Genomic DNA, 281,619 nt, shown 5'->3' on the forward strand with positions numbered 1-281,619 from the left:
ATCACCATCATCACCACCATCACCATTATCTTCATCACCACATCACCACCATCATCATCAATAGTTGGTGGCTTCCTAGACTGTGTAACCCAAAGGATAGCTCTGTGACCTGGAAAATGCTGAGATTAGGACTTGGCTGGAACAGGATGGTTTATTTTGTGAAGGAGGAATGGAGAGACATCCTTTCAGCTCGGCGTTAGGCATCAGGTGACTTCTCTGACCATTCTAGAGTGCCCGCCATTGTGCTAAAAAGGGAGATCAGCACAAGGGCGCTGAAGGGAGGCCGGTCCCACCCGATCTTCCTGAAGCTCAAACAGCAAAGTGCACTTTGAACCAGTGGTTTTCACATTTCTCCCCCTGCCCGCCCTCTCTTTTTTTTACTCTTTTCAGCAGAAGAACCTTGATTTTCCCCCAACAAAATCTCACATGGAGCCCAGATGGACAACTTCACATCAGAGCCCCCCCGACTGACCAAGGTCCAAGGCTCAGAGGCCCCTGAGCAGGCTGCCCTCCTCCATCCTGAGGTCTCTTCATCCTTGTCCATCAGGGGACAGCTTTCAGGTACCTCAGTGGTGCCACCCCAGAGGGAACTTGAACCCATGAGGTGCTAGGAGGGCTCTCTGATGCTTACAGCCATTTCCTGTGCAGGGAAAATTCAAAAGAGAACCCAAAGTTAGCCTACGACCTGCAGTTCCTGAGGCATTATTGGTCCTGGTGCGCTGTCTGTGGCTGAGACACCATGGCAGCAAGAGCGTCTATGCTGACTTTCACCCCAGAGCATGGTCCACAAGGCACATGATCCTTGTGGCTACTGGAAAAGCTGCACTGTCCAGGGAGCCCTCCACTCCAGGCAGATGCCCAAGGACAAGGGACACGTGGCGTGTCCTGCATGTGCCAGCACTTCCCACGGGATCCCAAGGGGCTGATGGGATCCCATGTGGATTTCGAAACTGGATGGGGCTGCTCCTGGTAATGAAAATGAATTTCATGCATCTGTGGTTCTCCTCTCAAACTCTTGCAAGATGAAAACAAGTTTTGACAGCAAACATTATATTTATCCCTTTTATTTCTACTATGTCTCCAACATCAAAACTCTCAGTCTCTTTTCCGGAGGCACTTGCATTTGCACTCGGGCCAGGAGGTGCAGCTCGAGCCTCCTCTCCGGATGCCCACACCTGCCCGGCAGCCCACCCAGCTCTGTCTCCGGTGCAGTCGTCTGGACTCGGATATGACTCTGTCCACGGGGTGAAGAGTCCTCTGCGACACCCCGAGGAAGCTCAGGGACTGCTGGAGGTCACAGCAGTGACAGGGGCCACACCCGGCCTTTCCCGCCCCAGCCCACCGAAGCTCTGCCTCTCCAGGAGTCAGGAGAGAGCCGGCCAGTGTGTGTGGGGTTCCCAAAGCAGCCTAAAGCAGCCCTGCTCCCCGCTCCTCCCAGCAGCGCTGTGGTGCTGTGTTTCGTTGCACACAGGCCGTCTGTTCCCACCCAGCTGTCAGCAGCTGGGGAACGGAGCTCTGCTAGGAGCGAGCACCAAAGGCCTCCTTCACAGGAGGGGGAGAGCTGCTGGGCCACGCAGGGGATTTCCTTCTTGTCCCCCCACCCCCAGCCCCTGAGTGGGGATGAGGGTCCTGATGACCCCAGCAGTGTCTGCAGGGGGCAGGGGACACCCAAGAAGATGACCCAAGAGAGTCATGCAGACCTGTGTCCCCGGAGCAGCCCCGCACCTGGTTCGGCAGGAGGAAGAATCACCTTTGCCACGATGGCTTTACCTGGTGTTGCCCCCCACCTGGCCCAGACATCCCTTACAGCTCATGGGTATACCAGCGGGGTAGCCACTCCTGCCCAGCCAGCACGCTGTGGGTGAGTCAGGCCATCCTCAGAGCTTGGCCTCCATGTCTTGGATCATCCAGTCCCCAGGGATGTAGAGCTTTCCTACCTCCTCTGCTCACTCAGCCTCGAAATGCTGACGCGGCTGCACCGGCGGCTCCCCAGAGAGCGGGAAGGCATGGCTCAGCCCTGGTCTGAGCGCCCCTGGGGACACTCAGTGTTGTTTCTCCCCAGGACCGTCAGAAGACAGGCCCCAGCATGACGTGGAGCAGTGCTGAGAAGCAGGTTCAAGCCTGTGACAAACGCAGGTCACGCCAAGAACAGGTGTCCTTTGTGAGCGAACTGAAGACAGACCAGCACTAGCCCCGGCCTGAGGAGTCCTCCGGAGGCGGCGCAGGTGACCCGCGGGCCTCTGTGAACCAGACAGGCGTCCCGGGTCTCACGGTGGCCGGCTCTGCATTGGGAGGAAACCCCTTTTCTTGGAGAGGATGCCGGCCTCCCTCCTGCCTGGCCCCTCCCACAGCGCCAGGGCCTTACCTGGGGGTCCTCTGAGAGCGAGCCCAGCCCCCCAGGGTCCCAGCAGGGAGGAACCAGATGTCCAGGTGCCAGGCGCCTCCTTCACACCCTGTGCTTGAGAGAGGGAAATGCATGTGGAGATTTCTAGGTCACGGAGAGGGGCGTGTGGACTATTTTTAACTGAATCGCCTGAACTTTTTATAGAAGGACAGAGGTGGATTCTTCTCTTCTTGCTCCACGGCTTCTGCCCCTGATGGTCAAATCTGTCTTCAAAAATCTAAGAAAATGGCTCAATAAAACTCCGTCATAAAACTTTAGTAAATCACGTATCACACCTTTCTGAGTGGGCGTTCTTCTCAGAAGCTGGCAGTTCGGTTTTTACTGATCTGTACGGTTACCTGTCCTAAGACGTCTTCATTATAGGCAGGGCCAGGATCATGTTCCTGACGCACACACAGACTGGCCTGGAGCTCTGCCCAGCGCCCCACCTCTCCCTGTCCCCTAGGAAACGCAGCCCGAGGGGCTGGGACCCACCAGGGACCCTTCACAACAGGGAAGGGCAGCTGGAGTCGTGTGTGCACAGCACAGGGGTGCACGCCCCAGTTGCAGGGTGAGATGGGGGTGTGTGTATCTAAAACCCCACAGGTGAGCCCACAGGTGTTCTTGACGAGCAACAATGACTCGCATGGTGATTGTTTCATGTCTCACGTCCTCTGGACCCCCTAACACAGGCGTCCTCAAACTACGGCCCGCGGGCCACATGTGGGTGTTTTTGCCGTTTTGTTTTTTTACTTCAAAATAAGGTATGTGCAGTGTGCATAGGAATTTGTTCATAGTTTTTTTTTAAACTATAGTCCGGCCCTCCAACGGTCTGAGGGACAGTGAACTGGCCCCCTGTTTAAAAAGTTTGAGGACCCCTGCTCTAACATCTTATCCCCGCAGTCCTCCCAGCCCCAGTGTCCTGCTTGCCCAGAGGAGATGGGAGGAAGAAGGTGCCGGGGATTCTCAGGAGATGTGAGGATGGAGGTGATGCGGGACAGAGCCTGAAGCTAGGGGATGACCCTCTGAGCTGCGGGGAGGAGGGTGCCCTCCGGTGGCCACATGCGCCACCTGCACCCGGAGCCCTGGGAACAGAGCAGGGCAACGCTGAAGGGCCTTGGCCGCCTCCTGCTGTTAGCTGAAAGCCTCACAGTAGCGACTTTGTAATGTTTCTAATGTTTCTCTTTGTGGTATTGCAATTTAGAATAAAAATATATGTATCTGGCCTCAAAAAGAAGGTCCACAGCCCAGGCTCTGGGGCTGTGAATGGGACTTTATCTGGAAATAAAGTCTCCACAGATATAAGAGTCTCAAGATGAGGTTGTCCTGGATTTAGGATGGGCCCTAACTCCAGTCCCTGGTGTCCTTATGCAACAAAGAAGAGGGAGGTTTGAGACAGAGACCCAGGGGACAGATGGAGGCAGAGATTGGGTGATGAGGCCACACGCCAAGGAACACCAAGGACACCAGGAGCTGGAAGAGGCAGGAAGGAGCCTCCTCTCCCCCCCCCTCCCCCTCCCCCTCCACCCCAGCAGCCCCCGGAGGGATCTGAACTGGAGTTTGGACTTCTGCCTCCAGAAATGACTGAGGGAGTCACTGCTGCTGTTTGAGCCGCTCAGTTTGGCTCATTTGCGCAGCAGCCTTAGGGAACCAATGCCAGCTGGGTCACCAGCCCCCTCACCTCTCCCTTCTCCTCACGTGTGGCTTTGGGATGCTCTGCGGGGAGCGCGCCTGCAGAGCGGGGAAGGAGCCTTGAGGCCATGCCCACCAGGGGGTGTCTTGGCTCCCCTGGAAGTCACACTCCGGCTTCTCCCTCCACCTTTGTATGGGGGGCTGGCACAGGCTGCCCCTTCCTGAGGACGGTGGACACCCCACTGACACAGGGAAGGTGCGAGAAAGGCTGGTGGACGGATAGAGAGAGGAGGAATGGCCCCTTGAACAAGCCAGGGTGTTGCTGTGAAGTGGAGAGGAAACCTCAGAAGGGATTGGGGCTCAGAGGCAACTTAGGAGAGTTATTTGAACAAAATTGATGTTCATAAAACAAATGGGGAAGCTCTTACATTTTTCATTTTCAATCAACATGCATTTATGAACATCTTTATTCAGTTTTCATTTGGGGTGGGAAGTTATTTAAATTTTAATTTCAATAACTCAAAATAGGGCTGTTATTCTTGCCCACATTTTTTTTCCCCCCTTGAGAAAGATTGGGAGCTCCTTGCCAAAAGAAAAATAAGTCACTAGCTTAATAAATAATGAAACACAGGCAAACTGCTAATGCTTAATTTTTTATAGTTTTATGAATATTTCAGCAAATAATTGGAGGCTCCGTAGGTTGCAATAACAAGGCCACCAGGGTGCCAGTGGTGAAGGGTGGAGTCTTCGTCTCCTGACCTCTTGATGTTATTTGTTTAAGATTGTGGAAGGAGTTAGTTTCATTTTCCAATTCATTGAAGAAAGATATTTATACCCAAGATGATGTAACAGTGGGGAATTGTAACCCACACCACCATTCTTTTGACATTGTTTCTGTAAATGCTGGTTCTGACTAATATGTAGTTTGCAGATAACATCATCATAATCATCTATATATATAAAAGCCTAATCGACCGGTCGACAGTTCGCTATGACACGCACTGACCACCAGGGGGCAGATGCTCAATGCATAGGCTTGGAAACATGGAACAGACTGATGAATCTCAGAGGGAAGGGGGTTGGGGAGAGAGCAGGAAGAGATTAACCAAAGATCTTATATGCATACTAGAGGCCCGGTGCACTCACCAGTGGGGTCCCTTGGCCTGGCCTGCGGGGATCGGGCCAAAACCAGCAGTCCGACATCCCCTGAGGGGTCCCGGATTTCGAGAGGGCACAGGCCAGGCTGAGGGATCCCACTGGTGCACGAATCCATGCACCGGGCCTCTAGTCATAATAATAAAGAGCTAATATGCTAATGGTTGGGGCGCCGTAATGTGTAACGACTGATCACAGGAGGCTGCCTGCACGTGTGTGGTGGGGTGTTGCTCCAGAGACGGGGCTGAAATGGGGAGGCGCCCAGAGGAGGCGGGACCATCCTTGTGCTGGGGTGGGCGAGAGTGAGAGCCCGTAGTGCCCCCCTCACCAGTCCTTCACCACCCACTGCTCGCACTCAGAGCGCTCTGCCGCCCACCTGCCAGGGGAAGGAGCCCAGTGCAGCAGGCGGGAGGCTTCCACACTGGGACCAGCCCGAGGTGACTCAAGGGACTGAGGGCGGGGCTTGAAGCGGCCAGAGAAGGCCAGCGGGGTCGGGGGCTGGGCCAGGGGCACTGGAGCTCTGCGTGGAGAGGTTTGGGTGTGAAGGCAGGGCGGCGGGTGGGTGGGCGGGGCCGCGCGATGGGCTCCTAGTATTTGTATAAGAACTCTAGGAACTAATTTCAGAAGATATGGACTCCGACCTTTAGTCATCCAAGTTCCAGGAGATTTGCTAACTTTCAAATGTAGAGCCAGGATGATGAAGAACCAGGATGACCAAGACCAGGATGATGCACACCAGACCATCACTTGGCCAGTTGCGAGGTCCTTGTCGGAATGGCCTGTGCTGGCCTTCGAGTAGAGAACTTTCCTTTGTTTTTGCTTTTCCTCTCCCTCCTTACAGGAACCTCTGAGATTTGGAGATGAACTTTGCAATAAGAGGCCTTCACCTTCTCAGGCTACTAGCACTTGAATAAACCTCTTTCCTTTTTCACCAGCATTTGTCTCACCAGTTTGGTTTTTGTGGCAGCAGGCAGCTGAACCTTGGCTCTGGTTACAGTGACACCTCCCAGAACATGGTGTCAGGGTTCTGCTCCCAGAAGACACTCGTCAGTTCAGCTGGATTCAGTTCTGACTGCTGTTCTGTGGGGGAGGGGAGTGTCACTCGGTGAGGAGGGCAGGCAGGGCAGGGCTCACCTGCCTGCTGGGGAACTCATGTAGAGAGGTTTGTCACACAAGTGCTCACACTAACCTGCTCTCTCTCTCTCTCTCTCTCTCTCTCTCTCTCTCTCTCTCTCTTGCACACACACACATACATGCTCACACAAACATGCTCAGGATCACACACTTGCATGCTCACACTCACACATGGTCCACTGTCCTCAGGGTGATGGGGAAAGGCCTCCCATGAACGCAGGCTGCCTTCTCCCAGGGGCTCCCAGGACACAGTAGTGAGCCCTGGTGAGGGCACCACGGAGGCCCGTGGTTTGCATTTGCACAGAAATGCCGACATTTCCGCTTGCCTTCTACAACCTCTGCTCTTATTCTGACTCCAGCCTTAGGAGTATAATTAAAGCCAACCTCCGTCAAAACACTTCCAGATTTCCACGCTAGCTGCCGGCATCACTGACTGGTGACAGCTCCTTCCAGCCTCGCGCAGCCTCAGCGAGCCCGCCTCCCCGAGGCAGGAGCCGGGATGCTGGAAGTCCCTCGGCCCCTGCGCCCCTGGTCGGGCTTAGCTTGGGAACACGTGGATGCAGACAGAGTGCCAGGCCCACCGTCGCCCACGTACCCCGAGCCTGAGTGGGACAACCTGGATCCAGGCGTGATCTTCTCACCCAAGGACAGCCTGCGGTGTCTCACAGCCGAGACTGGGCCGTGGGGCTGACACACGGCAGTGGCGTCAGGCTCTGTTGGAGGAGAACGGCTCGCCTGGGAGCATATTCTCTCTCCAAAGGAATTGGGGAGCAAAGTCTGGGAACCAGGCTGGGGGTGTGAACGGCCAAATCCCCAAAGGCACTAGCATCTCCCATCTCCCCGTTCTGTCCACGCCCCTGTTCACCTGCTCGGCTGCCTCCGCAGGTGGGCAGGCTGTGTGGCCATCTCCGCCAGTCAGACGTGGATGTTGGTGCTGAGGCCTGAGCTGGCTCAGCCCCGAGGCCAGCGCCCATCTCCTGGAGGGAGTTTGGTTTTGTTGTGGGTCTGTCTCAGCCTGCGGGTCTGAGTGTGAGTTTACTGGGAGGGTGTCTCCGGGAGGGAGCACCGTGGGGCATGGAGATTGGAGGTGGAGGGAGGACGGCAGGACAGGACTGGAGCGTTAAAGAGGAGTCCCGCTAGGGCCTGGAGCTCAGTCCTGCTGGGACCTAGCCCACGTGGAGAGCCTCGGGTTCCACTGTGCCCAGTGAGAACAGAGCTCTCAGCCCTGACTCCCAGCAGCCTCATCACCGGGCGGGTGGGGCAGCCACAGAGGCCTGACGAGGAGGGAGGGGTTGGAGCTGCCCGGAAAGTCCTGGGGGAGCCCACGTGGCTGCAACATTCCAGCTCCTGAGCACAACAGAGGCAGCCCCTAGGCCTCTAGGAGCAGACAAACCTTAAGAATAGACACAAATCCAAAATGTTCTCTCTGTCCCCACAGTGGGGCTCACCTGAAGGACCCAGACCCTGCAGGGGCCCCATGGTATCCACCAAAAGGCTGCCCTGTGCCAGGACATCAGGGAACAGCAAGGACGGTGCCCCCAGGGAATTCAGGCACTTGGAGGGCAGGGCCATTGGCTCAGCACAGCTGTCACCATCTGTGTGCGAGGGTGGCGGGGTCATAGCTGACATCCCAATTTAGTCGCCAACTTGGATGGGTAGATGGTGAAATCTTCTATTTCTATCACATCACTGTGCAGCCCATCAGAGCCGACTGCTGTTGCATTTGAACAGCTAGCTGCCTGCTGTGTGTGGTGCTGGGAGAATAATAGGAAGTGCGTTCATACCGTTCATACCGAGGCCATTAGCAGGAGGGAGGGAGGGCCCCCTGAATAGGTGGCTAAAAATACCAGCCAGCGCCTCAGGGAGCAGAGCTGCAGGGCCAGGAGGTGGAGGCTCTTTCTCCCTCAAATGCAGGCAAGGACCAGCGTGCCCTCCGTAGTCAGTAGCCTCCTTGCAGAGCCCAGGAGGCAAACTCGGAGGTTTGGGCAGTGAAATATCCTAAAGCCTCCCCGGGTGCCATTCCCCAAGCAGCACCACACACCAGCCCCGTGCCCCCCACTCAGCACCGTCTCTCTGTCTCAGCCCCCAGACTCGGGCGGGTCCCTGACTTACCAGCGTGGCCTGCAGCTGCTCAGCGAGGAATGAACGGAGTGGGGCCTGAGCCTCTGGGTTTGTTCTGAGCCCGTGTCCCCACCCTGCAGCGACCCTCGGAGCCCCGAGGCAGGATTCCACCTGTGCCCTGCCTGTGGAATGAATGAAGACAGCCTGGCCTCCTGGGATTGCAGGAAGTGGCCAGGCACTCAGACCCACCCAGCCTTCCTTCGCAGCTGGCGTCCTCTCCACTCTGTACCTCTCTGGCCTGCAGGCCCAGCCTGGCTCCAGCCCTGCTGTCTGTCCTGGCTTTCCTTCCTCTGTCTCTTTGTTCCTCCAGTACTTCTTCATCTCATTACACATTTCTCTTCACAGGTCTGCTCTGAGCCACAGGTGAGGGGGAGTCAGTGCTGGCCACAGTCTTACAAAATAGCCTTTTCTTTCTTGAGTAGAACATCACTCTGAAAGGTAAGTCTCCTCTCATACCCCTTCCCCACAGTTACTTGATTCCAGTGACACCCTGACATCCTTATTTGACCAGGGCCCCCCAGGAGCTGCTGCCTGGAGCCTTCCAAGGGCTGACTGGGGTCCCCAAACGGGGCAGGTGGCAGGTCGCAGGTCAGAGAGAAGCAGGGAGTTGGGGCTCACTCTGAGTCACGCCTAGAGGTTGGGGGAGTGGAATTCTGGGAAAAGGGGAGTGTGCATTGGGAATGGCCACAGATATTCCCAAGTTGCCCTCCTTAGAGGTGGCACCAGCTTATTCTCCCACATGACCTTCCGTTTTCCCACATTCTCCCCAAACCGCTGTCTTGTCAAACCTTTTTTCTCTTTCCCAACCCGTAGGGGAAGGATGCTATCTTCTTCTTCGGATTCACATTACTCCTTATTATTATGTTTAAATGCCGCTGGTGTCTGCTTCCCTGGTTGGTCTGCTGAGCTGGGGTTGTTGCCTACAGATTTGTAGGGTTTTACGGAAATCAGCCCTCCGCCTGGATGCCGTGTTGCCAATGTTTCCTCAGTTATTCAAAGAGGTTTTTATCACTTAGAATTTTTATGGGGTCATCCATCACCCTTTCTTTTATAGTCTCTGGGTTTTGTACCCTACTTGTTCCCAGACCAAGAATTTTTATAATTATCTGCTTTATTTGGGAAATTTTTGGTCTCATTTTATTTTCTATTTAGCTTCTTGATACCTCTAGAGCTATTTTGGTGTAAGAGTGAGGTAGGGTTCTCTAGCCGCCTAGCTGTCACACGCCGCTGTTTGTCACTGTCTGATAAGCCGGGACAGCTTCTCATAAGCTGTGTTTCTGGGTAGTTTTCAGCCCTGCTCTGCTCCCCGGAGGCCCTCACTCTCCGGGGCTGGGGAACCCCCGCATAGGGTAGACTCGGGGGAGTTCGCTTCCGAACAAGTGTGGCCCCGCTGCCGACCTGTAGGGACCGGTCCGCGTCCCCCTGTCGCTAGGCAACCGCCAGCGGCTGCTAGGGATTGAGGAAGACGCCGGGGCCGAGGCGCCATGGACCTGGTCATTACTCAGGAGCTGGCCCGCGCCGAGAGCCACCAGGGTGGGCGGGGACCCGGACTCCGAGATCCTTCTGGACCCTGGGGACCCCCTCCCCCCCCCCCCAACCCCGGGAGCGGGTACCGGGAGGCTGTGATTCTGAACCTGAGGCTCCGCCGCCGCGCCGCTGGGGGCGGGGCCGTGCCGAGAGGACCCTGTCCCTGTAGGCGGCCACCCAGGGGCGCGGCGGGCTGCCAGCCGGACCCAGGCCCCCCGGGACCCTCCTGACTGCCCCTCGCTGTTCAGTGCTCACCAGCCTTCCTCAACGGTTGTCCTGACAGATGCCACCTCCCTGAAGAGGGCGTACGAGTTGATTAAGTCCGCCAACCTGGGGAAATCCGAGTTTGACCCCACCGAGAGCTTCAGCCCCGACCTGTTCGTTCTGTGCGCCGAACAGGCCCTGAAGGTCACTGTCCCCGGGGTTTCTGCCGGAAGCTGAAGGAGGGGGGAGGGCACAGCGCCTGGTGGGTGCCCGCGGGAGAGACCGCCGGACCCCTGCCTCCTCAGGGCGTCCTCCAGCTCTGCCTTGTGTTTTTGGGGAGGAGGCAGCCACAGGGCGGTGTTCTCTCGCAGATGGGGCAGCCAGAGGTGAGCGAGGACTGCATCCAGATGTACTTCAAGGTGAAGGGGCCGGTCACCCAGTTTCTGGGCCGAGCGCACCTGTGCAGGGCCCAGCTGTGTGCCCCCAAGTCCACCGAAAATCTGGTGAGAGCCGTTTCCCGAAGCTTATTTAAATATTTTTATTGATTTCAGAGAGGAAGGGAGAGGAATAGAGAGAGAGAAACATTAATGATGAGAATCACCCATTGGCTGCCTCCTGCACGCCCCCTAGTGGCGGGGCGCGGGGGGGGGGGAGATCGAGCCCCGGGACCGAACCTGGGACCCTTTAGTCCGCAGGCCAACGCTCTGTCCACTGAGACAGACCAGCCAGGGCGCCCTGCATTTTCCTTTAGTTCCTGTGGACCAGGAGGCCTGACATGGACCAGGCTGGGGACCAGGCTGGGGGTGTGATCACCAGTGGATAGAGCATTGATCTATCTCATATTGTCAGTGAGATGAGGTGTCTGTCCTACTCTGCTTCCCCCAGGAGGTTGCCTTGATTCTCCTCAAAATTCCACATCTTGAATCACTACAGTTAATATTTAACACCCCCTTCCAAAATTATGACAAAATTATGTCAGGCTACACAAACCTTAAAGTTAATAAAAAAAATATGTTTTTTTTTAGGAAGGGAGAGGGGGGTAGAAACACCAATGATAAGGGAAAATCGCTTATCGGCTGCCTCCTGCACACCGCCTACTGGGGATCGAGCCCACAACCCGGGCATATGCCCTTGACCGGAATTGAACCCAGAACGCTTCCGTCCGCTGAGCCAAACCGGCCAGGGCTAATTGTGCAATTCTTGATGTTTTAGGAGGAGTTTGAAAATTGTGTGACTCAGTACATGAAAGTGATCAACTTCGCCAAAGGAGAACCTAGGTAGGCCGTGGTTCTGTGGCTCCCAACGGGGACTGTGCAGAAGGTTTAGGCCAGAATCTACCAAGTGGCTCCCTCTGGTCCTTGCTCTGTGTGTGCAGTGCACTTACAGTGTCTCCCACGTCTCTAAGGTAGAGCCGGGCTGAGGGCACAGTCCCGGTAGCTGCTTCCTCTGCTCTGCTCAGCGGTTTCCGGGACCTGGGGGTGCCCTGCACCAGCTTCCTCTGTGGGCCTCTTTTCACCAGTTCCCGGGCCTCTCGGGGGCTCAGCGTCTCCGTTCCCTCCCTGCGCTGCCCCCCCTGGCCTGTGTTGCCCCCGCCACCACCTGGGCCCAGGCCTCACGTCTGTGGAGGTGATTTGGCTGAGACTCCAACACAGTTTTCTTCTTAATTAATGCTTGCTTCATCAAAAACACTATATGAGCTTGCACGCAACCTTTTTAGATAGGACACAACATTTTAAGGAGATTTCAGCTTAAATCCTGGGTTCGCTCACTCACTGTCCCACTACCTGCCATGGATGGCTTTCTCTGGCTGGCCCCTGTGATAGGTGCTGGAGATGCAGGGCCCAGCCCTCAGACTCCCTCAGCGGGGACCTGCAGACAGGGAAACCCGGTGGCCTCAAGCCAGAGGTTCTAAGGACAGTGGGTGTTCCAAGGGGACCATGCCCTGGGGCCAGGAGACGGGAGCGGTGGGCATTGTCACGGAGGGGCCTGGTCACTGCTGCATGCCAGGGGTTTTGGGGCTCTGAGTAAACCCACAAAGGAACCAGCAGCCTTGTCTTACTGCCAGCGCCCCGAGTCCTTCTCCTTCCTGGGTAATAGCGTTAATTAGCATCACGCATGCATCTAAGGGCCAGTGCTCAAGTCCTCCAGACACCCGAGGTCCTACAAGGCAGAGTCCCCAACCGCGCCCCCCCCTACCCCCTCAGAGAGGCCTGTATAAAAAGGAGTGAATCAGCCCCTGTGATTCTGAACCCAGTCCCTCAGGTGGCTCCCTGCAGCCCTCAGGAAGAAGCCCAGCTTCCCAGGGGTGCCCTGACCCCCCCCCCCCCACTTTGCATTTCCTGTGTGCACACACAGCCTGCTCCCCGAAGGCTCTGCTCTCCCTCCTCTACCTGCCAGTCCTCTTTTCCTGCACTGCTCTCCTGGCTGATTTCCTGGTCACCTTTTGGGTCTCAGCAGGACGCCACCTCCCAGAAGCCTTCCTTGATTCTCTCTGCTCTTGCCTGTTCTTGTCTATTCCTTGGGAGCCAATGGAGGCCTTGCTCAGTGGTATATTTTCATGGGAAGCTGGGTACTTTGTGGAGTGACTGAATGAGTGAGGTGTTCTCCAGTCTGGCATCGGGAGCCCGTGGCCGGGCGATCGTGGCCGGGGCTGAGCTGGTGTCTGAGCCGGGCACCAGACTGCCCTGGGAGGGCCGTGCATGTTTGTTCATGCAGTGCGGGCCCTATGTCTCAGAGGGCACTGCTGCCATCTGCTGGGGACAGAGGGCTTCAGCTTTCTTCCCCGAAGAGGGCTGGGGACAGGCTCTGCTCCCCACCTCGTCTCAGACTTCCTCCTCTCGTGCCGCAGGTATTACTTCTTGGTCTATAATGCATCGGTCCTCTACTGGCAAATGGTGAGGCCCTTTCTCAAGCCTGGGTATTATCAGTACCTGATCTCCAGCCTCTCCCAGATCGTGAGCGTGTTAAACCAGACCGAGGAAGAGGACAAGGACTGGCAGGCAGAGCTGATGCTGTGAGTGGAGGCGCCCGCCCTGCGCTCGCCCCGTGGGCGATCATCCCCGGTGCAGGCGTAGGTCACCGCTCCAGCTCTGCAGTGAGGGTCCTGCTCTGTGTGACGTGTCTGAAGACGTTTCTAACTGTAGATGACATCACATGGGGGTTACAACAGGACGTGTGCTTTGACTCAAAACACAGGAAATGTGAGCCTGTCCCATAGTCCAATCCCCTTCCCCATCCCATCCCTGCCAAGCCGGACGATGGCTCGGGGTAAGGAGCTGGCCTGCCCCATCCATGTCTTCCGTAGTCTGTGAAACATGAAAGTAATACAAGCATAATAGCTTATTAGACGTTTGCGACAGAAAATGGTTTCCCCAGCATTTTCTATCCGCTGCTTTTACGTTACCCAGGGAGCTGCTGGAGTGCTATCTACAAGCCGGAAAGAAAGAGGAGGCCGCGAAGTTTTGCACCACGGCGGCGCCCTTCATAAAACAGCACGTGCCGCACAGATACCAGCAGCTGTTTTCTGTGATGGTGAGCCGGCAGGTTAAACGTGGAGCCAGTGTCTTCGGTCAGAAACTGTATAAAACCAGCTCGCAGGTCCAGCCACCGAGGGACACAGCGCCCGCAGACACAAACACCACAAACAACGGCTGTTTTTCACCGCGACTCTGAGTCTTTCCTCTGTCACGGCATTGACCGTGGCAAATCTGGAAAGTAAAGTAATGACCAGAGCAACGTGTGTGAAGAGCATTCATGATCTACCACACTTTGTGTTGGAAATCAAGTTAGAGATGAAACACTAAGTCCCAAACACAATTAATGAAAAGATACTTGTTAATTGCAGATGTTCATGTTAAAGAAGGAATATTTGCCAAGGAATAGCTAACCGCGGTATCCGATCTCTTACCTGCTCCCTCACCGAAACCTGGATTGATACCCCGTTCCATTTTACAACAGGTACGCCATGAACTGATGGACGAGCATCAGTTAAAGGGAGAAAAGAAAAGCTCCATTAGCCTGGCCATCATTTTCCACATTAACTTGCTAAAACAGTAAGTGTTTAGGGAGGGAGAGCAGGCGTGAGATTTCCCGGGGCCCTCTCTCTGCTGTGCCTGTGGGCGGAGCTGCAGGACCGCCGTGAAGCGGGGCTTCACCCCAGGTGAGGTTGGAGTCTGGCCAGGAGACTCAGCAAAGCTGGAGGAGTGGGTGAGACCCTGCCGGAGCAGCTAGAGGGCCCAGGGAGAGGCGTTGTACCCAGGCACAGACCTGCTGCCGTGGAGGGGGGAAGGGGGTGCGAGATGCCAGCGTAGGGGAGAGGCCAGGGCAGCGAGGAGGCCTGGGTCCCCGGGCAGCCAGTGCGAAGGCTCGGCATCCCGCAAGGCGGGCTCTGTGTGTGTGGCTGGCCCGGTGGAGGGGCTGGTGCACAGTGTCCGGGGTGTTTTAGTTTTCGGGGATGTAGGAAGAGAGCCGGGCCTGGGGGTGGGGGCGCGTGAGGCGCGTGAGAAGTCGACCAGGAGCCGAGGAGAGAAAGGAGGTGGCTTCATTTCAGGCCTCTGTTCGGTGGGAGAAACAGGTTCGTGGACTCGGAGTATTTTCTTTAGGATGATCTGAATAAACCCAACAGGAGCTGGGTTATTTGTATTTGAACTAATTCTAGGAAATTGGATAAAAATGATTTACCTGAAGATGCCAACAAAATTCTGAAGAGCACCTATAAGCAGTTAGACGCCTATAATCACCAGAGCCCCCCGCCGACGGAACAGGAAAAGTATGTGTTTATGTGCTAGTTTCACAGCTGCACGCGGCGGTGCGAGATCTGGTGAGGGCGGGAGAAAGGGAATGAATGATACAGGAAGCACCGCAGCTACCCCCCACGCGCCTGCCACGCGTGCTTCCTCCGGCTGCAGGGCACGTCCTCTAGCTCTCATTGTCCTGAGGCCTGTGCTCTGTGGGGAGACTGGGGATATGGAACGTCACGTCGTACTTTTGAAAATCAGATGGACTCTGGCAGAAGTGCTTTTCAAGGTCACCTTCCCGAAGGGCTGCCCGCCATCTCCCAGCTTGTTAGCGTCTCAGTGCTGTGCGCCCAGGTCCCTGCACCCGCTGAGCCTGTTCAGAGTTTCGGACGATCCTGGCTTGCATCCCTGGGAGTGGGGCATTTTCTGAAAGCAGCGTCCCCTGTCCCTGCTGGGCACCCCCTTGGGTGGCCCATGAACTTGGCAGAGCACGCACTAGGGTGCTGTCCCCACCCGCCCTGTGACGCAGCCTCTCCCCATGCGCCCATGAGGCCCCCCAGGACTTGAGATGGCTCCCTCTCCCGGCTCCCGGTCGCTTTAGAAGAGCTCGTACGTTCGCTGAGGTGAGGCGAAGAGGGCGTCCAGAGCAGGCTTGGCACTTAGGTTCAGTGCCGTCAGCCTCGGGTCGCTGTCCTTGGCCTGGAAGCGAAGGTGCGCCCTCTGCTTGCTGGGGACGCAGGCGCAGTCGCCTGCTGTGCGCCTCAGGTTCTTCCTCAGCCTGACCCTCCGGGGCCGGCTGACACCTCGAGTGGGGAAACCAGGAAGGCCTAAAGCCAGTAATTTCTACCTTGGTGGGTTCTTCTTTCTTACGTGGGCCGCAGGCCCGTGTGGCCGGAGCTCAGGGAGGGCGGAGTGGGGAGGCGGGAGGCTGGGCCTGCCAGGGCCCTTGTCAGTCCAGGGGCAGAGTGGGCGGAGGACGGGGTAGGCAGGGAGAGTGGGACCCCAGGGACTCACCCCTTCCCAAGGCTGGGCCAGGGGAGGGTGGTGACACCACACAGCCATGGGCATTCCTGTGAGGGCAGTGACAGGGTCTAGGAAAGGGCAGGAGGGTGTGGGCTTGTCCAGGGGCGCTTGCCGTGTCTGGAGACACTCCGTTGCCGCTACGTGGGGACTCTCAGCATCCCGCCACGCACAGGACAGGTCCCCCACCCAGCCAATGACCCGGTCCCGATGTCAAAGCTGAGAAACCCGGCCTGTCTTACACCAGGGCCACTTCCTGGCGCTGACAGCTCTGTGGTGTCCTACAGTCAGGTAGGTTAGTCCTCTGACTGTGTCCTTTCTCAGAGTTGCTCAGGCCATCATAGGTCCTTGGCATTGCCATGGAAATTTTATTATATTTTAAAGATGGTTTTAAAATTTATTGATTTTGGAGAGAGGGAGGAAGGGGGAGAGAGAGAGAGAGAGAGAGAGAGAGAGAGAGAGAGAGAGAGAGAAGCATCGTTTGTTCTTCCGCTGACCTATACATTCATTGGTTGATTCTTGTCTTGTATGTACCGTGGCCCAGGGATCAAACCCACAGCCTTGGCGTATCAGGATGATGCTCTAAGCAGCCGAGCTGCCGGCCAGGATACCTGTTCTCCTCTTACTTCCTGCCTCGGTGCCTGCCGACGGGACGCCTGTGCGGCCAGCGGGGCGACTTCCCGGCACCTGCTGATGCGTTGCTGCTCTGCTTTTGTTTCCAGACTCTCGTTGCTTTTTGATTTAGCTCATCTTTCTCTGACCTTGAAGTGTGAGGACGTCGCCGCCAGCTGCCTCTCAGACCTGAAGGACATTGACAGCAAAGTAAGTGGCCGGTGACGGTGGGTGTGGGCACCTGCCCGCTGGGATCGGACGGGAACGGGGAGGGAAGGGGAAGAGGAAGGCTCAGGAGCTCCGGTGGCACGTCTCCCTCCGTCTTCGTTGTGTGCAGCTCAGGAGGTACAATTTTTTTTAGCCTTTTCGCTTAAATCTTTATATCTTTTATAAACATTTAAAATTTTAAAATATATCCTTGTGTTCTGATTTTTATTTGCTGATTTTCTACCTAGTACATTGAGTTAATTAAAATTGTCGTTGAAGTTAATGAATGTGTATTGCCTTCATGAACAATCTCCCTGTTTGCGTTCTGCAGGACCCTGGGAAGCTGATCGAGATTGAATGCTTGGAGTATGAATTAGAAGCTTTAAGACTCGAAAGTAAAATTAAAATCTACATGCGAGTGGCTGTGGAGGTAAACCCTGAGCAGGGTTTCCCGCCCGCTGTGAGAGCCGAGGTTGTGCCGCATTTGAGGGTGCTGGGGACAGGGCAGAGACCTCACCCTGACCCTCAAACTTCCCAGGGGCCCACCCAGGTTCCACCCGAAGCAGGTGACCGGTGCCCGTCTTCCAAGCCCCCAAACCGGTCACTGTCTTTTGTGCAGACGCAGCTGAATATAATACAGAGGCTGGACATCGCGCTGCAGCGAGCCATCCGCCTGGGCGACCCCCAGGTCATCCACGTGGTGTGCACCACCCAGTGGAACCTGTGTCTCCCGCTGCTGCAGCACAACCTGCGGCACCACCTGCGCAAGCCGCTGACCAACATCGCCGAGATCCTGGAGAAGGTGGACAGGTAGCGCGTGCGTCTGCGCCCCGGGCCGTGCCCTCCGAGAGGGGCGACACGTGGGCGGGAGAGAGCGAGGCCGGAATTCTTCCACACCAGGGATGAGGATGAAATCCAGCTCATTCTCCCCAGGGTGCCGCCAGCAGGGGAAGGCACCCGTCCTTAAGGTGGGCTGCAGAGGCTGCGGGAGGGATAAGGCAGCAGTTGGTCCCGAGCAGGGTCAGGCTGCCCTCAATACCTGCTCGCATCAGCCGAGGGCCAGCCTGGGCCCGTGAGCCCTCGGGGTCAGACATCGCCAGATTCAGGTCAGACCCTGAGAGCCCGTGCCACGGGACGCCGTCCCCAGCCGCGGCGGCGGTCACGGGCTCCGTCCTGAGTTTCGTCTCCAGGGCCTGCAATCAGCGCTGCCCTGGCCGGTGCTGGGAGCAGCTCCTCGGGGCACCAGGTCCAGCTGTACGGTTGGCATCACGGCCGGGAGCAGAAGTAACCGAATATCACTCTCAGGCCTTTTCCGCTGGTCCCATCCATCCTGTTTTGGCGGCTGGGATTCTCTCGTGGGAATCGGCTCTGCTCGCCACCATCATCAGGGAGGCCCCCTCCAGTGAGCGGTTGCCAGTTTGACCCTGGCGCGAGCTGTTCTGCTGCGTAGACCTCTTGGCTGTGTGTGCCTGTCAGCTTGCCGGCTCCTCGGCTCGTCTGTCCCGAGAGGAGTCTATGGGACTCAGGGCTTATGCCCAGAGGAGTCCCACTGGGTGCTGACCCGCTCTGTTCTGCCTCCTCTGTCCCTGCCTCGGGCCTGGGAATGGTCCGTTTCTGGATGCAGAGTCTGTTTTCCGGTTTCCTGATGGGGAGCAGGGACCTCCCTGGGGCATAGCTGGGATGCTGGGGGTATCAGAGGTGCCCTCTCCTGGCCATGATGCCAGCTCCCTCAGGTAGCAGACCAGCCCCCTGGTGCCTGGGGCTCTCCCTGCCTCCGACCCTGAGGTTATGGGGACCTGTGGTGTGAATGCCTCCATCATGCTGAGTCAGTTCTGGGTCTTGTAGGACTTTTATTGGACAGATTTGTGGGATTGAGAATGCTTATGTCCAGGGCAGGGCTGTGAGCTGGGTCTCGTGAGCTGTGGAAGGAGGAGCCCCTGAGGAACTCTCTTCCTGCTGAGATGTGGCCTCCGGCCCCGCCCGCTGCCTGTGGTTCCCGCACCGGGGCAGCAGGAACGAGCACCGGGTGGGGATGGGCCCACGGGGCGAGGTGCCGTGTGAGTGGGTGTGAGTGCCTGAGCCCAGGAGACCAGGGGGCAGTGGGTGTGAGTGCCTGAGCCCAGGAGACCAGGGGGCAGTGGGTGTGAGTGCCTGAGCCCAGGAGACCAGGGGGCAGTGGGTGTGAGTGCCTGAGCCCAGGAGACCAGCGGGCAGTGGGTGTGAGTGCCTGAGCCCAGGAGACCAGGGCTGCCGGAGAGTGGGGAGCACTGAGTTGGCAGCACTGAGAGCCGTGCACCGGCGGACGGAGGTGGCGAGCCCCAGCGTCACACGTCCGTCACTCACAGCGGCTCTTGCTAGCAGGACCCTGGTTCGCTGAGCTGCTGCTCCTCAGTCCTGGAGGCCAGGTCCCGGCTGCTGTTGCCTGCAGGGCTCGGGCCTCCTGTGGTCGGCAGGGACCTCCTCTCTCTGTGCGTGTCCCCGAGGCGAGGGAGGTGGCACCTGCAGGATGTGGAGGCCCCCTGCACGGGGCCCCCGAGGCCCTCGCAGGCGGCCGGCGTGCCCCGCGCCCCATGACGCCGTGCTTGCTCTCCAGCCTCATGGTCCTGCTCCGGTGCCAAGTGCACATGGAGATGGCGCACATCGAGGAGGACGAGGACCGCCTGGAGCCCGCCATGGAGCACCTGCAGAAGGCCATGAGGCTGGACAGCCAGGGCCTGTACCAGGAGAAGCTCCAGATGGCCTTCAACCGGCTGCGCCTCTGCTCCATGCTGTACCAGTCCCCCGAGCGTGCCGAGGACAAGGCCATCATGGCCATCGAGCAGGTGCGGCACGGGGCCCCGCGCGCCTCTTCAGAGCCCGAGAGCGCTCTGGGAGGACTGGAACCATCTCCTCCTCGTGCAGGCCAAGAAAGCCATGCCCAAAGACAGCGTGCGGAAGAAGCGGGCCCTCCTGGTGAACGCCGGCCTGGCCCTGGCCCCCGACACCTTCCAGATCGTGCTCGACAGCGAGAACGAGACCAAAGGCAGGTGCCGCCTCACCCCCGGGGCACGAGCCTCCGGTGCGGGCAGAGCCCAAGCTCCCCCTGCGCCCGGCCCCGGGGGGGGACCTGAGGTCTGAGCCGGCCACCGTGCCCCCTGCCCACCGGGCCCTCTGCCCACCGGGCTCTGACTTTGAGCTCTCAGAGCTTGTGCTTGTGTGCCAGGAGGGGCAGCCTCCAACACCAAGCTGCTCAGACACCTGGCGTTGGGCGTGGGGATGGCAGGCTCTGGGCAGGCACCGGCATGAGGGAGAGCCAACTGGGGCCTGGGTGGCACTGCCACGGGACAGAGTAGGGCAGGGTGACCAGGCCGAGCCTGCAACTCGCTATGCCCAGCGGCCTGGCAGCTTCCCCCCCTATCCCCCCACAGGCACAGTTAGCTCGACCTAACTCCCATCAAAAGGCTAGAAATGTCCCAAGAGGGCCCCTCTGCACTCTGTCCGAGTCCAGAGCCCTGGGGTTGCTGTGACTGTGGCTGCACAGATCATCCCGTGAACGGAGGAGGTGCAGTCCCTCCACGTCACGTGACCCCTTGCATGCCGTCAGCCTCGTTTGCTCTCCTTTCTGTCCTCAGTTTCCACCGGGAGAAACAGGGGCCGGTTCACCGCCCTCTACGCCAAGGCGCGGCACCACATCATCAGCGTGGAGAAAGCTGCCGGCCATTTGCGGCGCTTGGGGAATGAGAATGAGAAAGAGAGGTGAGTGGGGACCCGGAGAAGGATGGGCTCACACACAGCCAAGCCCCCGAGCCACGAGGCGGCTGTCACTCGAGAGCAGCCGTCTGTGATGGCTGAGCTGACTGCGGCCCTGGTCCCACGTGGGGTCCAGGAGGCCGGCCGGAGGAAGCGCACGGCTGGGGGGCCTGGCAGGGAACCACCCCATTGCCCCTGAGACCAAGCATGTTAAATAAACGACGGGGGTGTGGCTGCCCTGACAGTGGGCTCGGGCACCCCCTGCCCTCTCACCCCGCCCCCCGGGGACAGCTCCACCCTGCCAGGCCACCCTGTTGCCTCAAGCCCCTGGCTGTGAGCATTGATTGTCTCACGTTGCTTTTTGCAACCTTGAAACTGTAGACCCGCCAGTGCCTTCTCCTCAGGAGCAGTCATTCTAGTGGTTTCTGCTTCGGCCAGCCACAGTCAAGTTCACATTTCCCTTCGTTTGGGTCTTTGGTGAGCAGAGTCCTGATTTGGGCAGAGCTGGCCAAGGTGGCCCGGAAGCAAGGCGTGTGGGATGTTTGCCGGACGGCCAGCCGCTTCTGCCTCCTGTACGACAGCGTCAAGGTGAAGAAGATGGCACGGGCGAAGAAAGGTAGGCGCAACCCGCCGTCAGCACCCAGCTCACTGCCAGGCTGTGAGCCCGGCCCTGAAGAGGCTGGGGTTGGCCCTGAAGAGAGGGGAAGGGTCAGTGTGCGAGGACTTGAGTCCAGTGGGCCTTCAAGTGCAAACAGAATTTTACAGATGTTTGCAGCTGGCTGCGGACACTGTTCATGATGGGGAGACAGTGAGGTCACGGTCATCCCGGGAGAGTGAGTGATCATGTGGTCACTCCCGAGAATGTGACGGTGATCACAGGGTCACCCCGAGAGTGTGACGGTGAGTGTGATGGTGATGACAGGGTCACCCTGAGAGCGTGACAGTGAGAGGGCGGTGATCACAGGGTCACCCCGAGAGTGTGACGGTGATGACAGGGTCACCCCGAGAGTGGGATGGTGAGAGTGATCACAGGGCCATTATTGCTGACAAGGCTCCTTTGTGCATCTGGCTTCCTATTCGATCCTCTTATTTGACGTCCACAGTCACGTTAGGGCGGTTATGGGGTGAGAAAAGGGAAGGGACCTGTTGTGCGTGAGAGACCGAAGGCCACTGTCGTGGGAGCCCGTGGGCCGAGGGCTGAGGCTGACGGCGTGGGCGAGGCTGAGTGTGGAGCAGCTCCGTGCAGGCGTGTTTCCCAGGAGTGTGGGGGCAGCTGGGTCCGGGAGGAGTCCAGGTGCAGGTCCCTGGGGGCTCTGGTCTGGTGGGCAGCTAAGACACTGGGCCTGTGAGGGGGAGCGGCGGCCCCGGAGGCAGGGGCTGCAGGCTTGGCGGGATAACTGCACGAGCAACACCAAGAACGTGCCATCTGTAGGGTCAGCTAGAGATGGGCACCTTTGCCACCCCCCGGGGGCCCACACACCTGGGGAAGTTTCCTCCACCCCCTCCTGGGCACAGTGCCCCGCCCTCAGAGACCCGCCCACCCAGAGCTGGGAGGGGCAGCCGCCTGCCTTGTGACCTGTGGCCGCGTCTGAAGCGCTGCTGTCCCCCAGGAAGGAGGCGGCGGCGCGGGGAAGACTCGTTGGATGCCAAGGCCCAGTCGCAGGTCCTGCTACAGAGGCCGGGGTCCCCCAGCCTGCTGCGGAAGTTCGCGGAGGTGGGGTTCATCAGTGCCGAGGTATGTCCTGTGCACAGGTCGGCTTGCGGGCCCAGGTCCCCTCCAGCATCCGCTCAGTCCTCCGTGGTGGCCGCATGGGCACCCGCATGGGCACAGCCCTCGGCCCTGACCCCGCCACCTGATGGGGTGACAGTGGTGTCACGTGTCCCCACCTCTGCTCCCTAAATGAGATCATGTATAGGGAGTTACCTGGATTCTGGGGGGTTTTCTGGGAGAAACAGAAATCAAAATGTGACATGTTTGCCATACATTTTCCCTAGAAGTAGTTTCTGCGTTGTGCCTGGCACGGGGCATGGCTCCGTGACCTCTCCCGCCGCGCTGTTCCCATGCAGGCCACTGTGCACTTGCTCCAGTCAGAGGGTGTGGAGCTCAATGACCATCCCAAGCCCACCGAGAACTTGAGCCAGCACCCGGCAGGCTATGTGCTCGAGTCCCCCGAGGAAAACTCAGAGTGGAACACGTACAGGTCGGGGCCGCGTGACTGGTGGGGTCCCCGTGCCCTCTGCGCCTGTGGCACCGTCTGTCCGTGAAGCGCGGGCCCTGTGGCCGCCGGGGGAGACGTGGAGTAGAGGGCAGGGCCGTGTCCAGCCAGGAGCGCGGCTGGTGTCCTGCGTGAGAACAGCCGCAAGACTGGGGTCCAGGGTTTCGGACTTGTGTTCATCCCGACCTTCCCGTTGTTAGTGAGAGTGAGATGCTGGGGAGGAGCGAGGGGCAGCTCTGTAATCGGCTCAGAGGAAAAGGTGTGCAGGGCCACACCGCGACGGCTCCCGTGTGGATGACACAGCGTTTCCCGTGGCACGGCCAGGAGACTCGCCCACGTGAGATGCCTTGAGCAGGACCCGTGGGAAGCGGGGCTGTGTTAATAATGACAGTCCGAGTTGTTTTTTAATCTAATAGTATTTTTTTAAAGTGAGGGACTGGATGTATTCTCACGTCCCGGGAGCTGTGCCGTACGTGGCTCTTCTCACCCAGCGACGGGGGAGAAAGGCCTGCTCTCCTCTTCCCCAGCTCCCTGGAGCGCGAGGAGCGCGATGGCCTGCCTCCAGGGCGTGCGTGCACCGGGGCGCCCCAGCGGCCGGCTCCAGGAAGGGAGCATGCGCCACTTTGTGCGGATAGTTTGACTTGATGGAAGGTCCCCTGTCCCTGTCGGTTCAGAGCTGCCACCAGGCGAGGCTGCCACGCCTGTCTGGGGCCCAGGCCCAGGCGTTCCCATTTGCAGGAGGGTCAGCAGGCCAGGGCCAGGCCCCATCTGACCCAGGGCCTGGTTTTGTACAGCCCAGGAGCTGAGTGGTTTTGCCATTTTAAAAATCTGTGAAATAACATAGAGGAAGATACGCAAGAGAGACGACCGGGAGCTGCAAAGCCTGGTCACCGCCGGCCCCTTACAGAAAGGGTTTCCATGCCCAGTCCCAGGTGGACAGTCACTCGCCCACAGTGCTGCGTGGACCTGGTCGCCCTGAGGAGAGGGGCCGCTGTGTGAGGGGCGGCCACGGGGTGGGCAGGCAGCCGGGTGGTCCTGGGGCAGGACTTTGCCCTCAGGCGGGGAGCTGGGACTTTGTAGACCAGGTACCGAGCGAGAGGGTCTGATTTGCGTGTGTGCCCGGGGGATGTCCCGGGTGGAGAAGGGGGACTGGGCAGGTCCAGGGTCCTTTAGGAGAGAGCATGGCAGGCACCCCCCAGCAGGGGCACCTCTCTGACCCCGCTCCCCAGCCAGGGCAGGGCCCTGGACAGACGTCACGCTGGGTCTGTGCTGCCCGTTGGGGAAGGTCTTGCTTCAGAGGCGAGCGTGGCGTGTGGGTCCTGCAGGAGCTGGATCGAGGGCCTGTCGCAGTACGCCATGAACTGCTGGCTGCGGTCGGCGGAGATCGGACAGGAGATTCAGGAAGCCTGGATCGTGCACAACGCGATGGTGTACGTCCTGAACCACAACCACCATCTCATCGTGGCCGGGCGGCAGAAGGAGCTGGTGGACGCCTTGTACCACCTCCTGACCATCGTCAAGGTCGTCGGCCACAACGGGTGGGTCCTGGCCCTAGAGCTTTGGGGTCGGGCGGGTGTCCCCCTTCTTTAGTGCTGCTCAAGCAACCCCAGGGTCCCCATTTACTAGCTGTGCACCCCTGAGCCAAACACTACCCTCTCTGAGCTGCGGGGCAGTGTGTGGGGATCCAGGAGGCTCCCGGGAGCCTGCAGGCCTGCCCGGGCCTGGCCTGGAAGCCCAGCCTGTTTCTGACGCTAAAGTAGAAATTCAAGAATGAATGAGTCAGAATGCGGCAACATAGGATGTGATTTTTTAAAAAGTTATGACTAATAAAGAAAATGGGCCATGAAACGAGGAGGTGCCCAGTGGCCTCCCTTCGCCGGTGGGTGTGAGGCCGGCTCGGCCTCTGACATGGCGCCTGCGGGGCCTCGAGCCCGGGCCGCCTCGTGGCCGCCGTGCAGCGCGTTGCTGTTGCAGACGAAGATCCGAGTCCCCAGTTCGCAGTGCACGGAGATCACCTGTGACCATTTTAAACGCTTTAGTGCCACCTCGTTTCTGGTGAGAACCACGGAGGTTCGGTGCAAGCCCATTTGCTCTGGTGACTGATGGAAGTTCTCTGACCACTACCCCGGCCTTTCTGTCCAGCCCACGCGGCCCAGGGTCGCCTTCCACTGTGAAGGTACCTGTGTCAGGGGACGGCGCGTCACCACAGCAGGCCGTCCCCGCCAGCTGCCTCCCTCCAGGCCCGAGATCGGCTCCTTGAACAGGTGCCGCCTGGTGTCGGCCACCTTTCTGTTTAATCCCGGAAGATGGGGACCCCGTCAGCACAGCTGTCGTGGACTCTGGGGACTCAGGCCTCGCGTCTGTGCTTCACCCGCTGACACCTTGTGTTCCAGCGACCCCCTCACGTTGGCGATGCTCTGCAACGCTTTGGCTCGAGGCCTAATTATCAGCTGGATCCCAACCCAGATGCCAGAAAAGTCTAGAAAAGTCATTCGACCAAACCCGTTGCACACACCACTGGACCCGGGAGCCATCTCTGAAATCAGAACGGCGGTGGAGGTATAGCCCGCTGTGCGAGCAAGCAGGAGGCCGGGTTCGCGGGCGGCCCCTCACCGCAGTCCCGGTCCCGGGGTGAGGACAGGGAGCAGTGGGGGTGAAACTGTCGGCCTGTCCATCTCCGGGGAAAGGGGCGCTGAGCGAGGATGGGGAAACAGGCTTTTCTCTGAAAACGAGGAAGCAGCGTCAGGGAGCGGACGTCCCTCAGGCCCAGGGCTGCCTGTGCTGGCTTTTCCAGCACAGAGGACAATAGGGGTGCGAAGCCAGGAGAGTACAGAGCAGCCGGGACCATGTCCACAGACCACGTGCGTGGCCAGAGGCTGTGAGCAAGTGGGAGCACTTGTCCCGTGAAGGTTGCCTCCCGATCAACGTGCACCCGATTGCAGGAACCCACGAGGAGGAGGAAAATCTCGGTCTTGATGGATGTGGAAAAGCATTGGCAAATCCATCACCCGTTTCTAGTTCAGAGGATCTTAGCAAGTTCCTTAGGGAGTTTCAGGGAAGCGGCAGGACCTGCAGCTGCCTCGAGGGGCGAGGAGGTGGGGACTCAGCAGGTGCCCTCGGAGAGAAAGGCGTGAGGAGCCACCGTGCCGCTGCCGCCCCATGGCTGCCCCGGGCGTGCCAGAGGGGTGAGGGCGTGGGAGGGCGAGCCGCACACCGAGATCTCAGCTCCCGGCCGCTCTGGACGGGCCCACGCTTGGCAGGCGTGTACGCCTCGGTTGCCGTCTGCACCAAGAGCCAGGCCCGCTTACGGTTAATGATTTGGGTCTTGGCTCATGTTTCTCTGCTTAGAGTCCCGGTTTTATGAACAAGGACGCCTTCGTTTCAGGTCTGCGAGTTTGCCCTGAACCTGACCAATGGGACGGTGCCCGAGGAGGTCGTGCCCATCGAAGCCCGGCAGCAGCTCATCGCCACCTGGGTGAAGGCCAAGCAGCTGCTGCAGCAGCAGATCGGGACGAGGCTGGGCCCGGAGGAGCAGGTGCGCTGTGGGCGCTGCCTCTCCCCCGTCTCCCTCCCCTGGGGCCTCGCCAGCCTGGAGGGCAGCGCACAGCGGGCCGTGCCCTTCTGTCCAGGGTGCTCCCCTCCACGAGGGCTGCTCCCACTGAAGTCACCGCCCCGGCCCCTCCATCTGCCTAGGCCATGGTGTCTCCCCTTCCCCCAGCCCACTGGCCACTCTCCTAAATGTCCACCGAGCCACTGGGCCTCTGGGGGTGCTAACCACCCTCAGTGGTGCTCACCGTGGCCTTATTCAGAGGTGCATTCAGACAACAGGGGGCCTGCTTTGGCCAGATATCAGGGGAACCTGAGCTGTGAACACAAGGCTGTGGGAGGGGGGGCTGGGGGAGCAAGGGGGGACCCGGAGAGGAGATGGGTGTGTGGCTGCAGAGGGAGCCTGCCAGGGGCTCTGCCTGGAGCCAGAGGGCACTGGGACAGGGGGAAAGGGAGACCGGAGAGGCAGTCAGGGTGGGCATCTGAGCGGCCAGGATCGAGGGCCAATTGGAGGGGGACGGAAGGAAGGCCATTCCCGCTCTGCTGGTGGCCTGCCCTCCACCTGCAGCCCATCCGCCCAGCCGACTGACCACTCTGCGTCACTTCGTGCCTCCTGATGGTGTGGGAAGGCCACCGGGAGACAGACTTTTATACAAATGGCTCTGATGGCTGCCACGGAGCTGGTATTTCACGGGGTTGAAGTCCCGAGTGTCCCAGACCCTCCCTGGGTCCCCTGGACTCATGACACCCCATGCTTCCTTCCTCAGGGCACCAACGAGGACATCAACTCCGTGACCAGAATCCTGGTCGCCCTGGAGATGTATTCCTGCAACGGGCTGGGCCTCATGGACTTCACCGTGACCTCCTTGTCTCACGTAGGTGTCACCTCCTTCCTCAGGCGTCACCTTCCCCAGGTGTCACCCCCTCCCCCAGGTGTCACTGTGCCCCGAGGCCCAGGTAGTCACCACCAGGTGTCCTGTTGGCACGCCAGACAGAACCCCCCACCTGAGGCCATGTGTTCCAATCCTGCTGCTCAGAGGCAGAGCCGGGGTCAGAGGGCCTTGCCGAACGTGGCCAGCATTGGCACCTGGCCTGGCTGAGTGACCGCGTGCTCACCAGCACCTGTCGTCCCCCTCAGGGCACCTGAGTTTAGTGTCACTCGGCACCTTCCCCCTGAGTTTCCTCTGTGGCTCCATGTAGAGCAGGGTGCTCCTGGGGATACTGAGGCAGCGTGGACACCGGGGCATCTGCCCCCCAACAGGCGACCCTGAGCCCGAGCCCGGGCCTAAGTTCACGACTAGTGATGCGGTAACTCAGCCTTGTGGTGTTGGCGTGGGATGGCCCTTTACCCACGGGTCTCTCTGGAATCACATCACTCTGTAAGCCACAGTGAGGTGCAGGGTTTCAGCAAATGAAGTAGCCCCAGCTGACAGCACCCACCGCGGTGGGCGGAGGGGTCACCCCGCACAGAACGCCCCCCCGCTCCGCACAGCTGCTGAAGATGGTCTCCGAGTGCCACTGGACGGACCCCCTGGTCCAGCTGCAGACGCTGGCCCGCCTGAGCCACTTTGCCTACACCGCCCACGACCACGAGGTCACCATGGCGTGCTCACAGAAGGTCATCCAGATGGGCGTTAAGTACCTGAAGATGTCCAGCCCGTGAGTAGCTTCCCTGGCGCCTGACTCCTGGTGACCCCGTGACGTGGCTGTCTCCCTGCCTCCCCCCCCCCCCGCCCCCATCAGGAGGAACAGGAAGAATGCTCGTAACCACACATCGGTGTGTAGGGGCACTCGTGGGGACCAGGGATGACTTGTGTAGAGGTTACGGAGCGGTACCCCCACTCACCAGACCCCACCCACCTCTGGGCATCCCCAGCAGCCCAGCCAGGTGCCCGTGCAGCCTCTGTCCCAGCCCCACTTGGCCAGGACAGCACCGCCCCGGGGCCCCGGGAGAGCTGTGCTCGGAAGGGTCCTGAGGCCACTGCAGCTCACCAGCTGCCAGCCTGGCAGGCACAGAGGTGGAAAGGGGCTCACAGATGCCCTGCCCTTCCCCACAGACATGGGCTTGGTTTACCAGGATTTTGAGTGGGCAGCAAGGCACCCTAAGTACGTTAGAAAGTAACTAAAGGGCAGTTTCCGTGAAAGGAAAATGCCCTCTCCCAGCCCCTCTCAACCCGAGCGCTGCTGGCTCCCCAGAGGCCGCCGCCGCCCAGGTCCCGGGATGGCCCAGGTGGCCACAGGGCGCTTCATTTGCTGACAGTTTGCTCACGGCTCACAGGCCCCATTCAGCTGGTCGGTAGATTATGGTTGTGCTGAATCTTCCCTCTATTTCCAAAGGTGAGGCTTTTAAAAATTGTTGTTGCTAATATAAATATTTCTCCACTAAACACTGTTTTCCTTGAGGTTCTATCTTCAGCTCACTTCCTGAATCTGTTTCCTGAAAGTCGAAATCACTGACCCATGTGGCAGTGCCTCGGACATGCCGAGGGCACACACAGGGACCCTCCAAGGGCTCTGCATGCGTCACCTCATTTATCCCTCACAACGGCTGTTCCCACGCTGCAGACAGGGATACTGAGGCCGAGGCTAAGTCACCCCCGCTGGTGGGTGGCAGAGCCAGGATTGGAGCTGATCCAGACCAGGAGGAAAACAGTCATTAGAATAGAAAAAACCATCAACAGACCCTGACACAACACAATGCACTTAAAACAGCTACTCAAAATAAACGAAAGGATGTTTAAAGGACAAATTAATGGACAGGTGGAGAATTTCAACAAAGAAATGAAAACTATAATGAAGGACTAAGAGGAAATTCTAGAACTGAAAAATACAATACTCACCATGGAAATAACACTGGAGAAGCGCTATGCCACGAGGGTCAGCAGGCTATTGAAACTGAAGCTCTGGGGGACAGAGGCAGGGGGGGGGGCAGAGATGCATCCGCTTGGAAACGTGGCAGCCGAGCCCTGGCCGGGCGGCTCAGGTGGTTAGAGCAGCCTCGCGCTGTGCCAAGGTTGCAGGGACCCCGGTCAGGGCACAGACAAGAAGCAGCCAGTGAAGGCATCAGTAAGTGGAACAGCACATGGATGTTTCTCTCTCTCTATAAAACATCAATCAATCAATAAAATGTAGCAGCAGAAATGTTTTCAAATTGAATTAAAAATAACCCAGGGATCCAGCATTTTCAATGAGCTGCAAGCAGTATGAACACCAAGAAAACCACGTCTGCTTTCACTGTGGTCAAATTGCCGAGGACCGAAGGTGGGAGGAAAGCCTGGAAAGAGGTTGGAAGGGGGAAAGACACACTCAATACAGGGAAACAAGGACAGGACTGCTGACCTCTCAACAGGAGCAATACAGAAACCAGAACCCTGTCAACCTAGAATTCTCTACCCACCATGCATGAATTTCATGCACCGGGCCTCTAGTGCTAAAAATAATGAAACAAGAAGGTATAACTAAAACCCCAATGGCAGAGGTAAAATGGGATACTGAAAAATACTCAATGCTGAAGAGGGGAGGAAGGAAGCCAGGGGCACACGGGAACAAAGGAAGGTGAGCAGCAAGACCATGTCAATACCTCCGTCAAATATAAATGGATCAGCACTCCAGTTAAAATACGGAGTTTGTCCTGCCAAATACGGAAACCAGAAGCTGAAGCGGTTTCAAGAGACCTCTTCCGATAGAAAGACGCAGGTAAAAGTGAAAGCGTGGGAAAAGACGCACTCTGCAAACACTCGTCATGGCTCAGCGTGTGACGATGTTAAAACACCCCAGCTGTATTGTCAGAGATAAGGATAGGCATTTCATAATGATAACAGGTTAAATCAGCAAGAACACAAACATCCTAGCACTAGCTGGTTTGGCTCAGTGGATAGAGTGTTGGCCCACGGACTGAAGGGTCCTGGGTTCAATTCCAGCCAAGGGCACGTACCTTGGTTGCAGGCTCAATACCTGTGCGGGAGACAACCAATCATTGTGTATCTCACATCGTCGATGTTTCTGTCTCTCCCACTCCACTCCCTCTAAAAAATCAATGGAAAAATGTCACTGGATGAGGATTAACGAAAGGAAGGAAGAAAGGAAACAAACATCCTAAATATGTGTACACTTAATATCAGTGCTTCAAAATTCAAGAAGCAAAACTTAAATACCTTCACAGTTATACACTGAGTGGCCAGATTATTATGATCTCTGAAGGCATAATAATCTGGCCACTCAGCGTAGCTGTAGATGTCCTCATTCCTCTCTGCAGCTGAAAGTACAAAGGAAGCAGAAAGAGTCAGCGAGTGTATAGATGATGGGAGTGATGCTGGCCTTGGCCACATGCTGTCTCCAGCAACTGCTGGTGCCCGGGCGGGGCCTGCTCCCACCCCCGGAAAGAGGACGGCCTGGGGGTCATCTCCAGAGCAGGGACCTGACCCTGCGTGGCAGACCCTGCAAGCCAAGGGGCAGCAGCTCCCCCTGGGGCTCCTGTCTGCTCCCGCAGGCAGCTCCCTGGCTTCAGGGCCCCAGGCCCAGGCAGGGCGTGTACCCAGGGGCCTATGTATGTCTCTCAGAATCAAGTCGGTGCCCGCTGGGCTGAGTTGCAGGCATGTGATCAGTCCAGCCTGGACAGGGGTGATGTCTTAGTGTGTGCGGTGTCCTGTGGGCCCAGCCTGGCTGGCTGGGCCAGCAAACGTCTAGGGAGCAGGATTCCATGTTCTCCGTAGCTCGCTGAGTGGGAGCTGCCCAGAACTGAGCCCTCGTGTGCACCGGGGCTCCCAGAGGGGCTTGTTCTGCTCACCGGCTGCTGTGCACAGCACCCCACAAATTATCATTTAAGACATCAGTTGATGCTGGTGTGTTCTTCCTCCTGGGGGCACCTTTCCCTCCCCCCTCCTCTTCCCCCACAGGCGTGCGTCTCCTGAACTCGAAGGTCCCCTTGAGACTTGCAACTAGGGGAGCAGTGGGCAGTGGCAGCTCATCCCAGGCTAAACCCCTGACCTTGTTCCAAGGCCCCTTTCCTCTGACTTCTCCGTGAGTCAGAGCTGCCCTGCCCAGGCTCTCCTGATGCTTCTACCCCAGGGCCTTCCTTGTCTCACTGTCCCCAGCTTTAATAAGCATCCACTCACAATTTAAAATATATTTTAAACAAGACACCAGTTGATGCTGTCTGGTGGTTCTCTGGGTCGACTGCACTCAGCCAGTTAGTTCTGGTTTGGAGACGTTTGGGAGACTGCTCCAGGCACCCCGGGCTCACCCACCTTCCTGCACCCTCCCCCACACCGCCCTCCTGTGTGCTAAGGCGTCTCTGTCTGCAGGGCCCAGGCTCAGCTGATGGCAGAAATGCTGAGCGCCAGCGCCTGCATCCGGGGCCGGAGCATCATGGAGAACCTGAAGGGGCGGAAGCAGCTGCGCCTGGCAGCCAGCAAGGCCTTCACCGAGAGCGTGAGGTGCGCCGCGCTGCTCTGCGGCTGAACGGATTGCGTGTGTGGTGGGTCTGGGTGCGTGTTGTGCATGGGAGATACATGGCAGCTGCAGTGCCCTGAAATGAAGAGCATGACACGCAGTAGGGACTGTCACTGCGGCCGGCCCTCCCTCACAGACCCCGTGGCAAGGGTTGGGGGGGGGTCAAGGCAGGGGGCTATGGTGCAAGGAGATTCACAGCCGGGACCCCCAGGGGCATGTCCTGCAGACATGAGCACAGGCTCCAGGTCAGACACTGGCCTCACCCTGCCCTCTGAGGACCCAGGGGCTTTCGGTGAGTGCCTGCGTGTCTGCAGCTCGCTAGGTCAGGCCTCCCTCTCAGGTTTGGGGGCATCGCGCAGAACAGCGCCCTGGTGATGCTGGCCGCACGGCACTACTGGAACACCCAGCTCCCGCTCCTGTCCTCCGCGGCCAACAGGAAGAAAGCCTGGCAGACCATTCAGAGTATCGTCAACATCATCAACAAGACGGAGGCCAAAACCCAGGTGCTCCAGGGCCAGCTTCCGGGTCCCACGGCTGCCTCTCAGGCTCTTCCTCCAGAGGAGGCGGGTGGGGCTCCCAAGCAAAGGCAGACCCCTCGGAGCTGCTCAAGTTGGGAGGGGGGGGGCGCCCTGGCTGAGCTCAAGGCTTAGTTCTGACTTCCCTCCCCCACTGCCCTTCTCCACCCTCCCTCCCTCCAAGAGACCCTGACCCTTCCCTGGAAAGCTCCGTAGGAGAGGAGAGAGGGGGGTGGGGGGTAGGACCCTAGGATCAGCTGAGGAAAGCACAGAAGCCGCTGGACAAGATGCACACCAGGGCTGGGCAGGTCTCAGCCTGACTGACGTCCACCCACCTGCACCCTATCATGGAGGTGGGAACTTTCCTAACCCTAACCCTCATCTCAGTGAGCACAGTGTTCCCAGGTTCAGCACGTTGGAGCCTTGTTGTGGCTGGACAGTGTTCCATGGTATGCAGACCTCGTGTCGTTTATCTGCTCCTCTGTGGATGGACATGGGTTGTTTCCACCTGCGGACCGTGTGAACGGTGCTGCTGTGAACACGGGTGCACAGACACAGCTCCTGTTGTCGGTTCCTTAGGGTCGATACCCAGGGGTGGAATTGCTGGGTTCTGTGGTACTTCTGTGTTTGGCCCTGGAGGCACTGTTGGGCTGTTTTCCACAGCGGCTGCACCATTTTTCATTCCCACCAACAATGTTCAAAACTTCCAGTTTCTCCACATTCTAGTCAGCACTTTTATTTTCCATTCTAAAAATGTAGCCATTCTAGTAGGTGTGAAGTGGTACCTCATTGTGGTTTTGATTTTAATTTCTTTAATGACTGTTGAGCATCTTTCATGAGCTTATTTGTTTTTCTTGTCTAATCGCTCTGGCTAGCATTTCTAGTACAATGTAGAATAGCAGCGGTGTGAGAATAGGCGTCCTTGTCTTGCTCTTGATCTCAGAGGGGAAGTTTCAGTCTTTCACCGTTGAGGACGGTGCTTTCTGTGGGTTTGTTTTAAATGCCTTTCATTGTGTTGGGGAGTTCCCCACAACTCCTCGTTCTCTGAGAGATTGTGAGATTTCGTAATGAAAGACTGGCTTTTGTCGAATGCCTTTTCTCCATCAATTGAGATGATCATGTGGCTTTCTCCTTCCTTCTGTTGCTGTGATGCATCACAATGATTGTTCTTCTTCTGTTAAAGTGCCTTGTGCTCCTGGGATAAATCCCACTTGGTTGTGGTGCATAATATTTTCTTATGCCCTTGGATTTGATTTGCTAATACCTTGTTGAGGATTTTTGCATTTATATTTGTAAGAATATTGGTCTATAATTTTCTTGTGATTCCTTTATCTTGATTTCCTTTCAAAATAATCCCAGTCTCATAGAATGGATGAGTCAGGAAGTGTTTCCTCCTTTTCAATTTTTTCGAGTTGAGGAGGATTGAAGTCAAGTATTTAAATGTTTGGTGGAATTCACTTCTGAAGCCATTTGTTCCAGGACTTACTTTATTGGGAGGTTTCTGGTTACTGATTCAGTCCCTACGTGTTAGAAGTTTGTTGAGATTTCCTATTTCTTTTTGAGTTAGCTTAGGTGACGTATGTGCTTTTCAGGGTTCTTCCATTTCTTCTAAGCCAGTGGTCGGCAAACTCATTAGTCAACAGAACCAAATTAACAGTACAACGATTGAAATTTCTTTTGAGAGCCAAATTTTTTAAACTTAAACTTCTTCTAACGCCACTTCTTCAAAATAGACTCGCCCAGGCTGTGGTATTTTGTGGAAGAGCCACACTCAAGGGGCCAAAGAGCCGCATGTGGCTCGCGAGCCGCAGTTTGCCGACCACTGTTCTAAGCTATCTAATTCGTTGGCGTACAATTGGCCATCGGACTCTCTGTTATAATCCGTTTTGTCTCTCTGGGCTTGATAGGAGTGTTCCCACTTTCATGTCTGATTTTAAGTGTTTGTGTCTTTTCTTTTTTTCCATGTCAGTCTAGCTAAAAGTTTGTCAATTTCATTAATCTTTCAAAGAGCCAACTTTTGGTTTCATTTGTTTTCTTTGTTTTTCTATTCTGCATTTTCTTGATCTCTGCTCTAATCGTTATTATTTCCTTCTTGCTGCTATTTTGGGTTTAGTTTGCTCTTTTTTAGTTCTTTAGGGCCTAAGGGACTAGTGTAGACATTTGGAGCTTTTGCTGTGCCTCATTTTTTCCCTCATGTGCTTTGATCCCCCTGATTTAAAGTGACAGGAGTGACCTGGATGCCTTGTCACTGAGGAAGCTGTAGACCGGGGAGGCCTGCGTGTCCCCTACGCAGCTGGCCTTGCGCTGGACAGCCTTTCTCATGGGAGAGATGTGACTTAGTGTCTTAGAAACTTAGCTGCAATCTCTGTCATTCGACGCGGAGGCAGACGAAGCACCAGGTGGGGAAGGAATAAGCGGCAGCTTCAAGGGCATGTCTCGTCGGTTCTGCTTCAGGAGAAGGAAGAAGTGCAGCTCCTGCACCAGTGGCCGACCGCGGACCTGCAGAGCGGAGGCACCTCCCAGGGCTCCTTCCTCCCAGGTGAGCAGCCGCTGCCGCCGCACGCGGGACGGGAGGCCGCGGTGCCTCAGTCCCCGGCCCTTCTGTAAGGCCAGCGTGACCGTGGCGGAAACCGCAGGCGGCGTCCGCCAGCCGTCAGGCTGTGACCGGCACTGCCAGTGCTTTCCATCAACGGCCTCGCGAGGCCCCCGTGTGCACAGGGAACCGAGGCCTGTTGGTCCCCTTGTCCGGGGCCGCACGGTCCATCCAGGCCGCCCAGGCTGCCTTGACATCTAGCCTCTGGCTTGTTCTGATGGATGAATCATAGTCAACTTCCATAAAAAAATACCGATCTTAGAACAATGAAAACCATATTTAGAATCCACATTTAAAGAAAGAAATGATGAGTATCTGCTAATTCACCATCCCTGTTAGTGTAAGCGTCCTCGTGTGTGCTCAGGATGTGAGTTAGAGACACAGACTTGACTTAAACAGAATGTGACGGCATGGAGTTAAGCACTAGGTTAGTCTAAACCCCGACAGTTACATGGCTGGCGGTGCTGCCGAGAGAGAGGCAGGTGGCAGCCCTCGGGGGCGGCGAGCAGCGTCACGCAGGAGCCCTGGTGGAGAGCCAGCCCGCGTGGCCCGTGAGGCACCGGGGACAGTGCAAGCCACGGCCACAGTACTCTGTGCGCTGAAAAAACGTCACCCAGGTCAAATGGAGTCGCAGTTTTAAAATTCAAATTCCAGGAAAAAACAGAATGTGGAATGGAGCAAAGCAAGAGATTTTTGTGGGAATCTTATTTCCTAAACGTTCAAGTTGTCAAAGAGGCACAATTTCAAATACATGAAAATTTAAATAATGAGAATAAAGAAAACGCACAACATGAAAAAGTCAGCACTGGGGAAACGTGCGCCGGGTTTGGCAGCTGAGCGAGGAGCTCCGTAACCATCCAGAGGCGCAGTGGTGGTGGTGGTGGGGGGGGGGGTCTGCTGTGCTCAGGCCCAGGGGGGCTCCATCCGCCCCCGTGGCCTCCAGGGGAGGCTCCATCCGCCCCCGTGGCCTCCAGGGGAGGCTCCATCCACCCCCATGGCCTCCAGGGGAGGCTCCATCTGCCCCCGTGGCCTCCAGGGGAGGCTCCATCTGCCCCCATGGCCTCCAGGGGAGGCTCCATCTGCCCCCGTGGCCTCCAGGGGAGTCTCCATCCGCCCCCGTGGCCTCCAGGGGAGGCTCCATCCGCCCCCGTGGCCTCCAGGGGAGGCTCCATCCGCCCCCGTGGCCTCCAGGGGAGGCTCCATCCGCCCCCGTGGCCTCCAGGGGAGGCTCCATCCGCCCCCGTGGCCTCCAGGGGGGGCTCCATCCGCCCCCGTGGCCTCCAGGGGAGGCTCCATCCGCCCCCGTGGCCTCCAGGGGAGGCTCCATCCGCCCCTGTGGCCTTCAGGGGAGGCTCCATCCGCCCCCGTGGCCTCCAGGGGAGGCTCCATCCGCCCCCGTGGCCCCCAGGGGAGGCTCCATCTGCCCCGTGGCCTCCAGGGGAGGCTCCATCCGCCCCCGTGGCCTCCAGGGGAGGCTCCATCTGCCCCCATGGCCCCCAGGGGGGCTCCATCTGCCCCCGTGGCCTCCAGGGGAGGCTCCATCCGCCCCCGTTGCCTCCAGGGGAGGCTCCATCCGCCCCCGTGGCCTCCAGGGGAGGCTCCATCCGCCCCCGTGGCCTCCAGGGGAGGCTCCATCCGCCCCCATGGCCTCCAGGGGAGGCAGTGGGGCCGCGGGGACGCCTGTCCCAGCCCAGGCCCCTGCAGCCCTGAGCCCTGTCCCCGCAGAGGCCGATGATGACCTGTCCCTGCGGGCCGCGCTCTACGGGATGCTGTTCCACTGCCACGCCGACAATGAGGACTGGGAGGGCGGCCTGAAGGTGCTGGACGAGGCCGTGCAGATGCTGCCTCGGACAGCGCACCGCCTGTGAGTGCGCCCCACCCTCCCACCCCGACCGGGACCCCCCTGCCAGGAGCCCCTCCTGCAGCCCCGTGCCTTCGCAGCCCACCCCTCAGGGCCTCCCCCACTCTCCCTTTTCTGACGACTTTTCTCCACGAAGAACCCAACACCAGAAGGGTAGGGATTGACGACGCGACATCCACACGAAAATAATAAATTTAAAAAATAAATTTAAAAAATCGACCACAGCACAAAAGCCCAAGCAACTCAGGTTCCATTTTGCTTTATCTTTGTAAGTAGGGAAATGGACCAATACTTCCCGGTTGGGTGAATAATACAGTTAATTTTTTGTCCTTCGATTCCAGAATTAATTCCTCTTTCACGTCCCTTTAGCTTGATTTTCAAGCATATGGTCATCGTGAAGGCCAAACTTGGCCAGAACTTTACAATGGAAATCCAGAAGTTTAAAGACGAGAGTGAGGATTATTTGGCACACATGTGGCACCGCCTGGCCTTGAACTCCAAGAACGTCTACGGGGAGTTGACCTGCTATCAGAACGCAATCCAGGCCTTGCAGGTATGGCCCCGATCAGTCCTGGAGGTGATGGGGGGATGGGGTGAGGGGTGACAGCGGTTCACGTGTCAAGGGCAGCAGACCGTCCCCGTCTCTCCTCGTCCTTTCCAGGGTGGAGGGACAAGTTGCTGGTGTAGGAGCCCGTGTCCCTGTCACTGCCTGGGGGCATCTGGCCGCCTGCCCCACTGAGGACTTCCTTCCCTTGGCTGCCAAGCCCCCTCCCTACCCAGGGCCCCTCTTACTGCTCCTGTTTGGGGCCTCCTTCCCTGCCCCCCACCACATCCCCTCCCTACCCAGGGCCCTTCCTACCCAGGGTCCCCACTCCTGGTGACCTCAATCAGTGCCCTGGGCTAACGGCTGCCTCTATGCTGATTCTGCTCATAGACTTCCCTCCACTCTGACCTTGAAAGTCCTGCTGCCCCCTCCACTCTTCCTTCCATCTCACCGGCATTAGCCCAGCATTCCCCAAACTCCTGTGGCGCGACACCCTCCTCCCTGCCTTCCCGACTTTTAGAACCCACCGCAGCCCCCCTCTACCTGTGAGCTGTGGGATGAAGAGTGTGGGGGTGAGGGCGGCCGGATAAGTGGGAGGCCAGAGCCCACCTGCTGGCTGGCGCCTTCATTCCGTTGTGCAGCGATGACGGGCCATTTGTGCACGGCAGGACCCTGGGGCTGCACGCTGGGAAGGGCACCTTCTCTGCCCTCCAAAGCCCGTTAACCACAGAGCCACCAGATAGAGCCTCACACACATTTCAGCCCGCGCCGGAGGAGACAGGCTGGGAGAGGGATGCCAGGGGCCAGTCGAGGCCGGCGTGGCGAGCAACCTGCTCCGGGCAGGCGGGGCACGCAGGGTCGGGGGGCACTGGGCTGGGCTGCGGGTGTCCTCAGGGAGCAGGGGCCTGCGGAGGCTTTGCCAAGCTCTGTTCTCGCTACATGTTGCACATGAACACGGTCCCTTGGCCCTTGGGCGGCCGTGATGAGCCTGGACGGCCGGATGAGTCCCAGTGGAGGAGTCTCGCTGGGATGACTACAGGGTGAGAATGAACCATTTGCTTCTAGAAGGTGAAGCACCAAACTGCTGGTGTCCTAGACTGTGGCGGGGTGCCGCATCAGGGTGCTGAGTGGGGGTGCAGCGTCCCATCCCTTTTCTGTTTAATCCCAAAGAAGCCCGAGAGCGCGTGGCACAAAGTCAACTACGTCATGGAGTTCAGCGAGTGGCTGTATTACCAGCAGTTCCCCATCGAGGACGTGACCTTCCACCTGAACTGGGCCATCGACATCCTGCTGGGGATGAAACCTTCCAGGGACACACCTGAGCCAGCCGGTGAGGCGACGCGGCCAGGGACGGCTCCCGGGCACGCGGTCCCTTCCGCTGTCCCTTCCGCCGTCTCCTCTGGCGCAGAGAGCGGCCCTTCGGGGGTAACGGGGAGGCGCCTTCTCCAGGCCAGGAAATGGAGGCGGCCCTAGCCCACCCCAGGCTGCGTGGCCCCTGCAGTGTGTGGAGGCCGCAGAGGGGTCTGGCTTGGGGTCAGAGGTGGGGTTTGCTGAGCAGGGTGCTGGTGGGTGGGAAGCCTGGACAGCCTCACTGTCGCCACAACCTTGGCGGGGGGGGGGGTGCGGTTACAAACTGCGGGTGCTCCACGTGGCAGATCTGGGGGAGGCCAGGGACTGCGGAACTCCCTGGCGATGCCGACAGGCCTGCCCCGGGGACCCGCCCTGGAGGGAGAGGGAGCAGCGTTTCAGAGAAACCAGCCCCCTTTCCTGTGGGAGAGTGGCCTCTCCTGGACTGTGTGGGGGACTGAGAGGTGACCCCAAGCACAGGAGCCTGCTCTGTGGGGAGCATGACGTGTGCCAGGGGCCCGTGGGGCTGGAGAGAGGAGATGGGGCCCTGACAGACTCAGCGGTGCCGCCCGCAGGCCCCACGTTTCCAGAGGCGCTGGCAGGTCCGGCCTCCTTCCCTGCTTCCCTCCCCACCACCTCCTCAGCCCCCCCTCCCCCCACCGAGGCTGGTCCTGAGCCCCTGCTGTCAGCAAGGCTGAGGGCCACCTGAGGACCCAGGGCCCGGGGCAGGCGAGCAGTGGATACCCGGGGCCTCCACAGGCAACCTGCAAAAGGACAGTGGCCACGCCCAGCAGACAGAGTGTGGGGGTGAGGGCGGCCGGGTGGCTGCTGGGCTCCTGTTCTGGGTCCTGCTCCAGCAACAGTGCTCTCACACCACAAAGGGGAACGGCCCCCCACAGACAGGCCGCATGATGCTGCCCGGGCCGGGCTGCAGCACGGAGGCGGCCTCCATCCTGGCCTGCAGATTCGGGGGCCCTGGGAAAGGGCGACCCCCTGTCTGCACTAGAAGCACGTGGACTCGTCCCCTCGACGCCGAGCCCCCATCAAGGCAAGCTCAGACCAACTAGGGTGACCCGAGGAGGGGAGGTTCCATCGCTCCCAACCCCAAAAGTGACTCCAGAGCCGCAGATGCCAGCAGCTACCCCCTACCCTGGGCCTGGGACCGGTGTCTCCTCGCAGCCTGGCCGTGGCCACGGCACCCAGAAGTCAGGCCTGCTGCCTCCCTTCGGGGGAGAAGCCCTGGGCCCTGCGTGCTGGGCACACCTTCTGTTTTTTGTTTGTTTGTTTGTTTTTTATCCTCACCTGAGGATATTTTCCCACTGATTTTTAGAGAGAGTGGAAGAGAGAGCAAAGACAGAGAGAAACATCGATGTGAGAGAAACCCATTGATCAGTTGCCTCCTGCACGAGCCCCGATCAGGGCCTGGGCCAGGGAGGAGCCTGCAGCCTGACCAGAATAGAACCCGGGACCTTTCGGTCCGCAGGCTGACACCCTCGGAGCCAAACCGGCGAGTGCTGGGCGCTCCTTCTGGAAAAGGACTCCGCCCTCTGACCCCCGGGCCCGGGAGAAGGGCAGCGAGGAAGTGGCCACGGCTGCGGACACGAGTCCGGGCGCCCTCTCTTCCAGGAGAGCCTTCGTTCATGCAGATGACCCCGGAGAGGCTGGAGTCTGAGGACTTGGGGACGGCTTCCTTGGAGAAGCTGCGGAACGTGAGGCAGCTGGAGGCGCTGGCCCGCGCCCACATCCTGCTGGCCCTGCTGGACACCCCGAGTGCCGCCGGCTATCAGGACTACTGCCTCATGGCCTACTCCTTCCTCCGGCACATCTGGCAGGTGGGCCGCGGCCGCTGGGCCGGCACCGCTCCTCTGGGGACCAGCCCGGTGCTCAGTTTGGCTGCTTCCAAAGATTCTCTAAAGCCCGGGACGTGCCTCAGCTGGTCTGGCTCAGTGGATAGAGCGTTGGCCTGCGGACTGCAGGGTCCCGGGTTCGGTTCTGGTCAGGGGCACGTGCCCAGGTTTCGGGCTCAATCCCCACTGGGGAGTGTGCAGGAGGCAGCCAATCAATGATTCTCTTTCATCATTGATGTTTCTATCCCTCTCCTCCTCTCCTAAAATCAATAAAGTTATCTATATACACTGAGTGGCCAGATTATTATGATCTCTGAACGCATAATATTCTGGCCACTCAGTGTATATCCTATATAATAAAAAGCTAATATGCAAATTGTCCCCTCGACCAGGAGTTTGACCAGCAGGCAGGCCGGCCAACCTCTCATGTCCCCTCCTGCTGGCCAGACCCCACCCATGCACGAATTCATGCACCAGGCCTCTAACACACACACACACACACACACACACACACACACACACACACACACACAGATTATTATGCTTTCAGAGATCATAATAATCTGGCCACTCAGTCAAAGCCTGTGTCGTTCAGACCATCAGAAGCCCCTGCTGCTGGGCTTCCAGAATATTCTCCCCACCCACACACCCCTTCCCCCCACCTCTGTACATCCCCCTTCACAGCAGCTCTGGGTGGCCTTGTGTTCTTGGGGACCTCCTTCGGCAGTGCACCAGCAGGCAGCTCTGTCCAGACAGCCTTCTTTCTGAGGGCAAGTGTGCCCCAGGCCCCATCCTGCCCCTTGGCAGCAGGAAGAACGGGAAGGACTCCCCGCCCCGCGTGTCCCCCCTGGGGATGCTGCGGCCACCTCTGCCGCCGGCTCACCGGCCAGGCCCTGGCAGGCTGACCCGCCCTTCGGATCTGAGTGTCTGGGAGGAAGGTGAGAATGGGTGTCTGTTCTTAATGCTGCCAATTTTATTTCATTTCCCCAGGTTTCTTTATTAACAGCAAAAAAATCATTCTCAGAAAGTAAAGTCCCAGCAACAGCTAGTTCCAATTTGTTGCTGCTTAAAAAAGAGAGGGAGAAGGTCAAGGACAGGGACAGAGAGAAGAGCAAAGACCCGAAGCAGGTAACGCATTTCTCAGAGGTGCAGGCGGCACAGCGGGGGCCGGCCCCGTGCGGACACTCCTCGGCGTCCCAGGCTGTGGGCCCGATGAGCGTGTCTGTGCCTCCGTTTCCTCCTCTGCAGAATGGAGGCAGTGATATCTCTCTCACACACACACCCGGGGGAGCCAGGACCGTAATGGGAGGTGGGGTGGGGGGTGTCTGGCTTCTCCCTGGAGTTTATCCCACACCAGAGAAGTCTCCAATCAAAGGCCCTGCAAGGTGACCCCCAGGCACCTCTGGGTCCTGGTTGTGGGTGGGAGGGGCGGTGAGTTTCCCATCGCAGGGGGCTGTCCCACCCCTCCCCCCCGACCTTTCACCTGAGCGTCTGCCTGTCCACATGGCCGTGCTCCTGCCACCGCCTGGCATTGTCCCGGCTGCTCTGCCCCACAGAGCTGGGCTCCCGCCGGGGCTTGGCGCCAGCGCTTACTGAGTGAGGGTGTGGGGACGGCACCGTCGCGGTGCACGGGGCAGAGAGCCTAAGTCACGCTCTCCCAGGAGGGAGGGACGTCCCATCGAGTTTTGGACGTAAAATCAGACGTGGCTCCGGCAGGCGCTCTCCCCGGCTCCCACCAGTCTGCCCACACTCCCACTGGAACTTTCAGCTCCACTTTGCGAAGCAAACCCTGCGTTCCTGCTTCCCAGGGCCAAACCCCGCTTTCCGGCAAAGAGATGGAAGAGCCCCCCGCGAGCGTGGAGGCGTGGGCTGCCTACTTCTGCCCGGAGGAGGTGATAGCCTTCTTCAGACAGGACAGGAGCAACTTCACCGTGAACACAGCCAGCATCCAGAGGCCGGTGAGTGGACCGAGGAGCTGAGGTTTCCGTGTGAAACGCGCCGGGCGGAGAAGCACGTGGAGGGGCTGGTCTCGGGAAGTGTTGCCTCTGCCTCCATTTCTGAGACCCGTGTGACTACATCCGATGATGCCCCTCCTCGGGACCCGTGTCTAATCAGACCCGCACAGGCCTTTTGCCACGTGAAGTCACACGCACAGGTCCCGGGCGGGGTGGCTGGGGGGGGGGGGCGGCGCACCTGGTGACTTTGGGGGCCTCGTTCAGCGTGTTTCTTGTGCTTTAAAAAGTGGAGTCACTCGTGTGTGATCCTGAGGGTCATGTGGGGGCAGGCCTAGGGGCCCCCCGTGGCTCTGTGGTTTGTTCTCTGCTTGGAGCACGCCATTGCCCGCCTGGACCACAATCCCCGTGTCCTTCCCACTGTTGACGGACATTTGGGTGGTTTCAGTGGTGGCGTCCTCAGGTGAGGCCGCTGAGAGGGTTGGTGCCCACGTGTCTGGAGGGCACACCCACCGGCAGAGTTTGTGGGTTGCAGCGGGTGTGTGCCTTCAACTGCAGTGGGCATCGCAAAGTGCCTCCCGCAGTGGCTCCCGCTGCCACATCCTCACCGGAGGGCTGCACTCCTCCACACCCCTAGCCATCCTGCGGGGACCCAGCCTGGGCATTTAGCCTTTGGGGGCCCTCAACCCTACAAACAAAGTCAGAGGCACCCTGCAGCCTCTTGGCTGCCTCTTCCGTCAGCAGACAGCCCCAACATGTCAGGGTCCCCGAATACCTGCCTGCTTCCAGGTCCTGGCCCAGGAAGTTTTCTCAGTGTTGTTCACTCTTTCAGTGCTTTTAAGTAGGTTTTTAAATTAGTTCATCCAACTTTTCTAATTTTCCACTGAAGGCTGATGATTTTTATCAAATCTAGTGCAACATTATGAGAAGTATTAGTTGTGTGTGTACATAAAGAAGTTCTTTTAAGAAAAAAAATTTTGCTTTTAATGGATTGGTAGTTTTTAGTGGAAAAATAAATGAAACAAAAACATTAATTTGAATAAACTCATAAATGGATTGTTTCTTGTGAGAATCTTTACTATACTCGAGTGTGGTGAGTATAGGTGATTGCACGTGACAAAAGGATCGCTATTCATGAAGGAGGGAAGGAAGAGAGCCTGTCATTCATTCATTCACTGAACAGACACTTGTGGGACAGCCGCTGTGTGTTCTCTGAAGAAAGACCCGGTGAGCGAGCGGGCCAAGCTCCCTCCCCCTTGACCTTCCGTGTTTTGTGCGTTTGTGCAGACATACACTTTGTATTTCCTGGACCATTTGGTCAGGGCCCTGCAGAAGATGTCCCTCCATGAGCTCACGATCCCGGTCCTGCAGTTGGGTGTCCTGATTTCAGCTTGCGTGGTGGACAGCAAGAGCCTCAAAGACCTCTACCACCTCCGGTCGGTCTCCCTGCTTCCCTTTCAGGGAAATCTTGGTAGGGTTTGGGCGACTTCTCTGTGGGCTTCAAATCCTTTCAGAATAAACAGCAACTGCCCTGGCTGGTGTGCTCCGTGGTCAGAGCACCAGTCCTCCCACCGAGGGGTCTTGGGATCAATTCCTGGTCAGGGCCACGTACCTGGGTCACAGGTTCAATCCCAGGCCCTGGTCAGGCTGTGTGTGGGAGGCAACCAAACGATGTCTCTCTCACATCAGTGTTTCAATGTTTCTCTCTCTCTCTCTCTCTCTCTCTCTCTCTCTTCTTTCCTCTTTCTCTCCCCACCCCCTTCTACTCTCTCTAGAAATCAGTGGAAAAAATATCCTCAGGTGAGGATTAGCAAAAATAAAAATAAACAGCAACTTAGCATAGTTACAGATGGTTGTGTGACTAGAGAGGTGATCACATCATAAGGAACATCAGTGTCAAATCACCTTGTTGTACCTGAAACTAATGTAATATTTGCATGTCAACTGTACCTCCATAGCAGTGTTTTAATTGTTTTCCATAGCAGTGTTACTGTACTTCCATAGCAGTGTTTTAATTGTTTTCCATAGCAGTGTTACTGTACTCCCATAGCAGTGTTTTAATTGTTTTCCATAGCAGTGTTACTGTACTTCCATAGCAGTGTTTTAATTGTTTTCCATAGCAGTGTTACTGTACTTCCATAGGAGTGTTTTAATTGTTTTTCATAAGGACGAAAGCAGCGCAGGGCGGTGATGGGTGGTCAGGGCGCCGCCCAGTGTGCCTTGTCTACACCTCGGACAGGGTGGCCCCAAGATTGGGAACCTGCATTTATGGGAACCTACAAAGATATGAATGAATGTGTCAGTTTTTTTCGACCTGAAATTGGATAGAGCCACTTCTTCCTTTTCCCTAGTAATTTTGTTTAGCTTGAAAAATTATTGAAAATATCATCCCATTGTGCATCTCTTTCGAGTGCACGGAGCGCAGGGCAGCCCGACAGGCCTGCTGCGTCCTGGGTAACAGCTCCTGCCGCCCTCCCAGGCTCGCCCTCGTGTGCTCCGACCTGCGGCTGAGAGAAGCAGCTGCCCTCCACGAGGACGCGGTGGGGCAGGCCTACATCGGGGACGCGGAGCAGTCCAGGTGCGTGCAGCCAGGGCCCAGCTGCGTCCTGCGCGGCGGGACCCCTTTGCGAGGAAGAAGGAGCCACGGGGCCGGGGCCGAGGCGCCCTGCTCTCGGCTGCGTTCCCTCCATGCCTGGCCCCCACTGCCCAGCATGCCCGGACAGTGGGTGTTGGGAGGACCTAGGGGTACAGAGCTCAGGAAATCAGGGTCTGGGGCGCTCTGCTGGGGTGCAGCTTCTTACTTACTGACCCTCCTGTGTGCGGGCATCCCCCAGGCTGGGACGGTGCGAGGGGAGGGGAGACAAAGGGACCGAGATGGTTCATGGGTCTGGGTGCAGCGGTGAAGGTGAAGGTGAGGGCAGCGGGGGAGGCGGGCCCGACAGGAGCCCCGCCCATCTCGGCGGGTGGAGCTCCGTCTGGACGTCCAGGGCTGGAGGCAGACCCACAGCTGGATGCTTGAGTCTGGAGTGGGAGAGAGAACGGGCGAGAAGCGTGGGTTTGGGGGTCCTGTGCGGTGCTGCTAAGTCGTGGGGATTTTAGAAATCGTTGTCAACACGCGAGAGGACAGCGGCCTCTGGCAGACGTTGGACGTCGTGGTGCTTTGCTCGCTGGTGGAGTGGAGCGTTGCCAGGCGTTTCTTGGTCAGTGGGCGCTTCTTCAGCACGCTGCCCGTCTCACCCCGTCAGCTGCAGGAAGGAGATTGCCCTGAGGAAGGAGAAGACCAGGGAGCCGTCGTTGGAAGAAAGCCTGCCGGTGATGACCGAGCCCGTGCCTGCCGTGCCGCCAGGGGAGGTGCGGCCCCTCGTGGCCAAGGACCAGGTAGCTGGGCGCTGCCCTGCCCAGCGAGGGCCCTGGGGGGACAGGGCTGCAGCTGGCTCCGTCCTGTCTCCACTGCGCTGCGCCCACAGCCCCGTGCGCCCGTGTCCTGGGAACGCCAGGGACGGATGGCGTGTGTCCCCTCCATGGTGGTCCCCGGGGAAGACGAGACCACAGACCAATTTAGAAAGGGCCCTGGTGGGTGAGCAGCGATTCAGGGAAGGCAGCCTGGGTGGCGCTGAGGGGTGCAGACTGAGGGGTGCAGAGCATGGGGCTGGGAAGGGCGGGGCCCTCGCAGCCAGAGAGCGTCCGTGGGTCTGACCACTACCCACGCTCCCTCTGCTCCGTGGGCTCCCCTCCCGTGGGCTTGCCCATCAGAAAAGCACTCACAGCCACCACGTTGGAGACTTGGTGGGAAGACGCCAGACAGGCGCTGGGGTGTGCAGGCTCCTGCTGGGGACGGGCTGTGTGGGACCTGCACCAGGAGGCGGAGGGTCCTTGTGGTCTTGCTGAATTGCTGGAGCTCAGCGACCTGTCCCGCGCCCGTCAGGGGGCTGCCTGGGCCAGGAGAGGGGGCCCAGCGCCCCGAGCACAGGAGGGAGCAGGGCTGGCCCCGGGAACCAGCTCGGGCAGCTGGGGGTGGCTTGGTTGGTGAGAAGAGACAGGTGCCCAGGAGGAAAGCCGGGCTTCGGCGTCGGGCACAGACCTGGACGTCGGAGGCAGAGCCGGCTCGGTGTGTTACAGATCCTGAAGATAAACGGGGAGACTGGGCGAGGCCTGGAAGGCACGTCCTTTCCCCTCTTGTGGACCCTCAAAGCGGAAGTCCTGCTTGACATGGAGCTGTACCAGCCCGCGCGGCTGCTCCTGTCCGAGGCGCAGCAGGCCTTCCAGGTAGGCCGCCCTGCACCTCGCCGCCCGCACACACCCTGGGCAGCGCCTGGCTGTTTGGAAGCGGGTTTGGGGTCTTCCGGGTCTAGAACACGCGTGTGGTTCTCTGTGGAAAGTGCCTTTCAGGCCTTGTCTACTTTCCTGGTCGTCCCGCACCCACTGACCAGTGTCCTGCAGGGCCTGCTCCCGCGCTGCCGTGGGTTCCTTTCCTGCATTGCAGGGTCCCGTTCTGTCCTTTTGGGCATCTCAGTGGTGCGTGTGGGGTGAGGGTGAGGGACCTGGAGGGACCCCGGGCTCCTTCCTCCAGGCAGACAGGCCAACTCCCCCATCCCTCAACCCCGCCATGAACTCGTTCTCACTCCTCGGAGGTCAGCCTGAGACCTGCACACCCCTGTCCCAATGCGGGGGGTGTGGCCTCTCTGGGGTCTCGTTTTCCTCCTGGGCTGTGTCTCCCACGAGAAGATGTCCTGGGGGAAATCCAGGACGGAGTGGAGGCCCAGGTGTGCGTCCCTCCTGTCAGCGTCAGGTGCTCTCCATGCCGCAGACAGGTGGTCTGTCTGTCCATCCAGCATTCAGAAGTGTATTCCCTGGGAGGGTCACTTGTGAAGAACTCCAGAGAGAGAAAAGTCCCTGATAAATGTGTAAAGACTCAGGGGCACCTGCAAAGCCTCCCGACGTTCCGATCTCAGTTTCAGGCACTGGGACAGGTGTGGGCAGGTCTCAGGCACTGGGACAGGTGTGTGCAGGTCTCAGGCATTAGGGACAGGTGTGGGCAGGTCTCAGGCATTAGGGACAGGTGTGTGCAGGCCTCAGGCACTGGGGACAGGTGTGGGCAGGTCTCAGGCATTAGGGACAGGTGTGGGCAGGTCTCAGGCATTAGGGACAGGTGTGTGCAGGTCTCAGGCATTAGGGACAGGTGTGAGCAGGTCTCAGGCATTAGGGACAGGTGTGTGCAGGTCTTGGGCATTAGGGACAGGTGTGTGCAGGTCTCAGGCACTGGGACAGGTGTGGGTAGGTCTCAGGCATTAGGGACAGGTGTGTGCAGGTCTCAGGCATTAGGGACAGGTATGGGCAGGCCTCAGGAACTGGGGACAGGTGTGGGCAGGCCTCAGGAACTGGGGACAGGTGTGCGCAGGCTTTAGGAACTGGGGACAGGTGTGTGCAGGTCTCAGGCATTAGGGACAGGTGTGGGCAGGTCTCAGGAACTGGGACAGGTGTGGGCAGGCCTCAGGCACTGGGACAGGTGTGTGCAGGCCTCAGGCACTGGGACAGGTGTGTGCAGGTCTCAGGCACTGGGACAGGTGTGTGCAGGTCTCAGGCATTAGGGACAGGTGTGTGCAGGTCTCAGGCATTAGGGACAGGTGTGTGCAGGTCTCAGGCACTGGGACAGGTGTGGGTAGGTCTCAGGCATTAGGGACAGGTGTGTGCAGGTCTCAGGCATTAGGGACAGGTATGGGCAGGCCTCAGGAACTGGGGACAGGTGTGGGCAGGCCTCAGGAACTGGGGACATGTGTGCGCAGGCTTTAGGCACTGGGGACAGGTGTGGGCAGGTCTCAGGCATTAGGGACAGGTGTGTGCAGGCCTCAGGCACTGGGACAGGTGTGTGCAGGTCTCAGGCACTGGGACAGGTGTGTGCAGGTCTCAGGCACTGGGACAGGTGTGTGCAGGCCTCAGGCACTGGGACAGGTGTGGGCAGGTCTCAGGCACTGGGACAGGTGTGTGCAGGTCTCAGGCACTGGGACAGGTGTGTGCAGGCCTCAGGCACTGGGACAGGTGTGGGCAGGTCTCATGCATTGGGACAGGTATGGGCTTGTATTTCTTGGCTGCTCTGTCTCAGCCTCTTCCCCAGGCCACCCCGTCACCCAGCCACCTCATGTCTGAGAGTCTGGGGCTCTGCCCTCCTCTGGCGCCTCCCTGAGGCTCAGCACTCAGAGCCAGGGTAGCTCGGCCGGCGGCGTCTTTCCTGGGTGTCTGCAGGGACTGGGCCCTGCCTCCATGCTTTCCTGGGGAAGGCTGCACCTGCTCCCATCCTGTGTCCTCACAGCAGCCCAGCTGTCACCGGTCCCTCCCGCTGCACCCACCTGCTTCCGGTGGTGCACCCACCTGCTTTCCGAGCAGGTGCCCGGCCTCCATACCCACCTCCTCTCTGTGCCCACCTCTCCTCTCCCCACTCCAGCCACTGTCCCACCGCAACTGCACCCAAGCCTGCGCTGGCCGCTCGGGGGCCCTGGCTCTTGGGATGAGAGGTTTGAGCCCATCAGGCCTCCCTCTGTCAGCCTGGGAGCTGCATGCTGGCTGCCCGCTCTGGGCCCAGCCACCCGGGCTTCTCCCTGCCTCAAAGCCTGGCTCAGTCCAGAGGCCAGCGAGGCCCCGCCCCACCATCCCACCCCTCACCCCCCTGACATGTGCGGTGAGTGGAAGAAAGGCAGCCCTGGACCGGCATCAGGACAGCGACGCCCAGCCTGGGGGCCGAGGCCTCGGGGGAGCCCTTAAGCTGCGCCCCAGGATGGCGGGAGGGTGCTGGAGCCGCTGCTGAGGGGGGCTTCCCAGGGCTCTGACCCCGGCCCAGAGTCCTGCAGGTGGGTGTTAGCACCGCAGGCTCAGCCCACCTGTGCCCGGGGCAAGCGTACAGGTGCCTGAGGGTCGGAGAGGCGCCCAGTGCAGGACGCAGGTGTGGAAAGGCCTGCTGCCCGGAGCTGCTGCACTCCTGTCTGTCCCCTCTCCGTCTCTGTCCCTCTGTCCCTCCACCTCAGTCTCTCTGTCTGTCTCTCTCTCCATCTCTTTTCTCTGTCTCTCTATCTCTGTCTCTGTCTCAGTCTCTTGCTCACTCCCCCACCCTGTCTCCATGTGTGTTTGTGTTTCTTAGGATCTTAAGGATCTTTGTGCAGAAGCCAAATGCCTGCAGCTGCTGGCACAGTTGGCCAACAAGGAGAAGAACTACGGCCAAGCCAGGAAGATGATTGAGCGTGCGCAGCGCCTGGGCGGCGGCGAGGAGTTCTGGTACCGGTCCACGCTGACCCTGGCAGACACGATCTTGTCCACGGAAAAGGAAGGGAAAGAAGGGATGGTGAGGAGAGGCCAGCGCTGTGCTCAGCAGGGAGGGCCGCGGGCTGGGGCCCCGCTGACGCCCGTGTGCGCGCCCCCCAGGCCTGCCAGCTGTTCCAGAAGCTCATCGAGGTCTTCAAGGTGCTCAAGAGACAACGACCCAACCGCGCGCCCGTCCTGGAGTTCATGGCCACAGACCTGGAGGCCAGGTAACGTCTGTGGACGCGTGCTCGCGGCCAGGGGGAGGTCAGGGACTCGCACAGCGGGGGCCCCGCAGTCACCCTTCTCCAGCGACTGTGCACCCCTCACCCCTCTGAGGAACAACGTGTCTGTCCGGCCACTCGGGCTCTGGGCCCCTCGGAGCGGCGTGTATTTCTCTCCGAAGATGCAGGTGGCCTTGTCTCGTCCCTAACTTCTCAGCAAACGGCCCTCCTTACCCACGAGCATGCGTGGGCTTCCTGCGGCCTCTCCTGGGTGGAGGGACGGGCACCGCCGGCTGGGCGCTGGGGGTGGGGGTGGGGTGCACCTCCATCCACGGCAGGGCTGTGCTGGGTTGGGGCTCAGCCGCCTCCCCTCCTCTGCTCTGGCTGGTGTTCAGAGCCCCCTGTCCATCCCCGGAGACAGCACCAGGCTTTCTCCACCCCCTGGGCCCGCGGCCCGTGCTCTGGGGACGGAACTTTGAACAGCAGCGCCATTTCCCCCTGCCTGTTAGTCTCAGACTCCCGGCTGGTTTCTGAGCCGTTATTCTGGTGGTGTGGTGGAGAGAGGCTCACAGCCTCTCTCATGGCTTCTACCCAGGCCGCCCCGGGGTCTGTCCGTCTCCTCCCCGACCTCAGAATCCCCGAATCCCGAGTATCTGACTGTTTCGAAGAAGCCGCTTTTGCGTCATTGGCCAAAGCAACAGGGATTTTGCCTCATTTTGGATTTCTCTATTTCCTGCCTCTTCTTTGTCGAGTTCTCGTTCTGTGTTGGCGAGAGGCTGCTGGGGCGCCCCTCGTGCCCACCCCGAGTCCACCACTTAGTCCACACGCCTCCTGCCTCCGTCCGGGCACACGCACCTCTGCAGGCCGATGCAGCCCTTGGAGGAGGGTTTGATTTTCCACATGGACACCGGGGGGGAGGGGGGGGGGCTCTAGCTGCACTGTCCTGTGATGGCAGAACGTGGCTGAGCGGCTTCTGGTTTTGAGAAACCAAAGGTGCCCCTCCCGGCACCGGGGCGAAAGGTGGAGGCCCCGGTGGCTCCACGGGGCGGCCGGTGTCGTCCCAGATGTTGGCCGTGTCCCATCGGCCGGTGTCACGTCGGCCACACGTTAGTGGAACCGAAAGTGGAGTGTCCCTCCCGCCCCCACAGGTGCTTGAACCTCCGGATCCGCGTCGCCCAGGAGTCGGTGGACAGCGAACCTTCGGAATTCCCGTTTTTGCTGAGCGAGCTGTATGAGCGCTTGTTGGAAACTGAGGAAAAGTTTGTCAGCTGTGGCTACAAAGAGAACTGTGTGGACATAAAGCTGGAGCGGGCCAAGTTAAAGAGGTGAGCGCCTGGCCGCAGGTCCCCCGGCGGCGGGGAGCTGTCCCCGGAGGCTCCTGCAGGCCCGTGCCGGCCGCCCCATGCCAAGCGCCGGCCCTGCTGAGTCTCTGCACAGACCCTTCTCCATCCTCGGGTCCTCGTGCTGCCGCTCCTCCCTCCCCCCCCCCCCCGTGGCCAGCTTTCCTCCCAGTCACATTGTCATCAGCCCCGTTGGCCCCGTAGGGCTTCCTCCCGGCCCCTGCCTGTGGCCACCTGCATCTCCCATGGGGATGCCCACATTGGGGGTTTACAGCCACTTGGGGTGCCCTCAAGTAAAGCTCATCACGGGTATCCTCGCTCCTGTCCTGCCACCTTGGTGTCCCACCTGCTCAGTCTCTGCAAACACACACACACGCCTCACCGCCCCTCCACCCCCACCACAGGTAGCAGCTCCGCCTCCAGTGTCCACATGCCGTCACACACCCACACACATCATCCAGCCACATCTCACACGTGCAGACATGCATCACATGCATGTGTACACATTACCCTGCCCACGCACATGTGTTCACACACAGCCCCGCAGAGAGATGAGCACAGCCTCAGGAAACGCCCCCTTCCTGCCCTGGGATAGCCACACGCTCCATGACACGCATGTAAGGTGTTAAAACAGCTTTGATGAGGGAAAGCGACCTGGACATGTGTAGAATGTCAGTCCGATGTAGATGGTCGTCGTAGGAATTCAGAAATGCAGATGCAGCCTGGGGACGGGGGGGGGGGGACAGGCAGCCGATGCTGCGGAGCCCTCTGGGCCTGGTGGGAGGCGCCCGGCGCCCGTGTCCCTAAGACAGGAAGGTGATTGCACTCTGTCGTGTTCAGATATGCTGACAATATCTGTACGTGTATAAGATCGCCTCATTACATGCTGAGCACTAATACATGCACAGTACAGTCACACTGCACATTCTGTCGCTGCTGACGACGCACCACTCTGACATCTCTGCCGCCCGCCCTTCGTCCTGGGAAGGTTATGCGCCCAAATAGAGCCGGACGAGGAGCAAAGGACCGCGTACTACCTGGAGGCCTACGATCTGGGCCAGAGCGCCGTGGCCGAGGAGGAGGAGCTGCTGCACAGTGTCCAGAGCCTCCTGGCCCTTCAAGACGTAAGTGTGTGTCCTGGACCCGGGGCCACACCTGGTCTTCCCCTGTGGTCACCCCGGAGCAGAGGCGGCCTGCACTGCCCACGCTCCCTGTGGCCACCGGGGGGAGGGGCCCCAGGTGAGGCTGCCTGGGGCCCAGGGAGAGTGAGGTGGCGGGAGGGAGGGAATGTGGGGTGTGAGGGGGACGTCATTGTTTTCATGGTGGTGATGGCTCTTTGGGGGTCTCCGTCCGTGAAAACATAGCAACACGTCAGTGATGCCTCATCACAGCAGCACACGGACGCTGAGCCTCCCAGAGGCCCCGGGGTCTGACTTGTGCCCAACGTGTCAGTTACAGAACGTCAACACGCCCCTGGCGAGGAAGCTGGCGCACCTCAAGCTGAACCTGGTGGACGTGTACCTGGACATGTTCCAGCTGATCTGGGAGGAGCCCCTGGAGCGCGAGCTGCGGCAGGACTCCATGGAGAAGCTGCTGGCCGACTACCTGCGGAGCGTGAGCGACCTCACCCCCACCGGCCTGGTAATGACCGCTGCCGCCGGCCCGCCCACGTGGGCGTCGTGCTGGGATGCGGGCTCTGCCACTGTGAGCAGAGGACTAGCCGGTGGGAACCAGACCCGGAGCTCACAATGCACGCCCCTCAGATCTCTGCCCTGCGGCCCCCCGCGGCCCCCAGCCGCCCCCACAGCTTGGGGGTCCCCAGCCTTGCTGAGGAAGGGCCTCACCTGATCATCTGAGGGAACCTCATTGGCTAATGAATCCAGGTCACGTTGGGGATGTTGCCCGAGCACATGAGCTCCCTCCCGAGTTCTGAGTTTGCTCTGACAATTCTGCCAGCGTATGAAAAAGTCCATAAGAGGAATCGCATTTTGTTAAAAAAAAAAAAAAAAAGTTTAATTTGCAAATTATTTGTTTTGAAGGAAGCATTCTGCCATTTTAGACATTTTCTTAGATTTCATGCATTCCGAATCAAACAAATTTGACGAAACTATAGGTGGATGAAAGACAGTCCTAAAATTGAACTTGATACGAACTCATGCTTGTCATTGAGCCCTAACTTGAGGTTCTATATGCAAGCTTTAGTGACCCTCCCATAACCTAAGCCCTGGAGACCCTTTCCGCCAGGAGGAGGGGTGTTTCTCAGACGGCTCCTGTGTCCCCACTCCTGGGGGCATGCGGGGGGGCCCCGGGGGCGTTGGAGGGTGGGCCTGTTGCATTTTCTGGGGCGGGAGGGGGGAGTAACTAACGCGGTTTGTGTTGAAGAGATGGTTCACGCTGAAGCGGACCCTGGCCCACGTTGCGCTGGCGCAGCTGGGGAGCCTGCAGCCGCTGAGCGCCAGCTGCGTGGAGATCCGCGCGCGGCTCCTGGGCCTGGTGGGCAGGGCCTTGCGCCTGCTGGCCATGCAGGCGGACCCCGTGCGCCCCATATTCTACTGGGAGGAGAGCCTCCTGGTACGTGCTCCCGCTTCTAGCTCGGCACCAACCCACCGTCCGTGCTTCAACAACGCAAACAATGCATTTCAGACTCCCCTGCTCTCAGAACAGGATGTGAAATAGGCCTCAGATTGTCCTCAGTTAAGAAGGGTGTGTGGCTGGAGGCGGGGAGAAAAGGCAAGAAGCAGTCTCGCCAGCGGGAGCCCTGGGGCAGGAGAGAAAGGCGGGCCTCTGAGAACAGACTATGGACAAGTGCTGTCTGTCCCTTTATAAAGTGGAGGTGGGAGAGAGAGGAACATGGGTGGGGGGTCCCCAGCCCCAAACATGGTCTTGGCTCACGGTGCCTCCCCGACCTCAGCAGCTCTCCGCCCAGGAGTCTGGAGTTGCCTGGGCACAGGGGCCCTGCACCCCACAAAGTCCAGAGAAGCCCAAGTGAGCGCCGAGCCCCGCCCACCGGCCATGTGGTCATGCAGGCCCCCCTTCTCTCGAGCCCCTGGCGAGGCTGCCCAGCAGCCAGGCGCCCATGGGAGCACACGACCCCTTAGTGGGAACTGGGGACGGCGCTGCCACGCAGGTCACCCTCCTAAATGCCCCTGCAGATGCCCTTCCTCCACCCGGTGCAGCCAGGCTCGGCCCCACACCCCGTCCCTTAGGAGGAGCCCTCTGGCCCCGGGGAAGGTGGCTCCGCACCCCGTGTGATTTGGAGCTGGTGCCCCCGCCTCCCTGTCCAGCCTGGTACATAGGCCCCGTCTGCCCCTGTGGGCGCTCTGTGCCTGGGACCTAGGCTAGGACTCACATTTGGGTGAAGCTGAGGAGCCTGGTCCTTGTTCAACCGGCATTTGTTGAGCACCTGCACAGGTGGCCTCAGTCGGGTAGAGGCAGACCCACACGCCTTGTCCACATGGGGCTTGTCCACGAGGTGGCGCTAACAGCCCCCTGGGAGGGCTGTCGGGGAAACGTGCACTAACTCCCAGATGGCCGGGCAGGGCTTTCAAGAAACCCACCCACCCAGATCCAGCCCCTTCCCAGCCCAGGTTCCTCCGGCCCCTGCCCGCCATGACCCCACAAACCCAGGCCTCCCCTCAGCCCAAGTCCTCTTGGGCCCACTGCATCCCAAAGAACCCCATTGGGTGGCTTGTTCTACAGACAGGCTGGCACAAGTCTCACGGTCCCCTAGTCCCGGGGCAGGCGGGCACCTGACTCACTGGGTCGCAGCTGCACAGAGCTGCTGGGCGCTGCGGCCAGGGAGCCTGGATTTCCAGGACTGAAGGGAAGTGGGTACGGCATGCGACCGATCGAGGCCTGTGCCGCCCGGGCTCGCTGCTCCAGAGCTGCTCCCCGTCCGCTGCACCTGCCAGCCGGGCCCTCTCGGGGGATCCTGCAGAGTCGCCTGACCCACAGGCACTTCTGGGGCTGGGCGGTGTCCCGACAAGTGCCAGCTGACGGAGGCATGTCCCCTAGGTGGGGACAGAGCACAGCAGCCTCAAGTATCTGGAGATAACCCCGGACGACGGGGACAGCGAGGAGCATGGCAGCAGCCAGCCCGCCTTCAGGACGGCCCCTGAGGAGCGGAGCCGGAAAAGCTCGGAGCTGAAGGTACAGCTGCTCCCGCCCGCCCGCCCGCCCGCCACGCCCGCCCCACCCGAGGAGCCAGCCTGGGCTGAGCCTGCGCCTGTGCCCGCACCCGCAGAGGAGGAAGGCGCTGGCCCAGCAGTACCTGGCCCAGGCCACCGAGGTGCTGCTGCAGTGCCTGCAGGTCGCCCTGGGCAACGGCCTCCTGGAGGTGGCGGCGGCCGCCAGCCTGGAGATGGTGGAGTGCATCGGCACCCTGGACCCCACGGCCACCTGCCAGTTCCTGATGCTGTCCCAGGTGCGGCTCTGCTCTGTGCACCCTCCGGCCGCCGTGGGAGGGAGGGAGGCCCCAGCACCCTGTGCCTCTCCTGCTGGTGGCTCCGCCAGCACCGGCCGGGCTGGGGCTGGGGCCTGCGTGACGGACGGCGCTCACTTAGAGGAGAGGCCGTTCTCCTGAGGTTCCCCCGAGCCCAGGCCTCTCTTCCCCATGTCCTGTGGGCCCACGAGCCGGGCCGGGCCTGGCCCTCGCACCTCCCTCGGTCTGTTCCAGAGCTGCTCAGTCTCAGACATGATGCGGGACGTCCTGCTCACGGCCACGGCCAACACCAGCAGCTCGCAGCTGGCGGCCCTGCTGCACCTCGAGAGCAGGCTGAAGCGCCAGGAGCGGGCCTCCACCAGCCAGTTTGCCAGCGTGGAGCAGAGGCTGGCTGCCATTTCCAAGGTGACTGAGCTGGGGGCGCCCTCGAACCCTGGTCGGCTTTTGCACACTTGAAGCTCATTTCATCAGAAAGCAGAGGTCAGCTCAGGGGGGAGGGGGTGGCGTGCAGGAGAGCAGGCAGCTGGAAGGAGGGACACAGGGCTGACGGCAGGGAGAGGGGACAGGGTGGCGTGTGCATCTGTGCCCTTGACTGTGCACGGGCGCGTGCACACCTGCGTGTGTGGTGTGGAGACGGGAGGAGGCTCAGGGAAGAGGCTGCACTATTTTGGTTTGGGTGCACGTGTGCTTTGGATCATGCAGATGAGGTTTCTATTAGTGAAGGGCCAGGTAATTCCGTGTGCACCTGCTGCCCCCTTGTGGTGGCCATGAGTTGTGCAGAGCTCCTGCCTCAGCCCCAGCCCAGGCAGAACCCCGGCTGCCACCCTGCTCCCCACCTTGCTCACCCCCCTGTACCCCCTCCCTGCTGGTGCGTCTCCTCTTCAGAGATGACGATGGAGCCAGCAGCCCACCCGCTGCCCCGCAGGGCTTCGCTGATCTCTGTTTGTCACACAGGCTTGGCAGAATCTCTCGGTCACTGAACAACATTTTAACCACTTAAATGAGATTCCTCCCACTTTTCGGATCCTCTCTCTGCACCACTCACCTGACAGGTAGGCCGATTCCTATTCTTACGCCTGCTGCCCACCCACGCAGGGTCTTGGAGGCCACGGTGCCACCTCTGACCTTAGTGGGGCCCTGTGTGTCTGAGGGTCACCACTAGGTGGGGCAGAGCCAGTTCGCTTGTCTGGAGAGAAGGAGGCTGGCCCAGCCTCCGGCAGAGGCCGCCGACAGCTCACAGCTGTGTCCGCATGGGCCTGTTTTCATTCCACATCTTGACTTCACCCCGCGCTGGTGGGGAGGGTGCTCCTGTTGGGGGTGCACGTGGCTCACAGAAGCTGCGTCTTGGGGCTGCTCTGGGACCCTATGGGCTGGACTTGACCCTACCCTGCACATGCCCTCCTGCTCACAGGACCCATCTGTACGGTGCTGCCTATGAGAAACCCAAGTTCATCCCCACAGCCAAAGGGAAGTTGGTCCAAGTCGGGGGTGAGTTCCCGGAGCAGGTGTTTACCCGGCGCTAGGCACACCTGCCGCCTCCAGACACACGTCCCTCCTGTGGGCGTGGTGACCCCACACTCCATTCCTCTCACCCCCGGGGGTTGGGCAGGTTCAGCACAGTCTGGTGGGAGGCATCTCAGAGTGGGGAGCCCCAGCCACCAGCGGGGTGACATCCGCACCGTCTCTGAAACTCATCCTGAGTGACCGGGACTCTGTCCGCAGCCAGGACCAGACCCTTGGGGAAGCCCCTGGGGCCAGAGGACTGGCCCAGCTGCCCGAGCTAACCCCGTGCAGGGTCTGCCGCCTCGGCCCGTTTCAAATGCCTTGTTTCTGTTTTCCCTTTTTCCCTCAACCTTTCGGGCCCCTGCCCTCCCGGCCCATCCTCCTGCCTTAGGGGGTCGGTCCCTCACCCCAGTGCTGGCCGGGCGCGAGGGTGAGGGCCCGCCCCGAGGCGGGCGAGCCTTGTGGAGAAGCCCTGTGCCCACAGTTTGCTCAGGAGTTCCACGTGTTCATGGCCAAGGGCGGGTCTGCGAGGCTGGGTGAGGGGCAGCGGCCGTGTCTGTCTCCGCAGACGCCTGCAGGGTGGCGCGGGTGGCTGTGAACCCGGCCACCTTGTCTGGCCTGGTGGCCGGCGCCCAGCAGTTCCGGGAGCAGAGCCAGGCTGAGGTGTGCAGCAAGGACAGAGCGCTGATCCTCGGCCCGGTGAGGCCCCAGCCCCAACCCAGCTGTCAGGGGACCGGGACCCCAGCCGGGCCGCAGTAAGGTGTGGGGGGGGGGGGTGCGGAGCTGGGCAGGGACCCCCTCAGCGGGTAAGGGGCACCGACCAGGCACTGTGGGACACCCAGGTCGGCCTCCCTGCTGGACAGGGCTCAACTTTTCTTTGAATTCCTGAGCCCAGTCTGATGCAGACCTCTCCGTGATGTGAGCAGAGGATCCCTGTGGGCCTGGGGGTGCCCAAGAGGGGTGCTCTCAGAGGGGTGGCGGGAGAAACTGCCCATCACTGGGCATGGTCTACGGGGCCCAAGGACTCTGGTGCCCAAGGCAGGTGGTGGGTCCAAGGCGCTTCATGTGCTGCTGAGCTGGGCCCTGGCCACCAGGCTGTTCCGGAGTGGCCTGTCCCTGTGGGTCCCCACACAGCGGGGTTGCGCCCCTCTGCTCTAACCAGGTGCATCCCCTGAGGTCCCCTGGCACCTTCTGATCATGGGCTGTCTGGCTTGGACAGAAATCAGAAGGCGTGAAACATGAAAGGCAGAGGTTCCCTTTCCTGAGACTCAGCGACATCCTGAAGGCCACGGAGGACTACCTGCGCCCGCTGCTCTTGCTGCTCCGCTGCCCCGAGCCCAGGTCCCGTGCCGGGTGCTCTCTCGGGGTCAGGGCCTGAGCTCTGTACACCCAGTGGAGCTGAGTGCCTGGTGCCGGGCAGGCAGGCGGGCGGGAAGCCGCACCCCTCTCTCTCAGCCCCCGTTCACACGGGGAACTCGCTCCTCCTGTCAGGACCCCCTGTGCTTCCTGAGGGTCTCTGCTCCCCCAGAATGCCTGCACCCCCAGAATGCCCGGCTCTGTCCCATCTGCCGTCTGCCATTGGGAAGAAGCCCCGGTCCTCTCACACCGTCTGCGGGGGTGGGGCGGGACAGCAGAGCGAGGGGCTGCCTTGCATGTATTTCGGGCAGGAAAGCAGGCAGCGGGGTTGGGCCTGGGCCCTCCGGGACTGGGCAGCAGTCAGTGAGGGCCCTGAGCCCTGTTCGCCCCCGCCTGGGCGCAGCTCCCCGCCCCCATCGGTGAGGCTCTTGCTGCGTGAACGAGAAACGGTCCACAGCGATGTGCTTGACGTGCCCGCTGTGTGTGGTTTTCGAGTGTGTTAACACCTGCACGTGTGCCTCTGACTTTCAGAATCCACATTTCGTCGACCATTGGGGATTTGGGGAAAGCAAAGGGCAAGGAACGGAAGCAGTCCATGCTCCCAGGTGAGCGGCAGCGGCAGGGAGGCGCCAAGGCCGCGAGTCACTGGCCCCCAGGAACCTCCGTGGCTGTTGGTGAAGAAGAAGCCGGGTTGGGACTCGCCCCACCTGTGAGAGCCGAGCGTGTTGGCAGCTGCCGGGCGGGCCCGCGGGGCCTCCCTCCGAGGGTCTCCCCGGGCGCTGGGCACCGCAGGTGGCTGGGTCGGTCTCAGAGGCTGTGTGCCCCGCCACCTCTGTCACAGCCTGGCCGCGGGGTCAGCTTAAGGGCAGCCATGCCCGTGGCTCATGGCCCTGGGCACTTTGCGGGCAGAGCCCTGGCCCTCACAGCTGGGGAGGCGCGCTAGGGGTGTGCCAGGGCCTAATCTCTCACCTGGTGCCTAATTTCACAAGTAGCTCTTTTTTATTTTTATTTTTTAATCTATGCCTGAGAATATTTTTCCGTTGATTTTTAGAGAGAGTGGAAGAGGGTGGGGAGGAAGAGAGTGAGTGAGAGAGAGAAACATTGATGTGAGAGAGACATCATCGATTGGTTGCCTCCTGCACACGCCCCGACCTGGGCTAGGAATTGATCCTGCAACCAAGGTAAGTGCTCTTGACCAGGAATCAAACCCAAGACCCTTTGGTCTGCAGGCCGACACTCTGACCACTGAGCCAAACTGGCCAGAGCCATAAATTGCTCTTTTAAAAAGGCACTTCATTCATCTACTTTTCTTCCCGCACAAAGACTCGCTGAGCAGAGGGAAATGGGCAGTTACTTTGTCAAAAGTGCTCTGACCTCCTCTGGCTGCTGATGCCCACAGCACGAGGTGCAGACCCTCAGAGATGAGGGTCCCAAGGGCCCGTCCCCCGTCTGAGGATGGAGGGTCCGAAGACGAGTCCCGTCCACGCGCCAGCGCCGAGGCCAGGGTTTGACCTCCCGAGGCCACTTCTGTGACTGAGATGCTGCCCTCCCGTCCCCGCCGCCGAGGAGCCCGGTGCGCTCGGGGCCAGGGCGCTGTCTTCACTCTGTGGGCGGAGTCACGGGGCCTTGCCCCGCATCGCCATGCGTGTCGGAGGGCGGGCTTTCTCTGCCAGGAGACAGGACCGAGGCTCCTCCGCGGGCTCCGCGGTCCCCGGGAAAGCCTTTCTCCGAAGGGCCCTCTACGGGGCTGCCCCGGAGGTCACGACCCCTCTCTGGCCTCCTGAGGGAGGAAAGGGTTGTGCACATGTCGGTCCTTTGGAAGGGGGCTCCCTGGTTGGGAGGAGCCACGTCATCCCAGGACCTGCCGCAGGGAGCGGCCGCCCACGCCGGGCCGGTCCTCAGAGCCACGGACGACCCGACACCCCTGTGACCGGCCCGGCGGCATCGTCAGACCAGTGTGTCTCCCCCAGAGCGGCCACACGCCGGGGCCCTGCTCTCTGCCAGGGGGGCCGCCGTGGCCAGGCAGTGGCCTCAGCGGTGACTTTTGCCACAGGGTTGGCCACGCCGGCAGCCAGCTTCCTCCCGCCCCCGGTGGAGCCCGAGGTCGTGGACACCGTGGTCCTCATTGTGGACAGGCAGCTGCTGGAGCTGCCCCTGGAGGGCCTGCTGACGCTCCGGGAGGGCGCCATCAACTCCATGTCCCGGGAGTTCTCCCTGCAGATGCTCTACAACCGCCTCCACCAGGAGGAGGCAGGTGAGTGCACCGGGCCGGCCGGGGGCTCGCTGTGAAATGGAACTGCTCGCTTTTATTACCCGAGGTGGTTAGCTCCTGTCACAGTTATCAGAAAGGTGTTTACAGAGCTCCTGCTGTGTGCCCCGTGTTCTGTCAGGGTTCTTGGCCGCGTGAGCTTGTCTCCCGAGGGCGGGGCCGGGCGGGGCGGCGAGGCTCCGCTGTGGTGCCGGGTGCGCAGACGGTGGCGTGGGAATCCTCCTCGCTGGGCGCGGTGCAGGTTTCCGCAGGAACAACGCACGTCCATCCATGTGAAACCAAATGGAAAATGAGTAGGTTGGATTTTTGCCGCCATCCAAGAAGAAATCCCAAGGACCACGTGTCCTTCCACCTGAAACAAGGAAAACTCCAGGCGAGAGGCACAAAGCAATCATTCTCAGACGTTGGCGACCTGGCGGCGGGGACGGCAGAGCCCGTGGTGCCCCTGGGCTGGGGCCCGGGGACCCAGAGTGACAAGAGTCTGCAGGGCAGGTCCGGGGGCCTGCAGGTCCCCCACGTCTTCGGCTGACGGCAGGTCAGTGCAGTGTGTGAAGAAACCACCACGGCCAGGACAGAGCCGCCCGCAGCAGCCACCGCGCTCCCGACACTCAGCCAGGGCCGCAGGGGCTCAGGTGTCCACCCGCAGAGGGAGAGTCTGAGATCCCCAGGTTTAGGGGCGGCGGCCAGAGGGCATTGCCCTGCCCTGGAGAGGCCAGCTGCCCAGGTGCCAGGACCCACCTGTCCCAGGTGCCTGAACGGTCTCCCCGAGGAGGCACAAGAGGATGCGTGGGAGCGGCAGTCTCAGCGCCAGGCCAGGTGAAAGTCAGCGTGTCGCCCACTCAGTGAGCCGGGCCCGTGGAGAAGTGGGAGACGGAGCCCCTCACCCCCCGGGAGAGAACTCTCACTCCACACGGAGCCCCTTGCCCCACCGGCGACGGCTCCCCGGACGGTTCTGGGCCTGGACCCGGGTAACAGCGGCCCGTTTCCCACATTCGAGGAAACTGACTGCACAGACCCAGGCGGCTGGATGAGCCAGACACAGAGACGAGCAGCCGGAGCCAGGAGCAGCGGGCGGGAGGGCGGTGGACCGGCAGCAGCGCTGGTTAACCGTGAGCGGCGGCGGCTGCTTTTTATGGTTATTCCTCAGCTGAGGATGTTCGTCCATTGATTTTTAGGGAGAGAGAGGGAAAGACAGAGAGAAACGTTGATGTGAGAGAAACACATCGATTGGTTGCCTCCTGCACGTGCCCCAACCAGGGCCTGGGGCCGGGGAGGAGCCTGCGACCCGGCTGGACTTGAACCCGGGTCCGCAGACCGATGCTCTCTCCACTGAGCCAATCTGCTCGGGCTAGTGTCGGCGGTTTTAAAAGGAAAAGACGCTCGTGCATCGAGCACACAGGCAGGAGCCACAAGACTTGGCAGAAACAACGCAAACAGTGACCTCGGTCCTTAAGTTACTAAGGAAAAGCCTGTCGGTGTGGATAGTTTGGAAATGACTTTCACCCACCCCGCGGCCTGCCCGGCTCAGACACCTTCCTCCTCCCACCCCCGCAGCCTGCCTGGCTCAGGGACCTTCCTCCTCCCACCCCGCACCCTGCCCGGCTCAGGGACCTTCCTCCTCCCACCCCGCGGCCTGCCCGGCTCAGGGACCTCAGGAGGCTGCTCCCCAGCCGGGAAAGCGGGGGGTGTGGGCGACCGCTTAGGACCGTTGTCCTTAAAATCTTCCATGACTCTGACAGTTTAGGGCAAAGAACGGAAAGTGTGCTGTGGGGTTTGTAACGTGTGTGACTGGGACCGTCTGACGGTGTGATCCACTGGGCCGAGGGGCGGGGCCAGCAGACCCTGTGTGGTCCGGTGCCCACACCCGAGGGGGGCTAGGCCTCCACCGAGCAGTCACCGCGAACACGCGGCGGGGGGGGGGGGGGTGAGCTGCAAACAGCGCTCGGTTAGACCCGCGAGGGCAGGAAGGAGGGGCGTGGAACCCGGGGGCCGGGACAGAGGGAGCACCCGTGACCACCTGTGCAGGCGAGGCCGCTGCGGGACGACGTGCAAGTCCCCATCGGGTGCCTTCGAGAAACCCGTTTAAACCAAAGGGGGGGAGTGGGGGGGAACCAATGATGGAAACAGAGAGAAGCCACAGGGACTGCGGTGCTGCCTCCGCGTGCAGGTCCCCGGGCGGGGGGGGGGGGCGAGGGGGGGAGCCCCGTCACCCTGGAAGGGCCTCTCAGCTTGGAACGTCTGTGTTAGGAAATGACACAGCTGTGACGTGCATGAGGAAGTAGCTAAGTTAAGTAGCGAGAACACAGAAAATCCAAGGAAAGCAGACCAGGGCTGCAGCAAGCACGTGAGCCATCGACAGGAGAGAAAGTGGACTCACAAATTGGTGGTTTGAAAAAAAAAAAGTCAGGACAAGGCGGAGAACCCCACATCCGCGCTTCCGACACGGGCGGGTCCGTCACTTCCCGAACCCACAGCCGCTGCACAGTGAGCGGCAGCCAGCGGGCGGCCGTGCGGAGAGGCGCCAGGGGGCCGGCACCCTGGGGGGCCCGTGGGGGGGGGTCACTGGGCGGGCCTGGCCCAGGCCTCTCCCCGCCGCCCTCTGAGTCTTCACATTTGAGATGCCGCTGCCGTTTCACTTTAGAAAACGTAAAAGGAACAGCTCTCCCCACATCTCGCTTTGGCGTTGAGGTGACCTTCACATCACATCAGACCGACCGTGTCAAAGCGAGCGGAGTGGCGTCCGGCGCGTCGCGGTGCCCTGCCCCCGCCCCCGGCTCTTCCCCCGGTTTCACCCCTTCCTTCCGTGTCTCCCACAGACCGGACCACGAAAAAGGGCGCCAAAGGCAAAGAGTTCAAGCGGAGAGGCCCCGGGAAGAAGAGCCGGAAGGTAGGGGGCGAGGCCCGCTGGCCCTGGGCTGAGGGCCGGGTGCCGCGGGAGCCGGGCCCCACGACCCCGCCTGTCGTCACAGGGCAGCGCGCCCCGAGTCATCCCTCCCGATGCCATCTTAGTCGACGCGGACAGCTTCAGGTGTATCCTTTGCCGGGCCCCACTGCCCAGCACCAGCCTGTGGTCCTGGTTCTCCTTAACCGCAGCCCAGACGTCGTAGACCCCTTCGAGGAGGCCCAGGGCCCAGGTGAGCACTTGCACGGCCCCTCCCCTCTCTGCATGCACACACACATGCACACGCACATGAACACGCCACACCCCGCCCTCGGCATCAGGCGTGGCCTGGGCCCCCACGGGGCAGCTCCATGCGCTTGGGCCTTTCCCTCCTCTCAGGCCTCCTGCCCTCAGGCTCTCGGTGTTTAATTCTGAGATTAAAATTTATTTTTTTTTTTACTTAGAGGCCCAGTGCACAAAATTTGTGCACTGGTAGGGTCCCTAGCGGCTGCTGGCTGCCGGCCAGGTCCTCCCTCCTTACCCTGGCCGGCCCCGCCCCCTGGTTGAACTCCCGGTCGAGGGGACAATTTGCATACTACGCTTTTATTATATAGGATTTTTTTTTTTTTTTTTTGTGAAACTGGTTTTGCAAATCTCTCCTCGAGGGAGGGAAGGAGACCAGCGTCTCCATTACCAGTGAGTGGGGCACTGCCACGACAGCCGGTGCCCCGTGAGGCGAGCCCAGGCCCCGCGTGCTCCACGCGGTGACGAAGCTTCTGCGTTTTGCCTCCATTCCATTCTCGCTGCAGGGACGTGGTTGCCTGTCTCCGTAACCCGGGAAATCTTGGATAAATACAAAGACTCGTACACCGCACGATGGGTGGGACATCTGGGAAAAAAGTTCTTTCCAAGGTTCGGTCTGGGTTCCCGGGACGGCGTCCTGTGGGGCTCCCTGCGCCAGGGGGTGCTCTTCCCGTGGGGCCGCTGTCCTCAGTCTCCACCTGGGCCCCTTCCCTCCCCGTCTCCCCCGTCTCCCCCTCAGGCCCCTCCTGCCTGAGCCCCCATTCTGTCCTGTGACCCCCTGACTTCCCTGCATCTCACTCTGGGTGCCTGGATCAGGGCGTCGTTGTCCTTATCCCGTTTCACAGCTGAGGACCTGGCCTCAGGGGTGCCCTGCACAGGGTCCTACAGCCAGCCCAGCGGGGCAGGTCCTGTGGGTGCCCTCGGGGACTGGGCGTGCCTGGGTCTGGGAAGTGTCCCTCCAGCACTTCCCAGAGCCACGCCCAGTGAGATTGGGGGCTCCCTCCTTCTCCCGAGAGCGGCTGGCACCAGCTCCCAGGGACCCTGAGTCAGAGCAAGGAGAGGACCCGCGGGAGGGCGAGTGCACGAGTGGGGGTGGAGGGAAGACCGAGCGGGACGTCTTTGCTTTAAACACTCATCCCCGGAGGGTGCCTGTCCCTGGCTGGCCGCCCGCCCACCGAGCCCCTGCCCCGCAGCCAGGCCGAGTGGGAGCAGCTGCTGGGCCGCTGCGAGGGCTTCTTCTTCTACGGGATGGAGAACTTCCTGTCGCACTTGTCGGTGGAGAGGTTGGCTGCCATGAACTTGGAAGGTGAGCGGGTGCTCTAAGGGCCCCCCAGCCCGGCTCTCCTCCGGGACCAGATGACCAGGCCCAGGACAGAGCAGGCCTCGGCAGCCCCTTGGTCCCGTCACCTCTCAAGGGCCCCCGTTTAGACTTCCAGGCCTGGCAGACCACCAGGGCGGGTGGGGTCACCCTCCCCGTTCAGGCCTGCAGAGGACGGGGAGGCTGGGCATGTCTGCCACGCGTGGTCACCGCCCTGCCCACCAGCCCCTCTGTCCGAACGTCCGGCCCCCACCCCAGGACACCGCGCAGGGGCTGGCGGTTTTCAGGGACTCCTCCAGGAGGCCCCTCCCCTTCGAGGTGCATGTCCCCATTGATGGCAGCCTGTGGACGCTTGTCCCAGTCTCCTTTCCAGCCCCCCACGCACACCGTGGGGCCACGCAGGACAGGACCCCACTCCACCACGAAAGCTTGTCACCTGGGAGGCGGAAACAGGGCCTCTATGAGGCAGGCCCAAGCCTCCCAGACGGGATGGCCAGGGAGCCCAGAACTGTGAAGGCCCCGGGCCCACTGCTCCCCCAGGCCTGTGTGTAAACAGCTGGAGGGTCTGCCTGCCCCCGGGGCCGCCCGAGGCCCAGCCCAGCCAGGCCACCCTGGGAGTGGGGTGGGCCTCTGCATCTGTGGGGCTGCTGCCCGCCCACCCCGGGCGCCTCTCAGACACGGGTCCTGTCTCAGAGGGCATGGGGCCAGGTGACCAACTCCTGTGCCCGCTGCTGCCCAGGCAAGCCAGATGCCTGGTCGGGGTGGCGTGCTGGGAGCCGAGACCCCCTCGCAGGGTGGGGCATGCTGGGGCCCCGGGGCACAAGGAGGCTGAGAGGGGTGTGGGGCTCCTGAAGCAGATAACGTTCCGAGCGCCCGTGGGGCCGGGACCCCAGAAAAAGGCCTGCAGTTCAAACCCAGGCCTCGGCAGCTGCACCGAGACGCCAGCCTGCACACCCCCCCCCCCCCCCCCGCCCGTGTCCTGCAGACTGCCAGCTGATGGTCCTGCTGGACCTGAGCCGGTCCTACGAGAGCATGCGGCGGACGCTGGAGTCCTCGGAGCACAAGAGGTGCTGGTGGCCTGCTGGCAGCCCGGCCTGGGGAGGCTGCTGGGGGCGTGGGGGGCGTATGAATGATGGACGCATCCCACGGGGAGTGTGGGGGGGAAGCGCCCTACAAGCTGTGGGCAGAGCCCCAAAGGGAGCCAGGCCTCCATGACGGGCTCCCACACCCTCCCCGCGAAGTCTCGGGGGCTCTGGCGGCTGACCACCGCCACCGGAGCCTCGAGGCTGCTGGGGTGGGGCCGGGTGCCCCCAGCACGCGCACCCCAGCGACCTGGACTTCCTCTCGCAGGGGGTGCCCCGCAGAGGGATCTGAATGCCTTTTGGGGGGCATTTAAGTCTGGGGGTGGGAAGTTGGTGCAGTTTGGGGTGAGGACGGAGTGGGCTCGGTCCCACGGAGCGCGGTCCCTGCAGTGTCCCCCAGCTGGCCTTGGAGGAGCCCATCGGGACGGCCATCCTGCTGAGCCTGGTGGGGGTCAGGAGCATCCTGGCGAACCAGTGGCCAACAACCCTGCAGGACAACACGCTGAGGGCCAACGTCCTGTGGGAAAGTGCGTGGGGCCGGCCTGTCCCACCCCTGAGCCTCCACGGAAGCCCGCGGTCGGGGGGGAGGGGAGGGGAGGGGAGGGTCCACGTATCTGAGGTGGAATTTCCTCCCCAGATCTGCTGGCACTTGGCAAGACAACCGGGAGAGTGGCCCGTATCCTTCAGAGGATGGAAGCTGGGGAAATGGTCGGCCACGGTAACTAGAGACTGTCCGCCTCACGTCCCCGCCGTCCCGCACCCTGCAGTGTCAGAGTCCCACCTCCACGCCCGCACGGCCTCCTGCAAACGGCCCACAGCCGGGCTGGGCCTCTGCGCTCCTCAGGGGAAGCTCCGGCCATTAGATCTGCTGATTTGTCTTTAAAACCGTTCAAGTCACACCAAGTCTGAAAGCCCGGGGGCGGGGGGGGGGGTGTTCATAGCAGCGTCCAGGCCTGGGGGGGGGGGGGTCGCTGTGTCGCAGGCAGAGCCAGGAGCACCCCTCCCCGCCCACCCAGGCGCATGGCCCTGGCCTGGGGCCCCGGAATTCCTGCTCCCGGTGAGCCTCCTGTCCCCCCTCCCCTCTCCCCTCAGACGAGTCTCCACAGACCCCCAAGAACAGGCTGACGTTCCGACCACAGCTGAACAGCTCTGAGTGGCCCTCCGTCAGCCTCAACCTGGTCCTGTACGGGCTGCCCAACCAGGCCATCGTGTGATCCTCCCGTCCCACCCGCTGCGCCCCTGCACGCCCCGCCCGGGCCCTCCTGCTGGTCTGAGTCCCTCCCCTTCGGCCCAGGCACCACCTGCCTCCTCCTCCACCATCCCGGGCCCTCCCAGGGTCTGCCTGCACCTCTGCACCGGGACCCTCATGGAACAGGAGGACCTAGGAGGGGCCCGGCAGGCAGGTGGGGTGAGGGCTGCACCAGGGGCCACCCCAGGCTGCCTGGACCCCTGAACCCACCTTGCCCGGTCGAGGGGGCGCATCTATCCCCGGGGACCCGGAGGAGGGGTGGTCTCCACCCCACAAGCCGCCAGCAGCAGGGGTCCCCTCGGAGACCGTTTCTGGCCGATGTCCCTGGGGACGAGGCTCGTGGTCCTGGGGGGACATGCCCGGTTCTGAGACGGGGAACACTGTTGGGCCCTTTGTTTGCCATGTCAGAGCTTGAGTAAAGGACTGGCCCCAGCTCCTGCGAGTGGTGTCTGTGGCCGAGACGCTGGGTGGTGGCGGGGCCTGGCCCAGCCTCGGGTCTGGGCGTCACGTCACCAGCACCTTCTCCCGCCTGGCCGTGTGAAATGAGCCCCCACGCGGGTGGGCTCCCACCCCGGCAGAGGAAGGGACCGGTCTTCACGTGATGCTAACACGGCTTCTCCTGGTCACGGGAGGCCTGTGTGGCGCTGGGCCCTGAGGGCTGCGTGGCCCTGTCCTCGAAGCTAAGACCTCCCAGCCCAGGTCTCCTGCCACCATGGGATCAAGGTGGGCTGTGTCTTCAGGGGGACCCGAAACGTGGAGCCACGTGGATCAGAGCCACCAGGTGTGCCATGAGCAGGTGCCGTGGACCGGCTCTGTGGCTCGGGCTCTGTCCACGTGTTTCCTCAGCCAGGGGAGAGGCGATGGGGGAAACGAAGGCATGAAGGAAGGCCAGGTCGGTGCCCACACCGCCAGCCCCTTGCTGGCCCTCTGACCTTGGCACGTGTGTGTCCCACGCTGGGTCAGCGGGATTGGATGGGGATGCCCTCTCTCTCCAAACCTCTTGGCTGATTGGCCGGCACTGGACTTGCCAGCCCTACGCCCTACACCTCAGCCCCGTGGCAGGTCCTGGGGCTGAAGGGAGCCGTGCAGGGGGAGCAGCGGGGGTGGGCGGCGCACAAGGCAGGGAGATCCATAAAGCAGAAGGGGGGCGCACACACACATACATGTATACACATGTGCATGTACAGGCTCTCACATGCATACACGTGCACACAGGTGCACACACCCACACACACAAGCCTGTGGACAGCACAGTGTGCGGTTGGGTCCCATTCGCCACGTCTGCACTATGTATGCCGCTTTCCATGAATCTGTAATTAATTCAATATAAAGTGCTTTTAAAGCTCATCTTTGATAATATTGAAAGGTGGAGATTCCTCCTTTTTTGTTTGATTTTTCCTCCTTTTCCCAAATATATATACACATAGTTGTTCCAGGTGTTTTTAAAGCTAACTAATGACCAGGGAATAAATTTGGATCGGAGCAGCGTTGGAAATATGAGCTTTCCTGTGGAGAGGTGTTGGCACGCACCCAGACAACAGGAATAAAAGCTTCTGAAGATATTTCATTGCACGCTCACTGCTCACCTCCCCTGTGTCTCCTCACGTGAGTGCGATTTCATGTATCAAAGGCGCTAAAATAACTTTCTGAATTATGTCCCAGCAACATAACAAATCACATTATCAATTAACTTCTACAATAGAAGTGGCTTTCTGTAATAGATCCAAGCGTGAAAAAATTACGTGGGTGAAATTTATGTAACCCTAAAAACTGTAAGGAGAAGAAAGATCACTTTGAATTTATTGGTCATAATGGGGACGGGATGTAATTCGCGTGGTGGACAGCCCTGTGAGGGGTTGGCATGCTCTGGACAGGCCCACAGAGGACACAGGCGGGTGACAGGGCTGCGAGCGGGGCGGGGCGGGAGCCGAGGGCAGGCAGCTCTGGTCCAGGCTGAGCTCCGGACGGGCTCCGTGACCTTGAGCCGGTTACTCGGGAGCTTCAGACTCCCTGACCCAGAACTGCCCATCGCTGGGGCCTGACCCCACCCGGCTCCAGACCCACAGTCCCAGGTCCCCATCGGTCCAGCCCCTCTGTGTCCCGGTCCCTCCCTCCCAGGCGGGCAGGGAGTGTCTTGCTCACCATTCACCTTTTTAAAAGTTCTACTTGTTTTCTTAATTGTCTTGAAAATAGTGATTTCCATATTTTAAAAGTAAGGAGTGTTTTCATTGCAGGGAATTTGGAAAATGAAGTCCTCTCGGCAGACAGCAAAGGTCACCGTTGGACGGATATCTTTTCTCGGCCGCTTTCTGCCCCTCGAGCTCCTCTGCGGTCTGGACACGCCCCCTGCAGTTTTACTTACACGCCGAAGGACTTTCCATTCCCAGGTTGTTTTTTAAAAAAGTCAGAATCCGCCCTGACCAGTTTGGCTCAGTGGATAGAGCGTCGGCCTGCGGACTGAAGGGTCCCAGGTTCGATTCCGGTCAAGGGCATGTACCTTGGTTGCAGGCACATCCCCAGTAGGAGGTGTGCAGGAGGCAGCTGATCGATGTTTCTCTCTCATCGATGTTTCTAACTCTCTATCCCCCTTCCTTCCTCTCTGTAAAAAATCAATAAAATATATATTTAAAAAAAAAAAAGTCAGAATCCTCATTTAAAGCATCTCTACCCTCAGCAGGCCACCTGCCCACCCCAGGGTCTCTGTGCCCGGAGGGGGGCCGTTCCAATGGGGCTGCTCCTCGTGGGAAAGTGGGGGCTGGGGCCCCGGGCACACCAGGTGTCCCCGCACTGGGCCCAGGTAGTGTGGGCTGTGTCCTCACTTCACGCCCCCCCTCACTGTATCCCCTGGAATCGTGTCACCCAGACACGGACCGAGGTCCATGCTCCTGAGGTGGCCACCTAGCGTCCTGCCCTTTGCCAGCCCCTGGCAGCCTCCACCCGTCCTGCCACCACATCCTCACTTCCTGGCATGGGCTCTCGGGCCCCTGGTCCCTGCCTGGGACTCCCAGCAATCTCCCTGCTCACCTGGGAGGCCACCCCGCCCCACCCTGTCCACCTGGGGCCTGGGCACCTGGGCCGCCCTCCTCTCCCGACTTAATTCACAGGCACAGCCACAACAGGCTTCCGGATTGATCTGGATTAAGAAATTAGGTGGGTTAATACACTAAAATGTCCACAGACCCTTGTATATAAATTTCTATTAAGTTCCCGCATCCAGTACTGGTCTCTAATAGTTTAATTTCTGTATTAAATAATTAAAACTCTATTGTCAATGGCTGTGAACAATTGTTTTCCTTAATGATCTTTCCAGAGGAGCCAGTAATTTTATATCTTGTAAAAATGATTAACTGGCATCATTATCCCATATTCCTGAAATATAACCCGGCGACTGCACGAAAGGCCATCTGTATTCAATTAATGCTCCTGCGTTAGACGCCGCATCCCTCCACGCCGCGGCTGTCCTCTCGTTTTATGACGGCGGTGATGAAGATAGAAACAACCAGTTTAATTATCCCATTTCCAACGGTGAAATCAATTTGCGACACGTCTCCACGCTTAAAAAAAGAAGACGAAGACAGCGGCAGCGTGGTCCTGGGAAGGGCAGGCCGGGCGGAGCGGCCAGCAAACCCCTCCCCAGTCCGGGCTGGCGGCAGAGCAGGGAGGGGCCCGCACCTTCTGAGGTCTAGTTCCTGGGGGTTCCCTGCTCTGCCCCCCAGCCTCACTCGGTCCCTCAGTCCCCTGCAGCAGGTCCCTGAGGCCGGCCCTGCTCACTGGACCCACAGGGACGTGGACTGCTCCCCAGACCTGGTCTGACTGTGAAAGTGGGGGTAAGGGGGAGACTTCACGTGGCGTGCGGCCCCCTGCCTCTGTCAGGGTGATTCCAGGGACGCGCCCTGCCCTGCCGCTCTGTCACTCCGCGGGCGCTGTCGGCCACACAATCTAATTGTTTGACGTTTTTATCACACTCGCTGGGAGCGGAGGGAGGCGGCTAGATTGATACTCTGTGTGGTTGGCTGATGGCCGGCATGGCGCTGAGGGGCTGAATTACAGGGGACTCTTAAATTTCCTTATTACAGATTTTAATTCTTTATGACAAGAGGCGAGAGGGGGCGTGAAGACACTGAGGTGGAGGCGGCCCCCCTCTGCGCTGTACCTGGGGATCAGGGTGCCCCCCCCCCGTGTCCTCCCCCTTTTTCTGGCACCTCCTGCCACCAGGCTCTGTTCTGGGGGCATCGGGGGACGGGGGTGCTCAGACAGTAGGACGGGACAAGGACCATCCTGCCTACAACCCGCCCCCCAGGAAACATCCTCTTTGAGATGAAGCTCTTGGGCTCAGAACTGCCCCCCAAAGATGGGACTGCTGAGCCCACGCCCCCATGAAGCCGGGTGCCATTCCGGTGGCATTTCTGAGGCTCGGGAGCTGGGGTCTGGTCATGAGCCCAGTGGCCACTTGCATCTCCTGCCTGTGGGTTTCTTATTCGCACTTTGTCCCTTTCTTCCCTTTTTGCTATTAATTCTAGTTCTTTGTGTAATAGGAACCCTCACTTTTCTCTGTCATAGGCATTGAAACCTTCCTCCCCGTTTCTCGTTGACTGCCAGATCTTCTTATTCATGACGGGCTTTGTCACCCTGAAAATATTTCACGCACTTTTCTGGCCTCAATGTGACTGTTTCACGTCTCGTGATGGATACGGACGGCGGGCCTTCGGGCGTTGCCCCGCCCGCTCACTCAGGGGCCCCCTGCCCTGCCTGCTCGGAGCCCGTGCTCACCTTCCACTGTGGACTTCCCTCCTCTGCAATAACGCCGGAGACCCGAGACCCTGCAGAAGCCCTTCTTGCACGGCGTCGGGCGGAACCGGGGCGTGTGGGCGGGGCAGGTGTCCCCAAGGACCTGGCGGCCTGGGCGCCCCGGGGCGGGGCAGCTGTGACTGGACGGGCCAGACTCTGCAGAGAGGCTCCCGGGAGAGCTTGGGGACAGTGGGCGCTGGGGCCGGGCAGTGGGCATGAAGCAGGCAGAGGGAGGGTCTGGGAGAAGGCCTCAGAGCCAGGCTCTGGGGTGCTGAGTGGATGGCCCTGGGCCACAGAGGCAGGGGGTCGGGGCCCCATTTCCCAGGGACATGCTCTGAGTTCCTGGAGCAAGAGACCTGCTGCCCCCACAAGCAGGCTGCGTGAGGCGGTGGACGGGGCAGTGACCAGGTGTGAGGCGTTGTCTCTGAGCACCTGAATCCTTGGCCCCGAAATGGCCAAGCCCGTGGGCGGAGGGGAGCGGCCTGTGTGAGGACCCTCTGCGGTGGGGCAGGTCTGGACTCCCCGTAGGGAGAAGCTGCTGGGCCCTGAGGCTGTGCAGCCACCCCCAGCTCCTCTCGGACCTCTCCTCTCCTCTGCGGGGATGCGGTGTCCAGGCCCTGTGGCGGGAGGGACAGTGATTCCACTCCGAGAGGCGTGGCTGCAGCCCTGGACGGCCTCAGGACCGAGTGCCACCCGACAAGGAGCAGCGGGACCGGCGGGGTCTCTGGTCCCGGCACCTGCCCCTCCCCCCGTCCAGGAGCAGGTTCACGCGTGGTTTGCTGATGAGCTACTGGCTTGGGGTTGGAGGCCGTGGTCTGGATGAGGTCTCTTTCTGCAGGACCCCCGCCTCTGGGTGTGAGCCCAGCACCCTCCTGCCATCCCGGGTGCCTGCCTTCCTCGCCAACACCATCCAGGCCCAGGTACTGTCTACAGTTCGGGGCTCTGGGTGAGGGGGCCCAGGTGAGACTGAAGAGGGCGAGACCGGCCTCACCCCCACCCACTGAGAGGAGCTGGTGGCACATCAGCAGGTGCTGGTCCGCCGCCTCCCCAGCAGCCCAAGCTCCTTCCTCCTCCTCCTCCTCCAGGGCCCCTTTCCGGGCTCCCGGCTGTATCCCCGGAGCCCCCAGCCTGCGGCCCTGCGTGCTCAGGATGCACCTGAGTGCCCAGACCCAGCAGGGCTGTGGGGGTGGAAAGGGGCTGCAGAGGGCAATCCCAGCGGCCACCCAGGCAGGATGGGGCCTGGCCTGTTCCCACCTCCTTCGGGAGGAGACGGGGCCTGGCACCAACTCCTCTTCTCATGCCCTCGGGATGGGCCTCCCCTGGGGGGACCTGAACCCGGGTGCAAGCATAGGAGCCTGTTGCTCCAGGGCGTGTGTGCGGGAGAGCTCAGGCCCTCAGACGTCCTGATCCAGGACGGTCCGGCCTCCAGCGTGCCTGCTGTGACCGAAGCTGCCTCCTGCCCCACGCGCTGTGGCCTTGGGCTTCTGTTTGCCTTACTCTGGGGCCTAAGTGTTTTCTGGGACCCTCCTGGGGAAGGCAGCGCCCTCTCTAGGGCACTTGGGGCTCAGCGTGGGGGACAACCTGGAGGCGCCAAGTGAGGTGGGGGCCTGCGACCCCAGGGGGCACCTGGCTTCCTCCTGGGCCCGAGAGGACCAGGCAATTGGCCTCATGGGTGGGTTCAAGCCGCCCCAGCTCTCCCCCAGCCTTTGGTCTTCTGGACGCGGCCCCTCCCCGTCGCCTCTCACAGCGCCGAGTAAATAACTACGGGCACAGTTGTCAGACTGTCGTCAATTTTCTGCACTGTCAGCTCCTCCCCCCGCCCCCCCTACCAACCCCACGGGGGAGCTCCCTCCGAACTCTGCGACAGGCATGTCATAGAGACCTGGGACAGGTGTCAGAGAGGTTCAAGCCGGAGAGCTCAGGCCAGGCGTCCTGGGGCAGCCCCCACATGCCAGGGACCGCTGAGGCGGCTGGACGCCCAGACGTCGTCAGGAAGGGGCACCGAGGGGCAGGGAGGCCACCCCCCGCAGGAGGCGCTGGCCATGGCAAAGCCCAGCCCTCTGAGGGGGAAGCCTCCACAGGGGACAGCGGCCGGCCTGGATGGCAGCCAGGAGCCCTTCCTTCCGGAAGCACCCACGTGGGCAGGGCTGCTCCTGTGCGTCCGCAGAAGCGGAGCGGGCGCCCCGACACAAATCTTTCACTGGGCGCTCAATTAGCGCGTTTGGCAGGTGGTCAGATGCCCCCCGGAGAGCAGCCCCGGGAGAGAGCTCATTACCCACGATCCCACACCTGGTGCCCGCAAGGCCCCTGGGGAATTAGCTCTGCGCCGTGATTTACGGCCCCTCCCTTTGTCCTTTCCTGAAGGAGACAAGGTTCTCTGGGCGCAGAGAGCAGATTCCGATTCGGAGGCGCTGTGTGATGGCTGCCCTGAGGGCCTGGGCCTCTGCGGTCACCACAGCTGGCTGCCTCCTCCTGGGAGCCCCTCCTGATTTAGGTAACTGCTGTGTGCCCCTGGCCAGGCTCCTGTCTGCACCAGGGCATGGAGGGGGCTGAGGGGGGCGCGATTTCAGCAGGGACCTCTTCAGGTGGGGGGTACTGGCCCTGCTTGCTGGGTGTGTAGGTCCGGCCCAACGTGCCCCCTGTGTGGGTGTGGCTGCAGGCAACAGGTGGCCACAGGCCTCCTCTCAGAAGGAAAGGCTCCCCAAGGAGGGAGGGCAGGCAGGCCTGGGGTAGGGAGGGGGCTCAGTCTTTAGTTCAGCCAGACCCACGTAGGACGTTTCCTCCTGGAGCGCCAAGCTGCCTCTGTTGGGAAGTCAGTCGTTCACTCAAGCATTCATTCATTCATTCATTCATTCATTCAATCATTCCAGCTCTTCACAGCCTGGGCCCCTGGCACGTGGGTGCCTGTCCTGACCAGGGGCCCTGCGGGATGCTGGGAAAGGAAGGAGGCACCTATGGGCCATTCGCATGGAGACCTCGAGGTTGAGGTCTGGGCTGCAGACCCGGGTGGTCCTGAGGGAGGGTCTGGAAGGAGAGGAGGAAGTCCAGGTGTGGGGGCTGCCAGGTGAGCTAAGCGGGGCGGAGGCACAACCTTGAGCAGCAAATGAAGTTAACGGAGGTGTGTGCGTCAGGAGAGGGGGACACGTGCGTATGCGGCACCTCGAAGCAGCCACATCTGCCCTGTGCACATCTGTCCCAAAGCAGAGGGTGGCCCCGTGTCCTGCCAGTTGTCCGAGAAGCCACACGGGACCCGCAGGTCCCACACACCCACGTGGTTCTGGGAGCCAATGAAAGGACTCCCTTCTGAAACTTCTGGGTTGTTCCCTTAGGAGAAGAAAGGTGAGGCCAGCAAAGGGACAGAGGGAACCCAGGTTTGGGCGACCAAAGTGTGTGGTGTAATTCTGTCCACTTTTCTGTGGACGCAACATTTATGAAAATAAACACCTGTTAAAGAAACAAAGGAGCTGGAGTGTGGAGAGGTTCTGCCAGGTGGAGGTGCTGGCCCATCCAGGGAAGCCAGAGGGTCCGCAGGGAATGGGCTGCGGGAGGGGTCCACCAGACAGCCTCTCCCTGCCATCTAGGTCCCACCCCCTGGGCCCTGACTGCTGTCCAGGCTGCTGCCTGCCACGAAGGGGTGGGCAGCTGGGGCTCCACAGAGCCCCTGTCCACTCCCCCCTCTTTCTCAGCACGATTTGGGGCTTCCTCCCACCTCGGAGGATATCCGACTGATGGCTTAGGCCCGTTCCCCAGTGCTGCCGCGGAGGCAAGAAAGGCTCCTGCCACTGCCGCTGTGCTCACCAGTCATGGGACCAGCTCGGGGCTTCTGACTGCATTGAACGTCTGCCCCCTGGTGGTCAGTGTGTGTCATAGCAACTGGTCATTACGCTGTTCAATTGATTTGCATATTAGCCTTTTATTATATAGGATTGCTACATGTCCGGTCAGGAAATGTATTCAGCAGGTGCCCTTGCAAAGGTGAGGGGAGGCTGAGTGTGGGGGTCCAGTTGTGACCAGAATGGAGGAGGAAGTGGGCCATGATGAGATGCCTGGAGAGTAGTGGTCCAGGCAGAAGGCCAGCATGGTGCGAGGGTTAGGGGGAAGGTCAGGGGTGGTGAGGCCCCAGGCCTTGGCTGGATGCACACTGGTCTTTATATGGTGATTAGGCTGAGCTGGAGCATGGAAGCTGCACCTGGCAATAATGCAGGTGAGAGAAGGGCAGGAGTTGGGCCAGGGTGATCAGCTGGGCCTCCTCTGCCCACCCATTTGTGCCCCTCCCACTCCAGCCTCCCCTGCTCACTGCCTTTCACAGTCCTCCTTGCTCCTTACCAAGGCTGGGGGTTGGGGGCTGTCGGCTCCCAAAACTGGGCCCTGGGCGGGGATGCGAATCTGCAAGGCGCCTTTCCCGCTGGGCCTGCCTGTCAGGCTCCTAGGGTCCCTAGGGGTCCGGTCCGGGTCCTTCCCGGTGGCAGCACTTGCCCCAGGTCCCTTGGAGTAGGAAGGGCTGCCATGTGCTCCAGCCCGCCGCCTTCAGCCATCCCAGAACCAGCTCATCCTCTGCATCCCTAACCCTGTCCTCCTCCCCCAAGCGCCCTATGGGTCCATGGTCCCAGTCCAGTCCAGCAAGGCGCTAATGCGAGTTCCATTGTTTCCTGTATGTTACCAGCCCCGCCCCCCCCCAACCCCCGCCCGGTGAGCTAGGGGCCCGGAGTGGCCAGTTCACGTGGTTCTCCAGGGCACAGCTGGCCCCTAGCAGGTGCCCCATAAAGAAATGGTGAACGTGTAAGGCCTCTGCCAAATGGCGCTCTCCATTCCCACAGCGTCCTTGTTCGCAGGACGTTTTCTCCGAGGCCAGGAGGTGGCACTGGCGAGCCTCTCCCCGCTGAGGTCCGCCCCAGCCCCGAGGCGCTCCTTCCCGTTGGCAGCTACTCAACCTTCCCCGGAGAGTGTTCCTGGATCCTACCGAGGGGGCGGCGCGTGGGGGCGCCGAACGAGGGGGTGCGGTGGGAGCCCCGGTAGTGGGTGGAGGGGGCGCAGGCAGCGAAGCGCCCAGAGACGCGGCGAGGGAAGACGAAGCTAGCAGGCCTTTGGAAGGGGGTCCGGGCGGGAAGCGGGCAGCCTGTGCGCGGCATCCAGGAGTGTGCGGAAGCGGTTGGGGCACCGGCTCGGGACCCCAGCGCGCAGGACAGGACCGGGGCCTGGGGGGTGGCGCATCCAGAGGCCTAGGACCAGAAGAGCGCGGGAAAGAGGCCGCCCTCACCCCGCACTCCTGGCTCCCCCAACTCACCCGGTTCCTGCAAAACAGCACCCCGGCCCCCCATCCCGCACCTGGCCCAGGTTCCCTGGAGATCTGTGACCCTTCGGCCGGTGGAGACGATAGTCCCACTCGCGACCCCAAGTCAGCCAAGGAGGGCCTGGCTTGTAGACGGGCCTGGGGTGGTGGGAGCGCAGGGCAGCGCGTCGGGGTCTCTTTCCTCAGCTGAGCCCCCCTTCCCTCTCCCCCCTTCCCCCCTCCCCCCCGGTGTTTAAGGAGCCAAAGCGCGGCGCTCGGAGTTGGGCGTCCCTCCTGCCTTGAGCCAGGATTGCGGGGACCCTTCCGGAGGGTAACAGCCTCCATCGTTCCGCCCCGACGCGCCCCTCCTGGCCTGCCCCTAAGAACCTTAGGACGCTGAGGCCCTGGGTGGGCTCCGAAACTCCGAGGAGGGGTCCGCTGCCCCCCCTGCCCGCCTCGGCCCGCCTCCTCTGGCCCCGCCTCTGAGCCCGCCGCTCCCGAGCTCAGTGGAGCCTCGCTGCTTGCCGCCGCCTCCAGGGAGCCCAGAGCAGCCCAAACCCTGCGAGGGAGAGGGGGAGGGGGCTCCCTGTGCCGGCTCTGGGAGCGCACACGGGCTGTAGGTTCCTCCAAGACAGTGGGGCGCGGGCGAGGCCGGGGCGGGTCGCAGGGCGGGGCGGACCCCGAGCTGCGGGAATCCCAAGAACATCGATCTGGGTGTCGGGGCCCTGGCTCGCGGGACAGCCACGCCCGGATCCCCGAGAGCGGCCTCGGAGGAGGAAGCTGGGAGAGAGACTCCCGTGCGCGGGGCTGCGCCGCACGCGAAGCCGGGGCGGCCTGGGGCGCGCACCCGAGGTGGTGGATCCTCCCACGCCCAGCAGCGCGGCAGCGGCTTTCCAAGCCGCCGTCTGGCGTAGGGGCTCGCGCTGCGCCGCGAACTGCACAAAACGAAAACGGACCCCCGAGGGCCGCGGTGCGAGCGGACGCTGGGCCACTGCCCAGAGCCGGGAGGGCGGCCTTCGTTCCTGCCCCCGAAACCCCGGGCGCCGGGGCGCAACGGCCAAGTCGTTGAGGACGGACCGCACCGCGCGCGGCCCGAGAGGCTGGCCTGGCGCACCGACCCCCTAAACGGCTGTCCGTTTCCGCCCGTTTGTGCCACGGCTCCGAATGAGCAGCGAACGATATTCGCGTCTGCCACTTACTAACGTGTAACGCCACCGAAAAGGACAAAGCACCGCGGCCCGGCATTCACCCAGCGCCTCGCTCGGCTCCACCGCAACCTTGGCGCCCACACCAGTTCCTGGGGGTGGGGGCTCTTGTTCCCAGAGGACACCATGGGCTCCACCTGCCCGTCTAAAGGCCGCACGTGGGCCCGCTGCACTTGGGACGCGAACCCGCTCCCTGGGCTTCCGGGCCCCGAGCCTGCCAGGGTCCCCATTCCCGGGCTGGGGCTGCGCTCACGAGGGAAAGGCTGCTGGGCTCGGTCGGTCGCAAGCTCGGGGCTCAGGTTGCCTCCCCAGTCGAGCTGCGGCTTACACCCTCAAGACGCCCGACCGGCAGGCCAAGGCCGTCCCCGTGTTCCAACCCGCAGAGGACAGTCCTTCGGGCTGGGAGGGACGGAACCGCCGGGCCGCGTGCGTGAGCCAGCGGTCTCGCGTGTGGCCCCGGACAGGCCTCGTCCGAGCAGATTCGCGAGGGCCAAGGCCTGGGCACCCCCGGACTCTGAGCTCGTTCCCTCCGCCGCGGGTTTGCACCCCTGAGTTCCGGGAAGTGTTTGCGGTCCTGCCCCAACCTGAGAGCGGGCGGCCAGGGATCCGCGGGGCGGGGCGCTGGCCGCCTCCCCCGACAGCGCCCTCCCGCGTGGGGCGCTTCGTTGAATGGGGAGCACGACGGAGCTGCGTAGTGGATCCTCAAATCTGCATTCTTTCGGGCGATAAAATATGCTCTCGTATTTTTTCCTGATTTCCCATTAAAACCTTTGCCTAACTAAACTCCCATCCAACGGGATTTATTTCGTCCCGGGGGAGATAAATCGGGCAAATTTACAGCCCGGAAGGCACCTGCCTCGCTAATGGGCCCTTCATGGAGTGCGCGGCCGGCGGGGGCGCGCGGCGGGAGGGGCGCCGGCCAATGGCCGGGCCGCGGGCGCCCGCAGCCAATCAGCGCGCGCGCCGCACCGGGGCCCCGCGGTTATCAGCGCGTCCGGTCCGCGCGGCACCGCTCCGACCGGCCCCGGAGCCACCGCCCGCGCCCGCCGCCCGCCGCCCGCCGCCGCCCGGCCCGAGCCCCGCGCCCGCCCTCCGGGGCCGTCGGCGCCCATCCGCGCCCAGCGCCCCGCCACCCCGTGCAGCGGCGCCCGCCCGGGCCGCGCGCAAACTTTCCGGGCCGGATGGGCGCCCGGGCCAGCGGCGGCGGTGCCCATGGACGCTAACCGCCCGGGCGCGTTCGTGCTGAGCAGCGCGCCGCTGGCTGCGCTGCACAACATGGCCGAGATGAAGACGTCGCTGTTCCCGTACGCGCTGCAGGGCCCGGCCGGCTTCAAGGCACCCGCGCTGGGCGGGTTAGGCGCGCAGCTGCCGCTAGGCACCCCGCACGGCATCAGCGACATCCTGGGGCGGCCCGTGGGCGCGGCCGGCGGCGGCCTCCTGGGCGGCCTGCCCCGTCTCAACGGGCTCGCCTCGTCGGCCGGCGTCTACTTCGGGCCCGCGGCCGCCGTGGCGCGCGGCTACCCCAAGCCGCTGGCCGAGCTGCCCGGACGCCCGCCCATCTTCTGGCCCGGCGTGGTTCAGGGCTCTCCCTGGAGGGACCCGCGCCTGGCCGGCCCGGGTGAGTGGCGCGCGCAGGAGTGGGCTGGGGGCGCGGGGCTGGGGGCGGCGGCCGCGCTCACCCGCTCTCCCGTGCAGCCCAGGCCGGCGGGATCCTGGACAAGGACGGCAAGAAGAAGCACTCGCGGCCGACCTTCTCGGGCCAGCAGATCTTCGCGCTGGAGAAGACCTTCGAGCAGACCAAGTACCTGGCGGGCCCGGAGCGCGCGCGCCTCGCCTACTCCTTGGGCATGACCGAGAGCCAAGTCAAGGTGAGGCGGCGGCCGGGGCGGCCTCTCGCGGGTCCCGCTGCCCCAGGCAGACCCTCCCGCCCGCATCCTGCGAACGGCCCCCCAGCGGCCGCCCGCCTCGGCCCAGCCCTTGAGGCGCAGCTGCCCTGCTGCAGGGGTGGGGGGCCAAGGTGCGGGCCGCGGGTCGGGCATTTCGGGGGGGCGCAGCCTGATGTCCCCCTGCATCTCCAGGTGTGGTTCCAGAACCGCCGAACCAAGTGGCGCAAGCGGCACGCGGCGGAGATGGCGTCGGCCAAGAAGAAGCAGGACTCGGATGCCGAGAAGCTGAAGGTGGGCGGCTCGGACGTGGAGGACGACGACGAGTACAACCGGCCCCTGGACCCCAACTCGGACGACGAGAAGATCACGCGGCTGCTCAAGAAGCACAAACCCTCGAACTTAGCGCTGGTCAGCCCGTGTGGCGGCGCGGGGGACGCCTTGTGAGGTCTCGCGGGGCCGGAGGGCCAGGGTGGGGCGCAGCCGGCCCTCCCCGCCTCCAGCCGGAGTTGTATATATATTTTTACAGAATAAGTTATAAAGCTGCCGGCTCGGGCTCGGCGGAATCACTTTGTATCATCAATAAATTATTTAACACGGCCCGTCGGAGCCGCGGCTCCGGCTGCACCGCGTGTTTCTTCCCGTCCCATCTCGGCCGCCTGGGTCGCGCGCCCTAGAGCGGAGGTTGAGGGCTGCTCGGGCTCCGCCGGGGACAGCGAAGGCCCGGCGCGCAGGCGGCGGCCCGGCCCTGCGAACCCTAGGCGGGAAGGAGCCGCTGGGGGCGGCGCTGGAGGAGCTGCAAGGAGCCAGACGGAGCGGGCGCGGCGCCTGCAGGTGAGACGCGGGGCCGCAGGTACAGCCTCTCCTCCCCGGGGCTGCGGCCTGCCAGCGGGGATGAGGTTTGGGGCGGATTGAAACGTATTTGGGGCCCGTCCTGCTCCCTCCCGGCCCATGGCTCCTGGATTTGCTGGGTTGTAGCTGAATATTTTCAAGTATTCCCCGGCACTCATGTGGGTGACATCAGTGGGGTTTTGAATTCCGCTGTATCATGGCCTTTCAACTCCCATTACAGATCTTTCCTCAGTAGAAAGCGCTATTTAATTCAAACTACTCTGCCGGTGTCGGGGAGCGCGGGGAGAGCGCAGCCCCATCAGCCGGGAAGGCGGGTATCTCCTGCCTGGGAGTGGGATCTGCAGCTAGCCTCGCTGGGAATCAGCGGGACTGGGCACCGCGGGCGGACTCCCTCCTCCTCCGGTTCCTCCCGCCTTCTGTGGGCAGGTCCAGGGCTGGTCCGGGTACCACCACCCCGATTCTCGATTCTCGGTTACCACAGACCGTGGCCCCGGCTCTGCATGTTGCATCTTAATGGGCATAAGGACCGAGTACTAATTTTAAAAATTGAATGTGATTGTTACTCTATGACTTCTCTTGGAGGTTTTGAAAATGCTAAAGAGGAATGTAAATGGCTGAAGTTTTGTTTTGTGGGTTTTTGTTTTTGCCACATGGCTGTACCATCTGAAAAACCAGACATTTCTAAGGAACCACTGGCTGTTTTTTCTTTCTTTTTAAGGAAGCAGTATGAAAATTTATTTTATTTCTTCAAGTGAACTATTGTCTCCGTTCAAGCTAAGAGCAAAGGAATTTCCAGTTTCAGGTTGAGGAAAGCCGTGCATTTACATAATCTCATGTAAAAATGCTGAGGGGTGAATCCCATTAGTTACCACCGCAGTAAAAGAGCCAAAAGATTACTTTTCCGCTCTTAATTCTCAGCTTAGTTTGTGTGATGGTAAATGATGGAATGAAATTCCAGGATTTCTAACGAGCTTGGTCTGCAACAGGCTGAGGCGGGCACGGTCCTGTCACTTAGCATTTCAGAGGACAAACCCGGGAAGGAAGAAGACAAAGCCAGGCAGCACCGTTCACCATGATCAATTTTATTGCTTAGGAACCGGAGCGGTCGTTTCTAAAGGCCTCCACAGTGACCAACAGCTGAAACCCCGTTGAACAGAATCACCGCTTGGAAGTGGACAGCACAGTGACCGCCCTGACCCAGACCCCGTATTGTCAAGAACACAGATTCGGCAAGCGGACCCCGCCTCACTTGCACTGGTAGTGACTGACCTAAACAGCGTCTGCCTGCGGCCTCCAGCCCAGGGCTTCTTAGTGTTCTAGAGCAGACGAATAAACGCACGGCCTCTCCCCCGCAGGCTCCGTCGGCTCGGCGCTAACTCGGTGCTGGGAGAGTGGGCAGCACGGATCTGCGTGGGGCGTTGGCAGCTGAGCCCAGGACGTTTACAGTTCTGTTCCTCTTAATGTTTTTATGTACAGCCCAGGTTAAAAGCAGTTTCTACTGGAAGCGAACTAGGCTATTTTTACTTCTCCCATGATATTATTGTTTTATGTATAATACTTGGCACCATAGAACAGTAACAAAAGACAGACAAAACGGTTTACAAAATTCTTAAAAGGTACAACCAAGCCGGCTATGACCTTCACATTCAGGTCTAATATTACACAGGAGAAGGCAGAGGAGCGACGGCTGCTAGTGTAGCCAGGTGTACTGGCGCTGATCACCCACGATGCACTGCCCGGCACGTCACCTGTTCTGCAGGTATGTGTGTGACGTTCACATAACTGAACTCCTAGACTCCAATTCTACCCGCTGCTATGACACTCTCGAGCATTCATACTGGAAAGCATATTTAGCATAAGTTTTGGTAAGATTTATAAATTATTTTAAAAAGTATATATTTATATATATTTATATATAAAACTGGGAAGCAGCTGCAGTGTGATTCAGACACCATGAACATGGCAGTGGAAGGAACAACACAGGAGGGGCCGTCGGCTGGAGCCAGGGCCCTCACTGTCCTCACAGTGGCCACGCTGCCCGAGTCAGCACAGAGCCTGCTCCCGCCCGGGCACGCCTCCAGCTGGCAGAGGGGACATTTGACACCCGTGGGGTTCCCACGCTGACAATTATTACAAACTGAAAACCGTGAAGTCTAAAATACAGAATCTCTGCTGTCTATTAGAGTTTTGGCAACAGGACTGTGACTTATTAAAAAACCCAATATTTCTACTTAATGTCACATGAACAGACAAGACAGTGAGGTATGTGAGGCTCCCCCGGGAGGGCCGGAGGCTGAAGCGAAGTGTGGGCCGGCCGGCTAGCGGGTGGCGCTCGGGCGGGCGGGTTAATCGATGCAGCTGTTGAGTGTGGATTTCCATGGACGCGACTTCCATCTGCTCCTCACGCTACAGGCAGGGCTCGCGAAGGGTCCTCTCGTGTCGCTGGCATCGCCTCCCTGCAGTGGAACCAGTGGTTTGTTAAAGGGACAGACACACCGGGAAAAAGCTCAGAAACGGTGAACTCAAGGGAAGGAGCCATATTTACCACACGTCACTGCACGACACAACACTTGTGCACGTGTGCGTGAGCTTTACCTGCCCCGGGCGCCACGCGGAAGGCCAGGAACACGGGCTGCAGCGGGAGAAGAGGAGGGCGTCAGAACCCAGGCAGCTGGCGCCGCACCCCACCCTCACCCTCGCTGCTCTGGGCTGCCTGAACCCGGGAGCTGGTGACCTTGGGGCCACGGTCGGTTACCCAGTCGTGCATGGAACCTAGTTGACATGAAATGAAGCCAGGCTGGACGACCAGGGGCTCAGGCAAAGTGCCTTCGTGTTTTGTAAAGAGGTATTATTTCCAGATACAAACTAAGGTAAAAACTGATCTAAAGACTGCTGACTCTGCCCCAAATAATGGGGGTGGGGCAGAGTTCCTGTCCTCGCCTGGGTCCACCCCTGTCGGGCACCAGTGTGGGGGCTGCATCTCAGGATGCTGCCCAGTGGTCTCCAAAACGGGAAAGCGTGGAGGCCTCTGTCTACCTAGGGAGGGGCCACACCTGTCGCCAGCACAACCCTCAGTGAGGATGCTGGGCTCAGGTGCAGGGAGTCTCGTGTACAAAGTCAGTCCCTGGAGAGCTGACTGACACTCGCCACCGCCTGCTGAGACTGGCTCGGCATAAGAACAATAAAACACCTCAAATGCACACTTGAGAAATGGCCGAAGAAATAATCCACGGAGACACAGTATATATGAACATTTTTTACAGAGTTAAATTGTGTATCTTACTTATTGTGACTGGTCATTTCTGCCCTCTTATCTACCCACCTGCCTGTCTACCCACCAAGCTGCCCACCACCGAGTATTTTATTAAAGTTAAGTGAAAGCAGACGGCGCGGCCTGTCCTGTGCAGCCAGACCCAGGAGGCAGAGAAGCAGCCGCCAGCCCCGCAGGTCCCCCCCTCCCCCCGCCCCCAGGCTGGGGCTGTCGCATCACCTTGTGGTCTCCCATGCAGACGTTGGGCCCGATGTGGTCGTAGGTGACAACCTTCTCCTCGCTCTCCGACTGGCAAAAGCAAACAGAGGGTGCGGTGTGGGAGGCGGGCATGGCCAGTCCCCTGGCCCGTGAGGGAGTGGCCAGCGGAGGGCGGAAGCTTCTGGCAGCCGTGGCAGCACCTCGGCACCCCACACCCATTGCAGTTGGTGGGACCCTCACAGCATACCGCCGTGCCCGCCACCTCCCGTGCCTGGCAGACACCTGATTTGGGGTTCGAGGGTGAAGAGCTTGGTCCTGCAATCAGTCAGCCCTGACTGGGCCGGACTTCATCCACAGCTGAAGCACCGGGGACTCTACAGTTAAAGCTGCATCCTCTTCGATGCAGCAGGAAGCTCAAGGCCAGGTTTACGTACTTGGCTGCCTGCTCACCTGCCAGGAAGTGAGCACTCCCATCCCTCACCATCGCAACACTGCCCCACAAGTGGGGACATTCATCAAAGGCGGCGTGGTAATTTACAAAGGCAGCATAAAATTGTAGGTTTCCAACTGCATAATCTTGAGACAGATAAACAAATGACGGAGGCGCGGCACACCTCGCTGAGCATCCATCACCGGCCTCCAGGCAGCCCCGCCGCGCCCGCCACCTTCAGCGTTGTTGGGCGGGGAGGCAGACGGGACATGGTGACGAGGAAACCGAGCGTGGCATGATGGATGAGGCTGAGGAAGCAGCTTGGCGCATCTGTGGCCTGTAACGCCCGCTGCCCAGCATCCCCCAGGGCATCCAATCTCGTCCCCCAAAACTGGAGAAGATGTGAATGCAAACAGTCTAGAACAGGGTCTTCCGCTGAACTGCCTTGAGCCCTGAACACAAGCATGGCCTCCTGCCAGCCTTCTCTTCATGGGTGTAAGCACTCGAGCTGTCTTAGTGCAAAATGCACTTTTCTAGTTTTCCACTGTTTTTCCAGGTAGGTGACACCTGTCTCATTCCTGAAGGGACCTGTTCTGGCCGGCAGCCTGTGCTCAGCTTGCCCATCAGGCGTGAGTTCTGACTACAGGCTGGGGGGAGGATGCGGGGGGAAGGTTCGGGGGGGGGGGGGCGCTGCCAAGGCTCCTGGCCCCGCCCTCAGTCAGCGCTAGCCTCCGGCTCAGGCTTCCTCCCCAGGGTGCTCCAGGCTCAGGGCCCAACCCTCACCAAAAAGGCGAGCAGGGCCTCTTAGTGGGGACTGCAGGGTCCAGTTGAGCAGGGGTCATGGGCGTGTGGGGTGGGGCAGGTATTTGGGGCGGGGGGGACTTGGGGCAGCACATGAGCACTCTGCCCTCCTGCCTGCAGCCCCTGTTCCCAGTGGGTGAAGCCCAGGGTCTGGCACAGGAGCACAGACAGGACCAGCTGGTGCAGCCCAGGGGTGTGGTGGTGGGTCGCCGTGTCCCTGCCCTCTCCTACCCACTGCCTATATCACACAAGCCGCCCTCTCCTACCCACTGCCTATATCACACAAGCCGCCCTCTCCTACCCACTGCCTATATCACACGGGCCACGTGAAACAATGCTGGCCATTCTTATAATTTTTCATGATTATATTGATGGGGTTGACAAAACCAATTCAGATATTGATTCTTTTGAAAACATTCCTTTTGTGTTAAAATGTGGGAATTGAAAAACCCTGGAAAGTCAAGAGGCTACAGGAAACCTGAAAAATTGCCCAGTATCAGACCTCACAGGGCCCAGACCCCGGGCTCTGCCCACAAGCCCTCCCGGCCCGAGCACTGGCCCTGAGGAGACCGTGGGCCCATCGCAGGATGAGGTTGGTGCTTGCCCACCACTTACCCTCAGAATCAGCTCCTTGGCCGACGGGGACATGAGGACGCGGTCGCACCAGGCGGGGCACCGGGTGTTCATGTACTGCCTGCCCTGGCTGCAGTCCTCACTGTACGGGTAGCTGGAGAGACAGGACACAGCAGGTCAGAGCTGCCGGCTCCAGCCCCTCCCGGGCCTCTGCTCCGCGTGCTAAGTGGGGCTGTTCGGATTCTCTCCTGAAGGCCCTTGGGATGGCCAATGTTATCCAGGGAAAGAATACCCATACAGAAGTTTCTGGAACAGAAATGCAAACTCACAATTCCTTTAAAGAAATATGAGCTCATCTATTAACTTTGCTTTTGTTTTTGGACATGGTCTAAAGAACAGCAAAATGCATGGGAAAAAACAGCGGCAGGACCTCACGTGCCCTGGTAACGCGACATGCCCAGCCCCCACCTGCACCCCAGTGACTTGGCAAGTGACTTGGCTGTGGGACGCTGGACAAGAGGGACCCTGCAGGAGCCGGGGCCCAGCCTGGCCACATGCCCTCTTCCCCACAACCTGCTCCCACCTCAGTTCTCATCTCAGGTAGCGTCCAGGTGCCCAGGCCATGGCCTTGGGGGGGGTCATCATTGTGGTGGAGACTGTCCCTCTCTGGCCTTACAGGCCTCACTTCACTGACCGCTTGGCCACCAGGAGAGGCCTAGAGGCTCCCTCAGGAATAGAGCCACCACAGCCAACCAACGGGCCAGCAAGTGACGCAAACATGGAGAGAACCAAGTGGGGGTGCCACCAGCCCCAAGGTTGGGCCTGTGGCCACCAGCTGTGCACAGTGCTTTGTCCTCAGACACTGGCTACCTGTTCAGTGTCCCGCAGCCACCTGTCCAGGCCCCTCATGTCCCTCCACCTGCGGGCAGCTCCCTCTCGCTTCTGGAACTCACTGGGACAGTCTGCCTTGGGGCTGCGTTGCCCCACGGGCCTTCCCCGGTGCGTGTGAAACTGCGAGCCCCGCCCGCGTGGACACTGGTGGGGACTGCGGCGCAGTTATAACAAGGACTGCACGCCTGGGCCTTGTGGAGGGAGAGCCCTGGCTGCTCAGTGCGGACGCCCTTACTGTGGTGCACCTTGCACGGCCTTCGCTAGGGACGCACGTTTCTCCTGTAAAAGTCCAATGTGTTTGTGTAGGTTAATTCCAAAATACTCCATGGTGTTTGCTGTGAACGGCACTTTATTCTCTATTAAATTTTCCTGTTTCAGGAAAAGAGAAGAATGTGATTGGCTCTCTGGGCTGCTCCTGTCGGGGCACCTGGCCACCTCCCGGTCCCTCCGCTCTGGGCCTTGAGCCCCATGTCGTCCCTGTGCCTCAAGCATGAACAGGTGGTTGGGGTTCTCACCGTACCTGGTATTTCTGCCCAATTCACTGTTCCAGCCCCACAGGCGCTTACCAGAGATCTGTGACCCATGTCCGTGCTGGAAACCCCTGCTTTGCTTCACCATAGAATGTGGTTAAACAGCTGCACGGTTCCCACGTCCAACACCACAGCACAGCACAGCTGCCCACCAACTTCTGCTCAGGACAAGCGGCAGCACGTGCCGGCCTGTCTCCACATCACAGGCGCCTTGTTCAGGGTTTCTCAGTTTAACCCGACTGCGACCTGCCATGCCTGGGGCATGCCATCCAATCAGATGCCTGCAGTGGGGCCCACACAGGCCTTCCCCTTTCCAGAGGGACAACCTGCTAAGTCACTAAGCACCGCCCTCACTGGGGGCAAAGGTCAGGGAGAGGTCAGAGGTCCTGCAGGCTTGGAGCCCACCACCAGCTGGTCTTTGCAGGTTGGGAGGAAGTTGGGAGGGTCTCTGCTAAGAAGTGGCTGCGAACAAGTTTACCCAGAGGGAGTCTGTGGCCCTGGGACGTCCTGATGGCCCCCGACTCTGCCACCCCGGGCCTGCTTCTTCCCCGCGGCCAGTGCTCTGGTGGCCTCTGAGCCGGATGTGGTGAGTCAGGTGCTTCCTGCCGCCTCCAGAGCATCCCATCGCTGCCCTGTGGTGCCGTGAGGGGTGTCCAGTCACGTGGCTCCCTGGCCTCAGCCCCGTTTGGGGCTTCAGACGAGGGGCAGGCATGTGGCCAGACGTGCTCCCAGGAGTCGAAGGAGCCAGGCTGCACAGGCCACGCGGGGATGCAGTCTCGACAGAGACAGGCTGACGTCCACCTGCCCCGGAACCACCATTTCTCCTCAGCTGCAGTGCGACGCTCTCCCTACAGCAGAAACTCCCCTCCCGGAAAGCACCTGCCTGAGGCTGACGCACCCAGGACCAAGGTGCGGTGCAGATCCAGCAGGGCCCGGCGTGAACAGCCCACCAAAGGCGACTTTTAGTAGCTCTGTGAGCGACGGTCCCGTGCACAGCGTGGGCCGCGAGAGCGCTCTGGGTCTGCCTCCTCTCTGTTCCCGGGTGGGGACCTGGGAGCCCAGAGTGATGGCCAGTCCCTCACCCCCATAGACTGAGGCTCCCCAGCCACTCCCAGGACCAGGCCAGGAGCCAAGAGGGCGCTGCTCGTCTGGATGGGTCTGGGGAAGCCAGCGTGGCCCTGAGGAGGGGAGCCTGGCGGTGCCACGTCCTTCCTCTCCGTGGCCAGGCGCGGGGGTGCGGGCAGTGGACGAGGCGCTGCCTAGGCCGGCCCAGCAGCAGGGCGCCGGGGCCTGCTCCCTGGGGAGCTGACATTGATTAATATGGTGCTTGCTGTGCACTCAGACTTATCTGAAAGCAAACCCCATGCAGGGTGGGGACGCGGACAGCGGAGGAGAAATCGCCATAATGAATGGCAGGGTGATAAAGCTAACAATCGCCCACCTGTCCTTGGGCCTCGCCCTCCCCCCTCCCTGCACCCCAGGATGTGGGCAGTGGCCCCTTTGCTGGGAGACCAGCCCTACCCACAAAGCTCAGGTCTCCATGTGAGCAGGCTGGGCAGGCCGGGGCGTCACCAAGGCCCGAGGCCGACAACACAAAGCCCCGCTGTGCTGGCCAGGCTGAATCTGCAGGAATCTCTTGGGCCGCCCAGTCTCAGCAGGAAGGGGGGCCCTTCCTGAGCCAGCCCCACCAGGGGCAGAAAAGGGGGTGCTGCCGTGCTCCTCAGGGAGCTGAGAACAGGGCCCTCGAAATCTCCTGGTAAGGAAGCTACTGTCCCCATAGCCCTGCACAGAGGTGGCGTGGTTACAGAGAAATGGTGAGGGAGGTGTCACTAGAGGCTATTCCCACGTTCACAACCCGGGCCTCAGATACATGGTTTCCAAACACACCAGGTGTTACTGAAATTCCTAGAAAAGCAAAGCAACAAGCTAGACTCAAAGGAAGACTGAAGGAGGATGTGGCCACATGGAGACTACCCAGTGCGGCAAGTCAGAGGTGAGGGAAGCTGGCGGCACGGGGCGCGGACCCTCCCCGGGCAGAGCGGCACCGGGGCACCGGGGGTCGCCTGCTTTTCCTGCCACTGGTTCTCTGGCCCATCACCCCTCAGCGCTTGGTCCTAAGCATCTGCATGGGCAGCACCCAACCAGCGCTCAGGGACCAGCTGGACAGATGGGTGTCCTTGCTCCCTCCTGAGCACCAGGCCTGGCAAGCAGCGAGCTCATCCTTCTTGCACGGATTTTACACTGTTACTTGTGTAGCTATAGATACGAATCCATAGATGTCACGGCTCAGAAAACCAAGTCACGGCTCACAGAACGTTTGAAAGGGCCTCCTAATTCTTAACTTAAGAACAAATTATCTGTTGAAGGGAGACAGCCTCGTGCAGACGGGTGTGGTGCGGTTTATCCTGTTTTACACGCTGGAACCCGGGCTTGCCCTGTGAACATGTGTTCCCACTGTGCAAGGCCTCTGCCTCCCGGCGGAGCAGTTGCGATCCCCATCTGACCCGCCCGCCCCTCTGCAGGGCCAGGAAGCTTTCTCCACCACCGTTAACTTCAAACAACTAACGTCACTTCGCCAGCTCCAAGCGGCAGTTCCAGAGAGCAGGCGCCCACATCCCGACTCCCACAGCCCCCTCTAAGCCCAGAGCTCTTTCCCTGCGGAGCCCATGGACCCCGGGGGGCATCGGAGGCCTTCTTTGGCCTGTTCGCAGCGGCTGCCAGCGTCTCTGGCGGAGGCACAGCAGGGGCAGCTCTGGGCCTCTGCAGTGACCTTCCTGCTACTGCGAGTCTAGCCCGGTCCTGAGGCACCTTTGCCTCTTGACCGCCACGCAGCACCTGCAGTTGTCCCTAACGAAGGTGCTATACACATGGCTGGGCCCGGAGCTGAGACGACCGTGTGCTGAAGGCTCTATAATGTCTGAAATATTAGCACCGTTTCTAGCACGATGACAGGCAGCATTAAGTTATAATCCATTAGGAGTGGCGTTCTAGTCCATGGGGAACAGTAACCGATGGCTTTGCTGGAGAGAACCCCACTCTCTTTATGAGACCCATGGCTAATGAAATTCTTGGGGGACTCTCATGGGTGTGCGACTAACCGGTGCCGGCAGCCATGGGAGCTCAGGGGAAGAAGCACTCCCACCCTCTGCACCTCCAGCAGTGACATGCCCGCACTTGGGGACAATGTCTCCCTCGCGACTCTGCGGGCGGCCCTTGGTGAGCTCACCTCCACCGGGACAGGGACCGAGATGGCTCCGCCAGGCTACAATGCGTTCACCCCTTGAATGACAAGGGCAAAAGGTACCGAAAGGTTCTGAAGACAAGAGCCCCAGCTGAAGGAGCAGAGACCCACAGGTCCTTGTAACTGCACTCTGAAGAGATGGAGCCAACACGCAAGGACACCCGTGACAGCCGAGGTGGCCCATGCTCCACAAGCTCCGTCCTCCCCACCTCCCGGGCAGTGCTGGAAGCCTGGCCATGGGGGGAGCCAACACGCCCTGACACACGAGGCGGCACCGGGTGATGGGACAGCCTCAGACACGGTGCTTCTTCCCAAGGAGTGACCTCCCTGACCCCCAGGCAGGGGTGGCCCTGGGGCTGGTGGGCAGCAGCTCCTGGGCATCATAGGGTGCCCCCACCCTGGGCATCCTGGGGGATAACAGGCCCCATAAGACGTCTCTGGCTGCCACTGGGCAGCTGCACAACCAGCAGTCTGGCCTCAGCCCCTGAGTTTCCTGACTGGGCCCTGGCCTTGGGGGATGGAATTCCCGCCTCTGTTTCCCCAGGGTGACCTGGTACCCACACCCACACAATGCACACACCCAGACTCAGACCCATGCACACCCACACAGCATACACATGTAATATACATACCCACACAACATACAAACCACATACACCTAGACTCAGACCCATGCACACCCACACAGTATACACACCCATACCCATCCACCCACACAACATACAAACCCATGTGATATACTACTACATACCCATACCCACGCAGTGCACCCATCCGCCCACACCCACACAACATATACAGCCACACCTACCCAGACTCAGTCCCATACACACCCACACAACATACACACCCATGTGATATACTAGTACATACCTATACCCACGCAATGCACACACCCACACACACCCAGACTCAGACCCATGCATACCCACACAATATACACACCCATACCCATTCACCCATACCCACACCCATACAACATATACAGCCACACCCACCCAGACTCAGACCCATACACACCCACACAACATACACACCCATATCCACCCACCCACATCCACACAATATACATGCCCATGTGATATACATACCCACTCCCACACAACATACACAGCCACACACACCCAGACTTAGACCCATGCACACCCACACAACATAGACACCCATACCCACCCACCCACACCCACACAACATACAACCCCCCACACCCAGACTCAGACCCATACACAGCCACACACACCTAGACTCATATCCATGCACACCCACACAACATATACACTCACACACACCCAGACTCAGACCTATTCGCACTCATACAACATACACAACTACATAATATGCACACCCCCACACACTCATGCACCATACACATCTAGGTAACATACCCATCCATATCCACACCCATGCACACACATATACACAGATTCACACCATATATACAAACTGCATGTGCACTCACACACATTTTACATATGTTTATATTCCCACATATACATCCATGTACACACACAGCTACATGTACAGATATACCTCATGCACACACACATATCCACACCCATTCAGTGCATATCTTACATACCCCCATATACATACATACACACAGGCCCATGTATACACATACCCAGCTACACGTGCACACAAAACCAACATCCCCACATTCCATATGACATATGTGCACACTCATACATGTATCTATATACCTACACATTTACACACACAACCATGCTTGTAAGTAACAACTCTGCATACACACATGTACACCCGCACAATGTACATACACTCAAACCCATGCACACCGCCCCACATACACACATTCATGCATGTATAGACACTGTACACACATAAGCAAATCAATGGACTGCACACATATGCACACAATTATCCATAACCCACTCACATACATCCTGAACACACACTGTACCTATGCATATACAGACATATTACACACATGCATGCACACACAACCTATGTGATGCCTACATGTGTGCACAGATGCACATGCAGCTGTACAGTGCACAAATGAGTATACTCATACACACAGTCCTTTGGGCACACATCCCATATACACAACATGCACCCAACATGCAGGGCATCCATGTACAAACCTACCCATATACACATGAGCTCATACTCCTGTGCACATGCACACGCACACACACACACACACACACACACACCATGCCTGAGATCACACATTTCATGGCAGAGTCAGAGAATACATCTGCGCAGATACTAACCCTACAAATGCCATCCTGGCCATTTCCCTGCCACCCCCTATCTGTGCTTCTGCTCGAAACAGCTCTGCACACTCGCATGGCGGCCAGGGAGCTGTACTAGTAACACTATTTGGTGGCTTTAAAAATACAACAGGACCAAAGGGAGGGAGGACTTCCAGTGCGATCTGGGCAGTGGGGGATGGATGGCCACTCGGTTTGGGAGAAACTTGAGGGGCAGAGGCCAGCATGGGACACAGGGGTCCACAGTGTTGCACCCTGACTGGCGGCAGCTCCAGGCCTCCTTTGTCCTCAGCCAGCTCAGCAAAGCTCTGAGGAAGATCCCCATGAGTCTGTCCAAATGGGAGGGACAATCAGGATATCTTGCCAATCACCCACAGGAAGGGGAAGTCTGAACAAATCCCAGAGAACGTCTTCCGATGTCAAATGTCTCGGGAAGTACTCAGCGCACACTTCACTGTACATTTAAAGCAGCATTGGAGCGTGAGGGAGACAAGCTCAGTCAGCACCCTGGACAGTGGTAACTGTGACTCCCTCACATGGGTCTTCAAGACTCCCCTGCGCACCAACCCCATGGCCACAGGGCTGAGTGGAACCCACAGTCCCTGCTTCTCAGGCTCCCCAACACTCAGCACCCATTGGTCTGGGTGCTGTCCCTAAGCTCTGGGCTCCTGGCCCTCTTGGCCAGAGCCTGAACCCTGAGGTCGGAGGGCCACAGGACCAGGGACTGGCCACTTCCTGTCTATTGTTTCTCTCTGCTGACTCCAGGCCCCTGGGAGGCCCTGGGTGTGTGGCTGGTCAGAGAAACGATCGGGTCGCTACAGCCGCAGAGATATACTCTGCCTGTGGCCCCGCACGTCTGAGGAGATGCATTTTGTGCCCTGAAAGAATATCTTTTTAAAAAGACAGAACCACCGTTGCTCTTGGCTGGTTCCTTTCTTCAGGCCGCGGGAAGGGCCAGAGGACTGGTGTGCACAGGGGCACGGGCGCCCGAGAGGACAGTTACCTGCTCGTCCAGCAGGTGCTCCTTACCTGGGAGGGAACGAGATGTCCAGTTCATACAGCCTGTCCTTAAAGACAGACAGCTCTTTGTCAAATTCTAGGAGCTGAAGAAAGAAAAGGAAGAAAATGAAGTCACTGGTGCGCCTGTCTGGGGCATCGCAAGGTCACGGGGTGTGGTGGTTGGAGGGGCAGGGGCCTTGGAACTTTCAGGAACACGTGTTGCCCCATAGTCAGCTGGCCTGTGTGCAGGCCACCCCCTCCCAATGAGAGCCACCGAGTGGTGTCCCCAAGGGCCTGTGGGTGCCCAGCAGCCCTCTTCCAGGGCTCCAGTTCATCTGGCCCCGGAACCTGCACGCCCATTGCTGAGCAGCCGCTTCCCTGCTGAAGCCACGCAGTGCAGCGGGTGGGGGCAGGCCCGGGGTGGCCTCAGTGGTGCTGCCCACAGAGGCAGTGTCCTGAGGAGGGCACACCATTCCCATTTTGCCCAAACTAAGCCAGAGGTAAGCAGTGTCCACCTCACGTAGAAAGCTGATAAAAATGGCCCCGGTTTGCACACCCCAGAGAGCATGGTGCCCAAGAAGGAAGGGCACCACACAGTGTCTGGCCACACTGGGCTGTGACGAGCTGTCACCACACACGCCCTCGCGATGCATTCATTAATCATGTCCCCTCGCAGCTGGGTGGGAGTGTGGCCTCGTGCAGGGGCTCCCCTCAAAGCCACCTCATCCATCACCCCCGAAGCGTGCGATTGCAGCGCTATGTACACAGTAATTACCGCGTGCCAGGCTGCTACCTGAGCACGGGAGGCAGCCCCCCGCCCCCACCTGCCCCACCGGTCCCCTGGCTGGGAGAGAGGGCGGCAGAGCGGAAATCCCACGGGAAGGAGCTGGCTGTGGCACTTACGCTTTGAGAGGAGTGACCCAAAGCTCCTTATGCACAAAGGGGACCATTTCCACACAGCTTTAGAATTTCGGTCGCACATTCCTGCAGACCCCCGTCATGGAGAGCCGCACACCCTGCCTGGCGAGGCTCAGGACCCAGGGCTGGGGGCCTGGACCCCATGGGGCCATGTGAGCTCACATCTGCTGGTGAGAAACGGTGGTGGAAACCTCACCAGCTAAACACTGCCCAGCAGCTAGGGCCCTGAGTCCGGGGGGAGGGGGAGGGAGAGGGGCGGGGAGGACTCTGGCTGAGAGTGAGGGAACATCTTGGGGACTGAAGTGCACCTTCAAGGGGAGGTGTGCACATGGGTGTGGACCAGTCCTGAACATAAGTGTACGTCTGTGCTTACAAATGTGTTTACATGCAAGTGTGCACTGGAGGCACAGTTCTCTCTCTCTCTCTCTCTCTCTCTCTCACTCACACTCTTACACACACACACACACACACACACACTCCAATAAGCACAGTCGGGCAGTTTGTCAAGGAAGCTGGAAAACTCCGGGAGAAGCAGTTGGCGAGGCCTGAGCACGAGGCAGTTTCCTGTTCCTGTTCCCAGCTCTACTGAACAAGGCCTGGCAGCCCTGCAGCCTCCTAGCCACCCCCTAACCTCCTGTCTGTCTGGGTGGCAGCATTTAGGGATGGAGCCACTTGAATCTCACCCATATTCCACTTGTTAAGGGTATTAAGTAAAAAGAACAGCAAATAAATATCTGGTTTGGAATGAGTTGGAATCTTCCAGCTGCTAAAACAGGAGCAGCGCCAATCTGGGGAGGACCCAGCCCTCCAGAGTCTCTGTCCCCAGGTGCCCTGCCAGTCCTCCCTGCAGCACGGCCACACCCCACCCCACCCTGAGTGCCTAGGGGCTTGCCAACATGGAGCTGTTCCGAAATGCTCCTTCGTTCTGATTGCACGTGGGAGCACTGAGCCTCTGCGGTGTCAGGGGCTGTGCGGACAACCCAGGCGCTCTTCACCCTCCAGGGCTTTCCAGGGGGGGAGGCAGAGGCTAATTCCATATCCACACCGACAGATGCCGACCTGTGTGGTGACCGCTGCAGCGTCCCTAAGCCCTGATGCTGGCCATCAGACCCCAAGCCTGGCTGCCCTGGGCAGGGTGGGTGCAGGGCCAGCTCGGCCCGCTGTCTGGCTCTGACAGGTTGGCGGGAACCCCCCTGTGAGACCAGCATGCGGTCGATGCCCTGAGTGCCGGGGCCTGGGGACTCTGCACCCCGAGCCACGCAGAACGATGGTCCGGGAGCCCTGCTGCAGGCACCACACACCGGATGTGAGATGCTCCTGATTAAAAATTATGCTGCATGTCTGTGGATCATTTGTATCTCTTTGAGATTTTTCACAAACATGATAACCAATTCCGCATGTGTCGCAAACATTCTTCTTGATTACAAAGTGAAAAACAGCGCAGGGCGGTGTGGACAATGATAAAGCAGCCGGCTGATCATATGTATCTGTCAGGAGCTATCCCGGCCGCACAAATTCCACTGTTGCTGCCGAGACGCAGCGCTGATAAAGAAAAGAGCCGAAAATCAATGAGCCCTGAGCTGGAGCAGCTGCTAAACACACAGCAAACACCTCCACCAACAGGCCGAGCGCCGTGGAAATCCCCAGGCCGGCCGGGACAGCCCAGGAAAATTTAATCTCTCCAAATCCTCGCCAGGGCACTCCATCCTGCAGCCTGACAGCCACACTTATAATTAATTATACAATTTCGATGGGAATATCGACTAAACAAAGCTATAAATCATAGGAAAAGTCAATAGGCATGGACACATTCAATCATGTCCCGGCCAATGATTACTACTCTTAAAATACAATAATTATTTTCAGGAGCCAGCTTGAATTAAATTTCTGTCAGACGGGTACAAGACCGGTGGTTGATGAAGGATGCGATGGATTTTGGGGCCGCGTCCGGCACGGGCACATCCATCCTGCGATGGTAGTTTGTCCCAGTGGCTGTGCTGCTGCCTCACTGCGGAGGGGAGAGGCCCTCCAATGGCTCGTCACCCCATTTATCTTGTCCCCCAGGTGGATCAAGTGACCTCGTTTCCTGTGTGTGACTGTCGTGAGGGTGACCCTCGACATGCCCAGTGGCCCGGGCAGTGTGCACGCACACCTGTGTGAGCCTCTGAGGACCGAAGCCGCTGTTACGCAGGTGCAGCTGTGGGGTCTGCACTAGCTGGCCACCCAGGTCTCAGAGAACCCGCGGGACGCAGCCCTCCAGGGCCAGGCCCCCACATTGTGTCCCTTGCTACCTGAGGCTTCTGAGGTGACACAAGGTCACGTGTGAGACAACAGAACTCACCGCAGTGCCGTTGTCGTCTCGGAAAACCTCCTGGTTGAAGTAGTCGAACAGTTTCTTTTCCAGCTGCAGCATCACCTGCCAAGGACGGGGCTGTCAGTGCAGGTGGGGGCAGAGCGGGGCTCAGGCCCAGTCCCACGCTCCCAGCTCGGGACGGCCGTGGTGGCTGCCGTGGGCCACCCACCCAGAGGGACAGGCTCTCACCTTCCGGTCGTTGTCGGACTCCCGGAAAATCAGCTTCACGACTTCGTTGGTGTCGGCGGCCCGGACCGTCTGCATCGTGGCCTTTGTGCAGAGAGTCTGGGAAAGACACAGAAACTTAGTCCCCCCGCCTGGCTGCCCGCGGCCCCATCACCTCAAAGCAGTCCGCTCTTTTCCTGACCTCTGTCCCCAGCCTCATCCTTTCTTCAACCCCCTTTCACAGCTCCCTGTGGAGGGACCCCAGAGCAGGTCCCCAGCAGTGCCTGAAGGCAGGCCTGTCCCCCCATCCTGACCTGCACTCCTCAGAGCGTCCCGCTGAGCAGCTGGGCCCTGGCCCAGGAAGGCCTGGACTGAGAACAGCCTGAGCGAGCAGAGAGGGCGGGTGGAGTCACAACCAGCCACGGCCTGGGGCCACTGGACAGGATCCGGAGGGCAACACGGCCAGAGGCGACGTGAGGAGGACACCAGCCCTGACGGAGGGGAGGGCGGCGGCTAGGCAGCAGCGGGGACAGGGAAGAACGGCGCTGTCACCCTCCAGGCTAGCATCTGATTGGCTAAGAATTAAACTAAATCTGGGCTTGTTTAGAAAAGTCTTCTGTCTTTGCCTGTATATGCGTGTGCATGTGTGTGCTCATGCGCAGATCACGTGAGCCCCTCACCCACCTGTGGCATGAAAATGCAGACGGACTGGGAGGGGCACTCAGGACACACATGTAACAGAGGAAGTGCAGGACACGCTCAAAGTGACCAAGTGCTGTGGTCAGAGCAGGGCTCTGAAGGGCCAACACCCATGTTCACACGTGTTGGCAGGATGGGATGCTGACAGGATGGGGGAACAAGTCACGTGGGGAATGTCTGAGACAAGCAGGCTGGTGTCCGGGCCGGTGGGTCTGATGCGGAGGCTCTCACTGGGTTGTGGCTTAGATATAAATACCCCAGGAAAGCTGTTTTCCAAAAAGGGCTAGATGATGTTTATTTTTAAAAAGACCACTGCAAGGAAACAACCACTTCTCACTTTTTAAAACACTTTCCTCTGCGCGGCCCTGGTGAGGTCCTGGTGCTGAGCAAGCCTTTGCCCCGGAGAGCGGGAGCCCCCAGGTCCTGGGCTGAGCCTGCAGGTGTGAGCTCTGCCAGCCCGCCGCTGGACGCAGACCCCCTCCAGGTCAGGGGGCAGGGGAGGCCGCGCCAGCCCCAGAGCACACTCCGGGACAGGCCATTGACATTCAGCGCACAGATCAGCTAAGCGGGTCAAGCCCCCAAAGTGGCTTTTGGACTCATGTGTCACAAATCAGTCTGGGGCCTTCAAAAGGGCGCGGATTAGAACAAGCCCCACAATCCTGAGCAGAGCGGGCCCCCTGCCCACCCAGTGCAGCCCGAGGAGGTTGCTCCATCCAGATGCTAATGTGCTTAAGTGGCTTAAGTGCTTCCGTGAAGGGGGATGGGCTGGCTGGGGCAGTGGACGGACAGCCATTGTAGCCACCACAGGACGATTCAAGAAATTCACGGTTCTCCTCCCAAAGGCATCTGCTGGAAACTTTTTACAAAATTGCTTTATCTGGCGGCTCCTAAAGGATAAACATCTGATCGGGCCTGGTGAAGGCACCCCTCCCCATCTCCACCCCCCCCACACACACACCCCCTCCCCGGCTCCTCATTCACCAGTTTGAAGAAGTGATCAGCCACCAGGCAGGCACTTCCCGCCTGCAATCCGCGTGCCCACTCATGCGGAGCCGCGCAGGCCGGCCTTTCCGGCTCACCTTTTACAAAAGGCGTTTTACTCTTTTGAAAGAGAAAAAGTACCCAAAATGTTGGCTTTAAAGGGCCATCTAGGGTTTATTTCATTATTAGCAGCCACACGCAGGGCACAGGCGAGGGCTGCCTGGCACTTGTCTGGTTGGCACTCGGAGCGCCTGCTGCTTCTCTAGGCATTTCAGGGCTCTCGCCATGTCCACCTCTCCTCGGGGCCTTTCTGCACGGAGCCTGGTGTGGGGCGTGCGGTGCGCTCCAGAGCTTAGGACAAGGTGCCTCCTTCAGAAAGTTCTCGGGTTCGGTGCCCTAAGGTTTGCTCTGTTTGTAAACATCAACCAAAAACTTATAAAGAGACTTAAAACTCTCCGCCAGGAACAGGAACAGGCACGGGGTCATGGGCTTGGCAGGGTCTCGGCTGCTAATTTCTAGTGGTGAGCCACAGCTGCAGTGCCATCGCCCCCTGGGCACCCTCGTCGAGGGCAGCAGCGTCACACCCGCAGCGCAGTCTGCAGTTACCGCAGCTTCAGAGAGCGCCCACCCGACACCCACCACACAGGGCAGGGCCGGGTGGGTGCCGAGCGTGTCCCTGTGCTCCTGGGGGTGGGAGGGTGGGGGTAACTAGTGAGGAGATGGCGCTGTGGGGGGAGTTCCGGGTGGAGGGCCCAGCCCGGGCAAAGGCTTGATGGGCAGCGTGAGAGCTGGGGAGCGGCCAGGCGACCCGGGGGTGGGGGGGGGGGTGAAGGGTAGGGGAGAGGGAAGTGGTGTGAGCAGGGACAGGTCAGGGCCCGCCTCGTGGAACTCTGGGTGCACAGGGCAGCGTATGCCCCCCTGGCTCAGGACCCCAGCCAGGGGCCCGGGGCTCCTTCCCTGCTCCGGGGCAGAAGGAGGAGGAGGATGCATTTCCATTTCACCTCTTCCCTCCACCAGAGGAAACAGGAGGTGATGTGTATGTTGCCAGCATATTTTGAATTAAAATCCTGTTTGGTTGAACACGAGCAGCTAGTCTTGCCTCTGCCCACAAACCCTGCGCGGCTGGGAACTCTCGTCTGGGTTTCGCTCTCCACCGGCGTTAGGAAGTCCTGCCTCTGAGCAGCAGGGGTCTGCAGTGCCCTCAGGCCCTGGGGCAGGTTCCAGAGGTCACCGAGGGTGCGGAGCAGGGAGGAGTCGGGACCCAGCGGGGCCAAGTCAGAGGTGAGGGTCACCAGGCGTTGGAGCTCGCCCAGTGCCCTCCGTGTGCTCCTGGTCGGGGTCTATGACACCCCGTGCTCACTGCGAGGATTACTGGGGCAGGCAGGACGGATGCCAAGGCCACGTGACTGCAGAGAGGACAGCTGGGTCATGAGGTGCTGCAGGGTCATCGGAAAAGTTCAGAAACAACCTGCCTGGAGAGCGCCCTTTCCGCTGAGCCCCAGTTATCACTGGTGGCTGAGGAGTTCTGCTCCTGCTTTTGTTTTGTTTTTGATGCAGAAAAGACGCCCTGTGAGTTGGCGGAGCCATGAACGTCCTTCCTGGGAGGCGAGCCCATCTACCAGGACACCCCAGCCCGGCCCAGAGCCAAGGTGCCAGGACACTAGCACAGTCCTCGGGTCCTGCCCTCTGGAAGCATCCAAGTGGGAGTGTGAGGGGACACAGGTCTAGGGTGACAAGTGGGCAAAGGTACCCACGTGGGATCAAAGGCCAAGAGGCCCTGGAACACGCTGTCCCCCCTCCCGGCGCCCAGAGCCCCTCAGGGAGCAGGGGGGATGCTCACACAGCGCATTCCTGTTGCTTCCCATCCTTGGCCCCTGGGCCCCTCACACCTGAGCCCAAACTTGTACCCGGGGGAGGGGCCCCGACACACGGCGTGAACCTCGCGGGCCTGCACATTGCGCGTCTGGCCTGGAACGGCACCTTCAGGGGTGCTGGGCAGGCCATTGTCTCTGGGTCGCCGTCACTGTCGTGGCCACACAAAGAGGGGGCGATGGAAGCCAGTCTGGCCAGAGGTCTGCAGGCTGTTTAAGGCACAACAAGGGTGCGGGTACGCCCGGGCCTGGACCCCCACGACCACCGCGCCCCCTGACCTGTTTCCCAGCTCCATACACACCGCAGGCAGCTGCTGAGGGAAGCATCCTATGGGGTTTTTAAGGAATGAGTCTATGGCCCAAAGGATTAAACTCTTCTCCTTTTCTAATTGAGACCTGAAGAAAATAACACCATGCCACCTGCTTCTGCCTGGACACGCCCACAACCACCACACGTCATAGGCCAGCCCACAAAGTACAGGAGCCAGAGGACCAGGTGTCCCAGCCCCGGGCAGTGGCAGCCCCTGGAGGGAGCCGACCCCAGCGCTCTGGGGCGCCTGCGGTCTGGCCCCTGCTGGTGGGTGGGCCCGAAGGTGCATTGTACCACCTTTCACGCCATCCCTCTCCACGTGACCCTGCTCCAGAGCTGTCACCGCTGACAATGCACACAGAAGAACATGCCGGCCTCTGGGAGCATGAAATCGGACACAAAGGCGAGGGACAGAGGGAAGCGGCAGCCCGGCCGCCTGGTGTAATTTCAGCCACAAACATGTTCACAGGACCTACCTCCGCGAAAGCGGAAAGGAAAAGCGTGTAGAATAAATGGGCCTCCAAACAATGTCTTCAACAGCTTTAAACAAAGGGACCAAGGATGCAATCAGCCTGAGGATGAACAAGGATGTCACCATGGATCCAGACCCCGGATGGAGATGCCGGCACTTTGACAACAGGGTTCAAGCGCAGAACCGTGAGTGCGGCCAGGCCTGTACTTCTCAGCACTGTTGTAATTTGTGCCAGCATCTCTGAGAGTTTCCTAAAAAAAGATGGCAACTAAAGGACAGCAAAACCACACTTAGAAAGCCACGGTGTAGCAGACGTGACTAGCCCACGTCTGGCTGATCAGGGGCAGGATCTCTGACGGAAGAATTCAGACGGGCCCTGCTTTCCAGGCAGCCACCTACCTCCTTCTACTTGGCACAGAGCCTGGAGCTGGTCAGCGAGGGGTGTGTGCCCTTCTGAGGAGGCGGGGCTCTGCCGTCTAAAGGCGGGGGCCTGGATGACCTTGGGAACATGCAGGCGTGAGCATCACCTTCTGGGGTGGGGCCCCTGAGCTCTGTCCACTCACAAGGGACTTTGCTTTCAGTTCCACAAGGAACTGAAATGGGTAACAGACAATGCCCCTTCAGCGGTCTCTGCCCAAATGCCGCCAGCCCATTAGCCCTAATTAACAGCCTTGCTCACGGACGTAGCTCCCAGCACCCACCCGCGAGGCCGCTGCCTTCTGGGAGCAGGGGCTTGTCCACCAAGCCCTGGAGACCCTGACGCTAGGCCAATGTCACTCCCACCAGCTCGCCCTTTCCCCTGGCCTCACCTGGGGCCCCGTGGCGTCTACACTCAGGGGACAGAAGGTGCCAGTGGACACTGTAACAGTTAGCTGTTGGGTTAAAGAAGCCAGCCTCACGCTCCAGGGTTCCCACTGCGAGGACACACGTGCTTTCTCTGTGCTGTGTCCTGTGAGAGCCACCAAGGCCAACAGCTTGCAGGTCCCCGGGCGGGGCTGTTCTCCCAGCAGGGCTGCGCGCCCTGGATGGCCCATCTGCCCTTTCCCTATCCCTGAGTCTTGGGGTTTCTTCCCTCCCCTGCCAGTGACCACTGGGAGGTGAATTCTGCAAACTGTGAGGAGACGCTCAGAATTAAAACATCAAGTCAGACAGATAGACAGATAGACATCCTCATCCCCTGGATTTCTGTCTGAGTTCTAGGAACACCGGACAAGCATTATTGGCTTGGCGACGAACAATTCCTTGGTAACTAATGTCCCCAGACATTATTTCAAGTCCTAAACATATTCAACAGTAGACAGGAGGACAATCATTAAATGGCTTAACGGATGGCTCTGAAACAGAAATCAGTTACAACTCGCCGTGGTCATCGGTGACGTATGGATCTGAGAAAAAGTGCTCAGACAAGAGGAATTCTTTGACCGCCCCTGATGGGTAGACACATGCTGTGCCCTGAAAAGTAAGTGCCCATCAGACAGGCACCCGCTGCTGCCCACAGTGGCCGCTGACTGAGGTGAGTCTGCTGCGCCTGGAGGCGCCGAGCAGGCCGCTGGGAGCCTTGAAGAAGAAAGTGGCCAACACTCAAAGCAGCAAGGGTCACACAGATGCCACTCAGCCTGCGGTGGGAACGGCACAGCTCAGTGACATGCACGTGCACATGACTCCAATGAACTCTGGCCAAGGTAGCACCCTCTTTCCTATCATGCTCAGGCACACACACGTGTACATGCACATGGACACATGCACATACATGCAAGCACACACATGCAAGCACACAGGCACAGCTCTTGAGAAGCAAGGGGGAGACATGGCTGCAGGCAGGGCAGGGCCTCAGTGAAGCGTGCACCAGTGATTTCCTCGGTTTCTGGATCAGGGTGATCTGCCCGATGCAGACAGGACCGTCCTGGGAGGGACCTGAGGAACCCAGATCGAGCGGGGAGGCCGACCCTGTCAGGTGTGCCCTCTGCCCTGTGGACAGGCACCGCTGCTTCCCGCGGTACGTGCCCAGGACACACCATTCCTGTTACTCTGACTTCCCAGAAGGCCCTTCCACAGAGCACTGCCTTCTCCAAGGATTGCCCTGGAACCCATGGGAGGAGGGAGACCTCTAAGTGATCGCTGAGAAAAGTTCTGAGGGCCCAACAGTGCTGACACCACCGGGACCAAAGGGCGGGGCCGAGCTGCCGGCGAGCTGGTGGCAGTTAATGAAAAGGCGCTGTCATGAGGGTTATGTCAGCAGCGGAGGCACCTTCTTCCTCTTTGTTCTATATTGTCCACTGTTCGTCCAGAACAACAACACGCCATAAAGACCCTTTCATCTCCTCCTCAGACGGCTCCCGCTGGCTCCCTCCAGCTTGGTGGCCTGGGGTAGCACCCACCCAGCATTCCCTGCAAACCCAACTCAGTTTTGAGCAGGAAGCAGCGTAGCTTTCTCAGACTTGTGTCCAGCAGGTGTTGGGGCACATGCCACTGGCCCAGGACTGGCTCCAGGACAGGCACTGCCATGAGGCCCCAAGTGAGGCCCGCAGGGGACCTGCACACGCTGGTTTGGCCTCTTGAGGACATCCCCAGCCTTCCACTGATACGCCTGGGCTCAGCCGGTGGGAGGGCGTGTGCAAGGAGGCACAGACCTGCACAGGCAGCCACGGACCATGGCCTGGGAGTGCCTGCCACCAGGCCTGGCACGGAAGACCTGCTCTGAGTCCTAAAGTCCCCATGGGGCTGTACCAGCCTTGAGGGCGGGCAGAAAGCAGGACCTAGCAGAACACCCAGAAAAGCACATTAAAGATCAGTGAGCTCAGAACTGATTAGGATTCAGATAATCTTGTTCCTATAGCAGAGGGGAGGAGGGGGGAAGCCACAAATGTACTGTCCTTTTCTTCCTTTTCCATAATTAGAATAATTATTCTGACCTCAATCTCTAGTTGGAAACACTGGCCAATGTTTATAAAGCAAACTTTCTGGAAGAAAACCCTCTAATAAAAGCCCCGGAGACGCATCATAATTAAGTTGAAACTATATTTCATTTTTGATTAATTGTCACAGGCCCTATATCAAACAGACCAAATAAAGGTCTCTTTAGAACAGTAATGAAAAAATAAATCAAATGATGTAAATTCATAATTCTATTCTTTAAACCAAGCCTCTTTAAAAACCAAGCAAAGGAACTGACAAGTACAGCTCGGCTGACACACCTGACGCCTGGTCCCTCCAGCAGCCCTGCCCTCGTCCATCAGAGCAATTCAGCGTCACGAGGCCACGGACAGAAGTGTCCGGAGCCGGAGGGAGGCTGCTCAGCGCACAAGCTGGGCCCTGCGAGGTCTGTATGGACCTGTCCACACTGCTCCCAGTTCAGAAAAAAACTCCATGACCGCTAACATTTGCCGAGGGCAGTGAAACAGGCTGGCTGTCGTGTTGAAACTATGCATTCCAGAGACCAGGAGACAGGCCTGCAAAGGCCTTGCTCTAAGGAAGGCTTTCTCCAGGCTGCTAGGGAAGTTGGGTGGCACATCCTTGCCGCTTGTCTAGTGGATGGCAAACTGCCCTGACCTCCCGGGCTCCTGACACCCACCACTCACGGGTGCAGCACTGGATGAAGAACCGCCGCCCATGGGGGCTTCCGCCGCCCGTGGGGGCTTCTGCAGGGCCGAGCCAGGCTGCCAGGCACACCCCAACTGAGGAGTGGCAGTCACACCTTGCACACACGCATGGGGCCAGCAACACAGCTGTGGCCCTGGCCGCAGGGCCCCCACCAGGAGCTGGCCTGGCCCGTGCCCGCTGGGTCCCCAGGCTGAGGGGTCCTGGGTGCAGAGATTGGTTGGGTTTGGTTCAACAAGGTGACCGGAACCCAGATGAAAGCCAGCATTTCACCTGGTGCACGACATGTGCTCAGCCGGCGTCAGCCAGCATGGGGGCGATCCGGTGGGGGGGTTCTCAGAGGGCTGACCAGAGGCAATGCCCCTTTCTGCTGTGTGGGAGGCTTGGGGACATCTACAGCGATTTCCTCATCCTCTCCCAAGGTCGCATGATCAACTAGGACCCCACTGCCCAGCACCCCTCCTGCGAGCGTGGCTTCCTGGACAATCGCTGCTTTTAAGTCAGCTCCTCACAGGACATTTAACAGGCCCACCTGGCACCTGAACACACGTGTACCTGTCAGTAACTGGCTTTTGAACACGGCTGCCAGCCTCCAAAACGCATCCATTACCGTCACTGTCGGCAGTGATGGGCGGCAGGTGGGCGCTCGGCTGGGCCGAGAGGAGATGGAAGCGCCTGGCACTGCTGTCACTGTTTGTCACTACGGCCAGCTGAGCGCCCCAGCTGCCAGTTGCCACTGTGCAAGGCATGAAACATACTCTCTGAGTGATCCGCCAGCAGGGCTGAGTGGAGGCTGCATTATTAATTAGTTCCATGACGCGTGGCCCGATAGGGGGCACATGATAATCGTGTTTAATTTGTTTATGTTTTAATTATGGCTTAGGCGGTGCCACATGTGATCAGAGTATCCTCTCCTCAGTTCTGCTCTGCAAGCCTGTTTATATTAATTTGCATCTGAAATGCGAAGTGGCTGATGCCTGGGGGACAGTCTTCCCAGTGCACACAGCGCCTCTCTCCCAGGCGGGTTCCGGCCAAGACTGCGGTGACCCCCGTAACCTTCCCTCACCACAAATGACGGGCTTCCTCCTAGGGCTGCCGCAGCTCCCAGCGCCCGCCCTGCTCCAGCCACAGGGGGACAATCACTGCCTTTGACTCCCTGCTGTCCGGATCTAGCTCGTTGCCTCTCTTGCTCTAAATATGGATTGAATTAACCTCCGTGGATGTGCCAGCCGGACACAGCCACCGTCCAGGACCAGAGAGGCTCATTGCCGCTCCAGGTGGGGTCAGCAAGGAGACCAAGTCAAGCTGTGGCTTCTAGTTGAGCCAAAAACATAACCTCCACCTTCTTCCTCAGGAGGGAGGTTGTCTGCCAACTCCAGACAAAGCAACGATGCCGCCCCCCATCCTGACAGCACCCTCAGGCCTGCGTACCACGCACAACCCAGCACTGGCCAGGACAGGTGTGGACACCTCTCACTTGGCCCTGGGTGATAGGAACATAACTTGAGGGTGACCCCCTGGAGCTGAGAGCACAGACTTCCCCAAAAACACAGGGGTGGGATGGGGCTGTGTGGCCTTCTCCTGCCCCCAGGACCTGGTCTGCAGGCACTAAATGTGGGTGTCCAAAGACGGTGTCCCGAGAGGGGTCACTGCTATGGGCAGCCTGCCTGCCCACCCAGCAGGAGGAGAAGGGATGGTGCCAGACAGAGGCCCAGGCTGGTGGCGGTGCTGAGGACAGAGAACGCTCTGGGCCCCTGGTGGGGGGCGGGGTGAGACAGAGGGCTTGCTACCCACACCCCAGTGTCTGCCTGGGGCTGCGCCTCCCCCACCCACACAACTGTCTGAGACCCCACAGGACTGCACGGCATGGGGTCTGGTGCTCCAGGTTGTCTGAGACCCCACAGGACCACCCAGTGTGGGACGTGGTGCTCCAGGTGATGCCCTGGCTCCCATCTGCTGAGTCTAGGCCCCCTGATCTGCATCTCTAACGAGCCCCCTCCCCCACCTCCCCGCACATCCTCATCAGACACTTCACTTGGAAGGAATGAAAAGGAAGGGGAAGTGTGCCAGAGGCCAAGTGGAGAGCGCAGCCTGAGGCCCTGAGCCCACCATCACCGAGACCGATCCCTGCACATGGCTGCACATCCCAGAGAAAGGGTGCTGGGTACACATGTTGGGGGAGTGGGAGACGAGTGTATTTTATTAGTGGGCTGCGGCCCCCCCAGGAACGCACCTGCCCCTAACTGAGCACACGGGCCTCCTACAGTCATGCCCGTGCACCCACGAAGTAAGAAAAAGGAGAACTCTGACTGTACAGACAAGTCTCCCCAAACCCTCCAATGGCCCAGGCCCTCCTGCCCCAGTCACCACTGCCTGCGGCACCTCACGCCCTGCACAGCTGGCGTGCAGCTCAGCACCCGCCACGGGAACCAGAACCAGGCTGTGCACACACCTGTGACTATCTGACCTCAGTCCGGAGCCCTGCCCTTCTATGTGATATTTGTTCTATCGGGAAGAAAAGGCCATGTGTGAAACTCTGACCTTTTTCCAACGTGCAAGCTGCTGGGTGGCTCCTGATTGATCAGCCGAGGTCTTTCAAGGCCCCGCTGTGCTTTGCTGAGAGGAGACCCTCCAGGTGAGCGGTGGGCAGTTCCAAGCAGAGCAGACCCACTGGTCCCCAGCACCAGCGAGTAATGAGACGTGCCCAGGGACTCAAGAGCTAACAGTGCAGCTCTGCAGCCCCCAGTGGCCTAAGGTTACTGGGGAAGGCGCCTTCCTCCAGGGCACCGGCTTCTGTGGACGCTCCGGCCGATGGTGTCAGACACGGGGCAGATTCCAACATGACAGGAGCGGCTGCTGAGTTCCCTAAGGCTGCAGGGCCTGAGGGACGTTGATTGGGTCCCTGATACCTGACTCATTAGCTCTTCAATTTCAAAATGAGGAAAGAAAACTCAGCAGACCCAAAGGAAGCATTCTGTAGTCCCAGGGGCATTCACCTGTCCACCAGTCTACCTGACATCGGAGCCCCCGCCCCACGCTCAGGGGCCCTTCGATGTCAGGGAGCCGTGCTCTGGTGGTCGGTGAACATTACGCATGTGTGTGTTGGGCTGGCTTGGTGAGGTAGCGCCAGCTTAATTAAATTATAAAAGAGGATTTCAATACAACATTATTCATTTCTGTCAACCAAGGGGAGCTGTGGGATGATCAAAGCCTGCTCCGTCTGTCTTTAAGAAATAATTTCCTACCAAAGACGGAAGATTAATGTGTGACGATATTTGTAACGAGACTACTAATGGGAAGATAATAACTCGGAGGGACTGCCACTTTTCCATATTGTTGTTCCCACCGTGGTCACCACACATGCGCTCTGGAGTCTGTGCCAGGCGCGGGACCGAGCTCTGGCAGGCTTGCCTGGCACACTGCTGCCGCCTCCCTCCCGACACCAGCTCCTCCCAGGCAGGTGCAGGCTCAAGGTGGAGGGGTCTCCCTCTGCAGCGGCTGGGAGAGCTGACATCAGAGCTGCAGCCCAACAGCACGAGAGGCCCCCACCCACCGTCCCAGTGCCCCTGCAGCGACCTCGTCAGGGAGAGCCGACCCCTGTGCCTGGCCACCGGCCTTGCTTCCTGTGACACACCAAGGTCACACTGCTGGGACATGGCAGCTGCACTGAGCCCTGCCTTCCAACCTCAATGCCCAGTGGCCAGGTGGAGGGTTTCCATCTATACTTCTTCCTCAGCAGGGACATGGATTCAGGGGCCCGAGGGGACCCTGGCCCTGTGGGTGTGCCCAGGAGACACACACGGCCTCCGCGTTCCCAAAGATGGAGTGACATCGATATTTATTAAAGGAGACAGAATGTGCCATGAGGAGAGAGAAGCCGAGACAGGGCGGAGCGCTGGCCCCCGAGCTGCTTCCTTGTTTCTTTTCAGTAGTTGACAACTTCAGTTGTCAAGACAGAACAGGTCCTGCCACATAGCAGCGGCAGACGGCGACTGCGGAAGTCTGAGGGACCCCCATCCACCTGATCCCAAGAACAGCCCCCTTTTCTGATAGCAAGACATTTCTTTATTAGGAGTTTTTGCCGTAAACATAACCAGTGGGAATGACGACACTGAACTCGCCCATAAAGGACAGCATGTCTCCACTGCCTTCCTAACACCACTGAACACGCGTGGGCTCTAGACGGGCGGGGGCTGGGGGCCTACCTCTACCACGGACTTGGAATCCAGTCGGAAGTTGAAGTCACCAAAGACAAAGTAGGACACTTTCTCGAATCGCTGGTCAATAATCCTGGGAGGAGAGAAGGAGACAGGTTAGTGTGTGTTCACGCCCACTGGCTGCTGCAGCCACGCTCCTACCACACATTTTATACCACCCCCCGTGGAAGGCAGATGCGTACCCCCAACACTTAGCAAAGTGGCCATGGCCACACATGTCCACCTACAGTGCGAGGCCCTCTCCAGCATCGTGTGCCGCCAACAGGTCCTCATCGACTGGGCCAGCAGCGTGAACACACTTGGTGGGAGGCACAGCCTGCACCAGGGAAGACAGGCTCCCACTGGGGTTCCCAGGATTCGGGAAGCAGCCGGAAGCTGGTGTGGTGGTGTGTACAGGGACCTATAATGGCAGGACCAGCTCAAACTGGTCCTGCCCTGTTTCCAACAAGACCTGGAACCAGTCACTGGGGGAACGCTGTGGACACCACTCAGGACTAACACTGTGGACCCTTAACTGCCTCCTCCTCCCCTGCCCCCTGCCCCCTGCGCCCACCCCACCCCCCCCCACACACACCTGGACCCTTTCAGAAGGAAGGCCTGCTGTCCAGGAAGATCTAGTGCTGAAACCCCTTCAATCCGCCCTGAGCACTGGACGGGGGGACAGAATTGAGCCCCTCCTATCTTCTTGCCGAATGAACTCGCACAAAAGCTCTTTCTTTTCTCAGCAGCCAGTGCCATCGTGTTGGCTCCCATGCCGTGCGCAGTGAGCCCTGCTGGGTAACAGCGTGTGGAGGGCTGGGCGCCCAGAGGCAGCCATGTGGGTGAGACGGCCCACAGGGCCCCAGGCCGCCTTCGCCTGCCTTTGGATGGTCCCTCTCAGGCAGGGAGGGCCGCTTGGACTTCCCTGAAAGTGTTTACATATCATCCCCATTGGATGTTTCAAAGTTATAACAGCAACTTATCTTTTCAAGCAGATATTGCCTGGCTGGAAAACATGTTCCTACCGAATGTTAAGTGGATCACAGCGTGTTCCATAAAGACTTTCCATTGAAAAGCATGCCCATGGCAAGTGTGGCCTCTACCTCTGCCCTCAGACAAGGAAGCCTGGGAACTGCTCAAACCTGCTGGCCACCGCCCACCACGCCATCCATGACTGTGGCTCTGAGGGCGGGCAAAGCGCTAGCTACTCCTGTTTCCAAAGCAGAACGAGAACCTCTTACAAGTCAATCAGCCGAACAGATGTGTCGCCTGTGCAGAAGGCAAGGCAAGCCTGGTGACCAAGCTTCCCAGCGTCACTGCCCGGCTGTGGCTTCATGGACACACTTGCTGTGCAGAGCTGTGGGTGGGCTGCACTGAGACGGACTTAAACCCTCATTGGACCAGGCGGGCAAAAGGTCTTCACCAGTCACTCCGAAACACCTACTCGGATACCAAGGAACCCGATGCGTCCCAGCCCACCCCGTAATGCCTGTTGGTACAGTTGTGTGGAGCTCAGGCACTGTGCCCTCCTGGGGCAGGCGCACGGGCGTGGCAGGCCACGGATCACCTGCTCGGTCTTTGCTAACTTGATTCCTCATCTTGAGAAACTAGAGATGAGTGACGGGCAGCACGGGGCTGGGTTGGCGCCTCCTGCCGTGATGAGGACGGTTGGACTCGGCCCTGAGGATCCGGCTCCCAGGTGCTGTCAGGCGGCCCGGAGGCTGCTCTCTCACCCGTGTGTGTCTGAGAGGGTGAACTTGCTGTGCTCTATGTAACCTGTCTGAGGAGTGGAAACGCCGTCTTTGTTTTAATTTGCGTGGTTACCAGGAGGCTGACCGTCCTCTCATGCACCTGTTAGAATCTGCATTCTCTGCTTCTACTTGTTCAGAGACAGCTTTTCTTTTTAGTTCCTTGCCTTTTTCACTTTGAATTCCAGGAGTTTTCCTGTAAATTGTGATGTTAACTCCCGTCTGTTGCTGGCCTTTAGCTCTGTTTCTGCAGACATTTTTGTTTTCACGCAGTGAAATAGACTGATTCTCCAGAAGGCCTTCCCGGCCCCGTCCACAAACGGCTTCCGTCCTTATCTTCAAGGTGGAGTTCTGCGGCTGGTTAATCCATCTGGAGTCACACTGGGAAGTAGGGGTCTGAGTTTATCGATTTCTCAATGGTCCACTGAGCTGCACCATCTATTAAACATTCAATGCTTTCTTCCCGAGTTTGTAAAGCACAAAATTCCTCAGGCGAATTGGAACTTTTTGTGACTCCCTATTCTTTTCTGTGGATCCTTCATCCATCCTGGACACTTTTCCTTAATCTGGCTTTATAGGGAGACCTTTCTTGTCGACAATCTTTAAAAAACCATCTCGGCCATGTTCCTATTTTTCTTACATATCAATTGCTCTATCATGTAGCTAAATTTCATGACAAGCCCTGTCATGAAATTTAATAATATTTAACTATTTTAATAATATTTAACTATTACATTAATTTGAAGAGAAAGAACCTTTTCACAGATTGTTATTAATGGTGCAGGTGACTAGCAATTTCACTGCGTTAAAATTAAATCTTTCTGTAGAGGAAATACTAATCAGGAATGAAGGCGTCAGAGGTGTGGGCAGAGACACCAGCCTCACTCAGCCCGTGGACTGGCCCCCACTGTGACCAGGACAAACACGGCCCCTCCTTCCCCCACCTGCGCTGTGCTCACAGGTGAGGGGACAGAACCTGCCTCACAGGTGCCCACAGGAACTAGCTATTGCAGCCATCCTGGAAAAAAAAAAGGAAACTTTTTCCTGGTGTTAAACATCTTAAAAAAACATCCTGAGAACCTGTGTAGGTTCCTAGAAAGGTCAGTAAGAGTCCTCCCCTCAGGACCCTTAGGGCATGGGTTCCTGGCCCCCACCCTGTGCACAGAAGCCACACGGGAAATGAGAAGACAGTGACGTGCTCTGCTTCCATGAGGGAGCCTTGTCCCCGCAGGCTCAGGGCCCGTCCTGTGCAGAGTACCAACTCCACGGTGCTGCCACCAGCCGTGGGCCAGTGAGAGGTCAGGGAGCACCATCACTGGGCTTCAGACTGAGAAACCACACCATTAGCACAGCTCATTATGCTGACTGACTTCTGGCTGTCAGCTGAGACCACACAGAAGCCTGTTCTCTCGCCCCGGCACCAGTCCACCTGCACTTCCCCAGGAGGCTGGCGTCCCCAGGACACGGAAGGTCCCCTCAGCAGGAGGCAGGTGCTGGCTCCCTCACCCTCAGTGCCTCACAGATTCCTGCGGCCCACTTTCTGGGCCTGGCTCAGCGTCAGTTCTCTCCTGACCCAGCCTTGGCCCTGACACCCAGCCAACCAGCCTGCCCTCCCAGCCCGTGGCATGAGCACCACCAGTCCCCGTGGCCCTGGGTCTGAGGGTCAGGCAAATCCATTCAGTTCCGTGATGGCTTCCTGGCACCCCAGCGGCATGGCAGGCACAGCACAGCCCTGAGGTGGCTGGGAGTCCCAGGCCACATGGGTCCCGTGGCCCAGGATAGGAGGCCCTTAGTGGCCATGCTTCCTCCGCTTGTTTCCTGCTGCTTCCCACCCCCGCCCAGCCTGCTGTCCTGCATGGGACCTCTGTCCTTCTCGGACCAGAGGCAGAGCACCTGCCTAAGCCGTGTCCTTGGGGCACACTGCCCCCCCCCCCCCCCCCCGCCCGCCAAAGGCCAGTGAGTGGGTCTGAGAGAGCACTGTGCCCATGGTGTTTCCTGAGACATTTCTGCTGCTCAGAGTCAGCACTGCTTTGTCCTTGGGGAGGGGCCAGAGAACGTGGCAATGGAGACATTAGCACAGCACCTGGGACGTGGCTGAGGGCAGTCTGAGAGGGTGGCTGCCACGGGACCCTCAGAGCCCCTCATCACACGGCGCCCTCCTCCCAGCCAGCACATGTGGCTCAGTCAACTCAAGTGATTTCTCTCCAGCTTGACTTTGCCTAAGGGAGGAGGCCTGTCACTCTCCTGGGCGGAAAGTCTGTGTCAAGGCATCTGCACATTCTATTTCAGTAACTTGTTGGCTCTGTTCACGGGACAGCGCGGGAGCCGGCGGTCCTTGAGGAGCGTCCAGGGAGAAGGTGCACAGCCCCAATGACCAGGCTGTCACCGCTCTATTGTCGTCCGTGCTGCTGTTCCCTGCGTGCCGTGGACTCTCAGGCTGATCAAGCACGCACACGGTTGCAGAAGTGGGGACACTGCATATGGCCTGCTGGCCTGCAGGCTGTGAGCACATCACGCAGGTGTGCCTATCGGGCACCCTTCCTCTGTCGGTGAGATTAATGGCAGCGGGTGCCGGCTGAGGGGTGGCGGGACACATCTGCAGTCAATCTGAGCTCTGAGGAACTCGCTCTATGCGGGTAGGACAGCTGAAGACCACTCTCGTCACAGGAGAGGCCAGGGCTCCCATTTTGTGGGACCCGTGAGGGTTCACGGTGAGCCAAAACCTGGAGGCTACACGGAGGCTGCAGGGGGTAGGTGCTGGGACACCCCAGCCTGGAGCAAGGCCCACAGGAGAACACAATCCAGGGTGCATTTATGGGACACCAGGGTGACCCCCCGCCAGTGACATGAGCTGCTCCGGGGCGCGTGCTAGAGCTGGGCAGTGGTTGATTAAATGGTGAAAGTGTTTGGCTCAACTGAGGCCCCCACTTTTGATGGAAAGGGAATTAGAGACTAGGAAGAAATGTGAGCGGCTGATACCCTCACTATGAGTTAGGAAGCAAAGGCTATTTGGCTAATTAGATGGTAGAGTCCAATTGAGGTAAATTCTTAAAAAAAAAAACGAACAAATTTCAAATTTCAGATTTAGCACCTGATTGAATACACTTTAGAAACCTCTCAGTGTTTAGAGAGAGAAACGTGGGCCTGGCTCTCCCACCCGCAGGGAAGGTGCGGGGATGGAGATGCCTGCGCTGACGAGTAGAGGGTTTCAGCGGCGTGTCCAGAGCCTTGTAACACTGTCATTAAAAACCTAAACTTTATCCTACTTCCGTGGCTCTCTCTTCTTGATGTAATGGCCTGCACCCATTAATAACAGCAGGGTCTGAAAGGTCGTGCCGCGGCGGCAGCGGGAGGGGCCGCCACAGGCCCAGGCAATCGCCTGAGTGCCGGGCCCGGGGCCTCACTTTTAATTTCAACAGAGTGCCATTTGGACCAGGAGGAAAAAAGCGTTGTTTTAAAATTAATTACCTTGTCAGGAGCTATTATGATTAAAAAGTAGGCCCACATCAATATCGCGTGCCTAATTCAAAAAGGGAATTACAAGAACAGCCATAAAAATCAATTTTTTGGGCCTTGAAAATGGAGCGTCTTTCTGTTTTGACAGGTGATTTCACTATGAGACAAACCACAGGGACACTCACACGTCACGGAGGCCGCCCAGCAAGCAAGGGCTGCGGACTTGGGGGGCCCGCGGCAGACCAAAGACCTCCGGGATGGAGACAACGTCCCGAGGGAAGGCACAGTTTAAAAATTCAGAAATGACAGCATTTGCAATTGGTCGCCTCGGAGCGGCTGACGGTCAGTGTCCCAGATCACAGACTCGCCGCCACTGGGTCTCTTCCCCAGAGCTGCGCGGCCTCCGGACATCGGCGCCCCTCCCCTGACTAACCCGCCAGCGCTGTTCCTTCTCTTTCTGTCCGTTCCTGTCTTTTAACTACGGAACAGAGTGGAATTCATGTATAATTAGGAATCAACTAGCGTCGGCTTTTGTTTCTCAGATCTGGTAGAGGCCGCATTCTCTAATAATCTTTATTAGCAAAAACATCAACAACAGAAATTACTACAACTAGGCAGAACATTTTAAAGTTCCTTAAACGTTTCTCCTAATCTTAACATGTCTCATTGAATGGTGTGTGGTAGAAATATTTAAGTGGCTATAAACAAACTGACCAATGTACTTCTCCTTCCTGTGCTGGGCGGGGCCGGCAGCGCCAGGCGGACAGTCCCTGCTCTGACTCCAGCCGGCACAGGGAGCCCGTGTAAAATGGTTTGTCCTGAGGCAGAGACAAGGAAAGAGGACACGCGTGAAGGCAAAGAGGAAAAACCTACTGACAGGACCTGAGCCGGCGTCAGCGTCAGCACGAAGCTCCCAAATATTCCTCTGATGATCCCACTGGGTGTCATGTGCAGTACCAACAGCCAGGGAGCCTGGGCGTCAGGGGCCAGCCCGCCAACTGGCCCTCCCAGGCCCAGCACACACTCCTACAGCCAGGCCGGCCAAGTGGTGCCCATTGTGCCCACCACAGCACCCATGGGTGACACACAGACCCTCAGCCACTGGAGGGATCGACATGGAGAAGTCACAGAATCTTGGGCACAGCCACAGCCCTGATGGAGCAGCGCACGGAGAGAGCTGGGCCGGGTGAAGTTTTCATGGTAAGGTATTCATTCCCAAATCCACTCTTTCCCACAGGCGTCCCCATGTGAACTGCTCATGTTTCTGAAAAGTCACCTCCTGTCTCGGCTGCTCGAGGCCTGAGGCCCTGCTATGCACTGAATCGTCTCCCCAAGTCCACGTGGTGAGGCCCTGGCCCCATTGGACTGTGCTGGGGATGGGCCTTTAAGGAGGTTAACATTAGATGGGTCACAGGGTAGGGCCCTGGTCTGACAGAACGAGAGACGCCAGAGGCCCTCCACAGGGCACGTGAGGACACAGTGAGGAGGCAGCCCTCCTGGGCCTCCTCAGTATCCGGCAGGGAATCCCAGCTTGACTCTCAGCCGAGTGAGTCCTTACACACTTTAACACCAGTGAACCCAGGATACGACACTCAGCCTCACAGGTGCTGGGGAAATGCCATGTTCCCCAGCCTGGTATGAGCGTGGAGAACGTGGCGTGCACCCGGTCACAGCACAGGGCAGCAGGCATAGTCCAGCAGCCAGAAGCACCACTCCCAACATCGTCCTGAATGTCAGTAAAACACCGAGGACGGCCCAAAGCAGTGCCCGCAGAGGGAGTGGCCCCGGAGCAGGGACAGGGCCGAGCCAGGAGCGCCTGCAGAGCAGGTGCTCAGCACGACAGCATTCGCGATGCCAGTGCTGACGAAGAAAACGCAGACGAGCCAACGTGCACATGTGCTCACACATACCCGCAGTACAGCAATGTGGCCACGGAAGGACAGGCACTAAATCAAGATGGTGAGGGGGAGGGGCAGGACAAGGATTCAGGATGGAGAACATAGAGATGGCATCCATGTTTCACTTCTTAGCAAAAGGACATGTGAGACAAACGCCGAGATGTGAACCTCATGGAGCCGAGTGGGGGGTGCGTGGCTGTCATCAGAGCCTTCCCCTTTTCTGGACGTGTGAATCCGTTTTCAATAAATAAATTGAAGGATAGATTACAGATACCATCAATCATCCGAGATGTAGAACAGCGAGCTCATTTGTTGGGATGCAATTGGACTTCACGTGTCCTAACTGGGCGTGATCCTGCCCGACACCCTGAAAACGCCGTGTGGTGAGCACTGGCCTGTGCGGCCCCGACTCTGAGCTGGGCTCCAAACAGACATGACAACGGCCACCCAGGCTTCCAGGCTGAGGTCCCTGAGTGGACGGATGTGTTTACAACCAGGAAGTCAGGTGGCGGGAACGAGCGCCCAGCGTCCAGCGTCCAGGTCTGTGGGACCTGCCTCAGCCTGGACACCAGCGCCTCTCTTGTGCTCGCAAACAGCGAGCGAGTTCTGGGAACAGCCTGAAGAGACACATTGAGGGTGGAGGGCCTTTGAGCAGGCTGACAGCTGACTGATGACCGGCCCTGGGATGACAAAGGGGGCCGTGGGCGGCCGGCATCACATCGCCTCTCCCTGGGAAACTAATTGCCCTGAATTGTTCACGGCAACATTATTTTTCTGGCCATCATCTCCTCTGAATGCCCAAAATGAGCATGAAACAACTCTTTTGACCGGACATAAAAGTTAAATGTCCCAATGTTGATCAAATTAACTTCAGCGCTGTGACAATGGACTGTATTTGTGAGAAAATAATGGAGGGGACAAAGGGGCGCTTTATGCCGAGATTTCACAGTTGTAATGTAAAAATGTTTCTGTTGAACTAGGCCAGGCCACATCTCAAAGGGGAGACAGAAGAGCCCTGTCACTTGTGGAAAAAAATCTCATTTCACGGCCGAAAGCTCCAGGAGGTGTCAGGAAGTCTCAGCCCCGGGAGGGACACTGGCTGAGGTCTCTGCTCCTGTTTAATCCCCCAAATGCTCCCCAGAGAGCTTAACTGTGTGTCCGGGAGGCAGGCAGACTGGTCCAGGGCCAGAGGGGACCCCAGGCCAACACAGGCCCCACATCCCTGGAGCCCCGCACCTCCAGTGCCAGCCTGACGCTCTTCATTAATTGGGGGTTTGTCTTCTTTTTCAAAGTTTCATAACAAGAGATTAAAAGCAAAAAATTAAACTGCACAAAAAGCAAGATTATTATTTGTAATAAAACCACCCAGAGGAACTCCCTATCTGCACTTTAACATTGAAAACCCTATCGTCACATCTCCAATAGGAACCCTTCCCAACCGGCCAGGCTGGAAGGAGGGGTGCTCTGGGTCCACGCGGGCCTAGGGGCCAGAGGCACGCATGCCTGGCACTGCTGGGAGGTTAAACACGTCTGAACACAAACTCTCCATTTTATAATAAGCTTTAGATTTACAGAAAGGTTGCAAACATAGCCCTGGCTGCCTCTGTTTTAACACAGGGTCCCACAGCAGCCCGGGGCTTCAGGCCGACGCACCTTCCCCAGGTCTGATGGCACCAGCTCATGGAAACGGGGACCCACAAAACTTCACGGGGAGATTAAGCCAAGAAGGCAGGCTCGCCTCTCGGAGCCTCCTCGCTGTTCCCTGTGTTCCCGGCCTTCAGACAATGCACCCAGAGGTTCCCAAAGAGTGAATGGGGCACTGTTGGTGGCAGCGTCCATTCAAAGGGCCGGCATGGCATTGTCCTCCCAATCGGCAGAGCAGAATGCAGTCTGCTGGTGGCTGCCAAAAGGTTAGCAGCCCTGATGAAAGGGCGGCCCGGTATTCACACTCCTACAGAGCCGCCCTTTGTGCTGCGTGCAGAGGCCGGATCTGCGGCTGGCCGAGCCCCCACACAAGTGATTCGTGGGAATGCAAAGCCACAGGAAAGTGCCAAAACCCTAAGGCCACTTTCCAAGAGGCTGCAGGGGAATGGCAGTTTGGGGCAATGACACAGTTTAATGCCACACCCCACTGACAACCTGACCACAGTCACCAAAGCAGACTGCTCACGGGTCTGCCTCAGCCCCGCTCCATGGGAGGTCCCAGTGAGTCGTACAGCCCCCCAGAACCTGTCAGCCAGAGACCGCACACAGCAGTTTCCTAACAAGGTCCTTGTTCCTGGCCATGGGCTCGCTGTCCCAGGCATGGTGGCTCTGCCCACAGGGCCCCGGCCTGGCAGCTCTCGGGGAGGCCAGCATCGGCCACTGCAAGGGAACGCTCCCAGGGCGGCTCTCCTGAGCCTGGTGTCACCGCACACCTTGCCTCCTTTGCCACCTCCTGAATCGCGACACTGTGTTCCACGCCAGCACTGTCAGGTCAGTGCCCAGAGAGAACCTGCTGCAAGCAGCGCAGGTTTTCGGTTCCCTGGGGCCTCAGCACAGACTCAGCAACACGAGCCTGCGTGGTGGAGGCGCTCCAGAGCCCGCTGGGTGAGAACAGGCAACAAAGGACTCATGGACGAGCTGGTCAAAGGATGTCATGCCCCGGCCCAGGGACACGGAGCCCCCGTGACAGGTGGTCCTGGGTCAGCACACGGACCAAGCAACGGGCTCCATGGCCCTGTGGCTGAGGCCCCAGCTCTGGAGGCAGGTGAGGAGCTCAGATCTGGGCCTAGGTCTGCTCTGGCCCTTCCTCACCTCAGGTCACCCCACCTCCGAGCCCAGTCTGGTCACACCCGGAGGCTGCATTAGGGGTTGAGGCAGCTGGGCCCTGGGTGGGCAGGACAACCAGATCCTGCATCCCGCACTCCTGCCTCCTCTGTGTGGGCCTGGCAGGTTGCAGCAGGGACTTGGCTGCTTGGACAGGGCGTGGGCCCTCATCTCAGGGCCCTGGAGGTGAAGTACCACCACCGTCACACATGGCAGCAAGGGACAGAACCCCATCCTCCGACCCCTGTGGAGGGTACATCCTGCTAAGAGGAACCCAGAAGGAAGGAACCTGCAGGGAGGGACCCTGGCCCACGCTGGAGGGAAGCCCAGAGGGGAGCCTGGTGCATGCAGGAGGGGTCAAAAGGTCAGGGTCCGGATGCAGTGCCAGAAAGAGGTTAGCTGGTGACACGGGGCCAAAGAGCAGGAGCCACAGTCCTTACTGCTCTGACGTAAGCAGTGTGGGGACAGGGTGAAGTCCTGGAGAAACCTGAGATCGCCAGGCAGAAAGGGGAGAGGACTGAGCTGCGGTAGTGGCTGTCCCACGCCTGAGTGGATGTCTGACCGCCACCTAGGTCACGGGACGCTGGTGGGAGAGACTCGCTGAGGCCTGAGCAGGATGAGCAGGAGAGCAGCCCTGGGATGAGGCTTCAAGGCCGAGCTCCATACAGCAAGAGGCCTGTCTTTGAATCAAGAGGGACTCTGGTTCCCAAACCAAACCTAACCTATCAATTGAGTTTGAGGGGACACCTTCTTTCCCAATGACAGCCTATCAACTCAGATCCTGTGAAAGGTCACACGAGACAGCCAGAGACAGAAGGAGGGCCCCACGGAGTCCAGGACCAGACGGTCCTGAAAAACCAGCTGCGAGAGGGAGTGAGGAGAGGCTGCTGGGAGCTTGATCAGGAGGAAGGAGCAGCTTCCCTGCCCTGAAGACCCTTGAGCTGCTCCCCTGCCCTCCCCAGAGGCGCAGGCCCCAGGCTCTGGTGGGTGGACTGTGAGGGCAGAATGTGGAGGGAGGCGCTCGGTGGCTTGGCCTTGCTGAGCAGACTGCACAGCCCCAGTGCTCAAGGGACCCAGCCCTCAACCCCCAGCCCCCAACCTCCAGGAGTGGCAGGTGGGTGGAGCCACTGAGAGGCACCGCCTCCCGCTGGGAGAACCCAGGGCCAAGATGTAATTGTCAGACTCCAAGGTGCCCCAGCCAGCATCTACTTCTGCCATAGCCCTGGGTTCATTTTCTTAGCTCTCCCACAAAACTGAAGAGAAAGCTTGAGGCCACCCACCCCAAGTCCGCCTGGGAGGGATTGCTGGAGCCTTGGGACAGGGGGTGGGATTTGTGCTGTATCAACGGGTCAACATTGGCAAGTTTCATATTTTTGGCAAATGGAAAAACAAAAATGGAAAGTAAGTGGCTTAAAAGAACAAGCTGTCCAGTCCTGGGCGGTGGGTGGGGCCGCGCACACAGCACCTACCTGTCGAGCACATAGCCCAGGGCCTTGTGCCGGATGCCCGCGTACACAGAGGGGCTGGTCTCCCAAGCGACCAGATTGGAAGCGTCATGGAAAAGGTGGATGTTCACCAAGTCAAAGGCGCTGCAGAGACAGAGAAGGAGACTCAGAGACAAAGGCTGAAGCCTCGGGCCGGGCACTGCCTTTCCAACCCTGCTCTTGCCCGAGCTCCTGGGGGATGTGGACCCTGGCTGGGGCCCCAGGGTCACCAGTGGGCAGAGCCACTTGTGCCCCATACTCCTGTCCTCCTCAGCCTCTCCAGGCTGACCCAGAGCAGGACACACCTGCTCAGAGGACACAGGAGACCTGGAGTGTCCTCTTGAACATCTTTGCAAATGCAAGATCACAGAAACTCTTCTCAAGCTGCCAATGAGCCAGGAAGAGCAGGAGGGGGAGGAGGCAGGAGAGGAGGGAAGAGGAGGAGGCTGAAGGAGAAGGAGGAAGGAGCGGGAGGTGGGGAGGGGGGAGGGGGATGAAGGAGGGAGCAGTGGAGGAGGGAGGAAAGAGGAGGGAGAGGGGGATGAAGGGGAAGGAGTGGAAAAGGGAGGGAAGGGAGGGAGGGAAGAGGGGGGATGAAGGAGGAGGAGAAACGGAAGGGAGAAAGGGAGGGCGGGAAGGAAGGGGCCCTTCAAACTGAAAGGAGAGGAGGGAGGAGGCCTCAGCTCCCTCAGCCAGCAGGTGATTTGGCCCCAGGTGCCCACAGAGCTCACTGTCGGGGCCCCATGACTAGGGGTCACTATATGATTCATTTCACTTCCAGTAAGAAGTGCCCAAGGTCAAGCCCAGGAAAGGCTGAGGGTCGCCCTGAAGCCTCAGCTTCTGTGAGGCTGTGGTGAGGCAGTCAGCCCCTACCCCACAGCCCTGCCGTGTCCACCCCACAGTCACCTGCAGGGCCAAGACCACCAGGCCCCAAACCCAGTGAGACAGGACTGACCATGGAGACGGAGGGTAGAGAACTCAGCCTCTCCTGCAGGGGCAGGTGACCCCCAGCCCGGCTCCTGGTGTCCCCGTCAGCCCTCCCCCACACTGCAGCCTGTGTGACCCTCAGCAGAGGGAGGAGATGGTGACCGCCTCTCCCTGGGTTAGGTCACAAAGACTGCAGCTCTGTGTGGGGCTCCCCACCTCTCTGGGCCCCCCGCTCCAGGAACACCAGACCTAAGCAGCCACAGGGAGGGGCCATGTGCAAACAGCAGGGTGGCTGAGGGCCTGCTGCTCCACCCAACCTGGGGTCACTGGCAGACTCTGGCCGCCTGATGGGCACTCCACGGTCAGGTGGGGGACCCTGGCTCCAGCTCCAGAGCCAATCCCAGCTGTGCCTTGCCCCACATTCTGTCCACACCAGTGGGTGCACACCCTTGGCCTGCGCAAGCCCATCAGTGGCATTTAAGGTGACACCCCCTCTAAGACCTTCACTCAGTTCAGACCATGGCCCTCAGACCCCGGCACCCCCAGGAGAACACATGTTAGGGTGAGCAGTGCTGGCCTTCGCAGTCAGGGGTCTGAGGTTTCCTGCTGAGCCACTGAGAGCTGCCCCCTGCAGGAAGGCCCGGCCTGGGTCGCTGGGTGAGGGGTTCTACAGCAGCCGTGCCCCAAACCCCACAGGACCTGCTGAGGGGCCGCCTTCACGCAACAGAATGTGGCCGCAGTGGGGCACAGAGTGGGGATGCGGAGGGCTGCTTGGAGGAGCGGGGCTGCTCACAACGTCGTGGCCACGGGAGGAGGCAGCACGGCCTTCAGGGACCAGGAGACAATACTCGGTGTCACACAGTCACCGACAGCAAAAAGGGCCGCAGAGCGGGGGTTCAGGTCAGGCGGCTGGCAGGGACTCGGGGCGGCACAGTCTTTGAGGGATGTTCGACACACCACTTGTGCAAAACACCAAAGAGGGAACTCCATGAAGCAGAGACGAACAGTCAACACGAGGAACATACCAGTCCGCGACGCACCATCTTGTCCGAACAAAGCCTTTTCTGGACCATTTGCACTGAAAAAGAAACAGGTCACACAGGTAAGCGGGGAAAGAGGGAGGAGGGAGGCACCGCCTCACACGGGTGCATCGGAGGCTTCTCAGTCAGAGAACACGCTAACCTTTCAGCTCACAAGGGCTGAGACGCCACTTCCCGTGCAGGCCAAGCGCACGCACACAGCTCAGCGTGCGGGAGAGCAGGTACAAACACGCACGGCCACCACCATCTGTGAAAACCCCTCCCCAGCCCCGAGAGAGCTACTAGGAAACGAGGTGGGCCCCGGTCAAATGAAGGTGCGCTGCTGAGCCACGCACACCTGAGCAGCGTACCACACAGACGTCCCGGACGCTGGTGCGTGGCCCACGAAGGCCCCTCTGAGAGCCGCCCCCTCGCAGCACCAACTCGGGGCCTGGACCTGCCTTGGGGGAGCCGGTCATCAGAGGAAGGTGGCTAAGCAAAGAACCACACTCACCTCTGCTTCATCCTCCCTCCCTCCAGGTCACCTTGTTGGAAAAGCTGGGACAAAAGTCACTGGTGCCCCACATTCCTCCCTTGTGGGTTCCTGACCTGGGAGGGTGGGGATGGGGGATGGGGCATGTGGGGGCGGGACCCACGCTGCCTTCCACAGCTGCTGTCAATCTCAGGTCAGAGACCCAAGGGACTGGGACCTGCGTGGTCCACTCATGCCTAGGCAGGGCAAGGGAGGGTGGATGCAGCTGCGATGACGGGAATGTGTGTCACTGCCCATGTGGGAGCCAGTGGTCACCCAGGGTCGCTGAGCACTGGAAACGCTGCCATTTTACCTTAATGAATTTAAATTTAAATAGAACACTCAACAGGGTCGCTTCAGAGCCTAAGCAGTTGGGAGAATGGGGCTCCTGCCAGCACCCCTTACAAACTCCCAGGAGACACGGGAGACCTTGCTGAGTCCTCAGCTCACAAACACCATGTTGAAACGTGTGGATGAGACTGTCCGTTCCCTCAGATACTCCCAGCAGGAGCACGGGGCCTGGTGCACAGTCACCTGGGTCAGCTGAGGGACAGAGCAGGGGGAGGAGGTGTGCCCCAGGGTCAGGCAATGGTGGGAGGCCAGGACTCTGTCCGTGTCTGTGGGCCTGGGCTTGCAGGGACGAAGGTAAGTACGTGGGAACCAAAGTCGGTGATAAAGTGCTCCCTGCGTGAGCGCGGGCCCAGACTCTGCAGTGACTGACCTCCATGTACCAAATAACTCGGTGCCTGGGCTCTCCTGCCAGCCACAGGCCCTGCCGCTGCTGTCCCACCGATCTCCGTACTTCCCCGAACGACCACACTTCACACAGGCTCCTGATTCTTCCATGGCCAGCCCTCTGCCTAGAGCCCTCTCCTCAACCCTGTATCGTAAGTCTCTTGGCTATGTTCTAGGCGACTCATTAATAATCCCTCTGAGTCACCGATTTGACCACATCTAGTTTAGAATCTTCTTCTCAGTGACTGTGTCAGGTGCTGCAGCAGCGGCCGTGAGCACCGCCCAGCCCCGCATGCCTGACGGGCAGCAGCCTGTGCCCAGTCACTGACAGACCAGCGCCTGAAGCTCAGAGGTGTATTCAATCCTCACATCAGCCACAGGAAGGGCACCACCAGTGCCCATTTTGCAGACAAGGAAACTGAGACTTGGAGGTTAAGAACCGTGCTCAAGGTCACAGAGCGAGTGAGTGGGAGAAGCCGGAATCGGGAATTCGGTGGCTGGTGCTCTCACCCCACCCCAGCCCGGGGCAGGAGTCAGCTGGGATGTGGGTGGGGACAGATCCATCTTAACCTGGTGGGGCCCATGTCTCCTAGTGTCAGGACAGAGACAGGGGCATCTTTCCAGAACAGAACCGCCACTTTGCTTGGTAGGGAGAGGGGCCTTGACATGCACCCACTGTCTGACTGGCCCCTCCTGGAGAGCCGGTAATTCACCTTCTACCCCAGGCCGCTCCTTCTGTCTCAGTGGGAGGGCAGGCCCCTGGGCAGCAGAAAACTGCCCTTCCTGGCGGGGACGTGTCAACTCAGCGGTGACCCTGCAAGGCTGTTCCTAACCACGGGCGCCTGCACCCAGAGGCTCCAGCTGGCTGCCCCTTTCCTTCTTGCCCCCTCCCCACCCCTCCTCTAACTCTGGACCCAACTCTGGAATGTGGGGACACTTCAAGGACATGGCCTCCAGCCTCCATCACTTCTCGAAATGGGAGTCGGTCTGAAGCCAGTCTGTGTGCTAATCTTCTGGTCACTGGCCACCCTCTGAAATCCCATTGAGGTGATGGTGGACGGGGACAGCAGCGGCTGGGGTGGACGGGGACAGCAGCGGCTGGGGTGGACGGGGACAGCAGCGGCTGGGGTGGACGGGGACAGCAGCGGCTGGGGTGGACGGGGACAGCAGCGGCTGGGGTGGACGGGGACAGCAGCGGCTGGGGTGGACGGGGACAGCAGCGGCTGGAGTGGACGGGGACAGCAGCGGCTGGGGTGGACGGGGACAGCAGCGGCTGGGGTGGACGGGGACAGCAGCGGCTGGGGTGGATGGGGACAGCAGCGGCTGGGGTGGATGGGGACAGCAGCGGCTGGGGTGATAAACTTGGAGGTTATCACCATGAAGTGAAAGCCACGTCATGCCCGGGCGGGAGAGGGGGCCGCCACGTCGTTCACCTTACAATATTAAGTCTCTGCTCAGATCCCCTGTTAATAGGATTCCTTTAGGCAGCAGATGGATGGCAAATACAGGCGGTTTCATCTACTAAAAGACGGCATAAATCACCAGTGAGAAAGGGAGGCTGCGGGAAGGCTCTCGCCACACAGCCTCCCCGTGAAAGGCCCGCTTCGGAGCATTAGTGAAATTAATTCATCTTTCATAAGAGCCAGGAGCAGGCCTGTGATCTATGGTAACAACCAATTTCTCACTACGGGCAAGAGGAAAAAAATGCCTCGGCCCCGATCGACTACACAAATCTGCTTTTTAAAAATGGTCTCACATTATCTGGAGTGCTGCTCCCAGAGGCAGCATCTGAAAGTCACGCTGAGCCAAAGCCGCCATAAATCAGCAGGGAAAGTTTTGTGAGCTTTATATGCAGGGGCTGTAATTATTTGGAATTGCCTCCATCATGGTAATTACATTTAGATTATCCTTAAGTGATGGTAATAAAAGAAACGGAAATCTGTCTTAAACTAATTCCCTCCCCCAAAATGTGTTCAAATAAAGCGGGAAGACTGGCCTGAAGGCACAGAACAGGGAGGAGCAGGCGGCAGCTGCTGCCACAGCGCATGCCTCCCCACACCAGCCGCACTGACGTGGCGCCCAGGTGCCCGACCAGGACGGACCACCTTCCACTAAGACGCAGAGCCTATGGGCGCCTTGCACACCTCAAAGTGCCTTGTCACTCACAGGACCTTGGAGGTGCCGGCGCTCTCAGTACAGTCACTTTAAGGGGCTCACAGGTCCCCCTGGAGACAACTCACTTCTGGAAACGGTGTGACTTCATCTCCAGAGACTCCCGTCAGAGACGAACGCACAGACGCTGAGCCAGTTTCTAATGTGGCAACGTCATATCCAAGGGAACAACCACAGCCACCCTGCAAAGCCAATGCTTGGGTATGGCGGTCCCCTCGTCCCAGCAACATGCTGCTCTCCAGTGGAGAGATCGGGGTGCACCCAGTGACAGTGTGGTCACGCTGCAGGTGTGGCAGTGTGGTCATCTGGGGGCAGAACTGCTAAGCACAGGCTTCAGGTTTGGACCCAGGCCACTTGTCCCAGGGGAGGGAGGCAGCCCCTTGCTGTCTGTCCCTAGGGAGCCATGCTGGCACCTTGGGAACAGCACACTGACCCTGGGCATCAAGGCCAAGGCCATGCCTCACCAGGGTGTCTGCCCTCTCTCAGGGATATGCAAGGAGGTGGGATGCCACAGCTGAGGTCCCCAGACCTTGCCCCCTGTCCACACCATCAGCCTGAGCTCCGGCCTCTACTCCCCGAGCCTGGGCCATGGAGGGAGGGGAAACGGGAGCCCTGACCGATGTGCTGAGCCTGGGAGCGAGTCATGAGCGCCAGAGGCTTCTCCCCAGGAACCTGGCTCCTCCAGGGGAGCCACCCACCAAGGCATGCACCGCCTCAGCCTCCCCTTCCTCTGGCCACCAACACACGGCGACCGTCACAGAAGCCCCTTCTTCAGGGAGCGTCACCGATCACAGCTGACAGACACTGGCACCTCTGGTGACCCCATTTCTAAGGATGAAGATGCAGTGAGAGTCGCCAACAAGTGATAAGAGGACGAGACCCCAGGGGGACCATGTGAGTCCTGGGGGGATGGGCCGCATGCTGGGGCCCATCACAAGCTGGGTATCTGCGTGTGAGTGGGAACAGCGCCCCTGATACTGAGAGGCTGCTATGTGTGGGGAGTGGCCTGGAGAAGCACCTGCCTCGTGGGATCAAGCACTTGGGCTAACCCGGGTACCAGCAGGCGCCCATGCCCTGGACGGAGGGAGGCTGGGAAGAGAGGAGATCTGAGCTCCAGGGGACAGACAGAGCCAAGCCCAACTCCTCTGCAGTCTGGAGGCCGGCACCTCCCGGCCACTCCCTACCATTTCCCAGCATTTGTAACAGTTCAAAACTTTAAAGTTGCATATAAAGACTTTGAACGGCTTAAGGGGGAGGCAGGGGGATTAAGGCCTCCCCAACACTGGCTGCAATCGTTACCACACCAGCCCCCAGTCTAGCACTGCCCACTGCCATCACAGGATCACTCCAGCCAGCCCCGCTGCCCAGCCCCAGCACTGACCTGGGCATGGCCAGCCCATGGGCACCCCTGTCAGCCCTGCCTCCCCTCCCAGGTCTCCTCTGGGAAACCTCAGCCACCCTAGGTGGGGGGAGTGCCCCTCTGGGCTGGGACTGGACCCCAGGATAAGAACAGAAGAGCTAGGATGACCCACGTCCCAACTCAGCCTCACAAGCCCTCACCCCCCTCAACCAAGACAGAGAGGGGTGAGGGCTTCCCACTTGTGGGTGTTGGGTCAGGACCCTGGACAGTGCCAAGCATGTCCAGCTCCAGGCTGAGCCCCCGCCGCCCTAGGGGCCCTAGCCAAGCTCGTTCTCCTGCTGGAAGGAGGCTGAGGCCCTACCTGTGCCCCTGTGGCCCCTGGTCACCCTCAGGCAAGGGTCCCAGCCTGTGTGGGCCCCAACAGGGACTCCAGGTAAGCAAAGCTGGGTCTGGAATGGGACAGGGCCTGGGAGCTTAGCAAAAATTGGACCCTGAAACCAACTTCTTGCTCCTTGACATCTCCAAGGGAACCATGGTCCCACCTCTTGACAGGACCCACCATGGCCAACATTCAGGGAGGATCCCAGGAGCCTCGGGCATGCCTTCCTCCAGCCTCAGGCAGAGCAGCCAGGCCGGGAGGCCGGGCCTCTGACACTGCGTCCTTGGCTCGGGACAATGGATGAGGAAGCCGTGCCCTGGCGTGACAAGAGGGCCATCCTTTACGAAGGCAGCCACAATTCCTTCACTCTGGGCTCAGGTCATAAAACAAGTTAATAAAGTTGTGGCCTTGCTGAAGATCATCTGGGAGCGCAGGTGGGGCGTCTGCTGAGCAGCGGGCAATCCTCACGCAAAGGGACTGGAAGCAATCCTTCTTGCGGCTGAGCACACCTCTGTCAGGGAGGCGGGCGCCCAGGCCTCCACCTCGCCTGAAGGCTTCAATCAGCACCACGTCCGGCCCCAGTTAATAGGAGATAAAGGACAGGTGACCAACTCTGGATCAACACGTGAGGGCACAGGATTAGGAGACTGCTTATAATGTCGACTAAAGACACAGGATCCGAAGTGCTGCTTATAATGTCGACTAAAGACACAGGATCCGGAATGGTGTGTGCAGTGCAACGCGCATAAAAATAACAAAGCGACACAAGATGCAGTAAAACCCACAGGAAAGACATCAGCATTTTCTGACTGAGTCTGAGCCGTGGGTGGTAAATAATCCCACACTTTCCTTAACCTCTGGTCTGTATGAAGCAGCCACTGCCTGGGACCGGGAGGGCTCTCGGCCGTGCCTCTCGCAGGAACACGCCCCGTGTGTCACTGGCTGGCACACCACAGCTATGAAGGTCAGGTAGGTCATGGCCAGACTGACCCGCTCTCATCCCAGGCCAAACTGAACCGATAATCATCTTCCTGCATCGCTGGGGATGGTTCCTCTCCCAGAAAATAAGGATTAGAAAATTTACCAGTTGTTTGAACAATGAACACTGCAGGTTCTCTCAGCTCTTACCTAAGACAACCCATGAACCCACGCACACTTCAGATCCTCCCAGAAAGAGAACGTGGGAGCGTGGCAGCAGAGATGTGATCCCCACCATGATATGAAGACCCCATGTCCTAAATGTCCCTTCTCACGTGACCACCCTGAAAAGTAAGTGCTCTGGGAGAAAGTGGCACGGGCTCCGGACGCACCTCGGGGAAGTAGTCCTGCGGGAACTTCTCTTTCTCCAGCATGGGCGTGCTCTCCAACGTGTCCGAGTAGATCTCTTTGCCAGTGACTTTTTTATACTTCTTAGCTAGAGAAGAGCAGATGAACAGTGTGAATAACCATGTCACTACATTCCATCCAACCGGCCACACCCCGGGGGGTCCCATGTCCCACCCACGCAGCCCTCTGGGGAGCAGGGAGTGATGAGGGGGACCAGACGGCGGGTGGGGGTTGGGGGGCGGCGCTGACCCAGCAGGCTAGCTGCTCCGGGTACGCCGTGACTCGTAAATCGCTGGCCCGCCACCTGGAGTCTGACACTCCACTTCATTATCCACTAACACTCCCAGCCTGCAGATTTACAGGGGCTAATTGGCATCCTCTGTTAACACCGTGAGTATGTTTAAGAGGGCTATGGAATTACCGTTCGCTCATACCTTAATACAAATTTATTTAATAACATTGATTCCCTCCACATCCAGCCAACATCACTCATGTGCAAGGACGAGGGGTTTTTATGTGAGATGGAGAGAGGAGGGCACACAGACTAAGCTCCTAGCCGCCTGCCCGCCACCTCACTGGACGAGATGTCCTGCTGGGCCACCCCCACCTGGGCTGACCCCTGCAGACAGGGCTTGGCCTGGTTCTCTCACACCAGGACCTGGGGGCTTCTTTTCATGGATGGTAACCCCACGCCATGGTGGGGTCTGGTGAAGAAACGTATGAATATGTTCCTCGAAGTCTCAGGCCCGGGCTGGTGAAGGGATGCCGGCCTCTGCTCAGGATGCCCTGTAGAGAGCGCGGCTGCACGTGGGCACACCGAGACCACCACATGCAGGCCCGCCACGACCGCAGCAGAGAGGCCTGCCGGCCTGCACACATGCTCCTCTCTCCGGGAAGGCCCGCCACAGCGGATGGCCCTGGGCGGTTAGGAGATTCCTGGAGGCCAACAATGACCAGTCCTGCTGTCCGAGTTCCTGAGGGTCGTGCTCCGAGCCCCACGAGCTGCTCGCATCTGTCGTTTCTGGAGCACCATCCTGCCCATGGACCCACTGATGTGGTGGAGCAGCAGGGATGAGGCAGGAAGCAGGGACTTGAGGCAGCGTTCCGTGGAGCGTGAACCCCAGGCAAGAGCAAAGCACTAGGGGTGGGGACTCCGAGGGGCTAAAGCAGGATCCCGGCTGCGACCTATACGAGATGCTCAGTGACTTAGGAAACTAAGAGCAGGGCAGGTGGAAGTGAGCTGCTCCCCAAGTGCTGGGCTGTGCCTGCTGTGTCCCTGGTCCCCCAAGGTCCCGCAGCGCATCGCCATCCCCTCGGAAGGAATCAGAGGGAGATGGACCCAGTCAGCCAGAGGCAGGTACCCGGGGGCAGGTGGGCACAGGCCTGTGTGAGCAAACAAGGACCCTTCCATCACACCCATTTGCCACTGGAATGCGCAAAGGGCGTTTAATCACCGAAGCACTTACTGGAACCACCCATCCATCTCTGCAGAAGGACAGCATTTATCAAACATCAGCCCCACGCAGCCGTCATCACTCTGAGGAGGTCGAAGGGAGACCTGCCCAGGTAGCAGACACACGAGTGGGGGCTAATGCCCAGGGGAGAACCGGTGTCTCACCAGCGATGTAGCAATTCTTACAGATTCTGCCTGTGCTGCAGGCTCCCTGATCCACCTCCCCCCAGGGCCTTTCCATGGCCTTGACCTCCCAGGAGCCCTGAGAACATGGACACGGACACAGACATGGGACATGGAGACATGAGACATGAGAGTGGACCCGGGCACCGGACATAGAGATGCACACGGGTAAGGGCACGGGACACAAACACAGGACGTTGTCTGGGCCTCTTGGGACATGGCAGGGGAAACAGAGCCTCCAAGTGTGGCCACAGGGAGAGGCCAAGCAGCGCACGGGGTTGATGGAAGAGCCAGAATGGTGGGGAAGGAGGAAGGGGAACTCTGCCAGGCAGGGAGAGGGCCTGTCGGAGAAATGAGCATGAGCACCAGCAGCAAGGAAGGGAAACGGGAGACTGGTCCCAGGCAGGGCTGAGCCTCGGCCGGTGTGGAGGACTGAGGGGCCTCGAAGCTCCAGCCCTGGCAGCAGCTCTGCCCTCTGCCCAGATCTAAGGTCATTCCTGCTCCTCCCAGACAGTCAGCTGCACAGTGACACAGCTGCTGCTGTCACGGCTGGGAGGGCTGGCCACGGTGCTCTGGGACCTCGCTGACCTGGGTGGCACTGCGCACACGCCAGCACCAAACACATGCACGCCATTCCTCATCCATGAGGAACCCAGCCACACGCTGCTCTTTCCTGAGGCCCCTCGGCTCACAGCCAGGGCACAGCTCGCCTGTCTCTGAGGATAAGGAAGAACATTCTTTCTCTATGTCTGTTCAGGTCCTCCTGGCAAAGCTCGAGCCATCACAGCAGCCACCAGGGCCACCAGTCCATGCTGCAGGGGACGGACGCCTGGGGGTGCCTGTGTGGTGGGCGTCTGCCTGGGACTCAGTTTTGGAGGAGCCCTGCACGGAACAGACTTCGAAAGACTATTTGTATTGTATTTAACCTTGGTCCTACAACCTTGCTTATTAGTACAGTTTTGTTGTTGTTGATTCCTTGGGGTTTTCTACAGAGATAATCATGTCATCTGAGACAAAGGCAATTTTTCCACTCTCCCTCCAATCAATAAGCCTTTTATTTCATTTTCTTGTCTTACTGCATTAGCCGAGATGCCAGTATGACGTTGAAGAGCTATGGTGAGAGGGGTCATCCTCGCCTTGTTCCTGATCTCAGGGGGAAAGCACCTAGGTTCTCACTATTAAGTCTTACGTTAGCTGTAGGTTTTGTAGCTTTATCAAGTTGAGGAAAGTCCCCTCCATTCTTAGTTTGCTGAGAGTTTTTATTAAACATGGGTATTGAATTCTGTCAAGTGCTTTTCTGCATCTATTAATATGATCATGTGACTTGTTAGCCTGTTGGTGTGGTAGATTACATTCATTTATTTCTCAATGTTGAACCAGTCTGGAATAAATATCAATTGGTTATTGTGTATAATTTTTCTTATGCCTTGTTGGATTCTAGTTGCTAATTTGTGTTTAGAATTTCTACATTTTATATTCATGATAGATATTGGTCTATAGTTTTCCTTTTTTGTAATGTTTTTATCTGGTTTTGGTATTAGGGTAATGCTGGCTCACAGAATGAGTTAGGAAGTATTTCCTTACTTCTATTATCTGGAGGAGATTGTAGAAAATTGGTATGATTTTTTCTTTAAATGTTTGGTTGAATTCACCAGTGAAATCATTTGAGCCTAATGCTTTCTTTTTTAAAGGTTATTAATTATTGATTCCATTTCTCTAATACATAAAGACCTATTCAGATTATCTAGTCCTCTTTGTATGAGTTTTGGTAGATTGTATATTTAAAAGAACCGGTCCATTTAAGTTATCAAATTTATAGGCATAGACTTGTTCATAAGATACCTTTATTATCCTTTAATGTCTATAGGATCAGTAGTGATGGCTCCAATCTCAATTCTAATATTAGTAATTTGTCTTGTTTTCATTGGTTAGCTGGCTAGAGGTTTATCAATTTTATTGATCTTTTCAAAGAACCAACTTCTGGTTTTGTTGATTTTCTTTACTGAGCTCCTGTTTTCAATTTCATTGATTTATGCTCTAATGTTCATCATTTCTTTTCTTACGCCTACTTTGGATTTAATTTGCTCTTCTTCTAGTTTTCTAAGGCAGAAGCTTAGATTATTGATTCTACATCTTTTTTCTTTCTTTTTTTTTTTTCAATATATGCACTTGCTGCTACCAATGCACTGCATTCACTATATCCTACAATTTTGGTAAGCTGTGTTTTCACTTTCATTTAGTTCAAAATATTTTTAAAATTTCTCTTGAGACTTCTTCTTTGACCCATTATGTTATTTAGAAGTGAGATGTTTAATGTCCCACATATTTGGGGGTTTCCCAGTTATCTTTCTGTTATTGATTTCTAGCTTAATTCCATTGTGGGCTGTGTTTCTCTTCTTTTAAATTTGGTGAGGTGTGTTTTACAGACTAGAATGTGGTCTGTCTTGGTGAGTATTCCGGCTGACTTGAGAAGAATGCATTCTGCTGTTGTTGAACGGATTATTCTATAAATGTCCATTAGACCAGGTGATTGATGGTGCTGCTGAGTTCAACTCTGTCCTCACTGACGGCCTGCCTGCTGGGCTGTCCATCTGTGAGTGAGGGGTGTTCCAGTCTCCAGCTATGAGAGTGGACCCATCTGGTTCTTGTTGTAGTTCTACCAGTTTTTGCTTCATGCATTTGATGCTCTGTTGTTAGGTGTATACACATTCAGGATTATCATGTCTTTTTAGAGAATTAATCCCTTTACCATGATGTAAAGCCCCTCTTTATGACTGATAACTTTCTGTGCTCTGAAGTCTGTTCTGTCTGAAGTTCATATAACTACTCTGCTTTTTTTTCACTAAGTGTGTTAGCAGAGTATATTTTTTTCTAGCCTTCCTTTACTTTTATCTATCTATCTATCTATCTATCTATCTATCTATCTATCTATCTGTAAGTGGGTTTCCAGTAGACAATAGTTGGATCTTGTTCTTTTTTTTTTTTTTAACCACTCTGACAGTCTGTCTTTTAATTGGTGTATTTAGACCATTCACATTTAAAGTAATTATTGATGTAGTTGAACTCATAACTTCCATATTTATAGCTTTTCTATTTATGGACTTTATTCTTTGTTTCTTTTTGTCTTCCACTCTTTTTCTGCCTTCTCTGGTTAAATTAAACATTTTATATGATTCCAATTTTTCTCTTCTTTTACTCTATCAGTTATACTTCATTAAAGACATTTTAGTGGTTGTCAAAGAGTTTGCAATAATCATCTACAATGAATCCAAGTCCATTTTCAAATAACACGATACATCTTCACAAACAGTACAAGGTCTTTATAACTATTCATCCAATTCCTCCCCACCCCCAGCCCTTATAACATTTCTATCATTCACTTCACTTATCCAATAGCTATTGTCACCCAATATATTGTTGCTATAATACTTAGAATGAAAGTTATCTGTTAGATTAGTAAAGAATAAAAAAATATTTTATTTTATCTTCATTTATTCCTTCTCTTACACTCTCTCTCTCTCTCTCTTTTAACATAGCCCCAAGCTTCTGCACCTGTATCACTTTTCTTCAGATTAAGAGCTCCTTTTAACATTTCTTGTAAGGCAGGACTACTAGAAACAATCTCCTTCAACTTTGGTTTGTCTGAGAAAGTCTTTATTTCTCCTTCATTTTTTAGGGAGACTTTTGCTGAATACAGAATTCTAGGTTATTCCCCCGTCTCCAAGAACTTAAGCACTTCACACCACTCTCCTGTGTGCATCGTTTCTAAAGAGAAGTGGATGTTAATTCTTACCCTCGTTCCTTTAAGATCAGGTGTTCCCACCCATGCCTTCCCTCTTTATCTTTGGTCTCTGCAGTTTGGATAGAATCTGCTTAGGTGTAGACTTCCTGGAATTTATCCTACATGACACTCTCTGAGCTTTCAAGATCTGTGGCTTCGTGTCCATTATTACTTTTGGAAAATTCTTGGACAGCATTACTTCAAGTATTTCTTCTGTCCCTTTCTGTCTAATTTTTCCTGTTGGTATTCCCATTATGCATACGTTACACCTTTTGTAGTTGTCCCACAGTTATTTTTTCCTTTTTAATCCTCACCCAAGGATATGCTGATTGATTTTTACAGATAGAGGATAAGAGAGAGAGACGATGTGAGAGAGAAACGTCTATCTGTTGTCTCCTGTATGCATGTGCCCCAACCGGGAATCGAACCCACAACCTTTTAGTGCACAGAATGATGCTTCAACCCATTGAGCCACCCGGCCAGGGCCCCCATAGTTCTTAGACATTTGTCCTGGCTTTTTTTCTCTTTGCCTTTTCAGTTTGGAGAGTTTTTATTTTCTAGTTCACTGATTCTTTCCTCAGCAACATCCAGTATAAGCCCTTCAAAAGCACTCGTCATTCATGTCACAGTATTTCTGATTTCCAGTTTTTTCCTTTTTATTCTTCCTGAGAGTTTCCATCTTTCCTCTTATGTTACCCATCTGTTCTTGCATGTCCATCGTTTCATTAGATTCCTCAGCAAATTAATCTGTTATTTTTAGTTCCCAGTCTGATAGTTCCAAATCTAGGCACTATCCAAGTCTGTGCATGCTTTTCTCTTCAGGGTGTATTTTTACCTTTTAGCACGCCTTATAGTTTTTGTTGAAAGCAGCACAAAAATAACTGGGTAGGAGAAACTGAGGTAGACAGTCCTTCCACATGAGGCTGATGATGACCTGGCGAGGGCTGGGCTGTTTCCTGTGCGGTCAGAGGCTAAAACATCCTCCCGGGCCTTGCTCCTGTTTCCTCTGCTGTCATGGGCTCCTGTGAGACCCCTTTGCAGAACTTCCCATCGTAAGCCTTGCTGGGATGCTGTGGTGCGAGGTTTGGGTGGAGGGAAAATGTCCTATAGTCCCCTGAGTAGGGCTCAGTTTCTCAGTCAGTATGTGCCCCTCACATGTGCTTCTCAGCACCCCGAAATCTGGTCCCCAGGCATTTCCCTCTCAAGCAGCCCACGCTCGGCCTCCAGCACCTGGTCAACACCCTGCAGTGTCGCCCAGAGGGGGCTGCAGTGACTGTCTCCACCAGTAGCTCTGCCGCTGTGGGTCTGCCCGTCTCAGCTTGGCGGCAGCGGTTTGCCCGTGACCTCGCTTCACCAGGGACCTGAGAAGAGCCGTCCAGTTGCAGTTTGTTCGGCTTTTCTTGTTGTGAGGACGGAGCTGACGGCGTCCGGATCTTCACATGTTGGACCAGAAACTGGAAGTCACTTTCATCTGTACCTTTGGGAGTCCTGAAGTTTCTAAGTAGGTACTTATTTGTTAAAATTCGGGCTATTTTTTGTAAAAGTGTATTCAAACGTTTCACAAATTCTGGATTGCTTTTGTTGTAACTCAATTCAAGGAAGAAGAGTGAGCCCCAAAGAGCAGGGCTGCGGGGCAGGGGGCAGGCAGTGCCCCTGCCTGAGATGCCAGCCTCGCCCTGCACCCCGCACCCTGTGACCCACATCTGCACTCATATCCGCACCCCTCCCCTGCTCTTCATACCCCACACCCACACCCCGCCCGCATCCCATGTCCCACACCACGCCCTACATCTGCATCCCACACCCTGTACTGCACCCCATACCCTGCACCCCGCACCTGCAACCCACACCCACCCTGCTGTGGGGCAGCAGTAGCACCCACTGTGCTGGGTCACTGTGAGTGTTTTCAGAACTGACACATTCTCTTGACACACAGGAGAGCTCAGAGCATGTTCAATGGACATGTATGTACTATTACAGCTCTTGTCACGGACAACTGGGGTAAAGTTGTGCTAGAATCACGCATACCTCCAACATACAGTTTTAAATAAACTGTGCGCCAGCAGGCACTTCCTGACTGATCGGATTCGGAAGTAAAATATGTATGCAAATGGTTACTTAATGAAAGGACCAGTTCAGCAGATCGGCACATGTCCAAGCCTGTGGTGCAGGTGACCAGCATCACCCCCTCTGCTGCCAGCCCCAGCGGGACCTCCTCACCACTCCCCTGTCGATAACAGGACACACTGGTGCCGGTGCCCATGAAGACTGTAGTCAGAGCCAAGGTCACTGTGTGAATGAAAGTTAGATGCTCATTTAAAAGCCTGTAGAGACTTCTCAGGCGGCAGGGCCAGTGAACCCCCACCGGCCGAGTCCTGCTCTCAGCCGGACCAGAGCACTGCTCGCGCCGTTAGGAGAAGACTGCTCTCCGTTTCCTAAGGGGTGATCTGTCTCCCAAGTGAGCAAAGATAATGAATCGGAGACACTGACATAATTAGTGGCTCTCCACAGTTATTACAACTTTAATGACATTTCAAATGAACGTGATCTGGCTCACTAGCCTACATGGAGCGCTGCAGAATTTACACAGAACCTGAAGATGTAACACTGAGTGGAAGATAAAAGGACCAACATGCCCAATGGAACAGGCGACACTGTAATTTGTCAGATCTGGGGTAACGGACTCCTCTGCCCCAAGACACAGTGACAAGCCTGTGACGTCAGAGGCAGCTCAGGGAGAATCTTCCCAGCACAGCCAGGTGGTGCCTGCCCAGTCAACATGGGACCACGTTTCCCACTTGGCCACAAACAGGCTCTCACTCATCATTTTGGGGTAAGCCATCGTCTCGTTCTGTTTCCACTTTGCACATCTGATAGGGACACAGATGCAGACGGAGCCTTTCCCTTCTCCTCGGGCTCTACTGCAGGAGGCAGCGTGGCCTGCGAGCCCTGCCCTGGGAGCAGAGGGGTGGCGGGGTGGGCGAGGGGTGAGCTGGCTGGGCTAGTGGGACGCAGGCCAGCTGTCTTGATTTTAGTGCAGCCAGAGGTCCCTGGTTAGTGACTGCCAGTAAGTGACTCAAACCGAGACCACGCCAGTCCCTCACAGGGACACTGGGCAGGGGGTGGGGAGCCTGCTTGGACAGGAAACCCCAGAAGGATTCTGGACAATTGACATCATAGTCTTACCTTTGAAGTCAAACTGGTAGATGTTTTTTAAGGATTCGTGAAGAAAATAAAAGCTTCCTAGAGCCTGTGGAGCAAAAGAGAGATCAGGTGAGAGACCTGCAGGTGGATATTTCTAACACAGCCCAGAGCGACGAACAAAATGCTCTGAACTAGAATTAAGGTGCGCTCCTTGCAACTCAGTCACATCATGGAGATCTGCCCTGTTCACCATGGGTGACCCGCCGATACCCGAACACCAGGAGTCCCAGCCCAGGAGCCAGCTGCCAGCGGCATTTCCTCACAGAGGTGCCATCCGGGTGTCTCACTTCTGCCCACCACGTAAGACAGACACGGGGACACGCAGCCTGGGGGCCAGGGAAGCAGCAACAGGCTGTGCCCGTGCCACCTCACGGCCTGTCACATCGTCCTTCCACAGGATGTCTTAATTTGTTTGGGGCAGAACGCACTTAGGAATAGAGTAAGTAAATAAATGTCATTGCGAACATTTAAACCAGTACCTCATTGAATGTGATACAGCTGATATAAAATCATGAAGTTTACAAGAAATAAATGGAGAATTCATTGCCAATGCAGGTATGGAAACTGTAATTCATAGAGTCGGAAAATCCATAATTAGCTGTAATGAATATTTAAAGTCAAAGTTCAGCTAACTTTTCCAATGTTTAACCTACTCTATCAATACGGTTCAGGGCCCTCATTTGTCACGGTCGCGACAACGTCTGCATAGAAATGCGCCCGGGCCTGCTCTCCGGGTCCTCCGGCCACAGGACCTGTCAACAGCGTGTTTGACGCGTCTGAGAATATTGACTCTTTGCCTGTTTTGCTAAAAACAATTAAAATACTTTTTTACATATTTATAAACCTGACTGTCAAGAGTGCTTATGAATTCCCCATTAAGTGCATTGCAGTCCGGTCACTGCAGGCAGGAGCCCTCCGCCCTCCTGCAGCGGTACAACCTCGCAGGGCATCGACAGTGGAGAAGTCTGCATCGCCCACAGCGCTGAGCCCCTCGGGGCTCTGGGGGGCTGGGCGAGGACCAGAAACAGAACTGGGCAGCCGCACAGGAGGTGCCAGCTCCGTATGAACGTGGAACGTGGCAGGGGACTGTCTCTGAGACGGCTGTGGCCTGGAGTCCCCGCCCACCTGGGCATGGGCAGGAATCAGTGCCCATGGCAGATGAAACCCGCTCCTCAGGAGGCAGCGTGGCCTGCGAGCCCTGCCCTGGGAGCAGAGGGGTGGCGGGGTGGGGGAGGGGTGAGCTGGCTGGGCTAGTGGGACGCAGGCCAGCTGTCTTGATTTTAGTGCAGCCAGAGGTCCCTGGTTAGTGAACCAGGTCCCGGTGAAAACAAGTGTTGGCAAAGCGACTCAGCCAGTGCTGGGCCTCTATGGCAGCCTGCTCCTGTGATGAGCGGCTGCACCCCGACCCTCTGTTTCCCAGCCGACTGGGACGACCACGGGGCAGAGTGCTCCGCATCCTGGGACAGAAAGCGACAGACAGCGGCAGAGCACTGGCTGTCGGGGTCCCCACCTCCCTGACGAGGCCACTGCACAAAGGCGTGGGGCCAGGACAGAACACAGCTCCTCGTCAGAAACGCCTCCATCACTCTTTATTTGCAAACAGATCCAACGCCCAGTGATCGATCATTTCCGCAATTGGGTTGGCAGCCAAAGTACATACCATTAACCTGCGGCCTCCCCATCCGGCTCACTTGTTCATGAGACAGAATTCCTGACACTCAAATCAAGTCGACTTAGCAGTAAAGGGCACATGGGAACACATTTTTCTTCTCCAGATAGCACAAAAGCGGAAAACGTCGAAGGGCTTCTCACGTATGAGCCAAAGGTGGGAAAGGCCGCTTTCACCTGTGTCGCCAACGTCCTTGTGAAAATGTCACCACTGCCCTGGTCAGTGTGGCTCAGTCGGTTGGGTGTCACCATCCCATGAACCAGGAGGTCACGGTTAAATTCCAGGTCAGGGCACATGCCCGAGTTGAGGGCTCGATCCCCAGTAGGGGGCATGCAGGAGGCAGCCAATTGATGTTTCTCTTCCACATGGATGTTTCTCCCTCACCTTCCCCTTTCTCTGAAATTAATCCTATATAATAAAAGGGTAATATGCAAATTGACCGTCACTCCAACACACAAGATAGGCTGTCCCCATGTGGTCAAAGATGGCTGCCCCCATGTGGACACAAGATGGCCGCCATAAGATGGCCAGCAGTGGAGGGCAGTTGTGGGCGATCAGGCCAGCAGGGGAGGGCAGTTGGGGGGACAAGGCCTGCAGGGGGGGAAGCTGTTGGGGGGGACCATGCCTGCAGGGGAGGGCAGTTGGGGGGGACCAGGCCAGCAGGGGAGGGCAGTTAGGGGCGACCAGGCTGGCAAGGAAGGGAAGTTAGGGGTGACTGGGCCAGCAGGGGAGGGCAGTTGGGGGCGACGAGCCAGCAGGGGAGGGCAGTTAGGGGTGACCAGGCTGGCAGGGGAGGGCAGTTAGGGGCAATTGGGCCAGCAGGGGAGCAGTAAGGCATCAATCAGGCTGGCAGGGGAGTGGTTAGGGGTGATCAGGCTGGCAGCAGAAGCAGTTAGGGGTAATCAGGCAGGCAGGCAGGTAAGCGGTTGGGAGCCAGCAGTCCTGGATTAGAGACGGTGCAGGCTGGGCTGAAGGACACCCCCCATGCATGAATTTTGTGCACCGGGCCTCTAGTAAAAACATATAAAAATGAAAATGTCGCCACTGCGCATTCCCAAGAGCACCAAGTCTGAGCTCCCAGGAGCCTGCAGAGCATGGCAAAAGGGAGCATTCCCCCTAAAGTCACAGGAACAGGCCACCTTCCATCCCTCCCAAGGGACCCGGGCCTGGGGTCCTCTGTGAAGCCAACTGTATCGCAGGCTGTGTGTCTGACAGCACACCAGCTGTGAATCTCCTTCCCACACTTGTCTTCCCTGTGAGACGGGAGAAATGCTAAGACATTCAGGTTCACGTGATCTAAGAGCACTGAGGACTCAGTACAGGGAGATAGGGTGCATCCCATGAACCTCCATCCTACGATTTCACAGCTAGTTTACACCCAGGTAGTACTTGTGCAAACACACATACACACGCACACAGTGCTTGCTCTCAGGGAAGTGGGGACTCTCAGGAGATATGCTCCAACCAACTTAGCCACCAGCCAAGGCTGTAACTTTAGTTTTTTAAATGCTACTTAATAATCCAACATACCAAAATACTGTAACTTATTTTATCTAGTCTTTTGTTGGACATAAAAACTGCTTCCAATGTGTTTGCTATTACAGCCGTGCTACAGTGAACATCCTCACATGGACGGTGTCCTTGGACACACATGTGCACATATGTATCACATGTGTGCATGTAATGACATGCAGTTGGAGTTGCATCTTGGGTCATGGGGGATGTGCATTTTCAACACAAGCATCACCAGGTTGCCATGACGACCCACCCTTCACCAGCAGTGTGGAGCAGTGCTGATGTACCACATACTTGCTAAGACCTGGTACCATTTTGACCTTTGCCAATTGGATGTGTGTGAAATTATACATCATTGTTGTTTCAACTTGCATTTTCATTATATTAGACGAGCATCTCTTTTTAAGAGTACTGGCATTTTAAGTTTCTCCTGTGAATTTCTTGTTTACATCTTTTGTCCATTTTTCTATTGATCTTTTACTCATTTGGTAAGTTTTTAAAATTTTCAATATAATCTGGAATTGTTTCTCTATTACTTTGCATGACAAAGAATTTCTCCCATTCTTTGGCTTATCTCATCAATCTTTTTATGGCACCTTGCATTAAATGCAAGTTTTTAGTTTTAAAGTAGTCAAATTAATCAATATATTCCTTTATGGTTTATACCTCTAGGCTGTATTTGAAAGCAGATCCCTAATCTGACTCCACAGTGAGATTCTCTATATTCCCACGTAAAAGTCATAGGGTTGTGCATTTCCCTCAGGTTTTTACAGTAACAGGGATGTCACAGGTCAAGTCTAGTTAGTGCTGTGTCATCCCACATGGAGTTCCACCTGGTCAGGTCCCATTGTTACTTAGGTCATACCCTCGTGCACCACATTTCAGTCTGTCTGGGGGTCTGTTCTTTGAGCTCTCAATTCGGTTCCATTGTTTTATTTCCAATAACACTTCTTCCGATTTCAGCTTTACAATAAGTCTTGATATTTAGTAGCATAAGTGCCCTATTTTGTTTTTCTTCACAACTGCTTTTGTTATTTCTTGCCCTTTATACTAGTACTAGAGGCCCAGTGCATGAAATTCATGCACAAAGGGGGGTTGTCCCTCAGCCCAGCCTGTACCCTCTCTAATCCAGGACTGCTGGCTCCCAACTGTTTGCCTGCCTGCCTTCCTGATTGCCCCTAACCGCTTCTGCCTGCCAGCCTGATGACCCCCTAACCACTCTGCTGCCAGCCTGTTTGCCCCTAACTTCCCTCCTCTGCTGGCCTGGTTACCCCTAACTGCCCTCTCCTGCAGGGTTGATCACCTCCAACTGCCCTCCCTTGCAGGCCGGGTGCCTCCCAACTGCCCTCTCCTGCTGGCCATCTTGTGGTGGCCATCTTGTGTCCACATGGGGGCAGGATCTTTGACCACATGGGGGCAGCTATATTGTGTGTTGCAGTGATGATCAATCTGCATAGTACTCTTTTATTAGATAGGATAGAGGCCTGGTACAGGGGTGGAGGCCAGCTGGTTTGCCCTGAAGGGCGTCCCGGATCAGGTGGGGGTTCCCTTGGGGTGTGGGGCGGCCTGAGCGAGGGGCCTGTGGTGGTTTGCAGGCTGGCCACGCCCCCCTGGCAACGCAAGCAGAGGCCCTGGTATCTGGAATTTACTTTCCTTCTACAATTGAAACTTTGTAGCCTGGAGCGGAGCCAAGCCTGGGGCTCCCTCCGAGGCTGGTAGCCATTTGTGTTGGGGTTATAATTGAAACTTTGTTGCCTTAAGCGGGTGGGCCCGGCCAGGGTGTGCGGAAAGCTTTGCTTCCCCTGTTGCCAGCGGCAACCTTGGCCTGCTCTCTCAAGCTCCATTCTGCTGCCATTTGTTTGAATTTGTTTACCTTCTATAATTGAAACTTTGTAGCTTGAGTGGAGGCTTAGGCCTGGCAAGGGCAGGCGGAAAGCTTGGCTTCCTCTGTTACCTAGGAAACCTTGCTCTCTGTGGCTGTAGCCATCTTGGTTTGGGTTAATTTGCATACTCGCTCTGATTGGATGGTGGGCGTGGCTTGTGGGCATGGCTTGTGGGTGTGTCAGAGGTGTGGTCAATTTGCATATTTGTCTATTATTAGATAGGCTTTCCATATGAAACTTCAGAACAGCTGCCAAGTTACACTCAAAACACCCTGCTGGGCTAGGGTTATAAATGCAGAGACTACAGATTGATTCGGGATGAGCTGGCATATTTATGATATTCAGTCTTCCTTCCCATACATGATATATCTTTAACATATATTGAGGTCTTACTAATGTCCTATAATGTTTCATAATTTTCTCCATGAAGATCTTTTGTTAAATTTATTCTTAGGTATCTTTTAGTTTCTATTGCTACTAGAAAATATAATTTTAAAACCACCACTGGTTTAGAACCATTTGTTCCAGCATATAAAAATGCTGTTCATTTTTGTATATTGATCTTATATCCAGCAACCTTGCTCAGCTTACTCTTAGTTCTAATAATTATAAATTATCTTTGATAATTTGTAAGGACTGCTTGTTTTGGTTTGTTTCTTCTTTTTCACAATCCTTACACCATTTCTTTCCTTTTTTTTTTTGGTCTTGTTGCCAGATGTCCTGGTTCCAAGCTGAACAGAAAAAAACCTGGCCTGTGCAGAGAACAGACTGTGTTCTGGGAGTGGGGAATGCTGAGGGGAGGGGGACAGCGGGATAGAACATAACTGAATACGGGATTTGCAGATGAACTAAAAGTAGGCCAGTAAGAAAAGGGGGGTCAGAGTGCCCCCAGGGCTTGGAGAGAGGAGCTGAGGGACGGAGCTGCCATTTTCTGATGCAAAGGAGACAAATGGAGGCACGAGAGATGTGGTGGAAAATGAGGAAATTGGGGTAAACCTGTTACCTGAGATGTCTGAGGGGATGCCACACGGGTATTTGGATTCATGCGTCTGAAGATCAGGGCCATGTCTGAGTGAGAAGGGCCATTTTTTATTTGTCGCTAAAGATTGATATTTGAAGTTGTGTGAGTGCTGAGTGGAGAGAACTTGCTTTCTCATGCCTGAGCCCTGTGGCATTTCATAGGTTAGAGGTCGGGCCATGAGGCACATCGGAGCATGGAGAGGTAGAGCTGGCCTGGTTGAAGAGAGGTGATCACAGCATTTCTGGCTTTTAATTGGTTAGTGAATTGCTTTTAGAGATTTTCAATGTTTCAGGCTTGCATTCCTGGCATTAACCTATCTGACCAGGATGCATGTTTTATGAATTCTGTGATTCCGCCTGCTAACACTATGTTTAGGAGTTTTGCCTCATTTCTAAACTTGCCTCCATTCTCACCACCCCAGCGAAATTATTCTATGCCAAGTCTGCAGTGACATTCCACTTGCAGATCCAAGGATACGTTCATGCCATTCAGCTTCTCAGAGGACAGGACCCCTAACTCTTCAAGCACCTTTACTTCCAGGTTTCTGGACACCACGCTGCCTCTCTGGAATCTCCTCCTCTGGGTGACAATGACACACTGTGTTTGCTTGGGGTCCCTAACAAAGCCTATCCCCATCCCTTTGTTGTGGCCCCATCCCTTGTCTTCCAGGTAACACTCTCACATGCACAGCGCCTCCTGAAGGCCGCCTCATAGGCCCGGGGCAGCAGTCCCCATGTGGATGTCTCTCTCATAAGGAGTCCGGTCCCTCCCCCGCCTACCAGGACATTCCTGCTCCCCCTGCAAACAGCAGATCTCTCTAGATTCCTCCAGCTGCTTCCTCCACCATGTCCCTCCCAACACCTTCCACATCTCTGACCTTCCACATCTCTGCACCCTACTGCCAGTGGACTCTTTTGTGGACCCCTGCTTCCTCCCCCACTACTGCCCCCTCAGCCTCTTATTCACCAGATGCCTAGGTGACTTTTTAAAAACAAAAGTCTGATTCTGCCAATCTTCTGCTTCCAGTGACCTCCAGCACAAGCCTGCTCACCCAGGTCCCTCATACCCACCCCCAGCTCACAAAGTCAATTTCTACCTCATTAGGGTATTTCCCTGCTTTGCCTTGCCAACTTTCAACTTTTTCTCACGTGACCCTCCCCTCCCCTGCCACGTAGGTGTTCATGGAAATGCTGCCTCCTCCCAGCAGCCCTCCCAGATTGCTCTGTGTGTAGAGCCTCAGCAGCCCCAGGCACAGTCTCTGTCCTTGTGCAGTGCTGCCCACTCTGGCTGCCCACTTCTTTCCTTCCTACCACCTGTCTTCTTTTCTGGGAGGGGAGGAAGGCTCCTCGAGGACGGTCTCGTCGCCTCTGAGTCCCCAGCACAATGCTTGGTGCACGGCGGGAGTTTAAAGAGTCCTGGTTAAATGACAGAGGTGTGGAGACGCAGGACACCCGCAGGAGTGACTGGCTAAGCTGCTCAGGAGCTAATGTGCAGGACTGTCTACTCAGGGTTTAAAGGGCAACCTAACGTATAGCTTTCTTCCAAGAAGCTGAACACGACTGCAAAAAATCACAGACTTTTACCAAGAGGAGGAACAACTCTTTCACAAGAGTAAAAGACTGCAGAGTCCCAAGACTCCTGGTTTTAATAAAATTTAATAGATTGAGTAATAAATCAAAGCTAAGTTACTATCACTTTCATTAGATTATAAACAATAATAAATGAAACAAAGCTTTTGTTTAAATCAATGCAGCGCTTCATTGATCTCTCCCTGTATAATAAACTCACGGGCGGCCGGTCTAATGGGATGAGGCGGCATGACTGCCCATCTCGCCCTGCCTTCTCCAGAAGGGCAGCGTGTGGGAGAGGTCGCATTTAGCATGTCACTGTCACGAGGCAGCTCCACCTCTCTGAGCAGCTTTGTCACCATCGAAAACGAGAGCTGACTTCTTTACAAAGTACTGACTTTCCAATTTCAGCTTCTGGGCTAAACGTGAAATGACGGCACAAAGGTGTCCCCCCGTCTGACCCTCACCGCCCAGCCCTCTCCAGGCTGGCTGCCTGCTTGAGAGATGCACGTATAATTTCATTTTGTCTCCCGTCCAACAGCCGACATCAGAAGTTAATTAAATTGGTTGTCCATTGTGTTCATCTACTTACAAAGTTAATGATATCTGTTCCTGAATTAAAGAGCATTTTATACAGCGCGCACCATGGGAGCTGGCATGCGTACACCGGGGTGCTGAACCCTGTCACAGCCCTGGTTGTAGTGTCCCCAATTAGGCAGCCCAGCAAGGGGCCGGCAGAGCACAGCCATCATGACAGGGAGGGTAAACACTCCAAGCAACAGCCACTTAATGTCCCGTGTGGCCCACGATAAATCCAACAGATGAATGTGCCTGTTAGCATTTCATATCACGGCAGTGAGGACCAGCCATGGGGGGCAAGGTGGCCTTTACAGATGGGCTGCTGGAAAGGGGTGCCCCAGAGGGTGCTGATGGCCACGCGATGGGTGACGCCAGATTCGCAAACTGCAGGGGACACTCGCATCGCACTGTGTCTGGGGCGAGGTCACGCACTGGCTCAGGCACAGCCTTGCTGAGAACTGGCTCACTTGTTCACAAATGGTCCCTGACATCCACTCGCGCTGCCCTGGCAGGCGGCCGGAAGTCTCGCTGAATAAACGGCCCAAAGTGAGATGGCGTGATGCAAGGGACAGGGACGGGTGCTTCATACGAAGGGTCAGCTTCTGAACATGGGCAATGTCCACAGGATGCCCTGACAAAGGGCCGTGAGCTCGGGGAGGCACCGAGGGCCAGGGTTTCGCCGGGCCAGCAGGAAGTGGGTGCTGCCATCGCTGGGACTGAGGGTGGTGGAAGGAAGCATCCAGCTTCAGACACGTTGAGGTTGCAATGGCTGTAAACACCGCAGGGAGACATCGAAGGCAGCTGGACGTGTGGGACTGGGGTCCAGGACAGAGGTCTGGGTGCAGATGTAAACGGACATGGTCCACATGAGGTGTTCTCACCGAGGACTGACTAGAGCCAGAGAAAGGGCAGGGCCAGGGACTGGCCCCAGGACTGCCGTTGGGGAGGGACGGGGAACAGGAGAAGAGCCTATAGAGACTGCCAAGGTGGCCAGTGTGGACATGGGTGGCCAGTGTGGACACAGGATGCTCAGTGGAGACACAGGGCAATCAGTGGGACAAGGTGCAGTCAAGGAGAAGGACGGATCCAGGGCCACGTGGTGTCTTAAAGATGAGTGGGGGGAGGAAGTGGCCATGGGTCCTGATTTGCCGGCACATCAAGGGCATGGGTACAGGGTGACCCTGGAGTCCACACTCTAGAGGCCAGTGATGCTGTGAGCACACCCAAATGGTAGGCTCAGAGAAACTCTGGCAGGGGAAGTCCCAGCTCTCTCAGGTGGCTGTAGCAATGGCAGCCGCTACTCCTCACCCAGAGAACTGCCCGAGTGTAAGGGAAAGAAGGTGCCTGAGAGAGCGGCGGCGCCGTCCACACTGAGAGTAAGAAGCAGGCGCAGATGCACGGAGGCCCCTGCTGGTCCTGCCCTTCCTCCTGGGCCGGGGCGGGGCTGCTGAGAGGACGTGGCCCAGGCACTCACCATCCGAGAGCCACCGCATGGAGACGTACGGGGTCATCGTCAGTCTGGACCCTCCCAGCTCTTTCCCCACACGTACTCTCAGGCTAGTGTTCAACACGCTGTCCTGGACCTTCCTTTCCAACAGGAAAATCCTACTCCTTTTGCCTGATTTAACAGACTTCATGAGCTGATGCCTGACAACAGGTGGGAGAGGAATCGGCTCCCTGTGCCCGTTTCATTGGGGAGGGAGCTGAGTGCGCAGAGGAGCCCACATCACAGGACTCATACCATGTGCCCAGCACCCAGCTAGGCGACAGGAAGAAACGGCGCAGACCTAGCCGTCCTCTGCAAGCACCCCAAATTATTTTTCAATTTGCACCACCCAGGTATTTTCCTCTCAAAATGAGATTCGCTTGCAATATGCATGTGAATATTGCTCTTTCCCATAATACAGACTTTGCACACAGAAAGTTTCAGTGGCGAGCAAGAGATATGTCAGTCTTAAAATAACAACTAGTTTAAATTATGAAATTTATTGTCATATTTTCCATGTCTAAATGATTACAAAAGTAAATCAATAAACTTTTATGCCAATTAAATTATGTGGAGAGTTTGTATCATAATTAAAGCAGCTCTGACTTTTATCTTTTGTCTTCCAAAAATCATTAGCTTTTCAATTACAATTCCGTTCTTACAGATGTTCGGGAGAAGCAGGCTATGTGCATTATGTGGAGAGGCTAATTAGAGTGAATGCACTTTAAGAGATGACAACACTCAGCACAAGCTGTTTACAAAATACCTGCTGCCCTTAGGAGAGCTCAGGGCACAGAAAATGCTGCCCAAAAGGCTTAATTGATTTTTAAATTGCAATTAGATTGGGAAACGGCCATTTACTTCTGTTTCAAATAACTGAGCTCAGTCCCTTTGCACAGACATGCCAACACAGCAGCTTTCTTCCAGGGGCTGCTGCCTCCTCCTTCCAACGCAGAGGCGGGAGCCTCCATGTCCACCCACCTCTGAACGCCTCTCAGGCAGAGGCCGCTGCAGCAAGAGCCCTGACTCACCACTAGCCACCGCATGTCCCTGTGGCCCCAGCCAGAAGGAGGCAGACGCTGGAGGAGGCTGCAATGTACCCACAGCCCCATCATCTGAAGAAAACACCTCTTGGTCCTCACCTCTCTTCGGGGGCCAAATCACAAACAGACCTCCGGGAACAGCTATGTCCCACTAACGGCCTGGACATAAACCAGAGCCCGTGAAGGGCGCGGAGGAGTGGCACCCGTCAACCACCCTCTGGGCAGCCCTCCCCACTTGGACACCGCTGCCTGACCACATGGAATCTACCATGTTCCTTAAAAAGGAAAAGAAGACGGATCAGTGTTTCTGCAGGACCAAGGAGAAGGGGAGGCAGGGGGTCAAGAGGTGTTTCCCACAAAAAGAGGGGAATGCTGACATGTTGTTTGCTGGTGGGGACCAGGGACCCCGGGCATCCTGTCCCTGCTACTCACAGAATGTGCTGGTGGGAATGACAAGCCAGGATGCAGCGGGAGAGGCTGACAAGTGGGTGGATGCTGGCGGGAGGAGGACAGGGCTGGGTGTGGCGAGGGAACACGGGGGCGCCAGGGCCAGGGCTGCACAGAAGATGGTGGGAATGTCTGGGCACTGCACCAGGCTTCAGGCAGAGGAGAAGGCATTTGGGGGAAGAGGTGTGTGGTGGGATGGAGGTCCCGCGGTCCCCAGGACCCAGCAGGGCCAGAGCATCGGGAGGGGAAGGAGGTGGGGCTGAGAAGGGCTGGAAAGGGACAGGCAGAGCCACTTGGCGAGGCTGGAGTGGGACAGAGGACACCAGTGCTGGGCTGTGAGGGCAGAACCTCCTGTGCGGAGACCTGCCATGTCCACGTGTAACTAAGTGTGACGCAGCCATAAAGTCAGTCTGCAGCAGGCAGCATGCCACGTGAGGAACGCCGCCTGGCGAGGAACAGTGCAGGGGAGGCGGGAGCTGGGGTCCACAGGAAATAATGAAATGCCAACGTGCAAAAAACGCGTGATTACAGCGGAGAGAGCACTCAAGGTCAAAGATTCAGGCATTGACTCCCAACATCTCCACACAGAACTTCTGCACACATGACTTCTCCAGGTGCCTGGAGGAGCGCGCTCACTCCCAGGTCGGGGGAGCCCTCCCGAGGTCAGCCCCCGCCCCCCAACCGCTCATGCCCTACTCGGTACTCACATGTGGTCACACTAATGACACTAACAAACTTGCAAGCACGGGAGAGAAGCCAGCCCACAGCTCTTAAGGAAGAGGCTGAGCAGACCGAGCAGGAGTGTCCCTGGAGGTGTCCTCCTGGGACCCATATTTCTCCCTCTAGTTTTCAGCCAGTCTCAGGGTCCCCAGTGAAGAATAAAATGTGTGGGCAGCAGAGCCCCAGGTGACTGTGTCTCTGGCTCCCAGCTCTAAGACAGCACAAACCCAGCAAACAGGAGGGGCCCAATAAACGTCAGAGCATGGCATTTTTTTTTTTACAGAATAAGGTCACAGACACAACAAAACCAAACGTGCTATCATTAGGGATGAAGGTGACTGAGCTACTCAGAGTGAGTGAAGTGGACAACAAGCTTAAGTCCCATTGAGGAGAAATGTGACGCCTCTGGCACTCCTGTGCAAACCACGTCCACTTGGGGAGAAACAGCAGCGTCTCATTCCCTGATCAGCTTTAATTAAATCTCTAGCCCGCTGTTTAAAGTCAAGCCATTATGGACAGGGATCAAGAATTTCATCATTCCCCACTGAGCCATAAAATCCATCACCTAAGTTGTTATTACGTAACCTCTAAAGAGTGAAGCGGCTCAAAGATCTGAGGTGTCTGACAGCGGCCAAAAGAAGCCCGTCAAATGGGCTTCTTCTGGAAAAAAAAAAAAAAAGGCTTCATTTCCATCTTCTCCCCAGCTGGCAGCATCTGCAGTTACAGGGCGTAGCTTTGCATAATGATCACAAGAAAACAGAACAAACTGAAAAGACAGGCAGAGGATCATTACTTCCAGGGCAAAATGTGAGACTCTCACATCATTTTGTTGGGAAAAAAAAAAAAGGTGGGGAGGGGGGCAGCGACACTTAAACCTAGGACTTGCCTCTGGAATTTTTCACAAGTGAATTGTGAGGTGTGGCTGCAGGATCTGGGCCCCTACCTGGGACGGCCCCCTGCCTGGGATGGCCCCTGCCGTAACAGTCCTGGCCTGTGATGGCCCCGGGTACCCCTGCCCCTTGAGAGCTCGTTGAGCCCCGAGGCCCGGCCACTGCCCTCTCGGCACACCACCGACAGCCAGCGCAGGGGCCCACAGACACGAGGCCGTTAGGAAAACGGAATAATTTTGTTTGATGTTGCCTAGAAATAAGAAAAAAAATAACCAATACTTATGAAAGTTACAGCTGAAAAATCTCCACTCCAACTTATGTTCAATGTACTTAGCAAAAGGTCAAAGCTCGGAATTTGCTGGATAAATAAATGTTGGTGAGGCGGACGATCATTGGAGAATTGGTGCATGGCGGCGAATGAGTAACCTGCAAATGCTGCCCAAACCCCATTATTTCCCCTTTTCCAGGAGCCCAAGATTCATGTCCCCGCATGCCGCTAGTTCATTACTGAGAAATATCATCCCTCTTCCGGCTCTCGCTGGGCAGCCTCGGCCCCTGGAGGACCCTTTAATGTTTAATTCCCCATCATCCGCTCCACTGAACAGCTTAATCTCTGCTTGTATGATCAATACTATATCAGTGTAAATTAAAATGACAATTTTAAAGTAATTAAGCCTGTTAATGCTCGATTCAAATGTCATTATTTGCACAAGGGATTGAGGAGAAATTACATCGCGTCCGGGTGACAGGAAGACGTCTGAGCCCTCGTCCTTCGGCAGTGCCACCGGGGCTTCAGCAAAGCCGATTAACTTCTGCCTCCCCGCCCGGGGCCCTATCCAATTTCTAAAGAGGATAACGCAATTTGATAAATTTAATTCCAGCTACAAACTCAATTATTGTGATAATAGATGAAAACTGGGAGGGGATTCTAAACAGGCCCACATTTTAAAAGATACACTTAGCTCTGAATGAGACACAACAGTTATGGTTTGATTTGATTTGTCCTCTCCCTTTTGAAAACCCTTTAAATAATTACGACGGTTGGAAGAACAGCCAACATTGATTAAATAGCTTAGCTCTAACCCAAAAGGGGCTGCCGTGTAGCTGCTGTAGCTGATTCGGGTCACAGTGGAAACGTCTGCTGTCCTGAGCTGGCCCGGCCGCATTTGTCAGACAAGCACGATCACATCATTACGTCCCGGCCTCGTAAGTACATGCAAAGAACCCAGCCAGTGGGACGGACCTCAGCCTCGCCCGGTGCTGCCCGCTCGGGCCCAGCCTGGAAAGCTGCCTCCAGCCTTCTTTCCTCTGAGTGGCGGGCTGGGGTGAGGGCAAGAAAAGAAAATCAAACCCCTCAATGACCCCAGGCACCAAGTACATCGTGCAGGTCAGACTGTTCTCTGCACAGGTGTTTCTCTACCTGAGTTACCCACAATGGGGGCGGGGGGGACGTGCGGGGGGGCGGGGTGAACTCACACTGGAGCCAGGCCGCACGGTGCTCCCAGGCTGTCCGAGGAGCAGCTGCCATCACTGGACTGCATCCATCAGATCAGCAATAAAAATTGACAGCCCAACATTAATTTCAAGATGAAGAGCGAAGTGGAATAATGTCCCTTTGAAAGATGTTTCGGGGTTTTCTCCGACAACCATGGACACTGTTGCACTCCGGAAGGTGGCAGGGGACAGGGAGCCACTGCAAAGGGCCAGGGCCTCTGGCTGCAGAGTCTTTTCCTGGTTCATCTGGGAGGATTTGACAGGATATGGGGCATGCTGTCGTTGTCTAAATCTCAAGTGTTCTGGAGCGGACGAGACCTGTGGTTGGCGCTCTGCACATCACCTGCAGGCTGCAGGGCCTCGTCCGCTACCGGCTTATCGTGTGTGACAACGTCCCCGTCCTCAGGGCCTGGACACGGCAGCATGGCTCCTCAGGGCCGCTCTTTCCTTGGCATTCTAGACATGAACACCCTGAGTATAAATCACTCCCCACGTTCACCGATGAGAAACTAGCAGGAAGGAGTTTTTAAAGATGCATTAAAAGTTAATCGCAACGTGGGAGAAAACAGGGAAAGCCAGGCACACGAGGGTCTGTCTGACTTACGGGCAGACGTGTGGTGGCGTCCTTCCCTCTAACCAGGAAAACAATTACCCATGAGGGAAACCCAAGTATCAACACTACTTTTCTTTAGAGTATTTAAATTTTTTTTATTGATTTTAGAGAGAGGAAGGGAGAGGGAGAGAGAAAGATCAATGATGAGAAAGAATCATGGATCAGCTGCCTCCTGCACGCCCCTTACTGGGGATGGAGCCGCATGTGCCCTGACCAGGAATCAAACCAGGACCTCCTGGTTCATAGGTCAACATTCAACCACTGAGCCACACTGGCCAGGCTCAACGCTACTTTTCTTTGTCATAATTAAAAGCCAGGTCTTCTCCCAAAAGGGGACACATACAAATCGAGGGGAAATGTGAAAGGGTATTTCTAAAAACATGTAGCGTAAATGTAAATGTACGTAGTTTCTAAACTCCGTTTTCATTCCCTCCTGTCTGAGCAGCAACAGCTCCGTCTGGGGGACTGGCCCTAGTCATCCAGTCTGGAGGCCTGGCCCCCAGCCACCACCGCTGATGGGGGACCAGCCACCCTGGCTACCAAGGCCTCCTGCAGCCTGAAGGCAGAGGGAGCCAGGAGCAGGGCCAGGAGCGCCACCGCGACCCCCGTGAGCCAGGTCCCCTCTCCTTCATGCCAACATTCTCCTCTCCCGGGAGACACGCCTCGCTCTCCTCAGATGGGCCTGCGGATGTCTTAAGAGAGGAGCCGGCTCCGTGACCTGTGACAGGACTCACAGGAATTGGCCACACGAAGGCTGGCAAGGACATCGTATGCCCGAGAATAAGCAATAACCGATGCCCTGGGGAGGCCTTTCCTGGGGCCCTGCTGACTGCAGCGTCTTGTCCACTATAGGGTGGGATGCATCCTGTCCTGAGCGGCTGTCACTCACCCTCGAGATACTCCTGTGACTGCCTCCTGAAGACTTTGGATCCTCCTATGATTGGGCTCCAGGAACATGGCAGCCCAGATGCACTCCCAGACCATTATCAGCCCCCATGTCCACTCTGGCCCCCACTCCCCATGAGCTGTCAGGACACACAGGCCCCCAGGCCACACTGGCCCCCGTCTCTGCTCAGGAAGGTTCCCCGCTCTCCCTCCAGAGCATCAGGACGGATCTATAGGGAGCCCACGGCTCAGGTCCAAGAGCCAGGACACGTGGAAACTGTCGCAGAAAGAAACCCTGGTGAGCAGGGCAGCTCAGAAACGATCTCCGGGAGTGAAATGTCACTCGAGGCCAAATGACTAGAACAACAAGCTGAACTGCGAATCAACCGTGACTACTTTTTTATGTTCACTGCTTCAGTGATTTTCTGTCAAAAAATGCTAACAAGCATGAAAGTCCTTAAGAGCTTTACAATTTTTCAGTTTGTTCACCAATACATTCCGCGGCGCATTTGTTTCCCGGCTGCGGGTGACACGCACTCCATCACGCCTGTCCGCCTGACGGATCAGCGGCCACCGGCTCCTCGCCCCACAGTCAGCAGAGCCCGCCTCGGACTTCCTGGAGAGCAGGCACAGCGACGAGGAAGGGCCCGGGAGGCCACTGCAGAGCACCCAGCCCCCACCCACACTGGGGCAGGGACCCCGGCTCACAGCTAGCTGCCACCGCCTGACCCTGCAGCAGGGGCCTATGGGAGCAGAGAAGCAAGGATGAAGCGACCACACCATCAGAGAAACTGATACAGGCAGGGTGCTGGGCAAAGAAACCAGGACTGCCCTTGTCCTTTCACCGAGGAATCAGGCACAATATGGCTACGGCGCCAGCCCACACAGTGAGCGTGGGAGACAGCAGGGACAGCTTGGGACAGGCAAGGCCGAGGGCAGCTATGTGACCAGGCTGTGGTAGATGGAGGGGAGGGAACCACTCCTTATGCCATAGGGCTGCTGCAGGGGTTCCCTGCCCCCACAGACGCTTCTTCCCTGTCCCTTCCCACATCCCCTGGCCAGGCAGAGCCCGGTGCCTGCTCCTCACTGAGTAAGACCATTGCAGGCGGCAGTGCATGCAGACGGGTGCAGAACACTGGTGGGGACTCACCCAGGGCACGCGTGACTTCCTTCTGTCATGTGTGTATGTACTACATCTCCGAGTGCCCAGCTCAGGGGGGAGTCCAGATCCCAGGCGTGGGAGGTGTTCTTCTCACTGACATTCCAGTCACATGAGATGCCCAACACACCACTGATGGCACTGCTTCACGTTCCCTAAATGAGGATCTGGGTGCAGTGCCCCAGCTCCAGTGAGGCAAGGCTGCTGGCTGGGAGGGTGGGCTCCCCAACATGGCACAGCAGGGCCACCAGCAGGACCACACACCCAGACCAGGACTTGGGCTTGGCTGCGCGAATGCAGGAACTTGGCCAGAGGTGCAGGCCGCATGCAGGCTGGGCCTGGGGACACGGGTCAGCCATCAAACGCCTCTGGGCCCGGATGCTCACAGTTGAGAGAGGACACAGACACAGAACAAGATGAAGACGATGTGTGAGGTGTGGATGGAGCAAAGAAGGAAGCACCACCGAGCATCAGAAATCTGCTTTTCCAGATTCTCCAAACCGACAGCAATGGATGGAAAGTGCAATGACTCCTCCTCACAGGAAACGGCCCCCTTTTGGGCACAAACTCATTTGCAAATTGGCCAACTCTAAACTGAAGACAGCACCTGCCTGCCCCAGAGCACAGGCAAAACGGGGACTAATGTTAACCAAAATCACTTTTATTAAGTTGGAGTAATGTTACCCACACTAAAAACATCAAGAAAGTCTATTTAACCTAAAGAATGCCCTTTCAATTTTATGTTGATACCTGTAGAATGTGAATATGAAAATTATTCATACTCTGCTATTATTTCTTATGGAATATAATGTTAAGTTTCCTTAATCATAAGACATATAGAGTGATTTATATAGCCTTTATATGGAGTCAGATTGTAACGGAAATATTTCCCTTTTCAATCAAATCATTTAAACTTTAACTGCTTACCCGCCATTAACCAGGTAACTAGGTATTTCACAGTGTTATTGATGCACAATTGACATTTACAAAACCACACAGAGTGAATGTACGCAGTCAGATGAGGTCCGACATAGCTGCACCGGGCAGCCATCGTCACAGCCACATAACAGGCACGGCCCTGGCTCCCCAAGCTGCCCTGTGTCCCTCTGTCCCCTCAATACCCCTATTTCCAGCCCCGTCTCTGGAAACCACTCAGCTGCTTTCTGTCTTTACAGATGAGCTTGCATTTTCAAGAATAGGATATAAACGGAACGATACCGAAGGTACTCTTCCCTTGCCTGGCTTCGTGCACTCGGCACAGGTCCTTTCCCAGAGTGCAATAGTTCTTGCTGCTGCGTGGCTCGGCAGGTGGCTCACAGCTCACCTGCTGGTGGGACTTTGGGTCGTTTGCAGTTTGGGGTATTATCAGTAAAGGTGCCGTGAACATTTGTGTCCCAGCCCTTGTGTGGACACGCTTGCCTTCGGGAGAGGAGTGGCTGGCTCACATGGTCGGTGTGTTTTCTGTGTGGCTGTGATCTGACATCTCCTCTACAGCAACGCCTGAGAGTTCCAGTCTCCATACCCTACCAGCACACGATGTGGTCAGTCTGTTAAATTTCAGCCAGCAGAGGGGAATCTGTGATCTTCGCAAACAGTGTGGTCTTCATATGCTCTGCTCCGATGACCGATGGTATCGAGTGTCTTTCCATGGGACTGTGAGCCGTTTTCCACCTTATTTGCTGAAGTGTCTGTTCCGATCTTTAAAGCTTCAGGAAGATTTGTGTGTCCGGCTAGTGCTAGGCTGTCGGAGTTCTTTATATAGATAGGGCTTCAATAAAGTCCTTTGTCGGGTGTATTTGCAGATGTTTTCTCCTTGGCTGTGGACTGCCTATTTTTGTATCTTCTGAAGAACAAATATTTTTCATTCTGATGAAGTGCAATTGATAATTTTTTTCTTTTATAGGAGAAAAGCCAAAGTTAACAAGATTTTCTCCTATGTGCTCTGGTAGTTTTGTGTTTTAGCTCTTCTAGATGTATGACCTGTTTCGAGCTTGATTTTTGTAAGTTTCAATGTCAGAGTTGAGGTTCTGTCTTTTTGCTCATGGCCCTCTAATAGTTAGCACCATTTGTGAAAATATCCTCCTCCCCCGACAGAGCTGCCCAATACCTTTGTCAGATATCAACGGTGGGTCAGAACGTGGAGCATCGCATGCCTCTCGTTAGCACCACCCCCGGCACCCACAATGAGACAGACGCACTGACATCCTGGCTCAGGAGCAGGCCACCAGCAAGCACGGCGGGTCCTCCGATGTGGAGAACACAAAGCACAGGGCAGGGCCCAGGCCTCCACCTTTTCCTCCGGCCCCGGGATTGAGCCCAGGGAGCCCTATGCCTGGCAGCTTCCCAAATCTGGGCATCAGTGACCGGGAAATGGTCACTAGGAACCCTGGCTCTCAGGGGCCGCGGGATGTGTGTGTTTTAAGTTCTAAGTCCCCCCAGACAAGTCTTCACCGCCCACAACCACAGATGCGGCCACCGCACCCTTTGTCTTTCCCAAGCTATCTATCCCTGGCACCTGCTGTGCAGGGTGGGGACTCGCCCAAGCTTTCAGGGGCCTCCTGAAGGACAAACTCCCAGAAGCACATGGTTCAGTGTCTCCTTGCGCCCACGGAGAACCACAACGTTGGAGAGCTGAGCCACCCACCCCACTGGGCCCGGCTGTGGGCAGCTGGTAGACCCCCAGGGTCATGGCCCTGCTGGTAAAGGGGTTTGTAGGGTCCAGGAGGGCTGTGCTCAGTCACCCAACCTTCAGCCACGACAGACCCAACGTCAGCTGGGAACACAGGGAGCGGATACAATTAACCTTGTGGCAACTGTCCTCCCCACTTGATGGCCCAATGTCAGCTCATCTGTTAGAGGGAAATAAAAAAGTCAGGCCTAAATGTATAAAAAATTATGATGGAAGCTCTAAATAAGGCAGGGACTGCGAGCTTATTGAGTCAAAAATCAATCAATCAATGAGCGAGTGGATTAGGAGCTCCTCGTGAGCCCCAAAGAAATAATTTGCCCAAACACTGGGGTTTAACAGTGGAGGACCGAATTCCAACACTTTTAGGAAGTAAATAATGAAAAATCAATTCAAAGAAAAAACAGATCAAGAACCCTGCACTGTGACGTGCCGACACATTTATTGCTGAATCCCATTCCTCGGCTGACCCGAAAACTTCGGAAGGTGTTTATTTACTTTCAGCACCTTCCCGGGATCAATATTTTTAATTTGGATCCGAGTTATTATTTTTCACATCACAGCAGCGGGGAGCGGAGCAAAGTGGCTCATATTTTAGTGCTAAAAAGATCGATATGACAGCTTCACCTTCACTGCAGCCCGCCGCTGCCCGGCCGCACATCACTGCGTCCCGCGGGGCTGCAGGTGCCGCTGAGGGGGGCACGGTGCTACCCCGCCAGCAGAGCAGACAGTGTGATTTAGCTGTGCACGGGGGCCCGGTGCCCCCGGAAAACCAATCTTGCTTCTCTCACTTCATCAGGCCTGTCTGGGCCACGGGCAGGGCGCAGGCAGAGACAGGCTGGTGGGGGCCTCCTGAAGCAGATTAGTTCCGCGTCAGAAATGCATTTGCTTTCCTCCCCCTCCTTGGATCAAAGAACATCAGTAAACTCCATTAACTTTCCATATATTTCCCCTAAAATCTGATCAGGACAGCAGAGACGGGGAAGGGGCAATCACAGGAGGAGCAGGGCGGGCGTCTCCTCGGATGGAGCATGGGTTCCAGGCTGTCTCCCCACCACGGGCATGGGGGGCAGAACCCCAGCAGCCACCCTGGGTAACCCTCCAGCAGATGCCCTGCTCTCAGAGGGAAGCCCGGCCCTCTTGGAGAACCGACTGCCAGTGCCAGTGGGGACCCTCCTCACGGCAACGCAAAAGGCAAAAGGGGGTGGGGGAGACCCAGTTTATTGGTGACCAGCAGTTAAGGCATCCTGGGCCCAGGAGCCACCAGCATGGACATGGAGTGGGAGGTGCAGGCACACGGCTCCTCCTGGGTGAGGATCGACCCTCCAGGCCTAGACTGAGGTTCCTGGTGCCAGGGCTGCACCTAAGGGGCTGCACGGTCTGACCACAGGGAGGATCGCCATCCCACTTTGCTGGGAACGGGACCCTGCTGGACAGGGTGGGTTTGCAAAGCGATGCTCTGGGCAGGGAGGGGGAGGTGCTTCCTGGGGAGGCCCAGGGCAGCACCTGACAGTCAGAGAGCATGCCTCCTCCTCCCTGGCTTCCATGTCACCCCAGATGAGCGAGGCTGCACCCCTGGGAAATCTCGACGTCTCTCAAATTCATGTCCATGAATTTCTGGTTTAGCCATTCTTCTCCCCTCACAGAAAATAAAGCTCACCTGTTGCCTCTTTCCTGAGACCAAATTATGGAAGAGATAAAGGTGTTGGCTGGGCAGCTGGAAAGCAGAGGACAAAGCCTGGATGTAGGGCACCGGAGGCATCTCAGCCCGCAGGCCTTATCGGTGTCCCTGGATGCTGCTGCATTTCAGGCGCTGACGGATCTGACCCTGACCCGTCTCTGGCTTCAGGCCCTCTGCCCAGACGGAACCCCACTTCCAGAGCTTTGAGGGGAGGTCTGAACACCCCGTGTTCAGGCAACCCTGTGGTCGCCAAGGACATTTCCTCGATGCTCACAGAGGCTCCAAGGGGCTGAGTGCCCACCAGCTGCCAGTGCTTGCTGGAGAGCTTTCACACCCTTGAACAAGTTCTACTCCACGAGAGGGTTCCCTCCTCGCCTTGCTGGCTGCAAAGGCACCAGTCCGGAGCCAACAGCAAGGACAGCCTCTGCCAGCCGTCCTAACTGCGCTCACTGCCCCAAAGGGCTGCCAAATTGGTTCAACAAACCACAGTGCACAGTTCCAGCTGCTACACAGACACTTCTGTGGCCGACAGCTAAATGAGCAAGGACTGGTGAAGGCAGTGGCCAAACAGGCCTGTCCCACAACAGACGCCGCCGTGGGAGGCATGAGGCCACAGCAATGGGCAGCCCTGTCCAGGCTACACAGGGACAGTCTCTGCCACCTGCCCTCTGAGACGAGTGGCTGCCCTCACTCTTCTCGGCCAGCCATGGAGTGTGAGGGGGTTCAGGAGGTTCTGTGGGTTCTGCTGTGTGCGAACCAGAGGGGCTTCAGGCTGTCCTTGGCCTCTAGCTTCGCCATGGAGAAAGGGCCTGTTCTGTCTACCACTGAGCTGATCTGCCCAGAGATGAGGTGCCAGACAAGCATGCTCACCTAGTCCTACCAGCAGCACCACTGTCCCCAAATAAAAGGGGACCTTTGGGGTACTTGCATCAGCTCACAGCTCCTCAGGAGGCCCCTCTGATACTGTGTGTTGGGGTCCCCATGCCAGCCTAGACATCTTGCCAGGAAACTCCTCCGCCCCACATCCTCCTCCCCACAGGTCACCAGGTGACGGGGAAGACAGGGCCACCAGGTGAGGGGCAGACGGGCAGCCCCTGGCCGTGCTTCCTTGGGGCCTTCAGCAGCCTCCAGCAGCCCTGTGAATCACCCATAAACAGCCCCTGCGGTCACACAAACGACCAGTGGGAACAGTGGGGACCCCTCATGCCGGATGCTTTACTCCTGCAGGCAACAGACAACAAGGATATTATATGGAAACAAATCTGCAATTTCTTCCTCATTTAGCCGCCTCTGAAGCCAGAGTATAGGAAAGCCGTCCCCTATCGACGTTCAGGCTTTGCGGGCAGTAAGTGATGCGTTTTCCATGCTCCTCCACGTGCCTGTGAAATTAGACACGTGACTTCTGGGCTCGCCGCCTCGGATCAATAGACACTTGGAAGCCTTGGAAAACTACTCGGGCACTTCCTCAGTGTCAAGGCCGTGGGCCCCAGGGCGCTGTGAAGTTAACCAAGTAACACCTGTGACAACAGCGGCCACCTGAGGCCTCCCAGGGAGTTCATTTCCCAGGGTGGACCCGGAAGGCTTTGGGTGGAAAGCATTTTCCAAGGGTCTGGATGACAGGCAGGTCCCAGGAGGCAGGGAGTTCTGGGAGAGCATTTGGGGGTGTCGGGGCCTCTGCGATGCCCAGTATAACTCAGGCAGTCTCGGGGTCCCCCGTACTGGCACAGAGCTTGGTGTCTCCTCCTGGAGCCTCCTCCCTAAGCTCCACTCAACTTGCCTGACCGGGCCATGTGGCAGTCCCTGAATGCCCTTGGGTGGAGTCCCCCAACACCTCCTTGTACTCTGGAGCTGGTACCCCCAGGGGACGGGGGGATATGAGCTGTCCACCCTGGGGAGCTGGCACCACCTAAGGAAAGTCCCCCCTCCCCCCACCACTTGGAGCCTGTCCTTGTAACGGGAAGGTCTCTCTCAAGTGTCTTTGTACAAATCATTTCTCCGACAGTCCCAGAATCATGTCACATGCCCGACTGTCAACATACTTCCACATGGACTTGATCGCTAAATCCAACGAATTATCGGGGGTGGTGACACTGTCCTCACTGGGTGGGACAGGACATACACAAAAATATGCACAGTCCTTCAGATAAAGGGGCCCAAAGAGCTGAGGGCCAGGTGGGAGGGCAGCCTCAGCAATCTGGGGGCGGGGGACAGGCTTGCTTCAGGAGGAGGGATGAATGAGCAACAGCGATGCCGCTGCTTCTCCATCCGACTTGGTAGCATCCCCAACAACCGGTCTTGTTCCCAGAACATGAGATCCTGTCACTTGGCACCCACCACATGGTGCCCAGGAAGGACAGGGGCCTCAGGGTCCCCAGGGGCAGGGAGGGTGCAGCAGATGTCCAATCGCCTTCTCGAGGCTCTGAGGCTCCTCATCCCCTGACCCTGCTATGAATACAGCGCCGTGCACATCTACCACCTAACGTCTATTCCCATGGGAGATACCTGGGGCCTTAAAACTGGCTGGTGATGAAAACTGGAACATCATGGGTTTTGGGGGCAAATACAAAAACATTAGTGTGGTGTTGAAATGTGCAAATCTGCCAGGGCTCAGGAGCATTAGATTCTGGGTCGTGGAGAGCAGGTGCAGTCGATCCCCCCGGGAAAGGCCACCCAGGGTACCTGCTGCATGCTCACCCAGGGACAGCCCCTCCTCAGCTGGGTGCCAGTCCCTCTTTTCCAGACTGCTGGGTCCTCCCAGCAGCCCCAGGCAAGGAGTGGGGCATAGGAAGTGGTGCCACAGCCATAGGGGTGCAGCCCCCTTCCCCTGCGACCTTTCTTCACCGCCTCATGGCTTCCAGCTCACCCCTGTCCCAACCTTCTCTCACCTCCCCTGATAAACCCACCTTTTCTTCCCAATTTCCAAATGTGGGGGCCCCAGACATGGACCTCCCGGCAGCCCACACCCGTGGGATGTCACCCAATCCATGGCCTTAGATACATCTACACACCGATGGCTTCAAATTCTGCCTTCAGGCAGGCATTCTTCACTGAGCTGCGCTGGGGCATCACGGCCCCTGACCCTTGCAGGGAGGGCCTGGGTTGTGCACGTCTAACTCACACTGGCTCACTGACTCAGACGCGGTTACTGAGCACCCAATATGTGCTGACGTGACTCCAGGCTCCGGGCCAGAGCAGGGACAAGCAAAACTGCTGCTCCAGGGGTCTGAGCTCAGGAAGGAAGACAGAAATCAGGACGTCGACACTGGCACATATGGGCCGCTACAAGGAGGAAAGGTCCTGGGGCACTTGGAGGCCCTGGGCACAGTGTGTGAGCTCCCGTCCAGCTCACTCGTGGCTGTGTCGACGCATGGGTCAGGGTCCTCAGTCCACCCTGTGATGGACATTTAAACAAGTTCCCAAGAACAGGACAGGGCCCGGCCTCTCAGGGCCAATGTCAACACTCCAGACTGGCAGTTCCTCTGGAGGAACAGACCTCCAACTCTCAAGGTTCCAGTGGAAAGTACAGCAGGCGATGACCCGGCGAGCATAAAGGCCCAGGGAGAGGGAGACAGCCAGTGGAGACCAGTCTGTCTTCTCAACCCTCAGTAGACCAGACAAGCTTCCTGATCCAGTAAATGCCCACTCAGGATGCTTTTTAGGAGCAAACAAAATTTAACGTAAAAATTTTTAAGTCTAAAAATTGGCTGCTTAGCACCTCCTAAATCTCAGGATAGGAAATGCTGCTTTGGCGCCATCTGCTGGTGAAGAAGGACGTCTGCCGCCTCCTGCCTCAGCCAGTAGACCCTCTAGGTGGAAGACCCTCCCAGGCCCCAAGCCCCCACAGGCTGAAGCTCCCCCCACCACCCCTGCCCATGTTCCCGAGCGCACAGCAACCCCCACCCTCGTGTTCATGCACCAGGTGCCGCGTCAGGTTCAACATCTTTCTGGGAACAGGCCACTATTTTCTGATCCCTATTAATACCTGTGACAGCATTTATGTACAAGATAAATTCATTTCAATTTCCTTTTTCAATTAATGGCCTATTATTTGAACCACACTCAGCTAAAAATATTGCTCCAATACCATTAATCTTGAAAAATTAAATTTTCTTCCCTCTGACAGCCAAGGCCACCAGGCTGTGGCAGGAGGGTGGCTTCTCGGCTGGCAGTGCTGCTCAACCCTGCCCAGGACCCGGGGGTGCAAGATCCCTCCGGCAGATGTCCAGAGGCCCCCAGCAAAGACGGTTCCACACGTGACACACTGAGAGTGATGAACGGGCACGAAGGGGACAGCACTCCAGGCAGGGCCCAGGGTCAAGCAGAGATTCATCGCAAACTACTACCCTCCTGGTCATGAGATGGGATGACAAACGCAAACCTCTCCCTGTGCCAAGTATGGGATGAGCTCCAGACAGAGTCTGCAACAAGGCTGGCCACTTCTCACCCCCCAGCCACAGCTGTCCCAGCCACTCCACTGGACAGTCACCCTGGAGCGAATTGGCTTTCCTCAAGCCACAGGCACAGCTGGACGAGAGGAGAGTGAGTGATGTCCCCACCTTGGCGGGTGGGTCCAGCCTTCCGCCCCAACACAAGATGCTGTCTTGTCCTGTGGATACCAGTACCTACAGCCTTGGGGGCCTCAGACCTGGGTGGTTGGGCAGCTCCCTCTGTCACTTGTGTCGAGTCCCTCCACCCAGTGAGGTCCTGTACACTGCACCGTCTCAGGCTCCAACCACACAGACTGCCACGTCCCCAGCTAACGTGCTATTGCTGTATTTACAAGGAAAACGCTGCCAGTTCTAACTGTGAGATGCCATGGGTTCTGGATGCACCCTGGTTTCTGCTGTTTTACTTCTGAAAATCCATGCACTGAAGAACAGACCAGATATACTATCATTGCTAAGTACTTCAACGGACCAACCAGAAGGTGAGATCCTGCAGGGGCCCTAGCGGGCTGCAGCCTGCCTCCTCCCTCGAGAGCCCTAAACCCCACGTCACGGAAGCTGTCCTGTGGCAGACTGTCCCATCAGACAGCTGTCCCACCGTGTGAAAATCTCCAACTCTGGGTGTTGAAAATTACTTCCAAATTTTGCCATCAAATAATTTTTGAGAACCACAACTGTTGGCAAGAACAGTTATTTCTTCAGTGAAATTGCTGAGTTATGGGCACGCTCATTGTTCAGGTTTTTGTTTTCCATTGCAAAAGGTGAAATGACATTTGAGATAAATCTCCAGGGACGAGACAAGACCAAATGGAGCTCTCAGCCCTGGTGCGCCTCCAACGTCCCGCCCTTCTCTTCTCAGCCAACCAGACATTCTGGCTGGGAGAGAAATGAAATGATTATGGTACCTTGTAATGATATGAGACACAAAGCAGGCCCGGAGAACTAGCAAGGTGAGGATTTTGAAAACATATGGAAAACTTCCATAGGAGGGTGGCAGCTCCCGTGAGGCGACAGTTTCTGGGCACATGTGTCAGGCTCCCGCCACCAAGAAGCTGGTAACCCCCCCATCACTCTTTCTGAGGCTTCGGAGCGCACCTGGAGCCTTGCCATCGTCCTCTGACCGCCTGCATGGAGCGGGCATCTGTGCAGTAAGTGACGCTGGGCCCTTAGCACAGATGCGCCACAGCCGGGAGCCGGTCCTGGACTCCGCCTGAAGGCCCACCACCTGGGTCTGTGTTCCAAGACAGGCCCATCCTGCTCCGCTGGGGAAGGCGGCTCAGATTGATAACCTTGCTCAGAAACCAGTTCACTGAATTCTCAATTATTCTAGTTTCTATTGCCCCGATTCCTGCTGCTATTTCATTATTTCCTTCCTTCTAGTTGCTTCAGGTTAAGTTTCTTTTCCTTAGAGATTTTTCAAGGTAAGCACTTAATGCTAGAAATTTCTTAGGAGCACAAAGGAACTGGCAGAGCTTGGAGCAAGCCTATGGCACAGGCAGCTGGGCACAGAAGACCAGGCATGGGGTTAAGACCTCACCTGTAAGCCCCAGAACCCTAATCCTCCCTCCATTTCCCGCACACCAGGGCCCTGGCCTCCATCCTTGGCTGTCCACCTGCCAGCTGTCACGTGGGCCTTGTCTGTGTCAACCGATGAGCAGCCCACCAAGGGCAACTTGAGGAAGCAGCAGAGGTGCTGTCTGCACTGTGCACCGCCCCCCATAGATTTGCTGAGTTAGGGGCACCCCCCAAAGGCTGCAGCACGGCTGTAACATTTCAATGCAGGCAGATGGCAGGATGCTGTGATGGAGGGCAGGCCACCGAACGAGAAGGGCCGCTTTGGCAGGCGCTCCCTGGGGCAGAGGCACTTACCGTGAAGTGCTCCTGGGACCTGTAGTTCTCGTCCAGGTAGACGCGAGCCCGGTTATATTCCTTCATCGCATCGCTTGACAGCAGTTCTCTGGAAGGAAAAGAGTTCTTTAGTCAAGAGTCACACAGACACCTCACCACTTACAGGTGTGCTGCCGAGGTCCAGGACGCTGGCCTGGACACCATGTTATGACATCACCCTGGAGACACCACCAACCAGTTTGGGAAGAGGAGGGGGGACAGACAGTGGGAAAGGAGAGAGAGGGAAGAGAGAGAGAAAGGGAGGGGTGGCAGGAACTAAAACCTAGAAGAGCCTATTGTAGGTGACCTCTCTGGCATCTCTGTAAATGGGCTGGAACAGGAGCCACTGCACTAGAGGTTTGAGAATGCACCGGAATGGTGACAGAAAGTGAGGGCTTGCTCATTGGTCTGGCCCCCATGACCGCAGGGGAGGGGAGGTAGAGAAGGACACAGGCATTTTGTGACAGCCAGTGCATTGGTCAGGATAGGGAGAGGATAAGCCTTCAGGACCACACTGATCCTCAGACCTTGACTCCCAGCAAGAGCAAACTCCAGAGTCTCTACAGGGAGAAAATAAACTTCAGACATGGAGCAGCACAGAACATTCATGTCTACCATCTCCTCAGAAATTACTGGCATGTGGAGAAGCAACAAAATATGAACCATAATCTTTTAAAAAGCAGTAAAAAAAGACCTAGAAAGAACAAAAATGATGGAATTCATTGAACAAACCTTGAAACAGCTATTATAAATATGATCAAAGATTTAAAGGAAAACATGAACATAAGGAAAGACAGATATGAAAACCACAAAAGAAACTTCTAGAGTTGAAAAATACATCACAAATAATTTTACTGCAGGGACCTAAGTGTAGATTAAAACCTAAAGAAGAAAACATCCTGGAATAAAAAGCACAGCACCAGAAACTATACAAAGGAAAAATGACCTACAAAAGATCACGAGAGCTGAAGGGACCTGTGTGCCCACAAACAGTTGAATGTCAGGAAGTCGGAAGGGCAGGACAAGAAAACAACATTTAGCCCAGCTGGTGTGGCTCAGTGGTTGAGCTTCCCCCTATGAACCAGGAAATCATGGTTTGATTCCTGGTTGGGACACATGCCCGGGGTGCAGGCTCGATCCCCAATGTAGGGTGTGCAGGAAGCAGCTGATCAATGATTTGCTCTCATCATTGATGTTTCTCTCTCTCCCTCTCCCTTCCTCTCTAAAATCATTTAAAAACTATTTATTTTTTTAAAAAAGAAAACACCTAAAGAAATAATGGACACACTTTCCTCAAGTTTGATTAAAATTATAAATCTACAGCCAATGTTTTCTCCAATAAGGATTTAATCTCCAAAATTTATAGGGAACTCATGCAACTAAACAAAGGAAGACAAACAATCCAATAAAAAAATGGGCAAAGGACCTAGATAGATACTTTTCGAAAGAGGACATATAGAAGGCCAAGAGACATATGAAAACATGCTCAAAGTCACTAATCACCCAAGAGATGCAAATCAAAACAACAATGAGGTACCATCTCACACCTGTAGAATGGCTATCATCAACAAATCAACAAACAACAAGTGCTGGCGAGGATGCACAGAAAAAGGAACCCTCTTGCACTGCTGGTGGGAATGCAGACTGGTGCAGCCACTGTGGAAAACAGTATGGAGTTTCCTCAGAAAATTAAAAATGCAACTCCCATTTGACCCAGCGATCCCACTTTTAGGACTATATCCCAAGAAAATAGAAACATCAATCAGAAAGGATATATGCACCCCTATGTTCATAGCAGCACAATTTACAATAGCTAAGATTTGGAAACAGCCTAAATGCCCATCAGCAGATGAGTGGGTTAAAAAACTATGATACACCTACACAATGGAATACTATGCTGCTGTAAAAAAGAAGGAATTCTTACCATTTGTAACAGCATGGATGGAACCGGAGAGCATTATGCTAAGTGAAATAAGCCAGTCAGAGAAAGATAAATATCACATGATCTCACTCATTTGTGGAATATAATGAACAACATAAACTGATGAACAAAAATAGAACCAGAGACATAGAAGCATTGAACAGACTGTCCAACCTATGACGGAAGGAGGAGGTGAGGGGGTAAGAAATCAACCAAAGGACTTGTATGCATGCATATGAGCATAACCAATGGACACAGACAGTAGGGAGGTGAGGGCATGTGCTGGGGGGTGTGAGCGGCTGGGGAGAGGTCAATGGGGGAGGGGGAAGGAGACTCAAGTAATATTTTAAACAATAAATAATTTAAATTAAAATAATTAATTAATTAAACTAAAAAAAAATTATAAATCTACAGCTTGAAAAAGCTCCAAGAACCCCAAGCCAGAAAAATGCAGAGAAAATCAGACTAAAGTGTGACATAAGCTGCTGTGAACCAGCTAGGAAGACAGGACCCTGAAGTAGGGAAAAGACACATCACATACAGAGAAGCTGAAGAGGATGAGGCTCAGGTCTCTCAGGCCAGCGCACGGCCGGGACAAGGGGACGGCAGCCTTAAAGGACTGAAAGAAACACGGAGAGGCTGGGATTCTGTTTACAACAAAAACGTCATTCAAACATGAAGACAAAGACTTTTTCTCAGAAAACAAAAGCTGAGAGAATTCATGGGGGATTTGTGCTAAATGTGACAGAGAAGTCCCCAGGCTGAAGGAATATGGTACCGGGTAGAAACCTGGATCTCCACAGAGTGCTGCAAACGGCAGGTGGGCTGGTAAACGTAAGCGATGTTAACTATTTAAAGCAAAATCATGCCAGTGTGTCCTCTGTGTAAAACCTCTGTGCCCACAGCACAGGCCGCCAGGGATGAAAGGTGCCATGTGACGGGTCACTGGAGCTCCTGGACGTGCTGACACCTGCTGCTCACCTGCACTTCCTCACCTCTGTGAAATGTCCTGTTTTCTGTGAAATGCCTCGCTTTCCCAAGGGGTGGATTTTTCCTATTGATACACAGGGGTGGGTTTTTCCTATTGATTTTTCCTATTTTTCCTTATATATTTAATACTAATTTTTGTCAGGAAAGTGTGTTGCAGATATCTTTCCCCAAATGTGGCCAAAACTTTATTTTTAGAGCGCCTTTGGATAAAGTTTTAAATGCGAACGTGGTGCAATGTATCAATCTTTTTTTTGGTGGGCCGTACTTCTTGCACCTTCTTCCATGGGGCCACAGGGTGCACTCACGTGCCTCTGGCTCCTTCCTCCCACAGACAACGGGTTCTGTCCCCGTCTTACTGTGACAAATGTGGCTGTGAGCTGCTAGATGAAAATCAGTCCTGTCTGTCCATCTGTCTATCCATCCTCAGCAGCAGCAGGCTGGCAGCCATCAGACCACACAAGGTATAACCTCTGGCACATGTGGATGGGACCCCTGCCTAGAACCCAGGGCTAAAGTCTCAGAGCCCAAGGCATCACAGGCACCCTCTGGACCCCCCCTCCCAGGAGGCATGCTGTCACACACTTGGGCCACACCTTTTCTCTTTGGAAAACTGGCTCACCCACGGGGCTTCACCATGGTGAGGCTACACCCATGTTTCCATAGAAAGCACCCCAACACCCTGCCCTGGGAGGAAGCAGGGCCATGGCAGGCGCCCAGACTTACTTGACGAACTTGTCCACGTGTGACATGGAGGCTTCGTAGTTCTTCCCCCCGAACTCCTGGCAGTGCAGGGCCATGAAGTGCGGCTTGTGCGCATGGACGACCTGGGGAGGAAGCATAGGACAGGGACGTTGAAACCGAGGGTCCCTATGACTTTAAACTTAGTTTTAGGTCCTGGCTCTAGAAATCATCTCTCTCTATATACACACCCCTCAGAGACCCAGTCTTTCCTCCGAATAATCAGCAATGCCCGAGGCAGCAGAAGATAGAAGCCTGGACCTGGCTACTGGTCACACGGTCTGGACCTCTGCAGGCTAATGATAACATCTGGACCTGCATTATGTGTCAGCTCCTGAGCCCTCAGGTGAAACGCCCCCTGGCTACTTTCCCACGAGATGGGACAGAGGGGCACTGGGGCACTGGGGCAGTGACCTCAAGCTGCCCTCAAGACCTGAAGAGATGATTCATCACCCCCTCTGACCAATCAGCTCCCAGCATGACTCCAACCCCTAAGCCCTGTGTCTTGCGACTTTGCCCTGTATCACTGTAACCTACACGCCATCAGAGAGTTTGGGCTTCGGGCACTGGCTTCCCTTTCTGGATGTTTCTCCACTATAGGCCTTGGTGTTTGTATCTGGCTCTGCCAGCGCTGGCTGGACAGACCCCCTCTTCTATACACCACCAGGGGTTGCACAGGGCTGCACGGGCACCGTCACGTCTGTGAGGAAGGGGGCTGGCAGGACAAATGGCTCCACGTCTGCAATGGGGCTTCCGACAACCCCTGGGTCATAACACAAAACTGCATCTGACCCCCTGTAGCTAACCACACTGGGTGGTTGGGTGACGCGTGCGGACACGGTGGGCATCTGAGGGTGACCCCCCTTGAGGGCTCACTCAGCAGCTGGGTGACCCACAGGTCACGTGAGTAGGTGTTGACCAGCACCTGCTCACAGAGGAGACAAGGCACTCACCAGCCCTGCCCAGGAGCACCGGAGGCGGAGCGTCACCAATGGGGCCACTGTTAGGGTGATAAGGTAGCTTTGACACAATAGCCACCAAAGGGCTTGGCCCAGCCCCCAGGGTGCAGGGGGGGAGGGCTACCTGGGAGTCAGGAGGGGCTGGTAAGTGGGGGCCACAGGGATTTCACAGCAAGGACCAGCTTCAAGGACACCAGATGGCAGAGGGAGGTGAGGCAGCACACCCAGCAACACTCAGAGAAGCCACACCCACGTGCCATGCCCAGCAGGGAAGTCCCACTCTCTCCAGAGCCCACAGCCCGTTGGCCTGCCACCTCCACCCAGAGCTGCCACCAGACAGACAGCAGCAAATAAACCCAGAGAAAGAAAAGAAGGAAACACTGAAGGATGGAGAGCAGCGGGGCAGAAACAGATCCATAGTCAGGGCCAGCAGGCCAGCGTGGTTCTGTGACGGGACGGGACGGGTCACCCCTGGCTAGACTGAGAAGAGCAACACTGCGGCTACCAACAGGAGAGATCGCAAAGACCCTGCAGGCGTTTCCATGGTAGTAAGAGCACCTTACTGGCATCACAGACTTGCAACATTGGCACCCAGACGTGCGGAGGCCCTGAGGCTGACTTGGAGGGTGGCCAGAAAGCCTGGGGTCTGAAAACACGGGGAAGCCTCAGCTCATCACACATCCACAGGGAAGAGAATGCAGGGCGTGGGCCCTGTGAGAGACACGGATCTAGGGAAGGAAAGAGACGGGAGGGGGAGAGGCAGCTGTGGGCAACTGGGCACAGAGGAGAAAAGACAGAAAGGAGGAAATGGACCGTAAGACAGAGGAGGACCGTCAAGTCACCGCCAAGGCAGACACACTCGCTCGAGGTCTCCTAGCGTACCTGGACGAGCTGGACGGACAGAAGAGGGTGCTGTTAAACCAGGAATCCCATAAAACATTCTCGTGGCAGTAAGATGAAGGGAGAGAAGTTCAACAAGTCCCTACAAAGCTGCTGCAAAAGGTAAGAAAAAATTTACACACATAAACCAAGGGAAGGGCTCCACCCAGAAAAAGAATCACGAAGCAGAATGGAATTACAAGCCTACACTGGAAACTGAATTACATGCATTCAAACAAGCATTTGAGAAAATGAAAAACCAAAATCAGAAACTCAAAACTAAAATAGAAATTGGAAGGGGGGTGAGGGTGGGGGGAGGGCGTTGGCTGGGAGAGAAAGAGTGCTGATTAACCCGAGGGAAGAAACAAAAGAAAAAGACAAAATCATCACAGAAAAAAAGTGCTCAGGGGAGAATCGACTAGAGGGATATTCACAATGGCACTGAAGCCAGAAAGACCAACCAAGAGAGTAAAGATGACAACGAAAAAGTGGGAGAGAAAGACATGAAAATGAAGGTGAGCAAAGAAGAACATTCCCATCATCAAAGTCCCCGGAGAGAGACCAAAAGGGGACCAGAACTAATATTTAAAATTATAATCCAAGAAAACTTTCCAAATAGAAAAAAACTGAACTTACGCAATGAAAGGGCTCACTGGGCACCTAAGAAAATTAACCCAAAACCATCAGCTCCAAGCCAAATCCCAGTCAGATCATGAGATTTCAAAAATAAGGATACAATCCTCAAGGTCTCCAGGGACAAAGATCAGTTAACATTAAAATAAAATAAAAAACAGATTGGCACCAGACTTGTCAAAACCAACATAAATCAAGGCAGCAATGGAAGAACCTTTTTTGAAAATTTCAATTAAATAAAGCATAAGCCAAGGATTATCTATTCTGCCAAGTATCCTTCAAATATCAAAGTCACAGAAAAACAGTTTTCAATATACAAAAACCTAGGAAATGCCATCTCCATCAGCCCTTTATGAGGAATCTGTGAGAGCAGGGCTGGGCAAACACTTTCCATGAACCAGATCAATGTTTTAAGATTTGTGGTCACAATGTCTTCGTGGGAACAGATCCACTCTGCCAGTGTGGACATGAGCAGCCAGAGGATGCTACAGGAGTGGGCATAGCCACGCACCAATAGAACTTAATTCCAAACCAGGCAGCAGCTGGGGTTTGGCTTGGGGTGAGGGGTAGGTTGCTAACCCATAATACTGTCTACTGGGGTTTTCAATATACGCCGACATCATACACGTGCCATTTGATTTCACGATTTCTACACTTACATGAAGCAGTATAATGTCAACTCAAACGTTTAGACCCATAGATCATAAATCTAGATCAACCACTTAAAAATGTTTTAAAAGCCAACAAAAATTAAAATGGAATGCAAAGAAACTGAAACAATCCACAAGGCAAGGGGAAACGAAGGAACAAAAAGCAGAGGGTATGAACAGAGAGCAGCAACGGCGTGGTAGCCCCAGATTCCTATGTCAGTGGTCTAGACTGCACTGTGCAGAGAGGCAGCCTCGGGTCCCAGGGGGCTGCTTAAACTAATTAAAATTAAAGACCTTTAAAATTCAGCACTAGTCGCATTTCAAGTGGTCAACAGCCACACGTGGCCAGTGGCTACGGTGCTGGACAGCACCGAAACGGAACATTCCCACCATCAGAGAGAGCTCTGCTGGGCCAGACAAGGCTGGCTAGACACTGCAGTCTCAGGCGGGGAGTGAGCACAGAGAGCACAGCAGTGAAGCACTGCTGCCTGTCAGAGGCAGACCTCCAGCAGAGACACGGACAGACCAAAGTCACGGGACAGACGTGTCCTCAATGGTCAGCGAGACAGCACCTGCTCAACCTGCTTTGCAGGCATGGCATGCCGGTAAGTGTCTGACAGCCAGCTCACTGGGGCAAAACCCATTTCACTGTGCAAACACCCCCACGACGCCCATGTCCAGCTCCCGATGTGACATCACTGAACACAGAGTTAGGGGCACACACTGCTAGAGCTCCCTGCCAAGACACAACATAAATAACCAGGATCCCAACAGTAACACACAGAAAGCCATTAGGAGCTGCTGAGTGTCAGGCACTCGTTACCTTTGGTTTTAATATGATTTGCTCAGTTGTAGGCTAATAGAATTAGATGTTTAATACTGCTCTATTGAACACCTGGCTCCCAGTTCCTGACATCTGCCAGCTCCTTCAAGCTGGCCCAGGTCACTCTGCAGGGCAGGGCAGTCCAGGAAGCATGCCGCTTGGATCCTGCTCTGTCACTTCCTAGAGGAACCCCTGGTGCCCAGGGCTCTCTGAGCGTCCACTTCCTAGGAGCCTATGTTCATGGACGGTCACTGCACACAGACTGGACACAGTGGGGGCCCCTGCCTGGTGGTATGAGTCCACGCCACCTTGCATGCTGGGAGATGGGCTGTGGGACAGCTGGGACAGAGCTCCTGGCCTTCCCCAGGCTAAGAAGGGGCTCTGGAACCTGGATGGTCCTGGACAAGATCCTTGCAGGGCCGACACCACGGACATCTTGAGGACAGTGCAGGACAGGGATCTTGTCTGGGCTGGGAAATGCATCTCAGTAAAGCAAGAATTCAACACGGGCCTCCGCCCATCCCAGCTGCAGCTCACATCCTGCCTGACAGTGAGGCTGGCCTGCCTTCACCTGGGACCACACTCGAGTCACTGCCCAAAGCTTCACAATTGCTTGACCAAAATTCTATAAAAAAATGAGCTGCTTCTAACTTTAGGGGGGGGCGGGGGTGGAAATAGGCAACTGATAAAAATACGTGGGTTCTTTCATAGGAAGGCTAAAGAAAAACATTTTGGAAAAGAGTGAATTACAAATTTTGGCAGGAAAGAGCAGAGAGAATTAAAAACAACAACACAGCAACCAGCCAAACAGAAAGCAGCTCCCCGTTCCTGACGCTGTGCAGGTGGCGAGCAGGGGCAGCTCTGTGTTCCCAGGCAGCGCACGGCAGCCCGTCACGGCCCCTCGCTGGCCAGGAGTCAGCGTTAAAAATAGAAACAGCCAGGCCTTGTTAGGCTTTCTCCAAAGAGGAGTATCTGAGTGACCTAAAAAGGAATTACATCCTCCAAACAGCCCAGTGGGATCCTGATACCCAAGATAAGGAGTAGAAAAAGGACAAAGAATTTCTTGAGAGGAAAGAGGGCTGCCATTTACCAGCTGCGCTCTGCAAACACTCTGCCCTGAGATCGTCTGCTCACCCTCGGCCCGGGGTGGGTGCCAGGCTGCCCACTCCTCTCTCCAGGGCTGTGCTGTGTGGGTGCAGTTCCATGTGGCCCTGATCGGAAGCCCTCCTGGAGTCCATGCCCGCATGTGGCCACCGATGGGGGCAGCGGCAGCCAGCAGTGTGGGCAGCAGGCACGCCTCCTTGCTACGTGCACACGGGAAGCCACATATTTGTGTGACCTCCCCCTCAGGCCTCGTGGCCGCCCATCAGTGAGGGTGTCTCCCTGCCCATGTGCTCAGGATGTGCGGACCACCGTCCACTCTGAAGCAGAACTAGGGTTTTCTTGGTAGGCACTGGGCGGGCTGGAGGGCTGACTACGAAGGCCGAACAGCAGGCCCCGGGCAGGAAGCCACCATTTACACTGATCTGGACAGCTGGACAAGAGGCTGCATTTTCAGAGGCAGAAATGTGGATACAGGGACACTTCACCAAACCTGTAGCTCTGGGACATCAAAACTCTATGTCCGTGGTCGGCAAACTGCAGCTCGCGAGCCACATGCAGCTCTTTGGCCCCTTGAGTGTGGCTCTTCCACAAAATACCACAGCCTGGGCGAGTCTATTTTGAAGAAGTGGCGTTAGAAGAAGTTTAAGTTTAAAAAATTTGGCTCTCAAAAGAAATTTCAATCGTTGTACTGTTGATATTTGGCTCTGTGGACTAATGAGTTTTACGACCACTGCTCCACGTGAACTGATGAATCTTAACCAGAAAGCACTTTCCCTCTAAGGCAGCAAGCAGGAGCACATGGGCCTCCTGCCACGCCTCAGGCGCTCACCTGGCTTTGTACTGACCGCAGGGGCCAGTGGTGACCACAGCCTCAAGGTCACAGTGCAAGATGCCACAGAGCCACCTCTGGGAACCTCCTCCCTGAAGCCAGCCTGCCGAGCAGACTTCCATTCAGCCCTATGGCTGCTGGACCATATCAAGTTCATAGGGGACTGTGACCATTCAGGGGCCAGATACACCTGCCCTCTCTGCTCCATCGCAGTGGCATCCCACTGCCCCTCAGCTGCCCTCCCAGCCACCAATGACTGTCTCTTCCCTATCAAGACCCCTCCCACCAGCCCTAATCTTCCAAAGGGCCTGCCCTGGCCCCCAGGATAGCCCCAGCTGCACCCTCCCAAATGCCGCCAGACACTCTGTATCCTCGTCACCCCCACTGAGAATCCCAAGTGAACCCCAAAGAGCTCCCAGAGGAGCTGTCACTCCTCTTCTCTCGGGTCCTGGGGTCCCACCCTGCCTGCTGGCCCAACTGAGAGCCTCCTCTTTGCTCAAGGGTCCAGATTTGCTCTCTCCCTCCCCTGAAGCAGGTGGTTTGCTCTCTATCACTGAAAGGGCCACCTCCCCATCTCTGCTGCCTTCTTCCTCCACCCTGCCTGGTGGGGGAGGCACACCTCACCCCTGCCAGCACTGCTGACCCGACTCCACTACTCTCTCCTCCATCGATGGACACACAGTCCAGTCTCTTCATCACCTGCTGACAGACACCCCCAGTGAGACCTGTCCCGGATCCATGTCCCCTGCTAAGCCACTGGTATGGCCTTTGGAATCACGGCTCCATCTTGACTGCAACTACTTAGCTGTGGGGCCTGGGTGCCTCTCATACCCTCTTCAAACCTCACTGTTCTCATCTGTAAAATGGGGTACTGAGCATGGCCACACCACTGGTGCTCCGATGGGGGGAGAAGGACAGGTGCAGCTGGCAGTGGTGCCCTGCCCAGCAGCAGGAACCACAATGGGAGGGACAGGAGGGGAAACATGAGCCCACAGATCACCTAGAATCCAGCAGCCAAGCCTTTCTATGCGTGTGAACTCAATATAGCTGTCTTCAACATAACAATGAACATTACAGCATAAGCTATTTCCCCAAATCATCCTAAGTCCAGACCATCGGAGCACGGCTGTGAGCTCACACAGGACCTTAAAGGCCCTGTGGGGACCTGGCCCTGTTGGAGCTGCCAGGTAGAGAGGAGGCAACAAGGAGGCAGAGGCTGGAGGAAGCCAGTGCAGCCAGCCAGGGAGTACAAGATGCTGACAGGTGGGATGGGAGATGGGAGAGACATAGAGAGGGTCCAGTATGACCCGGATGGGCTGGAGGAAGCCAGCTGTGCTGTGGGGGCAGAGGGTGGAGACGCTCAGTCTAAAGAGCCTGGGAGCTGGACAGGCACATCTGAAAAGAACAGAAAGGCCAGACTTGAAATCAAAACCTGGGAAGTCGGGAGCACCTAGAGATGGGACTCACCACGGCTGCGCAGTAGGGGAGCTGGCAAAGAGCAGGGCCCTGAGCCCCACAAGCCACAGCCCGGACAGAATGCAAAAGAGCCGCAGGGAAGACTGGGGGACTCACCAGAATACAGAGCAATGAATCATGTCACAAACACCTGGTGCCTTGCTTCTCGCCTCCTCCCAAGACCCCATGCTCCTGCAGCACCAGGTCCCTCCTGCTGGATAAATGGACTCAGAGGGCATGCAGGCCTGAGTCTGGCTTCTCTCACAGGGGCTCACTAATAAAGCAGCTGCAAATATTTGGGTAAACACAATGGGTGGTTTCAGGGTCACATGGGGGGTACTTGTAACTTCAGAAGTGAGGCACCATTCTGCATTTCCACGGGCAGGTTGTGAGGGTTCCTCTCCCCCATATTCTCAGGGTTTTCCTATTTTGTTTTGTTAATTTTAACCACTCTAATGATGGATTTGTGCTGGTATCTCACCGTGGTTTTCACTCGCATTTCCTTAAAGACTAGAGATGTTGAGCATCTTTTCATGAGCTTATTTATTATTGTGCATCTTCTTTGGTGAGATGCCTGTTCAAATCTTTTACTCATATTTAAACTGGGGCTTTGCTTTCTCATTGGCTTTTGAGAGTTCTTTCTATATTCCAGTCCTTCGTCTCATGTGATTTGCACATATTTCCACCCCCATCTGTGACATATCTTTTCATTCTTTAACAGTGTCATACAGAGAGCAGAAGTTCCTAATTATAAGTTCTAACTTATCATCAATATTTTGCTTCTGTAAATTGTGCTTTTGGTGTCATAGCGAGGAAATCCTTGCTTAATGTAAAGTCACAAAGATGAATGTCTTAAGTTTTCACCTAGAACTTGTATAATTTTAAGTTCAACATTCTTTAAGAATTTAATATTTGTGAATGGTGCAAGGTATAGGAAAAACTTTTTTTTATAAGGATGTCCAATTGTCCCAGCACGGATGGTTGAAAGACTGCCCTTTCTCTAATGAATCACCTCCCTCCTCCATCAGTTACTGGGCTGTATGTGTAGGTTCATTTCTGCTCCATGACCCACATCTCTGCCCTTCTCCCAAAAGTTCACTGTCTTGAATACAATTGATTTACAGTAAGTCTTGAAATCAGAAAGTGTGACTCCTTCAAGTTTACTGGCTTTTTTCCAAAACTGTCTTGTTTATTCTCGTTCCTTTGCTGCCCCATCAATGTTAGAAGCATCCTGTGGTCGATTCCCTGACGCCCTGCAGAGATTCCGGCTGGAAGTGCGGCAGATCATAGGTCAATCAGTGGAGCTAACATGCTAACACGTGTCTTCCAACCAGGCACGTGGCATCTCTGTCCATTTCTTCATATCTCGGATTTCCTTCATCGGTGTTTCATAGTTTTCAGTGTACACATATTAATGTATTTCATTAGATTTATATCCAAATATGTCAGTGCTATTCTAGATGTTATTTCTTAAGTTTCAATTGTTCCTAGCTAATATAAAACAAAGATTTTCAAATTGCCCTTGTATGTTGCAGACTGACTAAATTCCCTGACATTTGTCAGAGTAAAGTCTGTGTGGGCTCTTCAGGCCTTTCTAAAGGGCAGTCCAGTCTTCTGCCAAAGGAGAGAGCTTTCTCTCTTCCTTTCCAATCTGCCTGTCTTCTCCTTCCCCTCCTGCCTGTGGACTGGCGAGGACCTCCAGCGCCCCGTGGAGAGGGAGGGAGCCCTGCACCCTGGCTCCGTTCCCACGCCGTCTTCCACCTCTGGGAGCACGTCAGCGACGGGGTTTCTGCAGATGCTCCCTGCAGGCTGAGGAGTCCCCCTCGAGTCTTCAATGCTGGGAGTTTTTATCAGAAATGGTTTTGAATCCTGTTAAAGCTTTCCCTGCATCTATTGAGATGATGTGTTTTCTTCTTCAATTGCTGGCATGTGAATTCCATTGACTAATTTGTGAATGTTAAGCCAGGCTGACATTCCTTGGTGATGCTGTAATAACTTTTAATACACTGTTCTTTATCTGCTTGTGTATCACATACTGGTATTTATTGATATATAACAGACATACTTTTATACATCTGATCTGTTAGTTTGATGGATTTTTGCCTTTGTTTCGTGGAGGATCGTTTTTCTAATGTGGCGTCTCTGTCTGCCTCTGCCATCAGGTAGTGGCCATGCCACAGTGTGGCTTAGGGAGCGTCACTATGCTTCGATCTTCTTTACGAGTTTCTGTGTAATTGCTGTTTCTCCCTTAAATGCTCAACAGAATTTGCCAGGAAAACCATCTGGTCCTAAAAGTTTTCTGTAGGAAAGTTGGGCAACATTTCAACGGAATCGATAGGGCATCTATTTCTTCTTGGCTAAGCTTTGGTACTTTGTTTCTCCAAAAATCTGTTCCTTTCACAAATTTATTGACATATGTTATTCACGATATTTCCCTTATTATCTTTTTTTAAAAAATATATTTTTTATTGATTTTTTACAGAGAGGAAGGGAGAGGGATAGAGAGCCAGAAACATCGATGAGAAAGAAACATTGATCAGCTGCCTCGTGCACACCTCCCACCGGGGATGTGCCCTCAACCAAGGTACATGCGCTTAACCGGAATCGAACCTGGGACCTTCCAGTCCGCAGGCTGACTCTGTATCCACTGAGTCAAACCGGTTAGGGCTCCCTTATTATCTTTTTAATGCTGCAGGATCTTTAGTGATGATGCCCATGTCAAATTTCTGAAATTGGCCAATTTTGTATTCTACCTTAAGAAACCAGAGATAGGAGAGTAAATTCAACCCAAAGCAATCGAAAAAAAAAAAAGGAAACAACAAGGAGCAGAAATCAGTGAAAACAACCAGAACAAGGACACAGTGAAGCCAGGAGCAGTTCTCCGAGGTCACATAGACAGCCCTCAGCCACACCCTGGCGGACCCTCCGGCCCAGGGTCCCGTCTTCCTGCTTCCTCGCCTGCCTAGAAATTGTGGGCAGGATGTAAACAGTAAAACTGTGACTTTACCTGGCTAGATACTCGCCTGGAAATCCTCTCCCGGGTGTAAGCTGCTGAGCCTGTCCCCTCTCTCAGGTGCTGCCCTGTCCCGCCTGGTGTCTGATGTTTGAAAACCACTGTTTCAGACGTTTTCTGGTTTAAATTTCTTTAAGGCAGTAGTAGGTTACCTGTTCCTCCACATTGGTGGAAGCAGGTTTGCTCATCAGAGTATTTTTTAAATTTCCAGAAAAAATTGTGACTTTTAAACGGGCAAAAAATGTCAGGGTCCTGTTCAGCTCACCTATTGAGGTGTCTCTACCTTGACTTACCTCAGGGCTGTTTTACAATTCTGTGAATTCTAGAAACTGATGATAACATAAATGCCCCTGGACCACAGGAATGAAGAGTGTTAATAATTATGAGACAGTTTTTGTTTGTTTGTTTTTAATTGATTTCAGAGAGAGGAAGGGAGAGGGAGAGAGAGATAGAAACATCAATGATGAGAGAGAATCATTGACTGGCTGCCTCCTGCATGCCCCACACTAGGGATCGAGCCTGCAACCCGGGAATATGCCCCTGACTGGGAATTGAACTGTGACCTCCTGACTCATGGGTTGATGGTCAACCTTTGAGCCACACCGGCCTGGCAATTATGAGCCAGTTTTGCATCATTCAGCAAATTCATTTTAGCACCAGGAATGGGAGAACCTAGTTGAACCAATTAGAAGGTATTACTGGTCTTCCCATTAATAAATATTTATTATCTCAATACTTGCTCATTTTATATGTGTATGCAAGCCAAAATTATATCAATTTTAAAATTTATCTATAGCATTACTATAAACTCGAACAACCCAAGGTTCATCAATAGAAAAACAACTTTAATTTAACTTAAATGATGACCTATTCATATAATAAAATACTCTGAAGACATAAAAATAGTGTATATTAATTTACATAGAAAGATTTCCTAGTTTACCCCCAAAAAAGAGTAGGTTTTAAAAACACATTTATCTATGACCAGCGAAGGAAGGTTGCCAAACTCCAGTCACACAGACGGTTAGACAGGAGGGTGTGGACATCAAACCAGAGGCGGGATGGGGGTGGGGGAGATTTATTTATACTCTCCTGCCTTGTGCAATTTCCTGAGTGTTATTCAACAAGGAACTGCTAAGCACAGAGAATGTGTCAGACCCACTGCTAGGTGCTCAGGATACAGCTCTGAGCAATACAGGTGCCTGCCCCCAAGCGTTCACATTCAAGTTCACCATGTCAGAAACAGGGAAAGGTTAAACCTAGTGACCTTGCCCGCAGTTGGAAGAACTGAGGTTAGAGCTGCAGGTCTCCAAGCAGCCTCCTCAAGAGCCTTCCTGACACCCCATGAACCTGCACCCCAGCCCTCAGGTGGTTCATTTCCTTCCCAGGCCACCGTGGGGAGTTTCCAAATGTCTCTCCACAGTGCCATGGATGCCCCCATTCACTGCCGAGCACCCAGCACCTGGCACCTCCCAAGCTGTGGTCGCTTCCTCTTCTTACAAGGGCACAAATCCCATCCTGGGGCCTCACCCTCATGACCTCATCTCATCCTAATGACCTTCCAAAGGCCCATCACATACCATCTCATTGGGGAGTCAGGCTTCAACAGAAGAATGTGGGGAACACACACATCCAATCTGTGGCAGAGTGGGACTTGCACCTCTACTGGGAGAGATAAATAAATAAATGGCCAGCAGATACAGGATGCAAGTTCCGATCGTGATGGCTCCATGGGGCACAGTCCCAGTTTGAGGCGGCCAAGACTCCCCAGGACTCCTCCCCGAGGACAGCCCCCCACACCCAGGCAGGCTTCTAGCACGTTCCCTCTCAATTGTCATTGCCAGGACCCCTCCCTGCCTGGAGCCAGGCCAGCTACCCTCTCACCCTTCCTGGATGTGCCCTAACAGTCTCAGACTCTGCTGCACACGAACTTTGCAAGGTCCACCTTTGAAAATCAGACAGACAGACAAAGGAACAAAAGCTATAGCTCAACATGACAAATGTTTTCACCAAAACTAACAGACCCAGGGAGCCAAGAGCTGGACTGGAGGGCTCCAGCCACACCAGGGACTACCCCAGTGGCTGGGGACAGAGGTGGGGCATGGAGCCTGTGCAATCCCGAGGCAAGTATTGACCAGAGTGGGGCCTGCTCACGCTAGCACACCTCCTCATGAGCTGTCACAGGCAGCAGCCTGCCCGCCTGGCTTCGGCCAGGGGTCCCTGACATCAGGTGTCCGCCTGGGCGGAGCAGAGTATGGGGAAGGAGGGACCCAGGACCCCTAGGTAATGGGAAACCAGCCCCCCCTTACTCCCAGAGACCCTACCTCTGTGGCCTCTCACCTGCCTCATCCCCAAGGATGGTCCTTCCTGATGCCCCTGCACCTGGGCCTAGGCTGTTCCCCAGGCATCTGCCTTCTGTTCCCCCAACAACAAACACGCCGCCTGGCAGACAATACACATCGGATGAGTGAGAAAGGAACTGCACCTCCACACAGCACAGGGGGACACACCTTGCTGGATGGCGAGGGATGATAAGGCCTGCACCGAGCCTCTTCCTCTGGGTCCCCACTGTCATCTCCAAAACAGGAGCAGGACCCACACAGCCCTGCCATTGGGCCCGGTGTTTACTGCAGGAGCCAGAGCAGTACTGGACCATCCTCACCCAGCTGTGCTCAGGCCGCCCTAATCCAGAGTCTGCCCCTCTGGCTGCGGCCACACTTACCTCCTGCTCCCAGCCAAGCTGGACGCTCTTCCCACCCACTAGGTCTCAGCTCGTGGTACCTCCTCAGAGTGGCTTCTCATATACCCTACCTGAGGCCCAGTATGCACACCTATGCACAGACCTCACCAAGGACCCAGGTGACTGCCTTGATCATCCTTACCGTTGCGGAAATACCGGAGCCGTCCTTGGTTGTGCCAATCATCTGTGTCCCCAGAAGTGGATCCCCCTGTCCGCCATGTCCCAGCTCCACCCCAGCCCCAGAGCAGAGCTCCCCCAGACAGGGCCTCAGTCAACATCTGCTCAACAGACAGTGCTGGAATCTGGCCCATCCTACAGCAGCTCTCCTGAGAGTCACCCACACTCTGCCCAGACCTCACGGTGGTCCCTTTGTGTGGTCTCATGCTGAAACCCCAGGACCCCCAAGGGGCATCCTAATGTCCCCACACACTTTCAGCAGTCTTCCCTCCAATAATGAAGAGACCCCGCCCAGTCCCCTGAATCCTGGCCAGAGGGAGGGGATCGGAAAGGGGCCTCCGAGGAGAAATGCAACGCCTGTCCTGTGGGCGCCAGGACAGCCAAGCCTGCACGTTGCGTAGGCAAGTGTGACTTCCACAAAAACACAATACTTATCGTGTGAGCAGCTTATCTGGGGGAGTGGCTGGCACAGCGCCCTCACCTGGTAGAACTCCCGGAGCCAGTTCTTTTGCAGGTTATCCGGCTGTAAACACAGAAGAAAAAGGAAAAGTCAGTCGGACCGCTCACAGCCCCAAACAGCCCTGCAGAGAAGCCTCTGTGATGAAGACCTACTTGCCGGCCTCACTGTGGGGGCTGGGGTCTCTGCATGGGGGTGGGGGGGACCCATGCCGCACAGGGGACCCACTCCACACACAGGACACCATGCTCCACACAGGAGATCCCTTCCGCAGGCAGAGACCCAATCTACAAGTTTCCCCAGAGCCAAACCCGGCTGGCGAAGGGCAGGCACCACGGAGCCCAGTGTCCTGCCCCATCCCAGGGGGTCATGGAGGGGCTGCCCACAGCAGGTGGGCTTGTAGAAGCTGGGAGGACCCGAAGCACAGAGCGCCAGCTTCCAGATTCTGGATACTCTGGGGACCAGCAGGCATAGAATGGTAGAGTATACGAGATTGAGATGCAGCCCCTTCCTGGGAGGTCCTGACCACTGGGCTCACTCTGGCCTGTCCAGTGGGTCTAATGTCTCCTCACCAATGGCTTAAGTCACCAGCCCTGTGAGCTCTGCTGAGGGGTCCTGGACGATGGCCAAGGCTGTCAGGAGTCCTGCAGCCCTGAGTGCAACACGAGGCTACTCGGCAGAGCTAGGCTTTCAATGAGGCTGGGAGGCTGTGCAGGGGTGCATCCAGGTCTGCAGGGGAACAGTCTAGGGTCCCGCTACACAGCAATGTGGCATGCTCATCACTACGGAACTGCAACTTAAAAATGGTCCATGCCCAGGAAAAGTGAGAGCTTGTGTCCACACAGAAACACGGACGTCGCGTTCACAGCAGTAGTCACAATGAGCCTGGTCTGATACACAACGAACTATTACTCAGCCACAGAAGGGAAGGACGCACTGACACTGGCCTGAGACGGACGCGGCTCAGAGGCACGATGTGGGTGAAAGGAGCGGCCGCAAAGGGGTGAACCCTGGGAGGCTCCGTTGTATGGAATGTGCGGAAAGACAAATCCACAGGGACAGAAGTTAGGTTGCTGCCAGGGCTGGGTGGGGCAACGGGAAGGAGTGCTAGGGCACAGGGTTGGTGGGGGGACGATGAGAGGCTGTAGACTTGGTTGTGGTGGTGGTGACACTGAAACCACTGCCCTGTGCGCTCCCTCTCTCACCAACCCCGCCATCTCAGCCCCGAACCAGGACACCAGAACCACAGGGATGGCGCTGAGCTGTGGCTCAGCTGAGTGGACTCATTCTCTGTACATTACTGTGCTGTGCTCTTATTTTATTCAAATATGAAAAGTGAAAGTTTCAAGCCCAGTGATAAGAAGGGCTGATCCCAACTGAGACACAGAAAATGTGGCCCACAGCCCAGCATCCCTGCACACACCGGACTCCACGCATGCCGAAGGGACGAGACCTGGCCGTGAAAACACATGGTCTGCAGGGCCGGTGCCGCTACAGATGTCAATAATTCTTTACACTCCGCATATGAAACTATTCCTGTCTGGCACATAAACCTCTCATTTCATTTCCCTAACACTTCCCTGAAGATGCAAGAAGAACATAATTTCTTGAAAATCACAATTGAATTTACAGCCTGATATACTAATATTTGCCTCAAGTCTTCTCCCACTAAAAGTAAGGAGTTCAGCAACAAACCACCATGTCCTCAGTGAGATAAATCAAGGCACATGCCCTTCGGTCCCTGTTCCGGACCAGCCCCACCGCCAGCCGGGAGGGAGCACACCGACCATCTCCCACGACACTGAGACAAAGGGGGAAGACCACAGAGACACCTAGAAGCCCTGAAAAGCTTTGTCAGTTATGATTCCAAACTTCTAGAAAACAGACCCTTAAACAATAGAGCACAACCTGTGTGCAAGCACACACATGCATGTGCACATGTGTACACACACACACACACACACACACACACACACATGCTCTCTAGCCAAGACAAAACCCCAAAAATGATCTTTTTATATGCACATATCCCAGTTTCTATAAAATTAGACCTTCCCATCACAGCACCCTCTCATTGAGGGCCCTGCCCAGCGGTGGGGCTGCAATTCCGCACTGTCACAGTGGCCACATTTCAAGTGCACGGGCTTCGTGTTGGCATGACAATGTGGCGGCTCTACCCAGGAGCAGCTCTGGGCAAGGCCTGGAGGCCACGTGGGTGCCAGCCTCCTCAGAGCTACAGCCCATGTTTGGTTAATGCAGTTATTTTTAAAGCCACTAAAGTAAGAATAAGAGATAAACACACAAACTAGATCTTAGAGAAATACTTTCATTCTAGCCCAAAGTGGAGGCTGCGCTGGGCTTTGCCCTAAAGATGTTTTAAAATTTTCTTCACGGAGAAGGAAAATTATGTAGAACAAAATTCTGAATTTACATAAAGAAGGAAGAATATTAGAGAAGAAATAAATAAAAGTAAAAAATTCTTCAATACAAGTCACAGCCATTTATGATAGCATTTTGATGGACCAGGAATTGATAGGGACTTCCTGCCGGAGGCAGGACTCTAACTTCCTCCAAGTGTCCCCCCATGGTGTCTCGCCTGCGTGGCCCTCTTCCCCCAGTATGGGCCGGACCCTGAAGACGATAAGATATCACTCCCAAGGTTAGGTAACATTACATGGCAAAGTGAAGGGACTTTGCAGGTGTAATTAATTTCCAAAGATAGTTCATCTCAAGTGAATCAAAAGGGCATATCCTGGGCAGGTCTGACCTTATCAGCACCAGGTGAGCCATTTCAGAGAGGCTCTAAAGGGCAGGTTCTGGAAGCAGAGCACGCGCTCCTGCTGGCCCTGAAGGAACAAGCTGCCTGAACTGTACAGCCCCCAGGAAATGACCTCTGCTCACAGCTCCGCAGGAGCTCGGAGGGAAGTCCTTCCCCAGCTGGTCTCCAGATGAGAACACCGCCCGAGAGACCCCCGAGCAGAGGGCTCGACTAGGCTGTGCCCAACGTCTACCTACAGGAACATGAGACAGAAAACGGGTGCCTGGTGTAGACCACTAAGTTTGTGGTAATTTGTTACCCAGCAGAGAAAACTAATACATGTGTCCTTAATACTTATAAATACATGTGAGTGTCTATAATAAAGTAAAATGAAGATTATTTTACACATTCCTTCCCCATTCAGATTTTATTTTGCTATGAAGTATATGGTAAGGGTCTAATTTAACATTTTTCCTAATAGTTAGCCCTCTCTAAAACAGATTATTAAACTGGGAGGTCCCGGTTCCTAAGTGCTAGTCCCTCCTTCCGTCCGTCCACCCCTCCCTCCTCTCCCTCCAATAATTAGCCTTGTCAGATAATGATTTCATTTATGTATTCAAACAAACAACTCTTTACTTTTCCTTAATGTACTGTTTTTATGGGCTTTGTTTCTGTGTGTTTTCATTCAATAAAATTTGGATTTATACTTATCCTTCCTATGTTCCTTCAGTTTATAACATAGTTCTGTAATTTAGCTTTTTGAATGAAATGTTTCCTTTATTTTTATTATTTCTTGTTTAACAGCAACAACTTTGAATATCACAGAATCTCTGTATTGGAAATATCACCCACCACACACACGTTCATGCTTCCCCCCAGAGCAAGTCCCTTTTTCATGGAGAAACATGAGGCACTCCCACTGAGGTCAGGAATGAGGCAAAGGCACCTTATTTCCACCACTGTTTGAACTTATCTCAAAGACAGGAGGGAAGCAGACAGAAAAGAGAAGGCATCAGAGGCATAATGCCTGGAGAGGAAGAACTGAACCCCCCACATCTGCGCAAGGCATCACAGGACATCTGGAAAACCAGGGACTCGATGATACAACTAAAGAAAACAATAAAAGGATTTAGGAAAATAGAATGATGTAAAATTTAGATACAAAAATCAACAGCCATCACTACAAACAATACCCGGTCAGAAGATATATTGGAGAAGAAAACCCCCTTTACAATAGCAACATAAAGATAAAAGTTAGGAATAAGTTTTAAAATGTGAAAGCTTTGGCCCTAGCCAGTTTTCTCAGTGATTAAGGCATCAGCCCACCAACTGAAGGGTCTCGGGTTTGATTCCAGGTCTAGGGCACGTGCCTCGGTTGCAGGCTCAATCCCTAGCCCTGGATGGGGGAGGCCTGCAAGAGGCAACCAATCAGTGTGATCAATGTTTCTCTCTCTGTGCCTCTCCCTCTCCCTTCCACTCTCTCTAAAAATCAATGAGAAAAATATCCTAGGCTGAGGATTAACAAAAACAACAACAAAAAGTGAAAATGTTGTAAGAGAAACACATTAAACCCTTCCTGGCAGAGACGAAAGTAGCCCCGAGTCAAAGGACGACCTCCCTGGCTCTCAGGAAGGTGACTCAGCGCCATAAAGCCATCTGTTCTCTCCAGGTTGGTCTATAAATGACACTGTCCCACCACCAGTAAGGGACCCGCCCCGCCCAGCCCAAACTAGATAGGCTGATGCTAAAGTTCATATGGAAAAATATACTATGACTCAAAATCCAAACACCATTTTTAAAACTGCAGAAAAAAACAACAACAACACACTTCTGCATGTCAAAAACCATAAGCAAAATAGCAAGACAAATGTCAGACTGATTGAAAATGTTTGTAGCATAAACCCCCATACAGAGTTAGTCTTCCTAATGTTTGATGAACTCTTAAAAGTCAAGCAAGCCCGGCCAGGGTGGCTCAGTTGTTGAAAGTTGAACTATGAACCAGGAGGTCATGGTTCGATTCCTGGTCAGGGCACATGCCCGGGTTGCAGGCTCAGGGGGTATGCAGGAGGCAGTCGATCAATGATTCTCTCTCATCACTGATGTTTCTATCTCTTTCTCCCTCTCCCTTCCTCTCTGAAATCAATAAAAAAAATATTTTTTAAAGTCAAGGAAAAACAACAAAAAGTCTGATAAAAAAAATGGGCAAAAGACCCAAACAGAGGAGTCATAGGAAAGGTCTCCACACGACGTCCATGTGAAGAGACATTCACCTTTCTCCCAGGTGAGAGCTGGCAGGGGGCCTCCTGAGGCGGAGGCGGGGTACACCCCCACTCACCCAGGTGCTTTGCTAAAATAATGTCTAACCCAAAATGAAAGCGGAGAAACAAGCAGAGATCCCAACAGTGGGACACCCTACAGGATGAGTGGTCCAGACTCTTCACAATGTCAAGGTTAGAAAGACCAAAGTCGGGTGAGGAGGCTGGAATGACAGGCTACAGGGCTGTGACCCCCACCCCCAGCTCGGCAGGTGAGCCTTGAGCACAAGCCAGGAAAAAGGAGTAATAAGCACCATCAAGGCTGCTGGAGGCAACTGGGGTGACATGTCTGTAAACCGTACGTGGATACCTTTGTCCTAGGACAAATGGCCGGAGTAAAGACCTTGTGCTTAGATGGGAAAACACTCACTTGTGGGGGTGCCTCTGATGTCTCTCTGAGCATCACAATGTTTACAACTTACTTTCTAACGGGTTCCCCCACCCACCCACTCTCCTCTGCAACCCCGCTGTACTCTGGGAGGTGGGCCTGCGGTGGACACTGGCCAGCCCCCAGCTGCCTGGGACTGAGCAGGTGAAGGGGTTGGCCAGGTGTGCAGCCTGTGATCCTCGGTGGAGAACTCAGCTCTCTCTGAAAAGCCCCTCCAGCCACCTCTCCCCAAGCTCCAGGAATCACCCCCATCGGACCCCTCCGTGGTTGCCAACAGGTGACAGTCTGGCCAGCCTGGAGGACCGCACTGGTCCAGGTGGCTCACCCGACCACACTGGCCAGGACTCCAAGCGACCATCCCTCGTAATGAGCCTTGGAGCGAACCCCACAGGCTGCCTGGGCACCAGGCTTCTCTGTGTGGGCATGCCAGCTCCAGCAGCCCCTCCCTCAGCTGAGCCCCTCCCTGCCGCCCTCCATCACCTCCCTGCTCTGCAGCCTGTTTCACAGAGAAGGAACTAGGCTCCAAGGGCAGCAGGGCCGGGATGCTGACCCCAGTCTCCCTGCAGGCCCTGGGAGAGGCACTGGCTCCTCCAGCCCAGGGTCCCATCAGGGACAGAGATGACGGCACCCTCTTCCCGCAGGACAGATCCAGGCCACGAGGATGCAGTGGCACTGGGAGGTTCTCTCCCCACAGCATGCCTTCACCAGTTACGACTGTCACATTTCACTGAATCCAAAATGCCACTATGTCAGCACCCCAGGAGTTTTGGAACACGAAGGCTCTTCTCTAACATGTGAAAAATGTAATTCTTAGAATCCATGAAGTACAGTAAAAATGTACATCTCAGAATCCCTGAAATATGGTACAAATCTACATGTCAGAATCCATGAAATACCGTACACATGTACATGTCAGAATCCGTGAAATACCGTATAAATGTACATGTCAGAATCTATGAAATACCGTACAAATGTACATGTCAGAATCTGTGAAACATGGTACAAATGGACATGTCAGAATCCATGAAACCTGGTACGAATGGACCATGAGATGTGCTGTCAGGATTCTGAGGGACACGGTGAGAACGCCCATCCACCACAGCATACATGTCCCCATGCTGCCTGCAGGCCGTCCAACATAGGGATCTGTGGGTGAGTGCCACCCTCCACCCCCAAACAGCACACACACCCAGTCTGCACAGGAAGGAGAGGGCAGGCCTGGAACCACGTCCATCTCTGGCTCTCCTGGCCAGGAGAGGACAGTTTTGATGAAAGGGACCCCCATCTCTGTCACTTTTGTAGGCACATCCTGACTGACTACAGGTTGCAGTTTGAACCTGTAGCGGCGCCTGGAAGGAGGAGTTTGCTGAGGAAGCCAGCAGCCGGGCTTGAGAGTGCACATGGAAAGGAGATGCTGAATGCCGAGAGCGGCTGCACAGAAGGGAGCTCCCACCCAGAGTCTGAGGATGGTCACGGTGCGCAAAGGTGCCGGAAAGCCCATGCCACCAGGACTGCCCATGGGCATCGCTTCCCCCCAGGTGTCAGGGTTGGGGAACCAGAAGCCCCCATTCTGACTCCCACGCTGAAGCTCCTTGGTCCCTGGGTCCTGCAGGAGGGAGAGGGGCTGCTGCTTCCTTGGCCACACGGAGCTGAGGTGTCACTGGCAGCACAGGCAGCACTCTGGGGAGCAGAAAGGACTTCTTGGCTCCAGAAGCCACGCTGGAGCCTTGGCTGAGGGCAGATGGGGACTCAAAGGCGCCGCCCCAGTCCTGGAGGCAGCACCCCAACCCTGGAGGTTAACCTCCTCTGAGACAGCAGACCCACACTCCAAGAGGTGACCATAGGACGATGCACATAGCACCCAACCGCATGTTCCTCAGATCGATCCTTAGCACCTTCAAGCCTGAGCCATTGAACACAAGCACCCTGGGCTCCTTCACCCTGCAGACCCAGGGTCTCCGGTGCAGGGGCCGCGCTGCGTGATCCGCAGGAAATCCTGGCCCCGCCACTCGCTTATCCCTGCGGAAAACCGTTTCCTCTCATGTGAAGGGAAATCTTGTCTGTGCAGTCAGAAATATACTGAGGCTAAAAATAGGCTTGTAGAAGGAAGTGACGGTCAGCCCCCCACCAAATGACAAGTGCGAGAGGGGCAGGCAGGCAGCAGCCTGGGGGCCAGGGTCGCACACTGAACTCCCACGTCCACCCCTCCACTCTGGCCTCGATCCCTTCAGCTATCCAGACACAGCAAGAGAATGAGAAAGAAAAGGGAACTCAAAGAGCAAGGTCTTCCTGTGAAGGGCAGCTGGAAATACCCTCCTCTTTCATTAAGTATGAAGAAAAAGCTGCTTAAGTCTCTCCAAATTATGCCAAAACTTCTCACAAAGATGCATCCTCTGAAAATCTTAATCCCCTGGGAAGAAGGGCTTGATGAATTTATAACAAAATAGACATTTTCCCTTAAGGGTGTCCCAGATCATAATATATTTAAAATAATTTATCAGCCCCGTAGGTGTGGCTCAGAGGTTGAGTGTCGGACCATGAACCAGAATGTCATGGTTCGATTCCTGGTCAGGGCACATGCCTGGGTTGTGGGCTCTATCCCTAGTGGGGGGCGTGCAGGAAGCAGCCAACTGAACATAAGAAACATCTTATCCATGTTTCTATCTCTCTATCCCTCTCCCTTCCTCTCTCTAAAAAAAATCAATAAACATTAAAAAGAAAAAAGAAATCCACACCCTGGAACAATAAAACAATTAAATAAAATAATTTATCATCACACAGGATTAAATTCTAAGAACAAAGCAGTCCTGGGACATCCTGGCCGCTCCAGGAAATAATGGCCTACGAAAAACGATATGATCGACTTGCCGGCACGTTCTGTGCAGGCCAACCATCCGGCTAAGACCAAACTGGGGCCATTTCCCAACAGACGTGTATCCGGCTGGACTCCAAGCACCAGATGTGGAACAGAGCAGAATAGAAGCCTGGAACCCGAGGCAGTTTTACACATCACATGGCAACAGCCTCGCCCTGTGATCTCAGCATATCCCCCCCACCCGCAACAGAGCCTCCGTCCCCTGGGCACTCTCTTCCCAGGAAGTCCCCCAACACCACTGCTTTCCCCCTCCATAGTGACTTCAGCCAAAATATCAAACCAGCTGTGCCAAGACCCCCACTGAGGGGACAGCTGGCCGGGCGGGGCAGAGGGTAGGGAGGCTCTTCATGTAGCCCCTCCGCCTCCCAGGGAACCCTGTCCTTTCCATCCTCCAAGCTTTCTAACAGTTTATGTGCTGTTGTCCTCACGCTGGTTCTCTTTGTTTTCTTTTACAAGTGGGTTTATAGGAGAAGACTGGGGAGAAATAAAATCAGAGCACACCAATTTCTAGTTTGTTCTCTGCAAACAGCACGCACCTGGTCCAGAGGACGCGGCCCTGGCGGCCTGACCCCTGAACACGCCAGGACAGAGCAGGCGGTGGGGAGGCCAGGACATGGCGGTCCACAGAAGATCACAGATGATGGAAATCAAACTCCACGCCCACAGTAAACACCAGCAGGAGAGTCCAGGGGGAGTGGTGAGCTGTCGGGAGATGAGACTGGTGGGGGCGGGGCAGGCAACTCTTCCTGGACCAGAGTTAGGCCACTGCTGCTTTTAACATACACTGCATCTCTCTGTCCAATTTTTAACAAGATTTCTGTTCAAAAGTGACTCATACTCATATCAAGCATTTTGGGACACTCAGTGGGGCAGGGGGAGCAAAAAATAAAACTGCAGCTGCCTACACTGCTATCACCTTGGTGCCCTGGGACCCACCCCATCGCCACATCACCGACAACGCCGTCACCCATCACCTGCCCCTCCAGCAGGCTGTCCACTGCGGCTGGTCAGCAAGGTGGCTTCCAGAGCCCCTTGTGACAAGTTACAGGGTTGGGGTACACCGCTGACTATGTCAAAAGGATGATGTCCCAGTGGGATTTCTGGGGAAAGGTGTCCCAGAGGAGGTGGCCGCCAGTAGCCGTCAGTGGTTTGAGAGCCTGTGCCCTCTCGCTTCATGGAGGGTGCTCGCTTCTGCGGGAGATGAACCCCGACTGTGCACCTGAGAGTGGGAGCCGGTGGAGGCCTGGGAGAGAGACAGGAACAGATTCTGTGTCTTCCGATGGAGGTCCACCTCAGCAGGAAGAACACAGGCCCAGCCCAGATGTGGCAAGGCCAGCCTCGAAACGCACTTTCCTCTGCCCCTTTCTTACACGACACACTGGACTCCTTACGTGGCAGGTGTTCCCACGCTGCTACAGCATCGCTCATCCACAGACAAAGGCAGGAGCTGGGTTTCAGGGACATAGCTCTGGTTCCGGTGGAATGAAGTAGCCACCTGGAGCTTTGGGAGGTGAGCCGGCTCTCCTGTGACCCAAAGGGCACCCTAGCCCCCACAGTGCCACCTCCTCCTGCCACAGCATGTGGCCTCCTGCTCACAGGTGGGAAAAGGTGTCCACGGAGAAAGGACCAAACTCAAGCTAGGTCCTGGGGGATGAAGACCAGCTATGAAAGGAGGAGAGGACTCCCAGGAAGGAAAAAAGTACATAAATTTAATTTAGCAGCGTGAGTTCTAAAGAATGTGAATGCAGCCCAACCAAGGTCTTGAAAAAGTGACAAAGGAGAGAACTCTCCCTGGGCAGGTCAGAGCCAAGGGTCCCAGCGAGCACCCATCCTGGTCACACAATGGAACAGTCAGAGGCAGAAACTCCAACAAAAGTGTAGGCAGCGAACAATAAAGAAACTAGCCAACCCAAAAACTGGCTCTTCAACAAATCAGTAAAACTGATAAACCATTAGGTATGATGGTCATTTAAAAAAAAAAAAAGGACTCACATGACCAATATCAGGAACCAAAGGTTATCAATGCAGGCATTAAAAGAGCAATAGGAGAGCCCAGCCGGCATGGCTCAGTGGTTGCGTGTTGACCTATGAGCCAGGAGGACATGGTTCGATTCCCTGTCAGGGCACATGCCTGGGTTGCAGGCTCAATCCCCAGTAGGGGGCGTGCAGGAGGCAGACAGTTGCAGATGCTTCTTTCTCGGTGATGTTTCTATTCTCTATCCCTACCCTTCCTTTCTCTCTCTCTCTAAAATATTTTCTATAAGAGCAATAGGAGAGTCTCTGCGCAATACCAACAAATGTGACAGCTCAGGAGAAATGGACAAATTCCTTAAAAAATAAAATGACACCATGAAACAAACTTTTATCTGTTAGAGAAATTGGATTTGTATCAAAAACCTTCCCACATTACACTGATGGGTTTCACTAGGGAATTCCATGAATCACTCAAGGAAGAAACACCAGCAATCTTAATGGCTCTTTCAAAATAGAGGAGAGAATAATTTCTAGTTTGTTCTATGAAATCACCATAACCCTAATACCAAACCCTGACAAAGACATTCAAAGACTTGGCAAAGAAAGAAAATTACACACCAATATCTCTTATGAACACATACACAAGCCAAATGCAGAAATATGTAAGAAAGAGAATATCATAAACCAAGTAGGGTTTAGCCCAGGAATGATAGTTTGGTTGAAAATCAATGTAATTCACCACACTTACAGACTAAAGGAGAAAAACTATGGGATCATTTCAATAGATGCAGAGAATGCATTTGTCAGCATTCAACTTTTTTCATAGTTAAAAAACACATAGCAACATAAGAAATAGAAGAAAACGTCCGCAATTTAATAAAAGAACATCTAAAACAACAAAAAAACAACCTCCAGCTACCACCATGCTTACTGGCTCAACCTCCTGGTTCACGTCGAGTCGAGGTCCTGACCAGAGCAGGAGGCAGAGAGAGAAGGCTCCATGTCAGAGACAGCTGTATAGCTGGCTGCTTGCAGATGCTGACTGTTGACATATACAGCCTTAAGGACTCTGAAAAGCTACATTTTAGCAAGGTCATAGGGTACAAAGTTAACACACAGAAACTCATTTGCATTTCTACCTAACAACAGCAAATAACTGGAAAATAAGATGTTTTAAAATACCATTTACAATAGCATCCAAAAAACAAATTGTAGAAATACATTTAACGAAAGATGCAAGACCTCTATGCTGAAACTACAAATACTACTGAGAGAACTTAAAGACCTAAATAAACAAAGAGATGCGTGGTCTCCATTAGCAGGAGACTCGGAAGTGTTCAAATGTCTGCCCGCGGTGATCTGTGGATTTGGTGTGACGAGAGTCGTAATCTTGGCAGTACCCCGGACATGTGACAGGCCTAGCAGACCCAAAGCAATCTTTAAAAGAACAACAGAGTGAGAGGACTTACACTGGTCTCAAGACTTCCTGTAAAGCTACAGTAATCAAGACAGATGGTCCTGGAATAAAATTCAATAACAGATCAATAGACCAGAACAGAGTCCAGAAAGAGACACACACCTATATTTTGATTTGCAACAAAGATGCCCAAGCAATCCCCCGGGAAACAAAATCTTAACAGATGGTTAAGGATTAGCTGATGGCCACATGGAAAAACTAAATCTCAACCATGGCCTCACATCAGACACAAAAGTCATCTGAGACCAAAGAAGCTAAATGTAAAAGGTGAAACCATGAAGGAATCCAGGGGAGAATGTCTCACCGACGTGGCAGCAGGCAGAGATTTCTCAGGGCACAGAAAGCAGTCGTCATTAGGAAATCTTACCTGAAACTTGTGGTCATTGAAACCACCGAGAAAACGCAGGAAGCGTGGGAGAGGATATCTGAAAGGGCTGGTGTGTGGGGCACACCAACTCCTGCGGCTCAGTCATGCAAACACGTAACACAATGACAACGGGCAAGCCATAGGGATAAACACTTTACCAAAAATACACAAATGGCCAGTAAGCACCTACAAAGGCGCTCAACATCATTAGCCATCAGGGAGACACAGGTTAAAACCACAAGGAGATACCACTGCGTGCCCACCAGAGTGGCGAACGTGACCAAGACCAAACAGCAAACACTGGCAAGAAGGAGGAACACGGCGATGTGTGATGTAAAACGGCGTGACCACTTTGGGAAAAGTTCTGGCAGTTTCTGAGGAAACTAAACACACACCCACCTCACGACTCACTGACCCCACTTGCAGGTGAAGTTACCAAAGAGAAACGAAAATGTGTTCGCAAAAGGATCTGCACAGGAATGTTCACGTAGCAGTCAAAATGTGAGACGAGCCCAGGTGTGCATCCACGGAGAAGAGCCAAAGGCCGAGGTAGGGTCAGAAACTAACCGCTCGGCCACGAAAGGAAGGACCTCGGGCAACAAAGCAGACCAACTTCAAAACCATCTTCGAGAGACTGAGTCTGACTCCCGGGACCCGAGTAAACCAGAGCCTGCCTGGCTCCCTCAGGATGGGGATGAGGGGCAAAGGGTACAGGCTATCTTCTGTGGTGATGGTCACATTCCACATTCTGAGAATGGTTTGGGTTCAACATAAGCATTTGTCCAACTCCGCAAATGTCTACTTAAATTTGCACATTTCACTGTATGTAAATTTTCTATCAAAAGAAAAAACTAAACCAATATTGAACTCTAGCTACTTCAGCGGGAAGTATGCTATTGTCTGCAACTTACTCTGAAATGCATAAACACCAGAACAATTGATGGATGGATATATGGGTAAATGTGTGATGAAACACAGACAGTAAAATGTTAATGGCAATTGAGATGGTGGGTTTCTAAGTGTTGATATGTAATGTCCTATTCCTTTCAGCAACTTCAATCTTTATAATAAACTAGAGACCCAGTGCATGGATTCATGCACGGGTGGGGTCCCTCAGCCTAGCCTGTGCCCTCTCTCAATCCGGGACCCCTTGGGGGATGTAGCAGTGTCGAACTGACAGGCGGCCAGGGCGGAGCCCCAGCTGGGGCTGGGCACAGCTCCAGCCGTGAGCCCGGCTTCTGGCTAAGCGGCACTCCCTCTGTGGGAGCACACTGACCACCAGGGGGCAGCTCCTGCATTGAGCATCTGCCCCCTGGTGGTCAGTGCATATCATAGTGACCAGTCAACTGGTCATTCGGTCGTAATGGTCGCTTAAACTTTTATATATATACTAGAGACCAGACCTGGTGCATGAAATTAGTGCTCGGGGGGAGTGTACCTCAGCCTGGCCTGCACCCTCTCCAATCTGGGACCCCTCGAGGGATGTCCAACTGCTGGTTTAGGCCCAATCCCTGCAGGCCTCTAGCAATCCAGGACCGCTAGCTCCTAACTGCTCACCTGCCTGCCTGCCTGAACTCCCCTAACCATTCTGTCTGCTGGCCTGCTCACCCCCAACTGCCCCCCCCCTGGCCTTCTCGCCCCCAACTGCCCCCCTTGCCGGCCTGCTTGCCCCCAACTGCCCCTCCCACTGGCCTGATCACCCACAACTGCCCGCCCCCTGCCAGCCTGATTGTCCCCAACTGCCCCCCACCGGCTGGCCTGATCACCCCCAACTGCCCTCCCCACCTGGCTTGATCACCCCTAACCGCCTCTGCCTCAGCCCCGCCACCATGGCTTTGTCCGGAAGGTCTTCCGGAAGGTCTCCCAGTCTAATTAGCATATTACCCTTTTATTAATATAGATAGATGTTGGGAGATAATTTAAAAGTAAAAGCCAAGAGGGCTGAAGCTGACGGTTCTGTCTGTGATTTTGCACCAGGACACGGTGACTGCTCTTCCTCGTCTCAAACGGAACCCGCCAGCTGTCTCCTCTCCAACCAAGAGGCCCAGCCCGGAACCCTCAGGCAGGTTATTCAACGACAGCTGGTCCAGCGAGGCCCAGCAGCAGGGCCCCGCTGCATGGTGTGGGTCCTTCCGGGCAGGGGACCGTCCGCAGCCCATCCCTCTGGGCAGCTGTGGGCCCACAAGGAAGACAGACAGTCAGGAGCCACAGAAAAAAGGTCCAGGTCTTGAAGCAGTAAAGCCCAAGCTTCTCTTCTCTACAATTTGAGTCTCTGGAAATTTTTTAAAAATCTTAAAATTCAAATCCTAAATAACTTTAGTCTAAAAGTCACCATGTGAGAAATCTTCCCAGCTGCTCCTTCCTTTCACTGGCAGTCATAACAAAGCCACCACACCCTGAGCTGGGCAATGTCACATCCTACCCCAAGCGGGGCGGGTCCCCAGGCTACAGGAGAGGGCACACCACCAACACTGGTCCAATTTATCCTCAACTCGGGGAGACCGGGCACCCCCAGCCCCTCTCCTGTAGGGCCCCAGTGCAGCAGAGGACCTTCCGCTGGGCTCTCGCCAGGCTTGGAGAAGATAGATCTTCATGCTGTTGCCGTCAACCACAGCCAACTTCTCAAGGTCAGGGGCTGCCCGCCCCTTTGCCCCCTTCACTCCCTCTCTCTGTTCTACTTCCTCCCACAAGGGAGCCAGTGTTCCCAAGTACCCACTTAACATCACCTGTCCCTCTGGCCCATACCCACCATAGCTGAAGCCAAGGACCACCCAGTGGCCAGGGCCCTGCTGTCGGCAGTCAGCTGAAAGCCCCAAGGCTGGCATGAGCTCAGGGGATGGAGCCAACAGGAGTCAGCACACAGAGCTAATGTGATGGGCCCACAGCCAAGAAAGACAACAACTCTCCCTACACAGTTGCCCACTGGTCACCAAGACGAAGGAGGACGAGTCAGGAACCTAACAAAGTGGGGAATGAGGAGGGGGAACAGGGGGTGTGGATGGGGAGGAAGGGGTGAGAGTGGGAGGAGGGGTGTGGAGGGGGAGGGGATATCGAGGGGGAGTAGGGGGGTTGGAGGGAAGAGGGGAGGTGGATGGGGAGGGGGGTTGTGATATGGAGGAGGGGATGTGGATGGGGAGGAAGGGGTGTGGATGGGGAGGAGGTAGAGTAGAGAGGGAGGAGGGGGTGTGGACAGGGAGAAAGTGGAGGAGAAGAGGAGGGGACAGGGCAGGCACAACCTCTGACCAGCCCTGTCACTAGCTGAGGCTCACCCTGGGAAACTTGGAGCTAAGTGCACCACAGGTCTGTCGCTGGTCCCAAATCTTCCTCCTGGGGCCTGGACACACACATGCAGGAATATGCACAGGCGACTGTGCACCTGGCCTGCCCTTAGGTCAGAGAGGATGCCGCAGCCTCTGTGGGCCCTGTCCCCAGGGCCACCACACTCCCATCTGCACAGCATTCCTGTTGGGAATTGTGGATGTCACTCCACCTCACCCATGCTCAGGGCAACTCCACCACATGGACCGGACCCCCCAACCAGGAGCACCGGAGCCCCCAGGACCTGATGTCTAACATCTGGTCCACAGTCAGGACCCGAGGAGATGATGGAAAAGGGGGAGCAGGAGCCGCACCTGCTGACAGGTGAACCCCCCCTTGAGACTTCTGCCCCACAGCCACTGGGCCCTCCCACGCCTCAGTGTCCCAGGAAACACGAACCGCCCAAGACGCAGTCTAAGCCTACACAGCAGCACACACTGCCGAGGGACGGGGAGGTGTCTGACTCCGCTCTGGGACAGGAGAGGCTCACACCACTGCAGTCTGCAGAGACCAGCAGAGGACAAGCAGCAAGTTGTCACCAAGCGCTGGCTGATGCCTCCACGTACATACTGCAGACTCTATACGCTATTGCTTGCACTAAAAAACCACATGAAAACATAAGGCACACGGCCATGTGGCGGGAGGGAGGCCCAGCCGCTCAACTGTGGTCCGAACAGGGTCACGTTCCACAGTGTTTAAAACAGACACAACAAAGTGAGGGCTCTTGTCGTTTCTTATGGACGTTAAATCAGTGTTTGGCAATTTTTTTTATACGGGCATAATAACCTCCCAAGGGTTAAATAACTTTCCCGAATATTTTAATTTTAGAATCCTGGTTTTCTTTCAATACTGAGCCTGATCTCAAAACAAATTCTGAGTGAGGCCAAATTGCTGACATTTAACAAATAAGCCCATGACTAAAACCTCAATGTCAGGGCTGTTCTACCCCCAGTCTTCAGAGTGCACCCCCAAGGGGCAGCTGCTAAGCTCCTCAAGGTTCCTATCTCAAATTAGGAGCTCGAAGTTCCCCAGGATAAGTGGGCTAGAACCAGAGCGAAGGGTGCCCCAGGGGGCAAAGCGTGCTGCCCTGTGTCCCAGAGAAGCGCTCAGGGAAGCACACCGCCCCTGCCCGCAGATGCCGGGCCTTCTCCAAGACAGAAATGGCTGTGCCGATCAGCCTGGGAATGCCCTGTGCTCTCCTCCTTGCCTGTGCTCCTGCCCTCAGAGTCCCCCAACACTCCTCAAAGTCCCCCTTCCCAGGTCCCCCCCACAAAGTTTCCCGAGCCCCTGAGAACGGGCCCTTATAGCTGCAGCTCTCGGCCCTTCAGTGGGCTCACGCCAATGTGGTTGACTGTGACCAGCATTTTTGGGAAAGAGGGAGAAGAGGGTAGACACCAGCAGCGCCCACCCCAGCAGCACACAGAGGTCTGTTCTGGAACTCAGGTCTGGCTGTGGGAGGACAGCTGGCCCATGTGCTCTGGGCACAGAACCCCAACTCTCAGAAAGCATGAGTTCAAGTCGGCACAGGCGAGACACGAGTCCACTGAGACGTGTGCTTAATATAGAAGGTAAATGCCTAATGCTTAAAGTAATGCAGACAAGCTTGTATTCAAAGACAACCTAGAATATTCCAAGATGCACACCGCTAGCCAGCCAAGTGGAAGGGCATCTGTGTTGTGTGCAGGTTAGGCCCCAGAGCGGGCAGAGTGCCAGGAGGGAGAGGGACAGAGGAGCAGGGAGGACAACATCCTAGCCTGAACCCTCTCCAGCTACCAAGGCCTTGGACAGCCACCCACAGCCAGAAGCCAAGACGAGGGTTCTTGCCCCTTTCCATCCAGGGCTGGGACCCCCAACTCCCCAGGAACTGGGTCCTAGAAGCCAGGGCAATGCCCAACACTAACCCATGGCCTCATTCTGAACCCTACCTTCAACCTGCAAAGATAGCCACAACTCTTCCCCTGTGACCCGGAAAAGCACATTTAACCAGCACAGGAGAGGTGCCGGACCTCAGGGGGAGGAGACTGGAGCAGGGCACCCGCCTCGGCCCGCAGCCTGACCCTGGCTGGTCTTCACAGCTCCACCAACGTGGCCACAGAGACAGGGAGGAAGCAGGCTGCTGGCGAGAGGGGCCTGGGCAGCTGCTCAGGAGCCACCGTGGGTGAGGTGGCCCCTGGGGTGCAGGGAGATCTGTCCTGGAGCCACCCAGAGAAATCCTGTCCCCAAAGTGCCGTGCATGGTACAGGAGCAAACAGGTCCACATTATTAAGTCAGACAGGCCCTTGGGCAGCAAGTGTGAGAGGCAAGCTATTGTACGAGTAAGAAGGAAAGCAGGCAGGCAACACTTCAGGGTCCCCCACACCCCTGCCCAGCCAGGACCCTAGCAACTCAACTGCACAGAAGGTCAAGGCCCCCTGGGCATGAGCAGAGCTGGATGGAAAGGCAGCCCTGAGGGCGGCGCCAAGGAGCAGCTGTCTGAGTTCATACTTGACTCCTCATCAACGTAAACACTGCTCACAGAATTTCAAATAAACGACTTCTGCGGGGAAAAGCCTAGAAGTAAATACACTCAGATGGTTGTGGTCTGCTTGGGGAAGTGGGATCATTCTGATCTTTTCCCCTTTTCACTAGTTTCCAAATGATTGTGGATGTGGTTAGATTGCTTTGGTTACTAATTTTACGATTTCGAGCCAGGTGGATACTGTCCATTCAGTGCCCACAGCTGACAGGTGTCCTTCCTGTGGGTTCTGCAGGTGCCCCAGCTTATGCAAACCCTCCCCACCCACTCTGGCCTGAGTGAGCCCATGGGGTGAGTGCCCATCTCCTCCTAAAGCCCGCCTGGGATGATGCCAGTCCACTGGTAGCTGCCGGGCCTCCACAGGCCTCTCCAGGGGCCCACGGGCAGGTGAAAAGGACCAGTACTCAGGCGGGAAACAGGGGTGGTCTAAACGCCTCCGATTGGCAGGGCCGGGCAGTCCCCCCAGAGATGGGCCAACACCAGCCCAGACATGGACCCGATGCTCAGAAGAATGCCCCCAGCGGCAATGAGCCCAGGACCCGGCGCGCCAGAGCTCACCCCTCATCTGGGCCCTCAGTTAACATTCAAATATCTTCATGGGCTTTTGCAATTCCAGGCGTGGGCTCGAGAGAAACTTCATTTGTCAAATTGCAGACTTACTGTCATTTCAGCCACACTCCACCCTTTGTATTGTCTGCTCAGCTATAAGGCTCCCTGACCGGAGCCCGCTCGCCAGCCTCCTGCACCCATTCACCAGGGTTTCCCTCCCCCCAGAGTTTTGGGTGGCATTCCACAGATGACTATAAATTAAAGGGGAAACCCAGGCTCCCTAAGCCACAGCTCACTTGCCAGGGCCAGCCTCAGTCCATCCATAAACCAAAAGATAGCCATCCTCACTGGCTCACATGACATGCCCCTATACCCAGAGGGCTCCCACCACCACTGGGTCCAAGTGGGGGGTCCAGGCCCTCGAAGGCTCACCACAATGTGTGCTCGTCATTGAGGACATGGTCAGCCTCATAGAATAAACCATTTTAAATAAAACTTCAGTTGTTTTTAACCAGAGAGAATTGATGACAATCCAAAAGGAAAAGATATAGAAAGTATCTGAATTTCACATCTACTGTGGCCAGAATTAACCAGATGTTCTCAGATGTCCAATGTTTACAAGAATTTAAAAAAGAGACTATGAATAAGAACATATCATTGCAATCTTGATTTATGGCCTCACTTTTTGCAAATATATGCAGCAAATTTACACGTTTGGGGCAATAACATTTCAATACTCATTTTTTCACAAAAGTGTTTAATAATTTGATTGAAATGGAAAACTCAAGGCTTTCATTAAAGATAGCTTAACAATTGTGTTGATCTCATGGAGCTGCTAGGAATCATTCTGGAAATATTAGAACTTAACTGCCAATACTCATGAAAGGGTTTCCGTGAGAAACACGCAGATGAAACTAACTGGCTCTTGCGGAGACGGAACCAGATGAACACCAGAAGGACCGCTGAGGTCTCAGCCAGCACGTAAAAAATGTTTCTAGATGTTGTAATTGAGCACTAAGTTATCACATGATGATTAAAAAAAAAGTGGGAGTATAAGTCACAATGTCTTTTCTCTTTTTTCTTTTTTATTTCAGAGAGGAAGGGAGAGGGAGAAAGAAAAAAATATCAATGATGAGAATCAATCATTGGTTGGCTGCCTCCTATATGGCCCCTACTGAGGATTGAGCCCACAACCCAGGCATGTACCCTTGACCGGAACTGAACCCGGGACCCTTCAGTCCACAGGCCGACGCTCTATCCACTGAGCAAAACTGGCTAGGGCCACAATATCTTTTCTCAATAAACGTTGTATTTAAAGAAAATTAAATAATGAATTTTATTTTTTTTTAATATTTTTATTGATTTCAGAAAGGAAGGGAGAGGAAGAGACAGACAGAAACATCAATGATTAGAGAGGACCACTGATTGGCTGCCTCCTGCACTGGGGACTGAGCCCACAACCCGTGCATGTGCCCTGACTGGGAATCAAAGCATGACCTCCTGATTCATAGGTCAACACTCAACCACTGAGCCATGTTGGCTGGGCTTTTAATTCTTTTGATATTTTTCTTATAGTCTAGCACTGGTTTTCTTTTTCCTTCCTGAAAAGTATCCTACCTAATAATAGACAAATATGCAAACTGACCGCACCTTCGCTACGCCTGAGCCACGCCCACCAGCCAAGCCACACCCACTAACCAATCAGGACGAGTATGCAAATTATCCCAACAAAGATGGTGGCTAATTTGCATATCAAGACAGTTTAGAAAGAAGCCAAGAGATGCTGAAGGGAGCAAAGCTGCGGAGAAGCAAGCAAGCTGGGGGGAGGAGAAGGGAGGAGCGGAGGCGGGGCCGGGGGAGAAGGAAGGAGAGCGGGGCGCGCTGGCGGAGAAGGCGGGCCGGGGGACAAGGGAGGAGAGCAGGCGGGGCGGGGTAGAGTGCAGCAGGAAACCCTATTGCAGGATTTTTCCTGCAACGGGAACGCTAGTAGAAAATAATGGCGCATTCTATTTTGACACTCTTAAATTTGATGAAATTCGGTATATCTCTGTCCCATTTAGAATTACCTTGTGTAAGGGCTGAGGAGTGGATTTGGATGTTTTTACCACACTGTGTCAGAACACACTAAATAACCCATCTTCTCCGACAGAAATGCCACCCTCATCGCATGCTGAGTTCTCGTGTGTGTTCAAGTCTCTTTCTAGGTTCTATAACATGTCTCACTGACCTTTCTCTTTTTCCCCCCTTTCACTGCAGTATAATTGACATATAACATTGTCTAAGCTCAAAGTGTACAACGCGAGGATTTGATACACGTACATACAGTCACAGCTACATAACGATGTTTGGTCAACGACGGGCAGCACAGACGACGGTGGTCCCCTAGATCCGTGGTCGGCAAACTCATTAGTCAACAGAGTGGCAAACCGTGGCTCGCGAGCCACAGTTTGCCGACCACTGCCCTAGATTATAATGGAGCTGAAAAACCCGTCGGCTCAGTGCCATCATAGCTGTGATCACATGGTCCCAGCACAACACTCCTCACTTGTGTGGTGATGCTGCCCATCGTGTAAAGTGCAGCCCCTAGACTTACGTACAGAAAGTGAGACTAGATGATGGTAATAAACAACCATGTTACATGTTTATGCATTCACTACACTTTCCATCATTATTTTAGAGTGTAATATTTTACTTACAGAAAAAGTTTGGTATGGGCAGGAGCCGTGTTACGTTGGCAGTAGCCTCGTACACCCCATGTTTACAGTGTGTCTTGATGCATAATTTTCTCTTGAGCCTGATTGAATCGCAGGTTGTTTTATAAATTTAGTGTAGCCTAAGTATGCATTGTTATAAAGTCTACAGTCGTGTCTAGTTGTGTTCTGACTTTCACACTCACTCACCCTCACTCCTTGACTAAGCCAGAACACATTCTGTCCTATAAGCTCCATTCATGGTGAGTGTCCTGTACACGTGGAGGCAAGACTGAGGAATGCCACTGCCAGAGGAGACCAAGGAGACACGGCGACTTAATGCAAGTCCCTGGACGGGACCCTGGGACAGAAAAGGGGCTTCAGTGGAAACCTGGTATGACCCAAATAAAGACTGTTGTTTAGTCAATACTGTTGAATTGATGTTAATTTCTCAGCTCTGACAAAGGTACCACTGTTGTGTCTGATGTTCATGGGAGGGAGGTACAGGGACTCTGAGCTATTTGCAACCTGGCTACAAACCTAAAATTTTCCCAAACTAAAGAGTTTTATAAAAGTTTCTTCTTTTGAGAAAAAGGTGGGATTTCTTGTTTGGGTTTTTGAATGGTGCTCCATGCATTTCCTTCCTGCTTTTGCAGAGTGTGGTGTGAGGATCTGATGGGGGCATCCAACCTTGATCCAAGAGGGACTTCCATGGGCACAGAGAATAGCAGGATGGGGGGATGAGAGAGCTGGAGCCCCGGTAACACTCCGAGCCACCAGCCCACCAGCAGCCTCCCCCTCCAAACCTTCCACTGTATATAGGGTTAAGTGGCGATTTAAGCCAATGTGAATAGAGATTCTGTTACTTGCATCCTGACACTGTGTTTCCTGGGAGACCTGTCAGATTTAAAGATGAACAAAAGTTCTGGTCACCAGTCCATAAAGCTGCAGTCAGTTGTTTACACCATGAAGTTTTTAGTAATTGTTCCCAATTGAAATAGGTGTTTACATCTAGAAACAAAATTGTTCACCACTCTGTGTACACTTCCTGTTTTGGCGGTTGTAGGTGAACAGGACGATGCCTGCTCTCAAACTAAACAGAGAAAAAGGTCCCAGAGAATAGTTACGTTAACATCCAAACTGAACTGCTCTTCTCATGTCTCGGGTCTCATCTTAAAAATAAATAACATTCACATGTAATCTGCCAAACGAATGAATGAGTGAATGAATGACTGTTGAATAATGTAATCAGGTTTTTAATTTTTTTTTAATTCAGAGGGCTACTCTCGCCAACCTGAATTATACCACACATTACACAAAATTATTCTAATCATGAAAACTTTAGATGCCATAACAGAATCTGTCTTCAAAAAACGCAAAGCCCAAATCAATACACACACACACTAAGAGATTTCAGTAAAATGACAAGGCAGAATATGAGTGACAATCTGGATAAGTTGGACAGCAATTGCCTGAATTAAAAATAAATGCCATTTATTGAGCACCTATCCCCCAAAAGTTACTAATTCTGCATAAGCTGCCTGTGCCTTCATCCCTCCATCCTCTCTTCAACCTTTCACGGGGTTCAGCTGCATCATATGATATAGATCATGTTTCCCAAGTTCATGTCCATGTATCTGATGATCACAAGGGGTTTCTTCTGTTCAGACGGGTGTCTCCAAACTGAATTTTGTTTGGCAGAGGGGGATATGGCCACCATCCAGTGGACACACCTCCTTGACAACTGAGTCATCGAGTACCAGTTACTGAAGCCCTCCCTCTTAGCCCAGCCAACCAGCCCAGTGAAAATGAGCATAGCCATAGCAGGGACAGTCCGGGTCCCTGTCCTTCCTTCCTTCTCCCTTTTGGGCTTAACTTCTCTGTGGGATGCCCATGCACTCTTCATTTTCCAACAGCAGTCCTGAGAGACAGCTCCTTCAGCTTTTAGTTCTTCAGCTCAGGAACCCGTAATTAAGGACTTTCAGACATACTGGTATCTCCAATTTATTATCCGTGGCTTTTCCTGCCCTGCGTATGCTCTGCATTCACTTACGAAACACAGAGTATCAGCATTTTGGTAAACTTGTGAACATGTATATGCTCCTGTCTAGCGTCCTTGATGTAAATATGGGGCCCACGCTCAGCTTTGAGACACCTGATTACCGTGGAGGAGGGCACCGCAGCAGACGCAGGACTGCCACTCCACCGGCTGTCCCAGGCCAGCTCCCACCGCCGTCTCCCCAGGGCCATGGGCTGTGCAGAGTGCAGTGGGGTGGCGAGGAGACCCGGGAGCCACGTGTGACGCTTGGCCGGCTCTCAGGTGCCAGTTGTGGCTGCTTCAGGGCCCTATGGCCTCACAGCCAATTCTGAACAAAACATCAAGTTGCTTTCCAGGCCTGCCAACTCCTAATTCAGATTATTACCATCCTACACTTTGACCCCAAAGTGGGGGTCTGGCTAATGCTTTAGGTAGAAAAAGTATATATAAATGAGGACAAACATCCGGTGGCCCTTTGCACTCCCCCATTATGGTCTGGTGTCCTAGAAGCACCATGCTCCCCAAACCCAGCCAGAGCCCCAGCCCCAAGAACAAGGACACCTCAGTCCCAGTAGGGACACAGAGACCCCACCTTCCAGAATCCCCTTCCCTACACCAGGCTGTGCAGGGGCAGGTGCTTCTTCTCGTGACCACCTGAATGAGCTGCCTTCAGAATCAGACTAAACCCAAAGCTGGCTCTGCCCTGCAGATGGGCAGGGCCAACACCCTCCATCCTGACTCTGTCTGTCCCCCACCAGCCTCCTCTGCACGCCTCCTGCTCCCCACTCTCTCAGCCCCTCTGCCTGGTGGGGAGGTTTCCCCAGGTCCTCACCTGGCACAGCCTCCCAGTAGCTCTCCAACCCCACAGGACTGTGACTCTGGAACCAGTCCCGTGTTTGCTGTGTCCCCCAGGATCAGCTCAGGAGACTGGGCCCACATTATATACTTACACCACACAAACAACCTCAACACAGAGTGTTGTTCAAGTTTGACAACTGCTTCTATAAAAGCTTTCCAGAAGGTTCTACTTTGCTCTCAATGGGCAGAGGGCAGCATGTGTGTGAGGACGAGATTAGCCCAGACTGAGCAGGAGGGCAGGACAGTGGGCCTCGGAGTGCCAGACAGAAATGAGAATCCCTAGGGTCCCTGTTGGGGGCCACTGGGTGGGAACCCTAGAAAGGACGCTCCCCTTCAGACACACCACCAGCCAGGACATTGAGGGGCTCATAAGCCGAGGAATGGGTAGCAAAAAACAGAGCAGATGGGTGCTGTTTGGACAAGAGCTCAGGTGTGACTGGGAGAGATGGAGGCAGGAGCTTGGGGAGCAGTCTGGGTGGGGACCAGCTCATGGGGGAGTGGCCCTCATACCCCCTTGCCACCCTTTCTTCAAGGGTGAGGAGTGGACTGTCCTCTGGGCCCGCATCTGGTTCTAGGATGGGCATAGGATCCCCACAGGCAAAGCGGGCTTCCACATATCCAAGCCAGTATGGTCATCCTGGGCCCCTTGCTGTGGATGGGTTGGGAAGAGTCAGGTGGGACCATTGGGAAAGGTCTCCTGTTGTGCAAACAGGAGGGCACAGAAGACACAATGTGGGGCAGCAGGGGAGGTGGGCATGGGTGCCATGCACTGTGGCAGCCTCTGGGAGGAGCCCAGAAACAAGAAAAGAGTGGGGTACCAAGGGGTGGCCTCAGCTCTTGCTAGAGGGCTCCCAGCAAGACCCTGTGGAACTCCACACTGAGGCCCAGGAGCTGGTGGCCTGCGTGCTTCCTTCCTCGGGGCAAGAGTCTGGGCAGAAAGTCCAGAGCTCGCCACTTGGCGATAGTCCCCACACTGGGCCTGAGCCAGAAGCAATGATCCCTGCGAGGCCGGCAGCTACCCACTCCTTTCTGTGGCGCAGGCGCAGAGAAGATACCGGTCCTCAGCGCATCAGAACAACACCCTCTTCTAAATCAACATTTTGCTCTGGGTCCTTTATTACCCTGAAATGCAACTCACAGACTATGACTTTATGTATTTTAAAGACCAATGTATACTAAAGAGCGATAAATGGAAAGAAGGTGGTTTGAATTAAAACAATAAAAATATGTTAAATATACAAACCAATGCACAAACATACACAAATGCTCATTTGGTCTCCTTCTTGGAGCTATAAAAATTCCAACAAATGCTACTTAGAAAGTATTCCTTTACAAACCATTGCCAAACACCGGGGTCGAGGAGGCAGGTGAGCTGCAGTCATGGACTGCGCCCCAACACCGCACAGATGACGCGCTCCCAGGCTCAGCTAGGGCAGAGAACACCTAACCAGACAGAAGCCACGAAAATGAGTTTTCACGCTCTAATTTTCTTTTCTTACATATTGGCCTCAAGTTTCTATTTTCACTGCCAATATAAGCTGTTGGCAAAATTTATTTTAAGCAAAAGTATTATCGTCGTGTATAGTAACCAGAACCTACAACTCCGCAAGGTGGAGGCACCGACAGGCGCTGGTGGCGGTCTGGTGGAAGGTGGCTCGGGTCCTCCCAGCATGCTCCTCTGAGAGCAGGACCCGTGTCACCATCATTCTGTCACTGCAAGTTCCCTGGGCTCCAGCCCTGACCCTGGAAGCCACTGGGCACCCATCTCAGCAAGGGCAGGGGTGGGCAAAGGGGTATAGTTGTCAGCAGCTGCCAGGCGGGTCCTCTGCCCAACAGCAGCACCAGGGCCCCAGACGCTAGATGGACTCAGCCACCCCTTCCTGGGCCCTCCAAGCCTGACTGTTGGCCCTTCCTAGGAGCCACCTATGCTCAAAACTTCCTTTTCTGCTTAAACTAGCAAGAGTTGTTCTGTCTACTGTAACTAGAGGCCTGTAGCAGACCAAGAGCTAGGATACGGCTATAAAATAACCCCGCTACAAGCTCTCGGGGGCAGGGTTCACCCCCGGCTCTCCCTGGTTAAATAAGGAGCTTGTCACTCCCTGGGAGCACGTGCCACACCCTTGAGGGGGGCAGCACCACAGTGCACGCCCCATGTGCACAGGACAGAGCTCAGTCTATGGGGCTTTAGGCAAACTACCCCAAAGTCAGGAAATATCACACCCTGAGGTACAGAACCGACTGATGGGTGGTCTCTGGAATCAGACAGGTGAGCTGAGCCCACGCTGTGTGGGGTAACCCAGGGCCGACCTGCAAAGCAGACGACCTGGGCAGCCTTCAGAAGGTGGCTCAGTGGAAGCTGTTACAAGGCATTCTTTGCCTGCTCCATTCCGGAGACTAGTCCAGGTGCTTGCTGCTCCTCCTACTGTCAGTTGCAGGAGGTCAGGGAGGAGACAGCCGCTTCAGCGAGTGGAGTCTGTGGCGGGCACCACAGGCTCCGGGCGCTGCTGGCCAGGTCCCTGCAGATTCTTAGAGCTGCCAGCGGTGCTCAGAGACAGCAGAGCGCTCAGAGGAGCATCTGGCTGGAAGCTGGCTACTGCCTGCTTTGCATTTATTTCAGCAACAAAATCGACAGATCTGCAGTGAGGGGACCTCAGTGGTGCCCAAACACTACCCAAAGCTTAATCATGCAGGAAAGGGGACCCAAGATCAGGGCCACAGGCCACTGTTTCCACCTCAGAGACCGAGGAGTAGAGCAGCCACATCGGCCTGCCCCAGAAATGCAGCCTCCACTGAGAAACAAGTGGGAGAAAGGCTCAGTATCGACCAAAACAAGGAAAAGCAAGGCAAAAGGCAGAGAACGAAGTTCTCTCACCAGCAGTTACAGCAGCAGTGGGACTGTCAATAACGCCTCCTGTCTGACTTCATTTAAATGCAGCCACCACAAAGACTTGAAAAACAACAGAGAAAAATCAATGAAACAAAAGTTAGTCCTTGGAAAATATGAACAAAATTGACAAACCGTTAGCTAGACTGACTAAAAACAGAAGACTCAACTTACTGAAATTGGGAATAAAAGAGAGAGCATTACTATCAACCTACTACAAACTTTCATTTATTTTTCTTTACATATGTGTGTGTGTGTGTGTGTGTGTGTACACACACATATACATGTATGTATGTTTTGTATACAAACACATATATATACATATACATATATATGTATATATATTGATTTCTGAGAGGAAGGGAGAGGGAAAAAGAGAGAAAAACATCAATGATGAGAGAGAATCATTGATCAGCTGCCTCCTGCATGCCCCACACTAGAGGATCGAGCCCATAATCCGGACATTCCTTATCAAAATAACTCTATCACTAATTAGATACAAGATCTGTAAAAGCTGCACAATCTAAAATAAAGATCCTTGAAAACCCAAGGAAAAAGTCTCAAATGATTCTACAAATAACTGGGGAAATGCAAACCCAAGGATAACAGATGCATGTTACAGCCTCCTGGGTGGTCCAAAGGACTGGTGACACCAAAAGTTGTTAAGATGTGGACTAGCAGGTGTGAGTGTATACGTGTGTGATGGCCACATATGGACACTGTATGATGTGAGTGTATACGTGTGTGATGGCCACACATGTACACCCACACATATACGTAACCCTGTCTGGGAACACTGGCCAGGCACCCAGGGGTTGGCCCACGAGAGAAGGCAAGTGGAGGGCTCGGTGCTCAGCACCATGACAGTAAGAAAGGGGAGGCCCTCTCACTGCCCATCGGTGTCCGTGAAGGCATTTGGCATATTCACTCAGAGGGTGAACTCCAAAGCAGCTAGAATGCCAGGTAAACCTCATGGTGCTAGGACATGCCAGGCACAGGACAGGGGCAGGGTGTCTGTCCCACAAGCATGCTGCTGAGGGGAGGAGAGCCATGTGTTTAGTACCTTCAGTACAGGGACTTGAGGCCCATCTGTGACAAGGAAGGGCTGGCCTGGGGTCCCTCTGCTCCATGCTCTGCACTACAGGACACCGGGCAGATGTCTGGGCTCAGGGCGCTGCTTCCCATATGGAAGGGAGCAGACCCAGCACATGCGCCCGGGCCTGGCAGCCCCACCAGACACCAGGGGCACGTGCAGACCCCAAGTCAACGCCACTCAGCTTGGGATCTTGACTTTCTCCGTGAAAAGCAACACGCAGCTAGAGTCAAGTTAAATTCCAGTAGGGAAGTGCCTGTTTATTCTCTTACAAAAGTCCTTCACCCACAGTACAGGTTCCTGATGCAGCAGTTGCCACAAGCACTGAAGTCACTCAAGGTCTGCCCACTGGCTGTGCTGAAAACAGTTTGAATGCCACACGGAATATACACGAGGAGTTTCGGGCTTTTTGAGTGACTCTACAGGCTTTTCTCATTATAGAAAACTAAAATTAGCAAGGTTAGGGTCACAGACATCAATTTTCTCCTAGAAACTGGGATAAATTTTTAACTTTCTCCCCATGTGGAATTTGTTCCATTAAACGATAGAAATGGAAAGTACATGTGTTGGTGCTTTTGCGTTTGTCGTCCATGGTTCCTCAGCAGGCAGTCCACAGCGGACCCTCCTTGAGGGCCACTCCTGTGCGCCTCGCCTGGGGTGGACCCCTCCCTCCAAGGACACCGATGCTCCCGGGCTACACTTCCCTGAGTTGCTCTGAGCTCCTCACCCTCCAGCCTAGCCTGAGCCCCCCTTCTTCCCTTTCCGGACTGACTCACTTATCAGTAGCTTTAAAAATACCGATAGAGCACAGGCAGCTCAGCTGGCCCGAGTGCGTGCAGGAGGAGCTGACGTCCACACTGAAGGCCCCGCCCTGGGGAGGACAAGAGCGGGGCCAAGGCAGAGGCGCCGGCACTAACCACATCTTCCTAGAAGTGGGGTCATCAGCTGCAGTCCCCCGTGCACGAAAGACACTGGGGCTCGAACCAATCAGACACATGCTGCCTCTTAGCCTGCAGCTTCCTTCACTCACCACCCACGTCAGCCCCGAACTTCCCATGCAGGCCTGCTCCCCGTTTCAAGCCTCTGCTTCGGCCCCGAAGTGGCCCCAATGGGCACCCCTTCCTTACTTCCCTGGGGCAGCTCCCATGCTCCGAAGCCTTCGCCCCAACCCTGGCCACTTGCCCCAGGAGGCCACCTGTGGTCTCCACACCCAGGGCATCTCTTGCATCCTGAGTCACCCTAAAGTCCATCTCTTGCTGTGCTTGGCAGCTGGGGCAACCCAGGGACCAGAGCCAGGCTGCCCCGTGCAAGGCCCCCTCTGTCCTAACGGTCGGCTGTGCCTCATCCCTATAAGACGAGAAGAGCGGAACCCCTGCCTCAGAGGGCGACAGTCCTGACAACATGCCAGGCTTCTCAACGCTGTGCAGTCAAACCAAGGCTCAACCTGCTGGCTCCTGGATCTGCCTGGGCCCCACTCCTCTCACCCACAGCAAGGCCTTCTTGAAACATCCCTCCCAAACTCCCAGAACGCCCCTCTCAGGCCCCCTCCTGTCCTCACCTCTGTCGCCTCATGCTCCGTGATATCACCTGCTCTCCAGACTTTACCCTACAGACCGCTCCTGTCTTAGATTAGGACTGGTGGGGTAGGTGTAGAAAATTGGGGCGGGGGGGGGAAGAGGTGAAGCAGGGAAGGCAGCACACAGGGGCTCTGGGGGCCTCCCCCAAGGGGCCCACGGGCTGCTCCCAGCACTAGGCCACTCTGCCCAGCCAATTCAGAGGATGCCCACAGAGGCAGTGTGCCGATGGGAGCATCGCTATGGGGGGGCCTCAGGGGTGGCCCCTGCTGCGCCTCCAGCACCTGAAAGGGGGCCCAACTTCAAGGAGGAGGTCACTAAATAAGAGTGAATGAAAGGCCGCTGGGACCAGCTATTTTTTTTTTTAACTTTTTTTAATTTATTTTTTAATCTTCACATGAGGATACTTTTTCCATTGCTTTTCAGAGAGACTAGAAGGGCAGGAGGGAGGGGGAGAGAGAGAAATAAAAGCATTGATGTGAGACAGACACATCAACTGGTTGCCTCCCACACATGCCCCTATTGGGGGCTTGGGGGCAGGGAGTAAACCCACAACCCAGGTATGTGCCATTTTGCCACTGACCTGGAATCAAACCCGAGACCTTTTGGTGCACAGGCTGACACTCTAACCACGGAGCAACCGGCCAGGGCTGGGACCAGCTATTAACAATCCCTAAAAATTAGCTCTCCTAGATGCCCCGTCACCCACACACCTGCAAACTCAGTCAAAGTTGAACCTGGGCAGCACAGCAGAACCACCCGAAACCTGGAGGCTGAAAATGGGAGGACCCCAGGCTGACCTACATGGAGCCCAGACCTCCTGCCCGAAGAGCGCCCCCTCTAAGAACACCAAGTGCCCCTGGGCCATGGATGCAAGGACAGAGCCCTGAGGGTTCAGAGAGTTAGAGGAGACTCTACCTGGCTCTGGTGACAGCCTTGGAGTTATCAAATTGGCCACCGGGGTGTTACTTTTGTTTCCTGGTTGGTCAGTCTCCACTGCTCACCCAGATTCTGTTTGCAGCATTAATAACCACGACCCTCCTGTCCCTGCACACAGCCCAGCCGCCCACCTCCCACCTGGACTCCGCACAGTATGTGCTGCCTGGATGCAGGGCGAGGGTAGTGACGGTGGTACAGCGAAAACAGGAAGTTGCAACAGATCTGAAAACCGTAACAGTGAAGGAGAAAAGAAAAGCAAAACATATGTCCCCACACATTTGTGACTTGGACAGATGTCATTCTTAACAAAATGAATCTGTCTGAAAGGAAGTTCCACATCATCCCAAATTACAATGCAGCAAATGCAGAGGATGCCCTGCACTCAGGTGCTGGGTAAACATTTGCTGCCCCAGATAAAGCCAGTGCCCACTGATGCACCCCAATCAATCCTGGGACCCCAAACAGGTACAGGACTCTGAGTGTCCTGGAGGGCAGCTTTGGGCAAACTAGGATGAGTGGGTTTGTTCATTCCCCAGCCCTTCCATGCCTGCCTCTCGGGTTCCCAAGGGTCCTGCAGAGGAGGCCTCATTAGAGTTTTGAAAGCACTGACCACTCAACCAGCTCTCAGTCCACACAAGCAGGCTCACCCATGTGGCTAGAGCTCCCTGACCGGAGTCTACACTCACGTCTTACAGAGCCAACGGTTCCCCAAAAGCCTAAGTAGGCAAGGTAGAGTGCTCAGAGCTGGGTCCATGCTGGGATGGGGGCAGCTGCCCCCCAGTTGTCCTTAGGACCCTGTCCTCCATCTGCTCTGTGGACCCTGGGACTAATGAGCCTTGTGGCTAACAAAACTGCTGGCCCCAAAGGACCCCGATGCAATCCCCTTCCAGGTGGGCCGCAGGGCCCTGAGCACACGCCCCCACCCAAGGACAGCAAGGCTCAGAGAGGAAGGCCGCACGCCTGAGGCCTCCCAGAAGGCCACCTGCCACGGGGCCAGCGGGAACAGTCCCTACGATGCCTCATGTGATGGGGACAGCAGGAGGCCAGGCTAGCAAGCACGCCTCAGAGCCTGAGTGCCCTCACCTCCATCACAAGAGGGAAAGGTTTTCCCTAAATGCAGAAAGGGGACCCAAGTAGTGTTTCCTCTTGTTCTTCTAATAGGGAGTAGCTGGAAACATCGGATCTGACACCTGCCCCCGTTGTCCTGTGATGGTACTGTGCTCACTAGGTGACGAGCCCAGGCCAGGACAGCCACGTGCCCATCAGGAAGGTGACAGACCCTCTGCCCTGCAGGGCTGAACCTCTCATCCATGCAATTTCAGGAACACAGCTGCCAATTCACAGAAATTCTCCACCCGATGACCAGGTGGGTGCACCACGGAACAAAACCCCCCAGGAAGCAGGACTATCAGAGATGCTCGGGAGGCAGTGAGAGAGGGTGAGGACAGCCCTCTGAATGGTCCATCACACCCAGAGGCTGAGAGCAGAGAATTCACCTGCGCGAGGCACTCTCTGCCCCAATCTGGGTCGGTGTCCACCTGGTCCATGGGCAGTGGGAGGGGAGGCTATGGACAGCCATGTCCCTCCCAGGGAGCCCTGCCTGCCACTGCCTGCTCCTAAGGACTAATACTATCAGAGGGATCCAGCCTTTCCAACTGCCTGGAGGACTGACTGCCCAGCGCCACCCATGCTCTGACAGGGGCGTTGGTGGGCCTGAGCACAGCAGGGTCCAGGAACCCAGCGGCCTCGCAGCTCTTTTGATTCCCCATAGCTGTGTCTGCTCTGCCCCCACAATCATATACATAGAACCCCGAATCGCGCCCCTGCCACTGCCCAGTGCGGGTCAGAGGCCAGCACACCTGAGCAGAATGTCATGTGATGAGATCTATATCAACAGGGAAGACTGAAGGGACCGAAACACAAACCTGGAACCAACTCAGGGTGGGGCAGGGAAGTGCTGCACAGAGCTGGTGGCAGGAGGGCAAAGGGGCTCCTCGGGAAAGGAGCCTGTCCAGGCCACAGAGGACCATCCAGCATCGCTACAGGTGCGGGTGGGCACACAGGCCGTCCCTTTGGCACAATCAGGGACAGCGGATGGATCAACCAGGCAGCCCGAGCACTGCTCAGCCCTGGACACAGGAGGCCCTTGCCAGGAAGGAGAGGACAGAGACCTGCCAAGGAGGCACCCAGGGACACCTGACAACACCAATGCCACACACCTGTCAGGGCCTCCCTTCCCTCCCGTACCTGCTGCAGCCACCGTGCTGGGATTCCTTCCTACCTTCCTGACACACACGTGGGCGGAAAGAAGTCACATGCCCACAGTTACATGTGATGAAAGGCAGAGACATCCACACTTCCCTGTGCCACTGCATGTCCTCACTGACACTGGAGTGTGGCCTCCACAGGGCATTAGGGCGGATTTCCCCTCCACCAAGACCTGGCCCAAGCTATGCCTTCTGCTTTTAAATCCCCTTCGGTTCCCAGAATAACTGCTGGCCACTCAGAGGCCCTGAGAGGTAGGGCAGGAAGGAGGCTAGTCCGAGCCCACACCAGTGAACCTGGAAACCTCCAAGACACAGGCCCAGACACCAGTTCCCATGCTCCCAGGCCAGAGCAAGATGAGCCAGGGAGGCCCGGTGGGCAAAAAGTAAGCAGGGCCAGGCTGCAGATGGAAGAAGGGGCAGGTTAGGCATAGGCTTCTTGGTGCCAGGGCAGTGCAGGGCGAGCCACCCCAACCACAGGGCATTCTGCTCAGACAGGGGAGGGGACTGCAGCTTACAGCTTGCGTGGCATCCCCAACCCCTCACCGGGACCTTGATGGCCCAAGAAGGCAAACCCAAGGTCACAGTGGCCCACCAGTAAGAGGCTGACCCCAAGGCCCTGCTCCTGGAGAGAAGGGGAACTTATTCTTATTCACTGAAGGGAAAACCAAAACCGGAGGCAGCGTTTCCTCCAGCGTGGGAGGCACCAGTGTGTTTCCCTGAAGCCAGGGCAGCTCGTCAGCCCACGAAACTCCACATCTGTGCAGCACCAAGACCAGCTTCGGTGTAGGACCTGTCACTCACTCCCAACCTGCTCCAGATCCTCTCAATCCTGACTGACATCTGGGGACCTGAGCCACTTCCCACATCATCCCTGGTCACATGCACACCCCACATGAAGTGAGGTCAGGATGGGACACTGCCGCTCCACCCTGCACGGTCTGCTCGCCTCCTCGCTGTGATGGACGGAGCCGTGGGCCCCTCCCGTGCAACCCCTCCCAGTGGACACTCTGCTTCAGTGCCGTTTCCATCTCCCAAACCAAATGTTAAACTTTATAAAGCAGTGCAGGTGTGTGACCGAGATGCTGCTCAGACCTTCTGCTGCCTTTCTGACTAGCCACCAGGCCCTGTGCTGACCCCGCTACTGGAACCCATCCTGGATCGAGCCCACCTCCCAACAGGAGACCCTGCCACCAGCCGCCCAGGCAGACACTGAGGTAGTCAACATTTAAAAAGCTATCACCGTGGGAAGAGATCAACCAAAGAACTTGTATGCATATATGCATAACCCATGGACACAGACAGTGGGGTGGTGAAGGCCTGGGGCAGGGGGCGAGGCAGGCTACAGGGATCAATGGGGGGATAGGGGACATATGCAATACTTTCAACAATAAAGTGCTTTTTTAAAGCCATCACCCTGTAGTCCCTTGTGGGACCTCCCCGCAGGCAGCACTGACCCCCATCATCTCCCCTTCCAGTCATTGGGCTCTAAAGGGGCAATTTGCTGGAGGCAGGCTGGGTCTGATTTTTGTACTTCTGAGTCACCCTAGAACAGGCCTCTCTCCCAGAAACCCGGCCATCGCCCACCGGAGACAGACCCCAGGGCTGCGTGGCCCCTCCTGCCCAGCTCCAGGAAGGACATGCAGGCCCCATGCTGATGGTGTGTGCCATGAGGGCATGCAAGCCCCAAACTCAAGTGGAGAGACCTTTCTCAGGACGCCCTGCCAGATCCCAGGCTGAGAGGCAGCGGACGTGTCCCTGTCCTCCAGGGCTGTCCAGCAGGCCGACCTGCAGTGCTCACTTCACTGGATTCAAACAAGAAAAACATTTAATACTTTACATCGAAGAAGTGGCTCCCCCACCCAGTGATCTAAACCCTCCCTCAGCGACTGGAGAGCCGATAAAAACAGGAAACCCCACAGATGACAGTGTGAGCTCTCGGAGGCTGGCCGACAGCTCACAGCTCTGCCTGTGAGATCCAGGACGTCGGGCAGGAGGACCAGGAGGCGAGTGTGGCTGCACACAGACCTTCGCCATGTTGACTTCCAATGAGAACCACATCTAAGGCAGGCATGGCACGGTGCTGTGGAGGGCGAGGTGTGCAGCAGAGAAAGCAGCCCATAACTGTACCAAACTTGGGATCACCGTATATCTGATCCTACCACCGTGGGGATGGGCGGGACCCCATCTACAAACAGAGTCCCAGACTTGGGCAAACAGAAAGTACACTCAGATCTCAGGTCACAGGCAGTAATGCCACAGGCCACACCCATGGGACCAGGGGCCCGGGAAAGCAGGGAGGGAGACTGTGAGGAGGCTGGCTGATCAGCCCCCGCCTGCCCGGCACACCAGAGCCTGCTTTGGGCTGCGTGGACAAGGACTGCTGCTTCCCCCATCTCTTGGAAGACTAGGCACTGGCCTGTGCACTGGGCTTCCCCAGGCGACAGCACTGTATGCTGGGCTCAGGTCTGGGTCCTCTCCCTACCTCCTGGGTGTCCACATAGAGAGGCCTGAGTCTAGCTGAGCTCCCAGGAGGTGAGTATGGCTGGAAAAAGGTGGCAATGCTGGGAGGTGGGGGTGAGAACAAGAGCCAAATGATGGGTGTCCAAGCAGCCAGGGAAGGAGTCTTTGAAAAAAGACATAATTAGGAGTGCTGGCAGGATGTGGGGCAACTGCAGCTCTGGGACGGGCAGGTGTGCTGACAATGGGGCGGCACCCTGGAAACAGTGGGCAGCTCCTCGGCAGGCTCTACAAGGAGTCACCGAGCAGCCGCAGCGCCCCTCCAGGCACATGCCCAGGAGAAAGAAAACGCACATCCATGCAGAAACCTGGGCACGAATGCTCAGGGCAGCACTATTGCTAATGGCCAAGGTGGAGCAGGCCAGGTGCCCACCCTGGATGGGAGATAACAGACTGGTGTGTCCCAGAGGAGATGAGCGCTCATCCTGAACAGGAATGTGGCTCTGACATACGCCAGCACTGAGAACAGGCTGGTGAGAGAAATCAGATGCAAAAGGCCACATGAGTGACTCCATGTGGGAAATGTCCTAGAGATGGACAGGAGATGGTGGTTGCCAGGGTCTGGGGTTCAGGGAGATGGAGAGAATGGGGAGGGGGACAGCTAAGGCTACTGAGTTTCTTTTTCAGGTACAAGAAATGTCCTAAAATTGGCTAGTGAGAGGTGCACAACTCTGTGGGTACAGGAAACCACTGGTCGAACACGGACATGCTGAAGTGTATGGCGTGTGACGGCCATGTCAGTGAAGCCATCACCAAACAAAAGTCCTTGAAGAAGCAGGGACCTAGCCATCAGAAGCCCACTGGCACACATCCCGGTGCACCCCACCAAGCCTGCTGTGCTGGGCAGAGCTGGGAGAAGGCTGAGGGCAGCGAGCAGTGGAAGTGAGAAAGCCCCACAGCAGCAGGAGAGGCCGAAGCATTCAGGGAGTTTTCGGGGTGGGGCTACAACGAGGGCAAGAAGGGCAAAACTGATGGTGGAGGGAAGAGAGGGACCGTGCCCCAGGTGCCACCCACCCTGCTCCGCCCAGGGGAGCAGCTCACAGACACCTGCTGTCTCTAAGGTCCTGGGAGGCCTGCAGCCTCGCTGGCGATCCTCAGCAGAGCCCAGTTGCACAACCGGTCTGCAACCCCTGGGTAGAGGGCTGCCCAGGGGTTGACCAAGCAAAAAGGGAAATCAGCTCAAAGCTGACATTTCGCCCCGAGTAAGTAGCAAGACAAAGTCCTTACAGGCAGACACCCGAAAGCAAGCTGTGCTCTCAAAATTCTGCCTGGCTAGGTCTCCTTCCCAAGAAACAGCCTTACCATGTAAGGGGGGGACAGCTCTGAAACCTCGGCTGTGAAACTTCCCCTCTCAGTTCACTCCTAGCCAAAATGTAAAGAGCCTAAAGCTAGACACCTCACTTGTCAAAATCCAACCACCCCAAGGAAAACAATTAGGTATGTAGCCCTGCCACCACCTTCCAGGCAAGTGGGAGTCCCACTGGGGTTACAGAACAGCCCCAGGGCTCTCTGTGAACCTGGAAAAGTCCCAGGCACCCCCAGCCATGTCTAGAACCCCAGGCAGGGAGATGGCCATGCAGGTTTGGGAAGGGCCACAGCTAGGGCAGAGGTCACCGGAAGGAAGGCCCAGGAGACTCAGTAAGTAGTTAACTGGTCACGGCTATGTTCGTAATAATACAATGCAATGACTTCCCGTTCCCCTCCCACTGTCTCCTGTGTGAACCGTGGCTTTCCAGGGGGTGTCTGAGGTGCAATGACGTCCACACAGCTAATGCAACTTTCTCAGCTTCAGCTTTCCTGTTCCTACCTATTGATATATGGTAAATATTGGTAGTTGTAACCTACATAACTAATAACTCTTTGGGGTCCTCCATAATTTTTAAGAAAGCAAGAGGCAAACATTTGAGAACCAGTCCATTGTAGGTATTTATCACACCTTCGTCTGTCATCACAGGGTGAGGAGCAACCTGAGGGCCCTCTGTGGAGACATAACAGAGCCAGGAGTGCTGACGAGATGAGAGTAGGGTGTTAGGGGCAAGACATGGTTAAAGTCTACATCCAGACTTTAACAGTGGTCACCTCTGGGGAAGGGGGGGCGGGGTGAGGATGGGGGTAACAAGGGAAGACAATAAAACCACAAAAGCAAAAACACATCACCTAGCACTGTGCACAAAAGGAAAACTGTCCTTCACAGCAGGGCACGTGTGTTTCTAACTCAGACACCTTCCTCCTCGATCCATTACCCTCCGGGACGAGGCAATGCTCTGGCCACCACCTGGAGCTCGGCTTCCCAGATGCCGAAACTATCAAGAAAGATTCCCTCCCAGGCCTCAGCACTGTCTACAGCAGTGGTTCTCAACCTTAGGCGACCCTGCTAGCGGTTCTCAACCTGTGGGTCGAGACCCACAGGTTAAGAACCGCTGCTGTAGAGCCTAAGCCCATCGGAAAACAGATATTTACATTACGATTCATTAACAGTAGTAAAATTACAGTTATGAAGTAGCAACGAAAATAATTTTATGGTTGGGGGTCACCACAACATGAGGAACTGTATTAAAGGGTCGCGGCATTAGGAAGGTTGAGAACCACTGGTCTAGAGTGTGTTGGTCAGTATGGGCACATGTTATGCAAAGACACGGTCACCAAGCAGATCTCCTGAAACCTACTACATAAAACAAGGAATCACAATCTCCTTCAAGAATTGGCCTCTTTCATGTCCCGGTACCTCTCCCACAAGCACCACATGGCACATGGAGGAGACTATTTAATGCCCACCCTGCTGCCACTGCCTGGGGACGCTCCCTCCCTCGGGTGCTCCACACAGTAAGAAACCTGTGTTACAGCCTGGCTGGCGTGGCTCAGTGGTCGACCTGTGAACCTGTGAACTGGGAGGTCACAGTTCGGTTCCTGGTCGAGGGCGCATGCCTGGGTTGACGGCTTGGTCCCCAGTGTGGGGCCTGCGGGAGGCAGCTGATCAGTGATTCTCTCTCATCATTGATGTTTCTATCTCTCTCTCCCTCTCCCTTCCTCTCTGAATCAATAAAAGTATATTTAAATTAAAAAAGAAACCTGTATTACAGATACGTCTTTACTAGCCCTTCAATTCAAAGACACCTTGCAGAATTAACCTATGCACTGTTTTCAAAAACAAATGTTCCTTCCCAATGTAAACATAATGCAAAACTCCTTATAGCATTTAAGAAAATGAAAATTCAAAGACAACATGTTGCTAAACCTAAGTAAATTAAGTTACCTATTTTAATGTCAACAGAGAGAAGTGTGTGTATACAGTTGAAACACAACAAAAATGCTAGAAGTCAGAATCAAAGATTACAGGGAAGAATGTTTGCGCAGCAAAATTCTTTTCTCTCTGAGACCGAAATGCCCCACCATGCTTAATTTTCCTGACATTTCTGAGGCTTTGAAGCCACAGCTAACGGATCTGAATCATCTGAGCAAAACCATGTTACAGTGGCATGTTACTGGAAAGCCGAGAATAGAATGCTAAATATACAGACACACACCCATACCGGGCACTTTTGAAGAAATTTATCAAACACGAAACGAGATAAAGTTGTCTGTGACAAAGTCAGAGGGAAAGCAGTTCATCTCCAGCAGGGAAGTATAATGCTTGGGCTCCTGGAAGTTAAAATGAGAAATACACAAAAATAGCGCCTACCTTTTATTAATAAAAATCAAACCTCCCCAGAGCATGGCTTAGCTCACTGAAACACCTCACCCACGGTTACCGGCGGGGAAAGGACAAGAGCCTTCCCCCCGAGTCTAAGTCACACTGGTGTCGGGGGTCCACACCACCTACGGACTGGCACCTACTGCTCACCTAGGGAGGGGCGGGGAGGACGCCACAGGCCCATCGGTGCCATCACCTTTTTTTCTTAAACAAGCTCACCCCTTCGGAGCTGCATTCTGCTTTATTTGGGTTGGCAGTTTAAGTACCAACAGCTGAGACACCGAACTAGGTCAGCCCTGGCCTGCCTCCAAGCTCCGGGCCCCCGCCTCGCTCCCTCATCCCCAGGGGCGGCCCGGGGCCTGGGAGGGAGGCCCCTAGAAGGTGAAGGCCCTGTGCAGGCAGCATCCCTTTCTAGCCACGGAGAGCTTCTCAGCATCTTTCTCCTTAAAGCAGCAGCCAAGTCGGCCAGGGCTTTCAACAAGCAGCCCCTTGTCTGGGAACTAGAGAGACACTAAGTTACGGGGTAAGATGAGGTGCGGGCACCCGGGGGCTGTCCGTGACAGACAGGGAGACAGGCAGGCTGGCCAGGGGCCAGGGCCCTGGAGGGTCAGCCGTCAGAGGCCACAAGTCAGGGGCTGCGGTTTGGGGACCAGAGTTAAGGTTTTGGGGTCAAGATTCTGGGACCAGGGGTTGGCGCCAGGTTAGGGGTTTGAGGTTCCTGGAAGAGGGTTCTAGGGTCAGGGTTTGGGGACCTTGGACAAGGATGAAGACCGGGGTTCAGGGACCTGGGTTCAGGGGTTGGGGCTCAGCCTGTGGAGTTTGGAGGCTGGGTCTGCGGGACTAGGATTCCAGGGTTCCAGGCAGAGCTCAGGGCACTTAGGGTCTGGGGTTGAGGGTCGCAGGATGGTACCGGCGGGATTCAGGGCTCGAGTCCCAGGGCTTAGTGTCCGGGTCCGGGTCCCAGGGTCCCAGGGCCAGGGTTCTGGGTCTAGATCCCAAGACTCAGATCCGGGTCCCGGGGTCCGGGGCTCACGGCCGGGTCCAACGCCGCCAAAGCACTTACGTCGTCGAAGAGCGAGCCCACGTTGGCCGTGACCAGCAGCACCGCGGTGCCCGGGGCGGCCGCCTTCCCCGCCATCGTGGCCTGGCCGGCCGGCCGGTGTCCACGGAGCGCGCGTCAGCTGCGCCGGGGGGCGGCCCCGGGGTGCATCGCGGGCTCGGCGGGTCGGGCCGGGCCTGGCCGGGGTCCGGCTGCGCGCACGCTCGCTCTGGCTGCTCCGCGGCCCGCGCCCGTCGCTCTCCGCCGGCGCCTCACCGCGGCCCGTGCGCAGCCATTAGGAGCGCCGCCACCAGAGTCCCGCAGAGCCGCCGCCGCCGAGCACTGAGGCGAGGCCCGCTCCGGGGCGGGGGCGGGGCGTTCAGGGGCGGGGCTGTGTGCGGGGCGGGGCATGCGCAGAGGGCAGGGCCTAGGGAGGGGCGGGACCTTGGGGGCGGGGCGTTGCGAAGGCCTGCGCGGGCGGGGCGGGGTCTTGCGGGGGCGGGGCCTACGAGGGGCGCCCCAGCGTCGGCCTGGGCTGCATGGGCCAGTGCTCCTGTCAGTCAGCGGCCGCCCAACCCACTCAGGCCCCTCGCCCGCGCCTGGGCCGCGCGCTGACTCCGCCCTCCGCCCTGCTCTGACGTCACGGCCCGGCTTAGCGGGTGCTCCTTAAAGGGACCGCGCGCGGTTCCCCAGCTCTGATGAGTCTCAGGCCCTGCCCTGTGTCCCGCAGGTTACTCCTGTGCAGTGCCTGCCCAGCTCTGCGCGTCCCGGGAGCCGGAGCACGTGGCTTCGCATCTGCTGGTCAGGACCCTCAGAAGTGGAAGAACAAGAGGCCATGCGGGGGTGGGAGATGGGGACGTGGAGTGGGGGTAAAGGCCTGGCCTGGGTGGGCGAAAGGTGCAGCTGGGGACCCAGGTGATGCTAGGAGGCCAGCAGTGGCTGGGTGAGGCACTGTGTGCCCTGCTGGTGAGGCGGGCAAGTCCCAGTGCTGGGGCACCGCCCCTAGAAAGGAGGGGGCCCCACATTTGTAAAGCTAAATGTCCTGACAGCTACACTTACAAAATGTAACAAGTAACTGCTGCCAAAAGTAACGTTAATGATACACTTTATTCTACCCATCGATATCAATTCATTTGTAATCAATACTTAAACATCATCAGCCCGCTTTCCAAATTGAGTTGCTGAATCCTTATGAGACACTAACATCCGTCTCAGTTCCCACAGGGCTGATTCCAATGCTCACAGCCATGTGTGCCAGCTGCCCAGCTGGACAGGGTGGTTTCCAGAGTTATGTGGGCACAATTTAGGGATGGAGAGTGTCACGGAGAAGAAGCAGAGCCCCTGGCACTGGGCTCCAGCAAAGCCAGCCTTCCGCTTCCAAGTAAATGGCAGTGCCCAACGGCATCAGGAGATGTGAGTGCTGTTCTATTAAAGCAGACAGACAGACATCACCTGCCAAGGCTGGGGACCCCACTGGGCAGGCTCTGTGGGGCCCCCTTCCCTCATTAGGGAAGTCACCACCTCTCCTTGTCAATGCATCTGAGGACCCTGCTTACAGTGGCACTCAGCCTAATTACTAAAACTCATTTGACTTAGAAACCAATGTCTAATTAATTTCAGTGAATGTGGGCTTCAGACTGAATGGTGTCCCCCCAAATTCATAGGTTAGATTGAAGCCCCAACTCCCAGTGTGGCTATACATGATGATGGGGCATATAAGGAGGCAATTAAGGTTAAGTGGGGTCATGAGGATGAGGCCCTTTTCCAATAGCATTAGTGTCCTTATGAGAGACCCCGGAGCACTCACTGGCCCCCCACTCCTCCCCACCCCTGAACAGAAGACAAAGAAGAGGTCATGTGAACACACAATGAGAGGCATGGTCTGCAAGCCAGGAAGAGAGAGCCCTCACCTGAAACCAAACTCTGTGGGAACTTGACCTTTGACTTCTGGCCTCCAGAACACTGAGAGATACATTTCTGTTGTTTAGGCTGCCCAGTCTGTGGTATTATGGCTGCTGGAGCTGACTAATACTGCATCTCTTATTTTACTTTCTTACAAAGTCAGCACATGCCAAGGATACCCTGAGTAGAAACCAAATGTAGGGGCATCGAGAACGCCTGGAACCTGTTTCCTAAGTAGTAGCGTTGCCACCTCCCCTCCCCTCGGGCTGTTTTCTCCCTCACACCCTAGCATTCCCTGGCCAGAAACATGCACACCTGCACACGCATGTCTGCACACGCACTGACTCGATTACTCTGAGACTGCGCCTAAAATAGCCTGACGTCTACCTGCTGAGTCGGCAGGCCCACCAGCATCTGAGAGCTACTCTGCACCTCCTCGGTCCTGCCATCGCCTCCTGGGTCCTGTCCTCAGCTCACACGCATGCTGCCGTGTCTCGGATCCTATAAAATCCTCCTTTGCCCTACACCCCTCTCTTCACTCCCTTTGTTGTAAACTCTCTCCTAAAAGTCAACCCGTCTTTGCCCAGCAGGCCACCTCCAGGCTCTCCAACCCACACCCCACTGAGGCCATCCTCACCGTTATCACTGGCCCTTGATTCAGCCCCCCATTCCCACACCCAATCTCCCCTGACTTTCAACATGGCTGACACACCTGACTCCCTGCAGGAAATGGGGTGTCTGCCCTGGAGAGCATGACACTTGCACCCTTGGTCTTCCCCCTCACTGCCCACCCCACTCCGTCTCTTTTTCTGGCTCCTGTTGGCGCCCCACCCCGAGTCCTGGGTGCCTAGGTGATCCTGGTTCCTCCTTCTATATGTGCACTTCTCACTGGACAACTTCACTGGGCCCACCCCAAGACTTTCTCCGGGCGCCTGCCTGGCAGCTCCCCTGGGAAGAGCATGTCAAACCCAGCAGGCAGGAACAGGTTCCAGACCCGCCCCTTCCTCCCATACTCCCGCTAGCTGTCGGTGGGAGCTGTGGCCAGCTCAGGGCCATGGGCCTCTCAATTGCCCTTCCTCCATCAGACTTCCATGCCCACCACTGCACCCCATGAGCTCCCCTCACGTCTCACTATGGAAACACGGGCAGCCTGAGAGCTGGGCCTCTGCAGTCTGATGGAGCCCGCCACGAAGAGACAATCAATATGCATCCCATGAACCAGTGACACATGCAACCATCACCATGTCGGGCTGGGCTACCGGACTTTCAGAGCGATACTGAGCGCCGCATCGCCCATGGTAAAAGCCACGTTCACACAGTCCTGGGTAAGGTGGCTTCCTTGTCCTCTCTGCCCTTCTTCACCTTTGGGATGTGGCCCCGTGTTGGTGCATTACCTTTGCCAAAATAATAACAATAATAGGTTTTGCAAAGCCCTGCTACCCGGCTGCAGGCCGGGCCTGCCCCCGCTGGCATCTGGACCCAACCCCTCAGTGTGGGAGGGCAGAGGAGGGGAGGTGGAGGCAGCCAGAGCTGTGACACGGATTCCTCAGAAGGAGCCAGCCAGCTCCAACCCAGCCTGCTCAGCCAGTACTCTCTGGGCTCCCAGGAGGGCGATTGGCCCAAGGCTTTTATTAAACAACAATATGCTGTAAATCATTTTAAAGGGACCGCACGTCATTGCTTAGTTTCAGATAGTAACCAATTGTCCTGGCCAGTGTTTCTCAGTGATTGGAGGGTCGGTCCACATTCCAAAGGGTCTCAGGTTTGATTCCCAGTCAGGGGCACATACCAGGGTTGCAGGTTGCTTCCCTGGTCCCTGCTTAGTATTAGGTTATCCCTTTGCAGGACCCAACCATGTGTGAGTTGCTTCACAATAGTCATTCCTAGGCCTCACAGCAGTCGGAGGAGGTATGTGTGTTTTATAGATAAGAAAACCAAGGTTCAGGATTTAAAAGCTGGCCGGCTTTCCACAGCCAGTAGGTACACAGCCAAGAACAGAACCCAGCCAGCTTCCAAGCCCACTGGTCATCAACAGCACCGTACAGCTTAAACATCCATCCATCCAGTCATTCATTTACTCATTCATTCATTCTCGAGCAGCCTCTCTGAGCTGTGCACTGTTCTCAACACCAGGGTGGATGGTAAGTGTCCTCAGGAAGCTGAGATTCCAGCAAGAGAACAGGCGTGAGGGTCACTCTGATGAGGTGGCATTGCGCCCACTTACTGGGCATTTCCTCATAAAAGTCACGTGCTCATCAGAGAACGTTTGAAAACTAGAGAGCTGCACACAGAGCAGGACAAGGAGGAGCGGTCACTTATCATGTCACCCCACATAAGCCACGCTGTGACTGTTCGGATGGTACGTCTGTCGAGTGTTGCTTATACTCAGTCCACGCTGGGCCCTCTGATCACGCGCTGTCCCCTTCTTGTAAAGCCAGCATCATCATGCAAGTGCGTTCGGGTACAACTGAAAACTCTCCCGAGGTGGTCGGATGCCCGGGTAGCAGCCACCCCACAGCTACATTCGCATTCACCTCGCGGGTGACTCCCTGGCCCTGTCACTTAGGATGCTCCCAACTTTGCATGAGCAGGTCGATTGGTTCAGAAAAGGCATTTGACAAAAATTTAACGTCCTTTTTGTGATTAAAAAAAAAAGACAATACAAACCTCTCCGAAAACTGAATATAAAGGGAACTTCCTGAATCTGATAACGGCTTCCCAGCTCACATCACGTTCGGTGCTGACAGACAAAGCGCTCACTCACGAGCCTAGTCAGCACTGAACTGAAAGGTCTGTCTGTACAATCAAGCAAGAAAAAGAAATGAAAGGCGTGCAGCTTGGAAAGAAAGAACCAGAACAGCCTTTGGTTTCAAGCAACACGATCATCTGCACAGGAAATCCTAAGGCATCTGCCCGGCCGGTGTGGCTCAGTGGCTGAGGGTTGACCTAGGAACCAAAAGGTCACAGTTGGATTCCCGGTCAGGGCACTTGCCCAGGTTGTGGGCTCGATCCCCAGTGTGGGGTGTGCAGGAAGCAGCTGATCGATGATTCTCTCCCATCATTGATGTTTCTATTTCTCTCTCTTTCTCCTTCCTCTCTGAAATCAATTAAAAAAAATTTTTTAAAGAAAATGCTAAGTAATCTACAGAAAATGCTACTAAATAAGTGAATTTAACAAGGTCAGGGAATACAAATCAATGCTCAAAGATTAATTGTATTGCTATGTATCAAAAATGAACCTTGGACAAAAAACATTAAATCATTTCCAAATGAAACTGTGTAGGAATACATGTAACAAATAGGTACAAGACTTCTGCAATAAAGACTACAAAACAAGGTGGATTGACATTTAAAGAGCTAAAGAAACGGAGAGGGACACCATGTTGGCGCTCAGTCCACAAGACTCCCACTCTGCTCTCACCGGCCCTCCGAGCTCCTCCTTTGGGTTGGTCCTTAATCAGCTCCTATCGTTAATCAGCTCCTATCGTTAATCAGATCCGTATAGCCCACGTAGCCCATAATTGTTCCCTACAGGTTTGAGGTCCCCGTCCGGTGGGGCCTCGAACCCTGGACTCCTCTGCCACTTGCACTGTCAGCGTCCCCAATCCCGCCATCCACTGGCTGTGCAGTTAGTCAGAGTGATTTCTGGATTCTCTCGGTGACATCTTGGTTGCCTCTGCAATCCGGTGTGCGTGGGAGCACGTGGGGCCTGTCTTTGGGGTGAAGCAATGAACTCCTCTCTGGCAGAAACAGACTGTTGGCAGGGCCCAATTTACTGACATGAAATTATGCAGGCAGGAACTGGTGCATGCCCCGGGATTCAGGTGAGCAGGGGCTGTTCACGGGACACCTGCTGGGGTGACGCCCCCCTGCTCAGGAACACGTCCCAGCCAGGGGCAAACCCTTCATGTCAAAGGGAAAGTGGGTTCCAGAATCACTTGAGTCCCAAATAATAACGAAGACAAAATCAGGAAAGTCCCAGGCGGGAAATCTGTCTCTGAGTTGGCCACGCCCTTTCCAGCTGCTAAAGCTCCCGGTCTCGGAGGGAAATCGGGAACGCCGCGGCTTTCTCCGGATGCCCACGGTGGAAGTGCCAACTCTTGCTCCAACGATCAGCGCTGCTCGTGTTGGCAATCAACAGCCTACGTTTTTCAAGGCTTCTCCACTCAGCTGTCATTTCTATTTTGCAACTTTGTGTTAATGAGATCAGCTCTTATAACGATTCATCTCCATTGTCCATTGTTCAAATCTTGGAGACTTCAAACATATCCTGGCATTATTTTTAAAGAAACAAACAAACAAACAAACAAGCCCACAAGTATCTAGGCCCTTGATCAACAGCAGTGTGTGCCACGCGTGTCTTTGCTCCCAGGCCACCGTGCAGCGGGTTTGCTTGTTGGTGGGAACCAAACTGGAAGTGCATGTGACCCGCAGGGAGACTCGGTGGCAGTGAGAGGAGTGAACTCAGAATAAATGATCTCACTGAGTTGCAATGAGAAGATACCCTTCTATTAAATGTTTACGTTCTTTTGAGCAGTGGCCTGTTCAAAATTAAATCTCACTACTTGGTATATATATACCAGTGGTCGGCAAACCGCGGCTCGCGAGCCACATGTGGCTCTTTGGCCCCTTGAGTGTGGCTCTTCCACAAAATACCACAGCCTGGGCGAGTCTATTTTGAAGAAGTGGCATTAGAAGAAGTTTAAGTTTAAAAAATTTGGCTCTCAAAAGAAATGTCAATCGTTGTACTGTTGATATTTGGCTCTGTTGGCTAATGAGTTTGCCGACCACTGGTCTATACATTACATATTTCTCTCTATTAGAACCTGTTTTTCAGTGATTTGGTTTGAGCAACTAACTACAGTCTGATTTGGTGGGCCACGCTCATCACGTACTGTCAGCGCGTGGTTTCCTTTGTCTTAAGGAAAGTGGTAGAAGTGATGGCGCGTTGCGGTCGCTGATGGCCAGTACGCCGAGGGCTGGAAAGAAGCCGGTGGCCCTGGGCTGAGTTTCAGACTTGGCTTTAGCAGCTGAGGGTCGGTTTCTCTGTCCACTGAGAGCAGTTTCAGCCACCGCTCGGGGGAGGGGAGGCGGGCGCTGAGGGCAGGATGCTTCCCTGAGACTTTCCACTTGGGAACTGCAAGGAGGGGGACGGAAAGCCGCCAGAGAGGAACAGGAAGACACTGTGTCGTAGGGGGCGCGAGGCATGGGCGGGCTGGCTGGCTGGGGGAGCGGAGGCACGGCTGGCCTTCCCCCAAGACCAGGAACATCATTCCCATTAGCTGAAAGCAAGCACCAGGGAGCAGGGAGGGCATGAGAGCAGCAGGGAGCTGGTGGCCCCACCAGTCACAAGTGGCAGCAGCACTCAGTCTGGTGTCAAGGAGCAAGAGTCACTCACGGCCAGAGAAGAAGCCTTTGGCCTTGGGGGGGACTTGGCAGCACACGAGTCAGCCACGCCCTGCCGGCCCTGATGGATCCTGGGAAGTTCACGCTCATGCAGGACACCTGGCTCTTTCCTCTATATTTATCTCATCATGTTCACGGTGGATGGTACCAGTCCGAAAATGTGTCCTGTGTATAGGCTAAGGTAACTCTGACTATATTTTGAAACTGGCTTTTCTGAGAAAAAGAAGAAAGAGAATGAGAGAAATGAAGAAAGAGAAAGAAAAGAAAAGAAAAGAAAAGGAGACAGAGGGGGAAAGAAAAGAAAGTAAAGGAGAGAGAGAGAGAGAAAGGGAAGACCAACTGGTGATTGCTATGACCTCTGAGATGGTATTTCATACATTTGAGGGCAATTATGAAATTGCTACTTGAGCTCTATATACTTGTGGCCAAATGTCATGCTGGCTTCATCCCAGATGTGGGTCATCCTTTTAGAGAAAATGGAGACACTGGGTCTTACCTTTATTACAAAGGCAACGTGTTTTAAAATATCTTTCTATTTAAAATATTTACGTATTTCTAGCTGGTAATGCCTTATTGAAATAGGTTCAATTCCTAAAAACAGGAATGTCTCGGGCATAATTCTAATTTAGACCTGCAGGGCACCACCTTCCTCACACCAGCTACTTTAACTCAGCATTGGTTCTCGACTAAGGAAAAGTCAAGTCTAATAAGAAATATCCATTAAAAAAAACCAATTATTTCATTTTCCTCTTATAGGTATTTATGTGGGTTGGTTGTTGGTTTTTTTTTTTTTTTTTTTTTTTTTTGTCTCTTCAATGAACCAGAAATACATTGTTAGTCCTATTAAGAGTATTCTGATATTATACGAAGCATTATTTCATTTGGTAGGAAGTTTTCATTATCCTTTCAATTATAAAGTTAAAACATGTTAATATCAAAAAACAGGCCTTTTTATGAATGCAAGAATTCTTCTGTGTATTCAGTACAATTGCCTTTTTAAAAAATCTCAGTCACACTTCTTAAATTATTCTTGGGTATTTTTAATCTTTTGTACTGTCATTAGGATCATCTACATATTTAAACTAGTGTGGTTTGTGAATAGAAATGCTACTAATCTACATGTATATTTAACATTTGAAAGCTACTACTTGTAGTTTTCTCCATCTATTGACTTATTAGACATTCCCTTGGATTTTTCAGGCGGGCAATCACATGAACAGGTTTGAAATGGCAATTTTAATGCTATTTAAAGCTAAATTAAGATATGCCAGAGAATGGAAAATAATGACAGTTGTTTTTTTCCAAACCACAAATAGATTTAATTAACTACTATTTGAAGTATGAATCAAGTAAAATATTTACTTCACAACATGACCTATCATAATTTTTTAAAAGATGTATTTTCAGGAATAAACCATTTCAAGCAATTTTTTATTGATTTGAGAGAGGAAGGGAGAGGGAGAGAGAGATAGAAACATCAACGATGAACGAGAATCATTGATTGGCTGCCTCCTGCACGCCCCACACAGGGAACCAAGGCTACAACCCGGGCATGTGCCCTGACTAGGAACAGAACCTCGACCTCCTGGTTCATAGGTCAATGCTCAACCACTGAGCCATGCCAGCCGGGCTCAAGCAATTCTTTAAGGGAAAAAGCCCACCTGGCAGGCCTGCAGCCGCGTGAGGAAGGCTGCAGGAGCCGGCACCTCACTTGCCCCATTTCCCCTAGCTTTTGCTTTGCTTGAATCGCCCAGTGTCCTTCTGCCGACGCTGACGTAGGCTGGCAGGCGTAAATTGCCCAACATTTAGCAGCAGAATCGCAGATGGCACAATTACTCACTCAGCAGCTGGTACCCTCACCTTTCAGCCTTAAAACGAGTCTAGGATCCGTTTAGTGGAACAGTTGGGTGAATGAAAAGATTCATGTAAAACTCAAAGCCTGCTTAGAAACTGCAGATTCCGCCTTTTCCAGCCAAAACCCAGGAAACAAACCAGACAGGAGTCCCTGACATTTCAAGGGAGATATAGAACCAGCACCCCTGACCCCCATCTAGCACTTTCTCAACTCACCGCCTTGCTTGTCAAGGACGCGGGAGAGGAGGCCACCGCACCATGACGCTAGCCAGATGCGGGGAGCAAACAGTTGGATGTGGAGGACAGTTTCCCATCTGTGAAGGGGGCACCATAGTGGCTTGGGCCCGCAGGACTGGTCGGTCTGAGGACAGCAGTTCCTGGTGGGGCCCTGGTGTATGCTAGGTGCAGTCCCAGGCTGAGTTCTGCTCTGGTAAAAAGGCTGAGAGAGGGAGGGAGCACTGGAGCTCAGGAAAACAAGGTCCCTGGAAGGGCCTCCATGTAGTTGGCCCCATCACCACTGAATGGGTTGGGAAGGACCAGAGCTGGATAGAGCAGGGAGGGTCCCAGAATCCCCCTGGCAGACAGAGGGCCTCAGCCTCCTGCCTCTAGCTGTGGGGGGTGAGGAGGAGAGGGAGGCCAGGCCCAGGACCCGGGACCCTATGAGCCATGAGCCTGCAGACGCTCGGCCATCCTGGCAAAACTCTCTTAGCCTCTCGTAGTTGGTGGCATGAGGGCATCTGGTCAGGCCTGTACAGACCCCAGGTGCCCCCAGGCCCCCAGCTGGCCTTGGGTCTGACCCGTTCCTCCTGCTCTAAACTGGACCTTGGCTGTCACTTGCTCCCAGGCAGCCTGGGGAGTCAGGCTCCTTGGCATCTAGGGGCTACTTGTCACCAGCTCAGTAGGGGCTGGTGCTCTCCATTATCCTGAGGGACCACCTCACCTGTCGCCTGCACCTGCAGAGCCCAGGGGCCCTCTTCCAGGGCTGGTCAGGTTGGGGTGTGTCCTAAGGGGCACCCCGGACTCTGCTGGGCTCCCTTCTGAACCCTCTAGCCCAGGACACTGCCCTCAGGAAAGTGAGCCCTGGGGGTGGAGGGGGACACGGGAGGCACCCAGGGGCAGCCTGACTCTGTGGACTGATGGGAAGACCTGCTGCCCTCCCCTTTGGGGTTCTGGAGGCAAGGTACCTCATGCTGCCCCCCCCCTCCACTCCCCAAGACTGGGTGGATTCCAGGCCTTTCCCAAACCACTGCACCTCCCAGCCTCAGTTTCCCCATCTGTGAAGCGGGCCACCATAGTGGATTGGGCCCCCAGGACTGTTCTGAGGACAGCCGGTTCCTGGTGGGGCCCCCCGTGTGTGCTGGGTGCAATCCCAGGCTGAGTTGTACTGTTGTGGTAAAAAGGTTGAGAGAGAAACGGTCAAGGCACAGGGAGACCTCAGCGTCTTCATGCTGCATCCTCCCAGGCACACGGAAAAGAAAGTAACTTGATGGAACCAGCCCAGCATTTACTTGACTTTCAAAATATAAGCATCGTGACGCATTACATAAAAGCCGTGCTTTCTGGCTGAGCTGCCCTCCTCCCAGCGCCCGGGCTGATGGTGCAGAGCCAACCGCTCCTGACCTCGGAAAAGCAAACCAGAAGGCCCCGCTCCAGGCTATTTTAGGCACGGACTTAAAAAGTAAAAACAGCTGTAAAGTGAAAAGTTTTAGGAACATGCCATTTCTTGGAGTGATGGAATGGAGAAGCTGGCCATCGGGCCGAGCAGCCGGAATCCTCGGCCGGCAGAGCCCGCACCCAGGCCTCAGGCAGCTAGTCGGTCTGGCCGGGGGTGTACAGGCTGAGTAGGGGTGTCCAGCAGGGCCCCACCATGGGCCTGGGACTCGGAGAGGTGAGGACAGCCCTGCCCTGGCCATCCTAGTCTGCCTGCCCACGTGGCCCTATCTTCCGCCTCTAGGGCCCAGGCCTCGTGGGGGCCCGGACACCCTCGCATTTCTCTGCCACCGAACTGCCTGCCTGGGGGTGTCTGGCAGTGGCGAGGACGAAGTGAAATTACCCCACCACGGGCAGACCGTGCCCCGGCTCTCAATCACCCCCACCCAGGCTGCTGATCCAAAGGGTCACCCCGAGGGGTTTATGTCAGAAGGCCACCCCTGATGACAGCCCTTCGATTAGGCTTCTTCCAGCTCCTGCTGCCAAGCAGGGCGGGGTGTGGGCCCTTTAATGAGCACCCTGCACGCAGCCTCCATCTCCCCATCCCAGGCTCCAGCACGAGGGGAGGGGACTACCCAGTGCCAGGCAGCCACGAAGGGTCCCACACCTGCCTGCCCTCCCACCTGGCCAACCGCTCAGGGCCCGCTGTTGCCGCTGGGTTGGGCCCGTTCTTATCCCCTCAGCCCCAGGCTGGGAAGGGGCCGGCAGAGGGGTCATGAACTCGGCACCCACCTCACGGTCTGCATCCTGAGCCTCTCTTCGTCTCTGTGCCCCCACCCTGGGTCTGCAGGGCCCCCAGGCTGGACACCTAGACACAGACCAAGGGCTGAGGGTGGGGCCTCCCCCCCGCCACCCCCTCCCCTCGGGGAGACCTTGGCAAGTGTCCTTAAAACACCACATCACAGGATCCTCCTGACCCTGTGTCCACAGCTGGGTCCCCCAGAATGCCACCCTGATGACAGCCCTTCAATAAGACTGAGGCTTCTCGCAGCTCCTGCTGACAAGCAGGGCAGGGTGTTCGCAATGCCGAGGGTCCCTCTCTGGTTTCCGAAGGGCTCCTGCAGGTGCAGGTCCAAACAATCGCACTGGACTGGGCTCACGGAGCAGGCAGGGTCCTCGATGGCTCCTCCATCAGCTGGTCACTTGCTCCCAGGCCGGGGACCTTCCCACCTTAGGCACCGGTTTCCTCCAGTTTGGGCCTGACTGTTGGCCTGTGGCCTCCCATGGGGAGTGGGCCCTTTGTCAGAGCCCCAACCTCCCCCAACCAGAGCACCCACAGAGGCCTAAATGTCATCTGCTCCAGGGACACAGTGGCCCATCACCTCTTAGCACGTAGGGGGCAAGTGGGACGTTAGCACGTGGCTGCCACCAGCACGTGGCGTCAGCAGCACGCCCCGTCACGGCAGCTCAGAACGCTGGATGGACTTGTTCTTGGCAATGACCGACCAGTGTCCCAGCCCCTCTGATCTGCCACGTCATGTCTGTGTGTCCCCAGGTGTTTCGGGCTCACCCTTCCTGGGGCCTCAGAGCGCACACCTTTATTGGGGTCTGGCTCTGGAAGAGCTGCATCGGGGGCCCACGTGCTCCTTCACTGAGGACCATCCGAGGCCCATGACATCATGGGAATGGCTGGAATGGCTCCGGATGACCCAGAGAGGTGCTGGCCTGCGGTTGCTTTCCCCATGGAAACAGACGGGCGTGGGTGCTTGGGGACCCCTGCACCCGGATGCAGCTCCAGCTCCTGCAGGCCCTGTGGCTGTGCTTTCTCTCCTTGGGTAACAAAAATGACCTGTGGGGACAGGGTGCAGGGCTGGCTTCCTGGGTGTGGCCTGGGCAGTCACACCGGACACCGTGCTTATCTTGAAATTTCTTAATCATTTTTGAACGAGCGGCCACGTTTCCATTTCGCACCCACATGGCAGGTTCTCCAGGGGACACTGGCGTGCGGGGCCAGGAGCACCCGTAGGCTCCGTGGGAAGCAGCGGAAGAAGAGGGCATGGTGGGAGGAAGTCAGGCAGAGGGACTCCAGCCCCGGGGGCCCCAGGAGGGAGGGATCTGCTTAAGTGATCAGGTTGGGCGCCGACAGCCCCTCCGCCCCGGCCAAGTTCCTTGTTCTTCCTGGGGCTTGGAGAGGGGGGGTGTCCCGGAGGAGGGGCTCTGTCCCAGCCTAATAATAACTCCGGCCTCAGCCGCTGGCTATTTTTAGAGTCCCTAACCCAGCACCCACGTGACTCAGCAGGGCCCAGAGCTGGGATGAGAAAGTTGTAGGACAGATGGCTGACATCCAAGCTCCGGCAGCCTGGGCCCAGGGGCATGGCCAGGCCAGGCCAGTGGAGCCCTCCCGCCTTGGGCCTCTGGCCGCCGGCATCCTGGGACAGGGCAGCCTGGGCTCTCTGCCCGCCCATGCTCGCTGCGCGGGGCTCCGCCCCCAAGCCGAGCATGGAAAATCTGATGTCAGAATTCCAGCGTCCACAAAGAATGTGGCCTGACCTTCACCTCCCTGAGCTGCACGGAGGTCCAAGGGGGCTGGCTCAGGTCTCCCCCTCCCTGCAAGCTTCCAGGCCCCCTGGGGGCCATCTCCCTTCTCCCTTCCCCAGCCCCCAGTGCAGCCCTGACCCCACTGGTTCTGGCAGTCCCTGCCTGGCACTATGTGCCTGAAGATGCCACCCAGTGAGTCCCCGGCTAGTCCTGCCCCCAGCAACCTGTTTGGTGTGTGCAGCCTCCAGGCCATTAGTTCCTGGCAGGGTTTCTGGAGCAGGTCGTCAGGGCTTCAGGGTGGGTGGAGCAGGGAGGTGGAGCCCTGTCCCAGATCCCTGTCCCGGGCCGCCTGGGCAGTGAGGAGGGCCCGGATCCCCTCTGCTTCCAGGAAGGGGCGGGACGGGCAGTGGGATCAGCAAGAGCGCTGTGTACAGGCATATGTTGCTGTGTGTACATGTGTGTGTGAATGAGGTTGTGTATGCCTGTGTGTGTGTATGGGCATACACACATACACGCACACACATGTTATGTGATATCCTGGATCGTGTGTGTTCACACATGTGCACATGTATGCACGCACACATGCATATGTAGGAGCTTTGGCCCCTTGGGAGTAAACTGCTGTCTTTAGCATTTTCTCAAGTGGAAGCACCCTGAGCCATGTCCCCTCTCCCGACCAGGCACCTTCCTGCCCAGTGGGAGGTTTGGATGGGCCTCCAGCCGGGTCCTGAATGTCCAGGACCCTGACTGTCCCCGGGTCCTGAATGTCCCCAGCTCTCCGTGTGGTTGGAGCTGAGAGGGCAGGAGGAAGACAGCCAGCCAGGCCGGCCCCCGGCAGGCACGGTGGCTCCGTGGGTCACTGGTGTCTGCAGTGGGGAGGGGCATTGGGAGTCCTCCCGAAGCCAGGAGACCCTGCAGTGAGTGGAGACGGAAGTGAGTACCTGGAGCTGGGGGTATGGGTGGACTTGGGGAGCAGGTCCAAGACCCCAGGATCCTGCTGGAAGGGCAGTTCTCATAAGCCCTGGCCCCCTTTTCCTGGCTGGTCCCTGTGACTGTGGGCAGCCGTGGCCGGGCAAACACGAGAAGCAGACGCAGAAGAGCGAAGCTGCCTGGAGTGCCCCGCCTCCCACACCTTGCACCCCAGTCTGTCGCTGCCCTTCCTCCGCCCAGGCACCCCCCACCGAGTGTGAGTCATTCGGAGAAGCAGCTCGGCGGGTGCTAACCTTGGATCCTCGGCCTCTGGGGTGTCCCTTGCTTGTTTTGTCAGCTTCAAGTGCTAGGATGCTGCTCTATTTAGGGAAGAAATTGCTTCCTAAAGATGGGTAATAGCAGTAAATTATACCTTGTTGATCCTGCATCGTTTTTTCATCCTCAAAACTGACTGTTACGAAGTAGGGAAAATAAAGTGATTTATAAAAGCCATTTTCTAGAATGGAAAGCATTATGCTGTTTCCCATTAACTTCAAAATCACTTAGGAAAAGGTTTCCATTTGAAATACCTGGCTGGCTGCGCCTGCCGCGGACTTTTCCTTAAGCCTCCCGCTAAACCCCCTTCAAGACAGAGAAACTCAAAAACCCTCCACACCTGGGAAGCCGGGCTCACACTCTTCCATGGGGACCCGGCAGGAATGTCCGCCAGCTGCCGGCCTGGCAGAAATGGACGGGGGTTCGATGGCAGCCCCTCTGCTGTCTCTCCACAGCCGAGGGACCTGCGCCCAGGAAGGAGGGGGGCCCCCTGCCAGCCCTCTCTCTGCTTCCTGGGCGTCGATGCCCATCGTAAACCCGAGTGGCCCTCTCGGCCGTGGGGGCCGCTTTCCGAGGCAGCGGTGCTGTTTTCGAGGGCCCCCCTCCAGGCAACACCCCACCCTGCCTGGGGCCAGGAACTTGGCCGTGGAGAATCCAATGTTGGTGAGGCCTGAGCGGGGGCTGGGCTTCGTGATGCGCTGCCCTGGCCCTTCTGCCCCTGCTCGTCGGCCTTGCACCTGCAAAGCTGCCTCTGGCTCCCAGAGGCCCTGGGGCTCCGGGCGCGGCCCGGGCAGGTGCTCCGGGTGCAGTGGGCCTGCGGTGGTCCCTGGCTGCTCCTGGACCAGTCGCTTCATAGGAACCTTAATGCCTGGGCCCAGCCCCCCAGGACCTGGGGGGTGGCCCGGGGGTGGCCTGGACGTCAGGACTTTTAAATCTCCTCCAGGAGTCATCTCACCTGGCCAAGACTGACCCACGCTGGGCACCTGCTGTGGGAGCCGCACGTGTCCCTGGGCCTGGCAAGGACCCTCGCGGGGGCTGGCGGAAATGCTGCAGGAGCCCAGCAGTGGGGTGCCCGGGTCTTGGAGCCCCTGTGCCCTCCGCCCTGGAGTCCGGCTGACAGACAGACAGCCCTGAGTACCGGAAAGCGCTGCTGTTCCTGGGGCTGCTTTCTGGAAACTTCCCGGTGACTGAGGAGTGCGGGGCCAATGACATTCCTGCCAGAAAAATCGGTAGCCTCGGAATTCTCCTCGATGCCTTTTTAATTTTTAAACAGTGAAGGAATAACCCTGCCCCACCCCCACCCCGTTAGAGCCGGGGTCCCGATACCCAGAGCAGCTCCCTCGGATCGAAAGGCTTGTAGAATCATTACCCTTAATACGTGACCTTTTAAGTCAATTACCAGGGAGAAATCTAAAAAAAGACTCCCTTTGTCGTTGACTCATCCTGGCCTAAATATCGTGGGAAGTTTCCATGACTCCTCACATCGGACACGCCGCGTGTCCGTGGCTCACGCTGACACGGAGACGAGGACACGGGGAGAAGGGAGACCAGCCGAGGCCGTGCCCCAGTGAGACCAGAGCTCAACCAGTGTCCACGTGTAGCCACGGCCCTTCTCAAGGACACGGTCAGGCCGGGGTGGCCGGCGAGGACGCGAGGGGTGGGGAACAGGCTCCCCGTGAACACGTGGTCCTGACGTGGGATCCCGCCTGGGTTCATGGCGGCCTTGAGAAATGTCTTCTGAGAAAACGCTCTTTTTAAAAATATATATTTTTTTGATTATTGATTTCAGAGAGGAAGGGAGAAGGAGAGAGAGATAGAAACATCAATGATGAGAAAGAATCATTGATCAGCTGCCTCCTGCACACCCCACATGGTGATCGAGCCCTCAAACCCAGGCAAGTGCCTGGCCTGGAGTTGAACGGTGATCTCCTGGCTCATAGGTCGACGCTCAACCACTGAACCTCGACAGCCAGGAGAGAAACGCTCTTTCTGTTTTTAGAAGCAGCTTTCCTGAGATATAGTTCACATACCCTACAATCCGCCCATTTCAAGTGGACAACTCGGTGGTTTTGGTTCACAAATACGTGCAACCCCCTCCACAGTCAACTTTGTGAGGTTTTCGTCACTTGAGAAAGGAACCCCTAGCTTTGCCCTCGCCCGCTATGCTCCCCTCCACCCAGTGCCCACGAATCCACTCTGTCTTTCTGTGCCACCCCTGCCGGGCATGTCACGGGATCAGAAACAGTCACATAATGTGCAGTTGGACACGCTCTTTGACTTTCTCTCTGGACATGGCTGGCCCCTGTCCGCCCAGCTGACTTCCACTCAGAGTCTGTCTCTGATGCCACCTGGTGTCAGGACCCCGGCTCTGAGGGGTGGGGTCAGGCGGGGTTCTTCCTTCACTGTTTAAAAATTAAAAAGGCATCGACAATAATTCAGAGGCTTCCGATTGTTCTGCCAGACAGCGGGCACAGGGCGAGGTGGCTCACCCTACTTTAGTCTGTCCCTGTTCCGCCAGGCCCTGGCCTGGCCCGGCCCTGATGTGTGTGTTGGGGGGTCGGGGGGAGGGAGGTGTGGCCGGGGGTAGAGGAGGCTCATGTTCTCAAGGATGCACGAGGTGTGGTCTGCTGGGGGCTGCTGGGCAGGCTCTCCACTCCTGCAGAGGGACCAAGCTGGTGGCTCTCTCTCGTGTGACCCACAATGTCCGTGGCTGAGCCAGCTCTTCAGTGGCCAGGGTGGCCTGCCCAGCGCACTGACAGTGACCTAGGAGAAAACAGAGGGAATGCAGGCCCTGGGTGGATGCATGGCTCCTAACCACCCCGGGTTGCTCCTCTCAGTGTCCTGACCCCTGAGCCACCAGCCTGTGGGCCATCAGTCCTGGAGGAGAGACCCTGGACGGGATGCAGCCTCTGGTTTGTGCTGCTTGACTGACAGCCTGCCTCCCGCCCCTCTGTCTCGGACACGCCCATCTTCCAGGGCTTAAATCCTTCCAAGTTCATTGAAGAAGCCAAACCAACCTGTTAGCCCTGCTTCAGGGCATGCCCCCGACCTGCTACTGCAGGGCGTGTCCCCACTGCAGGGCCTGCCCAGGGAGCCCTGCTCACAGGGCCACTGCACCAGGGACAGGCTGCGGGGGGCGGTGTCCCCCTCCCTGCCTGGTTGGTGGTGCTGAGCCCACCCAGCACGTGGGGTCCACTCAAGCCTCTGAGGACGGTGGGGGCCCCTGTGCTTGGGGCTGGGGCACGGTGGCTCCTCTGGCTGGGGTGGAGCTCTCAGGAGGCTGTGCAAACCTTAGGCTTGCCCCCCTTCCCCTGCCCTCTCTCTGGTTCAAAGCAGAGGCTGTCACTTGGATGAAACAACCTTTGGCCCAGCTGGAGCTGTTCATTTCAGGTCTAAAGCCAGCTTCAATGTCCCTGTTCTTTCCTGTGAAGCATTTCTCAGAATTTCTATGAGGAAGGATTTAAAACCGGCTGTCAGAGAGCCACCACGAGCCACGACCCAGTTCCTGCCAGAGAGAGCAGGCGGCCCATTGGGCCGCTGGCCGGCCTCGCGCCCGCCCCACCCGTCTGCCCCCCAGGGTTCCTGAGCTTCCCTCCGGGACCTGCAGCCTCCAGAGCCGCCGCACTTCCTCGCGTGGGCTCCTGGCTTCTCACTGCCTGCTTCCGGCCTGGCCACACAGCTGCCGGGCGTCTTCAGGATTTACAGGTTTGGTTCCAGGAAAATTTCCAGGGTTTTGCTCCCTGAATGGCCACACGGCGTCAGCTCGCTCCCCAAGGTGTCTAGGCGCCATCTGAGCCCCCAGTCACCCTATGGAGGCAAGACTCTGGGCTCCCCACCAGCACTGGGTGGGACGCCCCAGTTGCAACCAAGACATAACAAAGAACATGCCTTCCCGCCCCCCTTCCCACAAGCTTCCTGACAAGCACAGAGCATCCTTGGGCCGCCACGGAATGGGGAGCCGACAGACACATGCCCACCCTGGGGGCTCGGTGTCCCCAGGGGCAGAGGCACGACACGTGGTATAAAGGAGCAGCGGCGATAAATGCCGAGGCCGTGGGTGTGCTGGACACTCAGGAGGGTGATGTGACCCCGTTGGGGGTCCAGGTGGCCTTTTTAAAGAAGCAACATTTGAGTGGTGACCCTAGAGTGACGAGTCCACACTGGCGTGGCCGGCCCTCTTTTCCCGGCCTCTGATGGACATGGTCAGCCTCCTGGCCCACAAACGCCCAGAAGTGGCTTCCTTTAGCACCCCTCCTTTGAAGTCAACTGCCTGAGGTGAGCAGGGGTGTGGGAAGGGACGCCTCAGTTGTCCAGCTCAGCTCAGGTCACTGGACGCTGGACCCAGGAGGGCACCTGTCAGTTTACTGAGCTGCACCGACTGCCCCCTGCTGCATGCCAGGCCCGGAGTACCAGGGGAGGAGGTGAGGCCGAGACCCGGGAACCTGGAGCTGCAGGGCGGGGCAGAGTGGAGAGCAGGCAGGGTGAAGGGGGCTGGCTGATGGGGTCTGGAGTAGCCTGCCGCCTGGGAGCCTGGGTTTTCCCGAAGGACTTGAGGACACTGGGACCACATGGTCAGAGGCATGTGCTATGGGGAAGAAGGTCGGGGTGGGATGGAGGGTGGGGCCTGTTAGAGCTCAGGGCAGATGGACTGAGACCCCGGGCAGGTGGAGAGAGGGATAAGGAACAGGTCGCTGCCAGCATGAAGGTGGGCATTGAGGACTCTCCTTCCTGGCTCAGGTGTCTGGGGGCTGAGGCGTGGGGGTAAGGGGCTCCCAGCGCCACCAGCTCCTCAGGGGCTGTGAGTGACCACCCAGGTCTGCTCTTGTGGCTCTGAGCAGGGCCGGTGGGGAGCCCATTGGTGGGTGACGGGAGGACTCAGACAGCAGCCCCCGAGCCCCTCCCGGTGGGTGAGGATTGAAGCTGCCATGAAGGCTGTCGAGTGCCACGCGGGGGCCAGGCTTTCGGACACGCGGTCGAGCCAGGCGGCTGACAGACGCAAAGGTTGCCGCTGATTACACCTCTCCACCGAAATGCCACACGGGCCCCCCTCCTGCCGCTGTAAATGGCTTATCGATCGCAGTGGGAGCTCCAGGATCCTACACGTTGCAGAGATGCCCTCCCTCCGGGAGGTCAGACCGCCGGCCAGCAGACCCCGGCAATTTTAACAGTTTCATATGTACAAATACCTTCAATACGTTAAGAGCCAAGTGAAAACCAGGAAAAAATATTTGCAACAGATGAAGAGCTCCAAACTATTTAAAAAGACAAAAATTCCAGTGGAAAAAAGGGCAAAGATAGGATAAAACCATGTGAATAAAAGAAAGCGACCGTCTGACGTGAAATGCTCAGCTTCTCTGGTCGTCAGAGAAAGCAAACTAACACCAGATGTCGTTTATCTCAGACCCACTGCCCAGCCTCCCCCCGCCCTCCCTCAGGCCACAGTGGGCACCTCTTAGTCCAGACTGTGCCCTGGGACTGCCCTCTAGAATCAAAAGGACCCTTGTCATATTTTCCTGAACCACTTTGCCGTGTTCCCCGGGGGCCAGCTTGGCAGCCCAGCCGGTGCGGGTAGGACTGAGAGTTCAGCCACAAAACTCAGCTGCCCCCATCCCCACCCGCAGCCCCTGCTGGTCCCGATCCCCCACCTGCTGGCCCCATACTCCCTTCCGCCCTTGCCTCTGTGGTCTGCAGCCCTCCCCCCGCCCCCCCCTCCCCGCCCCCGCCGACATCCCATGGTTGCTGCCCCTGCTGCCCCCTCTGCTCCTGCCTCAGGCCTTTGCACGTGCTTTGCGCTCTGCCCAGAACAGTCTCTCACATCCTCCTGCCACCTCCCTTGAACAATCAGGTCTTATTCAAAGGTGCCCTCTTTGCTGGGCCCTGCCCCGGCGCCAACAGCCAGCGTGCGGGGGTGGACTCCTGTCCCCGGCACCCTCGGCCACGCTCCTCTCGTCCCTGTCGTGCCCAATCTCACCTGTTCACAGGGCAGGGGCATCAGGTGGCGGGGACGCTGTCTGCTCCCAGGGCAGGCACAGACCTAGCAACAAGGAGTCCTGGGGACACAGCTAAGCGGTCACCATGGCTGTGGCTCTGGATGCATGAGGGACGTGGCATCCAGTTCGCAGATGCTCTGCAGGGCTGAGGAACAGCTCTGTCCCTGAAGAAGGCAGGGCCCACTCTGTGCAGGGGAAGCAGACGCCGGGGGCGGGGGGTGGGGGGCCCTCTGAGTTTCCATGGAGCAGACACTTAGCAAAGGGGACTGTGTGCAGGGCAGGAGGAGGGGCTGGCACTGCCCAGGACAGGGCCTGGCATGGCTCCTCCTGGACGCGGGGCCATAAACACCTTCTGCACAGAAGTGTCCGGTTGCCCATGGCTGGGGGCCAAGTGCTCGGCTCTGCCAGGACGTCCCAGGCCGTGACGTGGTGTGCTGACAGCCGCACCTGCCCAGCCTCACCCAGCTGCTGCCCAGGAAGCAGGACGAGGTATCAGCAGGAGCAGCGTGAGGGTCAGCAGACCCACGGAGTCCTGCCCCGGGCCCAGAGAGTCCCAGGGTACCGTTCTCTAGATGCCTGCCTTTCTCGCCTCCCTCCTCCACTTCCCTCCCTCCCTCCTCCCCTTCTCACCTCCCTCCCTCCTTTCTGGTTCAGCATTGGCCACAAAGAACCTCAGCGTCCTAACCTGGATGGGGGAGAAGGGGGACGTGATCCCCCACGCAGGGCTGGCCAACTCTCAGCCCCTCCCAGCAGAGGCTCTGTCCCCTCGCTGCACCTGTGTCTGGGCCTCGTCCTGCCCTCCGTTGCCGTCCAGGCATCCCTGCTCCTCCCCCCGGAGGCCCTCCCAGGGGGTGCTCCCTCTTCTCCCAATCCTGGGGATCCAGACCTCAGCCTGGCTGCCCCCTGGCTGGACCCTCAGGGAGGGGCGCTTCACCCAGCAAAACTCCTCCCTCCCTTTGGATAAGCCGCGGGGACGGTGTCGGTATGTCAGGTCACCTGTGCCCAGGAGGGGCTGTTACCCCATATGAAGACTTGAGGGGCCACCCCGCCCTCCCTGCCCTTCCAGCCAGGACGCTGCTTGGGATGGAGCCCCCACCTCTCAGAGCTGTGCCCGTGTGGGCTGGGGGCTGGGGCCTGGGTGGCTGCCGCTGGGAGCCGTGCTAATGAGGTTGTGTAACGCCGCCTTTCCCTCCGGGCAGCGTTCTGGGCCTTCGGATTTAATTGCAAGTGTATTTCCAGAAGCAGAATCTGGGGCACGGTGATGGCAGTGGGTCTGTAGGGAGGGCTGGGCTGTGGGGAGGGGGCCAGGGTCCCTGCCTCTCGACTGCCAGCCCGCTTCTCCTAACCTGGCACCTGGGCTGCAGTTCTGGGAGGGAGGAGGGCCAGCTCAGGCCGGATACTCCGAGGCTGATGGGGGGAGGGGGGCAGGTGCACAGGCCCCCCACGTGGAAAGCTTGCCTCTCCCAGAGTCACCTCCCAAACCCAGGAGGCAGCTGCCCCTCCTCCCCTCCCGGTCGGCCATCATTCTTCTGGATTGTTCTTTCATTAGGCCAATTACTGGGCGCTGTGGTGACCGTGTTGTCTGCACGGGCCCATGGCCTGCTGTTCAAGTGGTGGGAAGGACTGGCCACACGTGTGGGCAGCCACACGGTGAAACTTACCTTCATCTCCGGGACCAGCCAGTGTTGGGGGACCGGCGGCCTCCCCCCCTCCCCGCCGAGGCTGATGGCTTCCTTGGTGACTCAGCTGCTGCTCCTGCAGGCCCAGCAGGGAGAGTGACCCTCTTTCATGGGGGACCCATTCCAGGTGGACCCGACTCCCCGGCTTTTCCCAGCACGGGGTGGGATGCAGCCACACTGGGCACCTGGGGAGACCTCTTCCTCTTGGATTTCCAGCCAGAACAGGGTGGGACCTTTTGGGGGTGTCTCCGCCACCCGGGGAAGGTCCTGGAAGGAGGCCAAGCCCCTGGCAGCTGGGCCGAGCCCGTGGGCCCCCAGAGAGCGGAGCTGCCTAGGCGCATGGCGACACGCTTCCCCTCCTGACCGGGTCAGAGGCCTCCCGAGGCCTGGAGGAGGGGGCAGGGCAGGGCCTTCAGGTTGCCCGTCGGGGGCCCGCACACCCTTGTGCACCAGCCGGGCGGCCACGGGTGACTGCTTTAGAAAGGATTGATATTTATTCTTTCAAAACAGGCACGCGAGCAACACTGCGGGAAGACCACAGCTCCGACCTCCGCTCACGTAGCTGCCGCGGAGCGGTTTCCACTTCGCGTTAGTCTTGGGGGAACCCTAATCCGCCGGTGCCGGGCACCTTAGAGGATCGGTTAGATCCTGGCATGGAGCCCAAGAGGGACGCAGAGACCCAGGCCCCAGGCAAGGGCCGGCGAGGGTCGAATCAGGCACACACAGAGCAGAACGTGTGGCAAGTGCAAGCCGGGCAGGGCTGGCCAGCCAGGAAGCCCAGCGTGGACCACGGCCTCTGGCCCAGCCAGGTGGCCTCTGACCCTGGTGGCGGCACCAGCCCAGCTCAGCCTGTGGGCAGCCTGTCCAGGTGTGCCCGCCCTGGCTGGGGCGATGCCTACACTGCCCCTGTGCCTCACCTGGCATGGTGGTGCCAGGATGTTGTCACATCTCACAGGAAAGAATCAAGGCCCAGAGGTCAGCCCCGAGCCCCCAGCTCCTGGCCAACAAGGGCCGAGTCCCAGGCCTGAGTCAGGGCCCTCCTCCGGCCGTGCCGTGCCGCTGGGCAGGGCCTGGCTCGGCCTGCAGGGCATTCTGGAAGCTTCAGGGCTGGGCAGCTGGCTCCCAGGAAACTCGCCAGAGAAGAAAACCAGACAGGCGTGCTCAGAGCCAGGCCCACGCTGCCTTTTCCGCACGGGGCCAGTGTGGGCACTGCTCTCAGGGAAGGAAGAGCCACCATCCCGCCTCCCGGAGTCCTGGCGCCCTGGGCGGGCCTGGGCGGGAGGGACCCCACGGAGAGCCCCTCCCCGCTCTGGTCTCTCCTGTCCTCTGGGGGACAAACCCCAGGCTCACGGACAGGATTGGGACACAGCATGGGCATGTCTGACGCAGCGCGGCCCGCAGGCCAGGGGCTGGCCGATTCAATGCCCTTTCTCCTGCTTGGGGGCGGGGGGGGGGTGCGCCTTCTCTGAGAGCTGTCTGCACCCCGAGGGCAGAGCAGAGGCAGGGAGGACCTCTGCAATCGTGAGGGGAAGGGCCTTCCCTGGGCCGCCAGGAGGCTCAGGCTCTCCTCAGTCCCTCCCAGAAGCTGGGCCAGCGCCAGGCTTGGACAGAAAAGGGTTTTCTCTGCAGCCAGAGAACATGAGGAGCTGGCCGGGTGCGCGGCAGCCCGTCCAGGGTGTGTGGGCGGGCTGGCGGCCTCCACGCAGGCTCCTCGTCACCCTGCCAGGGCACACACGTGCAGGGGAGCTGTCTCTGCAGGAGGGCACCCAACGCGGGGTCTGCGGCCTGGGTCTGACCCAGAAAGCCTGAGGGACCCGGCTTGGGAGCTGCAGGTGGCTCAGAGTCAAGGCCCCGATGGCAGACTTGAGCCAGCGCAGTCGCTTAGGACTGGTGACCTGGGGAGTGACTCAGCCCTCTTGGCCTCACTCTCCCCATCTGTGACATGGGTGTAATAAAAGTCTCCGCGATGCAGCATGAGCCACCCTGCCGGGAGCTCGGCAACCCAGACTCGGCCCTGCGCGTGCCTCCTGGGGATGGGGCACGGGTGCTGGTGACTCTCTGGGTCAGCCCTGTACCCCCCACTTACTTCTCGGGGCGACGGCTGGGTTTGCATTTCCTACCCTGACCACTGGCCACCTCCCTCTTTCCATGGCTGCTCACTGGCCACCTGCTCGTGTCTGGGCCAAGCCTTGGGGCTGAGGAGGCCCCTGCCCTCGGGGAGCACAGAGTCCCGTGGAGGAGAGACCCAGAGGATACAAATCAGGGGAGTGAGGAAGGCCTGTCTGTTTTGGGGGTGCAGGGAAGGGTGTCTCTGAGGAGGCAAACCACCTGGGCTTCGTGCTGGGCCCTGGCCATGCTGGCTGACTCTCTCATCAGACCTCATGCTGCACAGGGTCCTTCTCGGGGTCCCCGCCTGCAAGCGGGTCAGATCCTGAGGTCCGAGCATACAGAGAGGCCCCCGAGTGCTCTGCCCGCTCTGGCTGGTCCAGCTGCAGCTCTGCCTGTCCCCACCTCCCTCTGCCCTTATGAGGAGGTTCAGAGTAGCCCTAAGCCATGAAAGAGAGGCCCCCCCCCCATCTGGGGGTCCTGTTCCCACTCAGCTCCAGCTAGGCACTCTGGGGGCTGCCTCGGATCAGCGTGATGCCCCCCACCATCACCCCTCAGCCACCACCCTCCCACCCCCTGCAGGCAGGCTCGGCTCCCCCAGACATTTCTGGAAGCTGCTAAGGTCTGTAGGGAGGATAATGGAGGGAAGGGGGGAGGAAGGGGCAGACGACAGCGTGATGCCCCCACCGCCACCATGTGGACACCAGCGTCCGGCGGGCACAAGGGATCAGGAATGTGGGCCTGCCTGGCTTTTCACAGTGGCCAGGGCCGCCCGTCAGCAGCCTTCCGGAACCTCGTTCCAGGAGGGGCCTCGGGGCTGCAGAGGCAGGCTGCTTCCTGTCAGGTCGCTCCCATAAACAGCCTTCCTCCGGGGGCCTCACGGGGAGGGCTGCAGGCCGCTGGACAGCATGTCACCAGGGGACCAGGCCTAGATGGCGGCAGCCTTCCCACACTCCTGCCCTGCCTTCCCTCCCCATCTCACACAGGCACGCGTGTGCGTGCGCGCACACACACACACACACACACACACACACACACAGCCCTGCCTTCCCTGGCTGAAGGCACCCCCCTCCCCCCGTCAGTCTGTCCCACAAACCCCCACCATCATTTCCCACGGCGGCCAGGCCCTAGAAGCTGCAGACCTGCTCGGGCTGGGCTGTGACTGGCTCCCGGGCCCTGTGATTCCCCATCCCTCTGTCTAATTTAGAAACGACTAATGAGTCAGCTCCCCCAGAGAAGCTCTGCCACCTGCCCTGGTTTCAGGCTGTCTCCTGTCCCTCGAGGAGAAGCCGAGGTGACCTGGTTTACCCACCACCCGAGGCAGGTGAGGGGCAGCCGGCAGTGGGCCCAGGATGGTGACTGCGCAGGCGGCCCATGGGGTGCCCACAGGGGCCTGGCCCTGCCCCGGGCTGCACCTCTTCTTTCCCCGGTTCACCAGGGATGGGAGGTGACACACAGACTCTCTGCCTGGCCAAGGAAGTGGCTCTGAGAGGTCCCTCCCAGACCCCTCTTCTGCGGTGCCCTCAGGACAGCATGGATAGAGAGAGGCCTGGGCCCAGGGGGAAGGGGAGGGAGAGGTCAGGAGGGCTGCGGGGAGGAGGTGAGGCCTGAGCTGGAGAGCATGGGGGCGGGGCTGGAGGAGACACACAGGGTCTCAGAGGAGAGTGGCAAGGGGCAGGCGGGGCCTGGCTGGTGCTGGCCAGCGAGGGCTCTGGCAGCGACCCTCCTGCCGCCAGAGTCCACTCCCGGGGGGCCCCCAGGTTCCGAGGATGCGGACAGGTCAGGATCTGGCCCAGCCAGGCCCCGCCACAAACTCTGGTCAGGTGCAGGCAGGAGAGAAAGGGGTGCTGCCCACACCTATGCCAGTGTGACGGCCCTCTCCGATCCGGTGGGGGTGCCCGGGCTTACCATGTCTGCTCTGTCCACCTCTGCACACCGGACAGGCCAGGCCGGGCCATCGCTCCCCACAGGGGCCCTGCCGCAGGCCCATCCGACGGCCGGTGGCAGACGCAGACAGCGCCCTGGACCAGCCCCACGGTTGGGCAACCTGCGGCGTAATGGTTTTCCTGAGCCACAGTGCAAACAATCCCTCTGCTCTGTCCCTCGCCACGCAGCCGCCGAAGCCTTTGAACCGGCTCCAAACCTACCCTGGCGCCAAAACCGCTGAGCCTGGGACTTCTGCGACGTGGCACCCTGTCCCGGTCCCCCCTGGGCCGGCCGCACTTCTCAGGGAAGGCCCTGCTGTTGGGGGTGGGGAGGGGCTGAGGAGAAGGGGGCCTGGGCGGGGGGAGGGGGCAGCAGGGGGAAGAAGAGGGAGGAGAGGAGGCAGAGAGGCAGCTGAGGGGCTGAGTGGGGCTGCAGCCCTACTGGGTGCTCACTGAACTCCCCCTGAGAATGTTCTCACCTGCGAGCAGGATTGACCCAAATCTTCTTCCCCGGGCCTGCCGCCCACCCACCTCGCCCCCTGGGGGTGGGATGGCCCCACTGAGGACCCAGGCGCTGCGGGAGGCGGGGCCCACTCTGAGTCCCTGTGACTGGCCCCCGATATGCATTTGGTGAGGAGGGCAGAGACCCCTCATGGAAGGGAAATAAGGCCTCCACGCGGTCCACTCGCAGCCCCAGGACCTGTGAGCACATGACTGCATGACTAAGGCGAAGTAAGCTCATAGGTGGAATGAGGTTGAAACCAGCCAATTGTAAGATGGTCCAGCTGAGCCCAAGGTCTTCACAGGGGTCCTTACAGGGGAGGAGGGAGGTGGGAGAGTTCAGAGGGCAAGGTGACCACAGAGGCAGGGTCAGAGAGAGGCGCCCCCAGGCTGGAAGAGAAGGGATACGGCACCTCTAGATGCTGGAACAGGCATCCCCTGGAGCCCGCCCACACACACACACACCTGGGTTAGCCCCGGAGACGGTGGGGCCTCTGACCTCCAGGACTGCAAGGGGCTGAACTGTATCTTTGGAGCCACTAAGCTGTGCTCATTTGTTAGAGTGGCCACCGGAAACTCCGAACACCCGCTCCCTGAAGCGTGGCCCCAGTCCCTGAGCCCACGGTCTCGGCATCTGTGGTCACAGGTGTGGCCAGTACAGCCCCTGGTCCCCGGAGCCCCACCCTCCCGGCCGGTCGAGCATCAAACCGTCAGCCTGCGAGGCCTCAGACACCATGTGACCAGGCCTCGCCTTATAGGAGGGGGCCTGTCTGCAGTCATGGTCACATGGGGAGCCCTGCTGGGGACAGAGAAGCAGAGCGACCGACACCCCTCCCACCCCTGCACTGGGGCCCATTCTGAGTTCAGAGCTGAGAGCCCAGGTCGGGAGGACAAGCCCCCACTCAGTGTGGAAAGGGCTGATGGTGGGGACCATGATGATGATGATGATGATGATGAAGAAGAAGAAGAAGAAGATGGTGATGTGACCATGACAATGGCAGCTCACCTGGACGGGCCATGTGCTGACATGTCATCGCAGCCTTCCTGTGAACAGCGTGCTGGTGGCCTCAGCACGCAGAGTTGGGCCCTGAAATGGAGGTACAACATAAGGAACTCGAGTGATTGGGGAAGACAAACCCAGGGGCCTGTCTCTGGGTAGGACACTTGCTTTCTTCTTCACACTCCAGCCTTCTGCGGCAGCACCTCGGGGCTGTGGCCAGGCGGTCTTTGGGATTCCTCGGTGCTGTGGGTTCTGGGGCGTTTGTGGGCGGTGTGAGGAAGGCCAGGGTCAGGTGGGGTTCACGGTGTCACCGGAGGTGCTGTGCTGCGTGCCTTCTTGTGCTTGGAGGGAGCCCTCTGCTGGCGGAGGTGGGAACTGCAGCAGACTTGGTGGGACAGACCCCCTCTTCCCTGGCCTGCACCAGGTGACCCACTGGGGTTGGGGGAGGGAAGAAGGGGGGTGCTGTCTGGCAGGGCCCCCCTCCAGTGCCATTCCTGGGAAGTGAGCAGGATCGGAGCCACATTCCCGTCCACCCACCAGGCGCTGAGGCCACCACAATGGCCCTTTTCAGAGTTGGTAATGGGTGGGGTTCCCTGGGCTGAGGTTAAGGGTGGACGGAGTCCGTCTCTGTGCTATATGAGGTGAGGAGTTTTTAGCGCTTCTAATAATAGACGGGCCCACAGTGCCCGCTGCAAAGGCCTCCCGTGACTCCCCTCTGCCGGAGCAGGCGTGGTATTTCAGTGCGCGCTTGACGTCTGAGCGTGGCTCAACCGTGGGCCTTGTGGTGAGCTCACCAGGCCCCAGTCAGGGTGGAACATGCCTACCTGTGGCCCGCGGGCATTTCCTGCTGGACGAGGCTGGGGTGGGGCTCTCACCGGAAGCCCATGGGCTCCTGGGCCCCACGGCTCCCCCAGTGGCAGGCAGGAGGAAGGCGCCCTGACTGAGCTTCCTAGACACGCACAGGTGGCCTGGGTTAGGGGCTGCCTCGAAGCTCCCCAGACCCCACCTGCAGCGCTGTCTGTGAACACAGCCACACCTGGGAGGCCGCCTGGGCCGAGGTCCCACACGCCCCTCTGCTGCCCCGCTGGCAAGGGCGCTTTCTGAGGACACAGAAAGAACCCGGCTGAGAGGCCTGGGGCCGGTAAGGGGCAGCACCTCCTGGCCATGGGCCTCCCTGGCCCACCCCGCTTCCAGCTTTGGGGAGACCGTGCCAGGGATGCCCTGTGTGCTGGGGGTGGGGTGGCTCAGGCTGCGGCAGGGAAGCGTGTCCCAACGGGAGATGAGCCTGGCTGGGGAATCCAGGTGTCACCTTGGACGAGCTGCCCTGCCTCGGTTTCCCCTTCTGTCGTCGGAAGGAGCCCACCTTGGTTTCCAGCTCACCTCTAGCATCGGTGTGGGGAGAGAGCTCTGAGAACTGGAGAGGTGGGGGGGGGGGGTCCCCTGACAGGCCCCACAGGACAGGCCACGTTATCAGAGCTCTGAGACCAGGACAGGCTGAGAAGGCCGAATCCCCCCGCATGTCTGCCAGGGCCAGGGAGGTTGAGCCGGCCCGGCGAGGCCCCGGTGAAGAGGCCTGAGTGGGACTCAGGCACAGAGGCCACGCTGCCGTCCTTGCTGCATCTCGGCTCCTTCCACAGGGTTCCCCGTCCCTCCCCGGCCCTGGGCTGCACGGGACACTCCGTCTGAAGGTGAATGAGCCCCGGCCGTGAGCCTCGGGGACGCCTGGGATGGAGCATGCTCACGTTCCTGCTCCGATGGGGGCCTTGCTATCTGGAAGCCGGGGTGATGGCCGACAACTGTGCACAGCCTTGAGGTGGCCCAAGGCCATGGCAGCCGCTGGGTGAGCCACAGTCTGGGGTCCTTGGGCCCCACCTCCAGGGCTTCCCAGGAAAGCTGGGAACAAGCGTGTCCACGGTGCTGGGCCTCAGCCACGCCGCCCCATTATGGTGTGTGCCGTGGCCTGGGGCAGGGCCGGCCCCTCAGACTGAGCCAAGGAGCACCCTTCCCGATGGGGTAAGCTCTCTGCAGAGAAGGAGAGACTTGAGCCTCCCCAACCCCCCAGCCCACCCTCATTCTAAAGACCCTCCCCGGACTCTCTGGGGGTGCAGCCTGGCCAGTGGCTGGAGGAAGCCAAGATCCCACTTCATCAGCCAGGGCCCTGGGCACCCAGCAGCCCTCACCATGCACACACTCGCCTGTGCGGACGGGCTGTCTTCTTAGCAGGACTGGCTTCTGAGGACCTCCATCCCATGGCCCTGCTGTCGGTGGCAGGGACTTCCCAAAAGACCACCAACCCCCCGGTGAAAGACACCCTCAGCTTCTATGCATCTCTCCCCTGAGCGCCCTGCCTGTTCTTTCCAGCTGCCCTGTCCGAGGTGTCCAGATCCATCCCGCCTCCTGCACAGAAGGACGCTCCTTCAACCAAGCCTCGGGTCTCAGTGAACTCCACCTTGCCTCCCCTCCAAGCCCCGAGAGCCCAGTCCTTCCCAACTCGGCGCACAGGCCCGCTTTGTTCCCTGACGCCAGTGAGGGCGGGCTGGGGAGCCAGCATTCGGCACCAGAACTTCCCTGAGTCGGGGACCCCATCCCGGGCTCTGGAGGCCAGCTGTGGCCACTGTGCCCTCAGGCCAGGGGACCTCAGGCCAGAGGCAGTAGAGGGAACGGGAAACGTCACAGGGGGCTCAGCCACCAGCCTCCTGTCCGAGCCCCCAGTGTAGAGGGCCTGGCATTTGTCTCGAAACGCCCACCCTGGTCCCTGCCTGGCCTTCCCCACCTGGAGGGCCTCCAACTCCAACTCTGGTTGCTCAGGCCCCAAAACAGGCCTGTCCTTTGCATCCCACCCAGCCTGCCCTGCGCTACCTCCCCGGCCTTGATTTAGCAAATGTTTGTGCAGGTAAATGGATGCTATTCAGTTTTTGAACCCTTACTTAGGACGAATTGTGTCTGTGTCCCTGGGAACCTCTGGACCTGTCGTGTAAGTCCTACCTGGGCCTGTAGTCCTTCCCCTGGGGCCCTACCCTGTCAGGTGACACCGTGGTGACCCTTCAAAGGCAAACTTGGGGGCAGGGGGGGGGAGGGGCGGATCTGTCTACTTGCCCCAGCCAGAGACCCTGCCCTCAGAAGTCCCTGTGCGGTTTATGGCTGGGTCTCGCTAACTTGTCCCTAAAGGGGTACAGTGTGAGAGCAGGGACCCAGGTGGCCTTTGAGATGCACACAGGGCTCTGCTGTCTGCAGGACCTGGTACAGCTGGACTCTCCACACACTCTAGGAGGGGCTCATATGCTCCCTGGGTTCAGAAGGGGAAACTGAGGCAAGGGGCCGTACATCATCACTCGGCCCAGGACTAGCTGCTCGGAAGTGGCCAATGGAGTCTGGCATTTCAGGCCCCCTCCTTCCTGGGACCCCTCTGGCTCCTGAGCTCAGGAGGACCATCCCACAGGTGGCACTTGAGCTCTGGGCAGCTATGCCTTGGGGGCCCCAGTCCTGGGGGTGCTGGAAACAGTAAGGGTCTTAGATCAAGCCCAGCCTCCAGAGCAGAGGCCTGACAAGGCCTAAGCCAACTCCCCAAGGACGGAGGGTCAGGCCTCGGTCTTGGGGACCAAGCCTAATGGGGTCGGGAGCTGGTAGAGTGCTTTGCAGGGGACTGTGAAAAGGTGTGGACCTGGGGATAGCGTGGGTGCTCTGGGTGCAGCATGGGCCTGAGAGGCTGTAGCTTGGCTTTGTCTGTCTTCTGCAAGGCAGCCAGCAGAGGGCGCCCACGCCCCTCCCTGGCTATGTGAACCACCCAGAGACTGCAGGGCCAGGTGCTGAGTGCTGGGCGGGCCGCAGAGGGCCCCAGCGTGGGCTGGCCTGTCGGGTGCTCTTTCAGCCGGGCTCTGGTGATGGCTCATAACCTCTTCCAGGGACCAGGCACTCTGGTGGCCACTCTGAGGGCCACCAGGACACTGCTGCTGCCTGGAGAGCCTTCAGGCCCGCCTCTCGATGCTGACCCTCTGGGCTCATGGGTTTCTGCCAATGGCTGCAACTCACCATGCCCCCCATGCTGTGACACCAGCTCCATGGGGTCCCAGCACACCCTGGGGCAAGACTGGAGCCCTATTTTTCGCAGCCCCCCCCCTCCCCTCCTTCTCACACCCCGTCCCTGCACTGGCCCTGAGCGAAGCATGCGTCCAGCCCTCCACTGGGCACTGGAGGTCCCTCAGGACCGTCTCCAGGAACAACGTTCCTTCTAAAGGCATTGTGAGCTCCTTTCCCTGGCCTTGTAGGGGCTGGCAGGCCGGTGAGGGGCTCAGGAGTAGGGGTGGGCCTTGGCCCAGTGGCCAATGAGCCCTACGGCTGGGCTCAGCTGGACATGCTCAGCTCTGCCTCCTGGGCCCTGGCGGCCAATCAGCCTCACAGCCACAGGGGAGGGGGCCGAGGAGGTTCAGGGAAAAGGGGGGTGGGGGACGGAAGAGCAGTGGGTCTGCACTCCAGATCCCGGGTGACACGGGGTAACTATCTCAGTGGCACCAGGGTGACCGGCCCTGGTCCCCACTGTCCCTTCACCAAAGACCTTGCCTGGACGTCCGCAGGATGGCCAACGTGCCGCTCTGGGGGGGCCACACCCCTTCCCGTGGCCCCTAACGGCCAGAGCCTTCCCTCTGTCCAGGGTCCCCTGGTGGTGGGGGGGTGCCTCTGGGTGCAGGGAGGGACCTGAGGAAGGTACAGGCCATGCCCCTCTCCAACGGCCCCAGCCGGGTCATGGGGGAGAGGCTGGGCGTCGTTTGCCCACATCGCAGACCTCGGGGCACCAAGGTGGACGTCGGTTGGGACGGGACAATTGAGGAACAGCCTATGGGAAAGGTCCCTGCGTCGGGACCCTCCTCCTTGCCTCCTGAACACACCTGCCCCTGCCCCAGCACCCTCCTGGCACCTGGGCAAGGCCAGCCTGCGGCCCACTCACCTGGCTGGGTCAGTACAGCTCACACAGGATGCTTCATGGGCAGCTCCAAAAATAATGCATTTAGAAAGACTAGTTTAGGGGCCGAGGCCCAGCCCAGCTTGAAGAGGATTCGTGCCGTGGGGCTGACAGCCCCCCTGGCCCACTGTTACACACAAGTGTGGGGTGTGTCCCATGGCGGAGTCTGTGCCCCCGGCTGCAGTCCCAGCACCCCCACCTTCGCCCTGGCTGATCCCACCTGTCCTCGCCTGCACCCATGTCGCCCCACATCTGGGTCTTCATAGGATTTGGAGCCTTCGGGTGCTGACCCGTCCTGTGTGGAGGCAGGTCCTCCAGGCAACACTGGGCAGGCGCCCCCCTCACAGGCACCCTCCCGCACTGCCTTTGGGGGCCTCCCGGGTGCTCTGCGGGAGAAGGGAACTCCTGGAGGGCAAGCGGAAGGTTCCCTTGGCCGTCCATCCCGTCCCTCCGTCCCTGCGTTCGTCTCCATTTCTCCCCAGGGGGAAACTCCACTTTGTATTTTCATTTTTCTGGTGTGGGCAGCTTTTATAATACTCCATTTCATTAAAATGTGTACTTCGTTTTTATTTCATTTATTTTTTAAATATATTTTTTTATTGATTTCAGAGAGGAAGGGAGAGGGAGAAAGAGATAGAAACATCAGTGAGGAGAGAGAATCATGGATCTGCTGCCCCCCTGCACGCCCCCTACCAGGGACTGAGCCCACAACCCAGGACTGTGCCCTGACCAGGAATTGAACCGTGATCTCCTGGTTCATAGGTCAATGCTCAACCGCTGTCCCACACCGGCCGGGCAAAATGTGTAATTTATGTTTAAAACTGGCAGCGCAAGACAAAGCCACAGTCTCCCAGAAGAGCTCAGGGCTGCAGGAGGCGGGGGTGGGGGTGGGGGAGGCCCTTTGGGGCAGGGCAGGCGGGCAGGGCCGGCAGAGGGCGCCCCTGCAGGAGCTGAACCTGGGATACCGTCCTCACTCTGCTTCTCAGCAGTTCTCCTTCCTTCCTGTGGTCAGACAGCTCCCACTTCCCAGCACGATGAACTCGGCTCTCTGCGTGCCCCTACGGCCAGCGAATGCCCTGCCACTCGGCTGGGCTGGTGCTAGCAGGCTGTCCCTGCGTCCGAGCAGAGGGCTGTCACTGCGTTGTATTTTAATTAAGGAATCTGACAGGCAATATGTTTCCTGCCTCTGCTGCCGGTGGCCATTAGCCTTCCAGACACAGGGGGCAGCTCATCGGCTCCCGGCCTCCCCAGGGGCTGCAGGCCTGACAGGAGGCCTCTGTGAGTTGCTGAGGAGGGTCCAGGCTGGGGAACACCTCCCTCGAGTCCCAGCCACCAGCCTCCCCCAGCTCCTCCTAGCTGCCCCTCCCCGAGCCCAGAACACTTGGCCAAATGCTGAGAAGCCTGGGATGCAGAGGCTTCCCCAGGGGCAGGGGCAGGGCAGACTCTCATCTCCGCATTCCTGAACCCTAAGATCCACCTGTTAGCACAGGCCAGCCAGGGACAGGGCCCCACAGAACCGGCTTTTCCAGCCGCCCCACATCACCGGCCTCGCCCAGGGGTGCGGGGTGCGGGAGGAGGGGGAAGAAGGTGGGGCCCCCAAGGAGAAGAGAAGGTTTCTCCTGGTCGAGGTTCTTGCCTGAGTCTGTGTAAGGGCCGGAGCCTCAGAATAGGTGCCGGTTACCCTGGTGACCTGGGTCCCAGGGGGTCCGGGAGGAGGGGGTGGGGAGGAGGGACAGAGTGCTCCCGCCCTGTGCTCCCCAGCTCACACCAGGCACACTCACTCACTCACTACATGACCACACACCCCCTCCCCGTTCCCCACTCCTGCTCTCCACCCACCCAGGCCCTGCCAGCCTCCTCCTCCCGCCCCAGGAGGTAGGGGGCCCGCTCAGTTTCCTCAGCGCCCTCTGGGTGCCCCCTGCTGTCCGAGGGCCCCTCGCCCACAGCACCGCCAGACAGCACTCTGCCCAGATAGCACTCTGCAGACGGGACCCCCACTGCCCAGTGCCTCAGGCCCCCGGCCAGCTGGCACGCCCAGGACCCGGGCTAACCCGCTGCTCCAAATCCCAAATCCCACGGAGGAAGGCCTCTCCTCAGCTTCCCTAACAGGACAGGGCGCTGGGTGGTGGGGGCTCCCTGTGACTCTCCCCAGGACCCCACCCCACCCACTGTCCCCTCCCCAGATGCTCCTCAGCCCATCCTCCCGCAGGGCCCTCCCTGCCTGCTGGCTCCTGTGACCACGACTGGCCAGCACCCAGGACCTGGGAGAGCCGCAGAGGCCTGGCTCACGGAGGCTCTGGACGCCAGCGTGGGCCCTCCCCTGGCCTCAGGCCCCTCCTCTCCTCCTCCCCTCCCCCTGCCTCGGCACGCCCCGCTGCCCCTCCTTCCCCTCCCCTGCCCCCAGCTCCTCCCTGCACTTCCTCTGCACCCCTCCAGTCTGCCTGTCTCTCTCCCCTGTGAGTCAGCAGGAGCTCAGGCCACCCCAGCCTGCCAGTCGGGGGCCCTCCCCAGGCCTCCTTATTTCCAGAAGGCTCTGCATCCCAGGCTTCTCAGCATTTGGCCAAGTGTGGGGCCCTGCCCACTGCCAGCCCCACCCCCACCCCCACCCCAGCCAGCCTCCTTCCTGGGGAGGGGGTCAGGACCAAGAAGCCAGAGAGCTGACCCTGGGGGTCCCACCTCCCCCTGCCTGCCTTGCCCCCAGGCTGACCAGGACCAGGGCCTTGCCACCCCCACTTGTGAGTCCATTCCAGTGGGGGCTGGGTGGCAGGAAGGGTGGCAGTGAGAGAAGGAGGGGGGCCCTGCTGAGAGTCCCAGGGCCCTGCCCCTGAGGAACGGAGGGAAGGAGGGGACGCATGGCTGCCCAGAGCTGTGGGCTGTCTATCCGCTAGAGGCCTGGCCGGGCCAGACCAGTCACTGCAGCTTATCTAGTATCTCCACCTGGGGCCTTTGTGGGGGGGGGTGGGGGGCTGCTAGACCCTCTGGCCACACCTCCCAGGGCCCAGGGCCCATCCTCAGGGCTGCCACACCCCACCCTGGGCCCCCCTTGTGGCTCGGTCAGCTCAGGCCCAGCGGCACAGCCTCCCTGCCCCCAGGCCTGCAGAAGCGAGGACCCCTCCCCCACCACTTGGCCACCAGGCCCAGCTGCCTCCCTCTCTCCCCAGGTGGAGGCTCTGCTAGTGAAGTCACCACCTTCCTTATTCCTTCTCCTCGGCGTGGGGTTGCCATCTTGTTTGTCTTTATCCAATGTTACTTAAAGGAGAAAACGCGCTTACTTAAAATGTTAACTGTGAGTTCTGCAAGCTGGAATTCTTTTATTTGCCTCTAGGGCAGACACGTTCCAATCAGCAAAGACGGGAGCCTAGACATGGGACCCCACGAGCATCTCTCCATCCAGGACTGACTCGTCCACAGGCTCCACATGGAAGGAAGGGAGGGAGGGAAGAAGGGAGGGAGGAAAGGAGGGAGGGAGGGTAGGCTTGGGGGGTGCTCATTGTCTCCCAGGTTCCCAGGCAACGTGAGACTGTGCCCTGCCTTGGGCTGCATAGCCCCCCAGGAGAGACAACGGACTCCCCACAAGCAGTGCCGGCCCCTCTGCCGAGGCCCCAAGAGGTAGGCAGGCTGGAGGTTGCTGAGCCTCCACGGATGGTCCCAGGACTGGAAAGGGCATGCGCTGAGGATGATTCTGTCCTTGATGCCTCAGGGAAGTCGGGCACCCCCATGACCCTGCTAGGTCCAGACCCCACCTGAGCCTGTGGCCTCGCCAGAAGCGGGGGCCGGGGGAGGGGCCCCCAGAGCTCCAGGGTCTCCCAGCCCAGCCCTGCACACCCACAGACCACAGAGCAGGTGGTCCAGGATCCGAGCAGGCCCAGGGGGCAGGTCGCTCCGGTCTCTCCTCGCTGGGTCTCAAGCTTCCGGGCAGTGAGGGGCACCTTCTGCCGCCCAGTAATTTACACACAGATGGAGGGGAGGTGGAGGAGGGGCCGCAGGGGTCTCCAGTGCAACCTGCACCCCCACCCAGCCACAGTTCAGCCGGTGACCCCGCCGTGACCCAGAGCACTTCATCTCCCAGATCTGCAGGACGAAAGCCAGGAAATGTTTGGATGGGAGCCCGATCCTCCTCAGCCGGTGAGGGGGGGGGGGGCGGGGGGGGCGGGCGTGGTCCCCCACGGGGTCACCAAGCCGGCTCCCTCCTGCTTCACCAGGGTAGGCTGGGCAGGGACCCTCACAGGAAGCTGAGGGCAGTGGGCCTCAAGGACACCCCAAGTGGAGGCAGCCTCCACTTCCTGCTGGGAGCCCACTGCGGCCTCGCCCTCTGGCCCAGGCCTGCTCGCCCCAGTGACCGCTGCAGGCTGGCCCACTGTTGTTTGCCATCGGGAGTTTGCAGGAAGGCTCAGGGCCTCTGCCGGGGGAGGGGGGTGGCGGGGGGTGGCGGGGAGGGGGGTGGCGGGGAGTGGTGAGCCAGCCCTGCCCACCGACTGACACTGTAGGATTGGTGCTGGAACCGCTCATGCTGAACCCCCCACACACCCACACCACCCACACACACACACACACACAGACCCCTCACAGACACACACCACTGGCACATCCCCCACTGCCCACACAGGCACAGACAGCGACACACACCTTCCCCCGGGTGTCTCCTGCCCGCGCCAGCTACAGCCCCACCCCACCCCCCACACAGACAGGCTGCTGGCAGCTGGCTGGGGTTTCCTAGGAAACGACTCCACCATCCTGGCATTGGAGTCTCAGGGGCCTCCGGCACGTGCGGACAAGCCCCCAGAGCGGGACTGAGGCTGCAGGTGGGCACAGCTGGATGCAGAGGTGCCCGGTGCGCCGAGGGGGCCGGCTTCAGGGGACAGGACAGGTCAGCAGTGCCCCTTCCTGAGATGCCTGCTGTCCTGCAGTCAGAGCTGAGAGAGGAGAGGACGAGGGCAGGGCTGGAGTCCTGCTTGCCCGCCTGGCACAAGCGTGGGGACAGGGACTTCGGGGTCAAGACCTGAGCCTCTGCGAGGGCCACAGGAGGGACCACGTCCAAGACCCTGCGTTGGCAGCCAGTCCCCCTCTGCCCCAAGCACCCTTGGGTGTGGACCCAGGTGTCCACATGCTGACGGAGGCCAGGCAGGGCCTGGAGGGTGAGAGAGGCCAGGCCATGCCCTGAAGGTGCAGAGGGAAGCGATGGTTCACGCCGTTCCGGACACTGGCTGGAGGGGTGAAGGCGAGTGCTCCGCCTTGGAGCGCCTGCAGGGCTGCCACGCCTGCCACGGCACACTCCTGGCCTCCAGGTGGGCTGTGGGCCCGAGGTCCGAGCCCGTCTACCTTAATCACTCTCCATCGAAGTGCCAGAGGCCAGCACAGAACAGCGTCTGCAGCAAATTAATCCTCTGAGTCGCTGCCCCCGATGCCCGACATCGTTCTGGACCCAGCCATCTGGGCGGCGGGCTCAGGGCTGCAGGGGGACTTCGGCGTAGACTCCGTGTGGCCCTCTGAGCCTCCCTGCCCCTGTGAGACGGGCTGGCCTGGAGACCCTGTGTCCCACTTGGAGGAGGAGCTCCGGGAGGGACTGCTGGGGACAGGGTGCCTGCTGGGAGCTCGGGGACCCAGGGGGCAGGGAGGGCATCTGTGGGCCTGGAGGAAGGAGGTCAGAACAAGTGGGGCAGAAAATGGGATGAGTGCACCAGGCAGGGGAGGGGGAGCCAGAGGCTGGGCACAGCGCCTGTAGGGGGAGGGGTGGGGGAGGGGGAGAGGGGTTCCCAGAGGGGCCTGGTCTGGGACAGCCGGGCCAGGCCCAGCCCACACGTGCTCTGCACACTTGCCGGTCACAGCACTGTGCACGCCGCACCAGGGCGCTCGAGGAGCCGTGAGCTGCGCTGCCCGTGATGAGGAACATGCTGGCGACACCCTGGACACGGGGACCTGGCCGCTGGCAGCTCTGTCTGCAGCCTCGCCCGGCTCTCAGGGTCACAGGGAGTCACCGGAATGCCAGCCTGGTGCTGTCGCGTGGATGGGCATTGACCCCGCGCACCCGCTTCCTGCCGCTGAGCAGTGCATTCGCCGAGGCGGGCTGAGCACGCAGAGTATCTGAGAGCCGCCTGGCTGCCTGCGCCGTGGAGGGTTCCACGGCACCTTTGGTTTGGGAACCCCACTTCCTACTCCTATTGGTTCGCTCTTTGGATTCACCAGCTTTTGGCCTGTTTCCTCGAATGGGGGGTCCCTACCCAGGGAGTCTGGGAACCTGCACGGAAACAAGGGCCCCTTCCAGAGAGAAGCTGACCCACCGGGGCCGCGTGGCATTTCCTCCCTTGGGCAGCGCAGGTGCCACCGGGGACTTCCCCGACGTCCACTCGCCCCGCCTCCCACCACGGGCGTGGGGCGGAGCCCACCATCACCCCGTCACACACGTGCTTCGTGACACTTGGGTAATTATTCCAAAGTAACTGGTGTCCCTCGCAGTCCCCCGCGGCTTTGCTCACTTAGAACATCAGTGAGCGGTGTCTGGGGCGTCCGGGTGGAGACCGGTCATCGCGCATTTGCCGAAACCCACAGAACCGACGACGACGAGAAGGGGGAACCTGAGGCAACTACAGGCGCTACTTAGTGACGACCCAGCAGCCCGGGCTCACGGACAGCAGCGCACGCACCCACAGTGCAGGGTGCGCGGGGCACCGTCCCCCAGGGAGGGGAGCTCTGCGGCCTGCCCGCTCCCCTGCTCTAAAATAGAAAGCCTATTAATGTTTTAAAGCTTATTAATTATTTTAAAAATAGCCCCCGACTGCCAAAGGGGCCCTGAAGGACTGCAGGACTTGGGGGCCGTGGCCCTGGCTCAGGCCTCACTGCATGGGCGACGGGAGCGGGGGGTGCTGGGCCTCTGCAGGCCACCCTGCCGATGGCCCTTTCAGCTGCTCCATGGAGTGGGGAGGGGCGGCCGGAGTCCTGGAGGTGGGAGTGGGGTGAGGGCGAGGGGGAGGGGAGGGGGTGGCAGGGAAGTGAGAGAGGCAGCAGGACCAGAGGCCTGCGCTTCGGACTGGCTGCCCTGCCAGCCAGAGGCCCGAGGGCCTCACCCTCCGATTTCTGATCTGAGGTGAGAAGGCCAGTCTTGGCACCAGGCAGGGCTAAAAATAAATCGGCCGGGCCTGCCAGGGCGCCTCCTCCGGCGGGCGGGGCGGGGAGGGAGGCCGGCCTTGGTGACAGCGTCCCCGAGCCAGGGCCCAGCCAGGCCACACAGGCTGGCATGCCTTCCCTCCCCCAAGCCTGTCCCAGGGAGGAGGCTTTCCCCGGTGCCCTCGCCCCCAGGGGAGCGCACCCACTTCCCACACGGTTGTGCTGGGCCCTCTCTGGAGGGGCGGCTGGGTAGGAGGAGGGGCAGAGTGCCCATGTCACCACGGCACCCAGATGTCACCCAGGAAGGGGGGGCACCAGCCCAGGTATGGGGTCTCACTCACCTCCCAGATCCCGGGATGAATGGCAACCACACAGCCAAGCAGGGTGTGAGCACCATGAAATCAAACTGACATGAAAACATGATTAATTTGCTGCCTAAAGAAGCAGTCACAACGCCTTAAAAACACACAAAGCTGCCTTCCCTTTTAATTAGAACGGCTGTCTGTCCCAGCACACCCAGGGGCCAGCGTCCCTGGCTGGGTAGGGGTGGGGATGGAGAACTGGCCAGCTCCAGCGGGAGCAGCCAGGACTCGGCTCCGTCCAGCCCCTCAAACGGGCTGAGAGGGCTTCAGCAAAGGCAGCCCTGAGAGATGCGCCCCATCCTGGGCACCTGAGCTGGGGGTGGCTGTGGGCACGGCGGAGAACCCAGGCCAGGGCGGGAGGGCACCCAGCAGGACTAGACAGCATCGGGCCACCAGGGACTGGACAGCCAAGAGACCAGGAGCCTACAGGCCGGAGGGTCATTTCGGGGCTGGGCTTCAGCTGCTGGGCCTTAGGAGGGGGTGGCCCGGGGCAGGGCCTCGCCCAGCCCTGGAGCTTGGGGTGATGATGCTGAATCCAAGCCCCCGGTACGGGTCTCTGTCCTTGCACCTGAGCTCGGGGGCCCCAGGCTGGGTGGTCAGGAGTAAAAGCGTCCAGGCCAGGGCTGCACGTGACTGACCGTCTCCGGGAACCTGAGCCGAGGTCACTCCATCGAAGACGTGTTTCTCCAGGGGGCAATGCCCAGCGTACGAAGGACACCCTGTCTCTCTGCCTCGTCCTTCCCCAGGCCCAGGCGACACCCGAGGGACAGCCGCTTCTCCCCTCAAGGCGGGCACTGGCACTCGGAGGCCAGGCCACCTGCCCTCACCGGGGCCTTGGCTCTGCTGAGACCACAAGGCAGGGGCAGGAAGGGGGCTCCCCGGGGAGGGGACCCAGAGGAAAGAGGAGATGAGGGTCCCCCTGGGAGAAGCCACAGCAGAACTGACCCATTTGCAGAGACGCTGCCCCGCTGGGGACGTCGGTGCCACCCAGAGGGCCCGAGGGAGGCGGAGCCCACCGCCTCCACGAGCAGCCACGCTGGGGACAGGTGGCTGTCTCTTCGGGGGGCAGACCTCAGCCTGGGCGGGGTCCCTTCCACCGGGCGGCCGAGCCCGGGGGACACAGGTGTCAGTGGACACAGGCTCCCTCTGTTCTCGAAAACACTGAACAAAGAAACAGCAACACTCAGTTTCTCTTTCTTGTTTCTTTTTGGTCTTCAAAGTGACAAAAGGGGGAAAGGAACACACTCTTACAAACAGCAGAGCGACGTTTTGTCCTTTCGGCGGTCAAGTCTGTTATCAAAGTGACGGCCCTCATCGCCTCACATACGGGTACCTCCTGGCACCTCGGGGGCGGGGGCCCTGGAGCCTGTGCTGGGCGCCGGGTGGGACCCAAGCTCCGGGTGAGCGGGCAGGAGGGGGGGGGGTGTCCGCCCCGCTAGCGCACAGAGACCCTGCGAGGGCTGGAAGGACCCACACGTGCAATTGGTGTCCTGGAGCCTGCAGGGCAGCCCTGAGCCGACAGCCCTGCCCAGGAGGGGTGAGGCCGCAGGGGGCGAGGGGGACCTGGACTCCCGCTGCTCCACAGCCAGAAAAGCGAACGTCGGAGTCAGGAGAATAAAGACATTCAGCCGCCAGGACCCGGCGCTCCTGCAGTTCTGTCCTTCAGCCAGACACACCTGCTCCTCCCAGGAAGCCCGGCGCCAGGCTGACCGCCGCGGGCCTGGCGTGGTTCTGCACGCAGCCGGCCAGGAGGCACGCGGGGCCCCTCGGACGGAATGGGGGGCATGGAGGACACCCCCGAAGTCGGAAGCTCCAGAACGGCCATGCCCTCATCGTCGGTGACCTTGTGAGAAGCAGAAAGGGGGCAGAGGTTACCAGGGGCCAAGTACTGGGTACAGGTCCCTTGGGGTCCAAGCACCAGGCCTGAGCATCTATAGGGCATCTTCTCGGCCTCTCCCCAGCCCCCCACCCCCCCCCCCAGCTCCCACGGGCCCTCACCATCTCTGAGTCCTGCCTCCCTGGGTGCCCTCAGCCGTGGGGCCACACAGTGCCTGCTGCTCCTGTCCTGGGCAGGGACCCGAGGCCCTCCCACTACCAGGGCCCCGAACTGTCCGAGGAAGATGCAGGCTGCTGAGGCCTCGAGGGCCCGGACCTCAGGACTCGCCCTAAAGCCCGCAGCCCCCGCCACACACACAGGGTGCTGAGGGGACGCTGCTGTTCTAGGTCCTTCCGGCTGCTCGTGGCCAGGGTTTGGGGGAGCTAATGGCTGTGCACTTGGCCCGGGTTCATGGCTCCGAAGGACCCCAGTGCGTGACCGTCAGGGGATTGTGACTGGCATGTCCTATAGAGTCACTCCCCCAAGTCCAGGCCCCACCCTCCAGGCTCACCCTCCGGGCCTGGGGAAACTCCCCGGGTGGGGGAGGGGCACACCCGCAAATAGAAAATCCTTCTCCAGGGGACTGTGGGCTCCACCCTGCTTGTCACTGTGTCCTCACCTCCCATCTGACCACTGGCCTCTGGAAGGCCATCCCAGAGCGGGCAGACCTGGCCACAGGGACAGGCAAGCACTTCGCCCAGTTGTCTCAGGGACTACCCCTCCACTCCCCACCCCCCACGTCCCCTCCCGAAAAGCAGCCTGGCCTTCAGAAAGGGAAAAGCATTCCCTACCCCCACTAGTCAGACGGTGGAGGAGGCATGGCAGGTCTGCAATGCCATGTGTGACCCAGGAGGTGCCTGGAGGGACAGAGAGGGGCAGGGGCCCAGGAAACAGGAAAGAGGGGGAGGGAGAGGCCAGGCCAGAGCAGCTTGGAGTCCACAGGGTCAGGCTCCAGGAACAGGAGGGGCCACAGATCCTGCTGCCCCGCCCCCAGGAGGGGAGGAGTCTCCCTGCCCACCCCTGACTTCCCCAACACAAGAGGCAGAAGTGACCTGGCCCGTCCCCAAGATGACGGCACCCGGCTGTCCTGAGGCCCTCATGCAGGCAGACGCCCATCCAGCCCGGTGGAGGGCCCTGGGTGTGAGTGAGAGAGGGTGACAGTGTGTGTGTATGTGCCTGTCGGGGGCGGGATGGGCACTCTATCTGGCCTGTCCCAGTGCCCCGGCCAAGAGACAGTCATGAGAGCCCGGCCAGTGTGGCTCAGCAGTTGAGCGTCATCGACCTAGGAAACAGGAGGTCACAGGTGGATTCCCAGCCAGGGCACATGCCAGGGTTGCAGACTCCATCCCCAGTGTGGGGAGTGCAGGAGGCAGCCCATCCATGATTCCCTCTCATCAATGATGTTTCTATCTCTCTCTCCCTCTCCCTTCCTTCCAGAAATCAATGAAAAGGAAAAGGATCATGGGAGATAACAGAGCAGCCTTAAGCCACTATGCTTTGGTTGTTTGCACGGTGATCATAGACTGAAACAAATACCTCACGTGTCTGCCGACATGAGAGACTTCAATTTCTCTGAGAGGGCTGGGGACAAACAAGGGATAAAAACATAAAAACTGCCCTGGCCAGTTTGGCTCAGTGGATAGAGCGTCAGTCTGTGGACCAAAGGGTTCTGGGTTCAATTCTGGTCAAGGGTATGTACCTTGGTTGCTGGCTCCTCCCCAGCCCAGACCCTGGTCAGGGCTCGTGTGGGAGGCAGCCAATTGATGTGTTTCTCTCACATCAGTGTTTCTCTCTGTCTTTCCCTCTCTCTTCCACTCTTCCTAAAAATCAATGGAAAAATATCCTCTGGTGAGAATTAAAACATACACACACTAATAAAAGAGAAAGATGCAAATTGACCGTACCTTCGCAACGCCACTAGCCAATCAGGAGTATGCAAATTAACCCAACAAAGATGGCGGGTTAATTTGCATACACAGGCGCTGAGCGGCGGGGGGCGGGATGCTTGCATCATCGCCATGGCGACGACGCAGGTGTTCCACACTGTCCCAGCCGCTCCAGGCCTCTGGGCAGCATGGGAAGGCGAAAAGGGGGCTCTGGGCCAGAGCAAAGGCAGTGCCAGCAGCCAGGGGAAGGAAGGCCCATTCTTGCACGAATCTTCGTGCATCGGGCCTCTAGTATATAATATATATATAAAGCAGCCACAGACTGAGGCCAGTCAGCTCTGCAGAGAACAGAGCTGAACAGAAGTAAAATATATTCATAATTACCCACATGGATAAGCTGCAATTTTTACTCTAACACTGAATCTTGATGAGGCCAAACCTTATGCTTGTGTGCACGTGTGGCCAAGGAATACGAGTTATAAGATTGCAAAAGTTTCAACTTCCACCGAAGAGTCTGTGAATAATGCCTACATTGAAAAACCATGAAACAAGGGACAGCAGAATAAGTGGATCCTTCGGGAACAAGGAGACACATTCTCTCATTAGTTACTTTAAAATTTGAGCACATATGACACTGATGCAAACAAGAATTAAGTGGGAAGAGATTCGTGAGAGAACATCTTGCCCTGCTGTGTGACGTGCCGCAGGAATCCAGGCCTTTTCCCTTCACATCTAATAAACTCCAGGAGAGCTGTGCAGAGAAACCCAAACAGCTTCCCACGGGCTCAGCAGCGGCCCCAGGCTCTCCGGCGCTGGCCCAGCACAGATAGGCCAGAACCCCAGCTCAGTCCTGTGTGCACCCCGCCCGCCCACCCATGCCTGGTCGGAGGCTCCAGGCACCACCCAGCACCGAGGCAGGAGTGTAAGCCTAGAGCAGTCCTCCATGGATGACCACCCTGGCCCCAAGTGGGGGCACATGGGAAGCCTGGGGGAGGTGGGACAAGGCATTGGGACAGGGTGGACATGGGTGATGGCCCCTCCTTGCATTGTCATTGCCCATCCAGGCCTGAGTCCACCATCTGGCTCCTGGGGCCCAGGATGACCTTGGGCACGAGGCGGAGGGGCTGAGGACATTTCCTACCAAGGTCAGCTGCTCTCAGCTCAGGCGACATGTTCCCTCTCTCAGTCCTGGAGGGCAGATGTCTGATCCAGGTGTCACCACAGGGAAGGCCTGTCTCCAAAAGGCCGGAGGAGGGGACCCCATGAGGCCTGAGGCCTTGCAGGTGGGGGGCCCCACCACAGCACTCACCCTGACAGCAGGCTGGCAACCTGGAGTGAGGTGCCCTGAGGCGCCCGGCCTCTGATAGCAACAGGTCTCCTGGCTCGCCGAGGCCCAACCACACATTCTGCCCCAACCACACTCCTGAGCAGGGAGGGGGCTCGGTCCGGAGGCTGAAGCAAACATCGCCCCAACAGGCGCCTGAGGGCAGGGTTTCTGCCTGACCCTGCATGGCAGCCCCTTCCTTGGCCAGGGGTCCAGAAGAAACTGCACTGGGTCTGGGAAGTGTGTTCTAGAAGAGAGACCCACCTGGGGGCACCTCAGGGCAGCGGAAGAGGGTGACACCACTCCCCATGGGTGCAGGGAACTGGATGGAGCCCCACCCATCCTCACCGCCACTGCCTCCACCCTCGGTGGACGAGGCCACGGCCATCACGTCTGAGGACAGCAGGTTCCAAGTGGCTAAAAGAAAGTCTGCGTGGGTCCTAACCTGTCACGCAAATTCATTCCTGCAAAACCATCTCCCCGCTGCCTTTTCATCTCTCAAATGGGATAGCAGCTGTGACAGCACAGTCTGGTCCCCCCAGCAGGTGACAAACACCCAGGCAGGAGCCCAGGTGGGGACGACACCCACACTGGGCAGGGGTCTGGGCAGCCCCATCTCCGTGCGTCCTCGTGCCGGATGGGGGATCCCCCACCCCGAACCTCCAGGATGGCCAGGAGCTGCATTTGTGATCTGGTGAGGAGTGGCCACTGGGCATCTGCACAGATCGCAATGGGGTCACCGTCAGGGCTGCTGGCACAGGTGGGCCCTCTCCCCCTCCCCCCCTCACGGGAAGCTGCCACTGCCACTGCCACCCACTTTTCATTGTTTCAGGATCAAAGGCGACCAAGCTTGGCTGCAAGGACACACACAGCCTGGGCGATCTTTACACTGCCAAGTCCCCTCCATCCGCAGGGCGGCCTTTGAAGATGTCGTTAAGCATCCATCAGCAGGAGAAAAATACACATTGGCCAGATCAGCCCCTGGGAGGGACCGCCTTTCCTCGGCGTCAGCCCCGCCCGCCCTGCCTGATGCAGCCGGCAGGGCGCTCTGGCGAGGCTGGGCCTCCGAGGACACGGTCTTCTTAGAAACCTAGAGACAAACCAGGAATCAGCCTGTGCTTTTCTCTTAACTGATGGGCCAGGAAACGTCCCTCAGAAGAGGACAGAAACTCTGCCCACGCACTTCCCTCCTCCCTCCCTGGCCGGCCCAGGCACCCCGCCCCTTGTAATTACAGGAATTTCTGGGGGACCCTCTCTCGGGGAGAGGAGGTCCCTGTCCCTGGACCACGGCCAGCCTGGGCAGCCCCCGGGGTGCCCCCGCTGTCCCTCCCACCCCGCCTGACCTGCAGATGGTGGAAAGGGCTGTGCTGGGGGCAGTTCAGAGAAAAGCTGCTGTTTCAGGGGCTCCCCAGGCCAGGAAGCAGCCCAACTGCCCAGTGACACTTTCTCGGCCCCCCCCCCCCCCCCCGACCATCTGCAGGGGTCCCTCTGACCCCTCCGTGACCATGGCCCCAAGGTTCTTTCTTCCCCGGCAGTCGCCCTTACAAGGCTCAGTCCAGTCCTGGCAGGAGGCACCTCCTACCCTCATGTCCATGGAGATGGCACCACATCTAGCCTCTACCCGGGCCTGGGGAGGCACACACCTTACACAGCCCCCCAGCCACCCCTGCTCTGGGGAGGACAACCCTCCCCGTGCCTCCCAGCGGGGCCCTGCCTCCCATGCCCAGGGCCCGAGGCCCCGCCAGGCCGCCCCGCCCGCGTGTAGTGCCGACCGCCCCTTCTCCCTGCTGTGCCTGTGGCCCAGCCCACCTCACAGGAGCAGTGCCCCCTCCAGGAGGGCCCCCATGGGCCAAGACCACCACCAGGGCCCCCGCAGCGAAGCTGGCTGAGGCTGTGCTCCCCAGCTGGGGCTGGTTGAGAAGATGGGGGTGACAGGAGGGGCTCCCCTGCCCCGACAGGAGCCTGGGCTGCATGGACACTGGGTGGGAAGGAGGGCGAGGCCAGGCGGTACACAGGGTCCTGGGAGGGTGCCCGGCCTGCTTCTCTCAATGCTGAAGACCAGAACTAACCAGGCCTGTTTCCCCAAACCACAGCGTTTCTGAAAGCGGTGACATCGGGGAGGTTTCTGAGCAAAGACATGAGTAGCCATGGTCCAAAGTGGGAACCACCAGGCCTCACTGACAAGCAGAGCGAGGTGCTGGGGCCCGGCTCCCAGCTCCACTGTCCTCAGGCAGAGGGTGTGTGCAGAGCCCGCAGGGAGCCGCCCAAGGCCCCCCAAACACAGCCCTGGGAAACAGAAGGCACAGCCCCTCGCTCCACCCGGCGGAGGGTGGGGTGGCACCACACGGACTGAAATGAGCACAGGCTCAGGCCGGATTCACTGGTCGCCCTGGAAGGGGGTCGGGAACCCACTTCTGTCCCTGAAGTAACGGGTGACCACTGCCCCGCAGCACGGCTAAGCGTGGCCGAGGCAGGCAGCTCCAAAGGAGACGGGTCCCCAGCAGAGTGCTGCTGCCCCGTGGAAGGGTCCTGACCGGACGCGATGGCGCAGCACAGCACCGCTGACCCCCCCCCCGCAAGTGCCCTTGGACCTCTGACCCCGTCGGGGGTGCAGACACCAGCGGGGCCAGCGATGAGAATCTGAAGCAGGTAGTGGAGACCAGGAATCGATGAAGACCCGGCAAAGCGCTCTTCTGTGAGGTCAGGCACCTCAGCAGGAGGAGGACAGCAGGAAGGCTCTGGGGGGCAAGGACAGCCCAAAGCCCCTCCCCCAGGGACCTGGTCCCCAGAAGAGCAACTGCAAACACCCCGGGGAGACTGGCTGGGCGTTGCTGTGCCCCTGCCCCTGCCCCTGCGGCCCCCGCTGCACCCACCGGCCGCCCAGACCTCCCTGAGGCTGGCGGAGGCGGCAGGACGGTGTCGGGAGCCGCAGGTGGGACAGGGCCCGAGCCCCCGCAGCAGGCTCGGAATTACAGGCTTGGGTTTCCTTCTGGAACAAAATAATTACAACCTCCCAGAGGACCTGGGTTCCCTGGAAGCAATGTGGATGTCAGCTGGAAACCGTCTTCAGAGCAGAAATACGCTTGTATTCAGAGTCGGAAGAAAGAGGAGAGCTAGTTTCGGTCACGCAGCTCAAGGGAAAAACAGGCCAACAAACTCAAAACCTGGAGACAGGAGCTGGGCACTTTGGTCCCCGTCTGACCAGCAGCACCACATTCACACAGACTCTGTCACAGCCCGTCAGGAGTGACGGCCCCGCCAGTCACACCGCCCGGTTCCCGGCTGACGTTCCTGATCTGTATCATCAATTCCCAGCAGGAAGCGCCATTATGACACCGGAGGACCCACATCTGGAGTGCACAGCCAACCGGCAGGGCCCCCGATCCTTCCGGAACAACGGGTCCCTCCCTCAGCACACAACCCGTCCACTTCACCACCACTGACCCCCCCCGCCCCCCCCTCCCGCCCTGGGCCCAGGCGGCTGTCTACTGAAGAGGCTGAGACTCTGAGCTGCGCCCCAGCCCCCCACAGAGCGGGGTGGACGGCAGGGCGCAGTAGGTGTGTGTGCCCAGAGACATCAGGTCCAAACTGGAACCAGAAGGCGGACCTTCGGTGAAGGTGCTGCAGGTGTTAAAGACTCTGCGATGACCAGATTACTCAGGGGCCTACAAATGCCGTCCCAGGGTCCTCATAGGAGAGAGTTTCAACCCTGCAGAGGAGGAGAGGCCAGGATTGGGGTGACGTGGCCACCAGCCAGGAACGCCTGGAGCCCCCCAGGAGCTAGAAGAATGCCCCCCCCCCACAAGCCTCTGCAGGAAGCACGGTCCAGCCGACACATTGATTTGGGGCTTCTGGCCTCCAGAACCATGAGAATTAATTTCTGCTGTTTCTAGACATCCAGCGTGTGGTCACTTGTGACTGGCCACAGGAAGGTAAGACAGAGGATGAGGCTAGCCCAGTGGTCGGCAAACTCATTAGTCAACGGAGCCAAATATCAACAGGACAATGATTGAAATTTCTTTTGAGAGCCAAATTTTTTAAACTTAAACTTCTTCTAACGCCACTTCTTCAAAATAGACTGGCCCAGGCCGTGGTATTTTGTGGAAGAGCCACACTCAAGGGGCCAAAGAGCCGCATGTGGCTCGCGAGCCGCGGTTTGCCGACCACAGGGCTAGCCCCAAAGACACCTGTTGCCAGAGAAGTGGAAAATCCAGCGCTCAGAGCTGCCCACCTGAAGGCAGGCCAGGCAGGCTCTACTGTGAGAGCCCCAGAAAGCCCCCTGCCCGCCAGCAGCCCCGACGCTGGGGCAGGGAAGGAAGGAACTGGGCACTGGGTTCCACGGGAGGCTAGATGGCGGCCCTGTGGCCCGCCCAGCTCACACGGAACCTGTAAATGTCCCACTGGCCTGAGGGGCTGGGACACTGGATGGCATTTCACCTGCCAGGTCAGGGAGGCGCCAGGGCTCCTGGCCTTTGCCTCACCCATGGAAGCCCGCCTTCCCCAGGAAAAGGGGTTCCCAGTGTCCCCTTCAAGAGCTGGCCAGAGGGGCGGCCCCCACAAACAGCACTGCTGATGCTTCGAAACAAACTTCCCACCAGGAGGCCACTGACCCCCCACGCAGAGAGGGAAACCGAGGCTCAGGGATGACAGCAAGTCAGCCACCTGGTGGGGACCTCCACTCACAGCCTAATGCTCAGACACGAGACCAAAGAGCCAATCCGGCAAAATCACTTTGTGCTTTGGGGCTGGAAGAACCCCAGCAGGCCGGGCTCCCAGAGCTGTGCACACGGCTGGGGGGCACGGGCACGGCCCCAGAATCCAGAGCCCAGAATGAGGCTCAGAAGAGGCCTGTTTGTGGGCACAGGCCCTCAGCAGGCAAACCTGCCCGGCAAGATTCTTCCTCCTGCTTCCTGACTAGCCGCCAGCCCCGAGCCCACTGGGTGGCATTCTCCCAGCATGGGGGCTCCCTGAGCAGGGTTCCGGGGCCGAGAGCTGCACTTGGGCTGATGCTGCGTGGACTCACCGTCCCCTGAAACTGCTCACCGTGACCTGGGACCTGAAGGTCACTTTGAGGACTGACCTACTCACCACTCCCTCAATGACAGCTTGGGCCCCCCTCCGCGCCGGCCTCCAGACCAGGCCAAAAGCAGGATGGACCTTGTGTGAGCAGAGGGGTGGGTCGGGGTGGCAAAGAGCACAGAGACAGACAAGATCCTGGGGGTGGTCCCCAGGCCAGCAGGATGTGGACGCAGCCCAGGGGTCCCCGCGGAGCCAAGCCACAGCAGGAAGAAGTCCTAGGAAGCTGACTGGAGGGCAGCTGACCTTTACCTGCAACCTTCCTCCTCAGTCAAGCCTGCCACCCTGCCCATGGGGAGCTCTCACATGAGACCTTCGCTGGCTCAATGTCGCCAGGCTGAGGCCATGCCCACACCCAACGGGAAGGCCCAGAACTGGCGGGAGATGTGCCTGGTTCGGGAGAGGAGAGGTTTGTGCCCAAACTCCTGAGAGCCATTCAGGGTGGTAATCACGCCTGATGCAAGAAGCAGGTGGGGAGACAGGGTGGGGACAAGTCCCTCAGCATGGCTTCTACCCTGGATCCCCGCTGCACGAGGTGCAGCAGGGAGGTTTGCCAGGTGCCCCACAAACTCCTTCCCCAGCCACATGTTAGCTGGCCCTGCTGAGGCCTGATGGCTCATCACCTGGGAAACTGTAGCATAGACGGGTGGGTGAGCAGGCAGGCCAGGCCAGACAAGGTCATCTGAAGGTCACGAAGACCGAGGAAGAAGTAGAGGACTCCTCTTGTCCTCAGCAGTGCCAGTGGCCCCTGGACGCACCCCATCACCCAGGCACCAGCTGGTGGAAGCCATCAGATGGGGACACGCCCAGCATCTCGGGGCCCAAGGGGTGGCTCATGGCAGGTGGCCTCAGCCCCTTGGCCATGCATGTCCCGAAATCCCACGTGAGGACCACAGACATGCCATTGGTGACGCCTCCACCCCCACATGGTGACAGTCCCCAGCTCACAGAGTCTCTAAGGTGTGTGGCCAGAGAGCCTGAAGGGAGAGACGGAGGGTGGGAGCCCACCTGGGGACAGGCCCCAGAGCCACTCCAGAAGCCTGCAGCACCCGGCCACCTGCAGACGGAGGAGAGTCTACCCTGGCACCGGGTGGAGAGGTGGGGCTACATGTGAGGGCAGGCAGCTCGATGACCTTGCTCCTTCCTGCCACATGGAGACCCCAGAATGGCACCTGACCTGCGTGGGAGCAGGAGGGAACAGGAAGGCGTGTTCCTTCCGAACGGTGACAGAAGAGGAACCCCTCCCTGCACTCTCCCAATCAGTCAAAACCATCACCTTCAAAAAATGCACCCCATGCCCTAACCGGTTTGCCTCAGTGGATAGAGCATCGGCCTGCAGACTGAAGGGTCCCAGGTTTAATTCCGGTCAAGGGCATGTACCTTGGTTGCAGGCACATCCCCTGTGGAAGGTGTGCAGGAGGCAGCTGCTCGATGTTTCTAGCTCTCTATCCCTCTCCCTTCCTCTCTGTAAAAAATCAATAAAATATATATATTTTTAAAAAATGCACCCCGTTCTGCCAAAGGCGGGCAGAGGAAGGGACCCCTTTATGAGCATTTCGAAAAATGGTCACAAAACACCAACGAGCTCCGTTCTCTGAACCAGCCGCGGCCGGCCGGCTACTTCTAAATCACGTCTTCTGTGCTCTGCAAAGCTGGGCGACGTGGCCAGCACGCAGGGCGGCTTTCCGGACGGCCCCCCTCGGAGCAGGGAGGCAGATGGGGAGGAGACCTCCCCGCCCCCCGCAGGGCCCAGAGCAGAGGGACAGCGGCTCAGATGCCAGCCGGGGATGGCCAGGAAGGAGGCCGCCCTCCGCGCACACACTCACCTGGTCAGGGAGCCCCAGTCACGTTTCAAACTGGGTTAAGAGCTCCCTGATCTCCGGGGCCACGTGTCCCGCGGCATTGGCGGCCTCGGTTATAGCTTTCCGATACATCCCCTTCTTCTTACGGTTAAATCTCAGTTTGAAAAATTCAGAGAAAGGGGAGAGTTTGGAAATGGACAAGAATGATGTCGTTGGAGAACCAAACCACGAGACTTTCGCTTCTTGCCAAGAGGGCTCCCCGTCCTCCTTCTGGCTAAGATTGATGTCAAGGACACGTGCTGGCCACCAGGGAAAACCATGAATCTTACCCCACACGATGTCCCCCACGGCCACGGTCCTTCCATCCTCGGTAACGCACTTGGAGATGCTCTGCGTGTGCAGCCTGACCGTCAGGGGCGGGACCGTCTGCCCCGCGCGCTTGGACGTGGACGGCACAGACACCCCGTCGCCGGAGGAAAGGTCACACGTGTCTGGCGACGTGACTTCCGAGCTGGACGATTTGGACTCGTCCAGGCTGTCGCTGCTCCACAGCGACTCCCGGGCATAGTCTGTTCTGCTCCCAGGGCAGCTGGCGAGGAAGGCCAGGCTGTCACGCCCGTGTTTACCCTGGGGACACGTCTTGAAGTCCTCGTCCTCCCCAGAGCTTCCTGAAGACAAGTCCGCCGGGGCACTGCGGGCAGAGCCAGAGGCAGGGTGGGCAGGTGAGCTGGCCTGGGCGCCTTGCCCACGGCCGCTGAGCTCCTCCACCAGCTCAGCCCTATAGACAGGCTCCTGCTCACCAGCGCCCAGGCGGTGGGGCTTCAGGCGGATCTTGGGGGGCGGCGGGTCGGCGCTGGGGGGCACGGGCCGTGTCAGCTTCAGCTTCGGAATGGAGGCGGAGGGCCCGTCAGGTGGCCTGTCCCGAGCCGCCTCGGGGTCCGGGGCACCGTGCAGGGCCTGCGGGGGGCAGAAGGGCTCCAGGGAGCCGTGCACGCGGGACGGGATCTCCACCACCTCGCCCTTGCCCTGCGGTGTGCTGTAGGAGATCTTGATGGCCGGGCTCCGTGGGACCCGAGCCTGGTCCTCCTCCCGCCTCTCCCTCTTGCTTCTCCTGGTGGTGGCCGAGGCCGCGGCGTCACCCCCGCCATCCGGGTCCTCGTGTTTGCGGAGCTCCCTGTCTGGGTCGGAGCCGCTGCCCAGTCTCCTGCGAGGCCGGGGGGTGGCCGGGGGCGCGGGGCCAGCCTCCGGGGGGCTCAGGGTGCTCTTGCACTTCTCACAGAGGACCCGCCGTGGCCGCAGGCAGATGGGGCTCAGGGCCAGCCGGCCAGGGTCACGGTTGCGGGACAGGCGCCTCTTTGTCCTCTTGATTGTCCGGGGGGGTGGCTGTGGCACCCACTGCTGGTAGGTGTTCCTCAGCCAGAGTGGGGGCGGGAAGGGGGCGCCTTCAAAATATGGCGGGAAGGGGGGCAGGCTTCCAGCGGGCAGCGGCGGCACCAGGGGCGGGGGCGGCTCAGGGCAGGAAGGCGGCGGGGGGCCTGTTCCCAGCTGCATTGCCTCTGGGTCCCCCTCTGTGGCAGCTGGGTCCTGGCAGCCATTGACAGGGGTGTCCTCGGCCTGGGGCAGTGGAGTGGACGGGGGCAGGCCGAAGAGGCCGGACCTGGCAGGGGGAGACAGAAAGAACAATCAGGATGGTGCTGGGCCCCCCGCCTCCCACCCCCAGGCTCTGCAGGGTTGGGTGCTCACACCTTCACCTGGGACTCCCACCAGTGTGCTGGGGGCCCTCTGCCTCCCACATGAAGGTGTGAGCTCATGACGTCACGAGACCAGCATCAAGGCCACCGAGTGCCCACATCTCAGTTCCTGGCAACAAGGGGCAACATGTGGAGATCCCCCAGGACCCAGTGCCTGAGGATCTGGGACGCAGCCGGGCCCAGCCTGTGGGGGGCCAGCGCTCACAGCCAGTGGCTCCTTGCTCACAGCCCTCGACTGCTCACTCTTCACGCAGGGGGAAGATCCCCAGTCCCAGGGCTTAGCACACCCATAGGATCCCGTCCCAGGTGCCTGATGTGTGTCTGGGGGTGTTGGCCGTAGCTACAGCCTCTGAGGACAGGAGTCAGCCAGAGCCCTGGGCCTGGGAGTGATTCACTCCATCCTGAATGCTGAGGGGCCCAACTGCTTCCAATGCCCTCAGATGAGGGCATCATCCATGCTACCCTTGCCCACAACCATCTGGAAGGACCCCTCCTGCCTGGCACCCACAGGCCCTTCCATCAGGGTCCCCAGCTCCAGCACAGGGAGCAGCCAGAACCAACAAAGTCACATGACCTGCGGGAAGGGGATCCGAGAAGGCAGGAGGCTCACCTCCCATGAGGACCCTCAGCTGAGGCTCCTCGGCAGGACCTGCCGGGCCTGCTCTCTCCCCAGGAGCGCTGAGCCAGGCACCTTGAGTGGCTTCAGGGGCTTTGCTGTTGAAAGCAGGCGGGGGGGGGGGGCGGGGGGGCAGTGTGCTTTCTAGAGCACAGGGTCACCCCCAGGCCCGACTGTTACACCATTCTGGAGGCCCGAGTGCTGTGATGGACAGGAGTCGCATCTGATTCAGAGCTACTTAGGGTGCAGCCTGGATACACCTACACTGTTGCAAACAGTGACAAGCAAGCCCCAATAGTCCACACCTCCCTTCACCCCCGAACACACATCACTTTGAAACAAATGTGACTTAAAGGCTGCTTTAGCTAAAAGCTGTTACTGTTAAGCACAAAAATAGACTTTTAGCCGAGTTATAAGTAACCCGGTTTGGAACGTGGCATCTTTACCTTCCGTTCCGAATCCAATCAGAGAGAAGGAAAGACAAATGACTTTGCTGCCTCCCAACCTGCAGATGTTCTCCACTGACTGGTCTCCCGAATCTAGGGGTGCTAAGAGGGGCTGACCGTGCATGACGTCACCATCTCCTGCACGTCGGGTGGCTCACCCGACCCTCAGACGGGGACACGAACAGGCCAGGAGCAAGGTGCAGGCTACACCGGGAACACAGAACTCAGAGCCATGACAAGGCCGCATGAAGCAGGCCACGTGCGTGACCCCCGGGCTGTCCCCTCCCCCGTGGTCCTTACTGTCACGATGCTGAGGACATGAACTTGGAGGGCACGTCTGCCCTCTGAACACTGCCCAGTTTGTGTCTAATTCAAGACCACTGCTAAAGCCTGGGATTCAAAACACACTTTTAATTTTCTTACTTTTCCTATCAATCCAGGGGGCCCATAGTCTGGGGGACCCACAGACCAGGGGTCCACCACACACCTCTGAATTGGAGGGTTGTTCCCAACGCCTCCCCCAAAGCCCACTTCCTGCCCACCTTTTACAGGCATATGGACCATGAACTGGGGTCCACTCCGACACCCTCCTCTTCATCGGCACCCTCACTATGCCACTCTCCCAGGCCCCTGTGCTGTCACCCCACTCAGACCCAGCCCACACCCCCTCCTTGGCCTCCACTTCCTACCTGCCCCCAACCCCTTGGCCTGTACCCCACACCACCTGCCTGTGCTTGGAGCAGAGCCCTCCTCGGCAGGACCCATGCACAGACTGTGCTGGATGGCCCAGGGTGCGAGGCTCCTGGGTGATCTCTCTCCACATACAGACTGCGGAGTGGGGTGTAGGGCAAGTGGCCCCATTCCTGAAGTTTCCACAGCTTCAGTCCAGGGAGGTTTTTGCCCCCCATTTTTGGTATATGCCCCTCAGGGGGGACCTTGCATGTTTAGCATGGACACAGGGCCCTTTGCCAGAGACCCAGACCGGAGCCAGAGCCCTCAGTGTGGGCCCCTGGGTGGGCTGGCCTGCACCCACCAGGCACAGGCCAGAGTGGCAGCCGAACCCTCCCTGCCTGGCTCATCAAATTGGGAAGCAGCTTCCGTGCATGGAGCCCAGGGTCAGGGAACAAACGTGCCCCTGCCCTCCCTGGTGGGCACACCCCTCAGCCCAGAGCCGTGGCCGGGGCTTGGGGGGCGCCTTCCAGACAGCAGTGCAGCCCTGGGGAAGGGCCCCGCTGCCGACAGGGAAGGCCCCGTGACTCTGGCATGACAAGCAGCCATACTTCCTTCCCGGAGCTGCTGCCCTGCCCAGGCCACACCCACCACTGCCTGGTGGGTAAACAGCGGCTGGCCGGTGGGGCAGACAGCTCCGTCCCTGGCAGCGGATCCCAGGGTGGGTGCCCCGGGCTGCTGGGCTCCAGCTCCCAAACCCTTTCACTAGCCCCACGAGGTGCATGTCATCACCGCCACCCTAGTTTATGGACAGGGGAGTGAGGCTCAGAGAGGCCAGAGAGCCAGGCGGGCCTGTGCTCACGGCCCAGCTCTGCTGCCTCCAGGCCCCTCTCCCGAAGGACCTCAGCAGCCTGGCCCCGGAAGGAAGCCCTTTACTGCACCCTGGGGCACCAGGCATGGCACCACTGTGGATTAGGGCTCGCCCACAGGGCCCGCCCCCTCCCTCAGGGCTGTGCCCTCACTGTCCTGTGCCCGGGACAGAGGCTCTGGCCAGGCCGGCAGTGCCCCACAGGGGATAGATACCAGGCCTGCTGTAATATGGGGGCCTCTGGGCGCCCCTCTGTTCAGGAAATCAGGGAAAACAGGTTGCAGGGGAAGTCACAGACTGGACACCAGAGTAGCCCCTCATCCAGGGCCACACAGGGGAGCCCACCCTTCCCCCAGGGTCACCAGGGACAGCCATAGGACCAGGTGGTCACAGCTGGCCCCAGAGTCCTGGACTAAAAGGTTTAATAACCATCAGCATCATCTCAAGAAAATTCAGCTGACTACATCCTCTCTAAGCCCCTGAGGACTCCCCCAGCAGCACGAGGCTAGGCCCCAGCCCACACCCCTTGCCACCTTCTGGCATAAGCTCCGGAGACCAGCACTCGAGCCAGGTCCCCTTGAGTGGCACCTGCCCGTTGGCTGTAGGTCATGCCACCCTATGACACACTGGACACCTCACTCTCCGTCCATCTAGCTTCCCAGGGCAGGGAGGGTGCACGCAGCGTGCTCTGGACCAGGTATCTGTCCAGTGAATTGTCTCGGGAGCAGCCAGCAGTGGCCAAGTCTCCATTCTGGACAATGGGTGTGCCCAGCATGGAGTGGGTGCTTTCCTGCCCAGAGACTGGTGGCTGGTTGAGTCTCCAGAAACCTGGGTCCCAACCCCCTAGGGTGGGAGTGTGGGTCACAAAGGCCTGAACCCCAACCTTCCCAGCAGAGGGCCCAAGAGTCTTGCATGGTAATGGCTCCCTGGGTAAGTTTGAGCAACACCGGCTTGCGGCTTGGAGGTCAAGGCTGGAGGATCTGGGCTGGCCAGGCCTGGCTAGCAGCTGGCCCTCAAACCCACTGTCTGTGAGACCATTCCTGCACCACTCTGAGCCTCTGCTGTCCTTGGGCCACCCCGCTTGAGATCCTCAACTAGAGGTGTGCTCCCAAACCACCCACAAAATGCCCACGGCACCCTGCAC

At 57.1% G+C, this 281,619-nt stretch overlaps 4 protein-coding genes across 9 annotated transcripts in view; 2 read left to right on the forward strand and 2 right to left on the reverse strand.

Annotated features, from left to right (window-relative positions):
• The first annotated feature begins 9,906 nt into the window (after positions 1–9,906).
• Positions 9,907–67,642, forward strand: CFAP46 (cilia and flagella associated protein 46). The gene is made up of 59 exons (XM_054728939.1): positions 9,907–9,958; positions 10,236–10,360; positions 10,528–10,659; positions 11,369–11,433; positions 13,005–13,169; positions 13,564–13,687; positions 14,114–14,208; positions 14,814–14,924; positions 16,635–16,734; positions 17,063–17,161; positions 17,351–17,541; positions 19,325–19,553; positions 19,633–19,753; positions 20,343–20,466; positions 20,946–21,080; positions 22,078–22,195; positions 22,528–22,661; positions 24,002–24,214; positions 25,070–25,235; positions 26,062–26,211; positions 26,990–27,097; positions 27,715–27,881; positions 31,526–31,657; positions 32,014–32,176; positions 34,643–34,727; positions 36,507–36,645; positions 37,012–37,195; positions 38,357–38,516; positions 40,139–40,365; positions 41,371–41,555; positions 42,164–42,338; positions 43,620–43,768; positions 44,812–44,910; positions 45,578–45,710; positions 46,452–46,598; positions 49,462–49,662; positions 49,743–49,849; positions 50,992–51,168; positions 52,172–52,341; positions 52,601–52,824; positions 53,566–53,754; positions 55,198–55,332; positions 55,427–55,606; positions 55,859–56,029; positions 56,579–56,676; positions 57,036–57,112; positions 57,696–57,826; positions 58,347–58,468; positions 59,015–59,080; positions 60,559–60,737; positions 63,569–63,639; positions 63,722–63,782; positions 63,851–63,886; positions 64,443–64,545; positions 65,130–65,242; positions 66,240–66,321; positions 66,727–66,863; positions 66,974–67,054; positions 67,429–67,642. The coding sequence occupies exons 1-59, from the start codon at positions 9,910–9,912 to the stop codon at positions 67,548–67,550; spliced, it is 7,932 nt and encodes a 2,643-aa protein (XP_054584914.1). The 5' UTR covers positions 9,907–9,909; the 3' UTR covers positions 67,551–67,642.
• A 12,417-nt stretch (positions 67,643–80,059) lies between these two features.
• On the forward strand, positions 80,060–81,324 carry NKX6-2 (NK6 homeobox 2). Its single transcript, XM_008144377.3, has 3 exons — positions 80,060–80,465; positions 80,543–80,715; positions 80,926–81,324. The coding sequence occupies exons 1-3, from the start codon at positions 80,060–80,062 to the stop codon at positions 81,175–81,177; spliced, it is 831 nt and encodes a 276-aa protein (XP_008142599.1). The 3' UTR covers positions 81,178–81,324.
• A 1,324-nt stretch (positions 81,325–82,648) lies between these two features.
• Positions 82,649–224,298, reverse strand: INPP5A (inositol polyphosphate-5-phosphatase A). Of its 3 annotated transcripts, none has more exons than XM_028149653.2 (16): positions 223,970–224,298; positions 183,844–183,885; positions 170,086–170,186; positions 166,434–166,521; positions 138,763–138,826; positions 130,144–130,247; positions 123,662–123,714; positions 121,695–121,814; positions 110,325–110,409; positions 98,214–98,309; positions 98,013–98,087; positions 94,784–94,857; positions 86,898–87,009; positions 85,073–85,141; positions 84,178–84,214; positions 82,649–84,038 (listed from the first exon to the last, which is right to left on the reverse strand). In XM_028149653.2, the coding sequence occupies exons 1-16, from the start codon at positions 224,042–224,044 to the stop codon at positions 83,989–83,991; spliced, it is 1,245 nt and encodes a 414-aa protein (XP_028005454.1). In that variant the 5' UTR covers positions 224,045–224,298; the 3' UTR covers positions 82,649–83,988. The 3 variants fall into 3 exon arrangements, with proteins under 3 accessions (XP_028005454.1, XP_054584992.1, XP_008142600.1); XM_054729017.1 differs by having other exon boundaries at positions 82,649–84,024; positions 84,128–84,214; XM_008144378.3 differs by having other exon boundaries at positions 84,128–84,214.
• Positions 224,299–265,344: 41,046 nt separating this feature from the next.
• PWWP2B (PWWP domain containing 2B) overlaps positions 265,345–281,619 on the reverse strand; it is an 18,866-nt gene continuing 2,591 nt past the window's right edge. Inside the window, exons 2-3 of one of the 4 annotated variants that reach the window (XM_028149648.2) lie at positions 276,455–277,782; positions 265,345–266,004 (exon numbers count right to left, since the gene is read on the reverse strand). In XM_028149648.2, the coding sequence (XP_028005449.1) occupies positions 265,991–266,004; positions 276,455–277,782 (1,342 nt within the window). In that variant the 3' untranslated portion in view covers positions 265,345–265,990. Of the gene's footprint in view, positions 266,005–270,304; positions 270,338–276,149; positions 277,783–281,619 lie in introns of those variants that run through there. The other 3 variants (XM_008144379.3, XM_054729139.1, XM_054729140.1) reach the window with 3 other exon arrangements.

The sequence above is a fragment of the Eptesicus fuscus genome, chromosome 17 (assembly GCF_027574615.1).
Source record: "Eptesicus fuscus isolate TK198812 chromosome 17, DD_ASM_mEF_20220401, whole genome shotgun sequence".
NCBI lineage: Eukaryota > Metazoa > Chordata > Mammalia > Chiroptera > Vespertilionidae > Eptesicus > Eptesicus fuscus.

Coding starts and splice junctions, on each gene's coding strand:
- CFAP46 (XM_054728939.1), top strand. CDS start 9,910: ATGGACCTGGTCATTACTCAGGAGCTGGCCCGCGCCGAGAGCCACCAG. Junction 24,215..25,069: donor AAGGTCGTCGGCCACAACGG/GTGGGTCCTGGC, acceptor CTTGTGTTCCAG/CGACCCCCTCACGTTGGCGA. Junction 42,339..43,619: donor CAGCCAGCATCCAGAGGCCG/GTGAGTGGACCG, acceptor GCGTTTGTGCAG/ACATACACTTTGTATTTCCT.
- NKX6-2 (XM_008144377.3), top strand. CDS start 80,060: ATGGACGCTAACCGCCCGGGCGCGTTCGTGCTGAGCAGCGCGCCGCTG. Junction 80,466..80,542: donor CCCGCGCCTGGCCGGCCCGG/GTGAGTGGCGCG, acceptor TCTCCCGTGCAG/CCCAGGCCGGCGGGATCCTG. Junction 80,716..80,925: donor TGACCGAGAGCCAAGTCAAG/GTGAGGCGGCGG, acceptor CTGCATCTCCAG/GTGTGGTTCCAGAACCGCCG.
- INPP5A (XM_028149653.2), bottom strand. CDS start 224,044: ATGGCGGGGAAGGCGGCCGCCCCGGGCACCGCGGTGCTGCTGGTCACG. Junction 87,010..94,783: donor GACATCTCGTTCCCTCCCAG/GTAAGGAGCACC, acceptor CTGTCTCTCCAG/CTACCCGTACAGTGAGGACT. Junction 84,039..84,177: donor CCGCGTGGCGCCCGGGGCAG/GTAAAGCTCACG, acceptor GTTCCACTGCAG/GGAGGCGATGCCAGCGACAC.